The sequence below is a fragment of the Grampus griseus genome (assembly GCF_964374135.1).
Source record: "Grampus griseus genome assembly, chromosome: 13".
Lineage (NCBI taxonomy): Eukaryota > Metazoa > Chordata > Mammalia > Artiodactyla > Delphinidae > Grampus > Grampus griseus.
In genome coordinates this window covers 49,036,826-49,325,183 of record NC_139007.1, presented here as the reverse complement: position 1 = coordinate 49,325,183, position 288,358 = coordinate 49,036,826, and the positions used below count along the sequence as shown (strand labels likewise).

At 35.9% G+C, this 288,358-nt stretch overlaps 2 protein-coding genes and 1 pseudogene across 3 annotated transcripts; 1 reads left to right on the top strand and 2 right to left on the bottom strand.

Annotated features, from left to right (window-relative positions):
* Window positions 1-944: 944 nt before the first annotated feature.
* Window positions 945-14,281, bottom strand: GJA1 (gap junction protein alpha 1). Its single transcript, XM_082668799.1, has 2 exons — window positions 14,096-14,281; window positions 945-3,844 (listed from the first exon to the last, which is right to left on the bottom strand). The coding sequence occupies exon 2, from the start codon at window positions 3,826-3,828 to the stop codon at window positions 2,683-2,685; it is 1,146 nt and encodes a 381-aa protein (XP_082524925.1). The 5' UTR covers window positions 3,829-3,844; window positions 14,096-14,281; the 3' UTR covers window positions 945-2,682.
* A 35,999-nt stretch (window positions 14,282-50,280) lies between these two features.
* On the bottom strand, window positions 50,281-52,330 carry LOC309831494 (matrin-3-like; annotated as a pseudogene). Its single transcript has 2 exons — window positions 51,759-52,330; window positions 50,281-51,520 (listed from the first exon to the last, which is right to left on the bottom strand). The product of its transcript is annotated as a matrin-3-like (transcript).
* A 15,016-nt stretch (window positions 52,331-67,346) lies between these two features.
* On the top strand, window positions 67,347-251,348 carry TBC1D32 (TBC1 domain family member 32). Its single transcript, XM_082669226.1, has 34 exons — window positions 67,347-67,422; window positions 67,599-67,754; window positions 76,422-76,583; window positions 84,371-84,548; window positions 95,110-95,178; window positions 97,133-97,258; window positions 100,105-100,183; window positions 100,310-100,413; window positions 100,505-100,566; window positions 101,131-101,275; window positions 103,638-103,697; window positions 110,392-110,482; window positions 113,645-113,785; window positions 116,271-116,363; window positions 120,993-121,135; window positions 122,748-122,875; window positions 135,036-135,237; window positions 135,824-135,906; window positions 143,399-143,537; window positions 146,135-146,222; window positions 148,063-148,181; window positions 151,119-151,235; window positions 157,934-158,022; window positions 173,472-173,594; window positions 174,920-175,028; window positions 175,777-175,873; window positions 190,610-190,735; window positions 207,260-207,343; window positions 217,657-217,726; window positions 219,827-219,942; window positions 220,742-220,896; window positions 226,843-226,983; window positions 241,318-241,506; window positions 250,882-251,348. Exons 2-34 carry the CDS (start codon window positions 67,600-67,602, stop codon window positions 250,999-251,001), a joined length of 3,903 nt encoding a protein of 1,300 aa, XP_082525352.1. The 5' UTR covers window positions 67,347-67,422; window position 67,599; the 3' UTR covers window positions 251,002-251,348.
* Window positions 251,349-288,358: the final 37,010 nt, after the last annotated feature.

Below are 288,358 nucleotides of genomic sequence, written 5' to 3'. Positions count from 1 at the left end.
AAGACATGTTGATACTACCAATTATATTGACTCAGAAACTGGTTAGTAGACAATCCTTTGACTTTAGGCGCATCCTGTAACATTTGTTCATTAATTAAAAAAAAAAAAAAAAGAAGCCACTGAACTGAACTAGGTTATTTCTAAACTAGTAATATTTTTATGTTCCAGGCATTTACTAGTTTGCTTTGTGATGTGTTCATGTAAACAATGTTAGTAAGTTAAAAGCTTTTGGGACTTCCCTGGTGGTCAGTGGTTAAGACTCCGTGCTTCCACTGCAGGGGGCATGGGTTTGATCCCTGGTCTGGGAACTAAGATCCCAAATGCCACATGGTGTGGAAAAAAAAAAAAACTTTGTTGAAATGTGACTTAAAAGTGATAATACATTTTATATTTTAAACTACAGCAATACTATCAGTTGCCCAGAATTGTTCTTGTCCCTATGAATGGTTCAATTTTTCTTGGGTGTTAAGAATTTTAAAATTCATATTTTCTGTGTTTTCACAATGTCTTGGAAAAATAGAATCATAGATCTATTTCATTCTTTTGTCACACAGCATAACCATACTCAAACCAACCCTGCATTATTCTTTTATATCTGGGAGGCCCTATAGCTTTAAGATTTTAGCACCCTCATCTTTTTATGCTTACTTCTGTCATGTATGGATCTACTAAATTACTCACTTTAGACTCTATCACACATCTCATTAATTTTATATTCCAAATTCAACACTCTAATACTTTACCTTCTCTGTTGAATAAATATCCAAATATGTTCATCAATGTTGCACTGAATCTAGCTAATAATAAATACTGTTCTTTTAAAGATTCTGGAATCTTGTGAATCTTATTTGCCCATATCCTCATAACCAATGGAAATGTCTTTGATAATTGTGAATTGATGCAATAAAAGTTTTAAAAAATCACATGGGATATAAAGGCTATCTTTATACTAAATTAAAACTTTATTGAATAAAGAACACTCTCCAGAACACATGATCAGATGGACTAGGTCTACATTACATGCAATGAAGCTGAACATGACAGTAGTTTAACATGGAATGTCAAACAAATTAGTATTTCTCATTGTACAAAACTGCTTATGTAGTTGACATGCAAGAAGAAAAGTATGATACTCTGCATTTTCACTAATCATCCGTGATGAATTTTAAAAAGACATTTGAAGAAACTGGTAGATTTCTTTAGGATAGATTTCAAATAAATTAGTTACATGTGTACTATTGAAACTTCTTTCAACCTCTCTTGCATTCCAAATAAAATCTTAGTGCAAACATCAAAGTTGCTGGTTACTCCAAAAGACTGTCAAACTCATGATAGAATAAAAGTTCTGAATTAATGTGCATAAGTAGGACAAAACCAAGAATACCAGTTACTGCAAAATTCATCTAGGCACACTTAATAGTCCACTCTAAGCATTTTTTCTAAGTCTCTCACATTAAGTACTAAAGCCTGTTTACAGTACTAAAATTCTATCATTCAAGCATCAATGATTATATTTCAGAAAAAGAAAATCATTCATTTCAGCAATAGCATTACTGCTATATTCTAAAAAAAGAAAAAAGAAAAAAAAAAGAATCATAATTAACAAAACCAGTATCCATAATAGGATACATGGAGAAAAAACATTTTAGGGGAAAAAAAAAAATGTGCTTTACTTGCACAGCAGGAATTATATAATGTAAACACCATATTGGCCCACACCACAAAATCCATGAGAAAGGTTCAAATTTGAACACCATGTGTGCATTATTTTCAAATCTGTGTTTGTGAGTTTATACTGCATCTGCTTGTACCAATACATGACAAATAAAACACACTCTTCCACACACATTCACATACAAGTGATTGTTAAACATTGAGCATGGCTTGCTTCCCTGACTTTAACTCAAAAAATGGTAAGTGATATCCCAACTGTTTTTTAAATGTCTACAGAAATCATTAAATGAATGTGAATAGTAGTTGAGGAATGATGCAAAGTGATGGTAATAATAACGTGGATGTAAAAAAGAATGTACGTAAAACTGGCTGAGATTTGCAAATGCATGGAAAGTCTTCTTCTGTGGGCCGTGTCTGAACTTTTAACTGATACCAAGAATAAAAAATATAGTAGCACAAGTCCACTGACACCTGGAGGGTCAGGCCTAGAAAGCTTACCTTCAAAGTGCAAATTTTAACAATGGAATGTTTTAGCAGGGACATAAGGACAATCCTCTGTCTTCTTGATAAAGAGAAGCAGGATGTTCAGGAAGTATTTTCTCCTGGCCAAAGTTATTTCAGTTTCTTGGTAAAACAAAAAAGTATTTAACCAAAAATATCACCCACCCAGTCTTTCACATACACAGAAGTATTCTTAAGGGTGTGTGGGGAGGAAAAAGCCCTTAACTATGGATCACCTAATGCAACTTTTATTTAAAATTTAAGTTCTTTGAATCAACTACATTAAATACCAACATGTACCTCTCTCATCCCTTCCCTCTCCACCTGCCTATCCCTAACACCCACAGTGAACCAGGTATTCTAATGTCTTTGTGTTTTCTAAGCCTCATGACAAGGCTGTTGAGTACCACCTCCACTGGAAAAAAAATGAACACCTAAGGTGCACTTTCTATAGCACCTTTTTCTTCTCCACAACTGAGTGGAATCTTTATGCTCTCAAGACTGGACCTAGATCTCTAGGTCATCAGGCCGAGGTCGGCTGCTGGCACGACTGCTGGCTCTGCTGGAAGGCCGCTGGTCCACAATGGCTAGAGGCTGTAGTTCATGGCCAGCATCGAGCTTTTTAGAATTCTGGTGGTCATCAGGGAAATCAAAAGGCTGTGCGTGGGAGTTAGAGATGGTGCTTCCTGCCTGCCCCATTCGATTTTGTTCTGCACTGTAATTAGCCCAGTTTTGCTCACTTGCTTGTTTGTTGTAATTGCGGCAGGAAGAATTGTTTCTGTCTCCGGTAACCAGCTTGTACCCGGGAGGAGACATGGGTGAGAGGGGAGCGGTTGGGGAGGAGCAGCCATTGAAATAAGCATATTTTGGAGATCCACAGTCTTTGGCGTGGTTCAGTGGGCTGCTGGTAGTGTGGTAAGGATCGTTCTTTCCCTTCACGCGATCCTTAACACCCTTGAAGAAGACATAGAAGAGTTCGATGATGTTCAAGCCAAGAGACACCAAGGACACGACCAGCATGAAGATGATGAAGATGGTTTTCTCTGTGGGACGAGAAAGGAAGCAGTCCACCTGATGCGGGCAGGGATCTCTTTTACAAGTGTAAACAGCACTCAAACTGAATCCATAGACGTACCACTGGATCAGCAAGAAGGCTACCTCAAAGACAGACTTGAAGAGGATACTGATGATGTAGGTTCGCAGCAAACCCCCTCGCATTTTCACCTTGCCATGCTCTTCGATGCCATACTTGAACTTCTTTATTTCAATCTGCTTCAAGTGCATCTCCAAATTCCTATCATCATTTTGGGCTTTGAGTTCCTCCTCTTTCTTGTTCAGTTTCTCTTCCTTTCGCATCACGTAGAACACATGAGCCAGGTACAAGAGTGTGGGAACAGACACAAATATGATCTGCAGGACCCAGAAACGCACATGAGAGATTGGGAAAGATTTGTCATAGCAGACGTTTTCACAACCAGGTTGTTGAGTGTTACAGCGAAAGGCAGACTGCTCATCACCCCAGGCTGACTCAACTGCTGTCCCCAGTAGCAGGATTCGGAAAATGAAAAGGACTGACAGCCACACCTTCCCTCCAGCGGTAGAATAGGCTTGAACCTTGTCAAGGAGTTTGCCTAAGGCACTCCAGTCACCCATGTTGCCTGGGCACCACCTGAAAAGAAAAAGGCAACTAAATGATCATAGGCCACAGATTGTTAGTTTAATATACAGTTTCTTTCAGCCAGCAGTCAAAGTACCGTAAAAGATCTCCTATCTTTCTAGCACTCTTCAAAAACAAACAAATAAACAAACAAAAAAGCCACAAGTGCAAACTCTTCCATTTTCCCCTGAAAAGAGCTCTCAAATTTTCTTGAGATACGCTAAATCTTCGAAACAGCAGAGCCTATGTGCAGAGTAAATTGCGATCTTAACCTTGCGAAGATGTATTACTTGCTCAACCACTGTCTTACCACGTGACTTGAGAAGTTGTCTGCGCTAAGTGTCTCTGCTTATTTTATCCCCCTGGACGGTCCAATTAGAGGACTGTTCTTACCTGATAGGCCTGTGTCTGCATGCACACCCAAGCAAAATGCTGATATGTGGTATTCAAAAAGCATGGGTACCTAAGAATTGAGGTAAGAACACCCATACCCAGGCACATGCATGCAACCTGTTTTCAAACCTCATTCCTATTACATATAGTACTTTATTCCTAATTGTATCCTGAAATGTTTCTCCTTGGTAATTCAAGTGTCATTTGTGCATACTCTACAGTGTAGTCATTTATACTTCTCTGTTTCTTCTTAAGCAGTGACTCATGTGGTTCAGAAGTCTGTCTTCTGCCCAGAGGAAAATACGTTGTGCTGAAACACACCATTTTGACACACTGTGTCCCTAGATGCAGGAACGTACTTTCAAAAAACAAGACTAAATGCACATCACGTTTCAAGTAAGAGTTCAATTGACCTCGATACTAATTATAGCCTGAGAAATAAAAAGACAACTTTAGTGTTATCTCTAGTAAAAAGGATTGGTTTTAATCTTTGGATTGCTGTACAAGTAAGTTCCTTTACTGGGCTTTGGGTCCTCAGCCCACGCACTCTATTTAACTTCCTATCAATACCTAGATATCTCAAGCCTAGGACTTACCCATTATTGGGGCTGATATGACAGGAATCCCAAAAGTTATTTAGTTCAATTTATTCTTCTAATGCCAATAGTCCTTTTAACTGATGAAAATTGAGGTCTTAAGTATATAGGAAATATTCAGCTATCCGTAGAGCCAGAAAAAGACTTTCAATCCCAAGACCAAGGCTTCCCAATGCATGACACTGGTCTTAAAATTATAGCAAAGCTGGGTTAACGTTAGAAATGTTTCCGTGCTTTAACATATACAATCTTAGCGGGGGCTGAAATCTGGTAAGAAATGAATAACATTGCATGTGGCAGCCAGAGAGAATATAGTCTAATTTTCAGCAGAGAGTAATTGGAGGGTTCAGAATGGGATGAAGTAGTCAAAGATTATTTAATCATTAAAAACAAGCAAAGCAAAGACTTTTCAGGAGCTTACTGAATTTTAAATAGTATAACTAGGGCTTCCCTGGTGGCGCAGTGGTTGAGAGTCCGCCTGCCGATGCAGGGGACACGGGTTCGTGACCCGGTCCGGGAAGATCCCACATGTCACAGAGCGGCTGGGCCCGTGAGCCATGGCCGCTGAGCCTGCGCGTCCGGAGCCTGTGCTCCGCAACGGGAGAGGCCACAACAGAGGCCTGCGTACCACAAAAAAAAAAAAAAAAAAAAAAATAGTATAACTAAAAGTAGGATTATATAGACTTCCTAGAAATATGTTTGTTGTCTGGATATAAAGAATTTTTCACCTGGTATTAAACTATAAGCCATCTTCTCCTTGTGGGAAGTAAATGAGGTCCATGGGAATCTTCTTCCCCACCAAGCAATGTTACATTTCTGTCTAATGCCTGTACCTCCTGGCTATAGAGGGCAGAAAAAAATGAATTGGATACTGGCCTGGGATTTCCTGGATGGAACAAAGAAGAGATGGCTGATTCATAAACTGAAAATGTATCAGCTATCTAAATTAGCAGTCAGTGAGTATTTTTGATGACAGCCCAGAGACTGATGCCAAAGAAAGGGGGGTGGGTGATGGGTAAAGGTTGGAGGTGAGTGGTAAAGGTTGGAGGTGGGTGGGCAAATTACAGTAAATAACTTTTTTATGACCCTGCCAGTGGTCATAAAAAAGGAAGCTTCACCTCTAGGAAGGGCCATTTTAGATTGTGAATCGAAAGTGAAATTGATGTATGGAAAGCAGTCAAACAAGAACAAAGGCTTGTAGGACTGACAAAGAGAGTGAAATAGCCAGGGGAAAGCTTGAGAAGCTTGAAGAGAGGCAGTAATTTAGCTTTGACAGACGGTTTGATATGACAGAATGTAAAAGAAAGAAACTACAATTTAGCAGAAGATACTACACTGGCAATGAAGAAGCACAGTCCGTGAGGACAGAATTTTTGAAGCTCTATCAATAGACAGTTTCGATGTGATGATGTGTAAATTGGTCCCAATTCTGTGTAGAGAATTACAATATTTTGCCAGTGTCATCTGCTTTTGCTCAATACTCCAGTTTTGGGGGAGTGGGGGTGGGGATGAATGACAAAAACAATCAAGTATAAAATGATAAACTGCACACATCTCTTCACATTCACGCGATGATCGAGCTCAAGAAAAACTTAACGTGCTTCAGGTACACTGAGAAGTTGTCATTTTAGTCAGTGTTTCGTTATTATTCAAAGTAAAATATGTAGATGCTTGTGGCAATTAATTACTAAGTTTCTTTACACTCTATGGAAAAATAAAACTTGAGTTTCCTATAATTCTGAGATTCCACAAAAATACCCTATAATGCCACAGTATGTGAACTGGGTCACTGGACAGCTCTCTAGGTAGTAGCCAAGTTGTCTTTTCTTTAAGCAGCCACCCAGTTGTCATTTGCATTAACTGAGTTATACTCTTTTACCTGAATGAGTTGAATTATCCAATTGGACACCTAGTATCCTGCAACATGTAGATACCTGTTATTAGCACTATCATAGAGACCATCAGATAATGTTTAATGTGATGGCTTATAATGCCGTTATCTTTTTGGTAGTCATTCACTTTGCTGTGAATTAAAAGTTCTATCAACCGGTTGTCCCCTCATCCCCATTATCATTTTCATTTTTCCAAGTCATAATTGAAAAAGTAATGCCCTTTTATAAGAAGAGGTCATAATTATGTTTACAGAATCCCTAGCATTGATTTATAGACTATATACCCCATTCACATTCACTAGTATGAGACAGGTATATTCCTTATTTGATATATGATAACATCATGGCAGTTGAGCATATATCCTGTATATTCATGCCTTCACCTCTAGGTTCCCAGGGTGGAAATTTATATGTAGATTAAGGTCTAGGTTAAGGAGTTGTACAAACTTCTTATTAGGAGCATATGCTTGACAGTAGCTGGACCGTCCTTCTTGTGTCCTCTATGTACCATGTTAGATCACATTTTCCATTGCTCTTCATGGCCCTCTAGACTAGAAGCCAAAAACCAGTCACGCCAGGTGTGACCCGCCCAAGGACCCTCTGGGCCCTTTGCAGGTTCCCGAAGGGCATCAGAATCACTTAGCAGCATGTGTTAAGAACACACATTCCTGACACTCACCAGTTTGAATGAATATCATGGGGTGAGGGTGGGGGGTGGCTTGTGAATCATTCTTTTGTTTTTTTTTTCTTTTTCTAAACAAATGCACCAGGTGATTCTGAAGTAAGTTTTCAGGCCAAGAGGCAAATGTTTCTTGACATTTTTTGGTGCTCTGTCTCGTCTCTCATTCAAAATATTTAGGAGTGGAGAAATGGCAGGAGAGCAGAAAGGGATTGAGTGTCTAGAAAGGTCAAGGGGATGGGGGGGCAGGGTTAGTATGGGGGGCAGAGGTCTCTGGGCAACTGGGAACTGAGCTTACCCTTTACTGTACAGCCCCCTGTCCCTCCACCTCCATCGGCTGCTCCCCAAGAGCACAAGGACTCAAATGCTTTACTCAAAATGAAAAAAAAAACTTCTATTTTAAGTTACTTTTTGACCGTCCCCTGTTCCAGAGCCATATAAACAAATCACTGTGCCAAAGCTAGACACTTTGCTGTGTCATTAATGTTCTAATAATTATTAGGAGAATTAGAATATATTTTACTCCCAATTTTAAAGATTTTCCCAAGAAGAGACACTGTAATGAGTTGAGAGTGGGGAACTAAAATAAAATAAAGGTAAATAGGAGTGCTTCCTGATAAAAATCCACTTAATGGATTTGGGGGGTGGGGCGGGGCAGAAGTACTGTGTGTGTTTCTAATATCCTAAACCAAACATTATAAGCCTTTTGTGACTTCCCTGGCAGTCCAGTGGTTAAGACTCCGGGCACAGGGGGCACAGGTTCAATCCCTGGTTGGGGAACTAGGAGCCAGCATGCCCTAGGGTGCGGCCAAAACAAAAAAAACTATAAGCCCCAAAACTAAACTGTAAACTCTCCTAATGTTTTTCTTTAATTTTTGTAAGAACCCCTCTCCCTTGCAGTAAATGTCTTTGAGTGGGCTCAGTTGTGACCATTCCTCTATAGTTACAACAGCCAGATGTGTTTTTGGTAATATTCATACCCACACATAATTAACATAATCTACATTCAACCTGTCTGCAAATTCTATAGGTTTTATCTTCCACCCAAAACAGACTGAGTCTCACCACCACCCCTGCTCTTAGCCTGATCTCAGCCATCATCAGGTTACTTGTCACCTTTCTTCAGGTTATATGTCAAGACCCTAGTTACCCTGCTCGCCAATCTATTCTCCTCAGTCAGTCTTGAAAAACTAACAAGCCGATCTGCCTTGATCAGCTTGGTTCCATCTCCATGGCTTGTTCTGGTATCACCTCATCAGCCAGCACTCTAGGTCTGTCACTTGCTACTCCCCTTGTTCTGTTTTTGTTTTTTTAATGGCCCTTGGCTCTACTTGGCACATTATGTATTTACTTGTTTATTGTTTGTCTGCCTCCATGACAAGGACTTTTCACTATCTGCTTTCCTCAGCTAGAATGTGAGCTCCATGAGGGAGTTTCTTTTGTCCACTGCGGTATCTCCAGTGCTTAAAAGAGTTAAGAGATAGTGAATATCTATTGAATGAATTAAAAGCAGCTTGTACAAAGAAAGGTACTAGGTTTCACCAGTTTTGTTTGTTTGTTTACTATCTCCTTGGGACTCTCTTAATTATAGTTATATATCCCAAACTTCTGAAGTTTCAAATTGATTAAAAAGAGACTTCCACAGTAAAAAAAAAAAAAGTGGTAATTGTCAGCATCTCATGTTACACGGACTATTAAATTTTCAAGTGATAATTGCTGTAACAGAGAACTGTCTGAAACAACATACTTTAAATGATTCCTGAACAGGCAATATGACTGAATTAAGAAAACAGACTCTTTAACAAAGAATTTGTTAAACAAGGCCTTGAATTTATTACACAAGGTCATAGTGATTTGGGATTCTTGCAGAACTGCACCAGGTATCATAGATATTTATGCAGTTTCACTATTATGCTGTTTCACGGGTTAAGATTTTAAAACAACACCACCAAAAAAAAAACTTGTTCGGTCCAATTCTGCAGTATTCTAATTCTGGCTGGACTACACAATTCAATTGTCGCCGAAAGAGACCCCACAGTGTCTTGCAATAGAAGAAATAATCTGTTAAAACTTGTGTATATTTTAAGAATGATAAATCTCGGGGTAAGATTGGGGCTCTGAACGGAAGAATAACAGCTGATATCAACCCTGGTTAATATAACATCTCTATATAGTTTGAGTGTATGTTAGGCAGTTAAGTGATTTGAATCAGGTACCATAGAAAATGTATCTTCCCAGTTCATCAGGTAATATACAACCTTTGCTTCCTTATACCTGGGTAGTTAGCCTAACTCTGTGATGTATCAAACCTATTCCGTGTAAACCTCTGTTCTATTTAAAATTCTGTCTCATGGCTCCCTGATTATCCTTAGATTCCTTTGTAAAGACTGAAATACTGCTACATTTCTGCAGGTATCTGATGTGTGTGGCATTGCTTTTTTGAGGGAGGTAGGATGGGGAACACACTAACAAGCCTTCTTTCCACGGCCCTCACCCTTTTTCATCACCCTGTCAGCACACATCAGCCTCCACAGAACAATGAGATGAGATGGGAGTTGAGGAGTGAGGGACTCCATCCAAAGAGACAATCCCCTCCCCTAGTCCAATAGCTACCACTCAACTCCCCTACTAACGGAAGTTTCTAATGGTCACTTGAGGGGTGCTAGAGGAAAGAGCCTAAGTCAGAAGCTGCAGGCTAAAAGCCATGTTCTTAGATTGTGATTGGATGGACTTTAAAATAACGCTATTTCTATCAGTTTTGGTGCTTCTCCCAAATGTCACCTCCAAATTTACTATTTTTATTGAACAGCCTAGTTATTTTGTCATCATATAAACACACTCTTAGAGCCCTCACAAGTGTATTGATTAAGAACAGTCTATTTTCCTTAATGAGCATTGAATGAATATCTCATGCACATGAAGCTCTTAATAAAAGCTCAATAAAGTTTAGCTATTACTCTTTAAATGAATTTTAGATGTAGATATAGCCCACTTATTTTCTAACTTTGGCATCCTTTCTTTAGCAAAATAGCAACTAAGAAGTGATTAACATTTGCCTAATGGTAATCAAAATTAGTTTTCTAGATGCTCCTGTAATGAGTACAATATTGCTATTTTAGCAACCTCAAAGAGATTTATGAGAAGGAGGAATTTACCCTTTATCAATTAATAGGGAGAAAGGACCATGAAGAGGGTCTTTGTGTTTCTATTTGGAGGCATCTCCTCTAAATCATGGAAAAAGTCATGTACTATAGAATGTATCTGCCTTACAGAAATTGCTAAAAAACACTATATATTTTCTATATTACTGTAAATTTTAAACATTCCATAAAACACATTTTTTTTTGGCCATCCTGCGTGGCATGTGGGTTCTTAGTTCACTGACCAGGGATCAAATCCGTGCCCCCTGCAGTGGAAGTGCGGAGTCTTAACCACTGGACCGCCAGGGAAGTCCCAAAACACATATTTTTAAGAAACGATTTAGAAAGCTAGGAAAACTTGGATGTGAAAGTTATTGAAAGTTAAGAAATTCTTAAAGAAAAAATTTATATATATATATGTATATATATATATATATATATATATATATATATATATATATGGCTCACCCTGGTTTGTGTTTTAACTTTGGCAAAAGACAGTATGTACACACATAGCCAAATGGTGAATCTAGACAGGCAAAGTGGAGACAAAGTGAAGAATTTAGGTAGTTACCCGAAGGAGGTTGGGGGGGGACTTCTGTTGAGAAATTCTGGGGATAATTTTTTAAACTTGACTTATCTATACTGAATATTGACATTAATGGTAAACACTAGATAATTAATAATTAATAACTTGTCTCCCCAGAGCTGAACCAACTTAACGTGTGTGAATATGCTCCAACAATCTATTCAAACAATTAAGAATCTTGAAGGGAAGTCAGATCAGAACAGGAAAGGTGGAGTAGAAGGTATTAATCACTGGTGACTTTCCTATCATTCCCTTCCCTCAGTATCATACATAGAGCCTCTGAGCCTCATACCAAGCTACCCCTCTGGATATCATCAGAGGAATGAAGGAATGCACTGTAATGTGAGGTTTCCATCCTTCTCTACGCAGGAACTGGAAACATGTACGTAACAAAACAACTCTCGATATCTGAAAACACACCCTTTCAGACACTTGCTTGGAACTGTGTTTCCCAGGGTCAGCAATGTAAGAATTACACTGTAAAGGGCCAGGAATTGAGTGGATGGGGTGGCAGTGATAAACTATAAAAGGTAGTAGAAAAATGTGGAACATATTTAAACAGTGAAGAGAGTAGGATCAAAGCATTACCACTGCATTTTCCAGGCAAAGGACAGGTGATAACTATACTGATTTTGGAAACTACAAAGCACCAGACATACACACTGCTAGGACAGAATAACCTTCTGGCAATCTGGCCTACATAGAAGAATTACCCTTTCTCCTGAAGGGTTTTCTACTTGGCTTTTTTCATTCTTTGAGACAGGGTTAATTTAACGAGGTATCTGCATTACTGCAGGATTTTATTCTTGGCAATCCTTGTATAAGTTAGGCTTTTTAAAAATTTTTCATAATCTACTCTTCAAACTGCCTGAGGCATTTTAGACTGAGTTCAAGTGTGCCCAATTATCAGAGGGTGAGATTAAGCATCTTTTCATTACCAGCTTGGTTTGGGAAGCAGAAGAAATTAAACCCACCTCCAAATAAAGCCACGTCTATTTTTCCAACAGTTTGTAGCTCTCCTCTTCCCACCCCCACTTTGTACTCCTGGAGAGAAACACAGGCACGCCCTAGGGTTGAGGGTGAGGATGAGGTTGGTCAAGGAGAGCTTTTGATAAGCTTTATCAGAGATGCTCTGTAAACACCTGGATGGCCAGCCAAGAGGATAAGGGTGGGTGAGCCGCTGCTGGGAACTCAAGGTTTGAGTTTCCGAATTCTGATCTGCCTCTGGACACGTCATGAGCTCTTTACTCATTTCATTATGGGGCTTCCTCCGCTCTCCCCATCCCTATTCTTGGGAAGTTTTGAGAACTTACAGAAGAGTTACAAGTGCCATCTAGGCACGGTAATTCCCAAGGTACTCAGATTTCCTTATGCTTTATACAGTAGGATTCAACAAGTTCAAAAAAAAAAAAAAAAGGACACTGCGGGTGCGGGTTTTGGAAGGGAAATTAGATTGACACATTTAATTCAATTAATCACTTGCTCTTCTTTTACCATTTGGCCACAGTCCATCTCTCCCCCCCCCCCCCCGCCGCCTCTCTCCCCCTCCCCCTTCCTTTCCAGTGGCGGAACTCGGACCTGCGCTGGGTTTGACCGTGAGGATTTGAGGGAAACTTCTCAGCAAACGTTTCCAAAGCGCGGAGGCTCGGCAGTGCAGGAGCCCCGGGCGAGCCGGGCAGATGATAAGATGGCAGGAGGCTCCCCGAGCCCTCCCGGCCCCAGGCCCCCGTCCTCGTTCCGCAAAGCTTTCATTTTTATTTGCTTTTCAGCATTCTCTGGTGCAAATACTTCAAACTGCAGGGTCACACCAAGAATTTAAACTAATTAGTCTGTGGAGTTAGAACAGACAAAATCCCTACCGGACACGAAAACGCACGGTTGCATTTCTGGCTAACAGAATGTGTGTTACCCATAAGAGCATGTAAGAAATTGAGCCCTTTAAAATAACAAATCAGTGTTATCTTTGCCTACTGGCAGCACCGCACCCTGCGGCTCAAACTCAAAAATGTTGTCCAAGAGCTCTGAAGTCTGCTACAGGTTCGGACAAGCGGAAGGCGGCGGCGGCGTGGGGCTGGGGGGAGGTAGCTCCTTCTAAGGCGCCGATTTAAGAAATTTCGTTTCCTATTCTTTCTAGGAGCCCCTGTCTTAGGAGACCGTTTTGGAAATGCACCCTGGCATATACTCTCTTCTAAACGTCCGTTCTCTCTCTGTTAATGCTTTGTTAAGTAACCACCACCCATTCAAGGGATTTCACCTCCGGAACTGCCAGCGTGGTCGACTCAGTGGTGGCTCTCCTGAGGGTCTCAAGATTTTTGCATAGTGGGTGCTAATACAAAGTAACCCTTTACTGTTGCTTTAAGAACCCCAATATTACAGCTCTGATTTTTATACCTTTTTGTTTACCGGGTAAAATTCTAGGAAGGGACCACGTGGAAGTCAAGCAGCAACGTCTTAACAAAGCACTTTGTTAAGAAGTTTGCTTTGCAAGGCTATAGAACATCAATCAAGATTTCCATATGAAAAAGTACAAAGAGTAGAATTCTATAGCAAGCACGCTAAGCAAATTTGCACTTTGATTTTTCTGCTGTTGTCAGTCAAACCCCCCAACCTAGGCCCCCTAACCCCGCCCCCCTCAAAGTTACAAAGCACCTAGACTATTACTGATTACCCAAAAAAGTAAAATTATCCTCTAAAATGGAGAACCAAATATCCAGTAACTTTATTCTAATATTCTGATTCTAATCAGAAAGATCTGAATCTTATTTACCTGTTGCATTATTAAAAGAAAACTTTTTAACAGTCAAAAAGTAAATACCGTAAGTTCAATTTTAAGTTTAAAACTATAGACACTTTCAAGTTCATCATTCCCTTTACAATATCATGTGAAAGCTACATTTAACAAATTTTAAAACTTTAGAAAAGTTTTTCTTGTAGAAAAAGAAAGGAATAGGTAAAGATCTTTTAAAAAACTTACTGTTTCTCTTGAAAGAAGTGAAGTAGTCACGCCAAGTGATTGAACTCCTCAGAGAATGAAGTCAAATGCAAAAACAAGTCCAGGCCCTCAGACCTGTCTATTTAAAGTTTAAAAGTCTGCAGCTATTTGGTACTTTCCTCACTCCTTCCCCCAATGAAAGAAAAGTGCTGATACCTCATAAAAGCTTTTTTCTTACTTGGAGCACAGAGCTTTTAAAAGTTTCAAGCCACTGACTCAACAAGGAGGAGGGACTAAAAGAAAGGGGCGGGGAAGAGGAAAGGCGGGCAGGAGAGTGGAGAGGAGGCCGGCCAACGTGGACGGGTGGGGGAGAAGAAGCAAAGAGGAGTAACCAGCCCGGATAAAGCTGTACTTTAAATCTGCTGACTAGAGAAATGAAATAGCATTAGAGACGTGAGTTCCACTGCTTGTAGTTGCTCCTTACAAAAACAATTATGGGTTTTAGTTAGCGCTTTTTTCACCAAATGTCCAGGGATGATAAAAAGCAGTGTATTTTAGAATATTACTACCTTTTCTAAAATTTTACTTACTGTAATATTACAGTAAATTAATGTGGTGGAAAAGAGTATAGCCAAGGCATACTTGTTGCCTATTGGCCAAGGTGTGTGAAGTTAAAGGTGTGTGTGAGTGAGTTATTTGATGAGCTAATTCCTTTCCTCTTAGTTTAAGTAGGGAGAGTGAACAGAGGAAATGGAGATGGGAGAGAGAAATGTCAGAAATGAACATTTTATGGTGGTATGCCCATCCCAAATCCACCTTCCATCCCCGTGACTGCTTCGAATTTTTTTCTTTACTGCAGTTTAGCAAAACCAATGTAGTTTTATGTAACAATAGTTATAACTGTATAATATATAATACATTTTGACTGTGAAAATCTTGATATCTAACCTCTGCCAGATCTCCAGGGAACTGAAGATTTATAATATCTCAGCCCCATTCATGCCAACTCACTAAAAATGAAATCTCTTTTGTAGTGAAATGTCAGGATATTTTTATGAAATACTCATATGTTAAGTTGGCATCAAGTGGGTCCCGAAACTATCAACCTTCCTTGAGACCATCTCCCTCTCTAAAACCCACTGGATAGTTTTCTGCCTGATGACCGCAGAGGTCTGCATATAATTTTTATGTGCTTTTCCACTACTTCCATGGTCCTCCCTCTTCAGCACTCTGCATTAGGGTTTATAATAGCCTGAGTCATGTGGCCTCAATCTTAGAGTGGGTAGGTCCTTTGAGGACTCTCCAGATGCCATACTAGAGGGCTGTGGTAGGACAATTCCCGTAAACTGGCTTCAGTGATGCTCCTGAGGTTGGGCAGGGAAATCTCTTGGCCATTATTCTCTGGAAACAAAGCAAACTCATCCAGCCTTAATACTCTTTCCTCTTCTCAGTAGTACAGATATCAGAAAGGGAGAGGATGGCAAATATTTTCTGATAGATACCTCTCCCTAAGTTTCAATTCATTGAAATAAGTAATAAAACACCTTTTGAAATGTTGTAGTGTTAAGACAGAGTTTTGCTCTCTTATTTGCTGGCTATGTTATTTCTAAGGGTACATTTCTAAGGGGAAAAAAGAAATGGAAATTATAGTCTGACTTTCAAGTTTTCATGCTCAGCAATCCATAAATATTGTTTTGGTCTTGGATTTACATTGTCCTTTCCTTCAAATGAGTTTATTGTTTTGTCCTAACTATTTAATTTACGTAAATATTTGGTTTACTTTTGTAAAAGGATTTATCAAGTGCAATGATTACTGAAATCATCCATTTTATTTTTTAAAATTTCCTAAAATGCTAATTCAGAATTAGTTACATGAAAGAAAAGTTGCAATTGGCTATTCTATAACAGGGGTTTTTTTTAATGAAAAATTGTGTTTGTTTCCAATTCTGTTAGGTGTATAAAATGAAATTGTTATCTAACTATTCTGGAACCTTTTCTTTTAGTCTATTGCTTATGTGACCAACTGGAAAGAGAAAGAAAGAACTTCTTTATACCAAAATAAGTTACTCATGGAAATTGCTTGAACCATTTTCTAAGCGAAAGAGATTAGTCATAGCATTAGCCAGCAATTAAATAATAAGTTCTCCTAACATATGGACTGTACTATATCTTTTATTTCTAAAGTGATTTCCACAAAATCTTTCATAAAAGATGAAGACATTCTATGTGATCTTCTCTTCTTTTGGAATAATGCCACCAAGATTTGATCCTATGAGTAAGAGTGCTCAAGAAGACCTGGGCCGCTGAATGGCTTCCTTGTTGGAATATTGACAACAGTTACCTTTCATGCACCCCTCGAAGCTTCTCCAAATGTCTAGCAGCAACTCCTATTATACTTCATGCTGTAGCAGTGCTGGTGAGTTGTATTTTGACCAATAATATACATTTTTAAAAGTATCCCATTTATCTGACCTTAGAAGCTTATCTCCATCAGAATCTTTTGCAAAAATTGTGGGACAGCTTTTTTTTAATGTTTTTCTCATATTCTTAAAAATGCCAATGCCATTTCATTAATATAAACACTGACTTTTCAGAACTGTATATTCTCTGACTGCCAGGCCCTGTCTATGCAGAAGAAATGGATGCGGCCTGATGTGCTAGGCAACACTGCTCTTTGAGAGATGAGGGACAGTCACTTAGAGTTCTGTCCTCTGCAGAATTTCTTTAGGTGCCACCATGAGCCAGGCCTTGGACTCCGTTTTATCCATGTTGCTCTGTGTATTGAGAGACACACATTATTGGCACAGTGAAGAGTAGACTATTTTTCAGAATCGTGTGAAGTATTTCTTAATATGAAAACCAACTGTGTTTTTTGATTTTTACCTTTGTTTCAAAATAGCAATTTTTGAAATTTTAAGAGATGAATGGATTAATTTTTAAGGATTTTGAGTGCTTATCTCACACAAACTCTGATGGATTACTCCCACTTCAATGCGTCGCATGGATGTTAAAAAATAATTGATGGATAAAGATTGAAGATTAGTAAGGAGAATATTGTAATGGTAGAGGAGTGAGTTAGTTATAAGAATCTGAACTAGGGTACTAGGAGTAAGAAGGGACAAGAAGGTAGATTTACCAGAACTTGATGATAGATTGAATGGGGAGGACAAGAGAGGAGTGTGGAAACTGATTTTGGAGTTTTGATTGGGAAAATGTTACTAACACACACACATAAAGGAAGTCCGGAGGAGGAACTGATTTGCTGAAAGATATTTAATGATTTCAACTTGGAAAATTTGGTATGAAGAACTGAAACATCTTGGTGAAGATATCTGGCTGGCAGTTTCAAACATGGGCTGTGGAGTTCAGTTTAAAATTGCTATGAGATGTGGGGTTTTACTCATAGAATTGCTATTTGAAACCACAGGTACAGGTATTATAACTGAGATGGTATGTAGGCAGTGTGCCAAAAAGACAGCACTCACACAGCCTCAGTGGATTTCCTCATTTAATACAGGCAAAGAAAAAGAATGAAGAAAGAGGCAAGGTAGAATCAGGTAAAGGGAAGTGGGTTTATTTGTAAGGAAAATATCACCCTGGTACTTGGGGGAGTCTTAACTTTGGATAAAAGAGCAGTTACTCCTTTCAAACAAGAGTGAATGAAGACCATAAAGGAAAAAAAAAATGTTTTAAAGTAGAGAGCATGTGCTTTAGAAAGCTAAGGTTTAAAAGTAACTTCTCAAATAAAGTAGATGAGGTTATCAGCTGACTCTCAGATTAGAACAAGTTGATCAGAGTTGAAGCTTGCAATACCTCTGTGGGAATTCAAAGGCAGCTGTAGAAGAATAAAAGGATTATCAAAGACTGGGAGGGTCTAGGACGATTTTGTATTGGATTAAGATGGCATTGTCTTATGGATTTCCTTTCATTAACATCAGAATAATTCTAACCAGGTACCAAATTTCCGTTTTATCTAATGTTTATTGGACTGTAAGGAAGGAGAAAAAGTTAATTTGCAACCCCAAAAGTATGCAAATTCGCAAATACTCTACCCAAATTGGTAAAACCAGCCAGAAAATGAGTTCTTAAAGTGACTGTTGGTCAACCATATTTCCTTTGGAATAGTGTAGATTTCCCAATATATTACCCACTTGTGCTAGAATCCTTTTTCTTTTTTTTTTTCTTTTTTTTTTTTTTTTGTGGTACGTGGGCCTCTCACTGCTGTGGCCTCTTCCCTTGCGGAGCACAGGATCCGGACGCGCAGGCTCAGCGGCCATGGCTCACGGGCGCAGCCGCTCCGCGGCATGTGGGGTCTTCCCGGACCGGGGCACGAACCCGTGTGCCCTACATCGGCAGGCGGACTCTCAACCACTGCGCCACCAGGGAAGCCCTAGACTCCTTTTTCAATAGATATATTTCTGGGGTCTGACAATTTACTTCGGAACTCCAGAGTACTCACTTAACTGAAACTTGCTTGCCATTTATTTATCATTCTGTCATCCTTGAGAGGGGTTTGAGGTTAAAAGGTTGTCTCAACCTGGGTAAAATCTGAACTTATTCTCTAGCCTACACCTATTTCCAAGTGAATTTTTCTGAGGCTACACACCAAGTATTTGTCAAGGGAAGAATCTTTTGTGTTGTTCTGTTTAATGGGAAAGACTCCCAGCCAGTAGATAAATGTGTCTTTGGCTCCACCTACTGTACAGAGTGAAAATCAGCATCAGAAGAAGTAACTGGTAAACCATTTATTTAATACTTTAACTTTGTTCACCTTTTTCATTAAGCATGGTTAATTTTTTGGATCATTTGTGAATATTTACATTAATTCATTTAGCAAATATTTATGTCTCAGGAACTATGCTACTGAGGGTTTGTTAGTTATGCAGGAAAGTGGTTACTGATATAAAAACAAGGTCCAATCTGTTGGAAGTTTTAGGTGACTTTTTAAATTCTTGGAGATTCATGTTGTCACCTACAACAAAACACTAGAGGCCAAGGTCAGCTCAATATAAAGTCAGAATATTATCACCCAGTGAAGTACAGCTTAAGGACATGCAAAGCTCTTTCAGACCAAAACCATCAACCTACTCATTCCCTGTAGAGGCTAGGTTTTCCATCATTAAGTTCCACCTTTGGATTAAGACACTGGAGTTTTAAGAAGGTGAAAATGGAGATGAAAGTATATTCTTGGAAAGGGTAAAAGAAAAATTAACAAAAATTAGTTTACTGTTGTGACTTACAAAGACAGTTTGAAAAGCCTGAGGATATAAATTCTTATGGGAATGAGCAGAAATGAATCAAGGGGCCTGTGAACTCACTTAAATTTGATAGAACTGACCTTTAGTTCTTTTTGGCACCTATTAGTGCACATCACAAAAGACTGAGGTGTATTAAAGCTACTCCCTCATGACACCAGTACCAGCTCAAAACAAAACAAGCTTTAGACCAAGTTTGGCTTCACATTTAGACACTTATTTAATAAACACCTATTAGTAAGCAGACTCTAAACACTTCATACAACTTGCTTTGTATTCTCTACAACGTCCCAACTCTCTGTTCTTTTTAGGTGCTGAGACTACCACCTTGCATGAAAAGTTCTTTTTTTTTTTTTAATACATTTATTTATTTTTGGCTGCATTGGGTCTTCGTTGTTGCATGTGGGCTTTCTCTGGTTGCGGCGAGTGGGGGCTACTCATTGCAGTGTGCGGGCTTCTCATTGTGGTGGCTTCTCTTGTTGCAGAGCACGGGCTCTAGGTGCCCGGTCTTCAGTAGTTGTGGCACGTGGGCTCAGTAGTTGTGGCTCGCAGGCTCTAGAGCGCAGGCTCAGTAGTTGTGGCGCACGGGCTTAGTTGCTCCACAGCATGTGGGATTTTTCCCAGACCAGGGATGGAACCCGTGTCCCCTGCATTGGCGGGCAGATTCTTAACCACTGCGCTACCAGGGAAGCCCGAAAAGTTCTTTTAAAGCAGAAGCGACAATATTCCAGAAACAGCACTTGATTGTAATAGAAAGACTCAGCCACCGGATATCCTCCCAACCAATGACTGGATACATGACCATTTGGGGGTCAAGTAAATAGTTTCTTAAATTCTGTTCATGCAAATGTCTCTAGATTATAGCCAATCTACGCAAACTGAATACCACTCATTTCGCCAAGGAGAGGCTGTTTCTACCAACCATTATGCTAATTAACAAATCACTAATTTCATCAGTAAAAATCCATATCTGACATTCAGGATGCTAATTAGCAAATATCTGGTGTGTTTCAAAGACATGAATACAGAAGCACTTGTAGTCCTCTCTGAGGTGGCCTTTTTGATGTATGTTTGCCACCCATGCTAAGCCATGAATTCTTGATTAAGTACCCATACTCTACATGTAACTAACTCTGTATGCAACCAACCAACACACACGTTTATAGTACTGCATCTTTGCTGAAGTTTTTAAAAGTAAATTACAGACATCATAAAACAGGGAAACTGTGTATTGCTTTTATATTGCAACTTAGTACCCTGGAAAATGGAATTAGCTCCTGGCTTCCTGGTGTTAAGAGATGGAAGCAAAAGCCATGAGTTGAAAGGAGATACCAGAAGAATTGGAGCATCTTAAGAACATATAGGGATATTTTAACAATTTTACATTTGAATGGCCCCATCTCAAGACGTTATATATCTACCTTTAAAAATGGCATAGCTATTTTAAATGCTTTTTGTTTGAAGTTAATATGTGTTCTTAATGCTTCATAATGCTTTCTAAATATTTGCTTCATAAGTAACTTGAATCCTACATCATGTGAAGTTCAGACTGATTCATATTCAGTGGGCTTTCTTTTGTGTTTCACGCTGACCCTCTTCAGTCCACCCCTGCACCCCTGTCATTTTCCTGGCCTTGGGCCACTCATGTTGAAATACCGACAGGAGGTTGTTATCACCTAACTTCTGATCTTACAAGCATCAGCAACAGTTGGTCTTCAGTATTCTCCTGGCAATCCTGTTTTATAAAATTTCCAGTCAAAACAGCAAACTTGATGTGTTTGGAAGATTCAGGTGACTTTTTAAATCTATTAGATGGGATTCATTCCAATAACTGATTTCCCTTCAATAATTTTAGTAGTTCTTTTATTTTCATTCTTGAATAAAGTATGAATGGATTTTAAATATTAAAGTTCAAAATATTAACGTGTGGAAAGTGAAAGAAATCAAGCTTTGATTATTATAGATTATAGAAGTTTTTTTTGTTTTTGTTTTAAATTCCAAAGCATCAATAGAGGCAATGGATATAGCTCAGAGATATGATTCTCCTTTTATGGATTTCTATATAAAGAGTTTCAGTAACTTTCTTGGCTTTTTATGAAACAGTTTATCCATTGGGGGAAAAGACTACAGGTTTGTGAATCAGACTTTTCAATTACACTCATCCATAAAAAGATAGCATATTGTGTGTTTAGACTAAATTCTAAATTATAGCCAGTTTTAACAGAAATTTTTAATGAATTGACCACTAAACCAGATAGGACATAGAATCAATCTTTATTTTAGACCTTAATTAGGCAATGAAAACTGCAATTTTGGATTCAGATTCAAGAAACATTTATGGAAACCCTATTATTTCTTTAATATTTTTGTGGTTTTACGTACAGGCAATTCTAATAAGTCAGATTCATTTGGAGGGGCTTCCGATATCCTTAAAAATGAAGACATGCCAAAGCCATATTATAAAATGCTTGATATACTTTGAAATTTAAATTAACTAGTTAATAACTTTAATATAAGCCCCCATAAAGATCTATAACTTTGCTATTCATATCATAAATTACAGGATCTACTAAAACAGTATATAATTGTTTAATAGTTTATCATAAGGTAGGATGAGCTGGTAATGTTTAAAGATTCTTGATGAACATACTCTTCAAAATGTCAGTTTATCTCCTAACTATATGTATAATCTTATTTGGAAGTGATATAAAAACTTCACATTTGGGGCCCTTCCTGAATAGGAGGTCCAGACCAAATGGTCCTTCTGATAATGGCCTTTTTGTCCAGCCCCCACTCTGTCCCCAGCCTCTGAGTGAAAGGGTCTGCATCTTCCAAGCTAGAAGTTAGAACTCCTCTTTTGCCACTGACTTGCTAGTTAATTTTGCTTTGGATAATTCCCTCTGCCTCTCTTTTGTTTTATACGAACTTTTTGATGTATAACATACTTAAAGAAGAGGGAACATATCCTGAATGTAAAGTTTGGAGGACTTTTGCAAATCAGATACACCTGTTTAACCAGCAGTCATATCAAGAAATGGAAAATTACATCAGTATCATCCCTGTAGCTTTCCTTGAAGGCCCTTCCTTTCATTAATACTTCCTCCATAAGCATAATCACTATTAATTCTTTCCTATTTTTCCCCTTCTCTTTAATAATCAAGTTGAATCTTAAAGAATGTACTATTTTGTGTGTCTGGCTTTTTTGGGGGGATTATTAAAAACTTTATTATGATTATAAAATAATGCTAATGTGTTAACTTATTTGTGTGTCTGCCTTCTTTCATTTTCATTCATATTCTTGCAGGCCGTCATAGATCATTCATTATTATTGATGTGTAATATCCCCTTGTATGACTATATCACAATTTATTTATCTTTTCTACTGTTAATGGGCTTTTGGGTAATTTCCAATTTGAGGATTTTATAAATACAAATCTTCTGAACATTCTAGTACAGGTCTTTTGAGTTGTCTGTCATTTTGTAGGAGTTCTTTATTTATTCTGTCTATGAGTCCTTTGTCAGGTAAGTGTATTGTGAATAGCTTTTCTTTCTCTGGGTTGCCTTTTTACTTGCTTAAGGGTTTCTTTTGATTAAAAAAAGAATTGGAGATGTAATATAGTCTAAATTGTCAAATTTTCTCTCTACAGTTTGTACTTTTTAGAATCTTTTAAAGAAATGTTTGCCTCCTCCAACTAAAATCAAGAAGATATTCTCTAGGAACTCCCCTGGTGGTCCAGTGACCCTGCACTCCCAGTGCAGGGGGCCTGGGTTCCATCCCTGGCCAGGGAACTAGATCCTACATGCCACAACTAAAGATCCTGCACGAAGCAACGAAGATCCCCTGTGCCACAACTAAGACCTGACACAGCCAAATAAATATTTTTTTAAAAAAAGATACTCTCATGTTTCCTTCTAAAAGTTTTACTGTTTTATCTTTCACATTTAGATCTACAATACCTGTGAAGTTGAATTTGTGTATGGTATAAATTAGGGGTCAGAATACATTTTTGTTGCTATAGAAATTCAGTCTACTCAGCATCATTTATTAAAAAGATCATCCTTTTCTCAGTATTATCTTTGTTGTGAATCAGGTGACCATACATATCTGGGTCTATTTCTGAACTCTGTATTTTGTTCCATTGGTCAGTTTGTTTATCTTTGCACCAATAACATGTTCCCTTAATTACTATACTTTTATGATAGGTCCTAATATATGATAGTATAAGTACTCTAGCTTTGTTCTTCTTCAAGATTGTCTTGACTGTACTTGGCTCTGCATTTCCAATATGATTTTTTAAAACCATCTTCTCAGTTTTCACATACACACAAAGTATTTAAAAGATAAACAAGAAAATTGAACTGTTGGGATTTTGATTGAGATGGCATTAAGATGGTTCTATAGATTTTTATTCTGCCTTTATTTTCAAGGATATTTTTTCTGGTTATAGATTCTGGGGTTGACAGTTTTTTCTTTAAGTATTTTCATGCATAATGTTCCACTCTTTTCTGGCCTCATAATTTATGAGAAGTGAGCTGATTAATTGGATTATTATTCTCTTATATGTAAAATGTCATTTTTCTCTTGCTTCCCCACAATTTGCTCTTTATCTTTCATTTTCAATAGTGCAACTACTGTAACTGAAAATTTCTGTCTTTCATCAGATTTGGGAAATTTTGGCCATTATATCTTCAATTAATTTTTTTTCTATTATAGTTTCATTCTCATATCCTTTTTGAACCATTATGCATATAGAACCATTTGCTATCATCTGACAGATCTCTGAGGCTCTCTACTTTTTTCCTCTTCATATTGGCTAATTTCTTTTGATCTATCTTCAAATTCATTCTACTGTCATCTCCATTCCTCTAAGTCCAACCATTGGTGATTTTTTTTAACATATTATATTTTTTGGTTCTAAAATTTCCATTTGGTTTTTCTTTTACCATTTTTATTTCTCTGCTGAGATCTCCTACCTTTTTATTCAATCGTGAATATATTTTGTTTTACTTCATTGAGGTAAGTTAAAATAGCCACTTTAAAACCTTTAATTTCTAGTACCGACACTTGTGTCATCTCAGAGTTGCTCTTAATTGGTTTTCTTTTCTATTGGCAATATGTTCCATTTATCTGGTTTCTCATATGTCAGGCAATTTTTCATTATACCCTAGGGATTATAAACGTTAAGTTGTTGAGATTCTGGATTCTATTATTTTCCCCCGATGTGTGTCATTTCTTTTGTTTTAGCAGGCAATTATCTTATTGGAATTTGTGTAGGATAAAATTATTTTAGATCTGGACTAGAACAGCTCTATGTTTATCTCCAGGGACATCTGGAAGTTTGGCACCTTATCCTGGCCAAGAAAAGATCAGTCAGCTAACCAATGATTTATAATATTCTGTTTTAAGTTCAAAACTTCCCCGGAGGCACCCAAGATCAGCTTGTTTATTGATGAATTACACCTGACATGACCATTTAAACTTTTGGGCTTGGCTTTTATACCCAGAAGAGCATAAAAGAGTCTGCCAGAAACTTTTGAGCAGCTCTCCTGAAACCAAGATTTATCAGAGAAATATTGGCAATTCAATCCCAAGGTGAAATACATATTCATTTTGTGAACATAACAGACCCTGGGGAGCTGTGCCTGGAGGTTTCAAGCACCCTCAGTGCTTTTTTTTTTTTTAACTTTTTTTCCTCTCGACATACAATATCCTCTGCCTTTAATAAAAGTCTTACATGAGTACAGTCATCCCTCGGTATGCACGGGAGATTGGTTCCAGGACACCCAGCAGATACCAAAATTCACTGATGCTCAATTACCTTTTATAAAATGACATAGTATTTGCATATAACCTACCCACATCCTCTGGTATACTTTAAATCATCTGTACATTTACTTCTAATACCTGATACAATGAAAATGCTATGTAAGTAGTTATAAATACAATGTAAATGCTATGCAACTAGTTGCCTGTACAAGACAAATTCAAGTTTTGCTCTTTGGAACTTGCTGGAATTTCTTTTTTTCTGAATATTTTCAATCCACGACTGGTTGATTCCACAGATGTGGAGCCCACAGATAGAGAGGGCCAACTGTGTGCTCTGTGGAGTCTGATAAATCCTTTCAATTATCAATCTATGCAAAATTGAAAATGCAAACTTTGTTTCTTGGGTGGCAGCTTTAGTCTCCGTTCAGTTCGATTACTACTGGCCAAGATGCTTTCTATGTTTCATGCATGTGTGGTTAATGGGTCAAAGATATGGGCAGGGAAGAATTTGATAACGCTCTTGTGATTTTTTTTTTCTTCCAGAGTTTACTTATTCTCACAGTTTTCTGGCTTCAGTATTCTGGTTTACCAGAGGCCATTTTCCATCACGTCCCCACTGCCTTCAGCACAATTTGCACCTGGTCTCAGGCTAAAAGTTTCAAAAAATGAGGACCCCACTTTTCTAGACAAGTATAATCCACTATAGTCGATCTTTTTCTGTTTACTTTCCAGTGCTTCACGTAGCTGCTATTTGTATTAGGTCCAGATTATATGGTTGTTTTCTGTGGAGGATTCAGTCTGGTTTGATCTTATTCCATCATCATTAGAAGTGGAACTGCTTCCATAAGATTTTTCTATAAAAGGTGTCTTAAAAAAAAAAAAAGCTGCATTTTAGTTTGTTTGGCACACAAAATCTATTACCAATCTTGAGCTAATGGAATGTTTAGAACCAGAGCATTTAAAGGAGAGGCTCCTCTGAAGAATAATCATGAATCCATTTTTTTTAAGACCGGGATGGTCAGAAAAATTATTTTTACCGAAAAAAAAAATAAAATTTTCCTCTCACCCCCCAAAAAGCTTCATCAGTTGACTGCTAGTTATAACTGAATGGTTTGGTAATGTGTTTGACTCTCTCACTACAGTCCTGGCATTATTGAACAATGACAAGTAGATGTCAATGAAATCTAGAAAGATTGCTATGTAACACAGGAACATAATCCCTTCTTCCTTTTTACCATGTCAATATGCTATCTCATTTAATCCTCATACTACTTAAATTAGGTAAGCATTATATATCTATTTAACAGACGATCAAACAGATATTCTGGGAAGTTAAGTAACTTGCCTGAAGTCACAGTACTAAATGATAAAACCTAGTCTAGTGCTCGCTTTGGCCGCACATATACTAAAATTGGAATGATACAGAGAAGATTAGCATGGCCCCTGCGCAAGGATGACACACAAATTCATGAAGTGTTCCATTTTTTTTTCCAGATTTTACTTTATTTTATTTTAATTACAAAAGCAAAGACATTGATAAAGCAAATACAATCTGCAATAATAAATACATCTGCAACAGATGCTAAATATCATTAAATTATTATATAATTTAGACAGTAAACATGGTCTATTTTTGCTTCTTTAAAATAGAATACATTTGATCACATTTTTTTTTATACAGCAGGTTCTTATTAGTCATCAATTTTATACACATCAGTGTATACATGTCAATCCCAATCTCCCAATTCATCACCCTCTCACCCCCCCCAAAGCTTTCCCACCTTGGTGTCCATACGTTTGTTCTCTACATATGTGTCTCAATTTCTGCCCTGCAAACCGGATCATCTGTACCATTTTTCTAGGTTCCACATATATGCGTTAATATACGATATTTGTTTTTCTCTTTCTGACTTACTTCACTCTGTATGACAGTCTCTAGATCCATCCACGTCTCAGCAAATGAACAAATTTCATTCCTTTTTATGGCAGAGTAATATTCCATTGTATATATGTGCCACATCTTCTCTATCCATTTGTCCGTTGATGGGCATTTAGGTTGCTTCCATGACCTGGCTATTGTAAATAGTGCTGCAATGAACATTGGGATGCATGTGTCTTATTATTATTATTTTTTTTTTGGTGGTACGCGGGCCTCTCACTGCTGTGGCCTCTCCCGCTGTGGAGCACAGGCCCTGGACACACAGGCTTAGCAGTCATGGCCCACAGGCCCAGCTGCTCCACGGCATGTGGGATCCTCCCGGACCAGGGCACAAACCCGCATCCCTTGCATCAGCAGGTGGACTCCCAACCACTGCACCACCAGCGAAACCCCGCATGTGTCTTTTTGAATTGTGTTTTTCTCTGGGTATATGCCCAGTAGTGGGATTGCTGGATCATATGGTAATTCTATTTTTAGTTTTTTAAGGAACCTCCATACTGTTCTCCATAGCACTCCCTTCTGGCTTGTAGTTTCTGCTCAGAAATTAGCTGTTAACCTTATGGGAGTTCCCCTGTATGTTATTTGTTGTTTTTCCCTTGTTGCTTTCAATAATTTTCTTTTGTCTTTAATTTTTGTCAGTTTGATTACTATGTGTCTTGGCGTGGTCCTCCTTGGGTTTATCCCGCCTGGGACTCTCTGTTTCTCCTGGACTCTGGTGGCTATTTCCTTTCCCATGTTAGGGAAATGTTCAACTATAATCTCTTCAGATATTTTCTCTGGTCTTTTCTCTCTCTCTTCTCCTTCTGGGACCCCTATAATAATGAATGTTATTGTGTTTAATGTTGTCCCAGAGGTCTCTTAGGCTGTCTTCTTTTCTTTTCATTCTCTTTTCTTTATTCTGTTCTGCAGCAGTGAATTCCACCATTTTGTCTTCCAGGTCACTTATCCGTTTTTCTGCCTCATTTATTCTGCTATTGATTCCTTCTAGTGTATTTTTCATTTCAGTTATTGTATTGCTCATCACTGTTTGTTTGTTCTTTAATCCTTCTATGTGTTTGTTCTTTAATTCTTCTAGGTCTTTGTTAAACATTTCTTGCATCTTCTCGATCTTTGCCTCCTTTCTTTTTCCAAGGTCCTGGAACATCTTCTCTATCATTATTCTGAATTCTTTTTCTGGAAGGTTGCCTATCTCCAATTCATTTAGTTGTTTTTCTGGGGTTTTATCTTATTCCTTCATCTGGTACATAGCCCTCTGCCTTTTCATCTTGTCTACCTTTCTGTGAATGTGGTTTTTGTTCCACAGGCTGCAGAATTGTAGTTCTCACTTCTGCTGTCTGCCCTCTGCTGGATGAGGCTATCTCAGAGGCTTGTGTAAGCTTCCTGATGGGAGGAACTGGTGGTGGGTAGAGCTGGGTATTGCTCTGGTGGGCAGAGCTCAGTAAAATTTTAATCCTCTTGTCTGCTGATGGGTGGGGCTGGGTTCCCTCCCTGTTGGTTGTTTGTGAGGCGACCCAGCACTGGAGCCTGCAGGCTCTTTGGTGGGGCTAATGGTGGACTCTGGGAGCAGTCACACCAAGGAGTACTTCCCAGAACTTCTGCTGCCAATGTCCTTGTCCCTGTGGTGAGCCACAGCCACCCCCCGCCTCTGCAGGAGACCCTCCAACAGCAGCAGGCAGGCCTGGCTCAGTCTCCTATGGGGTCACTGCTCCTTCCCCCAGGTCCCGATGCGCACAGTACCCTGTGTGTGCCCTTCAAAATTGGAGTCTCTGTTTCCCCTAGTGCTGTCGAAGTCCTGCAATCAAGTCCCACTAGCCTTCAAAGTCTGATTATCTGGGAATTCCTCCTCCCATTGCCAGATCCCTAGGTTGGGGAGCCTGTTGTGGGGCTCAGAACCTTCACTCCAGTGGGTGGACCTCTGTCATATAAGTGTTCTCCACTTTATGAGTCACCTACCCAGCAGTTATGGGATTTGATTTTACTGTGATTGAGCCCCCCTTAACATCTCATTGCAGCTTCTCCTTTGTCTTTGGATGTGGGGTATCTTTTTTGGTGAGTTCCAGTGTCTCCCTGTTGATGACTGTTCAGCAGTTAGTTGTGAATCTGGTGCTCTCGCAAGAGGGAATGTGTGCATGTCCTTCTACTCTGCCATCCTGACCCAATCTCTCTCTTTCTCAAGTTTGAATTGGAGAAATTTCACTAGGGGAAAAAATAGATATCACATATCTAAAAGTTAAGCAATAGATTTTAAAAAATGTAACACATATGGGAAAAAAAAGCTAGAAAACTTTGTATAAAACTAATAGAGGTTGCATAAAACCCCATCAATAATCATCATATATAAATGGGAAAAGTTGATTAACAAACAAATTAAAATGTTTAACACATTTTAAAAATTACCACCACTAGTTTAAGAAATATAGATTAAAATAAAATAGCATTTCCCCTATAAAATTAGTAGAGATTTAAAAATAGCAATGTGAAACATTGATATGATGATACCCTCATTAAATGGTACTGTGTATATAAATTACAATTTCTTGAAAGTAGCAATAAAGCATCAATCTTAAACATGCTACACTCTTTTAACTAGTCTGGTCTCTGAGGATTGCAAGTTGTAGAAACTCTCACCTTACACCTGCTTAGGTCAAAAAAGAAATTATTATATCCTAGTTTTAGGATGGAATCTGCTACTGAAATTCTGTTATTAGGAATCTGCCTTTTTAAATCTCTAGCTTCTGCCTTTCCTCTGTGTTAGCTTCATACCAAGGTTGGCTCTCTCCGGTGGCAATAGAAAATTGGGCTTGTATCAGATCACATTAGCAATCCCTAATGAAAGGGAATGACTCTTCCACAGTAGTTCTTAGAAAAACCAGGGCTGAATCTCGGTGCCTGTGTTGGGTCTCCCATTCAGTCCTGAATGAGTAACTGCAGCCAGGAGGGATGGAGATGACTTTACTCAAACATCTTGGGATACAAAGTGAGGTGCTGCCACCAAAAGAAGGGGAAAAAAGGCCAGTCAGGAAAAATCAATAGATACTACATAATTTCACCCTTTAATAACTCTCCTATGAATCAATGTTAAGAAATAATAGATGCAGACTTACATCAGTGTTTATTACAGCTTTAGTTGTAATGCTAAAAAACAGAAAACAAGAAAACTTAAACAATCTTATTGTCCAACAACATGGAAATTGTAAATTAAGGGATATAAAGTGTTTTAGGGAGTCATTAAAATAATATTTTCAAATGGTTTTTAGTGCTTATGAGGAAAGAACATTTTATAATAGAAAGCCATAATAGCAGAATATGAGATAATTTATAGAGTATGATCTCACCTCTATAAAAAATGTGCAGAAAAAATGAGGAAAAACCTACTAAAATAATAATTAGTTCTAAGAACTGTTGGAATTCACTTATTCATAAAAATATTTTTGGAATGCTTATTTTATGGCAGGAATTTTTATTCAGAATATTGTTGTCTCTATAATGTCCATATTTTTACCTATGTTACAATAAGCAACTGAGAGGTGCATTACATTTAGACTGAAATTCTAATAACCTTACTTAAATCCTTACCATGTTCCAAACATCATTCATCATGCTTTCAGGTACACTGTCTCATTCAATGTGTCCCTTATGAAATCAGTTGTCAGCTCTATTTGCTCCACGAGAGTATTTTTCTTCTATAGGAGCCATAAATAAAATCTGTTGATTGATAGAGTGATTCATTTGTTCATTCATCCAATCACCACCTATGAATTGTTGAAGGGATTAAAAAATAACCCCTAAATTTCCTAAAATTGGAAAGGTAAGAAAGCTTTTAAATTATCATAGGTCAGTGAACAGGTTTTTGCTATGATTAGAATATGTTAGTTATTCTTTGCTTTAAGTAAGTGAAGAGTTACATGAATGTCAGCAATTATGTCAAAGCCATTGTGTGTGAAGAGATTATATTCATGTATAGTAGCATTCAATTGTAATCATAAAAATCATTTATTATGTAAATGGTCTTTCTGCAAGATTTTGGAATTATTGTAATTCCTGTTATTAATGTTTAAATATATAATGTGTATACATTATATATATATATATATATATACTATATACACATTAAATATATTCAGAGTTTATTTCCTACACATTTATTTATGAATAATTTTCATTCCATCTGCTGGCTCAAGTGGGATAAAGGTTACAAAGTTTTCTGACCAAAGGATCTTCTGGTGGGAGCTTGTGGCTGCCACACCCTGAAATTTCAGATCATGAGAGGACATTATTTGGGGAGGCAGTGCATCCAAACCTCCAAGGAGACTGCTGCAGCCAACTCTCACAAGAAAGAGATGTAGGCAGAGGTTTCCAGGTTGAAACCTCTGATGGGGTTGTCAACAGTAACTGTGAGAGAACGTTTTTATAGAGTGTCACAAAGCAGGCTGCAATGGCCTGGAGTAGTTTTTGAGCAGGACAGAGGAGAGGCACTGCATGCTTATTATTTTCCCCACCTAACGCAAAGCAAGAAGGTGACAAATGCTGCCCATCTAAACGCAGAGCTTAGCGTGTCCAGATAACTTAATTCTTAGTGATTCACACACAACAGTTCACTTACTCCTCACTAAACCCTATAGGATAGGTACTATTATACAGATGAAGGAGCTTTTTTTCTTTTTTTTAACAAATGAAGGAAATGAGGCTTTGAAAATTTACTTGACCAAGATCACACAGTTAGTAAATGCCTGAGCTCAAATTCATGCTCTGAATCCCAGGGTTGGTTTCTAAAATGCTGAAAGGAAACAGACGAGTTATACTTGATAGTGGTAGGTTTCCATTTTTATCTTCATAAAAAATGCATAATTTTTACACTGAAACTGAATAAATGAAATTTCTTTCAAGCTTACCTGATGTGTTTATTTTTTCTTTTAAGAAAAAAAGAACACATCTTTTAAGATGTGTTTAGCATCTTTTAAAATATCTTTGTTCTTGGAAGTTTTGGGCATGGGGGATAGTCTGTTAAATATTATAATCCAATTCCCAATACCACCCTGCTTGTATTGGTGCCAGCACATGGGGAATTCAGTCCTTCCAGCTGCATTTGCAATGCTTACCACTAGAGGGAGGGATCCGACCATGGAGAGGAGCAGCAAGTCCACTAAGGAACTCCTTGGTCAATTCATTCATCGGCAGCTGGAAGTAGCCTGAGCAGAAACTGGGGAGCCCTTTGTTAGTAAAGACAGATGTCTTCTTGTTACCTGGAAGAGATGATTTTGCAACCTCCGTAAAGAGAAGAGCCAAGTTGTGGAGCCTTGAAGTGAGAGAGGCTAATATACTTAGTATCCTAGATTTGATCTTCAGCACTATTGACATTTTAGACCAGTTAATTCTTTGTTCCTGGAGGTTGTCCTGTGCACCATTAGAGGCTTAGCAGTATCCCTGGCCTCTACCTACTAGGCACCAGTGGCACTCTCTTTCCAACTGTGAAAATCAAAAATATCTGCAGACATTGCCACATGTCTCTCCAGGGGCAAAATTGCCCCTGATTGAGAACCACTGTCTCAGAGATCCAAAATCTCCTGAAGACTTGAGGCCCCAGGATAAATAAAATATTTCCTCTCCCTGGTGACTGGGGAATTCCTCAATTCAATGCTATGCATGGAAAAATGAGGTTAGTCCCGTGCATAAATGAAGCATGGATACAGAACAACACATATTGTAACACTAGTGAAAGTGGATAAGGAAGCAAGAAACAGGTTGAAATTTTGCAATTAGGGAGAAAAAAGTAAGAACTGAACCAAAGGGATGTTAGGAATGATGTTAGGCAAGAAGGAGTTATCAGGCTCAAGAAGCAAAGCCTGGACTTCCCTCGTGGCACAGTGGTTAAGAATCTGCTTGCCAATGCAGGTGACGTGGGTTCGAGCCCTGGTCTGGGAAGGTCCCACATGCCACAGAGCAACTAAGCCCATGTGCCACGACTACTGAGCCTGTGCTCTAGAACCCGCAAGACACAACTACTGAAGCCCGCGCGCCTAGACCCCATGCTCCGCGACAAGAGAAGCCACCACAATGAGAAGCCTGCGCACCACAACAAAGAGTAGCCCCCATTCACCACAACTAGAGAAAGCCTGTGTGCAGCAATGAACATTCATTGCAGCCAAAAATAAATTAATTAATTAAAAAACAAATGTGTAAAAAAAAAAAGAAGCAGCAGATTGGTTCAAGATGGCGGAGTAGAAGGACGTGCCCTCACTCCCTATTGTGAGAGCACCGGAATCACAACTAACTGATGAACAATTATCAACCGGAAGACACTGGAACTCACCAAAAAGGATACCCCACATTCAAGGACAAAGGAGAAACCGTAATGAGATGGTAAGAGGGGTGCAATCACAATAAAAACAAATCCCATAACTGCTGGGTGGGTGATTCACGAACTGGAGAACACTTATACCACAGAAGTCCACCTACTGGAGTGAAGGTTCTGAGCCCCACGTCAGCCTTACCAACCTGGGGGTCCGGCAACAGGAGGAAGAATTCCTAGAGAATCAGACTTTGAAGGCTGGCAGGATTTGATTGCAGGACTTCAACAGGGCTGGGGGAAACAGAGACACCATTCTGGGAGGGCACACACAAAGTAGTGTGCACTTCGGGGCCCAGGGGAAGGAGCAGTGACACCATAGGAGACTGAACCAGACCTACCGGCAAGTGTTGGAGGTCTCCTGAAGAGGCAGGGAGTGGCTGTGGCTCACTGTGGGGACAAGGACACTGGTAGCAGAAGTTCTGGAAAGTACTCCTTGGTGTGACTGCTCCCAGAGTCTGTCATTAGCCCCATCAAAGAGCCTGCAGGCTCCAGGGCAGGGTCGCCTCAGTCTAAACAACCAAGAGGGAGAGAACAGCCCCACCCATCAATAGACAAGTGGATTAAAATTTTACTGAGCTCTGCTCACCAGAGCAACACCCAGCTCTACCTACCCCCAGTCCCTCCATCAGGAAGTTTGCACAAGTGTCTTAGATAGCCTCATCCACAGAGGGCAGACAGCAGAAGCAAGAACTACAGTCCTGCAGGCTGTGGAATGAAAACCACATTCACAGAAAAACACCAGACAAAATGAAAAGGCAGAGGACTTTGTACCAGATGAAGGAACAAGATAAAACCCCAGAAATACAACTAAATGAATTGGAAATAGGCAACTTTCCAGAAAAAGAATTCAGAATAATGATAGTGAAGATGTTCCAGGACCTTGGAAAAAGAAAGGAGGCAAAGATTGAGAAGATGCAATAAATTTTTAACAAAGTGCTAGAAGAATAAAAGAACAAACACCTAGAAGAATTAAAGAACAAACAAACAGAGATGAACAATACAATAACTGAAATGAAAAATACACTAGAAGGAATCAATAGCAGAATGAATGAGGCAGAAAAACGGATAAGTGACCTGGAAGACAGAATGGTGGAATTCACTGCTGCAGAACAGAATAAAGAAAAGAGAATGAAAAGAAAAGAAGACAGCCTAAGAGACTTCCGGGACAACATTAAACACAACAACATTTGCATTATAGGGGTCCCAGAAGGAGAAAAGAGAGAGAAAGGACCTGAGAAAATATTTGAAGAGATTATAGTTGAAACTACCTTAACATGAGAAAGGAAATAGCCACCCAAGTCCAGGAAGCACAGCGAGTCCCATGCAGGATAAACCCAAGGAGAAACACACCTATGCACACAGTAATCAAATTGACAAAAATTAAAGACAAAGAAAAATAAATGAAAGCAACAAGGGAAAAATGACAACATACAAGGGAACTCCCATAAGGTTAACAGCTAATTTCTGAGCAGAAACGCTACAAGCCAGAAGGGAGTGGCACAATATATTTAAAGTGATGAAAGGGAAGAAACTACAACCAAGATTACTCTACCCAGCAAGGATCTCATTGAGATTAAATGGAGAATCAAAAGCTTTACAGACAAGAAAAGGCTAAGTGAATTCAGCATCACCTAACCAGCTCTACAACAAATGCTAAAGGAAGTTTTCTAAGTGGGAAACACAAGAGAAGAAAAGACCAACAAAAACAAACCCATAACAATTAAAAAATGGTCATAGGAACATACATATCAATAATTACCTTAAACATGAATGGATTAAATGGCCCAACCCAAAGACACAGGCTCGCTGAATGTATACAAAAACAAGACCCATATATATGCTGTCTACAAGACACCCACTTCAGACCTAGGGACACATAGAGACTGAAAGTGAGGGGATGGAAAATGATATTCCATGCAAATGGAAGTCAAAAGAAAGCTGGAGTAGCAATACTCATATCAGATAAAATAGACTTTAAAATAAAGAATGTTACAAAAGACAAGGAAAGACACTACATAATGATCAAGGGACCAATCCAAGAAGAAGATATAACAATTGTTAATATATATAAACCCAAAATAGGAGCACCTCAATGCATAAGGCAAATGCTAACAGCTATAAAAGAGATAATCGACAGTAACACAATAATAGTGGGGGACTTTAACACCTCACTTACACCAATGGACAGATTATCCAAAATGAAAATAAATAAGGAAACAGAAGCTTTAAATGACACAGTAGACCAGATAGATTAACTTGATAATTATAGGATTTTCCCTCCAAAACAAGCAGATTACACTTTCTTCTGAAGTGCACACTGAATAGTCTCCAGGGTAGATCACATCCTGTGTCACAAATCAAGCCTTGATAAATTGAAGAAAATTGAAATCATATTAAGCATCCTTTCTGACTACAATGCTATGAGATCAGAAATCAATTACCAGGGAAAAAATGTAAAAAACACAAACACATTGAGGCTAAACAATACGTTACTAAATAACCAAGAGATCACTGAAGAAATCAAAGAGGAAGTCAAAAAATACCTAAAGACAAATGACAACAAAACCACGACAATCCAAAACCTATGGGATGCAGCAAGAGCAGGTCTAAGACGGAAGTTTATAGTAATACAATCCTACCTCAAGAAACAAGAGAAATCTCAAATAAACAATCTAACCTTACACCTAAAGGAAGTAGAGAAAGAAGAACCAACAAAACCCAAAGTTAGTAGAAGGAAAGAAAACATAAAGATCAGAGCAGAAATAAATGAAATAGAAACAAAGAAAACAATAGCAAAGATCAATAAAACTAAAAGCTGGTTCTTTGAGAAGATAAACAAAATTGATAAACCTTTAGCCAGACTCATCAAGAAAAAGAGGGAGAGGACTCAAATCAATAAAATTAGAAATGAAAATGGAGAAGTTACAACAGACACCGCAGAAATACAAAGCATCCTAAGAGACTACTACAAGCAACTCTATGCCAATAAAATGGACAACCTGGAAGAAATGGACAAATTCTTAGACAGGTATAAGCTTCCAAGACTGAACCAGGAAGAAATAGAAAATATGAACAGACTAATCACAAGTAATGAAATTGAAACTGTAATTAAATATCTCCCAAAAAACAAAAGTCCAGGACCAGAGGGCTTCACAGGCGAATTCTATCAAACATTTAGACAAGAGCTAACACCCATCCTTCTCAAACTCTTCCAAAATATAGCAGAGGGAAGAACACTCCCAAACTCATTCTATGAGGCCGCCATCACCCGGATACCAAAACCAGACAGAGATACTACAAAAAAAGAAAATTATGGACCAATATCACTGATGAATATAGATGCAAAATTCCTCAGCAAAATACTAGCACACAGAATCCAGCAACACATTAAAGGATCATACACCATGATCAAGTGGGATTTAGCCCAGGGATGCAAGGATTCTTTAATAGACACAAATCAATCAATGTGATACACAATATTAACAAACTGAAGAATAAAAACCATATGATCATCTCAATAGATGCAGAAAAAGCTTTTGACAATATTCAACACCAATTTATGATTAAAACTCTCCACAAAGTGGGCATAGAGGGAACATACCTCAACATAATTAAGGCCATATACAACAAACCCACAGCAAACATCATTCTCAGTGTTGAAAAACTGAAAGCATTTCCTCTAAGATCAGGAACAAGACAAGGATGTCCATTCTTACCACTTAGTCAACATAGTTTTGGAAGTCCTAGCCATGGCAGTCAAAGAAGAAAAAGAAATAAAAGGAATACAAATTGGAAAAGAAGAAGTAAAACTGTCACTGTCTGCAGATGACCCTATACGATACATAGAGAATCCTAAAGATGCCACCAGAAAACTACTAAAGCTAATCAATGAATTTGGTAAAGTTGCAGGATACAAAATTAATGCAAAGAAATCTCTTGCATTCCTATACACTAACAACGAAAGATCAGAAAGAGAAATTAAGGAAACAATCCCATTTACCATTGCAACAAAAAGAATAAAATACCTCAGAATAAACCTACCTAAGGAGGTGAAAGACTTGTACTCAGAAAACTATAAGACACTGATGAAAGAAATTAAAGATGATACCAACAGATGGAGAGATATACCATGTTCTTGGATTGGAAGAATCAATATTGTGAAAATGATTGTACTATCCAAAGTAATCCAATATGAAAAGACAACCATCAGAATGGGAGAAAATATTTGCCAATGAATCAATGGACAAAGGATTAATTTACAAAATACATAAACAGCTCATGCAACTCAATATTAGAAAAACAAACTACCCAATTTTAAAAATGGGCAGAATTTTGTAAAACTAGCAACAATAAAAATATTTCATGTACATGTTAAAAAAAAAAAAAAGGCAGAAGATCTAAATAGACATTTCTCCAAAGAAGACATACAGGTGGCTAACACATGAAAAAAATGCTCAACATCACTAATTATTAGAGAAATGAAAATCAAAACTACAATGAGGTATCACCTCACACTGGTTAGAATGGGCATCATCAGAAATCTAGAAACAGCAAATGCTCGAGAGGGTGTGGATAAAAGGGAACCCTGTTGCACTGTTGATGGGAATGTAAATTGATACAGCCACTATGGAGAACAGTATGGAGGTTCCTTAAAAAACTAAAAATATAATTACCATGTGACCCAGCAATCCTACTACTGGGCATATACCCAGAGAAAACCATAATTCAAAAAGACACATGCACCCCAATGTTCATTGCAGCACTATTTACAATAGCTAGGTTATGGAAGCAACCTAAATGCCCATCGACAGATGAATGAATAATGATGTGGTACATATATACAATGGAATATTACTCAGACATAGAAAAGGACTGAAACTGGGCCATTTGTAGGGATGTGGATGGACCTAGACACTGTCATACAGAGTGAAGTAAGTCAGAAAGAGAAAACCAAATATCATATATTAACTTATATATGTGGAATCTAGAAAAATTGTACAGATGAACCAGTTTGCAAGGCAGAAATAGAGACACAGATGTAGAGAACAAATGTATGGACACCAACAGGGGAAAGTGGCGGGGTGGTGGTGGTGGTATGAATTGGGAGATTGGGATTGACATATATACACATATGTATAAAATAGATAACTAATAAGAACCTTCTGTATAAAAAATAATTAAATTAAGTTTAAAAAAAAGAAGAAGAAGAAGCAAAGCCTTCCACAATGGGAGAACTCTTAAGAGACATGTGCATGCATGTGAAAGGACTAAGTTCTCTGAGCCAATTCAAACTCTTGTCTCACAAGCTTCCTCTTCCAGTATTTTCTGTCTCACTTGCCAGTACTGTTCTCCATTATGCTAGAATCCTTGGAGTCATTCTTTGCAGTCACTCCCTTCAGGAGAGAAGTGATTTAAATATGTTTCCATAGCTATTAGATACATTCTTGACCCACAGAACCTAGCTTACATTGAGGGTTGTAGTGAACTCTGCATATTCCAGCAGGATGGCTACAGCTTCCTTACTTGCAAGCATACTGGCCACATATAATGCAAAAGAAGTTTAATCAAGAGGAAAAAACACATATTATGTAAGAGGACAAAACCAAACCGATAATATATAACTTCTAGAGCAAATGTATTCAAAGCCCCACATGTTCTTTTATGTCATATAGGGACTCATACTGCCAAGAGCTCTGTTTATATCAAAGGTAATATCCATGGATCCTGGGTTTTGACACCAACAGGCCAGTGGTTGGTGCTCCTGGTAGGGTCAAGTCCAGCCTTGGGTGGACAGCTCAGTCTAAGCTGTCCATTCAGTTCTCCTGAGGCCCTTTGAAGAAAGGATAGTGTAAGGATCCATCCCATCCAGTGATGAACACTTTTGTTAAAAAGATACGGTTTCTTGGGAATTCCCTGGCTGTCCAGTGGTTAGGACTCTGTGCTTCCACTGCCAACGGCATGGGTTCAATCCCTGGTCAGGGAATTAAGATCCCACAAGCCTTGCGGCCAAAAAAACCCCCAAAAAACAAAACAAAACAAACAAAAAACAACAACAACAAAAAACGATTTCTTATACCAAATCACGAAAAACCATTAGTTTGGTACATTCAAGGGCGTCTGACTTGAACATAGTTGCATTGTTTACTGAAGCAGGTCAGAGTAAGCAGGACTCAATGTTTATTAATTGATTATATGAAGAAATGAATGAGTACATGCATGGCTACATTCAGAACTTAGAATATTCTAGTATATGTCTACTTCTACTTTTTTGAGTACTTGCTTCTGCTCTGGGAAGTAAAGGAATTTTAATCAGAGGATGGTGTTGGTGCTTGCCTAGATTCCTTTTGTTAGCTGAAGCACCCATCCTACAGGGGCTCCAGGTGTTAACTACTAACAAATCAAAGCTTCCCCTTTCTCTTATAGAGAAATTCTCTTACAGAGAATTGCCCTAGGTCAAGAGGCAGCCAGGAGCCACCTGACCTGCCTTGGAGGCTATACCTTCCCAAACTTGGCCAGTGACTGACTGACACAGGAGACCAAATGTCAACCCCTTCACCTCAAGGTGAAATCTGTGGTGTAATTCCTATTCCAGAACTTCTCCATGGGATCAAAGCTATTGTTTAGCTGAGAATACGTCCCTGCCAGCTTTATTTTTCCCTGCCTATTCCTCTTCCCTCACGCCCCCCACCCCACTCCTGAGAACACTCCTCCAACAAGGCATTTGAACAGGTATCTCCACCTCTGACTCTTCTAGGGAACGTGGTCTCATCGATTGCACACTCAGAGCTACCAAGACCACATGTCAACATGAAATGGAGCAGGACCTATGGTCCTTGCCCTCCCCACCCCATGTCCTCAGCCTTCCTTTTTTCTGTGGAAAAACTTTAGCCAAAGAATAAGTTTAATCAGAGAAGTGAGAAAATGCAGGAACAAAGGAAAACGGTCAAAGGAGACCAAATAATAATAGTTTAGTCATTAAGTATAGTCAAGAACATTTAGTTCCTCCTTAAGGGCTATAGATAATATTCTGAGCCATATCCTGTGAGCTGTCTTATAGATACTGAAACTCCCACCAGGTGGAAGAAGTTAACTACATGATGACCAGGCTGTGGCCATGACATAAGATGCCACAATTCCGAGAACTGGCCTCAAAGAAATGGAAACAAACTGACCCTGGAACTGAAGATTAACTGTACCTGACACAGTCAAGATGACACTGGTCAGACCACTGATGATGACTGTCAGAGCTGACTATACCGTTTCTACGTGTAGCCCCCTCCCTCTGTCTACAAAAGCTCTTGTCCCCTGATTGTCAAGGTCAGGGGGAGTTGGCCTTTGGACAGGTGTCCACCCTCCCCCCCTCCACTCTCCAGTTGCCAGCATCCAAAATAAAGCAAACTTTCCTTTCCACAAACCTGGCCTCTTTATTGGCTTTTGAGCGGCGAGCAGTCGGACCCCGCTGTTGGTTACAAACACTGGTGTCTTTCCCAAGCTTTTCAGAAAAAAAAAGGAATGGCACAGCATCCCAATCGCAGATAATTCTTTTTTTTTTTTTTTTTGGCCGCACAGATGCAGGATCCTAGCTCCTGGACCAGGGATTGAACCCGTGCCCCTGCAGTGGAAATGCGAAGTCTTAACCACTGGACCATTAGGGAAGTCCCGCAGATAGCTATTCTCCAGTTGTTTTGAAGTCACCGCCCTCATCTTACTTTAAGCTTTTACTTAAAGTCAGTATTATCAGTAAATCCTTGGGTGAAAGCAATGTAATGGTAAGACCTGAGGACTGGTATTTGTAGAATGGTAGACTATACAGCTGGAAAGGACCTTAGAAGTCATCTAGCTTAACTTCTTATTTTACAAATGTGTTGATTGTGATACAAAGACGTGATTTTCTCAGGGTGATACAGTTAGTGAGTGGCAAAGCTGGGATAGAACCAGGTTTCCAGTCTACCATTTTAGTGTTTTCTCCAAACCTCTCTCTTTCTTGTTAGTAACTGTGCTTACATGAGGGAATCTTAAAATTTGGGTGCTATGTAGGCAAGCTGGAAGAAATACCTTTTAAGCACTCAACATCATAAAATATTATTAAAATAAATTTAAGAACAATGTGACTGTAGGATGCTTGCTATATAGATCTTTATTTTTGAATCTTCTATAAAAATTAACTGAATTTTCTTGCTAGGGATAAATGCATTAATAAGACAAGATCCCATTTTCAGGAAGTTTTGGGGCTACTGTAGTGCTATAAGCAAGCTGTGGAGCCAGAGAGAGGTGGTAATTAATCTTACCTGGAAGAACCAGGGAAAGGTTCCCAGAGGAGGTAACATTTGAGACGGTCCTTGAAGAGTGAGTAGCATTTTGATAGGTAGAAAAGAGAGGACATTATAGTTAAAAACAATAGAATGAGCAACTGCACAGATATTGGAAAGTCTGGGGCATGGAAAGCCTTCCCATGTGGCTGAAGTAGGTACATCTCAAGAAGAGAGGCTAGGAGCTTGACAGTTTGGATGAGATTGCTATGAAGGGTCTGGGATGCTGTACATAATGTTTTGTCTCCTGATTATAATGCCTTTCCATTCCTTCCCCCAATTTTCACCTCCGCATAAATTGTTTTATTCTTCTTTAGTTCTCATAGGGTATAGCACCATGCTGAATGCTTGGTAATATACACTTAAATCAAATTAGAGAAGGGGGAAAAAGAGAAGACACCTGCAGCTGTCATCTTCATCTCCTTTCTCGGGTGTTAATGAAGAGAAATAAGATACAAAATCAGGAGATAAAACTGTAGCTTTGACACAAAGGTTAAACTGTCAATTCCTTAACTAATGAAGAAAAGAACCTGACATATTGAGCTTGTACTACTACTATTAACTATTACTGTTACTACTAAATATGTAAGCACTTTAGAATTGTCTAATTTAATTCTCACAATTTGCTCCATGAGATATATAACTGTAATTATCTCAAGTATAAAAACAAGAAACCTCAGGTATAGGAATTCAGTCACATGGCTAAGGTCACAGAACTACCCTGACATGGAGCACTATGAACAGTTTCATCTGTGCAAAGGCTTCCAGGGTCACATTCAGGATACCACATTATATTTAGTTGTCATATTTTCTTAAGCTCTTCTTGGCTGTGGCAGTTTCTCAGACTTGTTTTTGATGACCCTGACAGTTTTAAAGAGTATTGTTTAGGTATTTTTTAGAATGTCCCTCAGTTATGGTTTTTCTGATATTTTTCTCACTATTAGATGGATATTGTGGGTTTTGAGAGGAAGACTACAGAGTTAAAGTGCTGTTTTCATTGCATCATATCAAGGGTACATACCATTAACATGACTTAAACTACTGATGTTGACCTTGATAACCTGGTTGAGCCAGTGTCTGTCAGGTTTCTCCACAGTAAAGTGACTCTCTTCTTTCTCTCTTTCCATACTGTAATTTTTGGAAGGATGTCACTATGAATAGCCCACACTTGAGTGGGAGTCATGCTCTCTCTCCTTGAGGGCAAAGTATCTACATAAATTACTTGGAATTCTTATGCATGAGAGATTTGTGTCTTCTCCCCCACTTATTTATTTATTCAATCATTAATTTATGTTATTATGAACTTACAGACATTTATTTTATACTGTGTTATAATCCAACACTATTTTATTGCTCAAATTGTGCCAATTTGGGCCATTGGGATATCTTTTAGTTGGCTTCTGTGTCCCTTTGACATACCCCCATCATTGCAGGTTTTTGTTCTATTTTGAGCACTTCCTTACTTTCTGACACTACAAGATAATCCAGTACATGTTGCCTATTGCCTAAGCCAGTCCTAGAATCAGCCATTTATCCAACGATCTCTTGTTCCTTTTACTGGAGAAGGATCTTAGAAACCAGGTCTGAGTGCTAGTTGTGCTCTTTGCTTTTGAGGTGTTATGGCTTCCAGGCCCTCTCAGCTGATAGAGCAAGGAAATACCTATGTGTATACTGACCTGTGAATATATACATATCTAATAAATATTTCTATATGTAACCGTCTGTATCTATATTAAGCTAAACATGAGTTCATACTGATATCTCCAACTTTAATCCACTACCACATGGATCATCCTTGCCTCCCCTACTTATCTGTAAACTCTCACTTCAGCAGTGAGACACTGGCTCTCACCACTTGCCATCTATTTACTTAATTTTTCAATTCCAATGTAATGGATAGCAGTATTAAAATTGTTAACCTATACCACTGTGGAGAAAAAAACTTTATCAACTAGAGTGAATTGCTTATGTACATTTTTTTTTGCCTTTAGTTTTACAAACTCCACATATTTGCAAAGTTCTCAGGTCAGCATATTTCCCCCTCATCCTCTCTTATACTTTTCCTGCCCTTTGCCTGAAGTGGGATTCTTTAATTTTTCAGATGGTTTGGAGTCTCAGAGGTGGGAGTGAATGACAAACGACATGCCGAACACCTACAGTGGAGCTTCTACCAACAGGATTGGGTTAATGTCAGAAGGCGTGAAGGTGTTCCAAGTCCTTTTATTACTTTCCTCAGGGAAGAAATTGTGGGCCCGTGGTGGTTAGACCCACTCATAATCCTCACACCTCATTTGGGGCACTAGGAGCAAGTTTCTCCTTACCCTTCACAGAAACAGAAAAAACAAAACTGATACCTAAACCAAGCTGTTACGAGCTGAGGATTTACACACTGCAAGAAATTCTCTTTCCTAGCAGAGATAGCAGCCTATTTTCTAGGAAAGGGCCATAGATGTTGATACTTCTCTGAGTAAGAACAATAGACAAAAATCATGGCTCCTTAAGTTCACCTACATCCCATGTGGAGGAAAGAAATCATTACCTGGTGGTGGCAGATATTTCAAGTTCCGCAAATGAGATTTTTCTGAGGGTCTCCTGTAAGACATTCATCTCTTTGCACTAAAAAGATCACTCATACACACACAAAAAGTTACAAAATATTTTCAGAGTCAACTAAATAACTTTGTGGATGAACTCATCCACACAATGAAAAGTTCTTGGGTTTTAAATTCTACATTTAGGGAGTCCTTTGGAAAAACACAATAGGATGGTTTAGAAATCAGTCTAGTCTAGGTGATTCTGGGAACACCCTCTTAGAATGCTAGTAATGTTCTCACCATTCTCAAAACAGTCCCTTAAGTACTACATTTTGAAGTGATTTAGGTTGTTGTTCTATGAGAAATTTGTTTTCTAGGTAATTTCCTATGGAAGTGGCAATTTTCATTCAACTACAGAGGATGATCCTGTTAAAGCCTCAGTATAGGTCATCCTCAGGAGAATTACTTTTTGAGATGGTGAAGGAAATGTTGCTCCATAGCTACCCCATCACGATTGTTACATGATGATCATTGGATAGATTTCTTCATAGATTGGCCCTTTTAGTGCCTTGCTGGGATCATTTCCCATGTGTTACTTTTTAAGGTGACCATGAATTTTAATGGATATGTCTGTGTCCCTAGGGTTCACACCCATCAGCCCTATTATGTCCCTAGAGCAACAATGGATAAATCTGATAAAACTTTCTCAGGAAGCAACCAGATTCAACAATAGGATTTATATCTATTAGTTTTGCCAAATACATATAATATATATTAAATAAGTTACAGTATATAACATAATTATCTATCAATCTGATTCAACAATATGACATATCTATTAGTGTTGCCAAATATATATGGTATATATTAAATAATTTACAGTATACAATATATATTTCTCCATCAATCTATTTATCATTACTCTCTGCAGACAGCCTCCATTGTTTTGTAGCATATGTGAGTAGAAATTACATGTTCTTAGACGCCCTTGTCCAAATTTTCCCTTTATAAGTCTGAAACACCCTGACACACTACGTTTTTCCTCACTTAAGAGAAAATGTAGAAAAAAGTGACTTTTCTATTTTTTCTCAAATAAATTGCAGCAAGATTTATGTGTGCAATACTCAGTAGCTGTAATAATGACAGCTCTAGCCAGAAAGCAAGGTGAGTAGGTGGATTGGGTAGAACATAAACAAAATACAGTACAAATATATTATTTGTATTATTGAGTATAGGATTGTTTTAAACTTCATACTGTGAAAATTGATTTCCTTTCATATGTTTTGTTATTAATTATTAAATGCCTTAATATGTTTTTCTATTTGGGCAATTACCAGTAATATAATGTTTTACTGTTTAGAGATTAAATATAAGCCTTGATTAAAGAGATGGTATAATCTAGAGGTTAAGAAGGCAGGCTCTGAAACCTGACTACATGGTTTTGAACATAGCACTATTATCTACCAGCTCGTATTGTGTGACCCTGAGCATGTTATTTATCTTTTTCCTGCCTCAGTTTCCTCTTTGGAAAAGTAGGGAAAAACGCAATTCTACATCATGGAGTTGTAGTGAGCTTATCAAATTAATTAATGTGTGTGAGATGGTTTGAATAAAGCCAGGCACGGAATAAGTATTTAATAATGTTAGTTACGCAGTATTGCGGTCTTACAATGCCACAATCTGTTTTAATTTGCGTGAACTATTCAGTACGTGTAACCAATAGAAGATACTGAATATATCAGTTTCTTAATCATCTGGATTATTATGTTAGGGCTTACAATAAAACTTGGAAGAAAATGAAAAATAAGACTAATTTTCTTTGAAATTATAAATTAAATATCTACCACCTCATAGAACAATAATCCATAATCTATGTTGTCATCCATATAAAGTTGGACCTTATTGTTCTCACTCTGAAATCAACCTGAACATGGTGTGTAATTGGAAAACAAACACACAAATGAAAAACATAATACAACATTCCTAAAAATTTAAAAAGCAACTTAATTCACCAATGTAACCCCCCCCTAAAAAACCGCCAAAGAGGAGATTCAGTCATAACATACCAACAAAGTTCTTTGAATCCTCTTTTTTACCTATCTTTTAGAGTCCTGCCCCACATGGTAGAGAAGATCAACCTAAACTTTCATCCACAATGCTTCAAACATCCCCTAAAGCGAGTCTGGATTGATCTTTAACTTTCTTGCCCTCCATTCCTTTATTTTTTCTTCTTTTCATAATTTTCTTTTGCAAATCTTTGTCATCTCCAATTTAAAGCAATCCAACTGGCTCTGACTCCTTTCAATTCTTCCCTTGCCTGGTAACTTGACTGCCTAAGACCCAGGAATTTAACAGGCAAAAGAGAAATATTTTTAGTGGGCAGGGAAAGAAAGAGGATATGAAAATATCTTATTATTTTTTTTTCTGCAGCAAATGGAGTTGTAAAACAGGAAAAAATCAGAATAAATGATAATTAATATAGACGTATACTTATATATATATATTAATTATCCAGTCCTCAATTATGCTTACTATTCAACTGGCAAAATAAATATGGAAAAATAACTGTAATTACAAATTGTGGCTTCTTTAGACATATGGCAGGCTTAGTAAGACTAAGCTCTACTTTCAGAAAGAAAATGAGGATCAATTGATCCTAGTCAAAAAATGATATTTTACACCTTAAAATAGTTACATATTAGTGGTAAGTATAATTAAGCATGTGTTTTGGATAGTGTCCTTTATCTCCAAAAGTTGACAAAAATAATATTAAAATGCTGTTTCATCAGAATATTTAGTTGAGCTACCCTTTTTGAATCTTTGTATCATTTTTTGAATGATATTCCTTATTTTGCTTAAACAAAAATGAAAGAATGGAGAACTTAATGCCTTATCAATCAGGTGATTTTTTAAAATTCAGTAAGAAAGAATTTCTGCTACTTTGAAACATTCTATTGGAAAGTGAAAGAGAAAGGAAGGGTCAGAATAGCAATACTGACTAGTACCCAGTTCAGTAAATCTTATTTACTTTCCAGTTTCTCTGACACAACTTATTCTGATACCTCATTTCATCATGAGAAAGTATAATCAGGAGTGGATAATTTGATACAATGTTATTACCAAGTGATAAAATGTTTGATTGCTTTATATTATTGCCTAAACACATCCCAAAATGAGTTTTTAGATTAGGAATACATTTTGAGGTATTATATTATGTTATAGACTGTGAAGTCATTTGAAAAATGTTTGAGGTTTAAATGAAGATAAATCAATAGTTGAAAATATTGTTCATATAAAAAAGCTAGGGATTTTATCCTAGGCATGAGACTGACACTTCTTTTGATTCATATTTACAAACAACTTATTGAAGGGTCAAAAATACAGGTTTCTCTGAGCATACCTTTGAATATTTAGAAGAAAGTTATGAGCATGTTGTTATTCTCTACCACAAGGAAGCATTTTTCTGAAATACATTGGTCCTCTAAAATAAAAGCGAACACAATCGATAGCAAGAGTTTCTGAACCTCAGCCTAGTATCTGACTATTTTGCTGCAAATTATCAAACTTTTATTCAAAGCCTTACCAGCTAGGTATCAAAATGCATTATTTGTCTTCACTTTTTGCCTTAGACAACAGTTTAAAGTAGATCTAAGGATTAGACCTTTGGGAAAAAATAAATCATTCAGTTCTTCCCTGTATAACTTATTGTCTCCACCACAACTACATATTAACAGTTTTTCATAGTGAGTATAAGTAGTGCTTTATGTTTAACTATGAGAAAAGTTAGCCCAGAAAACAAAACAATGGGCTTCCCTGGTGGTGCAGTGGTTAAGAATCCGCCTGCCAATGCAGGGGACACGGGTTTGAGCCCTGGTCCGGGAAGATCCCACATGCCGCGGAGCAACTAAGCCCGTGCACAACTACTGAGCCTGCGCTCTAGAACCTGCAAGCCACAACTACTGAGCCTGCTGAAGCCCATGTGCCTAGAGCCCGTGCACTGCAACAAAGACAAGCCACAGCAATGAGAAGCCTGTGCACCACAATGAAGAGTAGCCCCTGCTCGCCGCAACTAGAGAAAGCCTGCACGCAGCAATGAAGACCCAACACAGCCAAAAATAAATAAATACATTAAAAAAGCAAAACAAAACTGTTGCTGCATGAGAGGATAAGTTCTCATTTAGGTACTATTATAAAATCTGAGCTATTTAGAGAAAATTCTGTCACCCTTAGCCAAGTTGTCAGATAATGTTTTAAGACTTATTCCACAGGGCTATGCTTAATTACTGTTAGTCACGTTCAGTAGCTTCTGAAGATATATGCAGAATATAAAGTTGTGTCATAAATTATGGTCATTACCACAGGAGTGACAATACACAGGATACAATTTAATAGGCATTTTTATGCTTCTCTTCTATTGGCTGCTTTTTACACCCATATGAAATTATTCTTCTGTAATACTTAAAGGAAAGGGAAGCAAGGACTTGCCTGGTGGTCCTGTGGTCCTGTGGAAGGGAAGCAAGGACAATCAGGTGGCCCGGGTTTGATCCCTGGTCAGGGAACTAGATTTCGCATGCATGCCGCAACGAAGATCCTGCGTGCCGCAATGAAGACCCAGCGCAGCCTAAATAAATAAATATTTTTAATGAATAAATAAATAAATAAATAAAAGGGAAGCAAAGAGTTCAACATAGTGAGAGGCAATTGTGGTTCTCAACTGCCAAGACTAATTATGTGTTTTGTTTCTGCCGAAAACCAAACAGCAAGATACTGAATTAATAATGGGCAGAATCTTGGTTGTCATTTACCGTTTACCCACAGGTCCCTGAGGTTGTCTGCGCTGTTCTGAAATGTGAAGTAGCTGATGGCAGGGTATCTTCTTCACTGGGATTCTATTCCTTCCTTTAAGTCTATCTAGTGCTACTGAAAAAGAAATCACTAGCCCTAACAAATTTGCCCTGAGGAAGCTCTGTCTTGATATCAAAAAGTAGGACCAGATTTTTGGTAGGCTTAGGCTAATTAGCAAGCAACAGAAGAACATATAAAATCTGCTTTTTTTCATTGGTTTACTAACTTGGAAAATAATGTTTCCAGATCACTGACTATTGGACAAGGTAGAGACATTATCAAAGATTTTATGAATTATTATAACATCCTTCCCCAACCTGTCAAGCTAAGAAAAATAATGAAGTATTGATAGAATAAATTAATTATGTGACATTAGGTAGAACAGTGTAAGTTTGCATTTACAATGATTAAATTTGAAGGAACAAATTTTCTTTTACCTTATGCTTTTATTCTAACATTTGAACCGAGTTTTTTGTTTGTTTTTTTTAACTGCTTTTTTGGGGTTCTTGATTCTTTAGTTAGTAAGTGGATAACACTGTATTTTATGTGTCTTAAAAGCACTTTTTTCTTTCCATATGCCATGGCTTGTAGCTACTTGAATGCAATTATAATACTATGCTAGTCTTTTCCTTATGTCTACTGCAAGCAATTGAAGTGGTGATGAGTATCAATGACCATTGTTGTTGTATTCTATGTCTTGAGAGTTGAAGTAAGGCCTAAACATGATTCAGACAAAACTACACAGGAAGCCAATGTGACACCTATTACATATATTAAAAATACAGAGATTTTGGATTCTATCACTATCTTTGTAATCTGTAAACTGTAAAAGTGCTAGGTTTATAATTTTATTCATACCACTCTCATGTTCTTCTTGCTATCACTTCTTGGATTAAAAAAAAATTGGTTGAGGAAGCAAAACTCAGTGACCACCTTTCATATTTTACTGCTATTAAAACCTTCAGGGCTTATATGATTTTCTTTGTACAAGTAAATATATTACTGTAGACTTTATCTTAGAGATAATTTGTTCAAATAAGCAAATCAATAAATATTATTGAGTCAAGGAAGGTGAGCTACAGTTGGCTGATTGCCAAGAAACCTCACAGGACTGCACTACCTTGGAGAATTTACTACAGCGTGACAATAAGGTCTGACGCAGTGTTTCAGGCTTCTAAGATTTAAAATATTTTTGTCAATGGGCCACAGTTGGAAAACCAAAAGCTCACTCAAAGTAGATCAAGCAAATCAGATTCAAGAAGTATGTTAGGTTCTTGTTCTGACTGGTCATCCTTTGTATCTTTTTCACCATCTTCACCTGACTTCTCTTCTTGTTCTTTACCTTCAGTTGTACTTTCAGTCTTCTGGGAACCATCAGTTTTGGATTCCTTATCACTTGGAGATTCTTTGCCATCTGGAGAGTAAGATCTTCTCTGGGATTTATCTTTTTTCAGTAAGTCAATGCCTCTGTTGGGAGTCCTAAGTACCAATGTTTTGTATTTTTCAGACAGGTCAACTTTTACATATCTCCCTTGAAACCAAAGGGCCTTTTTCAAACAGTGGTCAACCATTGCCATTGCATCTTCTCTGGTCTCCATCTCAATAAAGGCCTTTATTCTTTTATACTTCTAGGATAAATTAACTCTCACTGGCTTGCCAAATACTAATGCTGGTATAGCTGTATAATAATCCACTGCAACCTGAGCATCTTCTGTGGTTGCCATTTCAATAAATGCCTCATTAATTTTATTTAGAATCAGATGATTTGAATAATTCCAAATGGTTCCACCAGCTGTAATAGTTGATATCTCAAGTTTTTCCCTTGCCAGACATCCATGATGTGAACAACTCGGCTAGTTCCCACTCTGCATGTGTCTTGGTCCTTGCAGGTTTCCATTTCCAGCACCCAGATTTCCTCTTGGTCCAACTGTTGATCCCCCAAGATGAAATGAGGGAGGTGGAGGTCCCAGAATTCCTGGTGCTGGGTTTGTACATTGCTGCAACATGAATGGATCACCCATTGTATGTCCTATATCATTGTTAGGGTTCCATTCTGGGTAGATTTCAAGAAGAAGCTGGCATCAACAACTGTGACTTGCTCCATCGATATGTTGACTCCACTCCTTATTAGAATGAACTGACAAATCACATATAGAGCACAGATGGGGATAACCCTTTGGTAAGAGTCCATGGAAGTCTTCTATATTGCTACTTGGAGGAGCACCCCTCTTTTTCTCAAACAGAGATCTCTCTTGTAAGAGGCCAGGACCATGTCTCATTCTCTCATACTCACTGTCAAATTTATGATAGTTACGTGAGGTCTCACCAAAAAAAGAATCATCCCTACACCTTTCTCCATCTCTTAAACTGTCATCTTCATAATCCATTCTGTCATAATAACCAGATTGCAAACGACTTCCACGGTCATAACCAAGCACTGGGTTGAAACTAGGACCATGATCATCAAAACTATCTCTTCTTGGGCTTCCCTGGTGGCGCAGTGGTTAAGAAACCGCCTGCCAATGCAGGGGACACGGGTTCGATCCCTGGTCTGGGAAGATCCCACATGCTGCGGAGCAACTAAGCCCGTGAGCCACAACTACTGAAGCCTGCCCGCCATGCTCCACAATAAGAGAAGCCACTGCAATGAGAAGCCTGTGCACTGCAAAGAGGACCCAACACAGCCAAAAAAAACCCCCCCCAAAACAAAAAAAAACTATCTCTTCTAAAGTGCTTCTTTTCTTTCCAATCGTCCCTAGGTACTCTGTATGGTGGCTCCCATGTAGCAGATCTGCCATCTCTACCATAACTCAATGTAGGGCCTTCTTCAGTTCTCCTCCTTTCAAGTTGTAGAAGGATTGGGGGCAAGTTCTCAGGAGTAATCTTGTCCTCTGGATAACGACTCAGTTCATCTAAGTCTCTAGCAGACAGACCAAAGCTGGCCAAAATGTTACTGGGCTGGTATGCACCTCCACGGTGCTGAGAAGACAAAGGGAGGGGACCTCTACTTCCAATGTTAAATACAGAAATCAAATTATGGGAAGAAGTACTAGCAGAAGACAGTGAACTATGGGCTCCTTGTTGATTCAATGAAGAACTCATTCCAAGATTTGTCAAAGTAGCAAGGTGTGCAGTACCCTGGTTCATCCTTCCAAGAGACGCTGGCATACTTAAAGACTGGGTAGCAGCAGCAAGAAGGCCTATTCCTGCTGCAGACAGGTCACGCCCACGGCCCTGCGAGTCGCTACCAAGAGACGACTGCTGGAATGACTTGGACATTGTAGAACTATCTCTTGTCTAGTTTATAGATTAAATTTTTTTTAAAAAAAGATGGCTAAAAAGAAAGCTCAAACTAGAAAACTAGGTTAACTTTGCTTCAAAAAATGGTAATGCCAAGAAAAAGGATCAATAATGACTGTAGAATCTTCTTCAAGCTGAGAACCAGCAGACAACTCTCAGTCCCATTTCAGCACGCGCCAGGCCCCTCCCCCTACTCAGCGCGCGCGTCGCTCGCACTCTCAGCAGTGGTCGTTGTTCTCTCGCGATAATTTTTAAACAGTATTTGAAAAAGTGGGAAATAACTTACGGAATAACAACTTTGTGCCAGGAACTATGCTAGTTGCTTATGTGCCATCTCACTTAATCCCCACAATTCACGGCCCTGTGAATTAGGCATTATCCCTTCCTTACAGATTAGGAAACTGATGTTCACTTGTTAGTGCCAGGAAGTTAATGACTGACGTTGCTGAAATACAAGCCCAGATCTATCGAACCCCAGAGCCTGTCTTCTTTCTCTGTCATTTTCTTCCTGGCACAAGTGGGGAATTCTATTTAATATCCCTCAACATTATTATTCCTTTCATAAATATTTAGCTTCTCCCACATGCCACGGGTACTGCCAGACGTTATGGATACAAAAAAGGAGTTCTTGCCTCCTTATTTTAGTGACTGTTTTCCTCTTCTGAATATGCGAGTCCAGTCTGATAACCTCAGTTATGCTGGATGCAGGAAAGTGGGACTCAAAATGCCTGTCATTTTGTTCAGCAAACATTGAATTAAATAGCAAAACAAACAATTAAGGGTCACATCCATAGAATAAACAAAGTAAATTACACATAAAATTTTATGAATGCCCTTTTGTCGTTCTAAAAAAATAGCAAATGTCTTTAAGATTAATATGACTTTATCTGAGTAATCTCAGCTATGTGTACTTGGCACAAATTCTGAAGGCATTATGGGTTTCTGTCTGGCATTTTGGAAACATACATCAAACGGACTGTAAAAGAATACTATGATCTCTCAGGAACGCTGGAACATTACTGTGTTATTTCTGAGAAGTGACAGCCAATCATGAAGAACTTTGTGTAGGTGTTTGGAGTTCAAAACTTGATGTGTAACTGATTGGCATAATATGTGTTGGCACGGAGATAGTTTTTCTGGAAAAAAACGCAATAGTGTTTTCACCAAGAGAAATGACATCAGGGTGCAATGAATGCACCCTTTGGATATTTTTACCTACTGTCGGAAATGTAGTATATGGCTTTTACTGGAAAAGGAAAAAAGTCTTGGCATTGTCATTACTTTTTGAGAAAGGATTTAAAAATTGTTTAGAAAACTGGCCTTACTTCAAAGGGTACACTTAAACTAGTTCTTGCATCCTGTCTGAAGAATCAGCAGCCTAGTTTGTTTTCATAATTCTTCAACTCATCTGCTTTTTTTCTGCTAACATGGCAGGCTGGGTGCCTGGACTGACTTGCCAATGAAAACAACTAAACAGTTCTCATAAAATATATTTAATAAAATTTCCTTAAATGTATCAGTGAACTAATAATAAGGTAAGAAAATTTCAGGTTTTACCTAAGTTAAGTCAAGAGCTCAGATAGGTAAATTGAGAAATGGAACTGGCTTATTCCCTAACCATGTTTCTCCATGGCCCCACAGGATATGGCAACAGGAAACAAAGCCCAAGACTTGTTCAAGAGAAGGAGTCTAATAGGAAGACACGTCTCCCCTATAAAACTAGGACATCAAATGGCCAAATATATAATGGTGAGCCAGGATTAAACCTGCCCTCCCTACCTCATACCCCAGAAGATAACAAGGAAAATCAACTTTCTTGAACATAAGTTCTGTGCTGAGAAGGGTAAAAAGCTGTAACTGAGAATTTGAACCACAGTCTGATTGGCAGGCTCAATATGTACCACAGGTCCAGTATTAGTAATAAAGAAAAATAAATAAAGGAGATGTGGATTGGAAAAAAGCAAAGATGCCATTATTTGTGGATTTTATAAATAGACACAGAAAAAATTGAGAGATAAATTACTAGAATTGAGATTTTAGTAAAATTGCTGGATACAAAATTAATTTGCATAAAGCAAATGCAATTCTATATGATTTGATAGTTTTGTTTGTAACGGCAAAAATAACGGAAACAACTCAAATGTCAAGAGTAGTTTGAACAAAAATGTGGTATAGGCAAAAGCAAATAGAATACAGTGGAAAAAATTATTGGCAGCAACACACTTTCTTGGGTCAACCTCACAAATATGTGTATTAGAAAATGGAGCAAGTTATAGCATACTATATGCAGTAGGGTTCATTTAGATACAGTCAAAAACAGGCAACACTTAACCTGTAGGTTAGGGATAAAACCTTTGATGGTACAAAGATAAAGAAAAGTGAGGGCGAACTTCCCTGGTGACGCAGTGGTTAAGAATCTGCCTGCCAATGCAGGGGACACGGGTTCAAGCCCTGGTCCGGGAAGATCCCACATGCCGTGGAGCAACTGAGCCTGTGCGCCACAGCTACTGAGCCTGTGCTCTAGAGCCCGTGCACCACAACTACTGAAGCCCACACGCCTAGAGCCTGTGCTCCGCAAGAAGAGAAGCCACCGCAATGAGAAGCCTGCGCACCACAAAGAAGAGTAGCTCCCACTTGCCGCAACTAGAGAAAGCCCGCGCGCAGCAGCAAAGACCCAACACAACCAAAAGTAAAATTAAATAAATAAGTTTAAAAAAAAAAGAAAAGTGAGAGAAAAAAGAAAAGTGAGAGCATGATTATCACAAAAGTAGAGATAGTAAATATGGTTTTGGTAGGAGAAATTCTGAACTTTAATTTGGCGTTGAATTTCACTGAAAGTGCTCTGAGAATTTCATCTTAGATAAACATGTTGTAGACTCTGGTCCTACAGACCTGTATTTTACATGTTATCTTTTTATATCCTTACATGTAGTCATTTTACAATTAAAAATGTACATTCTTAATATAATTTTTATTTTTAAAAGTAATACATCTATACAGTTTAAAAGAGCAAATAGTACAAAGCTTCTAATCAATAAGCTCTAATGCTCAGCCCTATCTCTCTCAAACCTCAATATGTGATTTCCTTGAGAAGTAAGCAATTTCAATACTTAATTTTTTTCCTCTTATTTACATCCATATTTTATTTTATTTTATTTTAAATTTATGTATTTATTTTTGGCTGTGTTGGGTCTTCCTTGCTGCGTGTGGGCTTTCTCTAGTTGCAGCGAGCGGGGGCTACTCTTCGTTGCGGTGCACAGGCTTCTCTTGTTGCGGAGTACGGGCTCTAGGTGAGCGGGCTTCAGTAGTTGTGGCACACAGGCTTCAGTAGTTGTGGCACGCGGGCTTCAGTAGTTGTGGCTTGCGGGCTCTAGAGTGCAGGCTCAGTAGTTGTGGCGCACGGGCTTAGTTGCTCTGCAGCATGTTGGGTTTTCCCAGACCAGTGCTCGAACCCATGTCCCTTGCATTGGCAGGTGGATTCTTAACCACTGCACCACCAGAGAAGTCCAAGGCGTATTCGTAACCACTGCACCACCAGGGAAGCCCTACATCCATATTTTAAATACAATATATTGCCATCCTTTTTTTTTCAACTTAAAGCATATATTGACTTCATAATATGGAAAACAAGGACGTAGCTCTATAATAATATATTTATACTTGCTAGTTCATCTGCTTGTATAGCTATATCACAATTTTTGGTAAAATTTGTATCCATTATGTCTGTATTTGTGACATGAAAATACTGTTCAATAGCAAGCCAGATAGTATGCTATGATTATAATTATTTTTCTGTACAATGCTTTGTTTCTCCAGGAGTCAATGGTTGCCTTATTTGTTGTTATTATTGTGGCTGTGGTTGGGTGTTGTTGTTGGTTTTTTTTTCTATATTCTTACCACTAATTTTCTCCAAACTCTCCACGATCATTGCAAGCAAGATATGTCAATGTGATCAAACACTTCAGTTAATTTCTCATTTCTAATTTTATTTTGTAGAAATCATTTCAGTACCACTTTGCCTTCGATTACAATTTGGTTGCTCTTTAGGACTGCCATTCTCCCTCCGCCATCCCAGCCTTATTCAGATATAATTGACATATAACATTGTTTAAATTTAAGGTGTTCATTTAATACACTTATTTATTGAAAAATGACTGCTACCATAATGCTAGCTAACACCTCCATCACATCACATAATTACCATGTCCTTTTTTGTTGTGACATTACTCTCTTAGAAACGTTCAACTATGTAATACAGTATTGTTAACTATAATCACCATGCTGAACTTTGTACCCTTTGTCCACATCTCCCCATTTTCCCTATCTCCCAGCATCTGATAACCATCTCTCTACTATTTCTGAGTTCAGATTTTTTAGATTCCACATATAAGTGATATCATACAGTATTTATCTTTCTATGTCTGACTTACTTCACTTAGCATAATGCCCTAAGGGTTCATCCATATTGTTGCAAATGGCAGGATCTCATCTTTCCTCATGGCTCAATAATATTCCATTGTATATATACACCACATCTTCCTTATCCATTCATCTGTTGACAGACACTTTTAGGTTGTTTCCATATCTTGGTTATGGTGAATAATGCTGCAATGAGCATGAGAGTGTAGAGCTCTCTAAGAATCTTTTTGGACTTCCCTGGTGGTCCAGTGGTTAAGAATCCGCCATCCAATGCAGGGGATGTTTGGGGCAACTAAGATCTCACTTGCTGTGGGACAACTAAACCTGTGTGCTGCAACTACTGAGCCCGCACACCACAATTACTGAGCCTGCGCTCCACAACTAGAGAGAAGCCTGCACACTGCAACGAAAGACCCTGCATGCTGCATCTAAGACCCGATGCAGCCAAAAATAAATAAATAAATAAAGATTTTTAAAAAAAGAATCTTTCAATTCCTTTGGATAATACACAGAAGTGGGATTGATGAATCACATGGTAGTTCTAGTTTTGATTTTCTGAGGACTCTCCATACTGTTTTCTATAGTGGATGAACCAATTTACATTGCCATCAGCAGTGCACATGGGTTCCCTTTTCTCCACAACTTCACCAACACTTGTTATCTCTTGTCTTTCTGATGATTGCCATTTTAATAGGTATGAGATAATATCTCATTGTAGTTCTGATTTGCATTTACATAATGATCAATGATGTTGATCACCATTTCATGTATCTGTTGGCCACTGCATGTCTTCGCTGGGAAAATATCTATTCAGTTCCTCTGCCCATTTTTTAATTGGATAGTTTGCTATTGAGTTTTATGAATTATTTATGTATTTTGTATATTAATCCCTTATCAGACATGATTTGCAAATATTTTCTACCATTCTGTTGGTTGACTTTTCATTTTCTTGACTGTTTCCTTTGCTGTGCAGAAGCTTTTTAGTTTGATGTAGTCCCACTTATTTGTTTTTGCTTTTGGTGTCATATACAAAAAAATAATCTTTGACACATCTTGTGAAAAAGATTTTCACCAAATTTTCTTCTAAGGGTTTTATGGTTTTAGCTCTTATGTTTAAGTCTACAATCCATTTTGAGTTAAATTTTGTGAGTGGTATAAGATAAGGGTCCAATTTTATTCTTTGCATGTGATTATCCATTTCCCAATACAATTTATTGAAGAGCCTGTTCTTGGCTCTTTTTGTTAACTATTAGTTGACTGTACTGTGAGGGCTTATTTCTGGGCTCTAGATTCTTTTCCACTGGTCTATACTATTTTTATGCCAGTACCATTTTGTTTTGATTACTATAGCTTTGTAGTATGGTTTGAAATCAGGAGTGTGATACCTCCAGCTTTGTTCTTTCTCAGGACTGCTTTGGCTATTCAGGGTCTTTTGTGGTTCCATACAAATTTTAGGATTGTTTTTTCTATTTCTGTGAAAAATGAATTGGGATTTTGATAGAAATTGTAGTGAATCTATAGATGGCTTTGAGTAGTATGAACATTTTAACAATATTAATTTTTCTGATTCATGAACATGGGGTATCTTTCCATTTGCTTGTGTCTTCTTCAGTTTCTTTTGTTGGAGTCTTACAATTTTTAGTCTTTCACTTCCTTGGTTAAATTTATTCCTAAGTGTTTTATTATTTTTGATGCTATAGTGAATGAGACTATTTTTTTAAAATTTCTTTTTCAGATAATTTATTGTTAGAGCATAGAAACACAACTAATTTCTGTATGTTGAGTTTGTATCCTGCAACTTCACTGAATTTGTTTATTAGTTCTAACAGGTTTTTTTGGTGGAATCTTTAGAATTTTCTGTATATAAGATCATATTATCTGCAAACAAAGACAATTTCACTTGTTCCTTTCCAATTTGAATGCCTTCTATTTCTTTTTCTTGCCTGATTGCTCTGGCTAGGATTTCCAGTACTATGTTGAATAGGAGTGGTGAGAGTAGGCACTGGAACACAGTTGTGCAGGCCAGTGACAGAAGACAAAGCCTGATCCAGGCCCACGAGCAGTTGTGCAGCCCTGGCTGTTGGAATGCTCTTCCATGTCTGCACATGTGCACTGCAGTGGATGTTGATGACAAGTGTCAGGCTGGCAGTGTGAAAGTGCACAGCTTGAGGGGCTAGCCCCAAGTTTGCAGATGGTGGTAGGAGTCAACTGTAGGGATCTAGGCTGTCATCTTGCAGTAGAGCTGCACTGCAGGGAGGTGTGCAGCAGCTGTGCTGTCTATTGTTTTTTTTTCCATTAGTAAAATCTGCCCTGTTTGTCTGCAGAGCAGGTCACTGTAAACCACAGTCTCTCCTACTGCATGGCTACGATTGGTAACCTCTGTTTCTCTTCCTTGTCCCTAGCCATCTCTATTGTTTCTATATGTGTCTCAGCTTTGCTGAGTCTGGGTGGGGTGAAATTGAAAGGGGACCTTCATGTGGTGCCCCAAAGGATGGGGCAGCTGGTTGCTCATTCCACTTTTCCTTTCCTGGTGAGGGTAACTCTTTCTAGCTGGGAAGTTCCCTCTTCCTGCTGAGCAATGACAGCTTGGAGGATGGGATGATGCAGGCAAAATGAAGCCATCTTCTTTTATTTTTTGTGCAGTTATTCTCAGAGTTTTTGTTTGTTTGTTTGTTTTCCTGTGTTGCTAAAGTTGGACTCCAGAGCTCTCCCAGAGCTCTTTTTGTTTGTGGGTAGCTGGGGTTTCACTCCACTCTATCAAGTCTGCCATTCTGATATTTCTCTTTGCCATCATCCAGATCATTCCCTTAGTTCTCTTCTGTATGCATTCATTCGTTCAACAGATATTCTGGAAAGCTATGCACCAGGCAGTATTATGGATACTGGAGTTATATCAATGAAAAAAGATGAAGTCCCTGCTTCTATAGAGCAAAAATTCCAGTAAGAGAAGTATAACATGAAAAAATATAGTAGGATGTTAAACTAGAAGTTTCTACTGAGTCACTAAGGTACATTAGATATGAAATTCCAAAATGAAATAAAAGATCGATATTAAAATTTTCAAAGGAGAGGCCTCCCTGGTGGCGCAGTGGTTGAGAGTCCACCTGCCGATGCAGGGGACACGGGTTCGTGCCCTGGTCTGGGAAGATCCCACATGCCGCGGAGCGGCTGGGCCCGTGAACCATGGCCGCTGAGCCTGCGTGTCCGGAGCCTGTGCTCTGCAACGGGACAGGCCACAACAGTGAGAGGCCCGCGTACCGCAAAAAAAAAGAAAAATTTTCAAAGTAGAGAGTTGAAAAGTTTTTGCATGATTCTTTACCTGCTTAGGGAATAATCTGTGTAACAGTTGGAGAGAACTTTGTGATGAATGATTAGAAAAGAGTATTTTTTTTAAATATAAGAGAGTAAAGATCTCTCTTTACTGAACACTAGTTACTTTATTGATATTTGGCAGAGATCTAAAGAAAGTAAAAAGATCAGCTATATGAATATCTGAAAGCAAGAACGTTCCAGCCAGAGGGAAAACATCAAAGGCCATGAGGTAAGAGAATGCTTAATGCATTTTAGGAATAGCAAGAAAGCTTGTAAGCATCAAAGTGGCTAGGGGAAGGTGGAAGATTAGATGCGAATGAAATCAGAGAGGGAGCAGATGATGTCTTGACTTGGGGTGGTATCACTGGATGTTGTAAAATACAGAGATTCTGCACATGCTTGAGAGTAGAGCTGGCAGAATTTCCTGAAAGCCTGGGTATAGTATATGACTGAAAGAGAGGAATCAAGGATAATTTAAAAAATTTAGGCTGAGCAATTGGAAATGAGGGTGGGTCATTTACTGAGATGGGAGAGACTCAGGAAGTGAGAGGAGGAAGAGTATTTTCTTTCTTTTTAAATAAAGAAAATTATTTTTTTTTATTTTTGGGGAAGAGTATTTTCAAAAGTTGGATTTCGAAATGTTAAATTATTAGAGTCCTATCATTTATCCAGATGGAAATGTCCAATAGGCAGTTGCATATAAGAATCTAAGTAAATGTGAAATGTTAGGGCTGGGGATAAAAGTGAGGGAGTCATCATGGTATACTTGGTATTTTAAAGTCATGGCTCATTTAAGTCTTTGTAGAGTGTAGCTGCCTGAGTTTGGAAACCTATGTCTTCTGACTCATTTCACCCTTCCCCAAAAAAATAAGGTTTCTCTCTTGAGTTAGTACGCCCTTGACATCTCACTAAACTCATGCCTGTATTCCTTGTACACCAAAGGTTTTTCCTCTGAGTACATCTGCCTATGTCTCATGAGGTCTAATTTCAGGATAAGACCTCATTCACACTCAGAGGACACAAACTTCTCCCTTGACTGTTTCTTGGTGTATAATGAAGCTTGAGTTATCAATAAACCCCTGCCCACTCAGAACACACATAAGGCCTCCACCCAACTCTGTCTTCTTTTACAATGTAGCTCGACTTATGGAAAATTCCTATCTACATGAACTATAAGTATTCTTAAATTATGCTTCCTTGCATAGAACAAGGTGAGATTTCAAGCTAAATCCTTACCCACAACTTCTAAAGATTCATCCCAGAACTGCCAGCCTATGTTTGAGTAGGTAAACCCTCACTTATAGTGTACAAACAGAATAAACCAAATTTTCTGTTATCTCTTCTCAACATTCTCTTTGTCCTTGGGGGTTTATGTCTTTTGTATTTCTTTATCCTCATTTTAGTGGGGTTTCTGGATAGAGCAGGAATAAATGCATATGTTCAAGTTGCCATATTTAACAGGTTAAATAATTTTTAAATCCAGTAAAATGCTTCTTATAGGGTGTTGCTAGTTATAACAAATGTATTTTGTACAGGCAACTTTGCTTAATAGCAAAATGTTTCTTAAAATGATTTTTTAAAAAAGGCTTTAAAAATTACTCAGTGCTTACTGTTGGTAGTCTAACAGTACTTGCGACATTTTACTATAATTTTGTAATTCACTGGACTATTGTATTATGGAATTTTGTTAGTAATTTTTTTATATCTGTATTAGAAAAAGGATAACAGTTTTTAAAGAAAACCTCAAGTTACCAAATTCTATTAAATTGATTCTTCTTCCCATTCAAATGTTATTTTAGTGCCTTTCTGCCTTTAAAATGTATTATCCTAATGTTCATGGTTAGTATAAATAGGAAAAGTACCTGGAAAAAGAAAGGATATGCTTAATTTTATTGTTGAGGACATATATAAATAAATTTGAAACTACCACTAAAAATATTAAATATTACAGAATACAAAGGCTATTTTAAATCTTTATATGAAAAAACTGACCTGGAAAACAAAAGAGTTTCAAAAGTAATAATGGGATAAACAGAGGCAGCTGAAGAATTTGAATTAAACTATTATAGCTTCACTTAGATAATGCAAGTATTATATGCCAAGATGACAAGAAAATCACCAAAACTACTATAGACAAATAATTGAACTGAACAGACTCTCCAAATGCTGATTCTTAGAACTGGAGGAAATCATTCAAGATAATATGTAGCACCTTGTCTAATTATTTATAAACATGTCTCCCTTACATGTTACATGTCTATCTCACCAGACTGTGAGCTATTGAGGACAACAGACTTGTCTTGCTTATCTTACTGTTCACTGATCCAACCATAACATATAACAAAGTACCTAGCACATGGCAGATATCTTATATGTGTTTGATTAGGAGATGGCTAGTGAGTGATTTTATAGAGATGATCAGTGACTCTGGAAAAAGAAACAGAGTATGTCTGCTCGACTCCTTTCTCTTTTTGATTTTTAGCCTCAGCCTATGTGCAGGATGCATGCATTCTGTTCTGCTTTCTGTCTACCTCCTTGGGGGTGGCCTGCTATTTTATAGCTATACAAATGGCTGGGTGGGTAAAGGCTAATTTAGCAGTGAAATATTAGCAAGGCTGTTGTGCCACAAACGTAAGTCACATTTTTCAATTAAACTTTTAATGAAGTTGGTATTTTATCTTCAGCTGTTGGACTCCTATGTTTGCCTCCCAGTTCTGACCTTGGGTGGGAAAGAGGAGCGCTATTTATTGTGAGCCCATGTACTACCAACTCTAAAAGGGCATTCTGTTTGTAAAATGAAAGTATAAATATGCATTAATAAAACTAAAATAGTGTAGTAGAACTTATAACAAAAGGCAAGTGCTTCTGCCTCATTGCTGCCCCAACCCTATTGGAGTTTCAACCTCTCAGAGGCAACCATATTCAAATGTTTGTTTTTAATTGTCTTGATAGTTTTCTCATTAATTCAATATAATATAACCATGCCATTATTTATCAATTTATCAACTTCAGACATAATCCATTGGCTTTCTATAGTGCAGGAGGATTTACTGCACTTATTCTATACCTGGACTAAGAATTTGTTAGGTCTAGCATTATATATACTAATATGACAATTACGGTAGAAGAAATTTTCATCCGTAATTGTAAGATATGTGTGTATTGCCTAATATATAATCATGCAATGCACATTACAGACACTCAGTAAATAGAGTGAATGTATACAATTTTAGGTTCAAACTTTTCCACTTAAAATGTGAATAATTCCCCTGTTATTGAACATTCATAGGAAACATATTTTTAAATGGCTGATATTAACAGCATATGCCTATGCCATAATTTATTTAACCTTCAACCTATTATGAAATACTTAGGAGCTTTTCCTGTTTTTTAAAGTTACAAATAACCTGTCTGTAAACATCCTCATAATAAATCTATCAACTGCATCTCTGATCCTTGGAGTAGATTCTTAGAAATAAAATTACTGAGTCAAAAGTTCTTGATATATATTGCCAGTTTCATTTCCAAGATTTTGCTTACATGTACTCCTTATAACATAATAAAAGAGTAATCATTTCACTGCATATTGTTCAATCCTAAATATATATATGCTCTAGAACTCTGCTAGTTTTGTAAATTGGTTACCTTGTTTTAGCTTGCATTTTTTTCTTTTTTAACCAGTGTGGCTGAAGATTTTTTCATGTCTATTATTCATTATTACATAACACTTTAATTTCTTCAGTTTAATACTTAGCTATATCACTAATTTAAACTTTTTAATACTTCAGAGGAGTTTTTTTTTTTTTTTCCTGCGGTACGCGGGCCTCTCACTGTTGTGGCCTCTCCCGTTGCGGAGCACAGGCTCCGGACACGCAGGCTCAGCGGCCATGGCTCACGGGCCCAACCGCTCCGCGGCATGTGGGATCTTCCCGGATCAGGGCACGAACCCGTGCCCCCTGCATCGGCAGGCTGACTCTCAACCACTGCGCCACCAGGGAAGCCCAGTTTGCTAATTCTTAAAATTGCTTTGCTTTAGGATTTTTTTTCATGTAAAGACTAGCCAATAATGCTAAAACAAATTAATTTTTAAAATATAAGTTTCCTTTTTTTTCATGTAAAGACTAGCCAGTAATGCTAGTCTTGGTCCGTGAGCCATGGCCGCTGAGCCTGCGCATCCGGAGCCTGTGCTCCGCAACGGGAGGGACCACAACAGTGAGAGGCCCTTGTACCGCAAAAAAAAAAAAAAAAAAAAAAAGCATTAGCAAACCTACTGAAAGTTCACAGTGAAGCAAAAATTAGCTGCATGGTCTATTGTGTGCCATGGCATCCTCTACAGAGTCTTACGGAGTTTTGAATGCAGGAGGCATTGAGAAAAGATGGTCAGAGGCAGTAGAAACAGAGATGATAAAAAAAGACAAACTGAGTCACGAAAATGATAGGATTATTACAGTATGAATAACAAATAATTAGGTTGGCACAACAATTTCTGGATATTTTGAGAGGCTTTTGTATCTTTAACAATGATAAATGATATTTCAGGACTGGCTAAATGCTAACTGTGTATTGCTGAGACAACTGTATTTTCTTCACCTGTATCTTGCAATCCAAAAAAGCAAATCTAAAAAAAAAAAGATTTTATTCAACTCTGAAGTGCATCTTATTCAAGGATATTTTGTAAGAACATGTGCAGAAACCTTCTCTGGGAAATTAAAGACTTTTGGAGAGACTGGAAGTTTTGCTTACTTACTTTACATTTAAAATTGCTATATCTTCCCGTTGAATTAATATTTTAAAATTATGAAGCGACATGCCATATTCCTAACATCTCTTTTTCTTAAATTTCATTTTTGCTGACACAAATATAGCTTCAACAACTTTTTCTTGGATAATACTCACCTAGTTTTTCTTTCCTCACCTTTTTAATGTTAACGTTTCTATGTTTTTAGGGTTTTTATAAATAGCATTTAGTTAGCTATTTAAAAATCTAATCTGACAGTTCCTTTAAGTGGAGCGTTGAGTTCATTTAAATTTAGCAATGTTCTGTACTTTATCTGTCATGTATCTTTGTATATTTTAAATTTTTCCCATTTTTCTTATGCTTCTGTTTTCTTACTTGATTTTTTTCCCCAATTGATTGGGTTTTTGTTTTTCTATCCTTAAATCTCCTTATATCATTTTCCCTCCATTTTTTGAATTTAAGTTCTCTATATCTAGTCTTCTAATGGTTACATCTGAAATTTCACCATGCCTACCTGACCAAGTTTAATATCTTAAACTTCCTTCAGAAAAATTCAAGGATTGCAGAATACTTCAACTTATTATATTTCCTACTTACCCAGGGTTGTTTATAGTATTTTAATACTATGCATTTTCACCTTCACAAATCAGAATATTATAAATTACTTTTTTATACAGACAAGATTTATTGAGGTTTATTTAAATACATTACTCCCCTCACCCCCTTCTTGGCTAATTTTCCTTTTTGAACATCAGGTATTCTTTTAAGTTTTTTTTCCTTCTTCCAAAGGTATATCCTTTAGAACAGTGGTTTTCAATCTATGCAGTTCAAATCTCCCCCCACTGTTCCCAAGAAAGCATTTTAGAAATATGTGGGGGACACTCTGTCATCACAATAATTTGATGGCATTTACTGGTATTTGTAGTGTGAGCTAGGGATGCTGAACATCTTGAAATACACAGGACACTCTCCCACACAAAAGAATTGTTCTGGTTCCCATATGACTTTCAACAGTCCTGCTGGACATTCATGTAGATTAAAAAGCTCTTGATAAGTATCTGAGTCCATGAACTGATTCCATTTATATAAAAATAATATTTGGCACAGTTTTAATACACTGACTTTTCTAGGAATGCAAAAACTATGTAAATAAAGAGTATATCTTATTTTGTTCTGAATTTTACCAATAACAGTCTACGATTTCAAAAAATTACATTGCTAATGGCTATGTTAATCCTGGTGTCTGAATTGCCAATATAATTCACCTGTGTTAGTCTGAAAATGCAGTTGTCACATGCTGGTGATTCTACGCACATACAGGTATTGGCTTTTATAGCTTCACCCACAAATAAAGGTAGTAGTATGCCTACTCTGCCAGTTTGTTTTTTTCTTAATGTGGTAATAACCAAAATTGAGCATATATTTCACCAAGAAACATGCTGCTAGAGCTGGCAAAGATATATCATACTTTTGCTCCTGGAAGTAACAGCATAGACAAAGAAGTCATTGATCCTGGCTATCATGTAAAGTGAATCAGATGTTGTTGGACCAGGGGCATAAAATATAAAGCTGGATAAGGGAGAATTTATTGACATTGAACCACATATCAGTGATTTGGGATTGACTATTCTGTAGACACCAGGATCTGATCCTAACCAACACTGATGGGTTGGTACCTTGCAGCTTGGACATGACCATGGACTGGGGATTTACCTAGATTGGAAACTGTATGAAGGACCATGATTATCCATTGCAACTTCCTGCAGAGTGATCTTTATATATGATATCTCACGATTTAGTTCTGGAATCCCATTGTGTTCTACTACTTTCAAGACAAACCTCTAATCCCTTAAAAGTGCCAAATATGACCCTTTCCGATGTGGTCCATTTACTTCTCTAGACCCCTCTCCTCCTCTTTCTAATTCTCAAAATTCAAGTACCGGAATATGCTACACTCTCTCAGGTCCCTACCCTTTGCACGTTCAGTTTGTTTTCTCTTCACTTCTTTCCTTGACTCTTCTTTTGGGTTAAAAGGTGATTCTAGGTTTCCACAGCACCTACCTGGCGCATTTCTCTATCGTAACACTTAATTGCACTGTGTTGTAATCGCTGACTTCTTGTTTGTTAGAATGTGACAGCGTCCTCTTCTTCACAGCTCCTAGCAAGGTGCTTGGTAAAGGGTAGGAGTCAATAGGTGTTAGCTGTTTGAAGGAAAGATCATTGCAACACTTCAATACCATTCACGCAATTAAAACTTTTCAAGCTGCTTTCAGTTTCACTTCTATTATCTTTCTTTTATTGACCCCTTTCTCCTCCTACCCTTTTCTTCCTCCCACCTACACCCCTTTCAGCGAGCGCACCTGAAACTTCCTCTAGGAGCCCGGGCAGGTTGTCAAGCGGCCCTCCCTCCCATCTGGAAAGTCACGTCAACGTGCGGACGTCACGCGTAGCGGTGACGTCCCGCCGTCAAGTCCACCCGCAGAGCCTTTGGGATCTCTTTTTTGCTCTTAGTCGGTGCAGCTTGAATCCTCTTGGCCCGGAAGGGCGGCAGCGACGAGTTCCAAAGGCGGGACCTCGAGGATTCTTGTTTCCCCAACGCAAGGTAACTTGTTTTTCTGGACGACGCGCCGGCAGCCGAGGGCCCGCCCCTAAGCGCCTGCCGCGGTCTCCCGGGGAACGGCGCTGTGCGCCGGTGGGGGCTGGGTGGGGACGCGCTTGCGCAGGGCGCGGCATTTGCTGCGACCCTCAGCAAAGGGCATGGGCGTTTGATTCTGACAGGATGGCCCATGTCTCTGGCGAGGTCGAAGTGATGCTGCAGGCGATGCTGAGGCAGTTGTTCCAGAGCGTGAAGGAGAAAATCACGGGGGCTCCCTCCCTGGAGTGCGCCGAGGAGATCCTCTTACATCTGGAGGAAACTGATGAAAATTTTCACAAGTAAAATTCCTTTTGATTTCTTAAGCAAACAAACCAGCTGATCCAGAAAAGATCAAAACGTAGTTGGATAAAGAATGTTCACTTGGGGCTTCCTCGGTGGCGCAGTGGTTGAGAGTCCGCCTGCTCGATGCAGGGGACACGGGTTCGTGCCCCGGTCCGGGAAGATCCCACATGCCTCGGAGCGGCTGGGCCCGTGAGCCATGGCCGCTGAGCCTGCGCGTCCGGAGCCTGTGCTCCGCAACGGGAGAGGCCACAGCAGTGAGAGGCCCGCGTACCGCAAAAAAAGGAAAAAAAAAAAAAAAAAAGAATGTTCACTTGATTGTTGTCAAGTTGGAGGTTCATGATTTCCTTTATTTAATCAGATACCGAATTTATGTTATATTCTCGTTTTCCAAACCTTATGCTTCCTCTGTGTTTTTACTGACACAACCGACATATCCTAATTATTATTGTTTTTCTCCTGGGCAACATAGTAACATTAGTTGTAAATTATTCTTGTTCATTTGAGAATAATTCTATCATCCCAAGGGCTTTCTGTCACTATACCTCAAAAGCATTGAGTTCCCAAGATCCCTGTTGCTTTGCTGATCTGATCTTTCAGTGGCTGCACCAATTATGCATTTTGAGCACGACAGGAACACTCCAGAGAGATTAACTTCCTATGGAATAGCTTAAGTTCCTACAGAGGGATAAGGTGCATACTCAAATGCCTGTGATACATGTCAGGAGTATAAGTGCTATAGAAGTACAGAGTGCTCTGGGTTTGGGAGCAGTAGATAGGAAGTTTTACCGTAGGAAGATAGGAAGATTTACCATTTGAGGTAAATCTTGAAGGCTATGTTTCCCTAGAGACGTGTGTTTTTCTTTTGATTTGAGTCATGTGTAATTTAAATTAAGCCTCTCCATCGAAAAGTTTACTTCCAGGTGCCTCAATTTATTAGTAGTAGTAATGTTTTTTTTTTTTTTTTTTGCGGTACGCGGCCCTTTCACTGTTGTGGCCTCTCCTGTTGCGGGGCATGAAGCCGTGTCCCCTGCATCGGCAGGCGGACTCTCAACCACTGCGCCACCAGGGAAGCCCCAGTAATGATATTTTTAATTACGTGTTTGCCTTTCATTTTGATCTCATAGAAGATAACATTTAACAATTTTCTTGTTATGTTATCTTTACTGACTTTTGCATGCCCTGAAGTTCTTATCTGGAATTCCTACCTGCTTCATGTGTGGGCATCAGGGGAATCCTTGAACCCTTTAATATTCTGTACAAAAGTTTGTGTTTACTTGCAGTTTTATGGGGAGAGCATTACAGTTTTCACCAGATTCTCAAGGGAGTTTTAAGAGGTGTGGACGGAATTTTTTTGTTAATTAGTATTTCTGGTTATACATATGCTTTCTTTTGTATTTCCATGATTTTCCTGTTTATTCATTAAGTCCACTATTAAGAGCTGATATTGCATGATAATATTCTTTATTTTGGAGATACCAGAGACCAGCTTTTATTGGTTAGCTATTGATTTATTACTTAAACAGAGGAATATAGAAAAACTGCAACGTTCTCAAATTCAGTTTTGGTTGTTAATGTTTATTATACTCAGGTAATACTTATTTACCTCAAACAAATCCACATCAAGCATTAAATTTGGGGTTTAATTTCTGGTTTTTATTTCACATGTAAATACTTGTTTAAAATATTTTCAGATTATTGAATTTTTGCTAGGATCATATTCTGGGAATTTGTCCATTTAATCTAGATTTTCAAATTTATTTGTATAAAGATTTTTGTTAATATCCTATTACTTTTTAAATATTTCCAGTATCTATAATTGTCCCCTTTTTATTCTTTTTTTAAATTTATGCCTTTCCTCCTTTGTTCTCCATCTGTTCTGCTAGAGGTTTATCTAGACTAATTTTATTAGTCTTCAAAGAACTAGCTATTAACTTCAATTTTCCTTTCTATTATGTATTTATTTTATGGTTTTTAAAATTTCTGCTCTTCTTTTTTCCCTTCCTGGGACACTTTTTAAAATTTGTGATGAATGTTTAACTCACTTATTTGCAGCTTTTCTTCTTTTTTTAATGTAAACATTTAAGACTACACATTTGCCTATAAATATTGCTTTAGCTGTGTCAATTTTTAAATGCTTTTCAAGTTAAAGTTGGATCATTCTGGTTCCTTTCAGCAGTGTAATGACTATTGTGTTAATTTTAACTCTTCTTCAACAGTTTATTAGATAGATTAAAGGCCTGCCGATTAATTGCATGGTTAATATTTACTATTTAATAAAGAGATTTACTTGTGGCCTACCTAAAAAATCCCAGACACATTCAAATTATAAAAGTTTGTAGTCTTAAAAGTAAGATTTATAATTCTAAAAGTAGTTTGAGTAATTTTTAGTCTTAAAAATATAGATAATAAAATTCATGTGTTAGCTGCACTAGCCTGAGATCTGTGTCTTAGGAGGAGGGAACTCCTTATGAAGGAGGAAAGAGGAGGAGATGCTTGTGTTTGGTATTTTCATAGTATCTTACAGTCTCAGAGTTTGATGAGATCCTAACTGTCAGTCCAGGTACTCATATTTTCATTTGTCTTTCTATTCACTGACCTAACTCTCCTTGAACGCTAAATGTTCTTGAGTCACTTAGGTATATGTTGCTTCCCGAAGTGTTTCATACACCAGAATTATCTGTCATCCCATCTCCACTATCAGAACATTGGTTCTTTAAATCCACCCGATGTTGTCCTGGTATAATAGCAAGAAAAATAATCTTATTAAATAGTTTTATAGGGGAAACTGGTATCTCTAGGCTATTGGCATTTTTGTAAGAAGCTGGTTGTTAAAACAATTGAGTCCATGAATGATGGAATTTCAGGTAGTATAATAAAGTGGGGGAAGAAAGCAGTCATTTGGAGAGAAACCATAGTGTAGGCAGAATGGCCCTATCTGGGGATTTGCCCTATCTGGGGATTTGCCCCACAGTGCAGCTGCCCTAACCTATCTCTGCTTTCCATAGCCTCTTTTATTTATTTTTTTTACCCTAAACTGTACACTTTCTCTAAAAGATCCAAGCTTTCTTTCTTTTCTTTGAAAGTGGCAGCTAGGATTTGAGGCTTGCAGGAGGGGTGAGAGGTAGGGAAGAAGACAGTGCTTTCATTATGTGTCTGTGTATTGTATAAATTCTTACACTTAGACTGGCTTCCTTTAAAAAAAAAACAACAGCCCTGGTTTTCAGTCTTGGTTACACTAGGATTGATTGGAGTTTGTTTAAAAAAACACTGATGATGAACTTTAACCATAAGTGAATCCAAATTTCCTGGGGGGCTTGGCAGAGGGGGAGTGGTAGAGACTGGGCCTTAGTATTTTTGGAAAAACTCTCTAGGTGATTCTAATATGCAGCCAGGGTTGAGAACCACAGAGCTAGAAAATACTTACTTGCATTTCAATGAGAATTGCTATATACATATATATATATATATATATATATATATATATCTCATTAGGATTGCTAAGTATATAAATACTTAGCAACCCTAATGATTGTAACAGTCTCTAATGCAGAGGCTCTTCTTTGTAGCCCTCTAATCTGATATATTTTTGGTTTGATACAGAAGGAGCACAATTGTATTTATTGAATTGGGATTTTTTTTTTTTTTTTTACAGAAGAATCTACCAGTGACTTTCTAAATTAGTGAACTCTCTAGTATGTTTAATTAGTGAACTCTAGTATATTAGTGAACTTCAGTATGTTTAACTTCAAGAAAACATCCATTATGTAAAGTGTTATCCCTGCATAGAAGAAATCGCTAAGAATTATATGTATGCTTCCATAATTAATGAATGCATTTAGTAACTGTTTATCATGATTCAGAGACTTATTCTTTGACCTAAAAGATTGTAGGTAGTATAAAATACTCATTCTTTTTTTTTAACATAGCATTTTATACACTAATATATATAAAGTTAAGTTTATCATATAATAAGTCCTATAATCCTGAAATATAATCCATTTTAAGGATTCCAAATATCAGCATTATAATTCATAACTTAATAAGTTATCTTTTTAAAACATATTACTGATAATTTTTCTGTATATTATTGAAAAAGTTCTTTTTTAAATAGCTAAGAGGATGATTTCCTCAAACAAACTTGTATTAGATTTTTTATGTCCTTATACTGTAATAGTAATCTCTGTATATTTTGATATCAACATTTGAACATGTCAGAAGTTCATCATGGGAAAAAAATCCTTAAATTTTCCTAGGTAATAAAGGTGAGGAAAGAAGAATGGAAAACAGTGAATGTTCTTTTACTTAACTTAATAAAATTTTCCTGTGTAAATGTGAAAAATTTCATATTTGTCAGAAGTAAAGAAGAATGATCAGACACATTGCTGTGTATTTTACTTCTAGGATTTTTTTGGGTATTGCCATGAATTCAGATGGTAAAAGAACCAACACAAAATGAATTATCGGATGGGAATTTGAAGACGTGGATTACTCTTACCCACGGAGTAGAAGGGCCCACTTGAAGAAATACTATTTTCACTAATTTGGGATTGGAGACTCTCAGAGTTTTCCAATGATCAGTGAGTCAGTAGAGCATCCTAAGGTCATAGGCAGCCTGGTAGTCCTCCCATGATAGAGGACCTGACCTCTCAAGAGATCTTTTTTCTTAAAAGATTCATTTGAAAAGAGCAGTAACCCATTAAGGCAAGATTCAGACTTGGGGTCCTTGGGTTAATTTAACTTGGCAAATGAACCAAAACTTTAAAGCATTTTGAATGGGGTCTTCAGGGAGATGTTATTGTGGTCATAGGTCAAAGTGATGTCATTAAAAAAAAAAGTGTGTGGTTACTTAAGTTCCCAAAGAACAGATTTAAAAATGTTCCCAGCATATTTGTTATTTACATCTGATGCTAAATAGTGGGGATTTTAAAAATATGTCTTTTATTTTAGAATGATATTGTCTTAACTTTCTTGAATACATTTTGTTAATGGGCTTGCATTATACTTTCTTACTGCCTTTGTTATGAAAATATCATTTTTGTTACTTACAGATTGGGCTTTAAACAAAGCAAACACAAGAGTTATATTTCTCAGTTAAATATTCGTTTCTCCTAATTGTCTGATTTGTGGCACAGAGATAAGGCTGATGAAAGTAAGGGACTAGGGTAATACTGCCATTCCATAGTAGGTGTTGATGGTGGGATTCATCCTCAGAAAGGCTCTTCTTTCAATTTCAGGGAAATAACTCAGGCTTGCCCCACCTTCCATTTCTCACTGAATATCTCAGAGATGCCAAAGAAAACTGATGTGTCTGATTGACTAGCCTTGGGCAGGATTGTGAAGAGGATCAGAATTATTTTTAGGGACTTTTCGTCTCTCTCTTCACTTTCTTCCACATTCACTGTTCTCTTCTCTTTCCCAGTAGTAAGAGACTGGCTGTGAGATCACACTGGGCTGAAAGGGTTATCTGGATCCTTTTCATTTTCAAAGTCATTTCAAAGAAAGCAGTGATACCTTTATGATATCTTGGCTGTGTAAGTTTTCACCATTTTGTATAAAATATGCAAAGATTTGGTTTAGAAATACCCTAAACAAAAAAGTCAACATTTAAAATGGATGGATCTAATAAATTATAATATATAAACTCTAATGGAAAAGATTATGGAAGAGAATATACATGTATATGTATAACTGAATCATTTTGCAGTACACCAGAAACTAACACAGCATTGTAGGAATCTGCTGATCAGAGTTGTAAGACACTTAGGCTAGTTTAAAAGCTATCTGAATACAGAATCTGTATCTAGATCAGTGCTTCTCAGGTTATGGTACTAGGACCAGCAGCATTGGCATCAGCGTCAGCATCACCTGGGAACTTGTTAGAAATGCAAATTCTTGGGCCCACAGTATACCTGAATTGGACCTCTGAGAGTGGGGCCCAGCAATCTGTGTTTTAATAAGCCCTTCAGGTGATTCTTATCCATGTTATACTTTTTTAAAAAATTAATTAATTTATTTTTGGCTGCGTTGGGTCTTCGTTGCTGCACGAGGGCTCTCTCTAGTTGCGGTGAGCGGGGGCTACTCTTCGTTGCAGTGTGCGGCTTCTCATTGTGGTGGCTTCTCTTGTTGTGGAGCACAGGCTCTAGGCGCGCAGGCTTCACTTGTTGTGGCATGTGGGCTCAGTAGTTGTGGCTTATGGGCTCTAGAGCGCAAGCTCAGTAGTTGTGGCGCATGGGCTTAGTTGCTTCACCGCATATGGGATCTTCCCGGACCAGGGCTCGAACCCGTGTCCCCTGAATTGGTAGGCTTATTCATAACCACTGTGCCACCAGGGAAGCCCCATGTTATACTTTAAGAACCACTGATTTATAGGATGACCTAAGAGAGCCCTTGCAATTGTTTAGCTAAAGTTATGAAGATGTGAACATTAGTCTGATGGCAGTGGGAAAGGAAAGAGAAGTAGTGGAGGAAGAATTTACAGAATTACAGAGCTTGGTAACTAATTAGATCTGAGGTGTAATAGAGAAGATTGTTTGAGGCTATACACAGGTATCTGATTGAAGGATGGTACCATTAACAAAGATATATGTCAGAAGAGAACGTGGTTTGTGAGCGGATGGGTAGGATGATAAATTTGGTATTGACTGTGCTGATTGATACGGTGAAAAAAACATAAAGTAGCCTTGTCCAGTAGGTAGTTAATATATAGGCATACCTCGGAGATATTGCGTGTTTGGTTCCAGACCACTGCAATGAAGCAAATATTACAATAAAGCGAGTCACATGATTTTTTGGGGAGTTTCCTAGTGCATATAACAGCTATGTTTACACCATACTGTAATCTATTAAGTGTGCAATAACATTATGTAAAAAAAAGTACATACCGTAATTAAGAAATTCTTGATTGCTAAACATGCTAACCGTCATCTGAGCCTTCAGTAAGTTGTAGTAGTAACATCAAAGATCACTGATCACAGATTACTGTAACAAATATAATAATAATGAAAAAGTTTGAAATATTGTGAGAATTACCAAAATGCGACACAGAGACACAAAGTGAGTAAATGCTGTTGGTGCTGATAGACTTGCTCTGATGCAAGGTTGGCACAAAGCTTCGGTTTGTTAAAAACTCCCAATATCTGTGAAGCACAATAAAGTGCAATAAAACGAGGTATGCCTGTATAGGTCTAGATTCTGGGGAGACATTTTGGCTGATGAAAGAACTAAAGGAATCACCTGTTTGTGTTGAGTCTGAAGTTGACACTGTCAGAGTAGAGAATATCCTTCTTAATTTTGTTGTTTATAATAATTAAGTTTCTTGTCTATTGCCTCCTGAATTTAAAATAGTGGAATGAAGCAGACATGATCATTTCCAAGTTACAGATGGAAAAACAGACTTGTCCCAGGCCACTCCAGCTAGAGTGGTAGAGCTTGAGCTGACCTTCAGGCCGTTTTGACTCTGAGCCTGTACCTTTTCTATAATACTACATGGTTTCATGTCAAGTATCTCTGCTTGACTTTTGGAGCCTGCATCGTCTATGGCAGGCCTGCCACTTACATTACTGAAGCAGCCATGGAGATTCCAGGAAGCAGCAATGGGTTCAGAGTTGAGGAGAAACGGGTAGGGCAGGAAATCCAAATCAAAAGCAGTTAAAATTGAAAATGAGATCCTTTGGCTACCTGGGTAAAAGGTGGCTGTTCTTCAGAGGACATACAATCATTTAATAAATATTAAACTGAAGACTGTATGCTGGATACCATGATGGACTTATAATTATGTGAAGAAAATTATTCAGGCTCTCCTTGATGTCCTGTACTGCATATATGCAAGGCTCTTACACAGTGATATATTCAAACTACAAGTCTTGAACATAGTGGCATTTACAAAAATGGCCCGTCCTAAATTATCTTTGTCATTTAAGGGACCACAAAAACTTTTTAAACCTTTCTAAATCGTGATATTAATTATAATCATTGCTCTTTATTTTCAGTAAACATGTTTCATAATATAATTATCCACTTTTGGAACTCTTGCCCTCTCATATTTGCTTATTGTCTGAGTTTGCAAATGGATTTTAATGTTAGCATCAACCTAACAGTATGAAGAAGAAGGTCCAATGTATTGAATTGTCTGAGCGACTTCTTGTGAACATAGTCAGACAAAAGCTGATTAGGTGGAATTTAGGTCAGTTCAAAATGAACACAATTTACAAATGTACAAAAAACTCTTGACGATTGGAGCTTAACCTTTTCCTATTTATTCTTTTATAATTACTGTTATCTAGTGTGGTTTTCTTCATCAGCTTGAACAGTTGTGAAAATCTTTAACAACTGCTTTCCCTACCATTAAGCATCACACGTAAAAGATATGAGCATAAAAAAGAAGTGTGAAAAGACTCCTAACCCCCTAAAGTTTGTGCTGGTCCTGAAATTTGCCGTCTACTGTCATCATCTTTAAATGTGATCTTTTCCAAGTGTCTCAGAAAAAAACAACAAAATTCTAGATTAGCTATATGATTTGGGATGAATGACTAATTTAATCCTGGTTTAAGGTAAGAAATCTGATTATATGTTACAAATCTTTCTGTGCTAACATTTTTTCTGGGTATGGTTGATAAGTGAGTTCATGATATTTACTGCATTTATTTTTTAAATGTTTGTTTCAGCTATGAATTTGTGAAATACCTTAGACAGTATATATGTAATACTTTGGGATCTATGATTGAAGAAGAAATAGAAAAATGGACATCTGATCAGAATCAGGGTGAGGAATTTGGCTATGACACAGTGGTACAGCATGTTACTAAAAGAACTCAGGAATCTAAAGAGTGAGTATGCCCACAGTAATATTTTAAAGTAATTTTTCTCTCAACAGCGTTCCTTGAAAGCACCCTTAACCCATGTCCCCTACAGTCTTTTCACCTCATAGCAGCCAGAATGCTTCTTTAAACCAGTGATTCAGATCATGCCACTCTTCCACGCAACACTCTCTGAAGGCTTCTCATCTCATTCAAAATAAAATCCAGAGTTTCTTCTGTCGCCTACAAGGCCCACCATGAGCCTTCTGCTCCCTCTCCTACCTGATTTCTTATCATTTTCCCTCTTCCACTGCTCCAGCCACACTGGTCTTGTTTTTTCTCAAACAAGCCAAGCAAAGTCCTCCCTCAGGGCTCTTTGTATTTATGTTGCTTCTGCTACCTAGAATGTCCTTTCCCTAAATATTTGTGTCGCTTACTCCTTCACTTTTCACTTTTTTAAAATAGACTTTATTTTTAGAGCAATTTTTGGCTCACAGCAAAACTGAGCAGAAGGTACAGAGATTTCCCATATACCTCCTGCTACTACACATATATAGACTTCCCCATTATCAACATTCTGCACCAGAGTGGTACAAATTTTTTTTTTTGTGGGGAGGGGCTGCACTACACAGCTTATGGGACATTTGTTTCAATTAAGGAACCTACATTGACACATCTTTATTACCCAGAGTCCATAGTTTACATTATAGCTTACTCTTGGCATTGTGCATTCTGTGGTTTTGGACAAATTTATAATGACATGTTTTCACCATTATAATATCATATAGAGTAGTTTCACTGCCCTAAAATCCTCTGTGCTCTGCTTGTTCATCCTTCCCCCTCCCTACCCCTGGCAGTCACTGATCTTTTTACTGTCTCCATAGTTTTGCCTTTTCCAGAATGTCATACAGTATGACATATGTCATACATACTATACAGTATGTAGCATTTCAGATTGGGTTCTTTTAGTTAATAAAATGCATTTAAGTAGCACAGGGAATTATATTCAATGTCTTGTAATAACCTATAGTGGAAAAGAATCTGAAAAAGAATATATATATATGTACATATATATGTATAACTGAATCACTTTGTTGTACACCTGAAACATTGTAAATCAACTACACTTCAATTAAAAAAACATTTAAGTTTCTTCCATGGAAACTTTTCATGGCTTGATAGTTCATTTCTTTCTAGCCCTAAATAAATTCGATTGTTTGAATGTATCAGACATCTTGCTTGCTTCCAAGTTTTGGCAGTTATGAATACAGCTGCTATAAACATCGTGTGCGGGGTTTTAGGAGCATGATTGGGTCACATTGTAAGATTGTGTTTAGTTTTGTAAGAAATTGCCCAGTTGTCTTCCAAAGTGGCTGTACCATTTTGCATTTTCATCAACAATATATGAAAGTTCTTGTTCCACTTACTTGTCAGAATTTGATGTCAGTATTACAGATTTTGGCTATTCTAATAGGTGTGTAATGGTATATCATTGTTGTTTTAGTTTGCATTTGCCTAATGACATATGATGTGGAGCATCTTTTCATATGCTTATTTGTCATCTGTTTATCTTCTTCGGTGAGGTTATCTGTTAAGAACTTTGGGTCATTTTTTAATCATGTTGTTTTCTTATTGTTGAGTTTTAAGAGTTTTTGTATGTTTTGGATAACAGTCCTTTGTCAGGTATGTCTTTTGCAAATATTTTCTCCTAGTCTGTGGCTTGTCTTTTCATTCTCTTAACAGTGTCTTTTGCAGATCAGAAATTTTTAATTTTAATGAAGTATCTTTCGTGTCATGCCAAATCCAAGGTCATCTACATTTTCTCCTATGTTATTTTCTAGTAGGTATATAGTTTTGCATTTTATATTAAGGTCTGTGATCCAGTCTCAGTTAATTTTTGTGCAGGTATAAGGTACATATATAATTCATTTTTTTTGCATGTTGATGTCCAGTTGTTCCAGCACCATTTGTTGAAAACACTATCTTTGTTCCATTATATTGCCTTTGCTTCTTTGTTAAAGATCAGTTGACTATATTTGAGGGTATTTCTGGGCTCTCTATTCTGTTCCACAGATCTATTTGTCTTTTCTTTGGCCGATACCACACTGTCTTGATTACTGTAGGTTTATAGTAAGTCTTGAAGTTGGGTAGTGTCAGTCCTCTAACTTTGTTCTTCTCCTGCAGTAGTGTGCTGGGTATTCTGGGTTTTTTGTCTCTCCATATAAACTTTAGAATAATTTTGTTGATATCTACAAAATGCTTCCTGGGATTTTGATTTAGATTGTGTTGAATCTGTACATCAAGTTGAGAAGAATTGAGTCTTCTTAATCCTTGAACATGGACTGTCTCTCTATTTATTTAGTTCTTCTTTAATTTCTTTCAATAGAGTTTTATAGTTTTCCTTATATAAATCTTGTATATATTTGTTAGATTTATACCTAAGTGTTTAATTTTGGGGGGTGCTGATATAAATGGTATTATGTTTTTAATTCCAAATTCCACTTGTCCATTGCTGGTATGTGGGAGAGTGATTGACTTCTGTATATTAACCTTGTATCCTGCAACCTTGCTATAATCACTTAGTTGTCCTAGGAGTTTTTTGGTTAATTCTTTCAGATTTTCTGCATAGATGATTATGTCTTCTGCAAACAGTTTATTCTTCCTTCCCAATCTGTTTGCCTTTTATTTCCTTTTCTTGTCTTATTGCATTAATTAGGATTTCCAGTAGGATGTTGAAAATCAATGGGGAGAGGGGACATCCTTGTCTTGTTCCTAATGCTTCTTCACTCTTTTTAGGTCTCAGCCACTCTGAGTTCTTGAGCAGTGAGATAGCATGACAAAATGCCTGACTCTCACTCAGAAAACAGTTTAATACAGAGCAGTAATTGAGATGAAAGAAGATTTGAAATTTCCTTCTCATGTTTAAACTCAGCTACTTAGGTATTTCTCACTTTAATTATCTTTCAACACTGGCATATGATTGATGATTGAAGGTCTGGTTCTCCCCCCCATCCCCTCTTGCCCCACATGAAATGTAACATAACAGAAGACTCTTTAGGGCTATAAAGGGCAGAATGGGCAAGTAGAGAGCATAAATTTCTATTTTCTTCTTAATTCATACTTATTAGTGTAGCTCTATTTAGTTTCTAATTCTTAGGGTAGGTAGCATGTTAATGTTATCTAATGTTAAAAATTGCTTTTTGAAGCTAGATTGCAATGATTTTTTATTCTGATAAAAATTTTGCATAATTTTTATGCACAGTAAAACTTTAAAAATTTGGACCCCCAAAATTTATTTTTGGTGATGATTTGGACACATGACATTTGCTTTGTTAATTCTAGACTGTGGACTTGGATTTATGTGATGTTTTTAAGTGCCTTTGGCATCTGGTTTCTCTCCATGCTGGACCATCATGGTTGCTTCCTATTGCAGTTTGTAGGCAGGTGCTGAAGCTTGAGATATAGCCCCTCTTTCAAGTAGTAGAAAAATTGAAATATATACCTGAGCTTATATTACCTATTATATTTTAAAATTTTTATTTGATTTATTTTGAAATTGTTAAACATTTCTTTATGATGTTGGATGAGACCTCTTTCCCCTTGTGACAACTGATTGTTTAAACATGTTATGAACAAAGTGACAGTGTGCAGCTATTAATAAATTTAGCAAGTTCTAACCACAATATATATTAAGTTAAAAGCCATGGAGATCAAGATTTCTTATTTACTGATTTGATGAAAAAACAAAACTAGAGCCACTTCCATCTTTGGATAATACAGTATCCCTGCTTTCCTACAGGGGGATACATTCTAAGACCCCAGTGGATACTTAAAACCATGGATAGTACTAAATCCTATGTGTTTTCCTGTACATAGATAACTATGGTAAAGTTTAATTTATAAATTAGGCATAGTAAGAGAATATCTGAATTGCTAACATCACTACTCTTTGCGATTTGGGTCCATTGTTAAGTAAAATGAGGATGGCTTGACCACAAGCACTGGGATACCTTGACCAGTAGAGCTGATAAGCCAGATGGCTGCTAAGTGACTAATAGGCGGGACTGAATAAAGGGATGATTCACATGCTGGGCAGCTGGATGGCTCGAGATTTCATCACCTACTCAGAACAGCAGACAATTTAAATCTTATGAATTGTTTATTTCTGGAATTTTCCATTTAATATTTTCAGACCACGGTTGACTGTGGGTGACTGAAACTGTGGAAAGCGAAACCACAGATAAGGAGGGACTACTTTATTATAATTAGTAGTCTATTTCTGACAGTATCATTAAGCTTATTCTAAAAGGGGGACTAAAACTCTTCATTAGTCAGAAAATGAAAGCTTTTTAATGCTAAAAGCAAAGTTTTACATGGGATTGTTAGGAAATTACTTTTTGTCTCTGGGTAAGACATTTAATTTTCTTGTGTTTTAGTTCATTCATGTGTAAAAATTAATACAACAATAATTACCTCAAAAAGATTTTAAATGTCTTAATGAATGTCTTCTGCTTTGTGAATCATGGATGAAGGATTTTAAGTTGTACAGAGTCTTATTTTCTTTCTTTTTGTGTGTGATTCTTTAGAAACTACTTAGGGCTAATGTGTCAACAGTACATTTATTAAAAACATTTTTACTGTAATACTTCAAATTGCTTTCCTAATTACACATTTTGATATTTATTTTTTAAATAGAGGTTTGTACATGAAACAGCTCATTTGTAGCATCTGTCATACATTCTCATATATATTAAGTGGAAGTACTCGCAATGTGTATTTTCATTGTTAATTGGTATGGGTTTTTTCACTACCTCTTAGAGCTTTTTCTTATTTTAACTTCTTGGAGTATGAAGGAATCTTCTCAATGGTGTCCATATTCTCTCCTTGGCTTTTTCAAATCTGCAGTTGCTACTGAGTTCTAGTTTATTTAACTCTTGATATTCAGGGCCTTACTCTCTAGTTTTTTGTTTTTTTAAGTATTATTCTTTTATCTACCTTTAGCTCGTTTGCTGATATTTCTTGCAGAAGAATTAATGTTTGTGGTTTCAAGAAATTTATGTTTTCTGGAGGAAGTATTTCTAAAATGAAACTTACAGATTTTCTATGGATTTTAATAACCCTTACTCTTATCCTGTAAATCATTGAGATTTACATTTTTTTTAACTTTTTATTTTATACTGGAGTATAGTTGATTAACAATGTTGTGATAGTTTCAGGTGTACAGCAAAGTGATTCAGTTATACATATACATGTATCTATTCTTTTTCAAATTCTTTTCCCATTTAGGTTGTTACATAATATTGAGCAGAGTTCCCTGTATATACAGTAGATCCTTGTTGGTTATCCATTGTAAGTATAGCAGTGTGTACATGTCAATCCCAAACTGCCTAACTGTCCCTTCCCCCCACCCTTCCCCCTGAGATTTACTTTTATATTCCTTTATTAAATCACTGTATTGTAAATTTTAAGGGGACAGGAGTTTATGTTCGTCACATGGCTATACCTAACTGGAACGGAGTCTGGGGAGTGTAGTTTACTCCTATTCCCAGCTATAATCCAATTACTATGGAAGGGGAGAGCAGCTCTGGTGGATAGCTGTTGATTGCTACTGGGGCATCATTATACTTCCCTGTTTCTTGGTGCTCAGAATGTGTAGAGGAGGAGCCTGGGGCCTCCTCACTCGGTTCCTACATGTACTTCACCAGTTAGTCTAATGAGTGTATTAGGATTCAATTCCTTCTTGCTTTTTTAAAAAAATTTTTTATTTTATATTGGATTATAGTTGATTAACAATGTTGTGTTACCCTTCTTGCTCTTTATATCCCTTTACTTTAAACTTGAATTTTCCCTGGACTGTTTCTCACCTCTATAGCGGTTCTTTTCTGTATGTGTTTTCCCTCTGTATCATTCCTAATCTATTCTAATTTTCTTTTAATATTTTTGTGTTTTCTCAAAATTTCTGGGACTTTAAAAATATGTACATATACAGCTATATGTATTATATTCAATTTACTTATAGTTATATAATATATAAATTATATATTGTTAAATAATATTAAATATATAATGTGTTTTAAATTACATATAGAAATCACATATATTTAATAACAATGTATATAATATATAATTTAAAATATATTTTAAAATTTCTTTAAAGTTCATTTTGTTTTTATTTTTTAAATTAAGTAATTTATTTTGGCTGCTCTGGGTCTTTGTTGCAGTGCATGGGCTTCTTTAGTTGTGGCATGTGGGCTCTAGAGCACGCAGGCTCAGTAGTTGTGGCACATGGGCTCTCTAGTTGCGGTGCATGGGTTCTAGAGCATGCAAGCTCAGTAGTTGTGGTATGTGGAATCTTAGTTCCCTGACCAGGGATTGAACCTGAGCCCCCCTGCATTGGGAGCATGGAGTCTTAACCACTGGACCACCAGGGAAGTCCCAAAAAATTTCTTTAAACTTTAAAAACTCAGTCCACTATTTTTAGCCAAATCCCCCAGCATGATTTTATTACTTCTATGAGAGAAGTATCCTTTCTCTGATTTATGTAGTTAATATGATGCATTAACCAGAAATATAAAGAAAGGGAAGTTTCTGTGCTTATTTTCTAGTGTATTTCCAGTGTTATAATGATAAACAATAAACATACATATTATCATGCTTTATATTTACAAAGAACTTTCAGATATATATTCTCATTTATTTCTTGCTATGGCTATGTGAATTAGATCAGCTAGATTGTATTTTTCTTTTAATTTGAAGATCTAAATGGCTTTATTCAGTAATTTATAAATTGGGCAGCATCCCATCTAGTAAATAGAAGAGTGCTCCTAGATTGTATTCTTTTTATCTCATATATAGTTGAGGAAAAATAGACTTATTTATAATGACAGAGCTTGTATGTAAAGTAGTCAGGTTTCTAATCTAGGTTTTCTGATTCCAAATTTAGTACTTTATTCACTATGTTTATTTAAATCTTCATGCCTTTTTATTTTAAATATAGAAATTTCAATAGTTCACATCTCATATTCCTCATTTGTAAAATAAAGGGTAGACTAGATTATTTTTGTTTCCATCTAGCTCTAAAATTCTATTTGTTGGGTTTTGGAGGATCTCAGTCTAATGTTAGTATGGATGCTTGAGAGTTTGCACTTAATAAATGGAGAAATTTATTATAAGTTTTTAAAATATATGTATATTTAGACCCACTAGAGCTGAAAGGGATCTTAGAAATTATCCAGTTCAAACTTCTACTAATTTCAGGAATCCTTTTCTTAACATCTCTGACAATGGGTTCTCTAGCCTCTGTTTGAAAGGACCCACTGATCTCTTAATACTTATTTAGGTCTCAATTGTGGTGATGGATGTCTATACACATAAATTATAGGCAGGAGAGAAGGGAAGCAAAGAAAATAGAGGAAGGGAGGATAGAGAAAGAGAAATTAATAAAAGGAATAAAAGTGATGTGTAAAGTAGGCTGGGTTTTGGTAGTTTGATATTAATAGTTGACTTTGTTACTAATAACTGGAATCTATGCCATTGGAACATCTTGCCTTGGATTCTTTTAATTTTACTGCCTTGGTTCATGTAACCAGATGGAAAAACTTGGGAAATAACACATTTTAGATTCCCTATTAATTTTTTTTTCCTGTTGTGTGGATTCTGTTGTGCCATTTATTCTTTCAGAAAAACTGTCTTTTCTCTTTAGAATTGTTTGTTAAAGGGACTTTACAAGAAAAAAAATAATCAGGTAGTTTAATTTAGTTGAATGTTTTAATCTGTGCTAATAGCCATTCTCTTACAAAGATTGCTTTGAATTAAAGATACAAAGAAATGATGCATTCCCTGAAGAACATCATGATGATAGTGGTGGATTCTATGATCAACAAGTTTGAAGAAGATGAAATGCAAAGTCAAGAAAGGCAGAAAAAAATCCAAAAGGAGAAAAGCAATAGTTACTGCACAGACAATTGCTCTGATAGTGATTCGTCATTCGGTCAGGTATGTTGTTTAGTTTTGCATTTATGTCTTGAAATGGTGTTTAATAATCATTACCTTCAATACATTCTTTATTAGCTAGACTTTTTTCCACTTTCTAGTTTTAAGATTCAGAAGGATAATAAACAATAACATAATCTAATATTAAAGATTTAGTCCATGAAATAACGTCTTCTAGAATTATATGTTCAGTGAATTATATCTGAACAGTTATTAATGAGGTAAGGAAATAAACTAGTGGATTTTGGATTAAAAAATAATAACACTTGAAACAAATCTGCTTAGACTTTAGTTAAAGATCTTATTCCCAATTAATCCTTATTAATCAAAATTTAACTACATTATAGATGAATATGGAGATAAAACATTTCCCTTATTTATCTTCTGTGAAGGTTGCTGTGAATTGTTAGTTTTAAGTTTTTTTTTTATGTCAAAAGATTTGAGGTTTTATATTTTATCTTTCCAGGTTATTGGAATCCTTGTCTTTTGGCTTCAGCAGAGCTAAGGGAAAGGCCAATGTCTAGATTAGTCCTAATAGAAGACAAAGGAAACTAGATAGAGTAGAGCCCATGCATGCACCATGAAATTCCACATAGAAAATTTCAAGCCAAATGGAATCTGTTTGACCTTCGTGTGAATCCTACCTGCTATTTTTAGTGAAACATTTTCACCTAATTAGTTCTAACATAGGGACATAACTATAATGTAGATCCTAAACGTATAGCAAAAAGGGATTTGTGGAGTTTGGGTGAAACCTGAAATACGTGTGTGTATTAGTCACAGTTGAGACTGCACTTTTGAAGGAAAAATGGTTTTGGAATTAGTCAAAGCGGAATGTAAAAGTTATCACTGCATCATTTAGCAGGAGATATTGTGCTGAGTTTTAAATTTTACAAGTCAGGTTAATTATCTGATGTGAGGAAGGAAGTGACAAAGATTGTGAATTTTCTTCATGTTTTGGCTCTTAATCGTCCCTTGTTGATGTACTCTTTGGAAGAAGCTGGGCTGTAGAAATTTTAGTTCAGCTTAATACAATCAGATGGCTTATTCAGTAGGTTTACTGAACTGCTTCTTCAGATCAAGGACTCTCTGGAAATGAAAGGCACAGAAAACCCAACTTTAGGACTCTGAGGGATCATAAGATTATACTTTCTTAGTTATTTGATGAACCATGTATATACACTGAAATCGAACCACAAGAGAAAAAAAGTGGAGCACTGTTAATTTGTTCTAAGAAGTACAAGTATTCAGATCTCAATAGGATTGATTGAGTAGCTGGCAGTTAAGAGGTGCTAGCTAAGCACCAACTTATTTCCAGTCATAGAATCATAGATTTTTGAAGAAATTCACAGCATTGGTAGAAATGGAGTCATACTTTCAGAAGATATTCTTGTTTTTTATTTTGTTTTGATTCTTGAGAAGGATCATGCTCTGAGTTTATATGGCTTCCTTTGGAATGTCCACGGGGTATATCTGCATTTTCAAGTGCCTGCCTTATGAATATGACCTTGTGTCAGAAGCGACTAATTGAATTGAAAGTGAAGTATGCCCACCAACAAGGTGTGGGATCCCTGGGCCTTTGGAAAAAAGCAGATGAATGCCAGAACTGTCCTGAAAGCTCTTTCAGTGTGGCCAGACTCTAAGATGTTTGGGTATGCTTTTGTTTAGTGAAAAAAGACTCTCTTGCATGTAACTGACCGAAGAGAGGCTGAATTAATAGGTTCAGAATTGAAAGGATCCCTGAAAATATATCATTCATTCCATTAAATATTGATGTTATTATTGATGCCTTCAAAATTGATGTTACTTGCATCGGGCTTTAAAAAAACTGAATTGTTCTATGAATAGCATTCAGTAAACAATTTTGATGCTGCTGTTTTGATATTAGAACACTTGTATTTTGTGAATAGAGTAGGCTTTATTTCATTGCTATTTTAAACATTGCGTCCTGATTGTATATGGATTTCTGACCCAGTATTGAAAAACTTTGGACATTACTGCCTTGGAGACTGTTTGTGTAAGTTTGAGCATATGAAAGAATAAAGTTGGCTGATTTTTACTATAGTTGTGAGCAGAGCATTCACTGAAAGCATTTGGCACTGTGATTAAACCTGGAAAAAGTCTGCAAAATAATGCTAGAAAGATAAAAATAATAATATTAGATATCTGTTATTGAGATTGCTGCCATATGTTGGTCCCTTTGCTTGGCTTTATATTCACTATAGGTGTTACCAGCCTACTTTACAGGAAAAAGCGAGGCTTATAATAATAGGTAAAACTTGTGTTACTCCTTAGGATTCCACTGTGAATTTAAGCCTGGTCTCTTACCCTTGATAGTCTGTTCTCTTTGTTCTGTGCTGCACTACCTGGAGACTTCTTGGGTTCAAATCTTTGTTCTACCACTAACTAGCTGTGTGACCTTAGACAAGTGTCTTAACTTCCCTGACGTAGTGTTTTTCATTTTAAAATGGGAATGATAATACCACTTACCTCATCCTGCTGTTGAGAAGATTAACTGATTTAATAATTGCTGCTGCTCTGTATGTGTTAGCTTTTATTATTGTTGCTATTTCTTGAAGGATATGCTGAAATGGATACCATTGAGAGACATACTCAAATAGAAAATTTCCCAGCTCTAGTCCTGTATGGTTTCTAACTGAGCTTCTATGGGTCATTTTCTACTGCTGGAAGATTAGAGGATTACCTCTAATTAAGCTTTCAGTTGTAATATGGCACAGGCATTACATTATGCTTTTTTGTAGTGTGCAAACTATCGATATTTTACTACGTTCTAAGGGAACCCCAAGATGTACCCTTTGTATGGAGAAGGTGAGTTTAGGATAACAGTCACCAGCTGTTCTTTCATGATGTGAACCTATTTAAGGAATTTATTGTTTCTTTACTTTCATGGTAACCTCCCCATGAAGCCCATCCTTTGGTACCTATGGCAGGCAGAATAACAGCCCTTTCACAGACATCCATGTCTTAATGCCCAGAACCTGTGAACCTGTTACCGTACATGGGCCAGGGGACTTTGTTAGTGTGATTAATTTAAGGATCTTCAGATGGGGAGATTATTCTGGATTATCCAGGTGAGCCTAATGTAATCACAAGCATCCTTATAAGAGAGACTCAGGAGGGTCAGAGGCAGAGAAGATGCTGTGCAGGCTGAAGTAGATGTCAGAGTGGCTGCCAATGTATTCTGACCTCTAGAACTGTAAGATAATAAATTTGTGTTTCTTTAAGTCACTAAGTTTATGGTAACTTGTTACAGTAGCAGTGAGGAAACTAATATCTTGCCATTGTTGCTACTTGTTCACCTGAAGGCCAGGATCTTTTCTGTTATTTACTTCCTGGAAAAGAAGCTTTGTGTTTGAACTGCCTCCTGGGAACAATTTGAATTCCATCTTGTTGCTAGGTTTTGAATTCTTCCAGTAAGACTTTTCTTGAGTAGCTTTTTCCTTTTATTGAGTTTGAGGCCTTTCCCCTGTCTCTGAGTATGTGCTGTGCTATCAACCACTCTAATTTACATTTTACCCTAACTTCTCAAATCTTAGAATATCTTGAGTTCAACCCCTTTTCTGGCCTCTCCTAAAATCTTTAAAGTTTTTACAGTGCTCTTTTTGGTGAGGAATTCTGCTTTTGAGGATGTCATACTACTGCTGAGGAATTACAAGATTCTCATCTCTTGTTCAGCAACATCGGCCAGAACAGTAGGATAGCCACAGCCCAAACTACTATTCAGAACATCTCGAGCTACCCTTAATTGATAAGACTTTTATTATTATTATTTGTCTTATAAACAGAAAAAGATAGGAACCTAAAATCCTAAAAATGTAGAAGGGAAAGGGAAAGGCAGCTGAGAGTAGGGGAAAAAACACGGTGATATTGATAATGCAGCTGCCTAGAGTTAAGCTTGAGGCAGGGGGCTGGTTTGGGAGAAGAACTGGGTAGGTGCAGGTGTGAGCTTTCTTTGCTTGCTTGTTTAATAGTAATGTCTTGAGACAATTTGACACCAGAAAAACTAATTTCTCTGATTAACAATGCTAATATCTTTATGAATACCTAAGTTTCTTTATACTTTTAAATATTAATAGATTTTTGTTATTATTTCTCAATGGTAGCACTTTTAAAGAAAAGTGCAGAAGTTCTTTTTTTGTTAAAACATTATTTAAACATCTAGGAAATTAAGAACTTTATCATTTGAAAATATTTTTAAAACCTTATTTTTGTTTTGAATTAATAACTTTGTTCTGTATTTAAGGCTTAATGAAGAGTGGGCTCATAATTTTTTTTTTTTTTTTTTTGCGGTACGTGGGCCTCTCACTGTTGTGGCCTCTCCCGTTGCGGAGCACAGGCTCCGGACACGCAGGCTCAGCGGCCATGGCTCACGGGCCCAGCCGCTCCGCGGCATGTGGGATCTTCCCGGACCGGGGCACGAACCCGTGTCCCCTGCATCAGCAGGCGGACTCTCAACCACTGCGCCACCAGGGAAGCCCGGGCTCATAATTTTAAGAAGTTTTAGATGCACTACAATTAAAAAAAACTATTCTGCATGAAGCTAACTCATTCTGAATCTTGGAAACAAGTCAAACTCTGGCTGTGCCATTGATGAGCTGTGGGCTTTGTCTTCTTAACCTCTTTCAGTGCCTCAATTTTCTTAACTGTTATAGAGGAGATAGTAATAGTATTTACTCTTATAATGTTGCCTTGCAGATTTAATATATGTAAAGCATTTTGAACAGTACTTGGCTCATATTAAGCTCTTATATAAATGTTTGCTGTTATCATTGTCATCATCACTGGGTGGTGGTTCTTTTTCTTTTGTAAGAACAGGAAAGAAATCATTGTACAGTTACACATACTAAAGCCTAAAGAATCATTAGGTTTAATATTTTTATATTTCCCATAGCTCTTTGAACAACAGTAATAGTTGTCTTTCTTTGACTAGCTGTATTTCAATGGTTTATATAGTTTACAAACCAAATATTTAAAATAGAGATTTCTAGAGTAATTTGAGGGTGGTATGATTTTTGAACTTAAAGTGTAGTTATTGACTAATGTGAATATTCTCCAATATATGTTGTAATAAAGTGAATATATCTCTTTAAAACAACAAAAGTTACAGAATGCATCTTATGTTCACTATCTTTAGGTATACTGAATTTTACAGAAATGTATACAAATCTTATTTTAGCATCTGAAGACCTTTAATTAGGATCCTTATGATCATACAGTAGGACCAAAATCCATCTTAGATTATCAACCTATTCTACTTCTTACTCTTTTCCCTGTAGCATTTGCTCAGAAATTATTTGCTTGGTTTATACTCTCACACATGTAAATATGTCTAAAAATGTTTTCCTTTTGGAATTATCTACCTGTATTGATATCAGCAACAGGTCTCTTTTGCGTTGCTTTACCAATCAAGTTGGCAGACACTGCTCCCCTTAGGAATTTTTAATCTAACAATTTCAGCTGTTCTAAATATTTCTAACTCTGTTGTAGTCAATGGAACACGTTATCTACATGTTCCAGTTAAGTATCAATAAATTATTATAGTTAGTTGCAATGGAAATTTGTCCATCCAGTGATACACAATAACACACAGAAATGTTAAAAACCTATATAGGTAACCTTTAAGGTAGGTATTAGACTTATTCTCATTTCTAGTGTAGTATGTATTTCATTGCTTAAGTAACATTTTAAGAGTAATTTGTACTATGTTTAAGAAGACAAAGGAATCTTATAGGGTACTAAGCATATTAATGAGTCTCCTCCAATCAGATAACTACTAAAGGCTATGCTTTTCTAATATGCATTATTACCTGAGAGGAAAGGCAAACATGGTAGAATTAAGGGACTTCAACTGTTTGGATACATATTCAACCAACAGATATGTATTGGACATATGCTGTGTACAGTATCTTGTGCCAGGCACTATAAAATTGCAAAGATGAATCAGATATACATTATTTTTTCATGGAGCTTACTTGAGAGTAAAGAGATAGGATATGTACATAAATAACCAAGTTGCAAGTAGAAGTAATGTGTCATGGGAATTCAAAGACCAGCCCTTATAACCAAGAATATCCAAGAGCTATAGAGGAAAGTATTTCAGACAAGGGAAAGTTCAAAATTTCTGCATCAACAAAGAATGTGGCATACCTGGGAAGCTCTGAGTAGTTTATGTGAAGGGTTAGGACAGAGTTTGCAAGGAGTAAATTGGAAGGTTAGATTAAGGGCAGTTTATGGAGTAAGGGTAAGGATTATATCTTAATCATTATTTATTGTTTCTAGCTATAAAATCATAGTGCCTGGTAACATAGTAGGTGTCTGACACATAGTAGATGCCGAATAAATATTTGAGGAATAAATGGATGCATTCAAAAGCTAAATTTAATTGTTTTGTAATTTGAGAGAAATCATTTTAGGTTTCTTAACAGGAAAATGTGTGTCAGACTTACCTAACAGTTGTATACAGAAGGGCATGGGAAGGGGAGAAAGTGGAGGTAGGGAGATAAGTTAGAAGGCTATCATGGTAGTTAAGTAAAAAGTAATGAGGACCTGAACTGAGGAGGCTTTGTAGGAATAGAGACTGATGTGAAATTATTGCAGAAGTAGGATCATTAAGCTTGATTTTTGATATGTTTTGGAGAGAGTAGTGCAAAGTGGAAGTAGAAGTTAAAGGTCTAGTTATGTTTTTTTTAAGCCAAAGTAGCTGGGAGACTATGATGTTATGAACCAAGTCTGGAATTAGGGAGGAATTAGATGTGGAGAAGAATGTGGTGGGTTCTTCTTTTATTCTTTTTTGTTGTTGTTGGGTATACATATTGAATTTGAGACACCAGTAAGGTATCCCAGTGGTGTAGCAGGTAGTTGAACATGCAGGATTCATTTGGTAGAAATGTTGAGGATAACAACGTGAGTCATTTGTGCAGAGATGTTGCTACTTAAGCCACCTAAGTAAGCAAGATCTTAGGAAATGCATTTCAGAGGGCAGACAGAAATGGAAGAATGGGTTAGACAGGGTACCAAACCATATTGCACTGGGTAGGAGGTTAAGGGGGGATGAAGGCTAGAGGGAAGTCAAATAAGATAAGGACTAAGAAAAGATCTTTGGATTTGGTGGTTAACTGTTCACCACAGAATAATGTTGAGAGTAAGAGGAGGGAAGTTGAGGGATCATCATGCTGATTAGTTGCGATCATTTTTGTGAAGTGAAAAGCAAAGACATTTTCAAAGTAAGGGTTGCTTGCCTGAGGTATTGATCATAAAGAGATAAAAAAAAAAAGTCTTTGTTAGGGGGAGCATTTAAGCAAATGAATTTTAAGATCTAAGTATTATCTTTTTTGACTGCTACTTGACATAATATTGGTTGTTTCAGCAAATATGAACTCCTGTAGTTGCAAATGTTCAAACAGTATCTGACCCTGCATTTACCAGGGCTGTTGTAGAACGTGACTTCTCTTTTAGAAAAGAAGCTGAATGGAAATCTGAAATCAATGAATTATATTTATAGATCTTGAATAGGCAGTAGGTAGGGGGGACTCAGTTTTCTATTTTCAGATAGAAAATTTCCTGGTTGAAGTAAATTTGAGATTTACTTCAAATTTTAAAATTTAATAATGATAAAGCAAAAAGACTACATTTGTTCTCGTTTAATTCTTACAGTGATGCTAGGAGGTGGATGTGAAAACTGCGGATGGGGTTAAAGATTCCAGGGACACATAGCTAGTTAGAATTTTAAAACCTGGCTTAATCTTCTGTCTGATTAAAACTCATGTCCTTGATATTCTTATTTGCTAATGAGTTGGATGGCAGGACATTTTAGACATCGATGATAATCTGATAAAAGTCATGATAGTGGAAGTGGGAGGACGAGAAGAAATCAATTTTAGAAGAGGCAAAAGGGCCAGGCTAAAGAAAAGAGCTTGTGTAATTAGCAGTAGAATGAGTGTGTATATGTACTTTATATACTTATATACATACTATATACACATATGGACATATATACTTATATCTATATACACACAACATATATCTTAATGTTTGTATATGTATACTATGTAAGATATCCTGTGTTGTGTATACTTTCTTCCCATTAGACAAGACAAGCTGCACTTATATATACTTACATTTTATTTAGTAGTTACCACTCATACATTTTAGTATTTTAATTGTTGTATAATGGAAAACTCAAAATTAAAGCTCTATTATTTAATATACAGTACTTCTAATTTTAAAAAGTAGTATATACAGACTTCAGCAGTTGAACTATATACTTTATTTTTTAATTTAATTTTTTTTTAATACAGCAGGTTCTATTTTATGCATGTTAGTGTATGTATGTCAGTCCCAATCTCTCAATTCATCCCACCACCTCCCCCCCCCGACCCCCGCTTTCCCCGCTTGGTGTCCATGCGTTTGTTCTCTACATCTGTGTCTCTATTTCTGCCTTGCAAACTGGTTCATCTATACCGTTTTTCTAGATTCCACATATATGCGTTAATATGATATTTGTTTTTCTCTTTCTGACTTCACTCTGTATGACAGTCTCTAGGTCCATCGACATCTCTACAAATGACCCAGTTTCGTTCCTTTTTATGCTGAGAAATATTCCATTGTATAAATGTACCACATCATCTGTATCTGTTCATCTGTCAATGGGCATTTAGGTTGCTTCCATGACCTGGCTATTGTAAATAGTGCTGCAGTGAACACTGGGGTGCATGTGTCTTTTTGAATGATGGTTTTCTCTGGGTATATGAACTATATACATTTAGAAAAGAGTAAAACCGAGGACACTTTAAGGCTTTTTAAGAAAACTTACGTTGAAGGATCTGAAATATCAGGCTGTTTTGGGTTTGTTATCAAGTGGCAATATGTACCCTGTATTGTTAGAGACAATGTAACATGGTAGGAAGACTGGCTATGGAATCATTCTCGAGTTTAACAAATGTATATTGAGTGCCGACTCTGTATCCAGCACTGTTTCAGGTATTGAGGATACTATAGTGAAAAAGACCAAAAAAGATCAAAAAGACTAAGTGATTGGAAGGCAGCCATGCAAAGCTCTAGAAGAATAGCATTGCCAGGCAGCAGGAGTGGCAATGGCAGAGGTTCTTAGACTAGAGTGGACATGGCATCTTCCAGGGATGGGGGAAAAAAGGCCAGCATGACTGAAACCTACATGGCAGAGGGCAGAGTGGTATGAGAGAAAGGTAGGCAGGGGCCAGATCGTGTAAGTCAAACTTTTATATTTTTTTCTGAGTAAAGCGGGAAGTCTTTTTGTGGGGTTGAAGTAAGGGAGATAAAGAGACTTGATCTATAATTTTGAGAAGCTTTGTCTATTGCTAGAGAATGGATGATGGGGTAGAGTAGGATGAGTTTAAGAGCAGAAGCAGGGAGACCAGTTAGGATGAATTTAAGTAGTCTAGAGTCGATGATGGTGTCAACTAAGGTTTTAGCAGTGAAGTGGCAATGGGTAGTTAGAGTTATGATATGTGAAACTTGGGAGTTGTCGTGGCATTGGATGTAGGAAATGAGAGGAAGCAAGGAGTCAAGATTGACTCCTATTTTTGACTTAAGACAAAATATGGATGGATGGTAGAACTATTTACCAAGATGGGGAAGTTTGAGGGAGGAGCAGGTTTGGAATAAAAAAATCAAGAACTTTATTTTGGATATGTTAAGTTTGAGGTGCTTATTAAACATCCAGCGGAAGTGTTGAAAAGATAATTATATATGTTACCTTGGAGATGAAGTGACTGATAAATTTTAGTCATTGTGATGTATTTAAGAACTAGATGAGAACACCTCAAGAGAGTATAGACAGTGAAGAGAAGAGGGTCTCTAATGAAGATGGGAATCTGAGTTCTGATTGCTGGGTGACTTGGTTTTCATATTTCTCATACTTCAGAGTCATTGTGAATTGAGGTAGTACGAGGCTTGTTACATAATAAAGGCAGTTTTATTTTTAGGTGGTTATTTAAGGTATTATTTAAATTGCTTTGGCAAGAAGAAGATTCCTTTTCTAAAACAGCTTATGGTCTACTATAAACTTTTTTCTAGATAGAAGTTTTTACTTTAGGAATTCTTCACCTAAGAGGAGACATGGAGAAAGTTTAAGGAGAAGCACAGGGAAGAAAAGGAACAGAAAAGTTCAAGCAGCATCATAGCTATGCTTAGGGTACCATCAATGCCTTCTTATTTGTTTATGTTGTTTTACCTTTGTTTCATACATCTCAGATTCCTGGGTACAAAACATTTTTAGCTTTATATCTTTTGAGTCATATTCTATATGTTGCATTTGCTCAGCAAATGATAACCTCATATACATGAAAGTATATGTCCTACTGTCCTACTGGGACATTAAGTTCTCATTTAAATGCCTTGGGATACAAAAATTCTAAGTTTGCTGCTAAATCAAAATAGATCATCCCCTTCTCTTGTTTCAGAATTTGTTTTGTGCTTGGAGTTATATGAAAAATCATTTATAACAATACTTCTAAAAGTCTACTAAATGAATGAAGGAATTAACGTTCTGTTAATTGTGTTACAGAGTTATAAATTTTGTCAAGGAAAATTACAGTTAATTTTAGACCAGTTGGATCCTGGGCAACCTAAAGAGGTAAGTTTAAAGGAAAACTGTTAAGTTCAGTCATATATATATATATATATATATATATATATATATATATATGTGTGTGTGTGTGTATATATGTGTATATGTATATATATATATATATAAATAGATTATAATTAGTAGCAGCTGGATTATTTCTCTTGAAGATAGTCCTTTAATATCATGGCAGTTCTAGACTGATATCCCTGCTAGACTTTCTAGTCTTGAAATGAAAAGTCACAGAGTAAGAGAGGCTCTCCTCAGAGAGTGCTCACAGTTTGTAAGAGGAAATTTTTATTTCTAGTTTCAATTTTCAAGGGATGAATTTATGAGCAGTTTCTCCCAAACTGTTCCTTCACTGTTGCTTTGTATGTGACATTTTAGTGATTTCTTTGAAGAAAATAATCTTCATTTAATCCTCTTTCTACTTCTGGAAAACGTGAGCAACTTTGACACATGTTCATTTATTAGAAAATATTTTTAAAAAGCAATTTTATTGAATTGAGCCTCTTCATATTGTAATAATTGTATAAATTACTGTTTATGAAGTTTTATTTCATTTGAAAGTCATTCTGTTTCACTTGAAATAGAAAATTATAGGAGTTTTGAAGTACCTCAGACATCTGTTATATCTTGCCATTTGGTCTCGTTTTTGAAATACGTTGTTTTTCTTCAACTTTTCATTTTAAATTAAGTGAATAGCTATGATTTACTCCCACTGATTTTTTTTTTTCCCTCTCAGCATTTCACATTCTGATTTATTTTCTAGGTTTTAGTAAATGTTTCAACAGATTGGCAATGGGACCTGACTTTATATGATAACAACATTATTGACTTTAGTTTAAGTGGATTATTTGGAAATCTATACTTGTTCAGAAACCTTTGTTCTACTTCTGCAAATAGTAAATTGTTAATGGAGTTTTGTCCTAAAAATTAACTGAAAAGGAGAAATTTACTTAATGTTTTTAAACTCTCTTCATAGTCCCCCTAATGCCTATCCCAAATAAAATTGTATTTAAGAGTTTTTCATATGAATATATAGACATTTTAAATACATGTATATTCTATTTGTTTCACCTAAAACTTGACACCCTGAAAACTGACACCTTGACACATTCAGAGTGCTTGGTGTTCTAAGGTCTTAGCTCTTTGACTCTTCATTTTTTTTTCCCCCTCACTAGGTTTCAGTTATTTCAGCTGAGGAACAACCAAATTTTGAGGAACAGGTTGGAATCAGTGTGTTATTACTCACTAGTTGGAGAGTGAGCGGGGGAGAAGCTTTACTCCACTTACGATTGGAGTAGAGCTATTTGCCACTGCTGTCCCTTGGGTCATACTGTCCTGAGTGAATTCTGATTGAATTTTGAGAAGAATGCTTAATAAGATTTCTGTGAAAATTCAGAAATTCAATTTTGCATCACATTGCTGAATCACTTTTTTTTCCCTATCTCAGTGGTTAGAAGGTCAGAAAATATGGTATAGCGGCAAAAAGAAGTTCAAATTAATTGCTTTGTGAGAATTGTTCATATATCCTAGAATGGGAATGCTTCACCAGGGACATAACTGGGCAGTGTTTTAGAATTAGAGTCCTCAAACTGTGGGACCACCTATGGGGTCTGTTCAAGTGAGGAAAGTCTATGGAGGAGACACTGGAATACCTTATTCTGGTGATTCAGATTTGGCTACCATCCCTTCTCCTCTTCCCCTTAGACGTGTGACCTAGAATCTCCTAATATAGTTAGGTTATTTTATGTAAAGCAAAAATTAAAACACTAGTTTCTCTGCTTAACAGTTTAAAAAATGAGTTATCAAGAATTGTTTTATAAAAGGGCCTCTGATTTTCAACTGGCTCTTCAGAGCAGTTATCCAGACTCTGCGTTTCAATGTTTGTTAAATATTTGCAGAATTGCTATTATTTTGGTGGCTGAGTATTAATAAAAATTCTTTTAAAAAATTATAGGTGAGATATGAAGCCTTGCAAACGTTATGTTCAGCTCCTCCATCTGACGTACTGAACTGTGAAAATTGGACCACTCTCTGTGAGAAACTGACAGTGTATCTTTCAGATCCTGATCCTGTATTTAGTGTAAGGAAATGCCTACAGAAGTGTTAAGAATTCCTGGTTTTTTCCCTACTATTCTAGGAGCAAATGGAATATAATTTTCTTTAATAGTAGCTCAAATATTTAATAGTAACACAAATATAATTTCAGCTCCAGCTTTTGAATTGTCAAGATTTTTTTTTTTAAAGGAATTAACTTACTATGTCATGATTAGATTCAAAGTATGGTTGGTCAGTGTCATACTTCATTGCCAAATAATAGGCTATGTTAGCTTATGCATTTTGTTTTATCTTGTAAAGGGATATCCAAGTATCTGTGTCAATGTTTTTGAATTAAGAAAAATATTTTAAAAGAAAGAGTGTGTTTTTGAAAGAATTCATGATATATGAAGACTTGAACTTACAATGATTACAATTTATTCTAAAGGATTAATAAGCATTTTCCCTGTGCAGTTAAGTGTTAGAGATTGCTTAACTGCTTAAAAAGAAAAGTTAGAAAACTGTAAAGCTAACACTTTAGAAGATAATTGAGATGAATTATAAAACTAATGTAGAAAATTCCCAAAACTGTAAAGTTAGTCAGTAGAGAGTTATTTTATATATAAAAAAAAAATGATTCACATATGACTTCTCAGAAACACTATGTTGAAAAGTAAGATTATATTAAAAAGTGCAGTAATTATATGGGATTAAAAAAAATCCTGACTGTATTCCAGCATCACATTTAACTACAAACTAGATTTTTTATGTATGTACATATGTATTTATTTTGGCTGCACTGGGTCTTTGTTGTGGCGCATGGGCTTCTCTAGTGCGGCACGCGGGCTTAGATGTGGTATGTGGGAACTTAGTTCGCAGACCAGGGATCGAACCTGGGCCCCCTGCATTGGGAGCACAGAGTCTTAACCACTGGACGACCAGGGAAGTCCCCCAAACTAGGTTTTTTTAAGTGTCTTTTTCTTCATAAATGATGTGTCAGTGAAGAAAAACATTAGCTTTAAAATTGATAAGGTTTTTTTATATAGAATTTTTAAAGGTATTAGTAAAAAAGAAAATTTTCCAGCTCTTCAACAAATATGCACTGAATACCTACAGTGTACATCATTCTAGTTCAGATGCTGGGAACACTGAGCAAGACAGAAGCCTTTGCCTTCATAGAACTTTAGAAGAGGAGACAGACAGTAAACAGTTAATACAAATAAAAATAAAACTCAGTACCTTTTTACTACTTAAAATTACTCTTCCATCAATGAAAATATACTGGTAAACAGAAGTGGTTTAGAAACAAGTCGTTTGTTATTTTTATAAGGGGGGAAATGATGTTTAATTACCCAATACCTGGATGCAGTTCAACCATACTAACCCCAGAGGGTGAGGCAGACTTCTCTAAAAACTCAAGGATTCAGGAACTTCAAAGGAGAAAGATATTTCAGGGTTATCTTTTAACATTTCAAGGCATTCTAACAGGAAATTGTAAATTTCCCTCTTAAAGACATAATAGTGGTCTAATAGGTTTCCTTTATTCCTTTTATAAATATGGTAAAGATCCTACTGGGTCAATGTAAGTGGCCTGATTTGTCCATTATATTCAGCAAGAGTCAGTGTGGATACTTAAGGCAATAAAATTAGAAGACGTTGTCATAGAGGGGAAATGGTAATAAAACCAATCAACTTGAATAGAAAACAAGGTATGGTGTTCTTTTCATCTAGAATTTATGCTTTACCCAAATTCTTGAGTTTGATTCTGTTTCTTCATTTTCTACTCTAAAGCAGGGGTCCCCAACCCCCAGGAACTGGGCCGCACAGCAGGAGGTGAGCAGTGAGCGGCTAAGCTTCATCTGCCGCTCCCCATGGCTCGCATTATGGCCTTAAGCATCCCCGCCCTCCTGTCTGTGGAAAAATTGTCTTGCACAAAACTGGTCCCTGGTGCCAAAAAGGTTGGGGAATGCTGCTCTAAAGGACTCTTACATGTAACTGAGTGAAGCCTATAGTGTTCGAAAAGTATGACAAATACTTACCAATTGCTGCAAATATGAAAACTTCCCAAAGTATTTAATATCCTGTGTTCAGTACGAACCTCTTGGGTTATTGAAATATATTTTTAGTCACTTGGGTAACCATTTTTTGTAAGTGTATTCATCTAATATTTGATATAGTCAAGGTTTTTTTTTTCTTCAGAGTAGATCATTTGAGGGAATTTTATTTTTTTAATGGGAAACTGAATTTCACTGTTAGGCTCAATCCCATCAAAGTTGGTATAATTAAAATGATAAACTGTCATTTCTAGGTACCTACGAGTGTCAGGTACTGACTACATCTGTTATCTCATTTAATTCATTTACACTGTGGTAGTTTCTACTTTACGTTTTAATAATGTAAAATTTTGGAATATAATATTTTTCTTGGGAATAGGCAAAATTATTGAAGTCCTAACAATCTAATTAATCTTCCTATGTGAGCAATTAAAACAAAAACAAATAGTGGATTTGGAAAGGAGTGGGGTTTTTTGTTTGTTTTGTTTTACATTTAGTACTCCTACTGTTTCTTTGTTTGACTCCTCTACATTGTGTCAAATTGTAACAAATTATATTGTAACAAATTATATTGTTTCCTTTCTTCACCCCATCTCCCCATGTCTGTATCTGCTATTACCAGATTTTACAACAATATACTGCTGTATTAGGTTGACTCTTAGTTTTGGTTGACTTTACGTTTTGCCAACCAACACAAGAATGCGCCGTTTTAATTACATTTCTACTGAAATTTTTGAATGGTCTTGTGTTTATTAAGTTTTTTACTATGTAGAAAACGATTCTTACAAAAATAGATGATGAAAGAATATTGGATACAAATCTTGTTTCATTTCCATAGGACCGGATTTTAAAATTCTATGCACAGACGTTTACACTTTCACCATTACATATGACCAAGGAAATTTATAAAAGCTTAGGTATGTTTATTATATAATTTTTAAAATTTATAAGTTTGTACTTAAGAAAATGGATAGGAATTAACTGTTTCAGAAAGCTCTGTGAATGAATGGTATTACAACCTTATTTTTATATTTTCTTTTTAGCTAAATATTTGGAGTTATACTTTCTTTCTAGAGAAAATCATATTCCTACTCTTTCAACTGGCATAGATATAACTAATCCTAATGTGATCCACTTACTTAAAAAGGTATTCATTTTCTATAATATGCTTTTATTTCTGTTTAATTCTATATTTAAGAATTCTAACTTCTTGAGAACGGTTATGCACTGTTTTATAGGTTCGTCTTCTAAATGAATATCAGAAAGAGGCTCCATCTTTCTGGATTCGACACCCAGAAAAGTAAGCCCCCTAGTTTATGCCACTGTAAAATTAGGAGTGTTACTGTCCATATACATTTCAAAGAGAGTAGAGACAGTCTTAACTGATTTACGTGGTTGGGAAAGGCTTACTAGTTTATTTTTTAGCTTTTCATGTTTTTTTACTTAGCTACGTGAATGGCTCTATGCAAGTACCATTTTATACCATTTAATTATCACAACAAAGTAAGAGGCTGTTGTAGCTTCAGGCTGTTTCATTACTGGTCTTCGCTACTTTGGTCAAGTTCCTTGAATGTTCTTTAAACTTTTCCCTTTTTAGTTCTAAGATTTTTAATAAGGTTGTAAGAGTAACTGTGGGTCTAAAAAGGAAAGTTAAATTTGGACAGCCGGTGTTGAAGTAGAACATAAGTTTTTAGAGCAGAGAAAACTGGGGGTGAATTTCACCCCTGCTATTTACTGAAATATTAAAAAATGATGTTTCTAAAGATTACCTATTACTTTATCATTCCATAAATATAAAATGTCACTATTACATATATATAGCATTTGTTTTTTTCTAAAAATAACTTCTTTCCCAAACTTTAAGGTATATGGAAGAAATTGTGGAGAGTACTTTGTCTTTATTATCAGTTAAACATGATCAAAGCCATCTTGTCTCACAAAAGATTTTGGATCCAATATACTTTCTTGCATTGGTTGATACCAAGGCTGTGTGGTTCAAAAAGTGGATGGTAAGGAAATACGGAATGTTTTATTACCTTTCTTTGTGTATTGCTCTACTGTGTCAAAGAATAGCTGCTGTTTGAATGTTTACTGTGTGCCAAGAGTTCTATCACTTTTACACATGTTAACTCACTTAATTCTTATAACGATCTATGATATAGGTGGTGGTATTATTATCCCATTTTAGAGATGCAGCAACTGAGGGATAGAGAAGTAACTTGCTCAAGATGGTTTACCTATTAGGTGACAGAGTCAGAAAAGGATTTTAATGGTAATTCATTTGAATCTATTAAACTGATGACCTATCCAAAATCATGTCTTAGTTTAAAAGCTACGAAATTTTTAAGCAGATGTGGTAGAACATAAGGGTTCAATGCTCACTTTTCTCTGGCTTAGAGGTCTGAAAACATCTCTTCATTTGCCACTTAATGAAATTGCAGTTTGTAAAATGTGTCTAATGCCTGAATGCTCGTGACTTCCTGTGGAGTTGATCACTATCTTAGGACTGAAACTAATATTAAAAGATTCTTACACTGTTGCCTCCCTCATCTGCTGTTGAATAAGAGTGATCTGTGTCTGGCAGTAGTCATAGCTGTGTTGGCCTGCGTTCTCACATCTTGGTCCCTCTCAACCTGTATTTGTTGCAGTGGGGAAGGATGGGAATGGGACCATGACTTGCCATGCAAACCATGCAAAGCAAAGCAGCAACATGTTCATTTACTGCTGAGCACGATTTGGACATTATCTAGCTGATGGCTTGCTTTTTTTTTTTTTTGCCGTTTATCTAGACTGTATAATAATGCCCAGTTAACCAAAACATAATTCTGTTTGGTGCTTAGCACTTACCTGGCCTACATATAGTATATGTTTGATAAATGCTTGCTCAACTTAATTTTACCTGAACCCTTTGTTCCTCACATCTGACATTTGACGTTTTTCTTTTTTTTGATTATCAAATTACACCACTATTGTAGACAATATACAAAATATGTAAAAGCACAAATAAAATTACATTTCTCTAATTCTATAACACAGGGATAACAGCTATTAAGATTTTGTTTTATGTGGTTGTATGCTTTAAAAAAGACCTAAACAGGTGAATTTTAACAAATCATATTGTAAGTGTTTATAATTAACTTTTTTTACTTAACATTTTTATTGTCAGCACTTGATTCTTAAGAGAATGATGCACATTACAGGAAAACTAACCAATGGAAAATTATTAAATCAGCTCCCCAAGTGTGTTCTGGTATTATTAAAATTTATCACATTCTCCTCCACTCATCTAAGGCAGAAGTTGTCAAACTTTACGTAAAGGGTCAGGCAGTAAATATTTCTGGCTTTGTGGGCTGTCCTGTTTCTTTTGCAACTACTCAGTTCTCAGTAGCCCAGAAGCATCCATAGGTGATATATAAATGAATGGATGTGACTATGTTACAATAAAACATTGTTTACCATATCAGGGGACAGCTGAATTTGGCCTGAGGGTTGTGGTGTGTCAACTCCAGTCTAAGGGATGTACTATGAGGCTTTCGTTTTAGAACATGATCAGTAGTTTAATTGTAAGTCAATATGTTTCTCTTACTAAACCTGAAAAAAAGATTAATGGTTTTTTTAAAACATTTTAAGCTACAAGGGTTAAAACACACAGGGTTTTGATTAACCCTCAATTAACCCAAACCCCACTTAATTAAATTCTATTCCCCAGAATTTTGATAGATTTTTACAGACTATTATTTAATTTTTTAAAGTAAAATAAACTACATTGAAGGCTAATGATATCGAACATAAGTAATATTCATGTAAATTTTCCCCTTTGTACAATGCATAAAAATCATATTTTAATCTCATCCATGTTTAGTTCTAAGGAGAGAGTTTTTTGGCACTTCGAATCATTTTTAAAATATGACTGGCAGAGAATGATTAAGATACTGTCCCTTCAGAGCATTTCAACCTTGGCAGATTTCTGCATGTGTAAACAGTACAGTACCCTCTTCATTGTGAGAGTTGTGATTCCTCCCCCGACCCCCCTCGCCCTCACTTCTTAATCTTTACTTTAGGCTCTGTCATACACTGGTAGTCAGACACGGTTTTTTTGGTTTTAAAGTAATTTAGCATGGTAACTGGACACAACTGAGGGGTAGATTGTTTTCTATTGGTCTGTCAGTAAATGCTCCAGTTTTTAATATAATTTTCATTCTTATGACTGCTATGCTCATAATCCATTGTACTTAGAAAAACGTGTTTTACCCTGATTACAATAATTTAAACTAAGTTATTGTGTAATTTATGTTAAAGAAATGTTACAGGAAAAATAGATTTTGAATGGTATAGCTTGAATATTAAATACCATTTTATTCCTAATTTTAGCATGCATATTACAGCAGAACTGCAATACTAAGACTTATTGAAAAGAAATATAAATCTCTGGTAAGTCTATATTTCTGTTCTTATCTTGAGAAATATTATCAGAAAAAGATATCTGATGTAATAACTTGAATGTGCAAAGTTGAGTGATTAATATCGGATAATGAAGCAGTCCCCCTTTTATGTGACTTTTAAACTACCATTCTGTGAACATAAAAGGATAAAAGTAGAGACTTAAAACACTGTCAGGATAACAGTTAGGAAATACATAACTTCATAGTAAATTGGGCTGGTAACTAGCTATTTTGGGATAAGCCATATTAAGTATTGGGTTGGCCATAAAGTTCGCTTGGGTTTTTCTGATTATGGAAAAACCCAGATGAACTTTTTGGCCAACCCAATATTATCATATAGTTTAATTCAGATCAGTTGTTTGTAGGGGAGTTTGTTCTATAAAATTTACCCATGCTTTTAACTGAAAGTTGCATGATAAAATTCAGAATGGTAAATGCTTTTGTAGTTGCAAAAATTGATTCAAGTTACACTAAATATAAACTAATACTGTAAAATATATTCATAAAATTTTCTGCATTTACTGCTATTAGTAGAACAACATGTTAGGGCACTGAAAGGAACTGAAATCAGCAAGTCTAGCAATTAATTGACAAACATGAAAATTGTGAAATTAAAGTTATACTAATATGACTTTGAGATAATAAATACGTTCTATGTAGTTAGGTAGAATCTTGAGTTGAGTGAGGTAAAGGGAAAGATTCCTAGAACTGTGAATTTTAGGAAGACTGCAGTAGAACATAAATTGAAGAAAGGAGAATAATAATTGTTTTGTGTTTGAGAATTAGGCTTCAGAAAGGAGAAGAGGGAGATGTTGAATATTAGGATGGGAATTTATTTGTAGAGGTAATAGGTATTTAAAAATCCTTAGAGAAACTGAAAGTCTTTCCACATTTCTCTCATTCCCATTTTAACTGGAAATTTGTTACTGCCGTATGAGCCTAGAGTGATCTTGCTAGAATAGAAAAAGGAGAAAAAACCAAGAATTTTTTTCCTCTTATGGTTTGACATATAAATAACTGTTGGTATGACATAGGCCCTAGTGGATGTATTTCAAATGTTTCTTGTAGATTAACTCTTAAAATCCATTCCTTATTTGGAAAGTGAATTATACTATAATCAATTCTTAGCCTACAAATAGTTACTTCATTATCAACTTCAGTATTCTATCAACTTGTTCAAATATTTCATGTTCATAATTAATCAAACTTGCATGAGATTTCATCTTAAACCTCATTTTCTCTTAAAGCTTTCCTAAATTTACCAAAATATCAAGAGATTTTTTTTAATGGTGTGTGTGTGTGTGTGTATATATATATATATATATATATATATATATAAAATTTAAAAAGTAAACCCAACTTTTGAAAAGAAACATTGGGGAAAATGGATGCCATGTTTGTTTGTTCCCATTTTCCTTTCAGAATTCAAGATCAAATTTTGTATATCTAAAAAAAAAAAAAAAAAATTTGTATATCTGCAGTGGGAACTTTGGACCACTCCATGGATTTGTCTTTGGGACCTGGGATCTTCCCAGGCCAGGGCTCAAACCCATGTCCCCTGCATTGCCAGACATATTCTTTATGACTGTGCCACTAGGGAAGTCCCTAAATTGATTCTTTAATTTTAATTAATTTAAATTTAAAAGTAATATGGGTTAGTGGCTACTCTTTTGTGCAGTTTGTTCTGTCTGTGGCATATATGACATTTTCAGTAGGTAGCATTGGGCAACAAATAATTTGTGTATGTGCTATCAGTTTTTTAAAGCAATATCTGTACTGATTGAAAAGCATTTTGGCTATCAGCATAACTATTATTTTTAACAATTTGAATCTTTTGTCCAGTTTACCCTTAAGGGAAAGACTTCTGAAATGGCTTTATTATGTAGTACGTTTCCTATTTTTCTTGCCCTCTTAAAGTCGTTTAAAAAAAATATTGACAGCTAGGTTATTTAAATTCTCCCTACCTTACTGTTTTTTATATTTCCCCCACCCCGCCTCGCCAGTCTTAGGGGTTAACAGTTAAGTGAGCTGGCTGGTACATATTTCCTAGTGCAGGAGAATAAGTATGAAATAAAATACTGAATTTTACAGCAAATTTGTCTTTCCTAAGGTTTAGGATAATCGCTTTTCATACCCTCAACTTGACTCTTTAATATTTAAATTTACCTACTGTAGATCTGCTTTTTTTTTTTTTTTTTTTGCGGTATGCGGGCCTCTCACTGTTGTGGCCTCTCCTGTTGCGGAGCACAGGCTCCGGACGCGCAGGCTCAGCAACCGTGGCTCATGGGCCCAGCCGCTCTGTGGCATGTGGGATCTTCCCGGACCGGGGCACGAACCCGTGTCCCCTGCATCGGCAGGCGGACTCTCAACCACTGCGCCACCAGGGAAGCCCTAGATCTGCTTTTTGCTCGTGCAATTTAAAGGGAGTATTATATCATGTGATTGTCCCTCTTCTAAGATATACCTTTTTCTGTGATTGTTACCCCTTCTCAAATAAAAGATAGCACGTGTAAGAAGTAATGGGAAGGAGTAGAAGGAACAGAAGTGGGTTTAAGTGGGTAGTGAAGATAAAGGTGAGTAGAAATGAGTGCAAGGAAGAATGGGTTTTTGAAGGTTTGAGTGGAAGTAAACTAAAGAGTGAGGAAGATTATCTTGGAGATAGTACTTTGAGTTCTCAGAGACGCTATTTGTTCTTTTGCCTTCTAATTCTTTAGAGCCTCTCAAGTATATTTGTCACGTCAAAAGTTCTCCAAAATGGCAGTTTTTCAAAGTCATTTTTTTGTTGCTATTTATCAATTTATGCGTAAGAATTAGGATCTTAAGAGTAAGTCCATCTAGGAAGTAGTTCTGTCAAGGAGGTTGCACCTTAGATAAACTTATGACAAACGTGAAACAGATCACTATACTTTTGGGCAAAAGTGTGTGCTTATGAATGGTGTCTCAGGTTCTGACTAAGCAGAAGCTAGGGAGGGGCTGTGTGATTGGTGACATGATGATCATTGATTCCCCTCTTTCAAGAATTGACAAGTCAGGGAGTGTCCTCATGAAATTTTTGTAGAAGTCCCAAGGCAGTTTGACCAGTTGCCTTTGCATGAGTTTGTTGCTGGTAGCCACTCATCTCAGGGCTGGCTTGGATATGATTGACTGGATTAGAGACTTTCTGGACTGTGCCTCCTTTTGTTTCCTATGAACACTCCCTTATATATTCAGTAGATGCAAGCTAAACCAAAAGAAGACAGGAGTTCAGAGTCTACAAATAACAACAAAAGCAAAATGAACACAGAAGAATAAGCAGGTTAATAGTAGAACTATTGACCAAATGGTGCTCCTCCAAAACAAAAGGCCACTTTGTACAAAGACCTATTTCATTACAAATCCAAGGAAAATAAAATCTAGCAATGAGAACTCAGTGAAGCAAGTTGAAGCTTAGATCATTGTTGAGACAGACTCACGTGGTGGCAGATCTGAAGGATTATCAAAGTATGGGACTTGGGGACCCAGTGAACACTCTTCTTTGAGGACCCCATGGAATGATGCCAAATGAGAATCCTCAAGGTAATCTCAATGTAAGCTCCAGAATCATTGAGGGTTAAGACCACTGTTCAGTATCTGAAACAATGCATAAAACTGAGTTTATTGCTTACTTAATTATGCAAAGCAGATTGTTAATATAAAATTTCGGGGAAAACTTGGAACTCAGGTTGGGCTTTCAGAGGTGAGAGTGAGTTCATGCCAACTGTAGATTTCCTGGAATGTGTCTGTTGTTGGCTGACTTTTAGAAGAAAGGGGCTAACTGATTGGTTTGCTTACAAAAGTATGTTCATTGAGATCTGTTGACATGTCATGATTAACAAGGTTTTAAACTTGTTATAGATACCTGTTAACCATGGTTATATAGAAATATGGTTCTGGTTTTTATCTATAGAACAATTGCTCATTTTCAAGGATAGTGGGAAATTTTTTTATTAATGAGTAGGTGTTATTCTGGGAAAGAGGGGTGATGGTTAAGGTAGTGGTGGGAAAATATTTCAGGGCCATGGAATAGCATGTTTAAAGGCTTTAGGGATTGGAAAACACATAGTACACTTGGAAACTGCACATATTTCGTATGGCTGGGCATAGATTGCTAAGAGAAATGTGAATTAGTATTAGAGAAATTTCCTGAAAATCAGTTCCCTGAAAGCTAATATTAAGTGGATGATGTTTTTTGAAAAGTTCTTAGATGCTTTAAATTGGGTCTGTGCCAGTTGACCTCAGTTTGTTTCATTCATGTATGAGGCAGGATAGGGCCTTATAATTCCATTAAAAATAGGAAAGAGCTACTTAAGGGGAATCTTAAGCCCTTTCCCTTTTGCAGATAAAAATGAGTTTGTTGTTGATTTCAGGTTTGAATGTGTTTCAAATTCAGTTGGTGTGCATTGACTGGTGAGATTTTTAGTGGATTTGCTTTTAATGAATTGGTCATTTGACTGGTCACATGTTGAACTGGCTTTTGGTGACAGACTTTTACACAAGTAAATGTATTTCTCTGTGTGTGTGTGTGGCTGCAGAGGGGGACATCTGGAGGATGAGAGGAATAAGACTAATGTTAGATCATTAAAAAGTTCTTATTGTCAAATTTAGGAGATTGGCCTTTATTCTGGAGGTTTAGTGAGCCACTGATAGATTTTCATGTACTGAAGTAATATCATATTAGGGCTTTGGAAAATTTGGAAAATGGGCTGAAGGTGCTAGGTGGAGATAGTTTTTACTTCAATACTTCTCCCCTAAGAGGCTTTGCAGTAATCCAAGCAAAAGATGATGGAAACATGAATTAAGGCTATGACAGTGTATTGGGATAAATGGGTGGACTCAGGAGTACTATATTTAGAGTGTAGGTTTTAGAGGACTTGGCTTTTTGAAAGGGGTTTCGGTGAGGACTTACTCATTTGAATGTCTATCATTCTTTGGTCATATCGAGTTTGAGATCCAGATTTCTGGGGGGAAGTTTCATTTTATTGATCTGGATCCTAAAGTTTGATTTAGATAAGACATAGATATGGAAGGGGGTTCCCTAAGCCCACCCCCAGATTTGATGATTTGCTGGGAGGACTTATAGGAGTCAGCACATAGTTGTACTCCCAGATATGATTTCTTACAGAAAAAAGATACAAAGCAAAACTGGTGTAGGGAAGAGGCGCATTGGGTAAAGTCTGGAAGATACCAAGCATGGGCCTCCAAGAGTCTTTTTTGCCAGTGGGGTCACACAGGACTCCACTTAATTTCTCCAGTGTCAAATTGTGACTGCTCATGTGAAATGTTGTTTACCAGGGTAGCTCATTAGAGACTCAGTGCCCATTTTCTTTTTAAATTGGGGGTTAATCATGTTGGCACCTTCTGCCTGCTACACACCAGGGATTCCACATTCCCAGAAGGAAAACAGACGTTCAGCATAAACCACATTGTTTGTACAGTTTAGTACAGTTCTTAGAATGGGGGGAAGCTCCTGAAATCCAAGTTCCCAGATGCTGGTTAAGGACCAATCTTGTAAGCAGGCCTTTCTAATGATAGAAATCCTGCCGTGTTAACTCTTTTGCATGAAACTGAGGCCATAAGAATGAATGAGACTAGGAAATCTATCAATTCCTTGATTCCATGATTATGAACTTGCCTCTATCCACACAACCTCCATCTTTTTCCCATCTAAAGCTTAACCCTTCCTTCCACTTAGGTCCTAGCTGCTCCTGCTCTTAGACACCTTTCTGTCAATTATCCTTTCTCTCCTGCATAGTCAAACTTTCTATTTACTTAAACATGACCATATCCTTCCAACCTGAGGAATTCATTCTTGACTCTAAGATCCCACCCCTATGTTTTACTCGTTTTTTTCTTTTACAACCAGCCTTCTTGCAAATGAAAATTGTACTATAGCTGCCTTTACGTTTTCCATTCCTATTCCTTATAGTTAGTTTTATTCCCCAAACTCCCCTGAAACTGATCTTTTCAAAGTCACCAAAAACCTTCTTATTACCAGATCTAACAGTTATCACTCCTTGTCTCACTGGTGGCCTCTATTTTATTTGAGAGTTAGAATGAGAGGGCATCTACAGGAAGTATGTAGGTGCAGAAGAAAGGGAGAAGATCGGAAATCTCTGCTTGAGGAGAATGGGAGAAGGAGGTAGAATAAAGACTATCAGAGAATCGCTGGGTATAGAAGTTGGAGGTCAATTTTTATGACTGTTCTTTGGATTGAGTTTTTTTTAATAGTTTTTAGCAATTCTGGTATCTAAGATAGAAATGAAGGCTAGATCCAGTTCACATTTTGCTGGCTAAGTAGGAAGAAAAAACTCAAAGGCAAGGGAGCTGGGGATATTGGCAAGATAATTTTTAAAGTCATGGCCAGAATTTTTGCATCTTTCACTATAAAATGTAAAGGACAGTTGTATTTTTGCCTTGACACCAACATTGTGACAATGTTATATTTGTTGGTTTACAAATATTTTCTGTGTTTCCCAGAATGATGCCATAGTTAAAATGTAACTGGGGAGACTGAGCTTTAATGGCCTGGAAAGGTGCTATTCTAGATTTTCTGAATATTTTTCTTAAATATTTTCCCAGCGTATTTTATAACCTTGACTAACTTCTTTTAATACATGGACTTGTGGACTTAAACTTCTGGAATTAATAAGCTATTATTTTATTAGATAACTACAGCAGTTCAGCAGTGTGTTCAGTACTTTGAGTTGTGTAAGACCATGAAAGCTGATGAGGTTTTGGAACATTCAAAGCCTTGTGGTAAGTATGATATTTTGTTACATTTTAAAAATGGTAAATTTTGTTAATAAAAATAGCTTAGTAATTTATTTTTTAATATCATGATAAATTAGATTGCTTTTGCTAATACAAAATACTTTCCACAAATTTAAGATATACCACAATGATGACTTTTTATAGCCGATCTACATTTGAGGTTATTGTAGTGAATCTTACCATCTGAAGTTCTTCAGTTCATACCACGGTGTATGTCCTAGTGTGTTATGCTGCAATAATACACTAGAGGAAGAAAGAATGAATATATCAGCCATTTATGCATTTTAGTGGGAGGAAAGTTTCTGTTTTATAAAATACTGTCTTATTATTGGACATGTCACCCCACTCTGTGATTCTTCTCTGCTTATCCTCAGTCTGAGCTAAAATATCCTAGTTATTTCATAATCTGGCCCTAATATATCCAATCTCATATCTAGTTATTGATTAAAATGAATCTTCTCTTAGAAGGCATACCAGTGCCTGTATACTTTGTTATTCCTACTCCAGCTGCCACTATCCATAATGCCCTACAATGATATAAATCTTATTGTGAAAGAATAAACTGTTTTCAGGAAGCTTCCTTTGCCTAGTGTGAATTTTTATTGCCCTTTTGCTTACGTCACACAACTTGCCATGTGAATTTGATGTCTTTTATCATTCTATTTTATGTCACTTCTCTAAGCAAATATTAAGTTCTTTGAGAATATGAAGATATCTTATAATTTTCTTTATCCCTGAGTAAATTCTTAACTCAAGGAAAATGGTCAAAGACCAATTATTAACAGGTTTCAATAGATAAGTATTTTGTAGTAGAGGAGAAAGTACAGAAGCCAGAACTTCGAGAGACAAAAAAGGTATATAAGTTGATATATATATTCTATCATCTGTAAATTCATAAATTTTTCTAATCTAGTATTAAAACGTTGTATCTAGCTTTTTTTCCCCTCTACCACTCTCCTAGCCCTTCATGGCTTTGATTTTTTCCCTGTCTAGTGAAGACCTCTGGGTGCTTCACTGCATTCTTTTGACATTTCTTTCAAAATTTTTGCTTTCTTTCAGAGTTTCCTGCCTGCACTTACTCAACTTTAGATCATCTCTGGTCCTCAGAAAATTGAACAGAGAGCGTTGTAACGTTAAATTGATGGTGCACTGATGTATTTCTCTGGCTTCCATGGCTCTTTGTGTTGCTTTGGAATCAACTTAGATATTCTTTCTTCAGTGTTCCACCAGTCCCATCAAACCCCTGCCTTGTTCCTGCCTACTTTTCTCTCGAGGAAACCTTGCATCCTACTTTACTGAGAAAAATGGAACATTTTGGATATGAAATCCCCAAATGTCCTGCATCTATACCTACAGATGCATATTTATATGCCCTTATCAGTATTCCCTTCTCCAGGCTACAATGAAGAGTAATCCTTCCATTCCAGATTGATCTATTCGACTGTTCTTGATTCTGTTTGCATCTGGTGTTTTTTTTTTTTTTTTTTTTTAAGAACCAGGACATTGCTTCATTTGTTGTTTTGTCTCCCCTTCTATTGGTACCTTTCCTTGCATTCTCTAAACCTACTCATATCTTTCATATAAAAAACTGAGCAAGTTCATATGTACCTCACATCTCTCTGCTTCCCTTAAGAAAAAAGGCCTTCCAAGTGTTTAATATGTACCCAGGTCCCATTTCTTACCGCCTATTCACTTCTCAACCATGGAAATGAGGCTTTTATTTCTATGGTGCAGTGATCTTCCCATTATTAACTTTCTCTTCTTTCTTGCCCTCATTTTATAGCATTCGCCTCTCTTGACCCTTTCCCTCATCTTCCTAGTACCACTCTTTGATTTCTTCATTCTCATCTAATAAGTTTTTCTTAGTCACTTGAAAGGCTCTTTTCTTTATATGTCTGTACTCACAAAAGTTTTGCCTTTTATTTTTTTTTTCAGCTTAGTCTACCTGTTCTTTCTTGAAGGAGCCCATTCATTCTCATGGTTTCAAATATTACATATTTATATATATAAGTGATGACTCCGAAATATTTAAGTCTATACTCCTTTCATGAATTCCAGACCAATGTACTCATTATATTTAGTATTCTATCTGGAAGATCCATGGCAACTTCAATATTAAAATATCAAGGACTGAAATCACTATTCTCTTTCTAAACATTTTTTCTTCAGAATTAAATAGAAGAAGAATTTACTATGTACACAGATATCTGAGTTAGGAACTTGAGAAATTTTTTAATCTTTTCATGGTCTGCATGTAATTCTGGTTAAGGCATATTGATTTCAGTTCCTTAAACATTTGTCTGCTGTTCTCCATTCTTTTCTCTTATGGAGGTTTTTGTTCATGATTTTCCTGATGAGTCTTACTTTAAGCCTTGGCCTTCTTCCATTCACCTTTCCATGTTGCCATCAGAGTCAGTTTTCCACATGCATGTTTGATTTCTTTCCTGCTTGAAACCCTTTAATATCATCCCAATTGCCTCTATAATAAAGCCCGTACTCTTTCTGCAGCTCAGTCGTATGTGATCAGCTACCTTCTAGCTTTTGTTTCTCCTACTTGTCCTCGCTATGCTCTGTGTATATCAGGCTGTTTGCCGTACTCTGAATTGGAAGCCCAGTTTCATGCTGCTTCTTGGTTTTTGACACCAGCAAATAGTTCAGGGTCTTAAATAAAAGAGGTACTCAATAGACCTCAAATGTATGGATGAATGAGTGAATAAATGATATATGTTAGAAGGAGTCTGTATTTTAGAGATTGTAATTTCTTTTGCAAACATGGTTATAAATATCGTTTGTAGTACTGGCTTTTAATTGGTAGAATTAAACAATAAGTAATGTTTTATATTCCTTTCTTAACTTGAAGTATCTTTATAATGAGAGATAACTAACAATCTTATGGTGTTTGTTTTAGAATGAACACTGTATGCATGTTGTACTTTTCTGAGGTTTGACAAATTTTATTATGAATGCTTTTCTTCAGATTTAGGTGTCTTAAAGTCTCTTGGGAAACAGTAAAGAATGTTTAAAAAAACTTACACCGAGTGTCTCCATTATAGACTGCAGCCTTGTTTAATATTCAGCCTTGTTTAATGAAATAACTACTGTAAAATATAATGACATTAAAACAAATGTAATTGTTTTTCTTTTAAGGGAATAAGCAGAAAACTTTCTACTACTCAGGACAAGAATTACAATATATTTATTTCATTCACTCACTGTGCCTTTTAGGAAGATTATTGATCTATACACAAGGCAGAAAGCTATTTCCTATAAAGCTGAAGAATAGAAAAGGTAAGTGCAATTAGATATGAATATGTTCAGGTATGGTAAGATTTGTGCTATGGATTTTTAAAATTTAGAGGTTTGGCTTGGTCTCTCCTAGGGTACTGAGCAACGTACCTTTTGTTCTGCTGACAGGCTTACATATCGAAGTGTTATTATTTTTTTTTGTTTTTCAGTATGTACTTCTTCCTATATGTATAATTTTATTTTCCCTGTCTTTAATGTTTTCCTTATTTTTTCTCTGACCTTCAAAATCCTAGATATACTGGATGATCCAAATCTGGATACAGAGCTGGCAGTCCTTGTTTAAGTTCTGGTTCCCCTAAAAACTAGCTGAGATCTTTGGGCAAATCACTGAACTATTCGTTTCTTTATCTGTAAAAACTAGAATATCAGTGCTGGACTCAGGGAATATTTGAGATGATCACAGAGAAGAGGTTTGGGAATAGTATTTTATAAACTGCAAAGCCCTGTACCATATGATATATTACTATATTATTGTTACCCTAAGTCCCATTTTTAAAGTTTTCTCCTTCAGAATTCACATGCTGTTAGTTGTCTTCCTTACTTTCCTTAAAACTTTTGTCTATTCTAGGAATATAGTACAGAGTAGAGATCAGCAAACTTTGCCTGTAAAGTGCAAGATAATAAATATTTTGGGCTTTTTGGGCCACATACTGTCTCTGTTGCATATTCTTTGTGTGTGTATATATGCACACGCATGCATGTGCAAAAAAGTTAACGCATTAGGCAAGAGACCACTATCCTTAGAAAGGGCTGCTTGCAAGGCTGGACTTTGGCTGGCATCTAGGAACTTGGATTTTTCACTGTTGCCAGAACTAATAACATTTTAGGCACAGTGAGCCACTCTTAATACAAACAATGTGTTTTAAGCTGAAAACCTGCTTTCCTTCTGGGTGTCTGGAATCCTGGTATGTATTGGGCAGAGAGTGCTTATGCATATGATCAGTCTCCAATAAAAAACTTTGCACATTGACTCTCTAATGACCTTCCTTGGTAGACAGCATTTCACATGTGTTGTCACAACTTGTTGTTGGAAGAATTAAGTGTATTCTGTGTGATTCCTTGGGAGAGGACTCTTGGACAGTTGTACCTGGTTTGCTCTTGATTTCACCCTATGTGCCTTTTCCCTTTGATTTTACTTTGTTTCCTTTTGTTGTAATAAATCATAGCTGGGGGTATTACTGTATGTTTAATTCTGAGTCCTCCTAGTGAATCTGGGAATGGTGTTGAGGACCCTGACATGTTTTACACACCTTTTAAAAATGGAAAAATCATTCTTAGCTTGCAGGCCTTACAAAATTAGGATATGATGGCTATATATTCCCATTCCTGTTATAAAGTATCTTCATTTTGAACATTTTATACTGTTTCCTAGTTGTTTTGCTTAAACCTTTTCTCCATGGTTAAGTTGATTGTGAACTCCTTAAGAAAAAGTGTTTTATGTACTTTTATGTGGTACTGCCATATAATCCTACGTATAGTGGGCATGCAGAGAAATGACTTTCAAGAAAAGAGCTGCCGTTGTATAGGATATTGTTAACTTTACAGAAATAGAAAGATTAATGTATATTTGTGATGTTTCAGGTGTTTAACTTAAATTTATGTCTATCATCCAACTTATTTAGCATTTTTAATTGACTTTTGACAGCAACATTTTGGCCTATCAGATGTCACAGATCATCTCAAAACTCAGTTTTGAGACATCTATCCTACTGTATTTAGTATAGGTCAGCATTCACTTTTAATTCACATGTGCTTTCACCAGAAATTTTTTATGTAAGCTTCTATAACAGGTGTTGGTAAACTACAGCCCATAGACCAAATCTGATACACTGTTCTGTATGGTTTTTGAGCTAAGATTAGCTTGTATATTCTTAAATTATTGGGAAAACTTAATGTGTGGTGGGGAAAAAATATATAAAATTCAAATTTCAGCATACATAAATTTTTTTTGGAAAATAGCCACACTCATTCATTTGCAAATTGTCTATGGCTACTTTAGTGCATCAAGAGCAAAGCTGAATCTTTGTGACAGACTGGCCACAAAGCCTACACTATTCACTATCTGCTCAAGGTTTGCTAACCTCTATTCTACAGTGCTATATAGGTAAGTTAGCTGGACCAACATGTTAAGCTGAATTTTACTGCTCCTAATTGAATAAACTGAAACAGCCCTGATCAGATTCATAGATCTTTCTATGGTAGGTTTATATTAAATGATTGGTTCAACATAAGTGGTAAAACTACACCTTCACATAGCACATATTGCATCATTTACCCTTGTTATCTTTTAATTTACTATGTCTAATTTATTCTTCCTGATATAATCTTGGATTATAGCCCCTTTCTCCCTAATTGTACCACGGTCTTTATGAAACCTCAGATTAGGAGGATGGAAGCTTAGTTAAAATTTTTCTAAGTTGTAAACATATGCTAGAAAATAACTTTTTTTTTTCCTTCCTTTTTGAAGATTCAGTATCCCTTGCAGATCTGCTGGTTCTGTTTACGCAACTTATCTATTACTCACCAAGTTGTCCAAAGATGACATCACCTGGTCATTTAGGTAATTCTGCTTCTATTGTTACTATAAATAGAGAAACAGAAACCATCTAAAAATATTCTATTTTCTGGATGTTTTGAGTGATGGACCTAGTTTAGTAAAGAGGTTTCATTAAGGTGCAGCATTATTCATAAGAAATTACATTGGTCCTCCCAGCCGGCTTCACAGGAGAATTCTATCAAACGTTTAGAGAAGAGCTAACACTGATCCTTCTCAAACTCTTCTAAAAAACTTCATTCTACGAAGTCACCATCACCCTGATACCAAAACCAGATAAAAATATCACAAAAAAAGAAAATTATAGACCAATATCACTGATGAACATAGATGCAAAAATCCTGAACAAAATACTAGCAGACAGAATCCAACAGCACATTAAAAGGATCATACACCATGATCAAGTGGGATTTATCCCAGAGATGCAAGGATTCTTCAGTATACGTAAATCAGTGTGACACACCACATTAACAAATTAAGGAATAAAAACCATATGATCATCTCAATAGATGCAGAAAAAGCTTTTGAAAAAATTCAACACCAATTTATGATAAAAAACTCTCCAGAAAATGGGCATAGAGGGAAGCTACCTCAACATAATAAAGGCCATATATGACAAACCCACAGCAAGCATCATACTCAATGGTGAAAAACAAAGCATTTCCACTAAGATCAGGAGCAAGGCAAGGATGTCCACTTGCCACTATTATTCAACATAGTTTTGGAAGTCGTAGCCACAGCAGTCAGAGAAGAAAAAGAAATAAAAGGAATACAAGTTGGAAAAGAAGTAAAACTCACTGTTTGCTGATGATGTGATACTATACATAGAAAATCTTAAAGATGCCAGCAGAAAAATCACTAGAACAAATCAATGAATTTGGTAAGGTTGCAGAATACAAAATTAATGCCCAGAAATCTCTGGCATTCCTATACACCAACAACGAAAAATCAGAAAGAGAAATTAAGGAAACACTCCCATTTACCATTGTAACAAAAAGCATAAAATACCTAGGAATAAACTTAGCTAGGGAGACAAAAGACCTGTATGCAGAAAACTATAAGACTCTGATGAAAGAAATTAAAGATGATACAACAGATGGAGAGATATACCATGTTCTTGGATTGGAAGAATCGAAATTGTGAAAATGACTCTACTACCCAAAGCAATCTACAGATTTATTGCAATCCCTATCAAATTACCAATGGCATTCTTCACAGAATTAGAACAAAAAATCTTACAGTTCATGTGGAAACACAAAAGACCCCCGAATAGCCAAAGCAATCTTGAGAAAGAACAATGGAGTTGGGGGAATCAGGCTCCCCGACTTCAAACTATACCACAAAGCTACAGTAATCAAGAGAGTATGGTACTGGCACAAAAATGGAAATATAGATCAAGAGTACAGGTTAGAATGCCCAGAGATAAACCCACGCAAATATGGGCACCTAATTTACAACAAAGGAGGCAAGAACATACAGTGGAGAAAAGACAGTCTCTTCAGTAACTGGTGCTGTGAAAACTGGACAGTTACATGTAAAAGAATGAAATTAGAACACTACCTAACACCATACAAAGATAAACTTCAAATGGATTAAAGACTTAATTGTAAGATCAGGCACTATTAAAACTATTAGAGGAAAACATAGGAAAAACACTGACATAAACCACAGTAAGATCTTTTTTAACCTATCTCCTAGAGTAACAGAAATAAAAACAAAAATAAACAAATGGGACTTAAAAGGTTTTGCACAGCGAAGGAAACCATAAACAAGACAAAAAGACAACCCTCAGAATGGGAGAAAATATTTGCAAATGAAACAATAGATAAAGGATTGATCTCCAGAATATACAAACAGCTCATGGAGCTCAAGTATCAAGAAAACAATCCAGTTATAAAATGGGCAGAAGACCTAAATAGACATTTCATCAAGGAAGACATACAGCCAAGAGGCACATGAAAAGATGCTCAAAACCACTAATTATTAGAGAAATGCAAATCAAAACTACAATGAGGTATCACCTCACGCTGGTCAGAATGGCCATTATCAAAAAAATGCTGGAAAGGGTGTGGTGAAAAGGGAACCCTCCTGCACTGTTGGTGGGAATGTAAATTGATAACAACCACTATGGAAAACAGTGTGGAGGTTCTTTAAAAAACTAAAAATAGAACTACCATATGACCCAGCAATCCCACTACTGGGCATATACCCTGAGAAAACCATAATTCAAAAAGAGACATGTACCACAGTGTTCATTGCAGCACTATTTACAATAGCCGGACATGGAACCAATCTATATGTCCATCGACAGATCAATGGATAAAGAAGATGTGGCACATATATACAATGGAATATTACTCAGCCATAAAAAGGAACAAAATTGAGTTATTTGTAGTGAGGTGGATGGACCTAGAGTCTGTCATACAGAGTGAAGTACATCAGAAAGAGAAAACTACCGTATGCCAACGTATATATATGGAATCTAAAAAAAAGAAATGGTTCTGATGAACCTAGTTGCAGGGCAGGAATAAAGAGGTAGACATAGAGAATGGACTTGATGACATGGGATGGGAGGGGGAAGCTGGGGCAAAGTGAGAGTAGCATTGACATATATACACTACTGAATGTAAAATAGTTGGCTGGTGGGAAACAGCAGTGTAGCACAGGGAGTACAGCTTGGTACTTTGTGATGACCTAGAGGGGTGGGCTAGGGAGGAAGGGAGGGAGGCTCAAGAGGGAGGGGATATGGGGACATGTGTATGCATATGGCTGATTCGCTTTGTTGTGCAGCAGAAACTAACAGGGTATTGTGAAGCAATTATACTCCAATAAAGATCTATTAAAAAAAAAAGTAAAAAAAGGAAATACCTTGGTCCTGGAAGTAAACCATGAAATTTAATTTTTTTCACTGATATTTAAGGTGTATATTTTTATTTAGAACCAATTTTGCTGAGAATTCTGATGTTTAAGATCAAGATGTTCTTAAACGATATTAAGATAAGTTCGATAGGTACTAGTGTGTTCTTTATTGCTATTTTATATCCTTTATATTTTCTTGGGTGTTTTGATCAACTTGCTTGTTTCAGCTTATATCCAGTACTTATTTTCAGGGTCGTCTTTTATTGAAGAATAAAGCAAAGGAAAACCTTTTCTTTTTTTCAGAAAAATACCTTTTAGTCTTATAACTGTTGGCTGACTTATAAAATTTTTTTAAAAATGTTAACATTTAAAAGATAACTTGTATTGATATTCAAAGGAAAAAGTTTGTTTTCAAAGTAAAACACTTAATAACAACCCGCCTCCCCCCCGCCCCCGATTTATAGACTCAGACATTCTAAACGTGGAAGTTACTTTAGAAATGATGGTACAAATTCTTAGAGGAACACAGGTGAATCACAGAAAAAAATTATTTGGGTCATATATTAGTGTTGTAATACATCTATCAATTGGTAGGTTTTATCCATGCAATTATAACGGCCTATTAGTCCTAACAACGTTTCTCATACTTTTTCTGCCTTTAAGGTATTGATATTTACATGTATAAAGTACTAGGTTAGGTACCCCTGCTACATGCTCCTACAGCATACTATGCTTCCTTTATGAAAAATATTATCCTTTGTTATAATTGATAATGTCTTGGTTTACCATCTTGTGAACTATTTGTCTTATTTACTTCTTTGTCTACGTAGTACTCAAAAGTAGCAGAAAGTTGGATGAATGAATGAATAATGGTCAGATGCTCATCAGTAGTCTCTCACTGCAAACAGCATTTCTCATCTTGAGCTGGTTAAAAAAATCACTGAACTTTTCTGTTTTCCCTTTCTGTCAAGTATTTGCTTAGTGTATTTATGGAGTATGGAATATTGTAGTATAAATTAAGAACTTTGGTGTTTTAGTCTTGTATCTTACTAGGACAACCTTACATTACTAACTTTTGTAAAGCACTGTTTTTTAAAACTTTATTATTTTCATGTAAAACACTATTTTGTTCAGTATATTAGGAGTTCAAGTGTCTGGAAATGTTAATTTATGAAACTAAAAATACCATATTTATTTTAGGGACTGTTCCCCATATTATATTTATTTGTATCTGTGTCTTCCTATATATATATTTTAAAACAAAGTCTTAAAAATTCTCATTCATTTCATTGGTTTTATGGTAACATAAGAAGTATTCTAGTCTCCATTAAAGTTTCTCCTCTGCCTTCTTTTTGTCTGTGTTTTGTCTTAATGACTCTAATTTTCTACGAGGCTTGACACCTGAAGACACTTTCTTCTTTTTTAAGAAAAAGAAGAAAAGTGAATACAATAAGTAAGGTGTTTGCCAGGAGGGGAGAAGTTGTAAATTTGTTTCAGACCACATTCTCACTATCAAGCAGAGCTTTAATGTCAAACAGCAAATGATCTCATGGTGTCTTTTGGTATTTATATTATCATTTACTCACTTTTATTAACTTGAAGATAAGTTAAGCTAACATTGTCTTAAGTTTAAGGTCATAATTTGGTAATAAATCATCCTTTGGGCATCCTTTAATTAACCTTGATGAGCTTTTTGGAACAGCAGTAGTTAACAGAAATAAAAGATATAATAATGTTCTAAGTTTTAATTTTCAAAAAATACTTCTTTTTTATCAGAGAATTACTCTCCTGCAAGTATGGTAACTGAAATTCTTTGTATACTCTGTGATCAAAAAGAATGTGCAATTGAATGTTTATATAACAACACTGTGATCGAGGCTCTTCTTCAACCTATTCATAACCTAATGAAAGGAACTAAGGTTAGTATTAAAGAGTCTCTTAATTGGATATTAGTGAATATTCAGTGGGACTTCTAAATTTGATAATCTGAAGTATTATACCATTTTCCTTGTAAATGTATTTTGAATCTTAGTTTATACAATCAGTTGATTTTAGTTATGACAATGGGGGGGGAAAAGTACATATAACATCTTAAACTTTTTTTGGTCAGGCTTAGATTGTAAGGACTAAAGTTACTATATTAAGCTATTTGTTTTGCAAATCTAATAAGTCTTGTGAATGTTCTGTTGTTTGTTTTAATGGCAACTGTATAGCCTTTGGAAATATTTTCCTGAAGAGCCAGCTTTGTTTTACATGAAGAACAAGTACTACTTTAGAAAAACTTATAATTATCCCAGTTCTGAACATACGTATATGTCTCTTTACAGGTTGTACAGTATATTTCCTTACATTATATAACTTAACTTTCACAGCTGAGGCTGAAAGAAGCAAATTGCGTAATGTCAGACATTTAACAGGTGGAAGAGTTGGTACCGCTACCACTAGTGCAGTCTAATATATCTCTCCACTTTTTATGACTTAAATTTCTGGGGAATGACTTAAAGCTTTATCAGTAGGCTACAGGTTTTTGCCTTTCCATGTCCGTGTTTTGTAGTGTTTTTATTAGCTTCGTCTCCCTTTGCCCACCTCTCAATGGGCTGGGCAGCTGCTCACCCATTCAAGTATTCATTATTTATTGCTCATTTAGAAAACATTAAGCATTTATGTGAATGTAGTACAAAGTATGGAATTCTGGGAAAGTAAGTAGATATAATGAAAGTATTTTGACCTTAGTCAACCTCAGGGAAACGAGATGAGCAGAGAAGAAACAAATAGAGCATAATACACAACTGAATATTATAGAATGCCATGAAGTAAATTGTGAAACGTAAACCACACACCAGAGCTGAGAAATGTACTCCTGAATCTTGAGCCATAGCTGTTGTTTGCTTCTTTGCTTCATACATCTATCTTTAACTTTCTGTTTTCTTTTGGCATCTTTCTTTACCAGTATGTACTGGTAAAGCTAGTTTTAGTACTTTTAAGAATCAAAAGTGGGGAAATATGATTGGTCCAACCTATGTTTTCTCATTAGATGACATCATTGGCTATTTGCCAGCCCATGAATTGGTTGTCCTTAGTCACACCTACAACTCATGACCCAACAACCAGGTGTAGGAAGGGATGGTATCCCTTAGAAGAGATGGTAGTATATTAGATACCATGTATAATAAAATTAGATTGGATATACAGGAACCCAGTGAGTGAGAAGTAAAGGGCAAAGAAGAAGAGCTACTGCATTTGTCAACTAGAATTATATACATATAAAACTGTGATAGCAGCAATTTTTTCAACTGTCTTAATAATCAATAATTGATTTGGGTAAAAAGTGTGTATGTATTTGCCTTATCAACTGTGCTGGTACGAGAATATAATCTAATGACACATTTAATTCAGACATTATTTCACAGCCAAACAATCAACTTTTTTTGTTGTGGTAATATAACTTTATTGGACTACATGACCACCCTTGAATGTTAGTCTGTGATATGTTAGTGTGTCTTAAAATTATATGATATATTTAATGTACAGGCTGCTCCAAATTGCTCTGAAACAGCTTTAATTCATGTAGCTGATATTTTGGCAAGAATTGCTTCTGTAGAAGAAGGACTTATTCTGCTACTTTATGGAGAAAATATGAGCTCTCCTGAAGAAAAAAGGTATGTTTCTGTTTTGAATTTGTGGAATTTTTTAGCATATTTTCTCATACCTGATTTAAAGTTTCCCAAAATTTTGTCATATATTAATGAAAATCAGGATAACTATTCTAGATATAGTTAGGTTTCCTGATCAACTGCTAATATATTAGATCATCAGAAAGTTGCAGGAGTAACCAGGATTATGGATTATACAGGCAGAGTAGGTCTTGATGTCTGCAACTTCAAAATAAGAATAGGAGGGTTCACTCTACATGGGATCTTTTTTGCTTCCTTGGACTGTACTCTTTCAACTTCTAAAGCCACACATGATTGATTTCAAGTTAACCACACAATGGAAATGCTGACTACTTCCACATCTTCCTTCTCTAACCCCTACTCTGTTCTATCTCCTGGCTTAGCCAATGGTAACATTTTGGTTATGCTTCCAGACTTTCTCTGCACCTATAATGATGCATCAAGTATATATGTTCATGTTTATAGAATTCTTTCTCATTTCAAAAATGGTGTATACATTACTCTGCAGTTTTTTTTGTGTGTAACCAAAGCATCTTCCTAGGTGAATGAAACATTTTTAATAGCTCTATGATACTTTTTTGTATGCTTTACCATAATTTATTCAAACTTCTGTCCAATTATTGGATATCAAGTTTGTTTAGGATTTTGCCTTCATAAATAACACCACAGTGAGTGTTCTTTTATCCTGTTGAAGTGGTAGATTACATTAATTAACTTTCTGAATATTGAACCAGCTTTGCGTACCTAGAATAATTGTTTTTATACATTGTTAAATTTGATTTGCTAATATTAGTAGAGGATTTTTGTCTGTGAGAGAGATTGGTCTGTAGTTTTTGTGATCTTTGGTCTTACTGTAAAATGCTGGTCTCATAAGTTAGGAAGCGTTCTGCGTCTATCTTATGGAAGAGATTTGGCATAATTTCTTAAATGTTTGATAGAATTCACCAGTGTACCTATTTGGGTGTGGTGTTTTCTGTTTAGGAAGATTATTATTTATTCTATTTCTTTAATAGATATGGGTTTGTTCAGATTGTTAGAATTTTGGCAGGTTGTGTCTTTCAAGGAATTGGTCCACTTAATCTAAGTTTTAAATTTGTGGGCATAGAGGGTTTTTTTGTTTGTTTGTTTTTTGTTTTTTTTTACAGTATTCCTTTATTACCCTTTTAAAGTCTATGGGATTAGTAGAGACGGCCCCTCTTAATTCTGATGTTAATTTGCTTCTACTTTTTTTTTTTTCTGCCTCTAACCTGGCTAGAGGCTTTTCAGTTTTACTGATCTTTTTAAAAAACTAGCTTTCCCCCTCTCTGTTCATTTCCTGTTTTTAATTTGACTGATTTCTGTTGTAGTTTTTATTGTCTTCTTCCTTTTGGATTTAGTTTCATTTTCCATGGTGAAAGCTTAGATTATTGAATTTTAGGTTTTCTTTCTAATATGTACATTCAATGATATAAATTTCCCTCTAAGCACTGCTTTTGCTGCATCTGACAATTGAGTTGTGTTTTCCTTTTCATTAGTTCAAAATATTTTTAAACATCTCTGGAGACTTCTTTGACCTATGAGTTATTTATGGGTCAGAGAGTATATTTTGTATGATTTATATTTTTAATTTGTTAACATGTGTTTTATGACCCAGAATGTGGTCTCTTAGTGAATGTTATGTCTTATGTGAGCTTGAGAAAAATGTATATTCTGCTATTGAAGTATTCTATACATACCAGTTATGTACTGTTGGTAGTTGGTGGTGTTCAGCTCTGTGCTTACTAGCTTCATGCTGGATCTGTCAATTACTGACAGAGGGGTGTTGAAATTTCAGACTATATCAGTGAATTCATCTTTTTCTCCTTGCATTTCTGTTAGTTTCTGCTTCATGTATTTTGATACTATTGGGTGCATACACATTAAGGATCGTTATGTCCTTTTGGAAAATTGACCCCCTTTATTATGTAATCTGCCCTTTGCATAATTTTCCTTGCTGTGAAGTCTGAAATTAATATAGCTACTCCAGCTTTCTCTTGATTGTCAGCATATGTCTTTCTTCATCCCTTTACTTTTTTTTTTTTTTTTTTTTTTTTTTGGCGGTACGTGGGCCTCTCACTGTTGTGGCCTCTCCCATTGCGGAGCACAGGCTCCGGATGCGCAGGCTCAGCGGCCATGGCTCATGGGCCCAGCCGCTCCGTGGCATGTGGGATCTTCCCGGACTGGGGCACGAACCCGTGCCCCCTGCATCGGCAGGCGGACTCTCAACCACTGTGCCACCAGGGAAGCCCCTTCATCCCTTTACTTTTAATCTATCTTTGTCATTATATTTAAAATGCACTTCTATAGATACCACATAACTGAGTCTTGTTTTTTAATCTAGTCTGACAGTCTTTCTTTTAATTGATTCTTGTCATTTAGAGTGATTTGATATGATTGGATTAATATCTACCGTATTTGTTACTGTTTTCTGTTTTGCCTTTATTCTTCCTTTTTTGTGTGTGTTCCGCACTTTTTCTGCCATCTGTTTTTTTTTTTTTTCCATCGTGTGTTTTAATCTGTTTACATCTGGGAACATACTGTCTTTCTGATAATAGTCACACAAGACCAAGGTCTTTTGTTGGGTCACCGTTTAATCCTCACAGTGGCTAAGGAGGGGGCCTCTGTGGTCATCTTCATTATATAGATGGAGACTTTGAGGCTTGGCTTTCGATAACTTTGATTTAGTATAAGAGAAGTAGTTTTTTTCTTTTTTTTTCTTTTTGACCTATTTTGCACTAATGAAAAATTTCTTTTCTCTGCTATACAAAAGTAACACATACTCCGGACAGTGAACTTGGGAAGGAGGAACGGAGCATTAGTAACTAAATTGAGAGGCAGCACTGAGTGAGGGTTAGTCACACGAGCCCTGGTTCAGACTACTTGGGTTCACATCCTAGCTCCACCGCTCAGTCATTCCTCACCTGTGAATTAGGGATAATCAGCACCACCTGACTCACAGGGCTGTCAACACTTTAAGCCAGTTACTACATGTGAGGCAGTACGGGTTAGTTAGCTTTTAGTGTGTGCACATGTGCCTTATAAAAAGTGGGCTTGTGCCTTGTGTTCAAGTACTTAATACGTTTTGTAGAAGATAAGCTTTCTGAACTCCTACCTTTGAACAGAATAAATACATCTTCATAGTTGGTTGATAGCTTGGCTAGGTGGGGAGACTGGAAACATTGTTACATTGCCTCCTGCATCCACTATTGCCAAGTTCCATGGCTGAGTTTCTTTCTCAGGAGCCTTTTTTTAAAAAAATTTTTTTATAGTATCCACTACAAAGGAGTAAAGTGATGAATTTTATTTATTTATTTATTTTTGGCTGCATTGGGTCTTCGTTGCTGCATGGGCTTTCTCTAGTTACGGTGAGCGGGGGCTGCTCTTCGTTGCAGTGCGCGGGCTTCTCATTGCGATAGCTTGTTTCGTTGTGGAGCACAGGCTTCTAGGTGCACGGGCTTCAGTAGTTGTGGCTCGCGGGCTCTAGAGCGCAGGCTCAGTAGTTGTGGCGCATGGGCTTAGTTGCTCCACGGCATGTGGGATATTCCCGGACCAGGGCTTGAACCCGTGTCCCCTGCATTGGCAGGTGGATTCTTAACCACTGCGCCACCAGGGAAGTCCCCAGGAGGCTTTTTTACCTCTGAAACTTTCCAGGACCTAATGTTTCTTGAGGGTATGACTTACGCTGGGCCTTTTTTCCTTTTCTCAGGCATTAGCTGGACAATGTTAGGGAGAGGACTTGCATTCTTTGGCACAGGGGACTTTGCTTCTGTTGTGAGTTTGATCACTTTCTCTGCTTCTGTTTTCTCTTTTTGGTGCTCCTGTGAATTGGTTGTTGAATTTCCAGGTGTGATCCTCTGGGTCCCTTAGCTTTTCCCTCATAGTCCTGCCTTTTTGATCTTTTTCGTTACGTAGGAGATGTTCTTGGATTTATTTTGATAGTGATTTTTACTTTCTAATACTTGGTTTGATATGTTTTAAGCTCGTCGGATGGGCCAGGTTTTCCATGCCTGGTTCCCAGATCCTGTAGTTTAGTTGGGGAGGGGCCCTTCTGGTCCAGAATGCTGACTTCAGCCCCTCTCGAACTCCCTGTCTAGTTGGGCACCTCATGGCTCTCCTCAGCTATGCCTGGCTTCCAGCTCTGAGCCTGTTAGGCTTACCTTCTTCAGAGCAGCTTCGTCCGGTAGAGCTTTATGTGATGATGGTATGTTCTAGACCTGAACTGTCTAGTAACGTTACCACTAGACACGTATGGCTGTTGAGCACTTAACATATGGCTAGTGTGACAGAACTGAGTTGTAACTTTTACTTGCTTTTAAATTAAAAAAATTAAATGTGGTTAATGGCTATGGTATTCACCACTCTAGAGAATAAACCTCTAGTCTTTTGGCAGGATGGGGAATTGGGGCTATGGGTTGGGAGACCTTAGACTACTACTCCTGTGTTCAGCCCCACCTGCATCCTGCCCTGGGCTGTGCTTGGTGCCTGAGACCTCTGGGCTTGGGCTGTGCCTTGCTTCTGCTCAGTTCTGCAGGTCTGCTTCTTCCTGGGCTGCTCCTCAGTTACCACATGTCTCACTGCCGCTTTCCACCTCTAAGTCACTGCTGACATCTTTTAGCTATTGTTCTTCTCTTTTCCATTGTGGGTTTATATCTCTATTTCTTGATCCCTGTTTTTCTGGGGCTCGGCGGGGAGGGTGCTGAGATAAGCATGTGGTCTAATCTTCCATGAGTAATCCGTTTTCCTGATCTTCTATTCTTATTTGCTGTGATATTCTTCCCAAATCACTCTCAGCCCAGTAGTTAGCCGTTCTTTTCTATTGCTTGAGTTCTCTTCTTTGGGTTCAGCTTTTCATGTTATTGGTTCTTTAAGACAAAATGGATGTAGACAAGGGCTCTGCCGCTTAGTTTTTTAAGTTGGGGAGTTTCCAGCTAGACCTTTCCTGAACGGGATTTTGATCAGCAGCTCTGTGTGGACCAGTGTGGTGAGTTGATTGGCAAATTTTCTCTGAGAGAATAAGGGCGTTGCTGGGAATTTTCTATTATATTGAGGACATTTCAGATGCCAGAATTAAGAAGACTTTTATCTTAGGAGTTCACTTCTCTCTCTGGAGAAGCCTTCACTTTCCCTAAACATTTGTTCAGAATTCTGCCTTGGTATAAAAGCTGCTCATGCTTCTGAGGTGAGCGTGGGGCAGGGGCAGATCAGACTCCTCCCCACTTTGGGCCCCACTGCATTTGCTGACTCTGAGCTCAGAGCTCCATCATGAGCTCTCCGCTTCTGCATTCCAGGCAGGGTTTTTATACTGTGGGTTCCTCTGCCTCTGTAATCTGGAGCTGCTCCCTCCCTGTCTGCCTTCTCCCAGAAGTCTTTAAAACCTCTTTCTCTTCCCATTCTTGCCATTGTTCAGGGGTTTTCCCTTTTATACAACTGTATTCTTATTTTACTGGGCTCTCCTGAGCAATGGGAGGCAGATGTGTATGGACACCTGCGTATACCTTCTTTGGCTTTAACTGAGCTGAGCATTTTATGATTCAGTCTTCTTCTTTCCTAGCATATCAATTATACTTTTCTTTTTCTTTCTTTTTAGTGGTTGCCCTTACGTTTGTAATACATATTTACAGCTGAATTAGCTGTAACTACTGGTATTAAATCTTCTTTCAAATAACACTATACCACTTAACAGGTAGTGCAAGAACCTTATAAGAATACTCGCAGCTCCTCCTTCCTATCCCTTATAACTTTGTTGTCATTTCACTATTCCACAGGTATAATCATCAAATACTTGTTTGCAATTATTATTCTGAAAAAACTTATCTATTAGGTCAATTAGTAATACACGAAAAATTTGTATTCTTTATGAAGTACCTTATATACTAGGCTTTTTTAAATTTCAAAGTAGACTGCCCTAAAAATGGTATTGCTGGGTCAGAGCAGCATGTATATTTTATATTTCATGGGTACTACCAGATGATTTTCCAATGTTGTAGAATTTTACCTTCTTGCTGGCAGTGTGTGAGAAGCATGAAGAGTACCCTTCTTTCCATATTCTTGTCAAGACTACATAATCAGTTTGACTGTATTTTGGCAAGCTAATGGATGAAAGACCTTGTTTTGATTCATATTGTCCAACTCTTGTTATGTTTGAGCATCTCATTGCTCCTATGGAGATACGGTTTTGGGCTATTTCCATTTCTTTTTTTTTTTTCAGTTTACTTTTTATTTTTAAAAATTTTATTGGAGTATAGTTGCTTTACAATGTTGTGTTAGTTTCTACTGTACAGCAAAGTGAATCAGCTATATGTATATATATATCCCCTGTCTTGGATTTTCTTCCTGTTTAGGTCACCACAGAGCACTGAGTAGAGTTCCCTGTGCTATGCAGTGGGTTCTCATTAGTTATCTATTTTATACATAGTATCAATAGTGTGTATATGTTAATCCCACTCTCCCAATTCATCCCACTTGCCCCTTTCACCCTTGGTATCCATACGTTTGTTCTCTACGTCTTTGTCTCTATTTATGCTTTGTAAATAAGATCGTCTATACCAATTTTTTCAGATTCCACATATATGTGTTAATGTACGATATTTGTTTTTCTCTTTCTGACTGACTTCACTCTCCATCCACATCTCTACAAATGACCCAATTTCGTTCCTTTTTATGGCGGAGTAATATTCCATTGTATGTGTGTACCGAATCTTCTTTATCCATTCCTCTGTTGATGGACATTTAGGTTGTTTCTACGCCCTGCCTATTGTAAATAGTGCTGCAGTGAACATTGGGGTGCATGTGTCTTTTTGAATTATGGTTTTCTCTGGGTATATGCCCAGTAGTGGGATTTCCGGGTCACATGGTAGTTCTATTTTAGTATTTTTAAGGAACCTCCATACTGTTCTCCATAGTGGCTGTATCAATTTACATTCCCACCAACAGTGAAAGAGGATTCCCTTTTCTCCACACCCTTTCCAGCATTTATTGTTTCTAGATTTTTGATGATGGCCATTCTGACTGGTGTGAGATGATATCTCATTGTAGTTTTGATTTGCATTCCTCTAATAATTAGTGATGTTGAGCATTTTTTCATGTGGTTGGCCATCTATATGTCTTCTTTGGAGAAATGTCTATTTAGGTCTTCTGCCCATTTTTGGATTGGGTTGTTTGTTTTTTTTTGGTATTGAGCTGCATGAGCTGTTTGTATATTTTGGAGATTAATCCTTTGTCCATTGCTTCGTTTGCAAATATTTTCTCCCATTCTGAAGGTTGTCTTTTCATCTTGTATATGATTTCCTTTGCTGTGCAAAAGCTTTTAAGTCCCATTTGTTTATTTTTGTTTTTATTTCTGTTACTCTAGGAGGTGGGTCAAAAAAGATCTTGCTGTGGTTTTTTTATGTCAAGGAGTGTTCTGCCTATGTTTTCCTCTAAGAGTTTGATAGTGTCTGGCCTTACATTTAGGTCTTTAATCCATTTTGAGTTTATTTTTGTGTATGGTGTTAGGAAGTGTTCTAATTTCATTCTTTTACATGTAGCTGTCCAGTTTTCCCAGCACCAATTATCGAAGAGGCTGTCTTTTCTCCATTGTATATTCTGGCCTTCTTTGTCACAGATTAGGTGACCATTGGTGTGTGGTTTTATCTCTGGGCTTTCTATCCTGTTCCATTGATCTGTATTTCTGTTTTTGTGTCAGTACCATGTTGTCTCGATTACTGTAGCTTTGTAGTAGAGTCTGAAGTCAGGGAGCCTGATTCCTCCAGCTCCTTTTTTATTTTTTCTCAAGATTGCTTTTGCTATTCGAGGTCTTTTGTGTTTCCATACAAATTGTAAAATTTTTTGTTCGAGTTCTGTGAACAATGCCATTGGTAATTTGATAGGGATTGCACTGAATCTGTAGATTGCTATGGGTAGTATAGTCATTTTCACAATATTGATTCTTCCAATCCAAGAACATGGTATATCTCTCCATCTATTTGTTTTGTCTTTGATTTCTTTCATCAGTATCTTATATTTTTCTGCATGCAGGTCTTTTGCCTCCTTAGGTAGGTTTATTCCTAGGTATTTTATTCTTTTTGTTGCAGTGGTAAATGGTATTGTTTCCTTAATTTCTCTTTCTGACCTTTCATTGTTGGTATATAGGAATGATTCCTTTTCATAGCTTCAGCCCACTCTTTTAGTTTGATTTTTTTTCACCGACTCTGAGTTACGTGTACACACAGTGAACATACAAAGCTTATTATAAAAAGCTCCTTCCTTGTTCTCCAGAGGCAGCTACTTTTGGCTGCTTTAGATGTTTCCTTTAGAGCTTACATCTAGATCATTAAATAATGCACTTATAATACTTTTAGATTTTAGTTTAACATATTATTCATTGACTTATTACAATGATTTATATCTCTCTCTCCTTATCTCCCCCAGCCCACCTGCATGTACAGCACTTAGTCTCTCCCTTCCCTCTATCAGTGCAATATAGTTGAGCCAATAGTCTTGGTTGGAATCATACTGTATCTACCCTACCATGAGCAACCTTCACAGCCCAGCCATATCATTACTTTCACAACTTGTTTTCTTTGGAGTTAGTTTTATTTCTTTTGTTGGCATTAATTTTCAGTGTACTTAACTTTCCTAACATTATATCATCTTGCAGTATATTCAAATGCTAGACAAATTCTATCAATTTTTATCAAAGACTTTTTTAGCCTTCTGATCTACTTTATTCAGACTAGTTCCTGGCTTGGTCTGGTGCATAGCTTTTATCCTTGTAATGACCTTTATCATCACTAGGATGACTTTTTCCCCACCTCCTCTGGAAGCTTTTCAGTCTTCTGTTGCCTGTTAGTATTCTGAAATTTTATGATGTTTCTTGATGAAGTTCTATTCTTAACCTATTTGATGGACTTTTTTAATCTAAAGATTTATGTCTTTCAGTTTAAGAAAAATAGTTGGATTTCATTTCTTTTTTGTCTTTGTTTTTACATAATATGACTTTATTCATATGAAATGTGAAAAATAGACAAATTCATAGCAACAAAGTGAATTTGTGGTTGCTGGGGGCCAAAAGTTGGGGCAATGATCTTCTGTTTTCTCTTAAACTCTCATTGGGATTTAGACTTCCCTATCTGTTCTATGCATGTTTTTTTGTTTTGTTTTGTTTTTTAACTTTCTAGCAAATTGCCTCAGCTTGCTTTATTTTAAGGACTTCTACTGAAATTTTTATTTCTACTTCTTTTTTAAGAGTACATTCTTACTCTACTGCCCTATTATTTTAATTTGTTTTTTATTTTATGTGAGTTTTAAAGGTTACTTTACATTTACAGTTATTACAAAATCTTGGCTGTATTCCCCATGTTGTACAATGCATCCTTGAGCCTGTCTTACACCCAGTAGTTGTTTGTACCTCCCACTCTTCCACCCCTATATTGCCCCTCCCCCTCCCCACTGGTAACCACTAGTTTGTTCTCTTATCTGTGAGTCTGCTGCTTTTTTGTTATATTCACTAGTTGTATTTTTTAGATTCCACATATAAGTGATATCATACAGTATTTGTCTCTCTGTCTGACTTATTTCACTTAGGCTAATGCCCTCCAAGTCCATGGATATTGATGCAGATGGCAGAAGTTCATTTGTTTTTATGACTGAGTAGTATTCCACTGTGTGTGTGTGTGTGTGTGTGTGTATATATATATATGTGTGTGTGTGTGTGTGTGTATATGTATACACACACACACCACATCTTCTTTATCCATTCATCTGTTGATGGACACTTAGGTTGCTTCCACTGTAAATAATGCTCCTATGAACACTGGGGTGCATATACCTTTTCAAATTAGTGTTTTTGTTTCTTTTGGATATATACTCAGGAGTGGAATTGCTGGGTTATATAGTAGTTTTATTTTTAATTTTTTTGAGAAACTCTGTATGGTTTTCTACAGTGGTTGCACCAATTTACATTTCCCACCAGCAGTGTTCCCTTTTCTCTGCATCCTCACCTCTACATCCTAACATTTGTTATTTGTGTTCTTTCTGATGATAGCCATTCTTACAGGTGTGAGGTGAAATCTCATTGTGGTTTTGATTTGCATTTCCCTGTTGATTTAGCAGTGTTGAACATCTTTTCACGTGCCTATTGGCCATCTGCATTTTTTCTTTGGAAAATATGTCTATTCAGTTCTGCCCATTTTTTAATCTGGGTTTGGTTTGTTTTTGATGTTGAGTTGTATAAGCTGTTTATATATGTTGGATATTAACCCCTTATCGGTCATATCATTTACAAATATCTTCTCCCATTCAGTAGGCTGTCTTTCATTTTATTGATGGTTTCCTTTGCTGTGCAAAAAGCTGTTTAGTTTAATTAGGTCCCACTTGTTAATTTTTGCTTTTATTTCCTTTAGGAGATGGATCAAAAAAAATATTGCTATGATTTTATGTCCAAGAGTGTTCTTACTAGCATCCTATTCTTGTTTCATGAGTGTAAGTTCTTCTTACCTCTGTGAAGGTAATGAAGTTTTCATTTGTCATTTTATTTTTATGTTCAAATAGACTTTTGTATTTGTTATCTTGGTCTCTGACTTTTTAAATCAGGTTTCTTCAAGTATATTAAAGTTAGTAAAAAGCTGCTTGAAACTCATGCAGGGAAGTGTGACTTGTCACTTGTGGCCTTTGCTGAAGGGGAACCTTGCCATGGTATTGTTTGAGGAACCTTTAATGTAAGTATCTTTAGTCTTGTCTTTGTTCTGGTCAGAGTCCATGAAGAAGGCTCTTACAGTTAGCTGCCTGAAGAGAGTATAAGCCTAGTGAGAGAAGACCACTGAATGCAAAAGGTGATGGGTCTCAAGCTTTAGTATATAAAACTTGATTAAATCCTGTGCTGCTTGCTATCAGTTTTAATCTCTGCCTAACTTCCAAGAGGTACAGGGGTGACTACCTGGAATGTGAAAAGAATCTGGAGGTCAAATTCCTTCTTAAACTGAGTTTCAGGCATCTCTATTTTAAGTCCCACTGGTACCCCCAATTATAGAGATTTTTGGTGCCACCAATTTGAGTTTTTTGAGAGGTTCTATGAGATCATGTTGATTCCATTTTCTACACTGTGGCTGATCATTCAGTTTTTCTAGGCTCTGAATTATTCTTTTATTCTAGGTTCCAAACTTTGTTACTATCATATCCTTTTTTTTCTCCTTGTCCTTGACGGCTGCAAGAGCCTTCTGAAAATTTTGTTTACTTTTACATTTTAATATTTCAGCAGGGAGCAGATGTGAATGTATGTGTTCAATCTGACATAGTTAACCTGGAAGTCTTTTTCTTATCCATATATAACAATTCTTTTAAAATTATGAAGACTAACCCTTTGTCATGAGTTCTAAGGTTTCTTTTTATTGTCCGTCACTTCTCTATTTAAGTTTTTTTCTGCTATGTAGACATCCTTTAATTGTATGTAGTCGTTTTTCCCAATCATTATCCTTATGATTTCTAGATTTTTTTTTTAAAGCGTCTCCCTCACATTGAAGTTAAACAGATAAAGCATAAAACGTTAGAACTTCTTCTGAATCCTCATTGTGCAGTGGTGAAGAGTTTCTAACTTTATTAGTGAAAACCTGGATATATCTCAGATGTCCAACAATAAGAGGCTAGTTGATTAAATTATATTTATACAGAGGAGTACTTAGCAGCTGTAAAAAGGGGATGAGGAATTTTTTATGTACTGCTATAGAATTATCAGAATATATGAAGTAAAAAACAAAACAGAAGAATGTTTATAGAATGCTACCTTTTGTATAGTAGGATGGAATATGAATAAATACAATTATATTTGCTTTTTCAAAAGGAAATGATAAAAGAATAAGCTAAAAAGTAATAGTTTTAGAGGAGGGGAAGAAGTATATGGATCGGGAGGTATCGGTATGAGACACCTGGGATTTATTCCTTGATTGTACCTAGGTTTAACTTAGGAATCATGTATCTGTTTCATATACTAAATGTTAAAGTTAAAAAGTAGAATTAAAAAAAAATTCAAACAAGTGGAAATAAGTGAACTTAACTACTAAACAGTCAAGTTAGTGATATACCCATGCAGAGAAAAGCATTTCAGTCAGATTAGGTCACTTGAAGTACATTGCTTTTAGGTATCATCTTTTAGTCCTACAGGTGCTCATATAATTGCCCAGTTTTCGAAAAAAGTTCTTGATGAAGATATTTCTATTTTTCCTGGATCGGAAATGTTTCCTGCGGTTAAAGGAGCTTTTACTTCTGTGTGTCGTCAAATATATGGTACATGTGAAGGCTTGCAGGTTTTAATTCCTTATAATTTGCATGAATCTATAGCAAAGGCATGGAAGAAGGTAAGTATTTTCAAACTTTTTTTCTTCTCTTCAAATCTTTATTTCAAATACAGTCACTATTGTAATATCATACTACAGTTAAAATATTTTACTGGAGCACATATGACGACTTTAGCACCACAGTAGTCCAGGGGACATAATGCTTTCTTATTTGGCACAACATGACTTCAGTACATCCTCTCCCCATAGCACAAAGCTCTATGACCTAACTGGGCACTACAAAGTCTTTTCTTCTGAAAAGAGAGCCTTTGAATAAATTGTCTCTGCATACACTGACCCTTTGGAAGTTATTTCTGAGCAATTTTTACAGATACCTGGGTTTTTGTTTCATACACTGGAGATCATAATGTAGCAACAGTCAAATATAGTATATATGACATATAGTATATGTCAATATCTTCCCCCCACCCCATTTATATGCTTCATTTATGAAATACTTTACATTATAGTTAAGAATTAAATAACTTAAAATTTGCAGGTAATTTAATTTTTAATTAAATTGAGTCAAATATAAAAATGTTGCATGAGAGCTTATGAATAACACTATCAGTAAAAAAAAAAAAAATGTAAATTTGTTATATTTTAGACAAGTTTGCTATCAGAAAGAATTCCTACTCCAGTACAGGGTTCTGATTCTGTTTCTTCGAAAAGCCAGGAATCCCAGAACATGTAAGTAAATCTGTTTTTTCACATTTGCTGAAATAATTTCAAAATGAGAAATGTAATAGAATACTGTGGCAAAAACATTTTATAGGAAGCTAGATGTATATAAATATAATATAGGTTCAAGGAAAAGTACACCTAGGAGGAACCTTAGCAATCATATATACTTGTACCTTTTAAAAGAAGAAAAAATAGCAATATTTATTATACTTCAACCTGTATTTACATTTTGGGTTAGGAAATGTGACATGTTGTAGTGTTTCCAGAAAACTTGGAGAATTACCAAATACTAAAATTGGAAATTCAGTAGAAGTAGAATGTTTTCAAATGCCAGTGAAGTCCATTTACATTTAAACTATAACTTTCCAAAATGTGTGGGGTACATTTTAGATTTTGGCATTGGAGAATTATTTAAATCAGTATTTATAGTAATTTTTTTAATTTAGATGTTTCCATGTTGTTTTCACAAATATCAGTAGGATATGGAGTCAGATTAATGGGGAATATATATATATATTTTAAATTAAGATCTGGTGATGTATTCCTGGAGTCTCTTTTTAATTGAGTGTTGGCATAATCTACAAAGATAATTAGAACTTTAAGTGATGTTTAGTTAAGAGAAATTTAAAAAGTCACCATTTTTCTTTAGGTAGGCATAGTTTAACTCAAAAACAAAAAAGTCAAACAAAGCCTTTTACATTTCCTTAATGATGTAATCGTTCAACAAATAGTTAATTTTCTAAAAATCAGTTATAGTTTTTTTTTCTGATATAGTTGTGAAACTTAAATCAACTGCCATCTTTTTCTTTGCGTGAGGGGGTGAGTAACAATGTTGCTGCAATTCATTTTTCAGGTAATTTCTAGGTCTGTTTTCTTCGATCTATGATTTATCATTTTCATTCATGCATTCATTTTCTACTCATTCATTCAGCCATTTATTGGACTGAGTACTTTGCTGAGTTCTGAGTATACCTATATACCTTAGAGAACTTATTGTGTAGTGTAAGATACAAATAAGTTAATACAGTGCGTCCAATGTAGCATGCTAAATTTATGATAGGGGGTCATCAGGGTCCTTTGGGAGCTAACTTGGGGAAATCTTTCCCCAAGAAGCAGTTATTAAACTAAGTTAAAATGGATACATGGATATTAACTGTCTAAAAAGGGGAGAACATTATTTCGGGTGGAAGAGATAGTGTGGTCAACAGACTAGCAGTGAGAGAGAACATAGTCAATGTATTTAACACGTTTTACTGTCAGTAATATTTTTAGATTCTGATGTTAGAGTCTGAGGTAACTAATAAATTATATGTCACTCCTTCTCTCCTGTGTTGTAAACCAATTAATAGAGATAAAGAAGTCAAGGAAATCAAAACACTGAATAACATAGGCTTCCCAAGATCAGAAGAATTAGACAGATTTACCCTTCTTTCACTATCAGCAGTGGATAGGCTTCCATCACCCCCAGAGGCAGAGCTTACAAAGATCAAACTTAACCATGTAGTAGAACCAAGCAGACTGTGTGCTTCCTACAGGTAGCTGGGTCACAAAGAAGTGGTGGACTGGGGGACAGGCATTGCCTAGCCAATCATGCTTAGGTCATCCTACAAATTTCCTAAGTCCCTTCTTCAGTGGGGAGGAGTGAGTGATTAGGTGGAGAGAGGCAAGCAGTGTTAAACTGGGGAATGTGCTCCACGTGTAAACTTGATGCTAGAGGAAAAGGAGGTTCCTTCAGTATCTGATATTACTGTCTTAGAAACAAAGGTTTAATAGTTTTTGATAAAGTAGAACTGTTTTCATTTTTGTCATCAAAATCAAATGATCTCATGGAGTTGTTGAATATCTTCTGCATTGATTGAAAAGTTGGTATGAGATGGGCATTATTTGTTCCATTGTAGTTTGGTAAAACTTGAGAACAAAATCATTTTGGCCAGTTAACTAGACTAGCTTGTCTCCAGCATGTAGCAGGTGCTTGATAGCTTGGTTGAATTAGTGAATGAATAACACTTCTCCTACCACCAGGCACTAGTTTCTAAATAAGGACAGTGATGGTAAGACTGAGATCTTAGTCTTACTGAGTAGGGTAAAATGAAGAGTAAGTTGTTATAATCTATATTTTTGAGCTTCTGACAGGCTAATGTTAGGCATTTTGATCTTACTTTCTGACAGTATATGTTGGAGATTTCCTCTCCATCCTTTCATTTATTGGTGCTTACGATACTATAGAGAAGATAGAAGCTGCTTTGTAGTCATCATAGGGTATGTCTTAAATCTAGACTTTGAAATGCAACCCCAGATGAAATTTCTACGAGGCTAGTTTGATATTGGTGATTGCAGTGACTGCAAATTACTTAGGGGCCATCCTTAGGGTGATGGTAGAGAAGAATGTAATCACAAAAAAACCAATGATGCCCAACCTGCCCCAACCAATTACCAAGGGACCTTTGGTAAAACTAGATGTTGAAGTAACGGGGGAATCTTTGATCTGCAAAAACAGCCTATGATCCCAAAGAAATAAACACCTAAAGCTTAATTGCCATGAGAGTGTCTGTACTATACACTCTATAACATCTAACCATTCAAAAAATGGAGTTCTCATAAGCTAATAAAGCAGTGTGATCGTTGCCTATTGTCCTGGGGGAAGGGTTCTTCAAGGATGATAAACAAATTCAGTAGCTTAGATCTTCCTTCTGTTTTGAAACATTGAGTGTCTTCACTATAATTTGAAGGGAGAATTAAATGCTAGGTTAATAGGAGAAACGATAAGCTAAAGTATATTAACTTTCTCAGAATTATATGACACAACCTGTAAGTTTTTTACCTGTGTTTTTACTTGGGGGGAGTCAGGGTAGACTTTTAAAAAATAATTTCTTTAATGGCTAATAGTTCATTCAAGGTTTTTATCTCTGCTTGAGTGACTTTTGCTATATTTTCTAAAAAACGTATTTTTTTAATCAATATTTACTTTTTTGGTGTTAATTTGTACAAAGTATTCTTGTGATGTTAAAAAAAATTCTTTACCTGTAGTTATTTCTCATTTTTTGATTCTTAGTATTTTTTGCTGCCCCCCCCACCAATTTATTTTCATTAGTTTATTCAAAGACCAGTTTTTGATTTTGCTAATGTTCTCTTTCCCTCTCTATCTTCTCTCCTTCCCTCACTTTAGTAGTACAGGAAAACAAGTGAAAGGGGATTGAGAATGGATATTAAAAGAAGGAATCTACATCAGCCATTCTAACTTTAATACATTTTGATATGTAGTACTTTCATTATTAAGCTCTTATAAATATTGGGAAATTTCTATCTTGATTTTACTCTTTAAATCCATGAAATATTTGGAATACATTTAAGTTTCCAAACGTAGTTTGTTTGTTTTTTACTACTATATTTTACTGTTGACTTCTAATTCATTTCTGTTCTTTTCAGAAAATATAGATTGCATAATATGTATCCTTTTAGGTTGGTTGAGATTTTGTGTTGTAGTACAGGGTCAATCAAAACAAAAATCTGTCCTTGCTTGAAAAGACTATTTTATGTTTTTTATTGGAAGTAGAGATATTCTAAGTTTTTAATATTTCCACCAATATTTTGTTTTGTCTGCATATGTATAATCATTCACTATAAAAGTTGATTTGTCCATTTCTTTTGTAATTCTGGGATTTTGTTTTACATACTTATATTTTATGCTATTAGGAACATAATTCACTGTTTCTTGGGAACTTTTTATTATATAGTATTTCATTACTGCTTTGCCTTAAGTTTTATCCTGTATGTTACTAATATTGCTAAATATACTTGGCTTTAGTTAGTATTTGCAGAGTACATGAGTTAAGAATGTGTCTGATTGCAGATAGCTCAGTAAGACTTTCTTTTTCTCATAAAGCAAGAAGTCTCATGGAATACTATCCAGGCATTGACTTACTGATGTGGTTTGAGACCCAGCCTCCTCTTCTTTTTCATTATTAATGTTTTTGGGGGGGGGGGTTTGCCCTCAAGTTTGCACTTTTGAAGAGGAAAAAGGTTGTAGAGACAAATGGCTTCTTTTCATGATGCTTTGTCTTTTATTTAGGAAGGAAATCTCTTCTCATTAACATTTTTGTGAACATCTTACTGGATTTGCTGTATGGCCACTTCTTGCTGGATGGGAGTTGATAAAAAAGGAGTTTAGATGGAGGTTGGGTCAGCCTGTTAACACAAAGTATATTTTTCATCTCTTTTTTTCCTATCATTCAGAGCAGTAAATTTTGAATTTTTATCCAGTCTGATAATCTCTATTTTTTACTAGATGAATTGAAGTTTTTTACATTTTTGCAATGCTAATATTTGGGGCTTATTTTTCTTATTTTGTACTATTTTTATTCTATTTTCTTTGCTTTTCTCCCTTTATTGCCTTATCTTAGATCAATAAATTTTATCCTGTTTTTCCCTTGGTTTTGACTTTATAAGTCACTGTTCTGTTTCTTTTTTTAAGTGGTTGTTCCTAATTCTCAATATACATATTTAACCATATATTTTTCTAAGAAAGTAAGAAGTAATTGGGTATTTATATCATGTTTTGAAAAGCATTATGGAGTTTAGCATACTTTGACCAGTTGCTGCTCCTTTAAATACTCCATGACTGTCTTGTTATAGTTATCTAGAATTTTGGTTTTATATTTTTTAATCACCTGATTTATTTCTTCACACAGATATTAAATTTTTTGACATGTTTATTATTTTAGGTCATTTGTTGAAACTTGTAGGCCATTCTTTCTGATAAGCTCACTTTTTTCCCTACTAAGTTTCTAAATATAGTTATCCTTTAATTGTTCTTAAGGGTTTGAGGGTAGTAAACTGTCCTTATCTTTCTGTGTCTGATAGTAGCTATTCTCCTTCCAGCCCACACAAACCACCCCCACCCTGTCCACAGCTTTTGAGGGCTCACATTCTCTCTCCTCTAAATGGTAGTTTATCTGGGTATCAAAGTTTTGATAGACAATCATTTCCTATTATTATTTGAGGCTTTACTCCACTGTCTTCTAGAATAAGTAGTAACTGATAAGCCTGTTAGTATAATCACTTTTATTTTATAGGTCATATCTTTTCTCTTTCATAGCTTTTAATTTCTTTTTGGGGATGTTTGCTATTTCTGTGTGATTTAAGTTTATCCAGCTTGGTACTTTTTTTTTTACTTTTTATTTTATTTTGGAGTATAGTTGATTAACTCCTACTTGGTACTTTGAATGTTCTTTTGATTGATAGACTGGAGTGGCATCTTTCTTCAAATCTAGAAAATTCTTAGTATTTTTCAAATATTTCTTCAATTCTCTTGAAGCTTTTACTAGATGTATTTGAAAACTTTTAGTATGTTCTGTCTCATCTGTTTTCTCAAACATTTATTTCTTATCTAGCTACCATTCAATTCAATAATTCTTTGTGGCTGAGAGTTTTCCCATTTGCTTTTTTTAATTAATTAATTTGTTTTTGGCTGTGTTGGGTCTTCCTTGCTGCGCGCGGGCTTTCTCATTGCGGCGAGTGGGGGCTCCTCTTCGTTGGGGTGCACGGGCTTCTCATTGCAGTGGCTTCTCTTGTTGTGGAGCATGGGCTCCAGGTGTGCAGGCCTCAGTAGTTGTGGCTCGCAGGCTCTAGAGCACAGGCTCAGTAGTTGTGGTGCATGGGCTTAGTTGCTCTGCGGCATGTGATATCTTCCTGGACTAGGGCTCAAACCCGTGTCCCCTGCATTGGCAGGCGGATTCTTATCCACTGCACTACCAGGGAAGTCCCCCTATTTGCTTTTTAAGTGGGTTTTTAAACAAATACTTCCAAGATTTCCAATGGGTTTTTTAAAAAAATATCTACCTGTTTTTCATTTCTGCTTTTTGCTTCAGTTTTAATGGAAGATTAAAAAATTTCCTTTGAGTATCATAAATAAAGCTAGTCATTATTTCTAAATTATTTCAGCTGGAATGGATTCATTTAACGAATGTTGATTCTGCTGGCTCTTAGCTTTAGATGCCTTTTGAAGTTTGATTTCAAGTGCATTTAAAAATGAGTCTTTTTTTCCTTCACTACTTTCCTCCCTTCTGCCCTCCCTCATTTCCCCCACTTTCTATTTCTATATTCATTCTTCCCTGTCCAGCAGTTTTATGTTTTTTTCTTTTACCCCTATGTTTTAAATAAACATTGTATTGGCATTTTGAGCCTCCTGTCGGTGATGATGAGGATACTGCATATACTGTTAAAAGTTAGAAGATGAATTGATTATCTGCTCATTTCTAGAAATGAAGCTTTCTCTGTATCTTCAAGTCTCCCTAGGCTTATGGCTTGTCAAAAGCCCCAATTTTAGTCAGTTTTATACATATATAAGTATTTTGTTTATATATTTATGTATATAAATTATATATTTTAATTAAACATATATTATTTTTAGTAGTCTTACCCAGTCATGAATCTTAAGCAGTGAGCTTACTGCTGGTCATACATCTCATATGCAACTCTTTGAGTCTTTTATATCCTATTGGAGCCAAATTTGGTTTCCATTGCTTGCATTTGCCTCAGAACTAGCCCTACTTCTTGGTCCAAGGGATATTTATTTTGTGTTTGAACATAGTTATATCTTTGGCCATTGCTGTGTGATCACTGATCGATATGTGTCGGCATGTACTGATTGTTCCTTTTCTGATCAGAAAAGTTCTGGATTTCAAATCTCTTACCAGTTTCAAAACATACTTCTGAAACTTCCTTGGGCAAAAAAGGGCACACTTTTCCATGCTCTGTTTCACTGTGCATATAAACATTTGATTTTGACCTATTTTAATATCCAGTTTTTTTTTCTCTAGGCAAGTAGGAATATCCAGTAGGGTGGGTAGAAAATTTTCTCTTACATCTGATACTTCAGATGAAGTGCTGATATCCTCTCCTGTGTTTCCAAATTGCTAGCTCTGACTCAGCTATTTACTGTGTGTCTTCTGAATGTTTCAGGTTGTTTTCTTTGTCCTTTCTTTTTCTCTGGAGAATGTTACTGGCCTTTTAGAATTATTTTGAGAAAAAATGTTATTCTCCAAAAGTAAGATTAAGAACCAATGACAATAAAGATAAAATGCCTGATATGCTTTAGAAAGTCAGAAGACAGATACTCCGTAATGAAAAGAAAGTATAGAAATAATGGAGAGTTGGGGCTTGGGGAATCCAGGCACAGCAGTATTATAATAGGAAAACAGAATGAAATTAAGACCTGGTTGAGAGAATCTAGGTGTAATGAAAATGCTGACATGTTCAGTTAATACTTGATTCATTTAGTGAAGGAAAATTATTGGATAGAAGAAATAAGAAAAACAACTCACTGTCAAGGAAACCATGATGTTTATCTTATTTTTAAACATTTGAGTACTTTGTAGCCAATGTGTACTCTATAAATTTAATTATTAGTAGTATTAAGCTGTTTTTTTTTTGTTGTTGTTGTTGTTTTCAGTTTTGAGTACAATAAAGACGTTCGTACCTTTCTTTTTACCTGTTTCAGTATGGCTTGCGAAGAGAATTTGTTAGACGATTTACTAAATTTTGCTGCCACTCCCAAAGGACTACAACTTCTTCAAAGAACAGGTGCCATCAGTGAATGTGTGACATTTATGTTCAGCCAATACGCAAAAGAATTAGAGGTGCGAATTACCATCTGCCACAGGCAAAAGGAACTTTCCTTTCTGTAAAAGCCATTAAGAACATTATTCTGTTTTCTTTGTGTGAAGAGATTATTAAACCTCAATTAAAAAACCATATAGCATTGTAATATTTAATGATATTTTTTCAGGAAAGCTTTAGAGAGTTGATGTTGGTATCTGTGAGTATTTTACAGGCTGAAACAACTGGATGAAATTGAAAAACTCAGTTAATCATCTAGATGTTTTATAAATGTGGTATCAAACATCTGGCTATACTAAAACTCGGTGGAATTCCAGGAGAAAAACCTTTTGGGTCTAAGTGTATGTGTCATTGGGAGTTTGGGGTTCACATTTTGGAAGAAATAAATATAATTGTAGAGGGGTTTTGTTATTGGTACCATTAAATAAAATTTACTATAAATTTAGCCCTTTATCAGACAGAGATCTTTGAGGTATATTCATCATTTTGCTGTTACAGTAAATATCCCTAGATGTCAGGGCTTCTTAGGATCCATAGATATGCTTTTAAAAGTGTTTCCTTTATCTCTGGAAGCTATTGTTTCTTGATGTTCAGACTTCTTATTGTAGCCTAGCAGAAGGGGCTAGGGTCTCTTGGGGATCTTTTTTTTATAAGAGCACTAATTCCATTCGTGAGCACTCTCTACCTTCACAACCTAATAGCCTCCCAAAGGCTCCACTTCCTACCATTACTTACAGGGCTTAGGATTTCAACATAGGAATTTTGAGAGGAGATAGACATTCAGATTATAGCAAATATAGAAGGTTTTCAGGCTTTTAGTTTACATAAATTGTGTTTTGATCTGCTGGTGAGTTTGAATTTCTCCTTGTGTACTAGTTAACCATTTGGGTTTCCCTTTTTTTTTTTTCTTTCCATTTTTGAAAATATTCAAGTGACTGAGAGATTTTTCTTTCTCATTCAGATTCTTGAGACCATATAGACATAGCTTTTTACTGTTGTGATAATACACCTAGGACTAGATGTCATTTTTTTATATTCATAAATTTTAAAACAATCTGATCTTCCTTTTAATATACTGTTCGTTTTAATAGAAGATGTTGTTCCCTGGACATCAGTAACTTACAACCATATAATTTAGTACAGTAGTTTAATGTTGATTTACACCATTCAAGACATTTTTTGAACATTTAGATTCTCAGTTATCTTGTAAGAAGGCAACTAGACTTTCCTTAATTTTGCTGAAGAGAAGTTGGAGATCCAGGCTGGTTATAAATGATCTGCTTGTGTTCACACATGTAGTTATTGATGGTAGTAATACTGGAACTCAGATTAGTCTTAACAGTGTCCGTGAAATCTAAGTCTTGTTTAGTGAAGCCCCTCTAGCTTCTCTGAAGTTTTCCTCTGCCCTTCCTTTTTAGTATTTAGTGTTGATCTGGAAGACCCCTGTGGCTGCTAATATCTGAATCAGCAGTGTCCTTTGGGATGATTGATGAGTAAGGTGTTTTTCCCATTGTCATGGAAGAAGGCAAGTGGGGAAAAAAGATAGACATTTATCTTGCTGTACTTCTGTGTTATCCCACTGCAGAACTAATGGATGATAAATTAAGGAAAATGGAAAATAAGAGTAATAAAAATGGAAAAGGAAGGCAAATTTATAGAGAGATGAGCAGCAAAAAATTTTAAGAAATAAACCTAATTGTTTCCCATGGTCTTTTAGTCCCCCCCTGCCTTTTTTTTTTTTTTTTTGCCCTTAACATGGAATGTATAGTTTATATTTTAAAAATTTGATAAAAACATATCCTTATCCTTTTAATGAAATGTTGAAAAATACAAATTCTAAATGGTTAGCTCTGTTTAGAAGTCAAACACTTTGTCTAAGGTCAGGCTGACCTATAAAGTCTGAGGAAGGAGGAATATTTTATAACATCTTTATTTTCTTATTCTGATTTCTGCTGAGAGATACTTCTGAACTTTACCATGAATACATGGATGATATTCTTTGTGAAATAACAAATTATTTAAGGTTTTCTACAATGTTGTTTAGAAACCTGTATATTAAATGAGGATTGTGTGTGTGTGCGCGTGTGTGTGTATATAACTTCCTTCTTTAGGAAAAAAATCACATTGCCTCTAAAACTGTCATTTTTAAGAAGATACCATTATTCTTTTTAAAGTCGTTTATTTGAAAGCCCAGTTAAAAAACTGGCAGTCAATACAGATTAATTAATGAGAATTTATTATCAAAGAACCAACCTAAAGAATAAAATAGTAAGATAACAGAAATTAGAATTGGAAGGAGTTTCTCTTCATCTGGTCCAAAGTCCCTTATTTTATATATAAAGAGACTTAGAGACATAGTGACTTGTTTAGGGTCATGAAGCAACATAGTTTTAGGGCTGGTTCCAGAACCTAGATCTCTGAAACAAGATTATCAAAAATATTACATTAGTATTAACTCACTCATTGTTATAGTTTGACTTTTTTCTGCTCTTGTTATCTTTTCTTGAAAGACTGTCCAGCATTTTAATAAAGAAATCAGTAACTCTACATGTAACATGTAAGTAAAATATTAGCATGCTGTGTTTTCCTGCTTCTCATTATTCCTTATTTATGTTAGGTCAGCAGGCATAAAAAGTTTGGCTATGGAGTTCTGGTTACACACGTGGCATCAACAGCAGCAGGTGCAGTAGCACTACAAAGTTCAGGTAAGCTCTTTAGAATTATAATTTAAATAAAATGAGTGAGTCTATACAAAATTTAACTGCCATGATCAAGTATCAGGTATTTCACTCAAAAGTTCTTTTTCCCAAGTTAGGCCTTAGGTAAAAAGAATGTTATTGGGATTTCCTTTTTACCTTTTCTCTTCCGTGCAATCCCACTAGGAATTTTTTTTTTCTCTGTAAAAAAAATATATAAATTCTTTCTTTCCTCAGAACCGTAGTGCATAATGATCTAAACTGAGTTATATTCGATAGCTTTAAGAAGCCTTCATCTTATAAATCAAAAGTTTGTCATCCTCTCTTGGTATAATTGCATCTGATAGGATTTAATGCTCAGTTTCAGTAAATTATATATAAATCAAGATTTCCAGTCATAATGATCACACATACATGCCATTTTCTTATTCCTTTTTCTCTTCCTTTCTTGAAAGATTCTCTCTCACCCACTTAATTTTCACCACTATTTTTGGAGTTTGTAGTTGGCATGTATTGAATATTATCTACTACAGATTGGATTTTTAAGACATTCTAACATTGGGAGATTTAATATATTGTATATTAAGGTTATCTGAACCCTGAACCAGAGACAAGGTGTAATCTCTAATAGAGATGCTGTGATTATATTTAAGTCTTAGAAGTGAAGAATCATAACATCAGTGGTCACTATTGATTCTCTCCTCAAATGTAAATATTTTTCTATAGTGTATCTTAAATATTTTTTGGCTGGACTAATTTGGAATACTTATGAAACACGTTTCTTGCAGAAGCTGCCCTAAGCTGAGCCACTTTTTTACTTAAAATAAAATCCAATTTATTTATAGTATTGAGGGACACATTCATGGAAGCATTTGAAGACTAGATTCAATCCCAGATTTTCTTGTTGCTCAAGTCATTAAGCTTCTAAACCTCATATATCCAACTTTTCTTGAGAGGATTAAATGCAGTTTTTCATAGGACAAAGGAAGGAAGACTAACACTGCTCGAGTTCCTCTGATGTCTTGGTACTATATTAGGACCTCTGTGTGTATCATCCCATTTATACTTTATGGCAACCCTCAAATGCAACACTTTTCTCAGCTTTCAAATCGGGAACTGATGCTCTTAGAAGTCAAAAGATTCAAGGACATGTAACTAACAAGCTGGCAGATTTGTAACTTGAACACTGCTATTTTCGATTTCAGAGCCTGTATGTTTTCCATTGTACCAGAGGACCCTTTCTGCTCTAATGTGTTATTACGAACTTACTGATTTATGATGAGGTGTTCTGTCTTGCACCTTTCCATATGCTTTGATTCCTCATAAAGGAATTTGATAATTGGGCTTAATAATCACTTTCATTTAGATTTATAGTATCTGACTCAGGAGAATTTAAAGACTGTATAGAGCCAGAAGTTGTATGAAGTGGAGAAATGTTCTAAGCATATGGAAATGCAAAAAAATTGTTACACTAAAGAAAGGGAACACACACTCTTTGGTTGTTTACTGTGCCTCCAGGATACCTCCTTCTTTACACACATATACCCCAGCTTTCAGGCTGCATTTCACTATTAGCTTATTTGCTGAGTAACATGTAAACCTTATTTTTTTCACGAAAACATGCTCGGAGAGGTCATTGGCTAAAGGATAAAAACTGGGGCTCAAAGTTCAGTCCTCTAGGGAAATAGTCTTTGAGAGTTTAGGCATTCCATAGTTATATGATAATGGCACCAAGGATACAAGTATGTCTTCTGTCAGTGTGGACCAGTCTTGTTAGAAGGATAATTATGTCTTGCCTCCATAATCAAAGAAGTAGTATATTATAAATATGATGTAAAATTCTTCTTAGGGTTTATTAATGCACTCTTAACTGAATTATGGGCCAATCTGGAATGTGGAAGAGATGATGTTAGGGTAACCCATCCCAAATCTACTCCAGTGGACCCTATTGACCGAAGCTGTCAAAAGGTAAGAAATGATTTAACTAACAATGTATAGATTTGAAATATCTCTCTCAAGTTACTTCATCCAGACCTTAATCTATATTCAGTTACAACCAGCAGCCTTTCCTAATTTTTTTCCCTCCTTTATTTCTAAATTTTTATTTTTAAAATAAACTTAGTAAAAGACAAATACCAGTGTTCCCTGTGAATTGTCTTGCAAGGACGTTTTTCTTTTAGGATATTCCTACTATAATTTTACTCAATTAATAAACAATACACACCAGACATCTTAAAAAATCAAAACAACAAATGCCGACTCAAAGGAAGTAGAAAAAGAACAAACAAACCCAAATTTAATAGAAGGAAAGAAATAATAAAAATCAAAGTGGAAATAGAGACTAAGAAACCAATAGAAAAGGTCAGTGAAACTAAGAGCTGGTTTTTTGAAAAGATAAAGAAAATTGATAAACCTTTAGCCAGACTTCTCAAGAAAAGAGAGGAGACAAATAAATTGGAAATGAAAAAGAAGTTACAGTCAGTACCACAGAAATCATGATACTACTATGAACAATTATATGCCAATAAAGTGGACAACCTAGAAGAAATTGTATATTTCTAGGAATTTATCCATCTCCCAAGACTGAATCAGGAAGAAATACAAAATATGAGCAGACAGATAACCAGTAGTGAAATTGAATCCGTAATTTTTAAAAACTCGCAACAAAAGTCCAGGATCAGATGGCTTCACAGGTTAATTATACCAAACATGTAAAGAGTTAATGCTTTTCTTTCTCAAACTATTACAAGTTTAAGAGGAAGGAATGCATCAGAATTCAGTCTGTGTGGCCGGCATCACCCTGATTCCACAACAAAAGACTGAAAAAAAATTAAAAATACAGGCCAATATCACTGAATGTAGTTGCAGAAATCCTTAATAAAATACTAGCAAATCAAATTCAACCATACATTAAAAGGATCATACACCATGATCAAGTGGATTTACCCCAGGGATGCAGGGATGGTTCAGTATCTGCAAATCAGTTGTTGTAATATATACCACATTAACAATTGAAGAATAAAAATCATATGATCATCTCAATAGATACAGAAAAAGCGTTCGACAAATTTCAACATTTATGAAATTCTCAATTCACTGATGTATGAATGGATAAAGAAGATGTGGTATAGGCATAGAATGAAATATTGCTCAGCCATAGAATAGAATGAAATCTTGCCATTTATGACAACATGGATGGACCTAGAGAGTATTATGGTAAGTGAAATAAGTCAGATGGAGAAAGACAAATACCATATGATTTCACTTTTTTTTTTGTATGGTAAGTTCTGGAATTTATTGTAAAATGAGATTTTTCTAACTATCCACAAAACTTATCTTTATGTTTAAGGTTTTTCCTATATGTTGCTTTATTCAAAAAATATTTTTTTTGAATATTATGAAGTTAATATTAATTTGAATAGTATTTGGTCAAATATGAACAACTACAGCAACAAGGCTGCACTGTTTATGAATGTGAATATGTGAAGAAGAAACATCATTTACTAATTTGTAGAAGATGAAAAAGTTAACATATGATTTCACTTATATGAAGAATCTAAAAAATGAAGCAAATGAACAAACATAACAGTCATAGATTCACAATAGACAGGTGGTTGCCAGAGGGAAGTGTGGTGGGGGAATGAGTGAAATAGGTGATGGAAATTAAGAGATACAAACTTTCAGTATAAAATACATGAGTCAACGTGATGAAATGTATAGTGGTGAATATAGTCAATAATAGTATAATATCTTTATGGTGGTAAAGGTGGTCAAAATGTACAAAGGTTCAGTTATAAGTAGGTAGTAGGGATGTAATGTACAATATGATTAATATAATTACCACTGCTTTATGTTATATGAAAATTGTTGAGTAAATCCTAAGAATTCTCATCACAAGGAAATTTATTTTTTCTATTTAATGTTGTATCTATATGAGATGATGGATGTTCACTAAACTTATGGTAATCATTTCCTGATTATGTAAGTCAAATCATTATGCTGTACACCTTAAACTTATGTAGTGTTACATATCAATTACCTCAAACTGGAAGTAAAAAACAAAGCTGAAACAAAAACCAACCAACCAAACCTAAGAAAGCCTTGAACACTTAGACTCAAATCTAATAGAAAATTGTCATGATTATTTGAAGGAGGGCGTGGGCAGAAGATTTGACACTGAAGAGAAGAAAGGTGTCAATTAGTAAAGTGCCTTGAAAGTCATGCTAAGGAGTTTAGACCTGATGTTTAGTAATGGGCAACCACTGCGTGCTTCTGCATAGGGGATCCAAAGAATGAACTGTGCTGGAGAAAAATATTCAGATTCTTGTCGATAAGACAAGAGCAGGAGCTTAAAAATTTCATGGAGAGATTAACTTGGTAAGATTGCACCAGAAAATGAGCGGGTTTTGATAGGAAAAGCCATGGCTTTTTCTAATAACTATATTTAGATTACTTGAATTTCCAGTGAATGTAGTTAAAGGATAAAGATAGCCTTGTGACCTGAGTGCTGTAATATATAGAATTTATTATTATCTTGCTCCAGAGCCCCAAAGTATTTTTCTTATATTTTCTTATGCATCAGATATAACAGTGCAAAGAATGAGAATGATTGCTCATTTCATTTTTTGTCAGAACCTAACTTTCAAGAGATACGTGATATTTTAAAGCATTTTCCAGTTCTCATTTATGTTTTGTTACAGTTATGTATTGTTAGGACATAGATTATTGTTGACGTTAACTATTTTGTACTTATCATAGATGCATATATTTCAGTTATATGGATTGATTAGGCTTATTTTAAAAATTGCCCTTCGCATTAATGAGTCTTCCTTGGATGTGGTTAAAAAAAAATGAACCCTTTGAACGGCTGGTTTTTTCTCCCCCTCCCACCTCCCCCCACCCCAGTCTTTTCTAGCACTGGTGAACCTGTTATCTTATCCTGCTGTTTATGAGCTTGTAGGCAATCAGGGTCTTCCTAATAAAGAAGAATATTCTCTTCGTGAAGTCCCAACGAGGGTTATTGTAAGTCATTTTCTTTTAATCTTTCACTCTTATAGTGCCGCTTTTTAAGATCTGTAGTAAAAATGCAATTTAACAGAAAAAAAGGTATACTAAATCACATTTAAAGACTGTTTGATTTATTAACCTATAGAATGTTAGCTTCTGAATTATCTGTAAATGGGATCTTTGATCTGCTGTCTAACGGTGGTGGCACCTATTGAAATAACAAGGTTAAGGCTTCCCAACTAGGAAAGAGATTTGGCATATATAGAAGTATGTGTATGAATTATTTTTAGGTGACTTACATTAATAAATTGTATCGAAGGAGTCCAATGCATTTTCTGCCTATATTTTAAATGAACTACATATTACTGCCCCATGAGGGCAGTATATACATATTTATTTAATTTGAGACTTATTTTATATTCATACTCTAAGATGGGTAATTTGTTTTAATCATTCAGAGACATTTAGTTCCTCATGTTTGGGTAAGTTTATAAATTGAACACACATAAATATGTGTATATATGCATCAGTAAAGAATTATTTAGTTCTGAAATTCTGTTGTTAATCATTACTTTTATTTCTGGTCACTTTGTCCTGTGTGTTGTCTTTTTTTTTTTTACGGTTTTGACATTTTGAATTCTTCTAATTCTTTTGACCCTAAACATTTTATTTTTTTAAACTTTCTCTACTTTGGGAAATTTTTGATGATTTATGTGAATGAAATATAAAGATAGGTATTTTTATCATTAAACGTTTATATTCTTGAAGTGTTCCAATTTTATCTTATCCTTACTTGTATCTTGACACTTCTCTTTTTTTGCTTGTTTAATTTTTAAATTTATTTTTTTATACAGCAGGTTCCTATTAGTCATCAATTTATACACATCAGTGTATACATGTCAATCCCAATCTCCCAATTCATCCCACCCCCGCCCCCCCGCAGCTTTCCCCCCTTGGTGTCCATACATTTGTTCTCTACATCTGTGTCTCCATTTCTGTATCTTGGCACTTCTTAAGTAGTTTTATAATTAGCCATTTATGTGCCTGTCTTCCCTACTATACTGTGAGGGCCTGAGAGCAAGTAGGATATCTTAGTCATATTTACATATAGAACATAGTAGATATCCAGTGAATGGTTTTTAAAAATATTTCTAATATTATTACCTTTATTGAAATCTGTTATGGAACACAAGTACAAATGAATTATTTAATCTAGCGCAATCGCTTGGATGTTTGTTCTCAAGTTTTCATGGATGTTCTACAGTGCATAGTCAGAAATATCTTTCCACTTATGTTAGGATTGGTCTTTTAGTTTTTTTAAATAAATTTATTTATTTATTTTTGGCTGCGTTGGGTCTTTGTTGCTGCGTGCGGGCTTTCTCTAGTTGCGGTGAGCAGGGACTACTCTTCATTGCAATGCACGGGCTTCTCATTGCGGTGGCTTCTCTTGTTGTGGAGCATGGGCTTTAGGCGCGTGGGCTTCAGTAGTTGTGGTGCTCGGGCTCAGTAGTTGTGGCCTGCGAGCTCTAGAGCACAGGCTCAGTAGTTGTGGTGCACGGGCTTAGTTGCTTTGTGGCATGTGGGACCTTCCAGGACCAGGGATCGAACCCTCATCCCTTGCATTGGAAGATGGATTCTCAACCACTGGACCACCAGGAAGTCCTGCTCCTTTGTCTTTGAGATTACTCCTTAGTGGTACGTAGAGCTCTTACTCATGCCTTTTTACAGTTACATAGTGCTCTTGTGTGGATGTACTAGAGTTTATTTATCCAGTTGTCTATTGGTGAACCCTTGGTTTCTTTCAGTCTTTTACTATTATCAATTATGCCAAAATTAATAGCCTTGGCTTATCTTGTGTTTACCAGTATGTCTGTAATTTTTTTTTTTGTATTGCTGCATAACAAATTGCTACCAACTTAGCAAATTAAAACACCCACTTATTATAGGTCAGAAGTCAAGTACTGTGCACCTGGGTTTTCTGCTCAGAGTATTAAAAAGACTGAAATCAAAATGTTGGCCAGGCTGAGTGCTTGTCTGGAGGCTCTGGGGGAAAATCCACGATAACAAATTCGTTCTTGCTATTGGCAGAAGTCAGTTTCTTATAGTTGTGGGACTGAAGTGCCTGATCTCCTGCTGGCTGTCAGCCGGGGGCTGCTTTCAGGGCTTTGTCGGATTGTTCCCTCCATGTCAGCATTGAAGAACTTCACTCATGCTTTGAATCTCTCTGACTTCCTCTTCTGTGACCAGTCAGAGAAAACTCTGCTTTTAAGTGTCTCATGTGATGAGATCAGAGCCACCCTGATAATCTCCTCTTAAAATCAACTAATTAAGGGCTTTAATTACATCTACAAAATCTCTTTACAGCACTACCTATTGATACATTAGTGTTTAAGGCCTGAGAATCTTGGGGCCATCTTAGAATTCTGCCTACTACTGATTTTTGGGCTGGATTTCTATAAGTGGGATCCCTGCATTGAAAGGTAAATTCATATGTAATTTTGGTATGTATTGCTAGATTTCCAACCACAGGGAATAATTTTCTGCATTCCCATCAATAAGATATTACAGTGCTTGTTTCCTGACAGGCTCATAGAAGATAATGTGGTCGGTGGTTTAGATATTTGTCTGACAGGAAAGAAATGTTAATTTATATTTTTCTCATTATGAGCAGAATATCTTTTCACGTGTTTAATGTCCATTGACGTTTCTTCTTCTCATAGTGGTCTTTCAACTTATTTTTGCTTTTTCTCTATTTGTGTTATGTTTCTCAATTTTAAGAAATTCTTTATACTTTAAGAATATTTGGCCTTCACTCTTCATGGTTTCCTATTGAATATCTACCAAAATTCTAAGCCCTGGAACAACTTCTAACTTGTACTTGTGTATATTAAAGATGAATGACACAAAATATTCTTTTCCTCTGACAGATATATTTTTCAATTGCTTTTCTATTTCTTTTCTATTTATATACATTGTATATTAGGTTGGACCCCTTTAGTTATTGGAGAAACTCAATTTGAATTAGTTTAGGCAAAAAAGGAATCGACTTACCATCTTGCAATAAAATCAGGGACAAGTGGAAATAGAACTTTGAATTCAGTCAGGTCGACATCTGTCTCTCTTGCTTTCCCCACTCCCTTTCTTTTTATTGCTCTCCATTTTGACTTTATTGAAAGGCATATACATAGTATAGTGGTTAAGAGTTTGTATTCTGAAGACAGACTGCCTGGATTAGATTCCTGGTTCTGCCTCTTACAAGCTGTGTGACCTTGGACAAGTTTGACCCATTTTCTCCTCTGTTAAAAAGAGGGCAATACTGTTAGTATCTCAGAGTTGTTGTAAGAATTAAGTGAATTGAACTAAATTAAATATAAAAGTTTAAATCACTGACTGGCAGATAAGTGCTATATAATTGTTTGCTGTAATTATTATTAATATGTTCTTGTGCAGATGGTGTCCTCTATAGAAGAACACACGGGAGGGACTACCTGTCATTCCATACTGACACGTTCACCATCCCCCCTTGTATTAGTTTCCTAGGGCCACCATAACGAATTACCACAAAGTGGGTGGCTTAAAACAACAAATTTATCCTCTCTCAGTTCTGGAGGCCAGAAGTCTGAAATCAAGGTGTCAACAGGACCACATTCCCTCCAAAGTTTCCAGGGGAGAATCCTTCCTTGCCTCTTCTCATTTCTGGTGGTTTCAGGCATTTCATAGCTTGTTACTGCATCCCTCCAATTTCTGCCTCCATCTTCACATGGCCGTCTCCTTTTCTTTCTTAAATCTCCCTTTGTCTTTCTCTTATAAGAACACTTGTCATTAGATTTAGGGCCCACTTGCCTAATACAGGATGATCTTATTCTCAAGATCCTTAATTTAATTACCTCTGCAAAGACCCTTTTTCCAAATAGGGTAACAATCATAGGTTCTGGGGATTAGAACATAGACATATCTTTTTTTTAGAGGGAGTCACCGTTCAACTCGCTACACCACCAGAGTGGCATTTTCCTCTACCTCCTGTCTATAGACTGAATGTTTGTATACCCCCAAATTCATATGTTGAAACCTCATTCCCAGTGTGATAATATTTGGAGGTAAGGTCTTTATGGGGTGACTAGTGCCTTATTAAAAACCCTAGAGAAACCTCTTACCCCTTCTGCCATCTGAGGACACAGCAAAAAGATGACTGACTGTGAACTAGAAAGTAGGTCGTCACCAGACACAAAATCTCTGGCAACTTGATGTTGGACTAACCAGCCTCCAGAACTGTGAGAAATAAACTTTCTGTTATATATAAACCACTCAGTCTGTGCTATTCTATCACAGCATCCAGAATGGACTAAGACACTCCCCACTTTGAAAAATCCCAAGGGAGGACCTTAATAGACTGAGTTTTGTTCATGGATGTTTATGGACTAACCAATCACAAACCACTCCTAATAGTGCAGGTATAGGAGTATTGGCATTATGGTTGACATATTCCTCACCCTTCACTTGGCCCTTTCTTAAGTAAAAGGGATCAGATAGCACAAACACAGCCATTGGGACAATTGTAAACAGAATAGGCACTCAAACATATATTGATTTATAGAGAATGCATATTCCTCTTTGTTTTTCCAGTCGTGGTTTCATTCTGGCTTACTAGATTACTGAACATATTCCCAAGCTAGACAATATGCTTTTAAAAAAGCACAGAGTTTCAGACTCCTTTTTGAGTCCCAAGCCTTACTTGCAGTAACTTATTTCTCAGAAGCTGTTGCTTAATTTAGGAAACTGATTGCCTTATTGACACACATTGTAGTGCTTACAAACTGAATTTCTCCATAAGGTGGGCTTCCCGGGAGTTTACTTCCCTAAGTGGTGATCCATCAGTGTAATCCCCTTTGAAGAAGAATTTATTTACTGTAACATTTGTTCTCTGAAAATGCATTATCATTGATAGATAGCTGCTATTAGCTTGTTGGTAATACATTCTCTACCTTGTATTCTTACAGTATCTAGTACTTAGATTCAGAACTAGAACTTTGGAGTCACAAGGTGTCATGTACTGTTTTGAAATGAGTGTCCAGCTACGTAGCAGCCAACAAGGACAGATTGTTTAAGATAGCAATCTTTTCATTCTTCATTGTTAGGCAGTTTATTTAATATTTGCTGATTGTAAACTCTTTGTGCTAATATTATTTACACATTTTACAAGACGTTTGTAGAATGGTAAATGCATTCCTAAGTGTTCCATGTAAAGTTTCAGTTGGTAAGCATACAAAATCCAGTTTTTCCTGTGTCTTGTTTAGTATTTTTCAGATGTGCTTTTTAGATCCATTATTTCCTCCTCCTTACAGTCTTATTTCCTGGCCTCTTACGTATTTGATATGTTTGTACTATCATCTACATAGACCTCAGGAAATATTATGTGACTTTATTCCCTAGAATAACCATTCCTCTTTTGCCCTGTTGGTTACAGAAATACCTTGAATTTAAACTCGTGGAAAGTAACAAGTTTCTTGATCAGGAAAATGATCAATGAGAGAGACAAGTATTTGCTATGAATAAATTTCTTAGGCCTGAACCCAAAGATATGCACAAAAGCGAGGTCTTATAGAAAGAAAGGCTTTTAGAGAATGCTCAAAATTTTGTGATAGGCTTAAATTGTCAGTGCTTGGGACAATTGATGGCACCTAGGCATCAGGTTCTCTCTGTACTTGCATCAGTGATTTTTAAGCATGGTTACCCATTGCAACAACTGTGGGAAGCTTTTACAAGGATGTTAATGCCAGAATCATACCCCAGGGATAGTGACTTAATTGCTTTGGGATAGAGCTTGGACAGCTATTACACTTACTTTTTTTTTTTTTTTTCTTTTGGCTGTGTTGGGTCTTTGCTGTGCATGGGCTTTCTCTAGTTGCAGCGAGCGGGGGCTACTCTTCGTTGCGGTGCCCGGGCTTCTCATTGTGGTGGCTTCTCTTGTTGTGGAGCATGGGCTCTAGGCGCACGGGCTTCAGTAGTTGTTGCATGCAGGCTCAGATGTGGCTCGCGGGCTCTAGAGAGCAGGCTCAGTAGTTGTGGCACACGGGCTCAGTAGTTGTGGCTCACGGGCTCTAGAGCGCAGGCTCGGTAGTTGTGGTGCACGGGCTTTGTTGCTCCGTGACATGTGGGATCTTCCCGGACCAGGGCTCGAACCCATGTCCCCTGCATTGGCAGGCAGATTCTTAACTACTGCGCTGCCAGGGAGGCCCTATATTTACTTTTTAAGTTCTCTAGGTGATTGCAGTGTTTGCTCAGGGTTGGAAACCACTGCTTTACATGAGCAGAGAATATCTATTAACAAAATCTCAAATAATTCCTAGATAAAACTATTTAAATCCACTGTTCATGCTTCACATTTTTAGAGTTCATATTTGTTTTTCAAGGTAGTTTACATTTTTAGCAGTTTAAACAGTATTTAACTGGCTGCAATAAGCAGCTTTGGCTAAACATTTGATTCATTTCAGGAATGTTTACACGTCTTGATGCTCATACCACACCCAGACCAATTAATTCAGAATCTCTAGGGGTGAGATTTAGGCTTAATTAAAAAAATGTTTTTTGAAACAGCTCCCTACATTCAAATGCAAAGCCGAGTTTGAGAACCACAAATCTAAATAAATATTTGTTGATTTGATTTTCTTTAAATGGTTTCAGCCAAGAACAGTCTAACTCAGTCTCTTTTACAGGATATTATTGACAGACTTATAATTTTGAATTCTGAAGCCAAGATTCGTTCTTTATTCAGCTATGAACAATCACACATCTTTGGTCTAAGGTAAGATGCTGAATTTCACTTGATGTTTTCTTATTGCAAAAACAGTTAAGGATATGTTCTATATCCTTTAAAAAAGTATTTAAAATAAGCTAATTTTTAAAGCATGTTTAAATGTAATTTGTCTTCCTGTAATATTACAAAGTAAATTATAGTCACTAGATTTTTACGTTTACATATAGTCACTCGGTTTTTAGGTTCTGTACTATCACAGTGTATTTCACTTTTGCTCGATTCATTAGAGGCATTCTGTGGACTATTCAGTTTACTCAGGAGTCAACTGGGGCTTCCCTGGATTGGTGTTGGATTGGACTCCTGCCATAATGTAGTCTTGAAAGAGGCCTAGAAATGGATGATTTATCTTGCCCAAATGTTGCTCCTCAATGTTAATCATACTCTTTAACCCAAGGTTTAAATCTTTTCTGGTTGAATTTATATTCCTTAACATTTAAAAGCAGCTGAATTAAAGAAAATTTTTACTTTCATAGGTTCATGATTTCCTTTCTACTAGCAAAGTAACTTTTAAAAGTATGAGGGGGAGGGTGTCAGTGAGAATGTTCTACCTAAGAAATAAAGCAATTACTTTTCTAAAATTAGATTTCTCTAATGGTAGTGTATATTATAAGTCTTAAGCCTTTTTTTTTTTACATTCATTAATAGCTGAGTTTCATTTTTGGATTTATAGTTCAAAGAAGGTAGGAAAAAAAGCTGCAGCTATTATAGTTCTTTGTGGTGGTATGCTCTTTATCTCAAAACGTACTTTCACATTAAATTTTAACTTTCTGTGAATAGCATCAGATAATCATATAGCAAGCAGTGATGAGGAATTCTGGGGAAAACCTATCAGTAGAATCTCCTTTTGCATAGCAAGTATGTTTCTGAGTTTTCTAATTATAGAACATAGATTTTGGTCTCTTGTTATTAATATGTTGAGTAAATTTTTTTTTCTGTATGTTTTCTTTCTTTTGTAGAGTAATATTTTCTTTTGGTGTTCTTCTGGCAAAATATTTAGCAGTAGGATTTTAAGTCATGTAAAAAGCAATCCAAGAAGTAAAATGCTCCTGGGAATAAAATATATTAATTTGCATAGTGTATGCTTTCTCATAATGTCTAAATGGAAACTAGAAAATTTGCCATCCCATTGTAGATACCTATAATAGCCGTGCAATATAGTGGTCAGCAACATGGACTCTGGAGTCAGTCTGCCTACTGTTTACTAGTTTTGTGAAGTGAGATCTCAGTTACCCATCTGTAAAATGGAGGATAACTATATACTTTTCCTCACAGAGTTACCATGAGACTTACATATGAAAAATTAGAAGGGCTTATAGCAGTGCTTGGCACATAGCAAGCACTATAAAAATGTTAGTAATAGATATAAAGTAGCAGTACTTCGTTTCTTTATATCTGTCTACTTGCTGTATACGGTTTTTGAGTTTTACTTAGGAAATAAATTGACTTCATTTTTTCAGAATCTCAGTAGTCTTCCACATCTGCCAAGAAATGTGCTGTTTACAATATCAGCATTCAGACAAAGAAAATGACAAAACCACTTTTTGAGGAAAAGTTTGTATTTTAATTTTATGTGTCTTTTAACGGATTTTTCTTTGACAAGAAATTTCATGGTATTTTGAAGTCCATTCTTATAATACTCAGTTGTATTTTTAAGTTATGCATCTCAAGTTAACTTTCATTTTTTAAATGAAACTTTCACTTTTCTATGAAAGTTTACTTTCATTTTTAAATGAAACTTTCATTTGTCTATGAAAGTTTACTTTCATTTGTCTACTGTTTCAGTCTAGCATTGGTCACTGAGGTCCAGTGGTGATAATTTAAATCATAGCTTAGTATTATATAAATCTCATGTTTCTATGTATTTCAGATTTTTGCCTGTATCATTTTCTTTCACTCCCACAATTTTTTGTTTTTAATTGTACCGTTCCCTCCCAGTAAGTCATCTCATTAATGTGTTTGATTTCTACATTTAGCATTGCTTTGTTCCATTCACTTTATTTTTTTTCCCCTTGCTTCAGAAATCTAGACTAGCATGATGGTAAGTTTGATACAATTTCTTTAGGTTTACCACAGCTCTTAGATGAGGCTAATTTGGGGCTTAAGGAAATGTGGATTTTCACATTCAACAGCATCACATTCTATTTAAGTTTCTGAATTTTTATTTGCCAAGATCTTCTTACAAATCTTATATTGTAAATGACTAATATACAAGAAGCTTGCTCCTTTGATTAGCCCTCCTATCCTCTTTGTTTCCACTTCCAACCTGTCCTTTTCTACTACTGGTATCAGTGTGCAGACATGCCTTCACATGTCCCATTTTACAATGAAATGAAACAAAACACACGCACGGAGAAACTCCTTGACATCACATCTCTCTGCAGTCACTGTCCTATTTCTCTGCCTCTTGCAGCAAAATGTATCTATACGAACTGTCCCTACTTGCTCACCTCTGCTTACTCCTCAGCCCCCTTAGATTTGACACTGACTTTACAGTTCTGTCAGAACTGCACATCCTACTCATCTCAAGGTCGCTTATAACTTTTATGCTGATGAATCTAGTGGATTCTTCTCTTGATTCTCATCTTACTGTAAGTAACATTTGACATAATGGGCCATTTCTATGTGAAAGTTCTTTTAGCTTCTGTGGTACCACATACTCCTATGGCTGCAGTTTCTCCTCCTTTTCATTCTCTAAGCAACCTCTGAATGTTCGAATACTCAGGGCTTGGTCCTGGGTCCACTTTTTTTCTTTACACGCTGCCCCTAGTTCATCCACTTACTCCTTTGCCTTTAAGTATCATCTGTATGCCAACGGATGCCCCAATTTATATCCCCAATCTAAACTATCATTCTGAGCTACCAGACTCATAATATATGACTGCATCCTGATATCTCAATTCATACATTTCTCAGATATCACAAACTTGTCTAAAATTGAACTGTTGGGTCTTCTCCCACAAAAACAAAACAAATCTTTCATTTCCATCTTATTAAGTGGCCCAACTATCTATTTAGTTGTTCAATATTGAGTCATCTTAACTTTCTTTCTTTGTGTTTCAAACAATAATTTGTCTTTATTATAAAGAAATTAACCAATGCAGGAAATTAAATACAATAAATTAAATGAAATTCCTCCTAACTCTGAAAGTGATATTATTAACACTGAGGAAAATCATTCTAGATGTCTTATATTCATATACAGACAGAAGAATAGCTATATGGAAATATTTTATAAAAATGGAATCATAATATGGTTGCTATTTTAAATTCTAAATGAATTTTATAGAAAAGGAAAAGAAACCCTAGTGAAACAGAAGGAATTGCTGAATTTCAAATAGCTGTTTTTTCACTCCAGAGGTAATTATTTCCCCAGCATTTCCTAGAGCTTAAGAACAAAGATTATGTAAAACACTTCAAGTGGTTTGAGCATTATAATTCACTTTTAGACAGTATGCTCTGTGCTACATGTGGGAGATGTAATAATGTGTAAATGTGATGTGGTTCTCATTCTCTTTAACTTGGCTACCTAGTGAGGAATTGGATTTTAAGATAATGAAAAATGTGAGGTAATTAATGCAGAAGAGAACAGCATCTTTTTTTTTTTTTGCGGTACACGGACCTCTCACTGTTGTGGCCTCTCCTGTTGCGGAGCACAGGCTCCGGACGCACAGGCTCAGTAGTTGTGGCTCACGGGCCTAGCCACTCCGCAGCATGTAGGATCTTCCCGGACCGGGGCACGAACCTGTGTCCCCTGCATCGGCAGGTGGACTCTCAACCACTGTGCCACCAGGGAAGCCCGAGAATAGCATCTTTATAAAGCTCTCCATCTTCCCATTTTAAATAACTGGCAATTCCAGACTCTATTATGGGCCTGTCAAGGAGCTCCAGAATATCTCCACCTTTCCTGTGTATAATATTTTCCACCTTACTCAGCCTGAACTAATGCTCTGAGTAAGTTAGACTTATCTCCCTCAAGCACAGTGTTTATTATTGCCTCTATACCTGTTTGTCTTGAATATTGTCTTCACTTTTGCTGTCTTTGTACAAATTTGGATCATCCTTCAAGGAAAAGCTTGCTTCATGAATTACTTTCTCCATGACTTATTATTATAAGAACACTCTGATAATTTTCCTGAATGTCCTTTGCCTTTTTTGTCATTCACACATTCTTAATTTTATTTCTGTCTCTGACTAAAACTTAAACTTCCCAAGGGAGTATCATTTTCTTTTACTTTCATGTCTACCACATTGCCAAGTACTTTTTGGTTATTTGTTTAACATTCATTTGCTAAATCTGTTGATTAAAAACAGTTGCCTGGAAACTTTTTTAAAGAAAGTTGTACACTTATTATATGCTGCTGCAAATTATTTTCTTGAACACCTGTCTTTTAAGGGCACTAATTAAGGCACAATGAGGTTTTTGTCCTCGATAATTTGAGCTATAATTAACATGACCTATTAATTTCAGGTGTGTAACATAATGAGTTGATACTTGTATGTATTGTGAAACGGTCACCACAAAAGTCTAGTTAAGATCATCATCATACATAGTTACAGGAATCTCTTTTCTTGTGATGAGAACTTTTAAGATTTACTGTCTTAGCAGCTTTCAAATACGGAATACACTCTTCACCCATTTTGCGCCCCCCCCGCCCTTGGCAATCACCAGTTTGTTCTCTGTATCTGAGTTATTTGGTTTTTTTAAAATAACATGCTTATATTACTATGTCTTGATTTTTGAAATTTAGATTTGATCTCTTTTTTGAATACTTTTAAATTTTTTATTTATTTATTTGGCTGCGTTGGGTCTTAGTTGCAACACTTGGGATCTTTGTTGCTGCGTGTGGGATCTTTGTCGCTGCGTGTGGGATCTTTGTCGCAGCATGCGGGCTCTTTAGTTGTGGCATGTGAACTCTTAGTTATGACATGTGGGATCTTGTTCCCTGACCAGGGATCGAACCTGGGCCCCCTGCCTTGGGAATGTGGAGTCTTAGCCACTGGACCACCAGAGAAGTTCCTGATCTCCTGTCTTAAAGAATTTCGAGTCTTAGGACTTAGGTTTCCTCTGCTCTCCCTCTCTCCCTGCTCTGTAATTTCATCACAATCTTGATTAAATCACTAGTGGAAGTTTACATTATTGTGTCTATATAAATATTATTCATTTATGGACCAAGTAGTATACTATGACTATTTCCTTTTTCCTACTTTATTTTTTCTGAAGTTAACAATTGCATGGCTTTTTCCCATTTGCTTCATTTTCTGTGTATCTACTAATGTATTTCCAGACTGTCCTAAAAAAATATATATATATACTACGTCTGCTGCTGCATAACACTTGTATAGTGCTCATTATGTCCCAGGTACTGGTATTAGTTTCACATTTAAATCTCTTAATTTTAGAACCACCCTATCAAATAGGTACTCTAATTAGCTTCATTTTTTAAAATGACTCAGCTGAGCCACAGAAGTTAAGCCTTTTAAGATGACACACCTAGTAATTAATGAAGCTGGTATTTGGACCCAGATGGTCTGGTTCCAGAGAATATAATGCCTGACCCATACATTGCATTGTTTTACAACAGGCGTCCCCAACCCCTGGTACCGGTCTGTGGCCTGTTAGGAACCGGACCGCACAGCAGGAGATGAGCAGTGAGCGAGCCAAACTTCATCTGTATTTACAGCTGCTCCCCATCACTCGTATTACCGCCTGAGCTCCGCCTCCTGTCAGATCAGCGGCAGCATTAGATTCTTACGGGAGCTCAAACTGTACTGTGAACTGTGCATGTGAGGGATCTAGGTTGTCTGCTCCTTATGAGACTCTAATGCCTGAGGCGATCTGAGGCGGTGATGCTAGTGCTGGGGAGCGGCTGCAAATACAGGTTATCATTAGCAGAGAGGTTTGACTGCACAGAGACCATAATAAATCAATTGCTTGCAGACTCATATCAAAACCCTATCAGTGAGTGGCAAGTGAAAACAAGCTCTTGGCTCCCACTGATTCTGCATTATGGTGAGTTGTATAATTATTTCATTATATATTACAATGTAATAATAACAGAAATAAAGTGCACAGTAAGTGTAATGCGCTTGAATCATCCTGAAACCATTCCCCCCCACACCCCAGTCCATAGAAAAATTGTCTTCCACGAAACCAGTCCCTGGTGCCAAAAAGGTTGGGGACTGCTGTTTTGCAACATAAATGTCAAGGGCCTTATAACCATTCTGTCCGATTATATTTTATAGTCTCAAGGTTTTTACATTCTTGAAGGCAGGGACCATATCCTGTTCATATTTGTGAATAATAAACTAAAGGACATCAGGTAATATTTTATCTTTTTTTCTTATATCACATGTGTTTGTACTGGAGGATCTTTTAGCCTTGTATATCAGCCTTCCTGGGATTTCCCTTCACCGTCATCCTGGGAATTGCTTCTTCTCTCTTCTGATTTGGATTCTCTTTTACCTGGGATTTAATTTCCTATTTCTTGGCTTACTCCCATGTTTTGATGGAGATAACTTTTTCAGAAAGGATTGGGGGATGGAGATATTCACAATATAATGTCGGGAGCTACAAAACAAATGGGTAAGTTGTAACTGATTTAGTAGGTCAGCAAAGCTAAAAGTAAATTGGCAGGGAATGCCCAGAAGCAACTTTTTATCACAGTATTCTAGAAACACTAGGAATTAGAGACACCACTGAAAATGGAGATGAAAATAGAGGATTAGGTGTGAAAGTCTAAGATTTTCAATAATAGGATTAGTTCAAATTATAAGATTTAGATATGCCCTCACATTCTCTCAATTCCTACCCACTCAGCCTAGGTTACTGTTCTTCCCAACTTCGGCAGAACATTGGAGGTTTACCTTCTGGAAATCGTGAATCAGAGACAAGTGCAGCTAAGGGAAGCGGTATTGTGTTGAAAAAGATTAAATGTTATTATCTGTCAGTTCAAGAGATATATTATCATTCAATTTCCTCTCCTCCCCAAATTTGTTTTTCTTAGCATTAATAAGGCATTATTTTTCCATCTGCTTAGTTTTTCCCTATGTATCTACCAGTAATATATCTCAAGACTTTTCCTGCAAAAGCATAATAATAATAATGTCAAATATGACAGTGCTTACTGTGTGTCAGGTATTATTCTAAGCACTTGGAGGATTGGTTTAAGAAGATTGGTGGAAGAGGTATATAGATGATCCTCTGAGAATACACTCAGATTGAGGGAGTATTTTTGACTCATGTCAATGCTCTGATCTCTCCTTCTGCAAAGGAGGTAAAATAATCCCTTTTGTTTGGCTCCGCCTCTTTCCTCAGCTACCCTAGTGCTTACTCAGCTGGGCTTATGACCAAAGTAGACATGGTGGCAGGGGCTAGACATTGTTTATCAAATAAGGATCAAAAAACAGGAATATTTATTTAACAAAGAGAACATGGATTTGCTCCAAAATGTTAGCAGACCATGTGTGTATCTTGTATTGCCCCTTGCTAGAAGCTCCGTATAGTATCTAATCAGCCATTAAGTTTGAACATTGAATCTGCTGGATTAAAGGCTCAAGTGATAGAGTTTCTAGATTTGGAGCCTGCCTCAGATCTTATTCTAACCTCTAGGTCACATAAAGTTGATAGTTAGGGGTTACTTGATATAAATCAGAGAAGCATACCCAAATATTGTAGGTGTTGCTTCTAAAACTCACAGAGGCTAAAATCATGCATTATGTCACTTCCTTGGTGGTAAATAGTATAAGATTTAATAATACATCATGTATATTACATGTGATATCTTGACATTCTAGGGCACTAGAACTCAGAAACTTCACTGAGATGCCAATGAAATGTCCCAGTTTTTTGGATCTCTCACTCTCTGGCACACCTATTTTTTTTTTTTTTTTTTTTTTACTAAAACATGTAGAATGCCAGATACTTCCTTTTCACGTAGGTCCAGTTAACATATCATCGGTAGAGTAGTTTTTCATGATGATCTGAGGGATGATAGGACAGTCAAGGCTGCCCTGGACTAAATTTTGTTACAATGAAAGATGTGTTACTGTCCATGTTGGGTGAAAGCAGACTGCTCCTGGTATTCACATTGGCCAAATTAGCAGTATCTTCTCAGTTAGAGGCTTTGTTAATTTACTCTCCTAAGGAGACTTCATCCTGATTATGTCTTTTGTTACATATAATTAACAGATACACTAAGGCAGGAAACATGTGCAGACTGAGCAATGCAGTATAAAGTGTCTAATAAAGATAGGGACTTAGCCTTCAGTGCCTGAGGTGAGATGAGAAAGCTGTTATTAGATGTCATCAATAAACCTGACTCAAATAAGGCAGTAGATTTTTTTTTTTTTTTTTTTTTTTTTTTTTTTTGGCGGTATGCGGGCCTCTCACTGTTGTGGCCTCTCCCGTTGCGGAGCACAGGCTCCGGATGCGCAGGCTCAGTGGCCATGGCTCACGGGCCCAGCCGCTCCGCAGCATGTGGGATCTTCCCGGAACGGGGCACGAACCCGCGTCCCCTGCATCGACAGGCGACTCTCAACCACTGCGCCACCAGGGAAGCCCAGGCAGTAGATCTGATTGAATATCAACACAGGTACACAAATTCTTTCATGGAGTTACTGCAGGGGCCTGGATCCTTTCCCACTTTAAATAGTCATGTCATGCCTCCAAAAGCTTTCCTGCAGGCAGACAAACTCTTATGTCTTCACCACCTTCAAACAGCAACACCATATCCCTGAGTGCTAGACTGTTTGGGTTCCTGGGAACCATAAGGCTATAATAGTGTCTGTAATATTTGCACATTGCTTAGGATTGTATGAAATAGAGAATGAATAGCTAAGGTCTGTGATTACTGTCTGTCTTTTGGTGTACAGAAACTTCTCTTATTTTGATGAAAGTAACCTATAACACCTAACAACCTGAGGGGGTTTGTGCCTGGGGTAGGTAGACTCCATCTAATTCTGTGTTCTGAGAGAGAGATACCCATACATATTCACAAACACTTTGAAGTTTCTTCTGTGAAACTTACCGTTGATATCTTTACATTAACTTATTTTTAATACTTTATCTGTCCATAAAAAACTGAAAATATACCATTAAAGCACTTATCCAGTAATGAATTTGGATTCATCTTGGATAATTGTTGATTTTCTTTGGAATACTTCTTGATATAACTAACTTTATGTTTGAAATAAGCAGCAGATTTTTTTCTTAACTTCGGGAAATTTGGGTTGGGGCCAACAAAACTTAAACTTCACAATTTGTTACTTGTAAGCCTAATAATATGTAAGTTTTGAAACATGTTTTTATGGTCACTTTTCAAAAATTAATGGATATAAAATAATCTGCACACAACACTCCAATTCACTTTGTAAACCTAGCCTCATGGTTAGGCTAAAAAGATGGTCTTACTCAACTGGCTTTTTCTTCCATGTTTACTGTAGCTGCTAGCTTATACAAATATGCTGATATAATTAATGAAACATTAAGATCTGTTTATTAGATGATTACATGATTGAGTAGTAAATGGCACTCATTGTTATCAAGGCTTTTATGCATAATTATTAAAGTATGCATTGTTTTATTGGTGTTTTCGATTTGTTCATTTATTGCACACGTTTATATTTCTTATAGATATAATGCTATACTTTTCCCATTATCCACCCAAGCATGACACAAGTTTTTTATGAAATATTAAAAATATAAATCCTGCATAAAATATAAACATAAATTTAGCAAAGTGTTGTAGAATAAATGTCTACATAAAATCCCAGTCAAGTAAACAAAGAGAACTTACTAGTACTCTGCATTTGTTGATCATGACTGCCTCCCATCTCCCTAATGGGTAACCACTATTCTGACTTTTATGGTATTTACTACTTTATTTTATATTTTTACTACTTAGTTATGTATTTCCAAAAAAATACATTTAATTTTGTTGCTTTTTGGGCTTTATTTTAGTGGTAGCATAGACTGTATACTCTGTGACATCTGACCTTTTATATGTAGCATTATGTTTCTAAGGTCAATACTCATTGCTATATGATATTCCATAGCATGAGTATACTGTGTTTTGTTTATATATTATGCTACTAGCAGACGTTTGAGATACTTATAGTTCTCTAGTTTTGGCTATTATAAACAACTACACGTGGAACATTAGCTACGTATCTCTGTGTGCATATATATACATAATTTTTTTGTGTGTTACAGAAAAGGTATCTAAATATTCAAAGGTATGTTTTTGAACTTCCTATTCTATTCAGTTGGATTTTGTTCATCCTTGTACAAATATTAGATTCTGTTAATTACTATAGCTTTATAATATGTTACAATAATTGATAGGGTGATTGTTCCCACTTGGTTCTTTTCCAAAAATATCGTGGCTACTTTTAGTCCTTTTTTTTCCATACAAATTTTAGAATCATCTTGTCACACAAACCAGCCCACTGGGATTTTAATTATCCTTGGATTGAATCTACAGATAAATAGTGAGTGAACTGACATCTTTATACTGAGTTTTCCAATCTGTAAACATTGTATATATCTCCATTTTATTTAAGTATTCTCTAATTACTCTCATTAGGACATTGGGGTTTTTTTCATAGGTCTTATATTTCTTTTGTTAGTTTAATATTTGTAGCCTTATGTTCCCCAGTATATACTACAGTATGTGGCAATATCACCCAGTGGTTTAAGAGCATGGACTCTGGAACCACATCATCAAAGTGATTTTAGACAAGATTCGTAACCTCTCTATGCCTCCATTTTTTCGTATGTGAAATGGAGACAGTAACTCTACCTTCCTTGGAGTTATTGTGAGACTAAATATGTCACATAAATTTAGGACGTGGTAAGCACCATATCTGAGATAAATGTCTGAGACTGTATAGATATACCAATTATTAATTCATTTAACTATTCTCCTTTAAATGCTTTTAGGTTGTTAGTGGAGCCATTTTGTTGAACTCTTACCACAAACTTTGTGGCTTAAAACATCACACACTTACCTCAGTTTCTCTCTACTTGGTTCTCTCTGCTTGGTTCCTTGTTCATAGTCTTACAAGGCTACAATCAAGGTGTCAGATGGGGCTGTGATCTCTTTTGAAGCTCAATCAGGAAAGTATCTGTTTCCAAACTCACAGATTTTTGGCAGAATGTAGTTCCTTATGGTTTTAGGACTGAAGGTCATATTTTCTTGCTGCTTAGAGGCTAGAGGCCTTGCAGCTTTGTTAATTGAAGTCTGCCCTCAATTCTTAGAGGCTACCTGTAGTTCCTTGCCACGTGGTTTCTCCAGTATGGCTGCTTGCTTCTTCAAAGCCAGCAGAGTAGAGAGACTCCAGCGAGAATGGCATACTGTTCTTCAAACATGCCAGTCATGCTCTCAACCTTCAGTCCCTTGCTCAAGCTGTTTGCTCTGCCTTGGAACGTTTATCCCTCAGATAGCTCCATGGCTTGTTTCTTCATTTCTTTTAGGTCTTTACTCAGGTGTCACCTTCTTGCTGAGGTCTTTCCTAACTACCTTATTTGAAATTGCGTACAGTGATCTATCCCCACTGCTCTCTTGTTAAAACTCCTTATTCACTTCCCTGCTTTAGTTGTATCCATGCTGTGTTTTTGTTGTTGTTGTTGTTACTGTTCCCCTCCTCTAGTATTTAGCATTCCATAAAGACTGGGATTTTTGTGCATGTGTGTTCAGTGAGGTATCCTTGGCACTTAAAACAGTAATAGGCACTTAGTAGGTATTCAACCAATATTTCTTAAAATCAAGTAAATTGAATTTTATGTCATGGGGAAGGATAGTTTCCAAATAAACAGTTTTATCATCTTCTGATAATGAACATCATTATTTCCTTTCAGATAGCATTCCTCTTTTTCTTATCTTTTTTGCATTGGCTTAAACTTCTAAAACAATGCTAAATAATGGACAGTTTTGCTGTTTTCATGACCTTAATGGGAATGCTATTTTTTGGAGGACAGGGAGTAGAGAGTGGTTGAATCTTAGATTAAGTAGCTTTCAAGCATCTGGTCAGATGATTATATATTTTCTATTACATATAGATGTCATGAATTATATCAGGAGATGTTTCAATATTAAACTATCCTTTTCTTCCTGGAATGAACGGTGCTTGATCACAGTATGCTATTATTTTAATTTACTGCTGGATCAAATTTGCTAACCTTATATTATTCCTAGTATTTGTAGGATTTTAAAAGTCTTACATCGTTTGTTAAAGTTTCTATTTACTCATTCTCTAATGAGAATTCAGTCCAGGCATGGATCCGCTTTCAGAGCTACTCTAATTCACCTTGGATCGTCTAATTGTCCATCTATAGTCTATAGACTCCTCTTTTCAAATCATAAACTAGAGGATGTTGAGGTTATTTTCATTACCTGTTCACTGATTTAGTAACCTAAAGAAAGTAGAAAGGTTACTAGGTCCTCCCTAAACCTTTATAACTTAAAGCTTTATTACCTAGTTTGGTGACAACTTGATCCTTCTTATTTTTCTAACAAAACATCTAAAGTCATCCTTGGTATCTTTCTTCTTTTTGCTCCACATATTCCGTCCACCAGGAAATTCTGTCTGCCTTTGACATATTTTAAATTCCTCTATATATTTGCATCTGTTTGAATTTTCGTTTGTTTATTCATGCCATTACTACACTTTTAAAATTTTCACAGCTTTGTAATGTGTGTTACTATCTGGTGTTAGACCTCCTCCCAGTATTGCTTCATTGTCCTGCTGGTATTGAATGTTGCTGTGGGTATATCTGAGAACAGCTTGATTCCCTTCCCCCCAACCCCAACTCTGTTAGTGACTTACCTTTTTCCCTGGACACCCCAGTGGTTCTTTCTCTAAGTCTAATAGCTCTGTCTCAGTGTTGACTCTTTTGGTTCAGTTTACCCTGGACATGCTGTCATGGTTGCTTTTCTCCTGGAATTTGACCAGTATCTCTAAAGATGTATCCTGTTAGGTTATTTCTGTTTTCTCTTCAAGAAATCAGTAGTTTAAATTCTTTATTTTCATTATGTTTTTCACACTCTCATTCTGTTCCCTGTATCATTTATTGTGCTTTTAGCAGCATCTGTTCTTTTTTGCTATTTCTAATTGTGCATTAATTTCTGTGACACTTTTGTTCTTCTGCTTCTTTCCTTAGCTCTGCCAGTTCATGTTTTATCTTTTCTGGTTGTTTTGCTGTTTCTTTCCTGTGCTTATACAGCTCTACTTTGTGCAAAGAGCTTATTGGAGACTACTGCTTTATGAAACTTTTCAGTTGAGAGGTAATTGCAATATAATATTCTGTAAGTTATACAACCTGTTGATTTGATACATTTATATAACTTAAAGAATTCACGGACAATTATTTGGTCATAGTTTTGGAGTGTATAATGGCTGCCCTGTGTGTTTGTATTTGCCATCTGCTCATCCTGTTATTTCCTCCTTTTTCTTGGAGCACCTTTGTATGCGTCCTGTGGTATTTGTTTTTGGAGGAGTGTGAGTTCTTTCACCATCAGCTGTTTACATGAGGATCGTGTTGAAGAGAAGTTATGGTCATGTTCCCAGTTAGTTGAACTTTTTCTGTGGGCCTGAGTTTTTGGTCTGTGTATGTTTTTGTGTTGTCCCTGCCAATCTCACTATGCGTGTAGTCAGTTTTAATTATTAATAATTGTCTCTATAACCTGTAACCAATAACTAATAATTGATTTGTCTGTGACTCCATGTTCTACCTTGTTTCTTCTATTACTACGAACCATAATAGGACCAGGGATCTTCCTGCCTCTGTCTCGTGTATCCTGTTTCCACTATTGTAAACAGAGAGTTTCATCTGAGTATACTCCTCATTTCTGAAAATTTTGTTTTTATGAATTTTTTTGAGAAATTAATTCTGTTGTTTTTCATGGGCAGCCATGACATCCTTTCTCAGTTTCTTTCCTTCCCATAGTGGTCTTTGCCCAATTTTGATTGCCCTTGACTGTCCTTCAGCTCATTTTGTGGCTAAACATTTTTATGATCTTTTCCTTCCTTCTCAATCCTTGGGGTTATTTCTAGGCTGAGAAAAGGGAAATACCAACTTACACTACCATCTTTAAACTAGAAGTCTAAGTATTCTTTTCATTTTATCTAGCACAAATGTTCTTACTTTTATAAACTAAGTATGGAACATTTCTCTAAATTGATAGTAGATTTTCCCTTAGTTTTGGATAAATTTGGTTATTTTAGCCAGGTTCTGGGGAGTGATGTTGAATTGCCATTTTTGACTGTTAAATGCATCCACCAAACATTTTTCTATTTATGGATGCTATTGACTAGATAAAACATGTTATTGCACCAAAATTCAAAAACTGTAAAAGATATACTGTGAGAAGTATATTCCCTTCAGTCTGTCAGATTCCAACCACCGCCCCCACCCCGCCCAGCTAACAACTCTTACCAGTTTCTTTTTTGTCTTTAGAGAGGGATTCTACGTAGAAACAAATATGTACTTAAATATGTATTCAAATGTTTCTCCATTTTGGTTCAAATGCTACCACTATGCACGTCTTGTGCCTCTTCTTTTTTACTTAACATACCTTGGAGATAGTTCCTGTGTGACTCAAAATGCATTCTCACAGTTTTTGGTTGAATCATGATCAAAACAAAATCTTCACATTCATTTTATTTTTCTTTTAATTTATAACTTCCTTTATCCCCTCTTTTTTTTATGAACATTTTTTTTTCCAGAAGAAATATATAATGTGTAGTATTCTCCAAATTCTGGTTTTTGTGTTGACTGTTTCCCTCTTGTGGTGTCTTTTTACATATTTCTCTGAGCCTTGTATCAGTATAAACTGATAATGAGATATCTAGGATTGGTTAGTTTCAGGTTCTGTTTTTTTGGCAAGAATATTTTGTAGATGGTGCACTCACTGTACATCCTCTTGCATCACAATAGGAGCCTCATGATTTCTACTTTTAGTAATGTTAAGATAGATCATTGTGTTTTGGTGTTCTCAGCTTTATCTGACAATTATAAAGTTAGCCATTGACATTTCACCTAATAAATATTTCCTGGATTGGTAGCAAGATGATTCTGTCATTCCTTCTGTATTTAATTGAGTAAAAAGTGGTGGCAATTTGTAGTTTTTATAGATTTGCTAATGTTCCCTAATTAATTTTTAAATTAAGTATCAGTTGAGAATAAAATTTATTATTCCTAGATGTAGATAAATTTTTAAACTAGATTAGAAATAACCCATGGTCTTTAAATGATATTTCAATTAGAAAATTTTTTGAGGTCAATTATTCAAAATGATTAAAAATATATCTGAAATAACTACCTGATTTTTCTTACAAAATTTTTATTTCCATTTCTCTTGGTTTGAGACACCAAGAAAGTTTCTAAACTTTTAGGATATATTTTTGAAAATCTACTTTTATTGTTCCTTTTTATTTAGGTTATTAAGTGTCGTATGCTGTGATCTAGACACTCTTCTCCTATTGGAGGCTCAGTATCAAGTATCTGAAATGTTACTAAATGCTCAAGAAGAAAATACCTTAGAGACCTCTGACAGTCACAGGTAAAAAAATAATAATAATAATAAAATAATTAAGAGACAATAACAGCTTTCTTTACAGATGTTCTGTTGAGGCAGTAATTTTCTGTACAGTTTATTTAATGTTTTTCCATTATCTGAATTCAGTAGATTTAAATAAGAGTAAAAGGCAATAAAGCATAAATGTCACAGTTAAAAAGATTGTAGACAATGTTCTTGGAGACAGCTTACAGAGTACTACTTTTTAAGTTTCTGTTTAGTTTTTTGTTTTTTAGTTAAGTCCTAACTTTATTAAGTTGTATCAGCTTTAAATTCAGACTCATGTGAAAGATGACTCATTAAACAAAACATTTGATTTTTGTGTCCCTTATAGAGGCAATTTTTACTTCATTCTCTTAATTATGTTAGTTCATAGTTATAAATTCTGATTATTGCAAAATGAGGTTATGGTAATATCTTGAAAACTTTTTTCTATTAATATGTCATACTTACTATTACCTTGATTCGGTTGACATATCTTGAACACACATTCAATAGCTGGCATTGTTTTTGTGTCTGTAATTTAAAAAAAGTGTGCCTCCACTCTAGCTAGACCTTGGAAAAATAGTACAGAATACCAGGCCACATTACTGAATACTCTAGGTTTGATATAGAAGGATATTATTAACAGCTGCAGGAAGTGTGGAGGATACAAAGTGAAGAATTTGAATTAAGTCACTGGATCTAGAACTTAAGGGAACTTTGGCTAAGAATGTGGTTTCCCTGGTGGCACAGTGTTAAGAATCTGCCTGCCAATGTAGGAGATACGGGTTCGAACCCTGGTCCGGGAAGATCCCACATGCCACGGAGCAACTAAGCCCGTGTGCCACAACTAGTGAACCTGCGTGCCACAACTACTGAAGCCTGCACGCCTAGAGCCTATGCTCCACAACAAGAGAAGCCACGGCAATGAGAAGCCCACGCAAGGCAGAGTAGCCCCGGCTCTCTACAACTAGAGAGAAAGCCTGCGCACAGCAACAAAGACCCAACGCAGCCAAAAATAAATAAAATGAATAAATCTAAAAATGTGATAGAGTTGGTGTGGAAATAATGCACATCTTAATCCCATTTCTTTATAACATGTGACATTTATCAAGGAAATATTCTTAATCTCATTCATCTCATTATATGAATTATATCTCCAGTTCTTTGCTCTGTAGCTAAGAAAGCTGTAAGATAAAAAGTGAATTTATTTTTCAGACTCTTCTATAGAAATTGTATTGCTTTTTTCTTCTACTTTCCACTGACATGATCTTAAAATAAAATCATATTCAATTAAGGCAGTAACAATTGATATATTTATTTTTCAGAGATTTTATAATTGATAGCTTATCAGTGGAGAGAAATCATGTTCTTGTTAGAATAAATCTTATTGGGGGTCCAATGGAACGAATTTTGCCTCCAAGGATACTAGAGAAGGTAAGTGGGGTAAAGAGGAGGGGGGAATGTTTTTCTGACATTTTGAAGCAAGGTAGCCAGCTCAAGTGACAATAAACAACTTCTGAATATCCACATCACAGAATTGAACTTTTGTTACTAGAAAAACTTTAGGATGCAAGTAAATACTTTCTAATGAAAATAGCATTCTTCAAGGCAAGGTGTCTTGAGTGGTAGTTTGTGTTGCAGAGTAGGATATTCTTTTATTAAAAACTTGTCATTTTCCTTGTGTGTCTTTGAACACATATTAAAATTTTTTCACTTTTAATGTCTTTCCCCTTCATGATACCTGCTTTTTATTAGATGACTAATTCTCATTGTGTTTCATTGGCTATATTGAGTACCTCTCGTTTCATCAGTATCCATAGAGTTTGGTTTTCTCTTGAAGGGTTTTTTTGTTATTTTTACTGTTGTTTGTTGTTATATTAAGTACTTCACTCCAAGAATGGTGAGCTAGAAATGATTGACAGCATAGGAGAAATAGTTTTGTGAGCAGTCTAGTTGCTACAACAAGTTATCATATTTGTCTTTAGTACTTATTTAACGTTGTCTCTATATTTCATTTTAGTTAGTATCCATTAGAGTGTTGAATTATGATGTCAGATAGCTTTTGGTTAGTTATGCTACAACTCTGGAATTTATGAAACAAAAGCCAATTTAAGTGATATTTCAGAAAGTCTTAAAATTTAATATTAAACTACTTCCTAAAGTCATCTGTCTTCTTTTTTAGGGTGATGATCCATATCCTTGGCCAATGTTTTCATCATACCCTTTACCAGACTGCTATTTGTCAGACAGAGTTATGAGAAATGCTGATCTAAAACAAGGTAAAACATTTACCATCAAGTGCCATGTTTTACTGCTTTTTATTTTTGTTATAATTTGAAAAAAGATAAAGTATTATGAAGGGAGATTAATACTATTTTTCATTCAGCTCATATACCTGAATCCATATATGTCTGTTTCTTTGTAAGTTTTCATGATTTCACATGTTCCTTACTAAATGAATATTTGTATGATGCTGAATAGTTCTTATCAGAACCTTTTTTTTGCTTTAAAAAAGGGAATTAGTGATTTTCGATGAATTAATTCTCGATACGTAGAACTTTATTCCACAGATTAATATTTTTTAATATCTGTGTGCCATACGTAAGTCCTGTGTGCTCAGGACTTAAAATATAAATGTTATATAAATATAATAAAATTAAAATTCTGATATTTTTGACCTTTTAGGGAATACATTCAAGTAATTAGACAATTGTATGGTAATACCGTGTGATAGGAACTAAATATATAGAAAAATGTGTAGCCTGCTAGGGTAGCACATAAGCAGATGCTCTTCCAAAGAGCACTGAGTTTAAAGTGAGACGTGAAGTAGGTGTTTTCTGGGTATTAGAAGAGCATTTTTGACAGAGGAAACAGCAGTGAGACTAAAAGGAGCAAATTATATTAAGAAACATGAGTAGTTCAAGGATGTATGAGATTTGGACTGTGAGGACAAGAGTGACCAGAGGTAAGTCTTAGGCAGGTAAGCCAAGTTCAGCCGTAAGACCAGGGTACCTCAAGTTCAGGTATTTAGACTTTATCATAAGAGCAATAAAAATTCAAGCAGTTTTTAGACTTGAGAATTCTAAGATGAAATATGAAGATTTTAAACCATTAATTAGAGAAGTTAAATCTTAGTATCAACATGATCTCCTTGTACTATCAAACTTGCATTGGAAAGAAATAACGTATATAATTCATTTCATGTAGGTTAGATTCCACAGAGTGGTTGTTGAGAAATAAGAAATTTTTCTTCTGTGTGAGGCTTCATAAGCCACTTACTTTTCCCAGTGTTTACTTGCCTTAAATCAATCAATAGAGGCCATCAATTGATACATGTTTTTATTTCTATCCAGTGTTTAAGATATACACTGTGTATCTCACAATTGCATGGAGACAAATTTCTATTTGTTTTCTGTCTACCTAGGTTAGGGAAAGAGAATGTGAGGGATTTTTAAAAGTTTTTAATACTTGTCTTTTTAATACACTTTTAAAATTTTGCCGTATGTTTTTCTCGTGTGACCTAATTCAGAGATGTGGGAGCAATATTAAGTATTTTTCAAGAAGAAACTCTTAAAAGAATATCATTTTGGACTCTTACCACTGACTTGCATCTTTCAGTGAACCCAGTCTTTTATGTCTTCCTCTCCTACTTTCAGTCTTTTTAATCAGTCTTTATATTTTGTCATTCTGTCTTTAGGTTTCATTATGTATTCGCCTCCTCATTCCTTTATTCAACATGTTTCTTGAGTGCTGATTATCAGGTACTTCACTAAGCACCGGATATAAGATGATGTATAGCATATGATCTATTCTTCGTGCCTCAACCATTCAGCCTTTTTCCTTGTTACCATATAGCATCATTACCTTTGCTAAATTTCGCTTGGAAACAAATATATCTTTTCTTTTGAACAGCAAATTCATTCATTGTCAGTCTTACTTTGTGACTGCCATATTAGATAGTTTGTTTCTTCAAAGTATAATAGTTTGATAAAAAATATATGCTTTATTTTAAAATGACCAAGGCAGACAAATCAGAAAGTAAGATTAAATGGATAGTTCCCTGAGAAGGAAAAAAAAAAAAAAATCAATTCCTAGGAATCGGTGCTCAGAGGAGTATAATTTTTTTCCCTGCTCTACTCTTATAAGTGATTTAGAAAAGGGAGTAATAATAGCTTATCTGTCTAGCCCAGAAGATAACTGCAGAATGGTTATTAACCTCTAGTAAGCCTGTAATGCTGCCAGGCAGTCATATAGTGTGTCCACAGGTCCATTTACTCTCCTAGTCTCCTAGATGACTGTTTTCAAATATTCTCTTTCATCAAACCTTCCTAACCTCTTCCCAATCTTTCCTATCAGATGATAACTCTGTTTCCTTTTTTTTTTTAAACTGAGGAAATAGAAACAGTCAGCTTCCATGTGCTCCTGATACATGTCAGCTCACTCGGCTGCATCTGTGCCAATTTAGATTTTGTATTACTATGAATAAAACTGCAAATGTTAATTACAAAGTCCAGTTTCTCCATTTGTGCCCTGCATTCCATCCTCTTTTTTGCAAAGATATTGCTTTTAACAGTTCTCCCTTTTTCTTTATTGCTTTTTTTGTGGGTGGGGGTTGGGTGTGGATCTCCACTATAGCTTTCCTACAGGCCAGCAAGCATGCTGTTAATTTTTCCATATTTAAAATATCTTCTTTTGAATTTACTTTCCCCTCTCTACAATCCCATTTCTGTCCTCCTCCTGCAAAATTCCTTGAAGGAGTTGTCTAATCTTAATATTGTAGTTATTCTCTTTCCATGCTCTCTTGAATCCACTTGAAAGCTAATCAGGCTTTCACTCTTACTATTCTACCATGATTAAATCGACAGGTCAGATCTCATCCTCATCCTACTACACCCAGCATTAAAACTTAAAATGTTTGGGGCTTCCCTGGTGGCGCAGTGGTTGAGAGCCCACCTGCCGATGCAGGGGATGCGGGTTCCTGCCCCGGTCCGGGAGGATCCCACATGCGGCGGAGCAGCTGGGCCCGTGAGCCATGGCCGCTGAGCCTGCGCGTCCGGAGCCTGTGCTCCGCAACGGGAGAGGCCACAACAGTGAGAGGCCCGTGTACCGCAAAAAAAAAAATAAATAAATAAAACTTAAAATGTTTGATGCCTCTCTTTTTTGAAACATTTTCTTATTTGGCTTTCAGAAAGTACATTATCTAATTTTCTTCCCCCCTGCTGCATTTCTGGCAAATTCTTCATCTCTTTTGTTGGATCTTTCACATCTGTCCAACCTCTAAACTTTGGAGTGCCCCAGGTCTCAGTTCTTTTTTTTTTTTTTTTGTCTGTACTTATTCTTTGGGGGATTTTGTCTAGTCTCATGACTAAGATACCGTCCAGTACACTCTGATTTATATCTTAAACCCGTATTTCTACTTGACTGTGTACTCATATCAGTTTACTTGACATCTTTACTAGGACGGTTAATAAACATATCAAATTTAACACGTCTGAGATAAATTTCTGATACTTGGTATTCTTCCTCATTTCAAAAAGGACAACTTTATGCTTCCAGTTCTTTAGGCAATAAACCTGAAGGTTTTCTTTGACTCCTTCTGTCTTCATAACCCCACATCTAATGTGTCAGCAGATGCTCTTGATCCTTCATATCGGAAATAAAACCACTTTTCACTCATCTACTACCACCCTCGTCTCTCACCTGTATTATTGTAGTAACCTGTTCAGTTTGTTTCCAACACAGCAGCCACAGGAATGGCTACTGAAATGTGGGTTGGATCATTTAACTCCTCTACTTGAAACCCTCTCATGACTCCACTATAGCCTACAAGGCCCAACTCATTTGTGCCTGCCTTTCTGTCACATGTTCTGTTTTAATTTAGTACAATTTCAATTTTCTTTATTTAACTTCATATTTTCTCACCATATTGGACAGCAACTTCTAGCTGCCTTTCTGTTTGTACCTAAAACACAAGTGTTTGAATAAGACATTATTCTCAATTTAACAGCAGTACCTAATACTTCCTCCTAATAGTGGTCCTGGCATTATTGTGGTTCTTGTTAAGCAGGAGAGAATGATCTAGGTACCAGTCAGTGGATAGCCAAAGACGTACCTCAGGAAGCGATTTTGCATAGGTACGTACTGAGTCAAATATGAATCAAATATATGTCGTTCTGGTATTGCCGATGTATCACTCACCCTATACTCGTAGAAGAATGGCAGAAAATGGGAGAGGAAATCAGAAGCATGTCTGATTTTGATAGTACGTAAGAGAATACAGTGATGATATCTCTGTAACCTCAGTGAGAATAATGGAGCCAAATGTATTTCTAGCAGATACAAGTCTAAATTGAAAGTAATGTTCCTGGTTAAACTGTTCAATGTTAAACATTAATTATGCATTTAAAAATACTGTTTAAGCAGGCTTCCCTGGTGGCGCAGTGGTTGAGAGTCCGCCTGCCGATGTGGGGGATGCGGGTTCATGTCCCGGTCCGGGAGGATCCCACATGCCACGGAGTGGCTGGGCCCGTGAGCCATGGCCGCTGGACATGTGCGTCCAGAGCCTGTGCTCCGCGACGGGAGAGGCCACAACAGTGAGAGGCCCGCGTACGGCAAAAAAAAAAAAAAAAAAAAAAAAAAAAAAAATACTGTTTAAGCAATACTTTAAGATACAAATAGCTATTTTAAAAGCAAGCGTTCATATACTTGCTTTTTAGATTTAGAGGTAATAATTCACTGATTCTGATAGGTGTTATTCTAGTCATTTGCACTTCAATATTTGGGATATCATTTCACCGTTGTGGAAAAAATATCACTGTAGTTGTGTGCACATGGTGACATTCACCTAATTTGTCTCCCAACTTCTAGATTTATCCTTCTTGCTACACTTAGCATTTCCTCATCTGTTAAATTGCCTCTTGTTAGTTCCTTGGCATCGGTGTTAGCTATTAGATGATTTATCTTCATCTGTGAATAAGAATCTTGAGACATCATTTGGTTCAGTTATTTTTTTGTATTCATTTTTAGGGTCACCATATTAAAATGTAAAAGCCCTTTAAAAGCTGATTAATATTATTTATGTACATATGTCACATATGTGAACATACCTAAATCATCATACATAAAAATCTATTCCAAAATATCATCTCTCTGTTATCTGAGAGTTGAGAAAAGTAGGAAGAAATGTGTTAGTATGGTAACTTATTGTTCCTGTGCAGAAAATAAGAAAGAGGGAAGGGGAGTCGGAGAAAGAAGAGTTTGTATGGTGGTTAAAACCAAGTACCTGTTAGCATGCACTACTAGAGATTAACTCATTCCTTTCCCATAGGAAGCAGGAAGATTGTGAGAGAGCAATCTGTTTTGTTTTGTTTTTGTTTTCCTAAGCTAAAATTAGATCTCCCAGGAGTTATAACATCCCTAGCCAGTAGTATACGTTCCATTTTGATGTGTTCAGGATGGGTACTTCTTTCTCTAAGGAGGAAGGGAAATTCAGTACTTCCATACTGGGAAATAAAAATAGCTTGAGGAGTTGGATAGTGTACTCTGGGTATTGAAAGCATCAGAGAGAAATATCTTAATAAAATGAAAAATAAGCTCTTCTTACTTCCCTTTCTAGCATCTTCTATTCACTTTATTTTTTATTTTATAATGTTTATTCAGGCTGAATTATAAAAATCAGCAGTCTAGATTATGCCTGTATCCTATATACCTTACTACTGTAGAATTTCTATCTTTATCAAGAAACTGTTTGGAAATATATTTACTTCGTTGGGGCTGGTGTCTTCAAAGTGGAGAGTAAGTTGGTGGTGGTGGTGGTTTTTGTTTTTTCTTTGTTTGTTTTTTGTTTGTTTTGTTGTTGTTGGTCATTGCCTGTGTGTTTCTAGTATTCCTAACAGGGCCAACAGAGTAGCAGAAGCACAGCAATAACTCACAAGGTTACTGACTGCCAGGCCATTGGCAATGATTGCTATTCTTTGATCTTAGAAATTCACATGGCTGCTCATTGAAAGCTTCAAACATATTAGTAACTCCTGATGTAAGTAAACTTGAATGTTCCAAGAGCTCCTCAGTAGTCACTCTTTACCCATGCAAACCTCTGGAGGCCCTTCCTTTGTGCTGTCTAAGAAGTAAACAGAGTGAACGCTAATAACAAATATGTTACTTTCCCATTCTTTCATCTTGCTTGTCTTTTACTTCATCTCTTGTCTTTTCTCTTTCTTATGGTAATTATCCTATATATTCTGCATCAATCATATAGGTCTTTGAAAAAAATTTTTTTTTTTTTTTTCGGTACGCAGGCCTCTCACTGTTGTGGCCTCTCCCGTTGCGGAGCACAAGCTCCGGATGCGCAGGCTCAGCGGCCATGGCTCACGGGCCCAGACGCTCCGCGGCATGTGGGATCTTCCCAGACCGGGACACGAACCTGTGTCCCCTGCATCAGCAGGCAGACTCTCAACCACTGCGCCACCAGGGAAGCCCTGAAAAATTTTTAAAACAGCTTCATTGAGATATAATTAACATACCATACAATTAACCCATATAAAGTATGCAGTTGAGTGCTTTTTATTATATTCAGGTATGTGCAACCATCACCACAAATTTCAGAACATTTTCATCACCTCAAAAAGAAACCCAGTATCCTTGTTTTCCCCTCTTTCCTCACCCAGCTCTGAGCAGCCACAAATCTTTCTGTCTCTAGAGATTTCTCTAGTCTGAGCTTTCATATGAATGGAATAATATAGTATGCGGTATTTTGTGAAACAAACTTGGATTGTTTCCACCTTTTGGCTGTTATAATAATGCTGCTACAAACATTCCAGTACAAGTTTCTGAAAGCACCAAATCCTAGCCACTAGGCCACCAGGCAACTGCAGGTAAAAGTTTCTGCATGAACATGTTTTCATTTCTCTAGAGTGTTATACCTAGGAGTGGAATTGCTGAATTATATGTTAACTCTGATAGTTTGAGAAACTGCCTCACTGTTTTCTAAAGCAGCTAAACCATTTTACATTCCCACCAGCAGTGTATGAGAGTTGATGTTTTCCACATCTTCATTTGTTATCTGATATTTTTGATTCTACCATCCTACTGGGTGTGAAGTGCTATTTCCTTGTGGTTTGATTTGCATTTGCTTGCTGACTAATAATGTTGAGCATCTCCTCATGTTCTTTTTTTAAATTGAGGTATAGTTGATTTATAATATTATGTAAATTTTAGGTGTTCAACATAGTGATTCACAATTTTTAAAGATTATACTCCATTTATAGTTATTATAAAATATTGGCAATATTCCCTGTGTTGTACAGTATATCTTTGTAGCTTATTTATTTTATAGACAGTAGGTTGTACCTCTTAATCCCCTGTCCCTATCTTGTACCTCTCTGATTCCCTCTCCCCATCTCCCCACTGGTAACCACTAGTTTGTTTTCTGTATCTGTGAGTTGTTTCTTTTTTGTTGTATTCACTAGTTTGTTTTATTTTTTAGATTCCACATATAAGTGATACTCTTCATGTTCTTATTGGCCATTTGTATATCTTCCTTGGAGAGATGACTATGCAGATCCTGTGCCCATTTTTCAATTGGGTTATTTGTCTTTTTATTATTTTTTACATATTCTTAGTATAAGTCCCTTATCAAATATATGATTTAGAAACTTCTTTCATGCCTTAAAATACATTGTTTGTGCTTCTGGGCCTCTGCTCTTGATATTCCCTTTTCCTGGAGTACTAATTCCTACTCTTCATTTGGGTAATTCCTTCTAAACCTTTTGAAGCTTAGTCTGAATGTTACTTCTTCATAGAAGTAATTTCCACGTTATGTAAAATAGACTTCTTCCCTTGCTTCTCTCTCTGGCTCCCTGTTTATTTCTCTAACAGCACTTATAGTTTACCTATGAAGTTTACTTATGTATTTATTTTTTCACTGGCTGCTACTCTAGAATGTCACCTCCATGAACATTTTTGTCTAAAGTAGTAGGCAATAATAAATATTTATTGAATGAATGGGGGAATTAATATTGGATTTCTTCTCCCTTTGTTTTTCTAATCATCAAACTCTGTCTTCCAAATCTTTGTCAGAGGGCACTGGGAATTCCTTCTAGGCTAATCTGAAGTAAGTTTAGAAATTTTAATTTATACCTGGAATAACCTCTGATCTGACTCAGTTTTTAGAGAATGAATGGCTTTGCAGTTAGAAAGCTCCTTGAGCTAGACTTCTACATATATCATTCATGAAGGAGTCACTTTTATTATTCTTATTTTATCATTTACAAAGTACTACTTTACCCATATATAGCACATGAAAGGTATGCATTGTTAGCATTACATCTCATTTTTTCACAGTTGAAAAAAAAACCAAAAAAATGCACAACCTTTATTCTGTGATTACATCCAATTTAATCTTTTATAGCTTTCAGTGTCTTAACTCTACCACTTCCTCTACTGCATTTCTACTTATCTCATAGGAAATTGATTTTCTGACTGGCAGAAACATTCTGTTTCAAGTACTGTATAAAAGAGTAAGTTCCATGGTGATAATCATTCCCTTTAATGGAAAGCACAAAATAATGTTAAAATCGTTACTCTCTGATTATTCAGATATTGTAATTGGATATTTTTAGGTGACTTTATACATATATGAGAAAACAGGTCATTTTAAATCTTATATGAGAGATAAATCTCACTATGGTATCTTTTTTTTTCTTTTTGCCTCAACATGAAGTTGTTTTTCTTTCTACAAATTAAATGAGAAAAAGAGGGAGATTGTCATACAAAATTGAAATGAGTTCTAGATAGAACTTGCTTTTCACACTTTGTAATTTTTCAACTCTGAGTGAACTTTGTATAAAATCTATGTTGAATCGTTAGATTCTATGTGTTGATCAAATGCTTACAAGGACCATGTGATGTTCTTAGGTGAAGGTCAGGAATCTAAGTCACTGTATTAAATCTGTATTATTTGCATAGATTTGATACTTTATAAAGGCGCAAGTGAACATTCAAACCATTGGCAATGTTTATTAAAACATATTATGTGTTAATATGTTGGGGGGTGGAAAAGGCTTTTTGCTAAGTATTTTTATATATGTCTACTTTGAATATTTCATAGTTGGAGCCTACTGTTTATCGAAAGTTAATCATTGCAATGCATTTTGGTCAGTAAGAAAACAAATATGGATAAAGTTTCTACATTAGAGATGGAGCTGTAGAACAACAGCACCATATTTTGTGTCTCTGGGGTTATTCAGTGTTGAGTGAATGAGCAATAAAGTTGATAGCTTTTGTAGTTACAGTCTTAGGATGCCAACATATTCTAGCTCTCAAGACATGCTGATGTTATTTTAAATTGTTTGCATTAAAAGATGTTGAAATTTAGCCTTTTCAACTACAAATACTGTTATTTTGCCATTAGAATAATATCCTTATTTTTAAAAGACAGTTTTCATTTCTCTATATTGATTTTGTTTACCAAATTTTTATTTTTATCTTACTGGGTTTAATTCTTTTTTTTTTTTTTTTTTTTTTTTTTGCGGTGCGCGGACCTCTCACTGCTGTGGCCTCTCCCGTTGCGGAGCACAGGCTCCGGACGCGCAGGCTCAGCGGCCATGGCTCACAGGCCTAGCTGCTCCGCGGCATGTGGGATCCTCCCGGACCAGGGCACGACTGGGTTTAATTCTTTATTCACTGATGCTGCTCCTTGCTGACCCTTTGGTAATTTCTGTCTTTTCAGACATTAAGTTCATGCCCATGTCCCTATGAATTATCTTCATGTCTTTTTAACTTACAAATGGGATGACAATCATTATATAATCCTAATAGTTAGATTCAAAATTGGAATATTATCTACATAGTAAGTAGAATTGAACTTAAGAGGAGAAAAGGGAGAATGAGATGACCTATAATGGCAACTACATTTTAATAAAAGAGTGAAAATTGCCAAATTAACAAATGAGTAGACTAGGTTGCTTTTATTTCTAGTCTGATAAATTATGTAAGATTTAGGATTACCACCCTTCCTCCAATCAACTAAAAATAGAATCCCATGGGAAAAATTGAAAGTGCTTTGAAAAATAATATTATACTACATAAAATGTAATGCAACATGATGATGGGTATTCTGATTTTAAAAACCTTTTTGTATTATGTCTTACACATATAGTCTATAAATATTTTTAGTGATGAATTCTCCCTTTTATTAAATATTTATCTAGGCCTTTATGTCAAGTCAGACACTTTTTCTTTTTTCTTTCTGTATTGTTTCTAACCTTGGAATTAAAATTTATTTTCTGCAGGTAAAGGTAAATGGCTTTGATTTGGCATCATCCTGTTAACTGAGAATAGGGATATAAGATTATGGTTTCTTTCCAGTGTAGTAAATCTTGAGCTGCAGCTGTTGAGATACTTAGTTTAAAAATCAGAATAAGTATTTACTTTTGAATGATAAAACTCTTCATGTGCTTCTTACTTTCATGTTTGCAATAAACATGAATGGCAACCAGCAGAAATAGATCACCTGCTAGTTTAGGTGCAGGTCATAAGGGAAAACTAATTCCTTATTTTTTTTAAAAAACTTTTCACTGATTTCTCTTATAGTACATGCTTAATTATCACATATTAAAAGGAAAAGTGATATGATATTTCCAAAGTGAGGAATAATCTATATAACATATAGATGTCATGGGTTTAAGAACTCACAGTTCAAACAAAATAAAGACATGGAAGAATTTAGATACTCTCACATTTAGAAATGTAGGAAGAACTAATATTAAGCATCTGTCTAGTTGCTTCTTGGAGACCACTACAGGGTCTTCTTATTTATTGTATTAAGAGTAAGCTGGAATAACTCTATTAATATACATGGAAAAAGAAAAGATAAGCAGAAAACACAAATTGGAAGCAAATATTTCACAAATGAGCTTCAGTCTAATAGAAAGAAGGGTGACTTTCCAAATTAAGCCTAGGAATCTGTTGCTAGTTAGTTTATGAAATCTTCCATTTATTTGTTTCTTTTGTAGCAGTTGTTTATGATATTCTGTATAAAATGGGCATTTAAAATGTCTGATATCCTCAGAAAGAAGTGCTAAAAGTTTTCTGTATAGATTTTCTTTGCATTTATATTAAGCTTACATTTTTCCTCCCCTTGAAATTGAGGTTCTTTTTACATTATTTATAGTATAAGTATAATCTTTACTTCTATATAATAATCTTTTGAGAAATAAATTATACAATATCATCAAGTATGAAAAGATTATGGTGCTTACCATAACAAAGAATTTCAGAGTTTAGGTATGAAATATTGACTCTAATTGAATTTTGTAAACATGAAACTTGATGATTTTCCTTTCTTCCATTTTACTCAGTGGTAGTAAGTGCTTAATTGCTTGTTGCCAGAGGGAGCTGTCCTGTGCATTGTAGGATTTTTAGCAGCCTCCTGGTCTCTGCTCACTAGATGCCCATAGAACTCTCTCTTTGCACCCACCCCGCCCAGCTGTGACAGCCAGAAGTGTCTATAGACAGTACTGAAATATGGGGAGCAAAACTTAGTCCATTTGAGAACTATAGCTATAGATTCGTTTTTCCATTCTAGCACTTCATACAAATAGAATCACATAGGATACTTTATTTGTGCTTGCTTTCTTTAAGCATAATGGTTTTGAGATTCATCTAGTTTGTTACATGTACCACTTGGTTGTATCATTTTACTAAGTAGGATACCAGTGTAGATAACTACGATTTGGTTAAACATCACTTTTTGTTTGTATTTTCTTAAAATCCTTAAAAACAACTGCTTTAAAATTTGGGGCTGCTAATTGTATCACCTCAGTCCTTTCTGAGTCTTTGTATTAACTGATTTAACTACTGGTTATGAGTCGTTTTTTCCCCCTTTCTCATGTTAGTAATTTTTAATTGAATATTCAACATTATTAATTTTACATAGTTGAGTGCTAGATTTTGTTGTCTTTAAAGAGTAATGGACATTTTTGGGCATGCAGTCAAGTTACTCGTGGATCAGTTTGATCATTCAGGGCTTTCATTTTTTTGTTAGGGTAGGTGCAAAGTTGTCTTTATGGCTAATTTAACTCTGTTACTAAGGTGTGACTCTTCTGGTCTGTGGAACACTCTGGTAATTAAGGAGGACTCTTCACACTCTGTTTGGAACTTGGACATCTTCTAACCCTATGTATCCTCTGGGAATTGTTCATTTTACAGCTCTCAGCTGTTCTTTACCCAGTCTTGTGGAGCTTCACTCTTCAACTGCACAGCTGATTCTTTGCAACCAACTTGACAAAGACTTATACAGATTTCTGGAGTTCTTCCTTTGTTCATCCTCTTCAGTACTCTGATCCACAAATTTTAGTCTCCTCAGCCTCTCTGCAATTTGACTTCTGTCTCTTTAACTCAGCCAGACCTCCAGGGCATCCCCCTTCCTGCACAGTGATCTTGAAAGTGATTCAAGAAAAAAAACAGGGCCCAAGTGTAAAAGTTACCTCATTAGTTTCCCTTTTCTCAGACATGACGGTCCTGTACTGCCTATTGGCCAGTGTCTGAAAACTGTTTGGGTATATTTTACCCATTTTTCAAGTTGTTTATGGCAGGAAGGCAAGTCTGTTTCTAGTTCCTCCATCATGGCCAGAAGCAGGACTTTGGTTTTTATTTTTTTGTGTGTGATTATAAACATAGAAATTTTGGCAAACATGAAATTCTGTGTATCGTTCATGGTTGTTCTACTCCCCAAATCACTGATTCAGAGTTACTGTATTCCTATGGTACCATTCCTTTGATTCCGTTTCCCCTTGCCTCATTCTCCATGCCCAAGGGCTTTTGCTGGAGTAAGATTATTAGCCTCTCTCTGGACTTCCTCACTTATTCTGTACAAAGTTAGGAAAGAAAAATGTTTGTTAGGTGAATTTTGGAGAAGGAATGGAAAATCTTAGATTAGCCTACTTAAAGGCTGTATTTCCAAGTTAGCCTACCGTTTTATTTTTTCTGTTTTTAAAAAGTTTTTTTAAGTTAGCTTATCTTTAGATTATACTCATACCTTTCCTAACAAGAGCAGTCAGCAGAGGCCTTTGGTTGTCTGTCATTGTCTGTAATTGAATATATTCAGTGCAGGGGAGATACTTGTAAGTCTATGTGGCAGGAGATCCAAGTTATGGTGCCTAATTTAGCTGTTATAGTACTAGCACTGATATTTTGAACTCCATTTATCTTCTCCTGTCTACTTTTCATTTGGTTCCAAATTTAGAGGGGGGGAATAAAGGAACTGTTTCCCTCAAACTTGGTAACATCACAGATACAAATTTTCAATAAACATATCAAATCACTAAATATTTTTAGTCGTGACGTTGCATATTGAAGAGCTCACGCTTCCACTGAGAGCTGAGGGAAACGATAACCAGAGGTTATGAGCATACAAAGTTGTCTCTCTAGGAGTCTTGCAGGCACTCTGTCTCCAGCTCAGCATTTGTTTATTGTCTCAAATCAAATTTCCAGGTACTAAATTGGGCCCTTTAGCCTTTCTACCAATTGGTAGATTCAGATGCATACCACATTTGCTGCTTCAGAATTGTTTACACTCTAGTGCCTGTGCTCTTTTCCTTAGAATGAGATGAAAAAGCAAAATAGAATAGCAAATGTGAAAGGAGAGACAGGAGAGCAATATGAGGCTGTAGAGCCGGAGGGAAGAGGCAAAAGATAACAGGATTTTTAAAAAGTAGGTAATTTACAGAAGAGCTGTATGGACATTCTCTATTTGAAGGAGATGGTGGTGGTTATAAAAGGCAGGCTTGCAGATGGATAGAAAGAATGACACAGAAGGAAACAAAGATGAAAAACAAACTGCATTTGTCTTTCCAGTCATGTGCCACTAGTGATTTTTTATAGCAGTATAACTGACTCTTAACAGTATTATATTAGTTTCAGGTATACCACATAGTGATTCAGTATATTTATAGATTATGCCCCATATAAAGTTTTTATAAGATATTGGCTACATTCTCTGCTGTAATTTTATCCTTGTATCTTACTTTACACCTATGGAGGGTGGGGCAAGATCAGTGAAGGGGATTAAGAGGTACAAACCATTAGTGATTCTTAATAGGTTCTAGATAGTTTGTTCTTGGGAAATAAGTAATGTAGATATTCTAAATGGAAACTATAAAAATTCCATTTTAATGCTGTTCAGTTGTCTTTTACCTAACTTATATTGAGATGCATTTAACATTAATACTCTGCTGTTAATAATATAATTTTCAACAAAATTATCAGCTTTGATATTTCTTGTTTAAAGGTTTTGAGAATCTTTATTAAAAATAATAATTTTCTCCTTTGACTAAATCAATTTCATTTTTCTCTAGATATTGGTTCTGATTGAGGCCATTTATGAAATATTACAGAATCATTCTGGTCTTGATACTTAAAGAGAATAGATTAGATTAGTACTAAATATCAGAATTATACACTCTTCCAACAAAACAGTTCTTTCTGGTTTATGTGTATATTAGTGTGCATATGTTTGGTATAATTATATACTCATGATGATTGTATGAAAGAATATGTCTGTAGCTTTGATATGAGAAGGTTTTTTAGTGACCTAATTGTCAAATGTGGAAAGTTGAATAAATTATGATTTATATACTTAATCATATAATTTTATATATGATGACCATGAGGACTGTGTGAGGATATGTAGCTGCTTTTTTAGGACTAAATAAAACCAGTTTAGACCATTGGAATATGTATGTCTTTTTTGTTGTTGTTGTTGTTATATACACCTCTTATGTATGTCTTGATTATGCTCAATTATACTCCTATCTGTGTATATATAGTATAGGCATACACACACACACACATGCTTTATGACATGTAAGTTTCATGAGGGCAAGTGACCTTGTCTGTCTAGATAAAATAAAATACTTTTTCTGGAACTTGTAACTGTTTACATAATTAAGTTGAATACTTATTTTTCAGTGTATCTAGCATGTTTTGTTAACATAACAAGTCATCTTTCTTATTAGACAATGATCTTGGCAAACTTCTATTGCACTTCAAAATGTCTGATAAGCAAACTGAGTGGATAGAAAACTGCCGAAGACAATTTTGCAAAATGATGAAGGCCAAACCTGATACAGTCGGTGGAGGTGGTGAGTATGTTTCAATTTGTGTGAGTGTTTTGGCTTGAAGAGTATATTAGCAGAAGCTATGTTTTCCTGAAGACTAGTACTGGCATATCATATCTAGAATACATGATATTAATTCCAGAAGTCCATTGACTTCTGAGAAATTTGTGGTCCTGGAGAACAAAAATTAAAATTTGAGAAATTACTCAGCTTTCTTTTAGTACTGTTTCAGAGGCCTTGGAAGCTAAATCTACCTTTGCCTAGGTAACAGTTTGCTTGGTTTCACCAGCTTTCACCTAGCTATACCATACTGCTATGTTTTTGGAACTTTATTGAATGTTTTGACATATTTTGAAACTCCGCCACATCTAGCCAAATAAATTCAGTGACTTTTAAGGAAATTTGGGGGTGTGTGTGTGGGGATAACTATGTTGTCTAACCAGCAAGCAAGTTGTTTTATGTTCAGATATTTATATGCATGCATGCTTCCTAAAATTATGTTTTAATTAACATTATCTTAAATAAAGATAGTCTAAGAAAAAGTTCTAATGTCAATATAAGCTAGATTTCTTGAAAGCTATAATTTGAAAATGATTGTCCTCTTTATCAGCCATGCTTTATGGTTTTCATGTTTGTATCATTTGCTGTAAAATTAAAAATGGGAAATAAAAATAAGTTTATATTTTGTTGGAGAAATTATATTTTCAGGGAATATGATATATATGGGCAAGAAATCAAACATTATTCTCCAAAATTTTAGTGTAAAATGAGCAGTTCACCTGTTTCATACGCCCCCAAATATTTTAAAAATAGGTATTAGAAATATATATTTGTCACTGGTTGCATAATAGAAAATATTTAAAATAGGTTTTGCAAATGCCAAAAGGTACAGAACAAAATGAGAAAGGAGCAGCTTGGAATATTGTTCAGTTTAAACACCCTAAGTAAAGGTGTAGTTTTCTGAGTTTCTCTCTTACAGGGATGGTGATAAGACAGGAGAGAAATCACCTGTTCAGTCCTATCCATGACTCTGAAACAACATAAACAAGTAGAACATTACCATTAAAACTGTGTTCTATTTGGAATCTTGGGGCATTTCCCACAAGATTTGACCTTAGTTCTACATTACTCTGATACCGTGTCCACTGTTAGATTTTGAGCTACTTTCAAAAGTAGATCTTGACCTCTCTGCCCAGCAAGGTCTAGTAGGTTACACAAAACTCAGTTACTTTTAACAGCAACTTTATAAGATAGTCTGCATTTTATGGATAAGGAAACAAAAGCCAGGAAATGTTAGATAACCAGCTCAGTTCACAGTGGCAGACCCAAGAAGTGAATTCAAGCAATCTGAATCCAAAACTCGTGCTTAGTATCAGTTTTCGATACTACCTCTTTGCACCTTCTCTTTACTACCTAATATTTTCCACGTGGGAGGCAAACAACATTTATTAAGTAAACCCAGGTGAGCGTAATACTGATTGAGATAGAAGATGATAAAAGTTTTTAATATCTCCAGTCTCATAGCATACTTGTTTTCTGTCTATAAGCTAAGATGAACTAATTTGGGGGGTAAGCTGCAGAAATACTGAACAAATAAATGCTTTTGTAAGGCAGGCATGCTTATTTGTCTGTGTGCATGCACATGTACATCTGGCTCTATAATCTGGTTCAACTTGGGTTTTTTTTTTTTTAGACATCTTTATTGGAATATAATTGTTTTACAATGGTGTGTTAGTTTCTGCTTTATAACAAAGTGAATCACCTATATGTATGTGTATATACATGACTCTTTTTGAATTATGGTTTGCTCAGGGTGTATGCCCAGTAGTGGGATTGCTGGGTCGTATGGTAGTTTTATATTTAGTTCTTTAAGGAACCTCCATACTGTTCTCCAGAGTGACTGTATCAATTTACATTTCCACCAGCAGTGCAAGAGGGTTCCCTTTTCTCCACACCCTCTCCAGTGTTTGTTGTTTGTAGATTTTTTTGATGATGGCCATTCTGACTGGTGTGAGGTGATACCTCATTGTAGTTTTGATTTGCATTTCTCTGATGATTAGTGGTGTTGAGCATCCTTTCATGTGTCTGTTGGAAATGTGTATATCTTCTTTGGAGAGATGTCTATTTAGGTCTTCTGTGCATTTTTGAATTGGGTTGTTGGCTTTTTTGATATTGAGCTGCTTGTATATTTGGAGATTAATCCTTTGTCAGTTGCTTCATTTGCAAATATTTTCTCCCATTCTGAAGGTTGTCTTTTCGTCTTGTTTATGGTTTCCTTTGCTGTGCAAAGGCTTCCAAGTTTCATTAGATCCCATGTTGAATAGTAGTGGTGAGAGTGGGAAACCTTGTCTTGTTCCTGATCTTAGTGGAAATGGTTTCAGTTTTTCACCATTGAGGATGATGTTGGCTGTGGGTTTGTCATATATGGCCTTTATTATGTTGAGGAAAGTTCCCTCTCTGCCTACTTTCTGGAGGGTTTTTATCATAAATGGTGTTGAATTTTGTCTAAAGTTTTTTCTGCATCTATTGAGATGATCATGTGGTTTTTCTCCTTCAGTTTGTTAATATGTTGTATCACATTGATTGATTTGTGTATATTGAGGAACCCTTGCATTCCTGGGATAAACCCCACTTGATCAGGGTGTATGATCCTTTTAATGTGCTGTTGGATTCTGTTTGCTAGTATTTTGTTGAGGATTTTTACATCTATGTTCATCACTGATAATGGCCTGTAGTTTTCTTTCTATGTGACATCTTTGTCTGGTTTTGGTATCAGGGTGATGGTGGCCTTGTAAAATGAGTTTGGGAGTGTTTTTCACTCTGCTATATTTTGGAAGAGTTTGAGAAGGATAGGTGTTAGCTCTTCTCTAAATGTTTGATAGAATTCACCTGTGAAGCCATCTGGTGGTGGGCTTTTGTTGGTTGGAAGATTTTTGATCACAGTCTCAATTTCTGTGCTTGTGATTGGTGTGTTTAATTTTCTGTTTCTTCCTGTTTCAGTCTTGGAAGGTTGTGCTTCTCTAAGAATTTGTCCATTTCTTCCAGGTTGTCCATCTTATTGGCATAGAGTTGCTTGCAGTAATCTCTCATGATGCTTTGTATTTTTGCAGTGTCAGTTGTTACTTCTCCTTTTTCATTTCTAATTCTATTGATTTGAGCCTTCTCCCTTTTTTTCTTGATGAGTCTGGCTGATGGTTTATCAATTTTGTTTATCTTCTCAAAGAACCAGCATTTAGTTTTATTGATCTTTGCTATCATTTCCTTCATTTTTTTTTCATTTACTTCTGATCTGATCTTTATGATTTCTTTCCTTCTGCTAACTTTGGGGATTTTTTTGTTCTTCTTTCTCTAATTGCTTTAGGTGTAAGGTTAGGTTGTTTATTTGAGATGCTTTTTGTTTCTTGCAGTATGATTGTATTGCTATAAACTTCCCTCTTAGAAGTGCTTTTGCTGCGTCCCATAGGTGTTGGGTCATCGTGTTTCCATTGTAATTTGTTTCTAGGTATTTTTCGATTTCCTCTTTGATTTCTTAGTGATCTCTTGGTTATTTAGTAGTGTATTGATTAGCCTCCATGTATTTGTATTTTTTATAGATTTTTTCTTGTAATTGATATGCAGTCTCATAGTGTTGTGGTCAGAAAAGATACTTGATACAATTTCACTTTTCTTAAATTTACCAAGGCTTGATTTGTGACCCAAGATATGATCTATTCTGGAGAATGTTTCAGGAGCACTTGAGAAGAAAGTGTACTCTGCTGTTTTGGCAGGAAATGTCCTATAAATATCAATTAAGCCCATCTTGTTTAATGTATCATTTAAAGCTTGTGTTTCCTTATTTTGTTTCATTTTGGATGATCTGTCCATTGGTGAAAGTGGGTTGTTGAAGTCCCCTACTATGATTGTGTTACTGTCGATTTCCCCTTTTATGGCTGTTATTATTTGCCTTATGTATTGAGGTGCTCCTATGTTGGGTGCATAAATATGTACGATTGTTATTTCTTCTTCTTCGATTGATCCCTTTATCATTATGTAGTGTCCTTGTTTGTCTCTTGTAATAGTCTTTGGGTTTTTTTGGTTTTTTGGGGGATTTTGGGCGGGATTTTTTTCTGCGGTACGCGGGCCTCTCACTGTTGTGGCCTCTCCCATTGCGGAGCACAGGCTTTGGATTTGCAGGCTCAGCAGCCATGGCTCACGGGCCCAGCCGCTCTGCAGCATGTGGGATCTTCCCAGACCAGGGCACGAACCCGTGTCCCCTGCATTGGCAGATGGACTCTCAACCACTGCCCCACCAGGGAAGCCCTAGTCTTTGTTTTAAAGTCTATTTTGTCTGATATGAGAATTGCTACTCCAGCTTTCTTTTGATTTCCATTTGCATGGAATATCTTTTTTCCTTCCCCGTACTTTCTGTATGTGTTCCTAGCTCTGAAGTGGGTCTCTTGTAGACAGCATATATATGGGTCTTGTTTTTGTATCCATTCAGCCAGTCTATGTCTTTTGGTTGGAGCATTTAACCCATTTACATTTAACGTAGTTATCGACATGTATGTTCCTATTACCATTTTCTTCGCTGTTTTGGGTTCGTTATTATAGGTCTTTTCCTTCTCTTGTGTTTCCTGCCTAGAGAAGTTCCTTTAGCATTTGTTTTAAAGCTGGTTTGTTGGTGCTGCATTCTCTTAGAATTTGCTTGTCTGTAAAGGTTTTAATTTCACTGTCGAATCTGAGTGAGATCCTTGCTGGGTAGAGTATTCTTGGTTGCAGGTTTTTCCCTTTCATCACTTGTAATATGTCTTGCCACTCCCTCTGGCTTGCAGAGTTTCTCCTGAAAGATAAGCTGTTAACCTTTTGTGGACTCCCTGTATGTTATTTGTTGTTTTTCCCTTGCTGCTTTTAATATTTTTTCTTTGTATTTAAGTTTTGATAGTCTGATTAATATGTGCCTTGGCGTGTTTCTCCTTGGATTTATCCTGTATGGGACTCTCTCCGCTTCCTGGACTTGGTTGACCATTTCCTTTCCCACGTGAGGGAAGTTTTCAACTATAATCTCTTCATGTATTTTCTAGTCCCTTTCTTTTTCTCTTCTTCTTCTGGGACCCCTATTATTCAAATGTTGGTGCGTTTAATGTTGTCCCAGAGGTCTCTGAGCCTGTCCTCAATTCTTTTCATTCTTTTTTCTTTATTCTGTTCTGCGGTAGTTATTTCCACTATTTTATATTCCAGGTCACTTATCTGTCCTTCTGCCTCAGTTATTCTTCCTTTGACTCCTAGAGAATTTTTAATTTCATTTATTGTGTTGTTCATCATTGTTTGTTTGCTCTTTAGTTCTTCTAGGTCCTTGTTAAACATTTCTTGTATTTCCTCCATTCTATTTACACGATTTTGGATCATCTTTACTATAATTACTCTGAATTCTTTTTCAGGTAGACTGCCTATGTCTTCTTCATTTGTTTGGTCTGGTGGGTTTTTACCCTGCTCCTTCATGTGCTGTTTGTTTCTCTGTCCTCTCATTTTGCTTATCTTACTGTGTTTGGGGTCTTGTTTCTCAGGCTGCAGGTTTGTATTTCCCATTGTTTTTGGTGTGTGCCCCCAGTGGCTAAGGTTTGTTCGGTGGGTTGTATAGGCTTCCTGGTGGAGGGGACTGGTGCCTCTGTTCTGGTGGATGAGGCTGGATCTTGTCTTTCTGGTCATCAGGCTCATGTCCAGTAGTGTGTTTTGGGGTGTCTTTGACCTTATAATGATTTTAGGCAACCTCTCTGCTAATGGGTGGGGTCATGTTTCTGTCTTGCTAGTTATTTGGCATAGGATGTCCAGCACTGTAGCTTGCTGGTCTTTGAGTGGAGCTGGGTCTTAGCATTGAGATGGATATTGCTGGGAGAGCTTTCACCGTTTGATATTATACGGAGCTGGGAGGTCTCTGGTGGTCCAGTGTCCTGATCTCGGCTCTGTCACCTCAGAGGCACATGCCTGACACCTGGCCAGAGTACGAAGACCCTGCCAGCCACACAACTCAGAAGAAAAGGGAGAAAGAAAGAAAGAAAAAATAAAAATAAAGTTATTAAAATAAAAATTTAAGTAATAAAAACAGAAAAAAAAAGAAAGAAGGAAGCAACCAAAGAAAAAACAGATACACCAATGATAAGAAGCGCTAAAAATTATACTAAAAAAAAAAAGGACAGGCACAACCCTAGGAGAAACGGTAAAAGCAAAGCTATACAGGCAACATCACACAAAGAAGCATACACATACACACTGACAAAAAGAGAAAAAGGAAAAATACATATCTCTATATTAAAAACAAAAGGAAGAGAGCAGCCAAATCAATAAGCATATCTACCAATTATAATAAATTCTAAATACTGACCTAAGATAAACATGAGACCAGAAACAAATTAGCTGCAGAAAGCAAAACCGAAGTCTACAGTTGCTCCCAAAATCCACCACCTCAATTTTGGGATGATTCGTTGTCTATTCAGGTATTCCACAGATGCAGGGTACATCAAGCTGATTGTGAAGATTTAATCCGCTGCTCCTGAGGCTGCTGGGAGATTTCCCTTTCTCTTCTTTGTTCGCACAGCTCCTGGGGTTCAGCTTTGGATTTGGCCTCGCCTCTGCGTGTAGATCGCCTGAGGGTGTCTGTTCCCACCCAGATAGGACAGGGTTAATGGAGCAGCTGATTCGGGGGCTCTGGCTCAGTCAGGCCAGGGGAAAAGAGGTGTACAGAATGGGGGGCAAGCCTGCAGCAGAAGAGGCCAGCATGACGTTGCAACAGCCTGAGGTGCACCCTGTGTTCTCCTGGGGAAGTTGTCCCTGGATCACGGGACCCTGGCAGTGGCGGGCCACACAGGCTCCCGGGCGGGGAGGTGTGGAGAGTGACCTGTGCTTGCACACAGGTTTCTTGTTGGCAGCAGCAGCAGCCTTAGCATCTCATGCCCATCTCTGCTGTCCAAGCTGATAGCCTTGGAGCTTGTTTAGGTGGTGCCCTGAATCCCTTCTCCTCGCACACCCTGAAACAATGGTCTCTTGCCTCTTCGGCAGGTCCAGACCTTTTCCCGGACTCCCTCCCGTCTAGCTGTGGTGCACTAGCCTCCTTCAGGCTGTGTTTACGCAGCCAACCTAAGTCCTCCCCCTGGGATCTGACCTCCGAAGCCTGAGCCTCAGCTCCCAGCCCCCACCCGCCCCTGCGGGTGAGCAGACAAGCCTCTCGGGCTGGTGAGTGCTGGTCGGCACCGATCCTCTGTGCGGGAATCTTTCCGCTTTGGCCTCCGCACCTCTGTTGCTGCGCTCTCCTCCATGGCTCCAAAGCTACCCGGCTCCGCCACCCGCACTCTCCGCCAGTGAATGGGCTTCCTAGTGTGTGGAAACTTTTCCTCCTTCACAGCTCCCTCCCAGAGGTGCAGGTCCCATCCCTAATCTTTGTCTCTGTTTTTTACTTTTTTCTTTTGCCCTACCCAGGTACATGGGGAGTTTCTTGCCTTTTGGGAAGTCTGAGGTCTTCTGCCAGCATTCAGCAGGTGTTGTGTAGGAGTTGTTCCACATGTAGATGTATTTCTGATGTATTTGTGGGGAGGAAGGTGATCTCCATGTCTTACTCCTCTGTCGTCTTGAAAGTCTCGGTCAACTTGGGTTTTAAATATAAGCAATCTACAGTTATCAAGAACCAAAGATTTTAAAATTATCATTACCTATGCTGCATTTTCTCCCCAAAATCTCTACGTAAGACTCTGCAGTGCACAATAAATACCATGTACCTTCATTAATATTTTTTCATAATTATAATATTGAGTGAATGAATTAGTCTTAACCTCTCTATAAATTATACGATCTGAATCCAAAAGGAGGTAGACAAAGGAAATTCAGTTAACAAGAAACTTATTGAGAACCTACTTGTTGACCCTCTGTTCTGCTCCCCACTATGGGCAGCTACTGTCCTTTGTAGGTAATGGTAAGGAGGGGGCGAACAATCCATCAGTAGTCTTCCCAAATTGATTTAAACCCAGGGCATCTAAACAGCTATCAGGAGAGAAAATTTCAAACTTTCTCTGGCTTGAGCTCCTGCTGTTTCCAGAGTTTTCTTTCCCGGGTTTTAGCTTTTAAGAACAAGTGAGACAATGTAGATGTGTAATTGCCTAACATTCCTGCACTCACTTGTAATGAGTCACTCGGAGAAGCAATAGATTATATGACCTAGAGCTCACAGGCCGAAGTTAATTTTTTAAAACATGAGTCAGATTTTTCCTTTTCATGACCTTATTTTTGGTCTGTGAGTATTTTCCACCCTACCCCCAACTATATCTGAGACCTTTTTCCTAGCATAGAACTAACGAGGACATGTTCCCTGAACCTCTATAAATTTCCTTCATTTTCATGTGTTTATTTCATTCAGCTCTGGGAGAGAACATAGTTTCTTGTCAGGAAGGTCTCTGTAGGTCTGATTGACTTCTAGTTTCCCCTGAATTTACTAACCTAGCCTCTTGTTGTCTATCCATTCTAAACATTGGATTCCATCATCAATTGCACGTTTAATTTCTACTCTTATATCTGTCTTTGTAGAGTTGTCTCCGTATTACAAAAAGCTTCTATTTCTCACATTATCTTCTAATCATTGTTTTCCACTAATCTTTTATTTGTGACCTAATAATTAAATATACAATTTTAAATAGGTTCCAAGTATGTTCTTCCTATTTCTGTTCTCTAATATTGATAATATAGTTTATAACTGGAATTCTAGTGTAGGATTCATATAATTTGAGTTGGTCACTAGATAACATGTACAACATGTCTGATAGACAGTGTTGGAAACTGGTATGCTTTATAACTATAATACATTTTGTATAACTGTATACTTCAAATGCTCAAATTATCACAACTTGGACTCTTAAGAGTTTTTGTTTAAGTTGGCCTCTTTGTCCTTTAAATTTTAATTTATTTTTTCTGTTTTCCTCTGAAAGAATCCTGGCATAGTAACAGCAATGAGGTCATCTAGACTCACTTTTTCAGCTCCTAAACATAGTTCAAGGGATTCTGGTTCCTTTCAGTGGGGAGAATAACATTAGGGGCAAAATTTGAGCAACAGTGTGCATTAGGTGCCTCCACATAATCACTTAGGATAAGATGACATGAGTCAAGTGTCCTCTTTAAACAACAACAACAAAAAAAAGTGGGGGCTGTATTTTTGTTTCAAATTTACTTCTGGCTATATATATTTTTTAATTTTCCTCTGAGCATTTAATCTAGTTTTCTCATTTTGTCCTGCCATTTAGATTTTATCTATATGAGATGCCATGGAAAGTATTAAAGTGTATTCTTCTTGCATTCTCTTTTCTGACTGCTGTCACTAGTATATACCTAGTACAGTAATTGAAAGAAACAGCCTGGTTCCCTTTGACTTCTCTCTTTCTTTCATCCTCTGACTCTCATGTACTTGGTTACCATGTCTTAGAGTTTATTCTTAATTTTTTTTTAATCTTTCTTTCTCATCCATGTCCTCTGCTACTACTTTAATTCAAGTATTAATCATTTAGCAACTAAATTATTGTGTGAAATACATGATCATTTTAGGAAAACTAGAAATTATAAACAAAATGAAGAAAGTTAAATTTACCTGTAATCTCTGAAGGATAAGGTTAGCACTAAGTTATTTTTAGCCAAAAAGATTTAATACCTACCATACTATTTTCTTTTGCCATTTCACTCAATACAGTGTTGTACAGAATTTTCCATGTCAGTGAATGTGCTTATACAAAGTAATTTTTTTAATATCTTTTTTGGAGTATAATTGCTTCACAATGGTGTGTTAGTTTCTGCTTTATAACAAAGTGAATCAGTTATAAATATACATATGTTCCCATATCTCTTCCCTCTTGCATCTCCCTCCCTCCCCCCCTCCCTATCCCACCCCTCTAGGTGGTCACAAACCACCTAGCTGATCTCCCTGTGCTATGCGGCTACTTCCCACTAGCTATCTATTTTACATTTGGTAGTGTATATATGTCCATGCCACTCTTTCACTTTGTCAGTCTACTCATTTATCTATGGATCTGATTCCTATAACACTTTCCTTTATCTCAGTTGACCCCCTGGGATCCTAGCCAGTTACTGTTTCAAATATGCAGTAATGAGACCAAAATCTTTAATAATTTAGATTATCTGATAATATCAAAGCACTAGTAAATCACTTAAAAAAAAGACATATACAGCCTGCTATAAGCAGAAACAGAGACATTAAAGCTCATGAAAGAAAGCATAAGAGGTGCTATGATGATAAAAGCCTGAGGCCTGAAAGGAGGATCCCTAATGGCTGATGCTAAAGGGGCAAAAGCATCAATTCCTTTGTTTTTCCACTCACTTTAACCTTGTGAGCACCATCATATATCGTTATTGGTCTAGCCTTAATGGCATTCTTCCTGTGGTATTTGCCCATCGTGTGATTCTTTTACCAAAGCTCCTTTTTTCATCCACCCTCTTCTTGGCATAATTAACCAAGGGAAAGAGGAATTCAGCACAATTTCTAATCCATCACCTTCTGAATCCTTCTGTGCTTCAGCTATACCATAACAACTCAAAGTTGTTTTGTACCCATGGACTTTAAATTGGCCTGTCTTCTATCTACTTATGGTTATAAAGCAGTTGTACTTGGTACAAGCAGATAATTCACTAAGACTCAATATTAATCACATGAATAATATAAGAATAAAGAATGATTTCAAATAGGCTAAGAATAAAAAAATTTTACGTGTGATTGTCTAATTTATATGATGGAACTTACATCCAGCCTTTAAGGAGTCTAAACATTCATAATGAAAAAAGTACAGAGATGATTTCTACTTTTAAAAGATGGAGTAGATGATCTTTCCCTTTTCCCTCATCCTGTGTACAGCTAAGATTTCTGGATATCATCTTATGTTTTATATGTGACTCTGGAAGATGGAGAGAAGGCAGACTGGCTAGGGACTTTGGGACCTAAGGAACAACTCAGAGGTGATGTTTCTTGGGTTTTCTTTTTGCCTTGTATATCCTAGGCTGAGTAATTAAGATTGCCAACAGATGCAGGAAGAAAAATGAGGGCTGGGCAGTAAAAGCCTGCTCTCTCTAACCAAAGGACCAGGAAAAGGGCAGTCTACCAAGGCAAAATTTGTAGATAGTGACCACTTTAATCGAGACAAACACCACTTTAGAAAATATTGCCAACAAGACTTGGGGTTCAGCCTGGACTTCTGTTCTCAGCTGCCAGTAATGAGGCACCCCTGCCTCTCCCTGGTAGGATGGTATCAGAGGAGACCTAGGTAGAGAGTTAGGAATTTCACCATCACCCAATGGTAATAAGGCCACCGTCTCTCCTTCCCCTCCACACATGTATTTGTTTCACACATGAAACAAATTTTAAAATACAAAGTGTCAGCAAAGAAATATATAAAGAAAACCCAAAAGGAAATTTTAGAACTGAAGAATTCCATTCCCAAAATAGAAAGCTCAATGGATGGGCTCAACAATAAAATAGAGGGGACAGAGGAAAGAATCAGTGAACTTGAAGATATTACGAGAGGAAATAGACTGAATCCCAAAGTCCTGTGGAACCATAACAGAAGATCTAACATTTGCGTCATTGGAGTCATGGAAAGAGGTTGGAGCTACAAATGTATTTGAAAAAATGATGGCTGAAAACTTTCCAAATTTGGCAAAAGACCTAAGCCTGTGGATTCTAGAACCTCAAAGACCAAAGACCCAAAGAAGTCCACACCAAGACACAATACAGTTGACCCTTAAACAACACAAGGTTGAACTGTGTAGGTCTACTTATACACAGACTTTTTTTCAGTAGTAAATACAGTACTAGATGATCTGAGGTTGGTTGAATCTGTGAATGAGGATAAGGAGGGCTGACCATAAATTATATTGGGTTGGCCAAAAAGTTTGTTTGGTTTTTTCCATAAGATAGTTCCAGTGGCACTTAGTTGTCTTTAACTTCATTTGAAACAATTTTGTTAGACTGTATTGTGACAGCTGTCACATCAGCATGCATTTAAAAACAAAACTTATCAAAATTGATGAATTTTTGTGTAGCCATTTTCATATTGAAGATGAAAGAAAAAAGCCACATCTTCGGCTTTATTTCACAAAAGGTAAAAACCCAACCAAAATGCAAACAAAGATTTGTACAGTGTATGGAGAAGGTGCTGTGACCGATGGAATGTGTCAAAAGTGGTTTGCGATGTTTCATGCTGGAGATTTTTTTCTGGACGATTCTCTAGGGTCTGGTAGCCCAGCTGAAGTTGATAGCGATCAAATCGAGACATTAATTGAGAACAATCAATGTTATACCACACGGGAGATAGCCGACATAGTCAAAATATCCAAATCAGGCGTTGAAAATCATTTGCACCAGCTTGGTTATGTGAATCGCTTTGATGTTTGTGTTCCACATAAGCGAAAAAAGCCTTCTTGACAGTATTTCCACGTGAGCTTCTCTACTTAAATGTAATGAAAACATTCTGTTTTTAAAACAAATTGTGATGGGCAATGAAAGGTGGACACTGTACAATAATGTGGAACGGAAGAGATCGTGGGGCAAGCAAAATGAACCACCACCAACCACACCAAAGGCTGGTCTTCATCCAAAGAAGGTGATGTTGTGTATATGGTGGGATTGGAAGGGAGTCCTCTATTATGAACTTCTTCCAGAAAACCAAACGATTCCAACAAGTACTGCTCCCAATTTAGACCAACTGAAAGCAGCGCTCAAAGAAAAGCATCTGGAATTAGTCAACGGAAAATACATAATTTTCCATCAGGGTAATGCAAGACTGCATGTTTCTTTGATGATCAGACAAAACTGTTAACAGCTTGGCTGGGAAGTTCTGCTTTATCCTCCATATTCACCAGACATTGCACCTTCAGCTTTCCATTTGTTTTGGTCTTTACAAAATTCTCTTCATGGATCAATTTTCAATTCCCTGGCAGACTGTAAAAGGCACATGAAAGAGTTCTTTGCTCAAAAAGATAAAAAGTTTGGGGAAGATGGAATTATGAAGCTGCCTGAAAAATGGCAGACGGTAGGGGAACAAAATGGTGAATATGTTGCTCAATAAAGTTCTTGGCGAAAATGAAAAATGTATCTTATTTTTACTTTAAAAACCGAAGGAAACTTTTGGCCAACCCAATACATGATTTTTGACTGTGCAGGGGGTTGGCACCCCAATCCGCCCTTGTTGTTCAAAGGTCAACTGTATAGTCAAACTTCTGAAAATTTAAGACAAATCTTGAAAGCAGAGAGGGAGAAACAACACCATAGCTACAAGGGAAAATCAATGCAAATGACAGTGGACTTCTCCCCAGAAAAGATGGAGGACAGAGGAAGTGGCATGACATTATTCAAGAGCTGAAGGCAAAGAGCTGTCAACCTGAGCTCTGTGTTTTTTGAAAGTAGCCTTCAGGAATATTGAGGAGATCAATACATTCTCAGGTGAAAAATATGTCACCAGCAGACCTACCCTAAATAAAGGAATAAAGGAATTTTTCTACCTCTGTCATGTTCCTGCAACCTCCTGTTCATCTATAATTGTACAAACTTTCTTTTAAAAACAAGGAATGAATATAAACTACTTGAGAACATTGAGAAAAATAGTCTGTGCTTATAATTTGTATAAAAAGTGAACATAGTTGGATGTGGTGAGATTGTAAAGTGCTTGAAACACATTAGTAGAGTTCTGACTTCATGGAGGGTAGAGAGATGAGAATTGTAAGTTCTGAATACTGAAGTGTTCAGGAACAAACATCTGGTGGTTACATGAAGGATGCTGATTGGGAAAAAATTGCACGCATAATGTAATTGTCTTGTGATCTGGTGATGTGCCAGCAGTGATAAAAGATGAAAGAATTAAAGAGTGAATCCTGGAGAAATTTTGTATGTTTTCAAACATTGAACTTTTTGGAACCAGCTGCTGTTGTGATGGCAATGCCAAGGGAGAAAACAGTCAATATCCAAGTATCCCTGAATAAGCTGCCTTCAGTTTTTCCTCATCAGTAAAACCCGTGTCCTCTTTTATTATATACGTATTATAAACCTTGGTCTCGTAGTCTACTAATGTCATAGTCCAACCCTAGGGAATAAGTATAATTAAAAGGACATTTCCTAATTTAAAGTCCTTTTGAAATTCCAGGTCTGTCATTTAAAATAAAAATCCATTTAAAACAATATTCTGAGGTTTACTTTCTGGATAGTAATATCCTGGAGTTAATTTTCTCTTGAAGTTAAGAAATGTTTTATGTGAATTAATTTCCTTGAGTCACAGATAATGGAATTTTTAGTGAATTGACAGTCATACTGAGACAGCCACTGTAGTAATTATGCAGTTTAGCTACACTTACATTTGGTTAGTTAGAAAGATGATACCAGTAAATTGTAGCCATGGCTTCAATTACCATATATGGATTGGTTTTTAACATTGTTCCATGGCTTAGCTCATCCCTCAAAATATTTGGAAGTGCATAGTGCCGTTCATATGGGTTGCTGGGAAAAGCAAAAATACTGGAATCAGCAGAAATTCAGAACCTTCTCTAGGTAGTTCAGTGATGTCATCCTTATATAGGATGCATAGAATTACTTCATAAGCCTCCAATATATTGATCTAATAACATAATTTCGTATTTCAAGATCAGTGCTTGCTGGAAAGTAGTATGCTTTGCAAAGTCTGCAGTTAGTCTGGTGACTCTTAAGTTTCAAATCATATTGTGTTTTAGCAGCTTCAAAGATGTGTATTTTGTCTTCACTAACATATGTTTAGCTGTCTGATGGCTAAACCTGATTTCAGGCATTGGATTCAAATAACTGTTCAGCAGTGTGCTGTGACTTTTCCCATTAACTCAGCCACTTTGCTTAAATCCATAATTTGTAACAAACATATGGTTGTGCTAAAATGAGAATAATTATAGTTGAGTTTTAAATGGACATTTCCACTTAAAATTTTTATATAATCTTTGTTACTAATGTATATCTCACACCTTATTAGGAATGATTGTATCTAAATTTCATCGACACACTCTTTCTGAAAAATTATAATCTCAAGAGACAGCAGTAGGTGACTTATAAACAAACATGTAGAAGTTGAAAGCTCTCACCTAAGGGCCATTATTTACATATAGGTTCATAGAAAAAAACTTTTGAAAGATTTCTCTAAGAGTGGGAGAATTTGTGCCTATGTATGTGAAGATAGAACCAATCTAAACAACTATAAGTTTAAATAATCTACAATACTGGTGTCCTTCCTGATCCTCGACTATTGCATTTTCATACTTTTAAATATTCATTTCAACTTGAAATCAGAATATGAATAGAGTTCCATGAATAAAAAATTTCATTTTTATCTTGAGATATAGCTCAAGCTATATCATGAGATGTAGCTTGTTAGACCTATAGTTGTTGGAAAGCATATGTTATTCTTCTTTGACTTTATATTTTTGACATGTTGAACACTAATTTTCCTTCATGAATTATATCTTTAAAATGCACTTGGATGTGAAAAAGGGTGCATTCAGTTAATACAGGTCATAGTCAGAATCCTGAATATAACTAGGGCACAATTTTAAAAGGTGACTAAAACTTACTTTCTGTAAGTGTAAGCATATCAGTTACCCTCCAGATATATTTCTTTCCAGCAAAAATAATTCTAGATTGCATATTAATTATAATCCACCTGGTTATATCTGTTTGGGAAGTAATATGTGCAAATACTGTGGCATTATTTATATACTATTACATTGACTATTTACATTCAACTTTTCTTTAATAAACTTAGAGGAGTTTTAGATTCACAGCAAAGTTGAGTGGAAAGTACAGAAAGTTCTCATATAAGTTCTATCCTTACATATGTACAACCCCTCCCCCCACTATCAACGTCTCACGCCAGAGGGGTACAGTTGTTACAACTGATGAACCTACACTGACATATCATTATCATCAGGAGTCCAAAGTTTACATTAGAGTTCACTCTTGATGTTTCACATTCTATGAATTTTGACAAATGTCATAGTAATGACACGTATCCACCATTGTAGTGTCTTACAGAAGAGTTTCACTGCCGTAAAACTGTGCTCTGCCTGTTCATCCTTCCCTCTCCCCAACCCCTGACAAGCCTACTTTTGATCTGCTTGCCTTGAACAGATACTGTCTGTTGCAAAGTACATAAAACACATAATATGTCCTGCTTTGAAAGGGATGTGAGCTATGCATTGATTCTGGTCTTGGAGCTCACATGATTTTTTTTCTGCATGTGTGAATGATGATGGTAAGATATTATAGCCTAGTTTGTGATTTTTTTCTGAATTGAAATCATTTAGCAAATTCTGAAGTAATCCTTAGAGGATCTAAAGATAACAGACGATTCTTTTCCAGTTTTACATTGAATAGGTTCTCAGTGAAGCTATTAAAATTTAGTTTACATTGGAAACATTGTTATGAATATTAAAATAATGTTTTGAATTGGCCCCCCTTAAGAGCATAACTGTGAAGAAGCTCTGATGACTTTAACATCCTAATTATTCTCTTGTTTATTACAGCTTTAGTAGAATTACTTGAAAAATTTGTCCTTCATCTCTCTGAAAGCCCATCTGAATGCTACTTCCCCTCAGTGGAATATACAGGTACAGTTTAAACATTTTTGTATTTTGGAAAGTGCTCAGTGTGCAAATAGATAATGTTTCATAGAGGAGTGTAATTAGACACAAATATGCACAAGGTTTTTTCACCCTAAAAAATCTCTCCCTTTGTGCCATATACATTCCGGATATCTTTCAGTTTTTCTGTGCAAATGTCTGGGTTTCCTTGTAACTTTCTAGCTTCGTTTTTGAGCTCTTTTTTTTTTTCTGTCTACCCATTAAAAATTGTTTTTCCTTAAGGCAGTATCTTCCAATGTCTTTCACTCTTCTGGTTTTATCCACTGGGAGATGATTTCCTAGTGATCTCATCTGCTTGTACTGTTCTACCCACCTTATATACTGATGACTTCTAAATATACCTCTTCTACGCAAAGATCTATAAGCTTCATTCTCATATTTCCAGATGCTTAATTGGTAAACATCACCTGGATGTGCTAAAGAACCCTCAAGCTCAAAATGTCCACCTTCTCATACGTCACTGAGATACATCCTCCTCCTACACTGTCTATTTTTGTGGGCAGTGCAATCATCTGTCCATCTAAGCCAGGTTCCCCCCCAGTCACCAAACTGTATTCTGTGTTCTTAATATAGCTCAAATTTATCTACCTATATCTATCTCTACTCTTCTTTATGTTAGTTTAGGCCACCATTACTTTTTGCCTAGGTTATTACAACATTCTCTTTACCTGATGTCTCTAATTGGAGTCTCATCTTTTCAGAGGTATTCTTTATGCTGCTGTCAGAGTGACCTGTGAAGTGTAAATCTGACCCGCTCTTTCCTCTACCTCTTAGAAGCGTACCATTGACCACTGCATACAGTTTAATCTTCTTATCATAGTACCCAAGGCCTTATGTTGCTCTTCTCCTTTCTTCTCTAGCATCATCCCTTTCTCTCCACGCCTCATATTTGTTTTTCAGGGGCACTAAACTATTAGCAGCATTGCCAACCTCACCCTCTCTTCTCCAAATACACATTCATTTATTCAACAAATGGATATTTTCCTCTGCTGTATAATAGAACTGCTGTAAGCACTTGGACACATCAGTGGACAAAAGAGAAAAAAAAGTCTTGCCTTTACAGAGTTTACCTTCTGATTGGAAGACAAACAATAAATAAGTAAAAAGATTCAGTATGTCAAGTGGTATGGTGGTAAGTGAGAAATGCAGAGCAGGGAAGGGGTCTAGGAAGTGCTAGTTGGGGGTGGCGGTTCCAGTGTTAAATAGTGTTCAGACCAGCAGAAATTGGGAGCAAGATACATGGATGTTTCCAGAGGGAGAGACTTCCAACAAGTGACTAGGAAGGAGGTTAGTACAGCTCAGAAGGAGTATGGGGGAAGGATTGTTGGTGTTGAAGTTAGAGAGGAGAGGATGATATAGGTTTTTTGTTTTTTCTTTTTTTTTTCTTTAGGCCACACTGCGTGGCTTGTGGGATCTTAGCTCCCCAACCAGGGATTGAACCTGTGCCCTTGGCAATGAAAGCACGGAGTCTTAACTACTGGACTGCTGGGGAACTCCCTGATCTAGGGTTTTTAAAGTCATTGCAAGGTCTTGAACACAGGAGTGACATGCTCTGATTTACATTTTTAAAAGATCACTATTGCTGCTGTATCAGGAAAAGACTGAAGAACAAAGGGCTAAAGCAGGGAGATGAGTTAGAAGGCTATTGAAAAGATGAAATGGCAGTGGCTTGGATGAGGATGTCAGTGGAGTTAGAAGTACTTGGATTCTAGGTATATTTTGAAAATAGGACCAACAGAATTGAGTAACAGACTGAATATGGGGTGGGAGAGAAAGGAGTCAAAAGACCCAAGTTATTGATCTGAGCCACTGGAAGGATGGGATTACCAAACACTGAGATAGCGAAGAATGGGTAAAGAATAGGTTTCAGAGAGGAGATTAGGAGCTTGCTTTTATGTTATGTTTCCAATACTTATTACACATTTAAGTAGACATGCTCTGTACATGTTGGCTGTTTGAATCTGGAACTTAGGGAGAAGGTAGGGCTGAAAATACAAATTACTAAATCATCAGCTTAGTATATAAAGCCAATACACATCTCTTTGTCATGTTTTTCTCATATTCTGACTTAATGTCTAATTCCTCACGTGACAGCACACTCCTGTAAGGTAGTTTCCTTGTCTTACCTGTCGTATCCTCTGCACCTAGAGTAACAGTGCCAATAAATGTTTGACAAATAAAGGAAAAAATGGGGCTTCCCTGGTGGCGCAGTGGTTGAGAGTCTGCCTGCCGATGTGGGGGACACGGGTTCATGCCCCGGTCCGGGAAGATCCCACATGCCGCGGAGCGGCTGGGCCCGTGAGCCATGGCCGCTGAGCCTGCGCGTCCGGAGCCTGTGCTCCGCAACGGGAAAGGCCACAACAGTGAGAGGCCTGCATACCGCAAAATAAATAAATAAATAAATAATAAAGGAAAAAATGGATAGAAGAATGAAGGATAAAAGCTTTGTATACTGTGTCAACCAGTTGGTTTACTCTATTGTCTGTTAAAATCAAAACATTTAAGATTTCTGAGCATTGATTCATCTTGTGCCTTAGGACAATGAATTTAGTAACTGTGTAAAGGGTGAAGAACTAAAATTTCCCAAAGGTGAATATCCAGTGCCTGGGGCTCAGTAAATGAAGACACAGTGAAGAAAAAGCAGAGAGGTAGCATAGGCTCATGATAATAGATCATCATGGGATATTGCCCCTCTTCCTCATAAGGGTAACATGACTTTTCTGTTTGCTAAAGAAACCATCCTTCAAATATGTGTTATTTATTCAAGTTAGACACAATGTGTCAAATCTCCATAAAAAGAAAAAAATTTTAAAGATACATTTTCAGTCTGGCTCAGACTAATTTTTTTAGCTCTGTTATTCATCACTGCCCCAATACATCCTGTGCATTCATATCACTGAACCTTTGTTCCTACTGTTCCCTCTGGATAAACCTTTTCCTCCCCATGACACCCATATGATAATGTCCAACTGCACTGTGAAGTTGCAGCTAGAATGTCACCTACCTTCTTATTCCCAGTCAGAAGTCCCTCCTCTGTGCTCCTGTTGCATTCACATTAAACTACCATTTTGATATTTATTATATTGTATATGGCTAATTTAAATTATTTCATTAGGTCTCAAATGCCTCTGTATCTTTAATATGGCATTTGAGATATTTTTATTGGGTTACATGTACATACTGTCACATAGCGTCCATATTCACACAGTACATTCGTATAACAATCCTAAAGCTATTGGGATTTACAAAAATACATAGGAACATGTACCTAATTAAATCACAGTGACATCTAATGCAGATTTGGGAAAGGGATAAAAGTGATCCTAAGAAAATGAAAGCAAAGAAATGAGAGGAAAATACAAGGCAGAATTAAACAGAGATTAAGGTAGGCGAAGGGCATTGGTAACTATTGACCACTGCTTGTGAATTAAATAGAGTGCTGGGGCACCTGATGTGCATCATGTCATTCAACCCTGTAACTACAGTTGCCCCTTGAACAACATGGATTTGAACTGTGCAGGTCCCCTTACAGGCAGATTGTTTTCAATAAATACATACTACAGTACTACCAATCCATGGTTTGTTGAATCCTTGGATGCCGAACTGAGGATAGAGAGGGCCAGCTGTAAAGTTATACTCGGATTTTTGCCTGCATGGGGTTGGCGCCCTAACCCTTGTGTTGTTCAAGGGTCAGCTGTACTCTCTGAAGTAGGCCTACTCATCACATTTAAAATCAGGAAACTGAGGCTCAGAGGGAAGAAAAGAGAAATTGTCAAGAGAATTTTGAGGAAAAGCATCTGTGAAGAAAGTTACAACTTTATGAACAAACCTTAAAAAGAGTGTGAAAAACATACAGGGATTAATGATCAAGTCAAGTCTGTGCGTAAGAAAGGAAACAAGTAAGAAGTGGTGATCATGGAGATTTGCATGGCCAAAGTGGGTATCGGGCTTCCCTGGTGGCGCAGTGGTTGAGAGTCCGCCTGCCGATGCAGGGGACATGGGTTCGTGCCCCTGTCTGGGAAGATCCCACAGGCCGCGGAGCGGCTGGGCCCGTGAGCCGTGGCCGCTGAGCCTGCGCGTCTGGAGCCTGTGCTCCGCAATGGGAGAGGCCAGAACAGTGAGAGGCCCGCGTACCGCAAAAAAAAAAAAAAAAAAAAAGTGGGTATCTCTCGTCTTCAGTATGATGGTCTTCAAATTCTGCAGCTCTCTTTGGCACATTGTTCTATTGGGTCGTATTTTCTATAGATAATTTAAAATTAACGTTATGTTGTATATGTTATCTAAATACTCAACAAGGCTGATTGCTCAGTGTGCATGCATTTACTACCCTCTGTTATACTTCTAAATTATGCTGAGGGAGATCTCAGATGTTGGCTTCATTGAATGTATTAACTAGACAGATAAACCCTGAATGTGAATTTAAATCCTTTAAAGGCTCCAGCGGAACAGCTATCCACTGGCGTTGTAGAGCACAGATGAAAATAAAGTGGCTTCCTGTTGATTGATTGTTACCCTTTATCATTTACTTTTTGGCTGGTGGAACAGTGGTTTGCTATTATAAAATTTCACTCTATTTACTTTAAATAACCAAAAACCATGTTTTGATATAAAAGATGTTTCAAAGCAGACACTGGATAGATATATTCAATGTTTTTTCTTGTTTCTTGAAATGAGAAATTGATTGGCTTCTTAAACATGACAGCTTGCTAAACCCTAAGGTAGCTGAAATTAGAATAACACAGTCATCCATCTGTTGTTAGCTCCCTCAGGATTTCAATCCATTATAAAATTTGCAAATTCTGGAAAAATCAAATTAGTTTGGCTGTTTATCACCTTAAAGAAAGAGGACAAACAGATAAAGTTCTGCACACTTGCAGTTTGTAACTCCATACAAGTATCTTTCCAAATCCTAACAGACACTAACCATTTGTCAGCTCATTTCCCTGGGATGAGTTGGAGGTTTTTTTCTTCTGCAGTTGCTTCTTTGAAATGATAAATTAAGTAGTCCTTTCAGGGTGGTAAATATTTTAATTTTATCCTTTTTCTCTTTATGTTATTAATCAAAAGGTTGGAAAAAATATCAGAATATCATTGTTTCACCTTTTGATTAATATATACAGTTAAATATCCATTATACTTCCTTTGGGTATTCAGCAAATATGCTCTTTTCTGTTTTGCATTTATGGAGCGTGTTTGTGAGTATGGTCAATAATTGGCAAGGAGGTATATAATATGAATGACCCTGTCCTCAAGGAGGGGAAATAGGACATATACCTAAAATGATGAATTAAATAATTTGCAGCGTATGGTAAAATAGAAAATAAAGAAATGGAAAACTGACATTTTTCAGCTGGCTACTTTGTTTCAGGCAATGTGCTAGAGCCTTTAAGTATGCTATTTGAATTGAGGTTTTGTCAAATGAGGGGTTGTGTGGTATGTGCCACAGGTGTTCAGTGGAAAGAGTGACTAGTGTTGACTAATGCCATTATGGAAGATTAGGGGAGGAAGCAATGATAGAGCAAGAGGAGTGGCACTAGTGAAGCCTCCTGGGCCATTACAGCTGAAAGAAATAGGAGAGGCGAAGAGTCTTGCAGGCAAGGGCAATTGTATAATCAAAGACGTGGAAAAGAGTAATGCTTTTCTCCAAATAGTGCTGACTATATCACGTAGGATGCTGAGACTTAGGCTAGTTTACTGGTCGTAAGGAATTAAATTTTATGGCAGTAAAAATTGAATAAAATGGATAGATAACAACCACATGTTAAAAAAGAAGCAACAGAACCTTCAGGCTTACTTTGGGGAAGGAGGAAGGTAGGAAGAAATGGACTGACTGGTTGGTTTCTTTGGGTGGTGAGAGTTCTCTGGCTTTACTACTGATATAGCAGGGCTTCAGGAGAGTCAGTCAACAGCCAAGCTGTAACTGTTTCTCTAATACTGGATTTGTCCGGAGATATGGTTTACTATTCTGAAAAATTATTTAGTTTCGCACTATTAGCCAAGTGCCAGGCAGAATAGATTTAATTTCTTCTACCACTGCTCTGTGTGCTAGCTTTCCAAGTTAAAAGTAGAACAGAATGTGTTACCAAAGTGAGTGATTTCAGTCAATATTCAGTTAATTTTTTCAACTCATTTTGTTTTGAGACTATTATATTTATAATTAAAATGATTGGTTATTGCAAATAATTAATGCTGAGATTGAATTAGGCATTGTTGAGTAGGGTAAGTCTGATGCTATAGGTGTCATTGGTTGGCCTTTATTCAGTAACTTATTGTGCTTCACAGTGACTCTGGGGTATCCTTTTGTTTCTTGATTTCAATATACAGAAAATTGTTTGTTTGTTTATTTATTTATGGCTGCATTGGGTCTTCGTTGCTCCATGCTGACTTTCTCTAGTTGTGGCGAGCGGGGGCTATTCTACTTGGCAGTGCACTGGCTTATTGTGGTGGCTTCTCGTTGCAGAGCACAGGCTCTAGGCGCGCAGGCTTCAGTAGTTGTGGCCCGCAGGCTCTAGAGCACAGGCTCAGTAGTTGTGGTGCACAGGCTTAGTTGCTCCTCGGCATGTGGGATCTTCCCAGACCACGGCTCAAACACATGTCCTCTGCACTGGCAGGTGGGTTCTTAACCACTGCGCCAGCAGGAAAGCCCCAGAAAAAATTTTTAAGTTCATATCTATTTCCATCTCCACCTTGCTTCTAGTTTGATACGTAAAGCACAATTTTTGTTGTTCATTGGATGTTTGTTCATTTATTCGTTCATCTACTCATTCATTCACTCAGTGTTTGTTAAGCACTTATTACATATCCCACACACTATTGTGCACATTTCAGTAAATCACTGGTTACCAGTGATGCATCAGAGTCCCCTGAAAACATCCATTTTTATCATTAAATTTTACTTAATCATTTTGCTCCATCAATTTTATTTCTGAAGATTTTAATTTCTGCTTCATAAGTTGTTTTTAGTCCAGATTAAATGTAACAAAGATTATTTCACTGAACTTTTGTAGCCCAAGATCCATTTCTACTTGTCAGGTTGTCATATTGTATGTCAAATACAGATTAAAATATGAAGCCTCTTTTTTAATATATACCTGTGAACCATTTTCTGACTTCATCACTGCTTCAAGAAACTTTGCATTTCTTCTTTTTCTAACGGAATTTTATTCACTCTCAAGTCACCTACATCTGTATCATATTAATGATTTTTTGAGTGGATATTTGATATTTGTTTTGGTCTGCTTAATACCTCATATATTCTCCTTTAAAAGTCTTTTTGGAGATTTAACTGATACCTTCTTTAAAGTGAAATGTGTGGAGCAAGGTATCACTGTCCAATTATAACTGTCTCTAAAGTTCAGTTTTATTCCTTTAAGTGTGGATCTCAACTTCAATGCACAAGAAGTAAGCTGTTAGAGGTCTTCTAAAAAGACAAATGACTGAACAGTCACCTTCCGCAATCTTGTTCAGTAGTCTGGAGTATTTATTTTCACTTTTAAAATGCTCCTCCGAGGATTTTGATATACAGCCACAACTGGAAAACATTACCTGTTGAAATGTGCAGAGTTAAGTTTTTACTCTGAAGGTACAGAATCGTAAGCTTTTAGAGGGAATGGACTTGGGAAATTATTCCTACAACATCAGGAAACTTATCTGTCATCTCAGGCCGACAGCTAGGCCACTCTGGAAAGACGCTATTCTTCCATGGTGAAGAACTAAGAACTTGAACCTTATGTAAATATTCAGTGTCATAGTCTTTTTGGGCAAATTCTCTCATCTTGATTCTTGACTTTATTCCATTCTTTACTGTAATGGTAGAAGGTACTCTGATCTATAGAATCCATGACATTGGGCATGCCCATTCTTAGCACTCTTAGTTCACTGCATACTTCTCCTCTATTGTGAAGATATCTATATGTATTCTACTTTCCAAAAGGGAAACATAAGTATTATTTTAAGCATACAAATCTACATATTAACAAAGATATTTCTTATGCTTAATAATCTAATTTTATGTGTACTACATTCTAAGTGTTATCATCTAATCTAACTTAACATTGTCTGGTAGTAGCTTATAAAATCACTTTCGTCATTATATCACATTATGATAGTTGATAAGTAGGTCTGTTCCATGGCTTTAGCAATATATAAAGTCAATGTTTATTTTATTGAAACTATTGAAATTTTGCAAAATCAGCCAATGTCACTGACACTACTGCACTAAAGTTTTACATTATTTCAACTTAGGAAACTAAGAACTTGAAATTATGGTGAGCATATGAATGATGATTAATAGTTTTTAAATATTGGTCATTATTTTGTGAGTGAGAATAATTTGTGGTATATGTTTTAGTACCAAGTGATAGAAACTCAAATCAGACTTTTTTCTTTTTTTGTCTAAGCAGAAAAAGAGGCAGAATCATTGGCTCATAGTATTCAGTAATAGTGTAAAGCTGTCCTTAGCAATTTGTCTCCTTTCTATGTCTCTCCCTTTCCTTGTATTGAATATATTGGATTCATTTTTCTCTACTGGAGACACAGAGTACTCATAGCCCTGTAGTTAAAGGCGAGGGCATTGTGGGGGAATACCATCTTCACACTAGTTTGAAAAATCTGGAGAAGACATTGCTCAGCCTGTTGCTAGGAGAAGGACAAAATTGGTATCCTTCTTCCTTAGGGACAGAAGGTACATCTGTTAGCAGAGTAAGAGTTATGAATAGCAAGGAATTCTAAGCTATATGAACTGTAGCTTAATTATTATCATTATGGGTGAAATTCAGCAATATTGCTGAGATCGTATTCTGATCTAGATAAGTAAAACTCAGATGTAGCTTATCAAGAAATTAACTGACACCTATCTTTTAAATTTTTTATTTATTTTTCTTTAAGAAATCACCCCTCTAGGCTAGATAGGTGACCAACCAGCCTGGTTTGCCTGGGACTGTGAGGGGTTCTTGGGGCATGAGACTAAGTGCTAAAACCATGCAAGTCCTAGGCAAACTAGAAGTAGGTTACCTTTACCAAGAGTGCTGAAAGATGAATTATTGTTGCTTTAAAGAGTAGATGTTTGATAACCGTGATGTTTACTTTGTTCTTCCCTATCTCTGCAAATCTCAAGGCTACCCATATTTTAAGGTTCAGTTTCAATGCCACTTCTTCCCAATCTCTGCCTCCTGTGAATTCATGTAATTCTTTATCTGTACCACTCTTGTTCCACTTTGTGCTTTAAAACATCTTTGTCAGAGTTATCTATATACACATTTTATCTCTGACACTACAGGCAAAGTTCTTTTAGGGCATGACGTATGATTTATCTTTTATCCCTCATAGATTCTAGCGTGGTGCTCCACACTTTATAAGAAGGGATTTATTAAAAGTAATGAATAAATTCATGAGTTAAGTAGGTATATTGTTAATAATATGAGATGTACCAGTGTGTAATGGGAAAAAAAAACTGCTGATACAGAATTCAGAAAACCTAGCTTTTGCCCCTCCCTATCACTAGATAACTCTGTGATTTTGGACAATTTCCTTATTTGTGTGTGTGTGTATCCGCACACACACACACTGTGCACACACTATAATTTCTTCAGGCAAAAATGGAAAGTTTCAGCTAGATCCGCCTTGTTATCTAGTGATGCTTTTGAGTGTTCATGCTTAATTTGGTCATCCAGTGTTGTCAAAGACTAATCCAAACTTTCAGCCTCTCCTGTAGTCCTCTGTACTGTGCAACCCCTTCACTTTTGGTAGATGATCACACTTCATACCTCACAGAGAAAATCTGCCTGCGGGAAGAAACTTGTTCAGTCCACCCTCGTACATTGCTGTACGTTATATGTAGAATAATATCAATTATTCCTTCCTGACACTCACGTGTAAATCTTTAAGAAGTAAACAGACATACTTATCTATATTTGTAATTCAAAATCTTATATATGCATTGCTTGATGAGAGTACAGTATTCTAGACCATTTTTGTGTTAACAGCTTTTGTGTCCTGAAAACCAAGTAAAAGTAGATTGCTTTAAAACTATGATTATTTGTTTTGTACTTAATATACTTCTAAATGCTTTTTTTAAGAGAAAAGGTATTTTGTAAAAAGTTTCCTGTTAATTCCTTTGAAAAATGTAACTGACAGCTCTTAAAAGAACAGGATTCATCAGTGTGTTTTCAAAATTTACATTAAAATATGTAAAAATATTGCTTTCATCAATTTTCAATTAAAATGTGATTATTATGCAGAGTTTTATACATTTTTATAACCCAGTGTTCTGTTGTTTATAGCTACTGATGCAAGTGTGAAGAATGAAAATCTTTCATCTGTGCAACAGCTTGGCGTTAAAATGACTGTCAGGTATATTATAGGGAAATATCTCCCTGTGCATTTCTAGAATTTGTTTTGTCTAGCTGATGTGTGCTTAATAGTATTTAATTTAACAATCAACTATTTTGTATGCTTTAAATGCAGAGTTTGTCATTCAGAAAATAATAACTTTGTTTTTAGGATATTGGCATATGATTGAATTACCCTTGCAGGTAAATCAGTTACAGTTCATTACTACTTCATAGGCTAACTACAACGTATTTAAGTCTCTATGACTGTCAGGTTTTTTCCAAAAACAACATTTTAAAAATCAGCACATTGGTAGCACAATCATACCATTTTCTAAAATATGTTTAGTTTTTACTGTCAGGATATAGTTTTGAGTACAAAAGTACCTTAATGTAGATGCAGAAGTTAAAATGAGTAAACCAATTATAGTAGTTTGAATTTTTTGTGCTGAAATTATAATTTTCAAAAGAAATGGACAAGCAGAACAGACTGGGAGTTAAGGTCTGAGTCCTTGAACTCCTCTTTTTCTTGATTATTACATGGGAATCTTGATAGTCCCATTCTGTCTACTTCATTGGGTCATCTTCAGAATCAAGTGTAAAAAAGATGCATGTGAAAGCTTTTAAAAAAGACTGTTTGGGGCTTCCCTGGTGGCGCAGTGGTTAAGAATCCGCCTGCCAATTCAGGGGACACGAGTTTGAGCCCTGGTCCGGGAAGATCCCACATGCCGCAGAGCAGCTAAGCCCGTGCGCCACAACTACTGAGCCTGTGCTCTAGAGCCCGCGAGCCACAACTACTGAAGCCCATGCACCTAGAGCCCATGCTCCACAACAAGAGAAGCCACCGCCATGAGAAGCCCACGCACCGCAAGGAAGAGTGCTCCCACTCACCACAACTACAGAAAGCCCGCGTGCAGCAACAAAGACCCAACACAGCAAAAAATATATATATAATAATAAAAATAAAAATGAAAAAGACTCTGTAAATCCATAGCATTATAACAAAAACTATGATAGTAATTCTAGCTCACCCACCTATATCACATAGGGTATATAAATAACCCATTGATTATGTTTTGTGACCCTGTACCCGCCTTTTATATTGTAATGACGTATTTCCATTCTGAAATGGAAACCATAGATAATATGAGCAGTCTAGTCACATATATTTTTTTAATTCAACATAATGTCTTACTGTTAAGAGATAACCGAAGTGATTTATAATGAAACGTTTGTATACTACTGCGGTGCCAGTAGTGAGACAATAGCTGGCACCCATTTAGAATCATTGTAGCTGTGGCAGCTATGAATAGACTGATTTTATTTTGGTGCGTCATATATTACAAGAGGGTTGCCACTGGCAAAGTGACTTTGCAAAATGGTGAACAAGTCTTAGTAAGGCTTCAAGCAAAGCAAAAGAACTGTCTTTCCCTAACTTACACATGGTTTCATTCAGTGTATAATAAAATATATGACTAATATTTTATGATTTTATATGAAACAGAATTAGTTTCAGATAATTATAAATAGATTTTTCATCTATGCAAATGACAAGCAGGGCATTTACAAGTTGTTACTGTGCAGGACTGACTGTCCCATGTCTAACCTCCTGGCCCTTACTCAGCAACTATCTGTAGTCCCCCAGTCACTATGACAATCAAAAGCACTCCCGTAAATTTCCAAACTAGCCCCTGGGGGAGGTGCCACCCTCATATAGGACCATTGGGCTATATGAACTCTAAAATTGCTTCTAAACTTAACATTATGTCAATCTAGCCTATGAACATTCCATGTTTTAGATTAAGTTCAGGAAAAAATGCTTATATTCTACTACTCATCTATAGTATCCATGTTTTGTTCTTTCACTACCATTTCATTTTCCTTTAAAGTTGTTGTATTTACCAGATGAATACTGCTAATTCCAATAGATCATAAGTATCAGGTACATATATTGAGTGTTATTCTTTCATAAGTGCTTTGTATAACTAGTTACGCTAAAAGTAGAAATTTGAAAACTTAAAACCATGAGATCTCAAGAGAACTACACTTTGATGAATGTTAAAAAATGAATTTACAATGCAGGGCCTGACATTTTTTCATTATGTTTTCTGGGCTTTTACAGGTATGGCAAGTTCCTCAATCTGTTAAGAGATGATGCAGAAAATGATCTTACCTTGGTTTTAAAGCATTGTGAGAGATTCCTGAAACAGCAGCAAGCTTCTGTAAAATCTTCTCTTCGTATCCTTTTCAAATAACTGACAGTACTTGAGCTCTCTTCATATGTTTTTCAGAATCCTTTGATGGGGTACTTTAATACATTAATAGGAAAAGAATACTTTAACCTATATTAGTGATTTGTTACGATACACCTTTATGGTATTTAATTTTATATTTTAAATATGTACTTTATTAGACTGAGTAGTAATTATTAAATTTTATTAGTTGAATCTTAAATAAATAAGTAAAGTTATTAGAATGTATTTTCAGTTATATATAAGGAAGTTTTAGGTTTAGTAAATCAATAATACTCTAGATTTAGTAAATCTAGAATAAGAATAAAACATGCATTTATTTTATTTGAATTGGTTATCTTTCAGAAATAGGGTTTGACTTTAAGAAAAAAGTGTATACAGATCTTTTGCATTACTGAATTCTCAACATATGTGGATTTTTTTTTATACTTGATTATGCTAATAATTTGGCAGATAACCTAAACTAGAGAAAGGATGGTACTATTGTGTTAGTGACTTGAACAGTGTGTTTCCACGGAACAGATAGTTTTTCCTCCAGTTGCTGGTGCTGTTGGCCTCCACTGGGCATGTCAGCACACATGTTAACATTAAAATAGTCACTGTGCAAGTGATTTATTAATAAAGTTTGATTTTATATCAATAGCTTATAAATTGGTTGAAGACAAAAGGACTAACTGTCCTTAATATCTCTTTCCTGAGATTCTAGAAATGAATATTTATGGAGTTCTTATATCTCACCATGTTAAGATAAACTATTATAAAAGTTCCTTAACTGTGCTTTTCAGTCTGCTTGCAGGGGAGTTACACTGGCCATGACTGGTTTGTATCTTCTTTGTTCATAATAATGTTGGGGGACAAAGACAAAACATTCCGATTTCTTCAGCAGTTCTCCAGGCTTCTGACTTCTGCTTTCCTTTGGTTGCCAAGACTACATATTTCTGTAAGACTTTTTAGTCTATTTTTAAAGGAGTATTTTAAATTTTAAGGAAAATCCTATTTAAATTCATTGGGATCTTATTATTTTATTTGTAGAGTGCGCTATGTACTCGTTTTCTATCTGAATGCAATTTTGAGCGATTCCTTTTGAAGATACAGATTTGGCATTTTCTCGAATACTTGCTGTCTTACCTAATGGTAACTGAATGAAAGATTAGTGATAATAGGTGCATTATTAAATTTTAAACTTGTCATTTAGTAAATTATAAAGTTCCATATATAAAAAGAAAACTATTGAATGGATATTTTTATTCTTGTTCTGTTAGAAAGAATCTCTGGTTAAATTATAGTATGAGAAAATAATAAGTTGGAATTGTATCCATATTGTATAGAGGAAAATCACACTAACTTTGGAAATCTATGATAAGTTTTGATTAAGGTAGTATAGTGTATTTTTAAAGATTTTACTAGTTCCATGAGATCCAAGTTTAAAGGTAAGTGCATCCCTCTATTAAAGTTTCTGTATTTTGTTTTACTTATGTACTTATTGCATTTAAGACCTCCAACTTGGGGAAACTCTCCATTAAAATAAGCCATGCTAATGCTTCCCAAACCTTTTTCATGACATGTTATCCTTGGACAACAGAATTACACGGTACCCAAGGATAAGTTGTTAAGGGGGCTAGAGAGTATCAATGTCAAGTTAAATGAAAGCATTTATGACATGCTTTTGCAATATGTATTTGTGATAAAGAAAAGAGAGCACCAAGGAATACATTAAATATTGAAATTTTATGATTTTATGCTTGAAATAGCTGTATGTAATTCCTGAATAATACTTCACCATAATGAGAAATTTGCTCACGTGAATAGCAGGAAGCAAAAGGCAAAAAGCTATGTACTAGCTTTTCTCCAATCAATGGAACTGTTTTCCTTCTGTTAACCAGAGTTTGAACAATTCTTTAAATTGTACGTGAAGATTTAAAATATCTTAAAGGTCTTTCACTCTTTCATTTAGAAATGTAATGTTGAACATTCTTTTGATAATAAGTATGGATTTTAAGTCTATCACACATTTTCATGTCAAGTATTTTAAAATGATACCTACATGCCACTAGTCTTAAGTATTCTACTTTAGTGTTCAGAGTGTGACACAGTCAGACATCACCAATGAACTGTTTTTAACCATAATTTTGTAAAGTTGCATTTCTGCCTTGACGCTATAAACCTAGTTTTCTCACACATTATTTTATTTTTAACACAACAAGAGTGATGTGCTCCACTAGCATTTCTTCCTATAAAACTGAAATCAGGCAGGACTCTAGCAGCTTTGAGTTTATCAGATTTGCCATTTTGATAGCATCAATTTAATATGGAATATAGATCCGTGAATGGAATGGAGTGACTTATTCCTCAGGGGTTTTAGAATGGGCTCTCGATGTAAAACCTTGACACCTTTCTGTTGGTGCATCTGTATCATCAGTGAAGACTCATGCAGTGCCTTCTGTAGTATCATTTCTTTTCCTTTTCAAGTACAAATATACCAAGTTGAATATTTTATTTATTTTATTACCAGTAGTTTGTTTTACTGTTTCTTTGTAAAACAAATAACATTCTGCTAAACATTCCTCTTCAAGGATTCTATCTAGAACTGTTAGCTAAGTGCAGTTACTAATGTCCATATAGTCAGTACTCCATAGTTTAAATGTTTTTGATTTAGTAATCTTTTGGATTGGTGTTTTTGCTGTGCCACTTTCCTTGTTACTGCATGCAGTAATAGACTTTAATATATTACTTAAAAAGTGGTCCTTTTCTATTATGCTTGTTCCATTGGTCTCAGACATTACACTGACACTTTCTATGCAGGTTGACAACTTAAGCAAATCTGCAGTTGCCACAAGACATGTTAAAGACACTTTAGCTTTAGCCATTAATAGCACAGACTTGTCCACCATCTTTAGCACAATACCACATTTTTGTAATCCACCTGAAAAAAGCTTCAACCTGTTCCCCCAGTCCCCCATTCCCCTACCTCATTACCCTGTTCTATTTTTTTCCTTTTGTTCCATAGCCTACATCAATTCCCACTATGCTTCTTAATTTATGTATTTGTTTATTATTTATACACTTAAACATAAGCTCTCTGAGGGCAGGGTTTTGTTTGCTGACATGTCCCAAACTATGTCCCATCATAATTATTCAGTAAATGTGCTGAATATATGAATTAATATTTAAATAGAAATTTGTAAAGGACAGTAGGCTTTTTTATTACTTTAGGAAGTGTATTTAAGAGAGCTCCTCTACATTCGTAAAAGTGTTGTAAGCAAATTGCACCAAAAAGATTTAAAAATTTGGCCTAGGATAAACAGTATAGGACATAATGAAATATTAATTTGAAGTTCTCAAAATTTTATAAACTATTACTATTATTGTGAGATAAAAATAATTTGAAAAATGTGTCCTTAAGCTGTTTAGACCAGAAGAACTCTTTAATGTATTGATTTAATTAAATTATCTTCCAATTTTATTTGTCCTTAAGAAAATCCTTCCTGAATGATAAAAATAATCATTTTTTATGGAATTTCATCAAGAATCAGTTTGACTAATTGTTAACATCAAAGCTGTTAATAAATATAGATTAAGAAAAATCAAGAAATCAGTTATTTCCATGGAGGAATACCTAATCTCAAACAATAATTACAATAAAAGTTACAGTTATATATGCCTTCTCTGTTAGTAGAAACATATGAAATAGAACAAATTAAATTGAAATAAAAACTGAAGTATTTTAATGCACATAAAACCAAAACTCCATTGATGATAAACCAGGCTGAAGTGGCATTTGAATGAAGTACTGTAGTTCAACAGGAAGGTATCATGGGACACTTACTTTATATACATTATATTATTTATATAGATAAAATAAAAGCATGTGCGAATATCTGTATCTTCCTCTTCATAAAATAAAGTAATAACTACCTAACGCGGGAAGTTTGGAGTTAAAAATTCTAATAGCATTGAAATATTCATTTGATTTAAATTTTACAACCATTATGTCGTGGCACATTTGTAATCCATTTGCAGGGCATTAGCAATGGTAAGTCATGTAACCAGTCACTTGCTTGGAAAGAGGACAGGTGTCAAAACCCCTTCCCTTTCTTACATGCGACTTTAAATCTTAATCATATTTGAAGATTCCATTTTCCTATGTGTTTTTTTTTCCCCTGAGAGGAGAAAGATTTGTTTTTTAGAATTATAGAATCAAAGTTTAAAAAGATATCTCCAGAGTTTTCTGTTCGCCCCTCTGCACGATGTGCATGATGCCGTGCTGCACAGAGTCACTGCAGCACTGCCAATGAAACACGGCCTGTTCTCTGCCCACAGGACCCTAGAGTGGAGGGCTGGACTGGATTGGATTGGATCAGTTTGGATTGGTTTGGAGAGTTTGTCTTTTCTAATAGGGTCTTTCTATTTAATTTACATAGATTTTTCTTAGTGTCAGGAATAAAATGACTCATCAGAACTACCTCTAGTGGAAGAAAAAAACTAAGACTGCTTACTGTGTTTCATTTCTTTAAGCACATATCTTTCATTTTTAATCATTAAAGCCAAATACTCTTAAGAAGTGGCATAACATGAACATTTTGGTACTGATAATTTTTTACTGATAATTTTTTGCATGATACTGGCCTAGGGTATATGTTACTTAGGTGATCTATTAAGCGCTGTGATCCTATATGTGGTCTGCTTAATCCTATATTCTGAATTTTATTTAGAGTTACCTTTTATTAAGCATTACCATGCTTTCCAAGAGTTATGACTAACCAAAATATACCAAAACACTAAAAGTATAACAAACATAATTTATAATTTGATGATTCAGAAGATTCCTTGTTATATTCATGTGACTCAGAGCTGTCATTATTGATTTGGTTTTATGAATACCATTTCCTGTAAATTAGAGTTATGAAATAATAATAGGCCAACTAACAAAACTTTTATTATAAGAAAGTTTCCTGTGATTACAGTGTGCAATCATTAGTATGTTGTTGTCATTCAGTCAATTTGTTGAGTAGCTACTCTGTGCAGGGCTTGGTGCTAGGAGCTGTGTTGGTTACCAAAATTTATGGCATAATTTCTTCCAACAGAGTATAATTCATAAGAGTAGAAGAATTCTTGCCTTATCTTTGGGAATCCATTACATAATAATGTTTTATTTTCTTTGAGAAGGTAATTAATTAGTCTATTATCTCCATCTCTATACAAACCTATTCTAAATATGTTGTTTTTAATGCAAATTACAGAACACTGTGTAAGAAATATTTCCAATATATACAATTCTTACACTATTATATATATATTCAGAAAATTATTAGCTAAGTTTGCATTGAAAATTAAAGTATTACATATGTATAAGTTGATTTATTTTGCTTTTACATATATTTATTAGATTCATTAATTCTACTCTACAAATAGTAATTAGTGAAACATATTGTGTATTCAACAAAAGAAGATAAATCAAAGGGTACTAATTCTCATTCAGTTCATATTATTATTCTTAACTACTTAATAAAAGTAATTTTCTTTGTCTGCACATCCATCTGAAGTTGACTACAAGATGTTCATTTAATATGCTATGTATGTCTTCAGTTGTTAGTATATAATATTTTTTTGTGTACTGTGAGATGTCTCCCTAAGAACCTATCATAAAATATATATTTGTACCTATATGTTCCCACAAATACATATTTCTACAATGTGAAACGGTAAACCATTTATCATAATGATAAAACACAAAAACTACTGATAAATCAACTCACTGATTTCAGAAATTTTCATATATTACTCAAACCTAAATCCTTAAAAACGGTTTAGCAGTATAAAGTTTGAAAAAATCCTCCTTATTTTAACTCCTATGTAATTGTCGTATATGAGTTTGATTTTAAAGTATTAACTTTCTTTTATTAAAAAAGTTTGAGTTGCCCAGTAAAGGTAAAAACGTTAAAAGGGCTCTCTAGAAGTCAGATCTAATTTGAGTATCAATGTTTATTATAAGTCTGTAGGATATAATTGCTAGTCTAATAGTTTTTCTTGACACAAAAGTACATCTTCAGGTTTATTCTTTGTTTAAAAAATTTATTGTGGTTAGATGTTGGGTTTAAAGTAACACTCATTAAAACATTGAGCATTCATGATAAATTGTACCCAAGAACTAAATTGAAAAAATAACCGACTTTATGAAGAAATGGCTGAAAAATGCAATGCAAGTTTGTAAATATATGTGTATATGTATCTATACATGTATATAATGTATACATAGACATATAAATAAATATAAAAATATATGAAATAAATTGTATATATTTGTAAATAGATAGCCTGAGTACTTTGATGGGAATGCATCACAGTTTTAGATATGAATTTCTTATGGATTTCCCAATTTCACTTATTAGTAACTAGAGCTTAGATTTGGGTTATTTAACATTAACTTAGAAAAGTGGATTAGGCAAATACCAAGAGCTGACAGACTAAATAAACCTTTTTGATGTTTTAGAGTCATTGACTAAATCCAAGGATATATAAGCATATTGAAATATACTTAGTTTTAAAATGTAAAGCATTTATTACTCATGTACTCATCCATGTATTTATTCTTTCATGCAACATCCATCTCCATTATTCCATAAGGGATTCAATATGTCACAATTACAAAGTGTTAATTTTATTCCTTTATCTTGGAAGGAAGGTATATCATACTGCCTTTATTGAGTTTTTATCTTTCTATAGTGTTTAATGTTCTAACTTTTTAACTTACATAAAATTTGCAGTAGCTTGTTATGCCACCATGGTAATTTTGAAGTAGCAATTTAGAGCAAAAGATTTAGATGAATTTGATTGGTTTTAAATTAGCTGCATGTTCATTAATTCTCAATTTTTCTCTTTTATGCAGAGGTACCTACCTATTGACACTATAAAATCTGGCATTCATCCAGTATATTTTTGCAGCACTCACTATATTGAAATGCTACTGAAAGCAGAGGTGCCACTTGTATTTTCAGCTTTTCACATGTCTGGTTTTGCACCATCACAGGTAATCCATAGGAAATAGTATTTCTTCAACTCCAAGATCTCAGTGTATTTAAAGAAAATTACATTCTCATCAAATATAGGAAATACATTGAAATTAATCACGTCATTTTTGTAAGTAGTCATACGTCTCTATGTGTTTAAATCTTTAAACTGGCTTTTTTCCCCCAGGTCTTTTATAACATATAGGTTTGCTTTATTGTAGATCCCTGGCATTCACGGATGTTGAGTTCTGTTTCAGCTATTCAAGTGATAGACATTCTGAAAGTCTATGACATGTAGCTTTTTTTTTTTCAACATCTTTATTGGAGTATAATTGCTTTACAATGGTGTGTTAGTTTCTGCTATCTAACAAAGTGAATGAGCTATATGTATACATATATCCCCGTATCCCCTCCCTTTGCGCTTCACTCTCACCCACCCTATCCCACCCCTCTAGATGGTCACAAAGCACGGAGTTGATCTCCCTGTGCTATGTTGCTGCTTCCCACTAGCTATCTACTTTACATTTGGTAGTGTATATATGTCCATGCCACTCTCTCCCTCCATCCCAGCTTACCCTTCCCCCTCCCCAAGTCCTCAAGTCCTTTCTCTATGCCTGCATCTTTATTCCTGCCCTAACCCCTAGGTTCTTCAGAACCTTTTTTTTTTTAATTCCACATATATATGTTAGCATACGGTATTTGTTTTTCTCTTTCTGACTTACTTCACTCTGTATGAGAGACTCTAGGTCCATCCACCTCACTACAAATAACTCAATTTCGTTTAGTTTTATGGCTTAGTAATATTCCGTTGTATATATGTATCACATCTTCTTTATCCATTCATCTGTCGATGGACACTTAGGTTGCCTCCATGTCCTGGCTATTTAGATAATGCTGCAATGAACATTGTGGTACATGACTCTTTTTGAATTATGGTTTTCTCCAGGTATATGCCCAGTAGTGGGATTGCTAGGTCGTATGGTAGTTCTATTTGTAGTTTTTTAAGGAACCTCCATACTGTTCTCCATAGTGGCTGTACCAATTCACATTCCCACCAACAGTGCAAGAGGGTTCCCTTTTCTCCACACTCTGTCCAGCATTTATTGTTTGTAGACTCTTTGATGATGGCCATTCTGACTGGTGTGAGGTGATAACCTCATTGTAGTTTTGATTTGCATTTCTCTAATGATTAGTGATGTTGAGCATCCTTTCATGTGCTTGTTGGCAATCTGTATATCTTCTTTGGAGAAATGTCTATTTAGGTCTTCTGCCCATTTTTGGATTGGGTTGTTTGTTTTTTGGATATTGAGCTGCATGAACTGCTTGTATATTTTGGAGATTAATCCTTCGTCAGTTGCTTCGTTTGCAAATATTTTCTCCCATTCTGAGGCTTGTCTTTTCGTCTTGTTTATGGTTTCCTTTGCTGTGCAAAGGCTTTTAAGTTTCATTAGGTCCCGTTTCTTTATGTTTGTTTTTATTTCCCTTTCTCTAGGAGGTGGGTCAAAAAGGATCTTGCTGTGATTTATGTCATAGAGTATTCTGCCTATGTTTTTCTCTAAGAGTTTTAGAGTATCTGGCCTTATATTTAGGTCTTAATCCATTTTGAGTTTATTTTTGTGTATGGTGCTAGGGAGTGTTCTAATTTCATTCTTTTACATGTAGTTGTCCAGTTTTCCCAGCACCACTTATTGAAGAGGCTGTCTTTTCTCCACTGTATATTCTTGCCTCCTTTATCAAAGATAAGATATCCATACTGTGCGTGGGTTTATCCCTGGGCTTTCTATCCTGTAACTTTGATCTGTTTTTCTGTTTCTGTGCTAGTACCATACTGTCTTGATTACTGTAGCTTTGTAGTGTAGTCTGAAGCCTGGGAACCTGATTCATCCAGCTCTGTTTTTCTTTTTCAAGATTGATTTGGGTATTCGGGGTCTTTTGTGTATTCCATACAAATTGTGAAATTTTTTGTTCTAGTCCTGTGGAAAATGCCATTGGTAGTTTGATAGGGATTGCATTGAATCTGTAGACTTCTTTGGGTAAGTATAGTCATTTTCACAATGTTGATTCTTCCAATATAAGAATGTGGTATATCTCTCCATCTGTTTTTCTAATCTTTAATTTCTTTCATCAGTGTCTTATAGTTTTGTGCATACAGGTCTTTTGTCTCCTCAGGTAGGTTTATTCCTAGGTATTTTATTCTTTTTTTTGGAGTAATAAATGGGAGTGTTTCCTTAATTTCTCTTTCAAATTTTTCGTCGTCAGTGTTTAGGAATGCAAGAGTGTTCTGTGCATTAATTTCATATCCTGCTACTTTACCAAATTCATTGATTAGCTCTAGTAGTTTTCTGGTAACACCTTTAGGATTCTCTGTATATAGTATCAATGTCATCTGCAGACAGTGACAGCTTTACTTCTTCTCTGATCTGGATTCCTTTTATTTCTTTTTCTTCTCTGATGGCTGTGGCTAGAACTTCCAAAACTATGTTGAGTAATAGTGGTGAGAGTGGGCAACCTTGTCTTGTTCCTGATCTTAGTGGAAATGGTTTCAGTTTTTCACTATTGAGAACAGTGTTGGCTGTGGGTTTTTCATATATGGCCTTTATTATGTTGAGGTAGGTTGCCTCTATGCCTACTTTCTGGAGCGTTTTTATCATAAATGGGTGTTGAATTTTGTCAAAAGCTTTTTCTGCGTCTTTTGAGATTATCCTATGGTTTTTCTCCTTCAGTTTGTTAATATGGTGTATCACATTGATTGATTTGCATATACTGAAGAATCCTTGCATCTGTGGGATAAACCCCACTTGATCAAGGTGTATGATCCTTTTAATGTGCTGTTGGATTCTGTTTGCTAGAATGTTGTTGAGGATTTTTGCATGTTTGTTCATCAGTGATATTGGCCTGTAGTTTTCTTTCTATGTGACATCTTTGTCTGGTTTTGGTATCAGGGTGATGGTGGCCTCGCAGAATGAGTTTGGGAGTGTTCCTCCCTCTGCTGTATTTTGGAAGAGTTTGAGAAGGATAGGTGTTAGCTCTTCTCTAAATGTTTGATAGAATTTGTCTGTGAAGCCATCTGGTCCTGGGCTTTTGTTTGTTGGAAGATTTTTAATCACAGTTTCAATTTCAGTGCTTGTGATTGGTCTGTTTATATTTTCTATTTCTTCCTGGTTCAGTCTCGGAAGATTGTGCTCTTCTAAGAATTTGTCCGTTTCTTCCAGGTTGTCCATTTTATTTTCATATAGTTACTTTTAGTAATGTATCATGATTCTTTGTATTTCTGCAGTGTCAGTTGTTACTTCTCCTTTTTCATTTCTAATTCTATTGATTTGAGTCTTCTCCCTTTTTTTCTTGATGTGTCTGGCTAATGGTTTATCAATTTTGTTTATCTTCTGAAAGAACCAGCTTTTAGTTTTATTGATCTTTGCTATTGTTTCCTTCATTCCTTTTTCATTTATTTCTAATCTGATCTTTATGACTTCTTTCCTTCTGCTAACTTTGGGGTTTTTTGTTCTTCTTTCTCTATCTGCTTTAGGTGTAAGGTTAGGTTGTTGATTGGATATTTTTCTTGTTTCTTGAGGTAGGATTGTGTCGCTATAAACTTCCCTCTTAGAACTGCTTTTGCTGTGTCCCATAGGTTTTGGGTCATTGTGTTTTCATTGTCATTTGTTTCTAGGTATTTTTGGATTTCCTTTTTGATTTCTTCAGTGACCTCTTGGTTATTTAGTATGTATTGTTTAGCCTCCATGTGTTTGTATTTGTTACAAATTTTTTTCTGTAATTGATATCTAGTCTCATAGCGTGGTCAGAATAGATACTTGATATGATTTCAATTTTCTTAAATTTACCAAGGCTTGATTTGTGACCCAAGATATGATGTTTCCTGGAGAGTATTCCATGAGCACTTGAGAAGAAAGTTTATTCTGTTGTTTTTTTGGCGGAATGTCCTATAAATACCAGTTAAGTCCATCTTGTTTAGTGTGTCATTTAAAGCTTATGTTTCCTTATTTGTTTTCATTTTGGATGGTCTGTCCATTGGTGAAAGTGGGGTTTTAAAGTGCCCTACTATGATTGTGTTACTATCAATTTCCCCTTTTATGGCTGTTACCATTTGCCTTATGTATTGAGGTGCTTCTGTGTTGGGTACATAAATATTTACAGTTGTTATTATGTTCTTCTTGGATTGATCCCTTGATCATTACATAGTGTCCTTCTTTGTCTCTTGTAATAGTCTTTATTTTAAAGTCTATTTTGTCTGATATGAGAATTGCTACTCCAGCTTTCTTTTGATTTCCATTTGCATTTTTAATGGCGATGATAATATCTCCTCCATAAGGCTTCTGTAAGGATTAAGTAGGGTAACTAAGGGCAAGAATTCTCATCACCACTGTGTATCTGGTATGTGAGATACTGTATCTTATCTAACAATTAGCGTTCTTGTCTCTGCTTTGGGGTACTGGGAAGGTTTAATGATTTTTTGAGGGCCTGGAATTGGAAATGTCATATGCAGTAGCCACAGATGTCTCCCTCCTGTGCATGGTTAGTCCTTCATTGGTGGAGTGTGGATTGTTTCTTCACTATGTTATCAGGCTCAAGTTTAATATTGTAGAACTTAAACCTTTTTTCTAATTTTAGAATCTTTAGGTCAGAGTCCCAGAAGGTAGAAATACTTAATCAAAAAGATATGAACACTTTTAAGGCTCTTGATGCATATTATCAAATTGCTTTGATTTTTCTTCTAAGAAAAATGAAGAGACTTTCTGTCCTTCAGGACCATGTATTTGGCTTTTTTAAAGCTAATTGCTAAATTTTTAAAATTTGGGAGGTTGGGGAGTTTTTTAAACATTAATAAGGTTGATTATAATTCCACAGCTTTATTAATTAGATGTATCTTTTTATTAATTGCCCACCTGTCTTAGTGTTTCCTATTAACTTGTAAATAGTCTTTAAATGTAACTACCACTGTCCAAATCTCTTCAATTCTTGAGTAATAAATATTTTACGTATTTACTTTTGTAATATATTGGCCATTTACTTATTTACTATTGTATTTTACTTATTGTAACTTTATATTGTGTCTTAAAGTGGGGTAAGAGTAAGCCTATCATTTCCTTCCTAACTCTGTCCTTAAAAAGTTAGTTTAGCTATTTCTACCTAATGGTTCCTCTATGTGCACTTTAAGGTAATTTTTCCCAGTTCAAAGTGGGCATTTGAGTTTGAAATTTAGATTGCTATTATGTTAAACTATAGATCCTCACTGTACTCAACTTTCCTATCTAGGAACATGGTAAGCTTTGACATTTATTTTCTTTATGTTATATTTTACTAAAGTTGTAAAGCTTTTTCCAAAGAGGCGTAGTACATTTCTCATTACAGATATTTCTAATTAGTTTAGCTTGATCTCTTTTTCAGTTCTATTTTCTCTTTGGTTATTATTAATAACTAGTAAAGTCATTAGCTTTTGTATGTTAATTTGGTTATATGTTTTTTCTAGATTTTTGTTAATTTTTTCCTCCAACCTTCTAATATACTTTATTTCTCTTTCATTCTTTTTTTAATTATGTAATTTTTCATTAAGCATAATACCCTCCAGGTCCATCCAATGTTGTCCCAAATGGCAAAATTTTATTCTTTTTTATGGCTGAATAATATTCCATTGTATATATATGTACCACATCTTTTTTATCCAATTTATCTGTTGATGGACACTTATTTTGCCTCCATTTCTTGGCTATCATAAATAGTGCTGAATATGAACATTAAGGTGCATATATAACAAATCAAAAGCAGACTCACATATACTGAGAACAATCTAGTAGTTACCAGAAGGGAGAGGTTTGAGTGGAGGGGCAAAATAGGTGAAGGGGTTTAAGAAGTGCACACGACTAAGTAAGCAGGTTGTTAAATAAAATATACAGATCTCTAGAGTAAAAATAATAAGGTTAACTAGAATACAAAAAATTAAATGTAGTTAGAAATATATATTTGTTGATTACAGCATAGGAATTATAGTCAGTATTGTAGAATAACTTTATATGGAGTATAATCTGTAAAAATTATCAAATTACTGTGTTATACACCTGAAACTAATATAACATTTTAAGTCAACTATACTTCAACAGAAAATTTTTGGAAAATTTTCCAGTATAATACTAAGTAATAGTGGCTTACTTGTTTTAGACTTGAATGATTACTGGGAGTTCATCCAGCATTTCACCATTAAGTAGTAACTATTTATGGAGAGTATTTTTCCCTGTCATGCTATGGAAGAATCTTTCTAGTCTATGTAAGGTATTGAATTTTGATTTCTTTAATCACGTGAGAATGTTGAATTTTGTCAAGTTCCTTTATGGTTAAGATTATCTTGATCTTGGAACTTATTTGACCTGTTTATAGGACATGTTGATAGATTTTTTAATAGTAAACTATCTTTGCATTCCTTTGGATTTGTCCTACTGGAGGTCTTTTTCTTTTAACTAGACAGTATAGTTCCTGACATTATGATATGTGCCTTTATACTTATTTTGAAGAGACCTTATGTCATTTATTACATCTACTTGCATCAGGTTACTCTGCCTGCTGAATTTTAAATTTCCTGAAGTTTAATAAGAAGTCTAAATATAACAGAGGAATTGCATGTAGTGGAAAAGCCAATTCTTTCTGTGCCAATTCTCGCTCTTACTGTGTATGTACCTAAAACACTTCTGAGAATTTTGAAACAGAAAATGTTTAATTCTGCTTGGAAGTAGTTACTTAAATATTTACTATAAGCTCAACAATCCATTCTTTCTATTTTTTTTTTAATAATTCAAGCCGGGGGGCAGTATGTTCCTGAGAGTTCCTTGTGTCATTCTAGTCTTGATTAATATGATGTATATTGTCTAATATCTCCAATCATTTATTAAATTGCTAACATATAACCTTTAAGAATGGACTACTAAAAACTGTGGGGAAAAACTTTCAATACCTAAGGCCCCACTATATGAATTTGGTACCTCTTTATCATTTTGGCATCTCTTTAACAATTTGATATATGTTTATCAATTTGAAACTGCATACATGTAGCAGGTTTACCTAATAAAAACTACTGCATTATTTCTGAGTAGTAATGTTAGTATGTTTCTTAAATTTATCTAATGTAAAAATGCCTTTCTAATGGCTCCTTATGTGAGCTAATCATTTTGTGCCTTAAGTGTGTATCATTGCTTTGTTTATATTATTTGCCATTTTATTGCTAATTATGAACTATGAGAACAGCTTTTAAGTAACTAGGTATATGTGGTTAAGTAATTATTTGGGTACAAATTTTGTATTTCAAAGCTTATTTATTCTCATCTAATTAGGAGCGGTGGTTTTTGAAGTTGCGTATTTATAGACACTAAGGAATTGGTTGATTAATGAAGGAATTTGTGATCAGGTTGTTAAATAAAATATACAGATCTCTACAGTAAAAATAATAAGCTTAACTAGAATACAAAAAATTAAATGTAGTTAGAAATATATATTTGTTGATTAGAGTTTGAGTAACTGAGATTGGAAGGAAAATCAAAATTCAAATATATATTTTTTCTTTTTAAATGAACAGAAAATCACATGTTCTAACTAACTTTTTGACCAATTTTATTCTTTGGTTAAAAAAACCTTTATTGTATTTTAGTAATTTTCGTGCTTTAAGAAGTACCCTTTATCTTTAATGATTTATCTTTTTTTCCTTGGGGTCATGATTCTGCGTATCAGTGATTATTGTACTATACTGTGTCAGCAAGTGGGCTAACATGGATAATCCTCTGAATATATTTACCCCCACCATGAAAGCAGGATTAAAGAAAACTGTTTTATTATTTCATATTTTGTGACATAGTGCTTTTGTAAAATGCAAAATTATACAAATGTAAATCTAAATTTCAAGACTGGGAATGCCCCTTGTTCAGTCACATTCTTAAATGTGCATGTCCCCAAGCTTCCCCTTTGCTCACATTGTTGATGTTGCTACTTAAAATGATACCTTCTCCCTCCTTGTGCCCCATCTTTACTTGTCAGGTATTTATCCTTGATATCTGTCCAAATGGAAGCTTTTTGGATCACCTACAAGTAGATGATTCTGCTTTGAATTTGTATGCAGTTTCTGTATTATTCTTCTGGTAGAAATATATCTTTTTCTTTGTGGAATCGTTATTTGTGTGTTTACCTCTTTCTTACTAGTTGAAGTTCCTTAAAGGTACGTGTGCCTGACCTATCTTCAAGTCCTTTAAGTGTCTGACACAGTGTCTTGTCTAGAAGTGCAACAAAAATACTACCTTTTTATTTATAACAACTTTTTGCAGTATAAAAAGTGTGTTTCCAGATCTTATTTCATTTAAAATTTTAACTTCATGACAAATGGAGAAATTCAGGATCAGTGAAGTGAGTTAATTGACTTACTGATATCACCCTGATAGCGAGGACTTCACTTTAAACCACATCTTACTTTACTAATATTCTTTCTATGATGAACAAATAATGCCAGAAGAGCTGTTAAAAAGTGTCTTTGTATCATAAAACTTGATCATTTAGAGCATACCTATTTTGACTTAATCAGGTATCCATAAGTAATTGTTCTAACCAATGTTTTTACTTAAGAATTAAGTAAATATTTTGAAGATTTTTTTTATATCTAGATACAAGTGAGAATAATTTACCTCAGCTAAAATAATTATGTTTGTCTTAGTGTTGCATCTTAATGTGCTTTGGCATAAGCTTAAGTATGATTAAGGAGCAAAATTTTCTAGGAAGGCTATGGTACGTTTTGATGCATATTGTATAAGTGATTTTCCTCCCTCTTTATCCTAAAAAGACATTCAAATGTTTCAAATTATAATTCAGTGTAAGGAACATTGGTTTACTATAAAAACATAATTAGTTTGTTTCACTTTCTTTGTAGCCTATTCCATAAACTACTAATAATATTTTCTCAATGACTGTAAGGCCTCAACTGCTTGGTTTTGAAAATATAGTGTATTTTTGAGACTTATAAGAGGGAATTTGGCAGTATCTAGCAAAAACATATGTGCATTTACCCTTTCATCCAGCAGTCTCATTTATAGAAATCTATCCCAGAGATACACGGACAAAAATTTTGAAAATGTATGTGTACAAATATGTTTTTATAGCATATAGTATCAAAAGACTAGAAATAATGCAAGTGTCCATAAACGGGATTCTTGAATGAGTTATGGTTTATCCACAGGGTAGCCCTATGCAGTTATAAAAATGAATGAGAAGTACCTCTGTATATTGCCATGGAGTGATATACAGGATCTTTTGTTAAGTGAGAAAAAGGTGGAGACAAAAAAGAGTGTTTAGTACATTACTATTTGTATGAGAAAGGGTGGAGATATAAATACATGTACAAATATCCTTATATTAAAAATATGAAAGAATGTATCATATTTTGTTAAACGATTTCTTATAGGGATAGGGAAAAGAATAAGCTGAAGAATCAGGAAATATACCTTACTTTGTCTTTTTACTTTGGAGTCATTTAAATAGTTCATATAATAATATAAACACATATAATTAAATGAACCTAACAGTACCCACTTGATAGTATAACCTTATGAGGCACTTTATTTTTTTTAACCATTTTTAAATTATAGTTAATTTACAATGTTGTGTAAGTGATTCAGTTATACATACATATATATGTGTGCGTGTATATATATATATGTTATTTTCAGAATCTTTTCCATTATAGGTTATTACAAGACATTGAATATACTTCCCTGTGCTCTACAGTAGGTCCTTGTCATTTACCTGTTTTATATATAGTAGTGTGTATATGTTAATCCCAAACTCCTAATTTATCTCCCACACCTGCTGTTATCCTCTCTGGTAACCATAAGTTTGTTTTCTATGTCTGTGAGTCTCTGTTTTGGTAAATAAGTTCATTTATATTGTTTTTTTTAGATTCCACATATAAGTGATACCATATGATAGTTGTCTTTCTCTGTCTGATTTACTTCACTTAGTGTGATAATATCTAGGTCCATCCATGTTGCTGCAAATGGCATTATTTCATTCTTTTTTATGGCTGAGTAATATTCCATTGTGTATATGTGCCACATCTTCAGTATCCATTCATCTGTCGATGAACACTTAGGTTGCTTCCATGTCTTGGCTATTGTAAATAGTGCTGCAGTGAACATCGGGGTGCATGTATGTTTTCAAATTAGAGTTTTCTCCAGATATATGCCCAGGAGTAGAATTGCTGGATCATATGGTAGCTCTATTTTTAGTTTTTACGGGACCTCCATACTGTTCTCCATAGGGTCTGCACCAGTTTACATTCCCACCAACAGTATAGGAGGGTTTCTTTTTCTCCACACCCTAAAAGGCACTTTAAAGCACAGTAATTTGACTGTACATGCCAAGTAATACATTGTCTAAATGACAAATAAAACAGCAAAAATACTACTGTTTTAAGTAATTATATTGCTTGTGGTCATGTTAGTATTATTATTCTGGATTGTTATTTTTGTCATGTGTGGTAAATGAAATGAAAACTTAGTTTGTTTTAAAGCAAACACAGATGTAACATATAGGAATTTACGATGTGTTTTATCTTAAAATTTTTAAAGAGGGGAAACCTATACAGGAAAATGGACTTCAGACATATCAGCCAGTCAGAATTTTGAAGCTTTGATGAGTCTGGTTCATGTACTGCTTTTTTCCTTTTATGTATATTTGGAATAATTCCATAATAAAAATGTTAAAGAAAAAAGTTCATCATGTCTATTTGGACACATACTATTTCTTTTGTCCTGTTGGAGTCCTAGACTGTCAGCTGATTCGCAGACTATTTCATTTTATAAATATAGAGAAGTTACTTCCTTAACTCATGGTTCAGCATTCTTCCAGGGAAATAGTGTTTTAGAATTCTATTACAATTTAATAATTCTGGAGTATCTTACATATATAATAGCAATAGCAGATACAGTTCCTACCAAGTGAAGAAGGTCATATATTTAAAAAGTGTATGTCTCCTCTTTAAATATAAGTCCCATGAGAGCAGGAACTAAATGTCTTTTGTTCACAGAAGAATTATAACACTTGTAGATTAGGTACATAAATGTTCGTTAAATAATAAACATTTGTACCTTTGTTATAGAAAAACATTTACATAACACTTGATATATTTTCAGAGTGCTTTCAATTATAATCTCTCTTTTTCCTTTCCTAAATTTCCCATCTGTAGAAAAGGCTGGTATTATTCTCCATTTAATGGAAAAAAATAGACATTGTATAGAAAACACTGCATGAATGTTGCGTAAATGCCAGAAAATTGCCACTGCATTAGAAACTATGTAAATAAATAAGTAATTGCAGATTTAGGGGCAACTTTTTTTTTTTTTTTTTTTTTTTTTGCGGTACGCGGGCCTCTCACTGTTGTGGCCTCTTCCGTTGTGGAGCACAGGCTCCGGACGCGCAGGCCCAGCGGCCATGGCTCACGGGCCCAGCCGCTCCGCGGCATGTGGGATCTTCCCGGACCGGGGCACGAACCCGTGTCCCCTGCATCGGCAGGCGGACTCTCAACCACTGCGCCACCAGGGAAGCCCTAGGGGCAACTTTTTTTAACCAATATGGGTAAAGCTTTATGGATAAGTAAGTATTTTGACTTCGGATATCTTTGTTTGAATCATATAAAATTGCTAGGCTTAAAGGTCAAAATGAGCTGACGATCAACAGTTCCACACCATTCAACCTGTAGAATAGGCCAACTAGAAAGAAGATAGAAACCGTTACCCCTTCATTACTGTCGACTTGCTAGTCACCTATGAAGCTGACAACTGAATGGGAACTGCTTTCTCTGGCTACTTGGATCATTTGTATTAATTTTCACTCTTCGGTTGTTTCTCCTTCTTCATTCATCCAGAGTCTCTCATTTTCATTAACAAAGCGTGGCCCTAAGTTGATTGGTATTAGCATCTGTAGCAAAGAACAGACAGAAGCCTGGCAGCAGTGCATTAGGGAATTAAAAACATTTTGCTTCTAGTCAAAGAACCACTGACTCTTTCAAGCCATCTAGTTAAGTAGGAGCAAGAGAGAGATTTCCTCCCCAGGGCAGCTGAGCTATACTGTGTGGATACTTGATTAGGCAGTGGAAGTTGGTGATGAGCTTTGCATACCAACCTTCCCTCCAGGTCAAGATCTAGGAGAAGAATCCTGTTGCTGCCAAGTGAAAAGTAAAGTTGTGACCAAAGGAAATTAAATATATCCTTCCTGTTGACAAATATTGGATGTTCACAGATATATTTTAATTCAATATTGAGTTAACCCATGGGCTCTATGAAAAGATTTTGAAACATAATAGAAGGGAACATAATATTTGTAAAGGAAAATCCGATACCTGAAACAGAATTAAAGTTAAAAATAAAAAAAGAAAATATTTGGTCATGTATAGTTGGCATTATCAATAATAAGAAATATGACCAGAAAATGAGATGAAAAGATATGCCTATAATAGCCTGAAATTAAAAGGTTAATGGTTGACATGAGTAATGATGTATGGAAAACAAAAATTTTATGATACCATCTGGTATGGGCTGGTTTGTGCCCTTCCCTCCCTGCACCCCCCCTGCAAAATTCATATGTTGAAGTTTTAACCCTCAGTACCTCAGAATGAGACTGTATTTGGAGACAGAGTCTTTAAAGGGGTAATTAAGTTAAAATGAGGTCATTAGGGTGGGTCTGAATCCAATATTATCAGTGTACTTATAAGAAGAAATTTGGACACCAGACACGTACAAGAGAAAGACCATGTGAAAACGTTGGGAGAAGACAGCCATTTACAAGCCAAGGAGAGAGGCCTCAGAAGAAACCAACCTTGCCAATACCTTAACCGTGGGCTTCTCCAAAATCTAGAGAAGATAAATTTCTGTTGTTTAAGTCACCCAGTCTGTTACCTTGTTACAACAACCTCAGCAAACCAATACACCTTGATAAAGGCAGTTAAAAGCAGAAGCAGCATCCCTCTAAACTGAATCAGCGAAATAAAAGCAAATTTTAGAAACTGTTCAATAATATACTTTTTAAAGGTCAAAACAGTGGAACAAAAAAGGAAAATTTGTGTATGTGTACTTTATCTATGACAAAGTGAGATAAGCCTCCATATCTCCTCCGTTCCTTCCCACCTCTAAAGAACAAAACTATAGGGAAGAGAGGTTCAATCAAAGAAATCTTTCCTCAGTGGTAAATTGTAAATCATAAATTAAAAATATTGGAAAGTGTCTTAGTTTCCCAGGACTGTAGTATCAAAGTACTACAAAGTCAGTAACTTAAAACAACAAATTTATCATCTCACAGTTTTGGGGGATAAAAGTGTTGGCAAGGCTCTGTTCCCTTTGAAGGCACTGGGGAAAGAACTGTTTGAGGGCTCTCTCCTAGCTTCTGGTAGCCTTAGATATCTCTTGGCTTATAGATGCGTCACTCCAATCTTCTGTCTTCACGTGACATTCTCCATGTGTGTCCTTTCAACTTCTGCCTTCTGTGTGTGTTCAGATTGTTCAGTTTCCTTGATACCAGTCATATTGGAATAGGGTTCACCCTAATGACCTCATTTTCACTTGATTACCTCTGTAAAGACTCTGTTTTCAAATAATGTCATATTCATAGGTCCTGGGGTTTAGGACTTTGACATATTTTGGGGGGGAGACACAATTCCACCTGCAACATTAATGTACCAAAATATTAACAATGTTAATCACTGTATTTTTTTAAGTTTTCTGTTTGTTTTTGTGATGGGTATGTATTACTTTTATAATCTGAAAAATATTATTCAGAAAGTAAAGTAAATGATTTTTGTAAAAAGTCTCATTTTTGAATTCTATTCATTAGCTCTCAGTTTTTATGTTATATAATTCTAGTTGGTTTAAATTGTTTTCTGATTCACCAAGAGTCCATATGCATATTTAGCAATCATCATCTGCATAATTATACAGCTGTGATTATAGGTAGGATAGAAAAAGCTCCCATCGCTGAATTAAAATAGTCTCAGCATTTGTTATCTGTAGAGAGCAGACTGGTGTTATGGTAAGAGGAGGAAAATATGACTAAAGAAGGCATTTAGCAATAGCATATGAACAGTGTGAACACCATCCAGTTACCCCTAAGTCCTGAATCCCTAGGCCATGAAACTTCTCACACATTAGGCAAATAGGTGAAGCATCCTTATTAGGCTTCTTGTATGCAAAATGTCTTTCTATTTTGATTAAATGCTAAGCTCTTCATTGGTTTTGTGTGAGTTATTGGGTACTGTTTTTTTAAAGTCAAATATGGCTTTATAAGCTTTCTAATGAACTAAATTCTTTTTTTTTTTCTTTCCCTAGATTTGCCTGCAATGGATAACTCAGTGTTTTTGGAATTATTTAGATTGGATAGAAATCTGCCATTATATTGCTACTTGTATTTTCCTTGGTCCTGATTATCAAGTGTATATCTGTATAGCTATATTCAAACATCTACAACAAGACATTCTACAGCACACTCAGATTCAAGATCTGCAGGTTTTCCTAAAAGTAAGTAACTTTACTTCTAGAGGAAAAATTTTGGCTGAAAGTTAATGGTCAACTTTGATGGTGTGTCTAATGCCAGATATTTTTCTAGACACTCATGAAATCCTAAAAACAACCTTGAGAGGTAGGTATTATCTTTATTTTAGAGATGAGGAAACCAAGGCACTGAGTTAAGTAAATTACCCAAGATTTTACAGCTGGTGAGTGGTGCTAGAGAGTGGTGGGCCTGGGATATGAAGTTAAGCTGCCTGGCTACAAAATTTTGCTTTCAGCCAGTATGCTGTGCCAAAAGGGCTTTTTTTTTTTTTTTTTTTTTTTTTTTTGGATATTCCTATATCTTATTTAGTCAATAAAAGTTCAAGTTACTGTGTGTTAATACAGAGCTTTGATACTTTTTAAAAACATTTAATGTAATTGCCTATACCTTCGTATTTTTCTAAACTATCAAATATTTTTATAAAAGCTTTTCCATGAAAGATTCTATCATAACACTCTTTTTAAAAAAGTCACTACTATATATAAGTTAATATTTTAAAGCAAGATATAGCTGCTTTCTTTCTCACAATAATGGGACTTTTGAAGCTCTGGACTTTAGAAAATGCAAGATATATAAATATATCTCTATGTGTGATTCTTCCTGGAAATCCAACTTTTTGTTTTAAGTTAAAATCTTTCCTTGAATTTAAAATATGTTTCCCTCCCCCTGCTACCCTCAGACACCATATGCACGCATATGCATACATACACCAAAACCAATATTAGGTTTTTTCTAGGTGGACAGATAATTGCTACGTGAATTAATTTTATCTTTATTCTTTACCATTAGATACTTATCAGTTATTTTTCATTTAATGATGATTTTTTGTAAGTACATGTTATTGATCATTTAAGATTGCGAAACTATCAAGCATTTTTACTTCATAAATACTGAATTCAAAAGGTCTCAAACTTTCTACATACATCAATAGAATTATGATCTTAGAAACATTTTTAATGAAATAAAGTATAACAAGACAATGGTCATACATGTAGAAGGAAAACTTAGGTAGAAAAAGAAAAAAGTGGTCTGTAAGAGGTAATTTGGAGAACAGGGATGGTTAAGTAAATGAGAATTATGTTGAGGACAAAATGTGGGTTCCTTTTCAGTAAGGGACATTTTCATTAGTTGCAGTGGTCAGTTATAGAGATTTCAGTCTGAAATTTCCCCAAACTCTTATATTTTTATATCTCCTAACTTATAATTATCTAACCTCTTATCCTACTTTAGTTTCTCTTATAATGTTTGTCACTGGCTGAAATTATTTTAGATATGTTTTTGTCAATCTTCCCCAGTATAACGTGTAATCTTCCACAAGGATTGTGATTTTGTCTATCTCGTTTACTAATGTATTTTTCAGTGCCTTGAACAGCACCTGGCACAGAGCAAGTGCTCAATAAATACTTGTGGATAGAGTAAACAAAGAATGTAAATAAATATAAAGGGAAAGATGAATGAACTTAGTTTTTATTCACATTGAATAACAAACATTACTAACATCTTCCTTTCTACCAGAAGGATATCCTTATATTTCATGACCTTTAAATCTGATTGATGTTGGTGATTATTGCAGTTTCATCCCTTTCTTGATTACTGCCAGGAAAAATTATAATAGGGTTTACAAATGGTGACCTCTTTAAATATTTCCCAAACTCTGTTGTGTTCTGAGCATAATGCTGTCAATTTAAAACTTAAATTTAAAGAATTTTAAAGTGAGGGTAAAAAGATTATCTTTACTACCTAAGTCCTATTTAAATTACTAAAATATTAGTTGAATTGGTTTAAATCCAAACTAAGAACATGTTGGCAAAGAATTAATTTTAGCACTTGTCCTGGAACTAACCTTACTTCTTACTCCTCCTATTTGCATTCATCTGAGGTATTAGGAAAAATGCCTTTCTAATACCTTTCTAATACCGTGACTTCACTGTATTTTTTGTTTTATTTTCAGCAGGTAGGTCTCACGGTCACTGATTTCTTTTGGTGGGTATTTTTCTTGTGAGATAAATTCCAATGTAGTTAATTTTGAAATATGCATTTACATACCCCTTTAAGTACTCCATTAAGCCCTGTTATAATCTCTTCTTTGCAAAGTATGTAAACATATGTATACTGTTTTTCACTTATTCACATATTACCCAATCATGAAATTTTGATTAAGGAAGTGATTTTTATTCTTCCTCCCCTCAAAAGATCCCCCTAGTCAGAAAGATATTTGATTTTAAAAGTCCTCATTAAACTACAGTTAGGGAGATTAAACCTTGGAAATTATGTTTTATATCTGATCCAAAATCTCAGACTTGTTCAAAAGGAAAAATACTTATCAATAATTCTCCATATAACTACATACCACAGCCATAATAATATTCTTACATAGATTACATGTTGTGCCCTGACTCTACATATTTAATAATGACTGCTTCTGAGAGGAAAGAGGAGGTAGAGTAAAACAGGGGACTTTTACTTTTTATTAAGTATATTTATGTGGACTTTTTTTTTTTTTTAAATAATGGGACCGTGCTTCTTTTGTAATAAAACTACTTTTTAAAAGGAAGATATTAATCATTATATAAAAATGGATAGAACAAGCATCTGACTGTGGTAAATAAGTTCAAATAATCAGGCCCAATTGAATTAGTTTCCAAACTACTGAAAAACCACAAGCATGTTTTCAGTTACAGTATTATCAGTTATCCTGAGAAACTTGAGATAATGAGATGATTCCAGAATTGAAAATACGGAGTTCTTTTCCCGGTTTTAAGTTTCATGCACTGACAGAAGGGGCATGTTGGAAATATTACTTTAGGAATAAAAATCTTTCTGAAGCATGTAGTATAGACAAAATACCAACCCATTCTGTATTCATTTTGGTTTAGGCTCAAGATTTTAAATCAGGTAATTGAATCTAGACTCAGTGTTTGCATTTCTGGTAGGCCACTGAACAATTCTTCCTGATCAGTATATTAAAAAGATGACTTGAAATTTCTTAACTCAGGTTTACTAAAAAAAAAAAAAAAAAAAAAAAAGCAAGCAATAAAACTTGTTTATGTTTCCTCATTTGATTAAACCACTAAAAGATTAGATGAATGCCATGGGTATAAGTTTATCAGCAAGGTGTTATCTGAGTTTTTCACAATATCTTTTTAGGCACAACAAGAATGTGGGTTGGATAATAGAGCAGCTAAGTGCATTATTCCCACACTGTGGTGACTGATAGATTAGTGCTGACCTAGAAGGCAACTTCTAAAGGTGTGCTGAAGAGCTTAGTCCTTGGACCTAATGTTTTTCTGTGACAGATGATGGTTCAGAAAATCTGTAGTCATCAAACATCCAGAAACAAAAACATCATCTGACAAAATAAATATTCTCAAATATCTCAGACTTGAAAGTCTAAAGTTGGGTTGGTTTATTTTTAATGGATGGATGGATCTCTCTCTCTCTCTCTCTCTCTCTCTCTCTCTCTCTCTCTCTCTCTCTCTCATGCACCCACACACACACAAGCACCAAGTGTAGGGAGAATTACTTTGATAGTACTTCAGAAGACCCACTGTTTTACCAGACTGGCTGTATTGCATTCCTCTGCATGGTAATAGGCTGACAGTGATCTAGGTTTTAGTTTATGAATTCAGCCTGGGGACAAACATCACTGAAATGCCGGGCTAGGAGAAGATTGCCTTCCAGTGAAAATCAGTCTGTGAAGACTCAAAATACTTAATTAAAATGCTTCAACTAAATCCTGCATATTATGGCAAAATCAATTTATAATTATGTAAAAATAAGATTAATTTCAACCCATCAGTAAATTGTCAAGAGGGTTTTTTTGTTGTTGTTACTATTGCAGCTGTGGTTACCTGAGCATGTTGACAGGGTAAGAAATGGAGATCAGACTGAAAATAATAATAATAATTGTATTCTAAGCTCTCAAAAGACAAAAGTGTTTATAGTATTAAAAATAATTCACCATCCAAAGGATCAGACACAACAAGCTCAGTATTATTCAACTGTGGTTTTCAGTTATGTTTTCTGCATTGACCTTATATCACTTGAGTCCACCTCAAGTTAAATTCTGCCACTCTGTGTAAGCTTGGGCATGTTGCTTACCTCTCCATGCTTCAGTTTTCTCATCTGTCTAATTGGGCATGAAATAATACCTATCACATAGAGTTGTTGAGGAACTAAATGAGATGATATCTGTAAAATACTTCTAGAACATTATCTGACACATTGCAAGTGCTTTAAAAAAAAAAGTAGCAGTTATTTGAGTTTCTACATCCCTGTTCATCCTTCTCTTGTATTTTTTTTTTTTTTACTTAAAAAATGTGCAAACAACACAGCAAAGGAAACAGGATTTTCTCCTGGATCCATTGCTAGACTGTATACTTTTGCTCCCATTTTCTTCTCCAGCTCCTGAGACATCTTGGTATTACATCATGTAGTAATACCAGGCATGTACTGCAGATCTATGTCAGGAACATTCTCTTACGTTGTATCTGATCAAGGCCTATTCCCTCATTTACCCAGCCAAAATTTAATCATCTCTGTAGTCATCACATATGCCATGTACCCCTCAGCTGAGTTAAAGTCTTTACGAATGCATATTTTATCCTAAATATTTAAGAACATCGTGTTCTCTCCAGAACTACACTTTCTGTCTAAACTTTCCTGATCTTAAAAATCACTAGGGTCCTTATTAAAACTGATATACCTAGATTCCTCCCAGACCTACTAAGACAGAGTTTTCATGACAGAGAACTACGTTGTCACATTTTAGTATAAAATCTCAAGTAGCTTGCAACCTTTAGAATATGTGAAAATGTTACCTTTGGAGGTTGAACACGAGGGATTCAGAAGTTTGGGAAATATTGGGTCCAGGAATTTCTAATTATACCAAACACTCTAGGAAGAATATACTAGAAGAAATGTGACTTACAGGTTGTTTGTGTTTCTACCGCTTTGACCAGGAAGGAAGATCCTTTTTTATATCATAGTTCAGACATAACACACAAGAGGTCATCTCCAGCAAGGGTAAAGAGCAGAACTAAGTTCACAAAACCCCTTCTCTTATGTAACTCTAACTGTATAATTTGGTGCTTCCTATGTGAGAGATGACATTAATATGGATCCTTTGTTAAGTTAGTGGATAGTAAGTTCTATATACCTTTTGTGGCAAAATTATTTTATATGCCTCCTGGTGATTATTAATTAGTTGACTCTTTGTTCCAATTTAACCCAAAGTGATGTATCTTACTTTTTTTCCTCCATACACTCTAAAGAGCTATTATCTTTTTTTAAAATCACCTTTTGAATGCATTAATAATTAAATATTAGGGAAACGGTATATCAGAAAATACCTAAACTTGGTCCTAAAATCTTAAAACTAGGGCATGTCGTGGTAGCACACTTCATCTTTTCATGCTTTGTATCTATTTACCACCCTGAAAGTCCTTATCTTCAATTCAAATTCCAAATTTACAGGGCTTGCAGTAGGTCTAAAAACATTTCTGCTGGAAACTATTTTTGAAAACTTTGATAAAAATGATGATTGAAATTATAGGTGTAGCTTGATTTCCATAATAGGCATATTCTTGAGAAGTTGCAAGAAAGGACAGTAATAGCTTAATATTTTAAGTGAATTGTTCTCTTACATTTTTGGTAAGGGGTTGAAGAGCAGAGACTAGAGTCAATAATCTTTAATGGGCCTGTCCACACTTAACGTTACAAATTGGCAGTTCAATCAAGAAAATCTAGCTCAGCCATTTCAGAGAAAGGTTAATAAAAACGTTATTATGACCACGGTTAATACTGTGAGTGCTTATTGAATGCCAGGCACTCGGCAAAGGGAGTAACAGGTACTGCTCATTTACTCATTGACCATCGTCCAGCATCTGTGTCCCAGGCATCATTGTAGTCACAAGAATAGGCCATGGCCTTGCCAAATTGACCTTAACATTCTACCAGTAGATAAATAATATGTGAATAAATATATAATATTTCAGGTATTGATAGATCTTATTGTAAAGAAATCAAACACAGTAAGGGAGTCAGAGAGGGAGAGTCATAGGTGCTGTTTGGATAAAGAGCCCAGTGAAGGCTACTCTGAGGCTAATTAGCCCAGTGAGGCTAATCAGAAACCTGAATAAAGCAAAGGAAAAAAAGCAATGCACAGATTTCTGTACAAAATCCTTCTACATGAGAAGAAAGACAAGTGCAAAGGCTCAGAGGTTGGAATGAGCTTGGCCCACTTAGAAAGTGTCAAGATGACCATTGTGGCCAAAACGAGGTGAGGGAGTAAGAATGGTCGGAGATCAGACAGGAGTCAGATCACATAAGGCTTTATAATTCATGGTAAAGAGTTCAGACAACATAATTTATGCTGTTATTCAGCCTTTGTAAAATTGAGGCTTAGAGAATCTGTAAACTTTCCCAGGTTCATACATCTAGTAACTAATATAGGTGAGTTTTTACCCTTTTTTGGTCTGAATCCAAATCCTGTGATCTTTCTAGTGTATTATTGACCAGTCTGTTTACTTTAAAAAAAAAAAAATCCTAAATTCAGTGGAACTTCTAATTAAGTGCTCTCAGTAGTAAAAGAAAACCAGTGGATACATACTTGAAACTAGATTCTAGGTACAAAGGAGAGAGGGAAACTGTGTATATGTCATATTATATAATTGAATACACACACAGCATTGTGGTTTAAGATGGTGATTTTTAATGCTTTTCTGATGGTTCAACATTTGAAACCCAACATTAATGAAAAAAAGCAAATCATTGAAGGCACACTGGTTGAAAAGCCACTAGGAAGAAAAAGAAAATGCAGTATACTCATTATGGACTTCCCAACCAAGACAAACTACTTATTAAAACAAAACTTGAACAAATAGTGCACTGTTTATATAAAATGGAATAATGTTACCTTATATAATTACATATGCCTACCTATTTAAAGAATAAGGGAATTCATATTTTTTTAGAGTCCAATATACTTATGTCTATAAATGAAATGATAATAAAGCAGTATTCTGAGGAAATGGTCCTTTATAACTTGAATGATAAGCTGGCAGTCTAAATGGTCATAATTACAAAGAAAATTAATTCACTGAAAAGGCTATAAGAACATTTCAGATAAAATGAAACATATTCCACTTTGAAGACAAAGTGGAATTCAGAGATTCTAAAATTTTATTCAGAGTTAAAATTGCCTGTGAATTTTAAATAATCTGTATAATTTAAAAACATTCCTTTTAAAATGAATATTTAATTTATTATGAAATAAGACCTTAATAGCCTTATCTTTCTCTTATGAAATAAGACCTCAACTTTACTTGCCATTTTATGGGTGTGTCTTCAGTATAATTATCAGAGTATTTTCTCTTTATTTTAAAATTAATGTCCAAAATGGAAGCCATAATTCAAAAAACATGTTTTAAGGAAAAAAGTATTTTTAAACCAAGTAATAGCTATGGTTCTCCATAGGTAGTTTTTATTTTTAAGTTAAAGTGGAGCAATAATTAAAAGATGTTAAAATAGGTTTTGCTTATTTTTGCCCAGAAAGAATTATTAGAGGTATTGTTCAAATGCTGTCATCTCCTATTGTAATTCACATTTAATGAACAATAAGCATTCTTTTAAAAATCATGAATATGTACTAAGACAATTTTTCTGGCATTAGGTTTTTTTTCTTCTGGTTAGAATAACACGTTACTATAATTCTTTTCCAAGTTAGGTATAGTTTTAGTGAAAGGGTGATTAATGTCAAATCACATATAATTTGAATGAAGAGAATGCATAACTTCATAAATAGTTCCGTGACTACAACTCTAACCGTTTAAAGTGAATTCTTGAACAGTAAGATTGGTCTTACTTCAATCCTGTTTTTTGCCCAAAGAACAAAGTGAAATATGTTTGATAGAGAGAAATTTACATAGTATTTCTGCTATTCATAAAATGAACATCTTCCTTTTGATTCAGTTGCTTATACATAAAACTGGAGATATGATATATACTTCAGTTGTTAATGTTTTAGGACAGAGACCCGTCTCATTCATCTTTGGGTCTTCACTGTATAACCAAGAACTTTACATACAATAAGGGAATGAATGAGATTAATGAATGAAGAAATGAAGAAATGGATAACATCACAAGTATTTTAAAATTAAGAGTAAAGTTCAAATTTTTATGTTCGAGGGTATTAGCTCTAGTCTTAAAGGTGTAATCTTATGCATATAACTTAACATCATTTAGTTTTCTTAATTATAGTATCAGCCTTGTAGACCAGTAATAATACTTTTTTTTTAAAGTACCAATTAACTTTTCCCCCAAATTACCCAGATTTCAGGTGGTATGTGGCAAGTAAGTGTACTGTTCTCCCATTATGTGCAAGCTGTGAACTACTACTAATCTAGTAGTGACTAGTGACATCTGAGGCCTTTAAAAACATCCATTCTTACTGAGAATTTGTGGTGTTTTCCTAACTGCCCTACACTGATGTCTCTCATCTACAGACTGTCTCTGACACAATATTTGGTATATGATAATATCTTATATTTTATTCTTTTGAATTGTTTATTGTTAGTAGCTTTTGCCTTTAAGCTATTTTCTCCAGAAAGGCATGAATTGCTCCAAATTTTTTATAACCTCCAAAACTTCTAACATAATACATTACATTGAATCAAGGATCATGTTTCTTTTTTCTTTTTTTTTTTAAGGGATCATGTTTCTTTTGCAGAATTTTGTTGTTGTTACCTTGAAGGGTAGGCATTGCATAGCGAGTATTTGGAGATACTAAAAGAAATAGTCATAAAATTTCCTAAAAGTGTCTAAGATTCTAAATGGATGCTCCTACTATTTTTCATTCTTGAGTGCCTCATTTGGGACACTAACCATTAAATTCCAAATTAGTATAGACATGCATAGTACCAACATTATGAACTGCAGACTGTTGGAGATTTTATGAACAGTAGCTGTAGAACTGATATTTCTTACATTATAAGTATCCTTTGATAAGCTTCAGAGTCTTTACTGATTACAAATGTGAACAATCATTCTGTAATTGAAACTATTATATCTTAAATATTAGGAAGATTTCATTATCTTGTTTTTTTGTTAGCGGTAAAGCATTTTTCGTTTTGAAAACAGGCAACCTTGTTTCATAGGGACATGGTTTTTTGCTATCATATACATATAGCCTACTAAATAAAAAAGCAGTTACACGTTTATTAGAAACATAAAACCCCCATCTATAGCTGAAAAAAATGATACATTAACTGTTTAAAACTCATTAACTTAGAATTGTGTGTCTTTACCCAAGCGAATGAACATCTCTTTCTATTTTTTGACAGGAAGAAGCACTGCATGGGTTTCGAGTGAGTGATTACTTTGAATACATGGAAATTTTGGAACAAAACTACCGACCAGTGCTGCTGAGAGACATGTGGAACATTAGAATGCAAAGCACATAGATCATGGAACACGCAATTTAATTTTATGTTTTATTTATTTTTAAAGGAGACAGGGACTTGACTTTTCTGTCTGTGTCTATAACAACCTATGCTTTGTGAATACACAGTATTGTAAATCAGTACTGAGAGTTTTTGAATATAATAATATATTCCAGTAGCTATTGGCTCAATTGAAGTGAATTCATTTTTGTAAATCTGTTGTTGTGTAAGGTTGTTTTAGAATCAAATCTAGCTTATTTATAGTTCTTTATGTTTAAGAGTTAGTCTTAACCTACATTTCCTTCTTCCCAGGATGATTAAAATATTTTTTCCAATGAGTTTGGAAAGTAGCAGCAGTATTGTAAATAATTGACCAGCCAGAGAGATTCCATAGAGACAAGGAAGACACTTGTTTTCTTCATTTTTATGTCTTTACATATAAAGGAAAATAGGCAAAACCATAACTGCTTATTTTACATATGGAGGAACAAATGATATTATGGCAAGTGGTAGGAAAATTGTCGTCGTCAGACATAATTGTTTTTCTAGGAATTGCTTTTGATACCTATATCAATTTATAATTTTTCATATGAAATGTAGTCTCTACATGGTTCATTTAAAAGATAGATTGGTTATTTCATACTGATATGCATTTGACTCTCGTTTGTTATGTGGTTTACTCAGTGATAGATTTGATTTGTACTGAACTTGAAAACATTAAAGAGAATAGATTTGTAAATTATTTTAAATGACCAACACAGTGTTTTATTTAAATAGAAGGCTCTGCTCCAGTGAGATTAATATGCTAGGCTCTATTTTCTTGTAACCATCACATTTAATATATGAAAGATAAGACACAAAAATATTAATTTTTCAGTCAGCAGTTTCAACAAGTTTTAAAAATTGTAGGTAGAGGTCATTTTGTATTCATTGCTTATATTTAAATATAAATCAACCATTAAAACCATTCTGGAGCCTTTTTTTCCCCCAACCAAAAATGGCTTATCTACAGACTCTATTTTTCCTTTTAGTATGTTGAAATAACTGGTACCATACAATTTTCAGTTTTGTGATATTTAGGCGATTGTAGTATCAACCTTCCAAAATCAGTTTTTGTGCTGTAAATGCCAACAGCAGCTTCTCAGTAATGGTGTTCCTAAAGGGCACTGAAAAAGTTAAGAAAAGAAAATTGGGCAAGTTAATTTGACATATTGCTCACTTTAGCTCTGGCTGATGTGAGTTAAGTAAGAAAGCCCCAGGTTACTCAAAACACCAAGTTTTGTCTACTTTCAAACTTAATTTTGAAAAGCTTGTTCCACAGAACCTGTAGTACCTGTTTCTGTTTTTTCCCATTCTGTTCCTGAGACGTTGTTATTGGTCCTGAGAAACTTGCAGCTTTATTTCTTTTTAAAAGGTCTTACATGGTAATTGGAAATACAAATGGAGAAGGAACTATAACTTAATTTTATAATATTCATTGGTGATTTTGATTGAAAACTGAAGCAAGATCTAGATAATCATTACATTGTGGAAAAGTGACTTCAGCTGGAGCCAGAAGGCTTTCATTTTCATTTGATAAATATGTTATGAACAATGACTTAGCAATTTGGTGAAATAACATTATAAAATATGGTAGTTCTTGTAGCTACCATTGTGAATTATTTTTGTACCTATTTTTATTTTAAGAATACTCTTTAGAGTAGAAATAAATACAGCCCTGTCTTGCTTCTCCATTTTATTTTTAATTATTTAAAGTGTAAGTTCTTAGGACTTATTTCTAATTTGTGAAGGAGGACTTTATACATTTTACAGGATTTATTATAGTTATATTTTATAATACAATGTAAACAAATTTGTGAAAAATTTAAGTATTCATATATACATCTTCAAATATCTGTTTTCAAAATTGCATCTTTGTAGTTCTGCCTCTGCATGTTTAGGCATCTAAAGAATCTGTGAAAGTAAAGTAAGTCTCAGAAATTCATCTAAACTTGCTAACAGGATTCTACCTAAATTTATGATTATTAAATTATGGTGTGCTCTAGTTTGATTTTCCAGTTCCAAGATGTTAAGGAAATTTCTTTGGTCATTCATTATACAGACATATTGTGAGTATTACACATATAATGAAATATTTTTAATATTCAAGGTAGGATAAATGAGATACAGCACCTCCATTCAGAGAGTCCACTGTCTTTGTGTGAAGGTGAATAATTTTAAAACTGAAAATACAGTTATAAAGATAAATGAGAATTGACCTTTGAATTTGTTGACTTGATAAGAGTAGTTTTGATGGAGTAGTGAGGGCAAAAGTTTGGAGCCGGTTTAAATGATGCTGAGGGAAAAGATTTTGGAAACTGCTCTTTCTAGGAGTATTGCTGTTACAGGGAAAGATAATGCATGTGGTAGCTAGAGTAGGCATGGGATCAAAAGACTTTTTAAAGATGGGAAAGGGAAACGTGGGTAGAAATGATGTAGTAAGGAAGGAAAAACTGATGATGCTGAAAAGAGAAATGCTAGAGTGAATGTCATGATAAGTGGTAGGGGAATGGTATCTAGTTAATAACTTTTGGAATTAGCCTTTGCCTGGAACATGGACGCTTCATTCAAAGTAACAGAAGAGGAGACAGTTTAAAATGGAAGAGTTTCAGCATTAACTATTATGTTATCTGTAGGTTTTTCGTGGATGCCTTAATCAGGTAGGTGAAGATCCTTTCTATTATTTTTGTGGGAGTTGCAGGAATAGAATTTCCACTGTAAAATAATTTTTATCAGATACTTTATATTAAAACAACCATGAGTTTTCTTTTTTTTTTGTTTTTTTTTTTGGTTTGTTAATATGATGACTTACCGACATTTTCAAATGTTAAACCAACCTTGCATTCCTAAGATTAACTCTACTTGGTCATGATATTTTATCAATTTTACCTGTTGTCAGATTCGATTTGTTAAAATTCTATTAGGAATTTTTATGTCTATTTTTTTAAGTTTATTAATTTTTGGCTGAGTTGGGTCTTTGTTGCTGCACACAGACTTTCTCTAGTTGCGGCAAGCAGGGGCTACTCTTTGTTGTGATGCGTGGGCTTCTCATTGTGGTGGCTTCTCTTGTTGCAGAGCATGGGCTCTAGGACACATGGGCCCGGTAGTTGGGGCTTGCAGGTTCTAGAGTGCAGTCTTAGTAGTTGTGGCGCAAGGGCTTAGTTGCTCCGTGGCATGTGGGATCTTCCCAGACCAGGGCTCAAACCCGTGTCCCCTGCATTGGCAGGTGGATTCTTAACCACTGTGTCATCAGCAAAGCCCTGTATATATGTGTATGAGGGATACTGATTTGTAGTTTTCTTTTTCTGATTTGATATCAGGGAATGCTGGCTTCATAAAATGAGTTGAGAAGTATTTATCTTTTATTATCTAGAAGTTTGTGTATAAATGATATTTTTCCCTTAAAGCTTTGGTAGCATTTTCCAGTGAAGCTTGGAATTTTCTTTGTGATAAGATTTCTAACAAAATTAATTTCCCTAATAGATACATGGCTATTCAAAGTTTCTTTTTGTTAAGTAAGCTTTTGTTTGTTTCTTTCAAGGAATTTGTTCGTTTCATTAAGTTGTCAAATTTATTGTCATCATCTTATTCGTAATAGAAACTTACTACCCTTTTTAATACGTGTAGAATTTGTAGTGATGTCACCACTCTCATTTTTGGTTTTGTTTATTTGTATTTTCTCTTTTTTTCCTTTTCAGTCTGGCTAGAAGTTTATGAATTTTATTGATGTTCTCAAAGAACTAGCTTTTAGTTTCATCAGTTTCTCTATTTTTCTGTTGCATTGATTTCCACTTGGAACTTTATTATTCCCTTTCTTCTACTTTCAGTTTCATTTGCTCTTGTTTTTCTAGTTTCTTAAAGTCATTTATGTGAAATCCTTCTTTTCTAGTATAGGTGTTCATTGCTATAAAACTCCCTGTAAAGTACTTGCCTTAGCTGCATCCACAAATTTTGTTATGTTGTTTATACATTTTCATTTAGTTAGAAATACTTTATAATTTACCTTTTGACTTTCTGTTTGATCTGTGGATTATTTAGAAGTATGTGATTTAGTTTCCAAATATTTGGGGATTTTCCAAGTTTACTTCTGTTATCGATTTTTAATGTAGTCTCATTGTGGTCACACATTCCTTATATAATTTTATTCCTTTTAAATTTATTGAAACTTGTTTTGTGTCCCAGAATATTATCTACCTTGTAAAAGGTTTATGTATACTTAAAACGAGTATATATTTTGCTGTTTTTGTGTGGAGTGGTCTATGAATCTCAATTAGATCAAATTGTTTGATACTGTTGCTTGTATATTTTTACTGATCTTTCTGGCTGTTTTAGCAAGTATTGTGAGTAATGTTGAGATTAACCATAATTGTGCATTTGTCTGTTTCTCCTTTTCTATCAGTTTTTACTTCATGTACTTTGAAACTCAATTTCAAATTTACAATATTAGGTGTATAAACTTTTATGATTATTATATCCTTTTGATGAATTGGCTTCTTTATCCTTATGAAATGACTGTGTTTATCTCTAGTAATTTTTTTTGCTCTAAAATCTACTTGATATTTAGGTTTTTGGTTTTTTGTTCAGGATTTGCATGACCTTTTTCCATTATTTTACTTTACCCTTATGTATTTTTATATTTAAGGTGATTTTTATTGTAAACAGCAAGGAATTAGCTCTGGGTTTCCCTTACCCACGCACCCCACCCCCCCCCCAAATTTGGCAAATCATGCCTTCTAATTAGGATGTTTAGAGCATTTACATTTCATGTAATTATTGATATTTTTGGGTTCATATTTTATATTTACATTTATCATCTTGCTATTTGTTTTCTATTTGTCCCAGATGTTTTTGTTCCCTGTTTTTTATTCTGCATTCTTTTGGATTAATTGAATGTTTTAGTTGATTTCATATTATGTCCTTCATTAGTTTATTAGATGTATTTCTTTCTTTTCTTTTTTTGAAAATAATAATTAAAAAAAGTTTTAACTCTCATTGTTATTTAATGCCAGCATTATTATTCCAAAAATGTATCATTAATAAACACTTTTCTTTGGGAATGCCATATCAAAATTAAGTATAAACTTTTTTTCCTGTTTTTGAAGTTTTCCTTTTCCTTGATTTTTTAAAATATTTATTTATTTATGTTTTGGCTGCATCGGGTCTTAGTTGTGGCATGCAGGATCTTTCGTTGCGCACATGGGCTCTTCATTGCAGTTGTGGCACGTGGGTTCCAGAGCATGCAGGCTCGTTAGTTGTGGTGCACGGGCTCTCCAGTTGTGGCGCACGGGCTTTAGTTGCCCTGCAGCATGTGGGATCTTAGTTCCCTGAAGAGGGTTTGAACCCGCGTCCCCTGTATTGCTGGTTGGATTCTTAACCACTGGACCACCAGGAAAGTCCCTTCATTGATTTTTTAAAATTTAGTTTATTGAAGTATAGTTGATTTACAATATTGTGTTAATTTCTGCTGTACAACAAAGTGATTCAGTTTCATATATATATATACTTTTTCATATTCTTTTCCATTATGGTTTATTACAGGATATTCAATATAGTTCCCTGTGCTATACAGTAGGACTTTAGGATTCTTTTATTTATCCATTCTATGTATAATAACTAGCATCTGCCAATCCCAAACTCCCAGTCCATCCTTCCCCAACCTCCCCCCCCGCCTTGGCAACCACAAGTCTGTTCTCTATATCTGTGAGTCTGTTTCTGTTTCATAGATAAGTTCACTTGTGTCATATTTTAGATTCCACATGTAAATGATATCATATGGTATTTGTTTTTCTCTTTCTGACTTCACTTAGTATGATAATCTCTAGGTCCATCCATGTTGCTACAAATGTCATTATTTCATTCTTTTTTTATGGCTAAGATTCCATTGTGTGTATGTGTGTGTGTATATATATATATATGTATATATGTGTGTATATATATATATGTGTATATGTGTGTGTGTATATATATATATACACACACATATATATATATATACCACATCTTTATCCATTCATCTGTCGATGGACATTTAGGTTGTTTCCATGTCTTGGCTATTGTAAATAGTGCTGCTATGAACATATGGGTGCATGTATGTAGTGTAAGCATCTTACGGATAGAGACAAAGTTGATTAATTCCTATCTCCCAGAAATTGTAGCCTAGTGCTAGGCACAGAGCAGAGTTTCAGACTATTTGCTGAATGAAATATAAAAGTTATTTTGAATTATGACATTGATACAGAAAAAACAGAGTTAGAGATATTAAACCAAATTTCCCCCACAGATCCTTGATTCAGTACAGCAGGGAGGAAATAACATACAACATTCTTGGTGCAAATATGTTTTCTGTTTACTGTGGAATGTGTATTTAGTAGAAATAATAGTTCACTAAATTCTGTTTAGCAAAGGTTGTAACTAAAATGTGTTATGTATAAGAGTTTTCCTTCTGTATGTGTGCACATGAGTGTTTGCATGTGTTTGAGGGTATTATTGCCTACGGGTATTGTTTTGGCTATAACTTGTGTCTGATAAGCTTCTGAGACGTAGCCTGAGAATCTAACCATGATTTGGAAACCAGACTACACCTTTTTGAAATACATCATATTTGCAAATGTGTTCTTATCTTGTATTTACAGAAACTGACAGATGAATTTGGTGTTTGAATCTGTATAGTCTCTCTTCCTAGAAACCATCAGAGGGACAGATAGTTATATGCCTCAATGACATAGTTCTAAAGGCAGAAGACTTAAATATCTGAGATGTCAAGATCTCTCCTAGCACAATGCTAGGTTCTTGCTAGATCTTGCCTTACTATTCTTTTATTACATATGATACTTTAGACATGAGACTAACTACAGCCTATTTTTGTAAATAAAGTTTTGTTGGGACAGAGTGCTCATTTGTTTATGTATTATCTATTGCTTTTGTGCTACAATGATAGAGTTGAAGAGTTGTGACAGAGACTGTATGGCCTGAAAAACCTAAAATATTTATTATTATCTAACCCTTTACAGGGAACTTTTGCCAACTCTGGTTTAGAGTACTAATTACACATATAATTCCAAATCCATGTTAGATGGTATAACCTAGTTAGCTTCATGGATGATGAAGCTGTAACTCAGAAAGTGATGAGGAATTCCCAAGATCATATAGAAGGGAAATGTAAGGCAGTGGGTAAAATGAAAGTTCAGGAGGCAGACTGCTTGAATTTAGTTCCCATGTCTGTCTTCATCATCAAGTTATTTAACTCCTCTGTGCCTCAGTTTACTTGGTAAAATGAGCATAGCTGTAGTACCTGCCTTATAAGATTATGATGTAATGCATGTGTTTGTAAGAACTCCTTAGTAAGCATTCAATAAGTTATAGCTATTATTATATGCTCTTGTGTGGCTAGCTGGTGGTAGCATAGCCTGAGCCTAATTCTTCAGACTTCAAGTTCAGTTCTCTTTCAATTCTTATTATTTGTTCATTCATTTAGTCATTCAGTATACCTTTCTTAAATTCCTACTGTAGATCAGGCACTCTGTTAGGTATGGTTCTAATCTTTTCCCTCCTTCAAACTTTTCCAAGAGTAACATTATATTTTCCTATTTATGTTTTCCTTATTAGTTATAAAATGGCAAGAAAGAAATAAAAGTTCTATACAATCCAAGATGACACATTTTTGTAGTTTATTCCATTTTCCTATATTTCTTTCCTGTTTTGAAAGGTTAAATTTTTTATACTCTAGATGTAGCAGTATAGACCAGATCAATGTATAAGGGATTATCAATGTATTTTTGAATTGTTTTATCTTCAGGTAAAACAAATGTTTCCTTTTTTTGTGACATAAAATTTTACTGACATGTTTTTTGTAGCAAAATTGACTTACCTACATTTTTTTCCGCAGAATATTAAAAGAGTTATTACTTAAGTAGGTGCCGATGTATTTACTTATCTGATGAGTTTAAACAGGGTCAGGACGGTTAGCCTCACATAAACCCTGAATTTTCAGCACTAGCAATATTTTACCTTTTAAAATCACTTCTTTGACACACTGCCCACCCCATATTCTACCATTGGCAATAGGCCACCATGAAATACTGAGCACCATGGAAATAATTGGACTGTCATGTTTGCTAATAGAGTGCTTTTGAGATACATTGGGGGAGGCAGTTATTAAAATGTTGGCTGTTAACGTTTGATCATCTAATCCCGGATTTAAGCATTTATCTGCTCTCATTATAATATGTGTCAGCTGTTCTTTATTGAATAACATTTACATTTAGCCTTTTCCTAAAATGCTAAAGTTCATCCTTTTCAGAGCACCTCTAAAATGTAATCATTCCTCTTACAACATCAAATAAAATTAACTACAGTTTCACTGTAAATCATCAGATAATGAAAACCAAAATGCTCCAAACCAAAATTATCTCCATAACTGCCTACGTTTTTATTATTTTCCTTAGAGAAAAATTTTCAAATTAGTATTTTGCTTACCATCATTTTGCTATCAAATTATTTTGACTTGAAAAAAAATTCATTAGAATGCATGATGGGTACAGCAGAGACTAGTTAATGTTCACCAATCGGTTTCCTCTTTCTAGGTTAAGTATATTTCAGGTCATTTAATCAGCTTAACCAATGTTAAGTGAGCAGACCAAAGCATAAAGGACAGGTGTGCCTTCTCTATGAGCTCTCTTTCTCTTTGCCCCTAGAACCTGGATGCTTAAATTTGTGAAGAACAAAACCTCCCTATCAACCGTCATTGGACTGTGACCAGAGGAAAAAATCAACCTTGCGTTAAGTGACTGAAATCACATGCTTTTGTTTGGGTGTTTGTTTGTTTTTAATGGTATCTAGCATTAAATACCCTGTCAGCTTCTTTGAGTTTCCCCATTTCTGCTCCCCTTTCGGAATAATTTTTGATGATCCTAGATAGGTATATTCTTAATTTCATAGTGTTTTATGGGATTTCATATTGAAAATCTAAGTGTATTGTCTAGCACAAAAGCAATTAAGAAAGTTTCATCATACCCTTCATTGATATTTTTAGCAATCAGCAAACAGTTTTGCAGACATAATAGATACCATTTGACTAGCAGATATGTGTACTATCAAGGAAGCCTTGTTTCTATAGATGAAGGCTGGGACATCTAAAGATAGCCATTAGGGTATCAGTCTCATCAGTGAACTCAAATTTGACCAGAGTTAGGTATTTTGAATCTTATTCTATATGATAACTTTTTAGCATATATAACCTAATTCTACTTTCTTTACCCCTAAGTCAATAACAAGAGAAGCTTATCTGCCAGCAAATCTGCAAAATATGGTCTAAGATTCCAAAAAGCTCAATTTCTTTTGTTACCATTATTTTATTCTTGGAGCTCATATCATTATTCAGAAAGAGCTTGCTCAAACTATTCATGTTCTTCTAGTTAAAGAAATTGTTTACAGTCTTTGGTTCTGCTGGTCCTTGACCCAAACTCTACATCCAGGCTACATCCTCATCCTAGGGAAGAAAGCTGAATCAGGGCTCAGACATACTTGAGCAGCATCACAGCCTTAGGCTCACCAGGATTTCAGAAAGCCCAATTCCCAAAGAGCTAAATGCAAAAAAAAAAAAAAAAAACAGAGGAAACAGAAGTGACAAGTTTAGAAGAGTATACAGAATACATCTAATATCATCACTGAAAAGACAGAATAACTCCAAGAAAAAAGTGTCAAAAACTCTGTAAGCTTGTATAGTGATTTATTGTTTTCAAGGTACCTGTATGCATATTTCATCTTTATAACAACTCTACCACCCAAATATATCTCTTTTAATGTTATATATACATATCTCCAATATTTCTCATGAAGTGAAATGTAATCTTTATATATGGACAAAATTGTGATCATATTATATAGATCATTTAAAATTCCTTGTTTATTTTTATTAATAGTACAATATAAGCAGTGATCAATATTTAAACTCATACCTGCTGTACATGGAAATTATTTACTTCCATATTATAGGATTGTTTGGTAATGAAATAAATTTCAAACTGATGAGTATTTGAGAGTCTACTCTCAGACATCAAGTATAAGACAGTCTCTTCCTTCAAGTGCTTATGACTGAGAGTCGTAAAACTCATACAACAGAAAAGGCAAGTGTACAGGTTCCTATTTTTTAAATCCTGAGCAATATCAAGAGCAATAGGTGGTAGAAAGACTCAGAGGGAGGAGGCAATACCTTGAGCTGATCATGGGAGGGGCAGGATTTTCATCTGGAAGGGATAGGAATAAAGCAAAACAGCAGGGAACGCGCAGGATGGAGCTGCAGAGGGCGTATTGAGAGTAGCCTGAGCAGCGAGAGCCTTAAGGAGCAGTGGAGGTTTCAGTAGAGCCCTCTGGCTAGAGTGGAGGTTTTGTTTAAGGAAAAATACGGGAAGGTAAGCTTGGCCAAATAATTCAGACTTTCTCCTGTAGGTTGTAAGTAATACTGAAGATTTTTCAGCAGTAGAGTAACATGATGTAGTATTTTACTTATTCCACAAATTTCATTAAATATATCAATCCATTATAAATGAAATGCTATGCTTAAAACCATTTATTTAAAACCAATTTTTTTCTTTATTCTTTTACCATATACCATATAGCTCATAGTAGTTACCAATAGTTCGCATCTCTAGAACTTTTTAAGCTGTGGTTTATGCTAATAAGGAACATCCTTCAAAATGACTTACTGCAGGTTTTTAAAAAATTTCTCCTTAAATGGTATTTGAAATGCAATTGTACAGGCGATATGAAGATTAAAAAGTTTGCATTCAAAACGAAAGGACAAATAAAACCTTCAGCAACTCTAGAGCAAGAATCTATTCAAGAGAGTCTGAACACTGCTAAATTTCTCTGATGAAGTAATTATTTCAAGCTGTGTTTCTTAAGGAATATTAAGTAATTAAGTTTATGGGTCCTTAATGAGAGCAAAGCTAAAATAAAGCACTGTACAGAATCCTCTTGAGTGCTGTAAAACAGCCATAGAGAGTAGATGAAAGGATGTAACCTTGAAAGACCACCATCCATACTATTTTTACTTGTGAGAGTCTTTATAGTAGGTTTAATGCTGATTTAAAATGCTATATGTCTGCAGCATTGGCCCTGGACAAAGCTGTCACTTAGGAAATTTTTTATCAATACCTCTTTCCATCACCCTTCCACCTCTTTGCCAGTAATTTTCCTAAGGGAACCAACTAATTTGATCCTATCAGTTCTCCTTCTAAGTCACCTCTGTTCTATATTTCACAGTCTAGAGCTTTACCTAACTTTAACCTCTTCATATTTAATCATATTACATTGTGCAATGAAGAACACTAGGACAAAATATCAATAAGCATGTATTCTAGTCTTGGTACCATAAACAACTAACCAGGTCATCTCAGTACCTTAATGTTTGTGGACCTCATTTCTTCTGGTGTAGAACGAGGGTACATGATTTCTTGGGGTCATCCTAGTCTAACTTTTGGTTCTAATATTCTGTGCCATGTTACTGAAGCTTAGTTAATAGTGAGGCACAGATTGCTGATCAAAGTTTCAAGTGGTCTCATTCCCAGATTCCACTGACATTAAAAAAAAAAGAACATCAAGTGAGATTATAAAACAGTAGGGGTTGTGGACATACTAGGTACTAAAATATGGATTTCCTCAGTTGTTTCTTGTTTTTTAAAAAAAACTCGAGAATTATAAGTAATGTAGAATACTGACAGAGATGATATCTTTATTGTGCAGTCATGGAAACTTGACCTATTACATAAATACGTATATATTTTTTAGTTTAAATAAAACATTTTAAGATAATTTGTGAGAATAAGATAGTTCTGAGCTACTCTTTTTCTACAGATATATCAGTGAAACAAATCTGTATTCTCTTTGAATCTGGTCTATAATTATAATTAACCAGTACTTAATGGGCATTTGACACTTCAAAAATGATACCCAGGTATTAAGCAAGAAAGACTGTCTTAAAACAGTTTGCCTTTGGGTACAGACAACAGTGAAAAACTTCTGCCAGTTAGAATCCCTTATATTGAGAATACATTGTGACTGAGATGTTATTATGTGGCCTCATCTTATTCCTATTCTCCTTAATTTCAGTTTAAATAAAATCCCTAATCAACAGGAAAACCATTTTTAGCATAGAGATAGGGAGGGGAGCTAATTCTTTACTTGAATCCTGCAAGGCAAGATTTTAAACCATTAGAGTAACTTTGGCAGTAAACTGAATTTTAAGGATATTGAGTGCCCAGGAAAGTAGTAGAAAAGAGCATCCGTGTAGTCCCCTTTGCTTTTCTAAATTTGATGGCAAAATTGCTCATGCAGATAAGGTTGGAAAATTAAGAGAAACTATAGTACTTAGATTCATAAATTTTATATTAAACCATGTTTAATGAAAAGCAATATCAGTAACAATTCATCCTTTAAAAATATTGAACATTTGAAGTTTAATGAGATAGAAATTTAAAATTTTGTACTTTGAAAGAAGGAAAACCTTTAGAGCAATACGTTTTGTGTATAGTTGGCAGAGAAGCAAAGTGTTGGAAAGCAATCTGGCAACATCTATTAAAATTAGAAATACCTATACCTATAGACCCAGCAATTCCTCTCCTAGGAGTTGATTCTCACAGAAATAAAGGTGCCCATGTGAAAGACACTAGTACAAGGATATTTATGGCAGCATTGTTTCTAATGATGAAAAACTGGAAACAAAGCAGATGCCCATCAACAGAAGAAGGGCTAACTAAATCACAGTGCAACTACACACTGTACCATTAAAAAATGAATGACTTAGAGCTCTGTCAGCTAACCTAAAGGATTTTCATAAAGTATTCTTGAATGCAAAAAAACAAGATGCACGAAAATATGTGTATGAGCCTATTTTTTTAAACAAAACCTGTATGCGTATACATGTATGTGTGTGTAAATTGTTATATGAACACAAAGAAAAATACAACCTACGTTGTTAGCATCAATGTGGTGGAGGGTGCAGGGATTCTGATATGCATGGAAGGGAAAAACAAAAAGATGAAAAAGTCTCTAGCAGCAGAATAAAAAATCAAGAAACACAAAATTCACAGCATCAACTCTTATTTTTTGGCTCAAGTTTCTCTCACAGATATTCTTGCAAGTTTTTAAGTTATAAAAGTTCCTGTTTTGACTGACCAATGTTAAACCACTGAGAATTATCAGCCACGATCAGTTTGGCTTGACAAATGTTAACCTTTGGAACATGGTGAAAAAAATTAGATAAGTGAGATAAAGGAAGGCAATGGGAGATCTGAGGTCAAAATAACATGGTATGACTAAAAAGAAAGGGAACCAATATCTTCAAGTGAATAAGCCAGACTAATTACATTCATAATATATAATTGTTTTTCAAGAGTAAAGAAGTAATCGATATGTCGATGAAAATAATCGATAAACCAATCTGTAATAGGAATAGAAAAGAGTTTTATTTGAGCCAAACTGAGGACTGTAGCCCTGGAGACACAGATTCAAGAAGCACCTGAATTGTGTTCCACCAGACTACAAAATGGGGGAGTCTTATAAAGGCAAAACCCACAAAATTACATAAATTGTGTGTCAAGAATTAAGACTGGATCTGGCAAGAATTAAGAGTGCATGTTAAGCAAGGATCAGTCGGGGTTTGAAATGGTTATGTAGTTCCTAGGGGAGAACTTGAGACCATAATGTTGCAGCTGGCAGCTATACTAGCAGATATTATTTTGAGAATGGCTGGTGGTGTCCTTGAGTATGATGTAGTTCAGAAAATTCAGATTCTCAGTGATACAGGAATATGTCTCAAATCACATCCACAATGGCCACCTAGATCCATTTTGAATGCCTGAACCACAGTTACTCCATTTTGATTTTTAAATGCATTGTTTTATTTAATGGTTAAAGCAGATGTACAATGCATGTTTAATAAGCCACAAAACAGGCTGTTCTAATAAGCATAAATTTTAAGTTATATCATGTATAAGCCAGAATAACTTCCCTATGCCTCAATATGTGAAAACTTCTTCTATCAGATACTAAAATAGTTCTAGTCATTGAGAAAATTATATAGTTAGCAGGCTACTCAAATGACAGACTTCCAAACACCTGGAGTAGACAATGGTAATGATAACTATTTAATTTACCTTAGAGGGACCATTCATTTCAGGAAATCTGCGTCATCTTAGCAGGTCACTGGAATTCTCTGTGCATAAGATTCACTAAGCAGTTTGAAGAAACAGTGAAGGAAAGACTAAAACTGATGATCATGTGTGCAAATATCAGGATTAAGGGTCTTGGGTAATAAAGTTTGGCCAAGACCAGGGCAAAGTACTCTACACAGCTCAAGCCTGGTTCTTGAGGCATGTGACATAACTTCCTAAAAGAATATAGCTACTTGGGGTGGAAAAAAGAGTTTCATCACTTAGAAATCCAATTGCCTAAGGTGACTGAAATCAGTGTCACATTGAGAGAAATTTCTCTGTTGGAGTGGAAGGAGCTATGGTTCCCAGGGCATGCGTTGGAGAAGGATGGTAGCACCTACAACAATGAACAATTAGGAGCAACTGGAGAGGAGTCATAAACTACTACAGCGGTAATGCCTGAGGCGGGGGAGTAGAAGGTTAGGAGCAATAGTGAATTGATATTGGGGACTGAGATAATCTGAACCCTCAGAAAAGGTTGTTGATGAGGATTTTCTCCTGATTTTTCCAGTCTCATTTAAGGAGTGAGTGGAGTTGAAATTTCTCTAACGGTGGGTCTGGAGCTGAGTGCTTCCAGGATTGCAATTCAGGTCAGTGATTTTCCTTATGGCTAGTGTATAATAGAAGTAATATTTCTGCATTTGTTTATTAATTTGTTTAACAAATATGTATTAAGATTGTCCACTGGCAGATTTTACTTTGTGCAAGTATGAACCAAGCAGGTAGACTGACTATGCATTAACACCTGGCCCCCAACCCAGGAGCCCTAGCTCTTCCTGAGTACAATGTTCCAGTTGCCTAACTTGCCCTCCATACCTGATGACTGTATCAGGAATAGCTTTTTCGATGAATCCATCTTTCTCTGTATCCGAGATTTACCTACAACCCTGGCTTATCTCTCAATAGTCCCTTCTTTTCATCTTGCAGAAATCATCTTGATCCTTTGGTTTTCTGATATTCCCAAATCCAATCCACAAAACTGTTACAGACTAAATTTTTTTTTTTTTACCCATTTGCTATTATTTTGATGCAATTTTGGAGGGAGGGATGATAAATATGACAGGAAGATACCTTATATTGGTAACAGAATAGATGGTGGTCAAGTGTAGAGCAGAGGCAGAAACGGAGGTGAGGAGATTAAATAGGCTACTTCAGTAGTCCAAGCCAAAAGATTTGCTTTTCTGTTTTTTTATTTGAAATAAAAAGTTTTTATTTTAATATATCAAAGGAAAATTGGAATTGGAAAAAGTAAAACGATAAAAAAAAGTTACAAAGAGTAACTTAATACCTTATCAAAACCTTAACAGTGAGTCATTATTTCAGAATTTTTATCACTGGATTTAATCATTTTTTATATCAGATATAAAACAGATATCATCTGTTCTCAGTTGAAAATGTTACTGCTGATGCTATGCTTTTATTAGCATATTAAATATTTTAAATATATTTTTGATATCTAAGTTTATATAATTATCTCAAACATCTATTTTGACAAGACTGTCTTTGGCAGTTACATAAGTGCTGCAGTCACACCAGATAGACTCATATTCGTGCAATTAACAAAAAGGAATACCTTTTTTTAATAAAGATGCACCAACCAACAAAATTTAAGAGGAAAGCAAAAAGTAAGCTGAAAATTTCAGAAGTTGAGCCTGGAAAAATGGAAGTTCAATAGGGCATGGCTGGAAACACAGTCAAAGGCTTCATATTCAATCAAAACCTGAACTCTGACTATAACTGCCCCTACAAGTGTGTGCCTATTTCTTTTGGCTGTTTAGTCCAATTTCATTATACTCACCATAGGTGTTTGAAGAAAGAACAGAAAAGCCGAAACTAATGAGTGTGTGTAGAGTTGTAAATCTGTATAATGGCCAGAAGCTATTGCTATGTTGTTTTCTGTAGTGGCTCAGATCACTTTTCCTCTGCTTGAAATAATTACTGTCATTAGTGATGCACGTTCCTGAATTTAATATATCTAGGTTTATGCTGTCATCCATCACTGTGCAAACATCTTCTATCTTCTCTACTATCATGAAAAGTTTCTTTAAGTTTTAAGATATTTTACGGACCCAGTGATGCGTTTTAACTATGAGAAATCACCGAGCAAAAATTCTACCTCTCTAAGTTTTATGTATATTATGGTAGTTATATTAGTATTTTTTTTTTTTGCCAAAACTTGAGAACAGTGGATGCTAATAAGCTCCACACAACACATCATCATTCTCTTGTGTCATATGATCTTATAACACAATAAATTGTTACCACTTAATAAAGGCCTTGGTTTGATAATTTTCTAGTCTTCTTAAAAGGGAGACTTTTACATAACTTTGTTACATAGCTCTGTTCAGGATTTGGCCATCATCTTTTTCTGTTGTTCAAGTATAAGCAAGATGATTTCCCTGTACTCAGTAGTGAAATGTGGGCAAGGAGACGCTCCTAGCTTCACGGCTCTCTCCGGCTTCCTCTCCTGTGGTTATTCTGAGGTGTTCAAAAGCATGACCTTTCGGAGATGTGTCTCCTCTCCTTCCCCATTTTTATCTGTAACGTCCCTTTTCTTAGCCATTTTGTCTCTGTCTTGCTCAATTTAGATTCTCTGAGTAAGCTCTCCTGTTTGTAGGGCTTTGTCCTAGAAGAGAGCTTCACTTGGCTAATTTCAAAAGTTCTTACAACCCATATCACTCCACCACCACCTGAATTTAATTTTGTGTTCCCCTGGCTCTTACCCATTAGCTCTACTATAGATTTGTCTGCTCCTCTCATATCAGTCAGCTGAGCTTTCTCTGTGGAGGAGAGACACTGCTTTAGAAGTGAATACATGCTAACAATTTAGTTTCTGGGATTCTTAGAAGTCTTTTTGCTTTACCTTTGTTTTTTGTTGGGCATTTCACTAATAACACACTTGTCTTGCTGTAGCTGTTTTGCTGCACCTACTTATATTTTGGAGTCTGTGGTGATAACAAGTCATTTAGTTTGTTGTTTTTAGCTTTTGTCTGTGGATTTTTTTCTTTGCTATCTTATTTACTTGGATTCTGAGGAGGTTTGGGAGTTTACCCAACGAGGCTGCCCACTATAGCTTTCAGTCTTGCTCCAACTTCCCTTTTTATTTCTTCCTGACTTTGTTTTGCTAAATAATATTTTTCTAGGAATTTGTCCTTTTTGGGCTTTTTTGCGGTACTCGGGCCTCTCACTGTTGTGGACTCTCCCGTTGCGGAGCACAGGCTCCGGACACACAGGCTCAGCGGCCATGGCTCACAGGTCCAGCCGCTCTGCGGCACGTGGGATCTTCCCAGACTGGGGCACGAACCCGTGTCCCCTGCATCGGCAGGCGGACTCTCAACCACTGCACCACCAGGGAAGCCCTGCCCATTTTTTATTTCATTTTATTGAGAAATATAACACACATACAGAAAAGTGCACAAAACAAAATGTACAGCTTATGAGTTTTCATAAAGAGAAACTCCAGGTAACCATAACCCAGCTCAAGAAATAAAATTAGTATTTTCTAATTTCCATTTGCCTTCCTCTGACCCTTGAATTAATTAGAACTGTGCTGTTTAATTTCCAAATATTTGGGGATTTTTCCAGATATTTTACAGTTATTAGTTTCTAGTTTAATTTCATTATGATCAGAGAACATCTTTTATGTTAATCATTTAAAATCTGTTAAGCCTTTTTAAAGGCCTAGTATATGGACTATTTGGTGATTGTTTCATGTACAATTTTTAAGATTGTATACTCTGATGCTGCTGGATGAGGTGTCCTGTAAATACTAATTAGGTCAATTTGGTTCATAGTCTTGTTTAGGTCTTTATATACCATCTGATTTTCTATCTACTTGTTTTATGAATTACTGAGCTAGAATGATAAAATCTACAATTATACTTCTACATTGCCTATTTCTGCTTTTAATTCTATCATGAATTTTGAAGCTCTGTTGTTAGATGCATACACATTTAGGATTTTTATGTCTTTTTGGTGAACTAGCCCCATTATGTATATGAAATATCCCGCTTTATCCCTGATAACATTCTTTGTTCTCACGTCTACCTTGCCTTTTACTAGTATAGAAATACCAGCTCCCTTTAGATTAGTTTTGCATGGTATATCTTATTCTCTCTTTTTACTTTTAACCTATCTGTGTCTTTGTATTTAATGGGAGGTTTTAGTAGACAGCATGTAGGTGAGTCCTGCTTTCGATCCAAACTTTCTTTCAGTTGGTGGTTAGCTCTTGTATATTTAATCTAATTATTGATATAATCAGATGAAAACCTACCATCTTGCTAGTTTTTTCTATTCTATTCTTTAACTTACCTGTTTTTCTGCCTATTTTTGGTTAATTGAATATTTTTCATGTTTTATTTATCTCCACTATTGTCACATTATTAGTTATTTACATAGCAGTATATATAGTTATATATATATATACATATATAACTATCAATATATAACTATTGTCATATTAGTTTTATATATATCAGTATATATACATATATAACTATATTATATATAACTATATATATAGTAGTTTTATGTATCTTTTATCTTTAATCACAACCTACCTTCCAATAATATACTGCTTCACATATAGTATAAGAATTTATGACCATATATTCCCAATTCCTCCCATCCTTCTTAGAATGTTGCCACACATTTTACTACATTGCTACTACTTTTGCTATTGGTAGTCAAGTACTGTTTTTGGTCTTCTGGCTAGGAGTCTGGGGTTTAACTAACAATCCCCTCCACTGGGTAATTTCACAACTGTGTTCACATCTAGGGCCAAGTGATTGATCGAGGGAGGACAGAGAGAGAAAATACACAATGGGGTTTGGCTCCATTTTCTTGGAACCCCAGCTTCACCAACTGGACAGGAAGTTACCTATTATCAAATTCTGTTTCCTATGAATTCTCTTTACCAGTCACTGACACCAACACCATCACCATGGTAGTGCTTGGGGGCTGAAATACCAAACAACGGTTGAGATAAAAGAGAAAAAAAAACAGAACAAAACAGTGCTGTGCTCTGTCTCTGAGCATTAGGAGTTCCTTTTCCAGCTCCTTGAGCCAGAACCAGAGAGATTCTCAACAGGTGCCCATTTTGGGGGTTGTCAGTGCTTTGAGTTCAAGTCAGGGAATACTGGAAGAACAAAATGTCAAACTCACTGACAATTCAGTAGCACTTTTAATTTTGGTCTTCTTCTGCAATCCTCCTTTGATATTTAATTTTATGTGTCTTGCTGTTCCACATAGTCTACCAACCTTTTATAGCTGTATTCATTGAGAGAGACAGAGTGGAGTGTGCTTAATTTACTTAACCCCAAAACTGGAATTGTATATTAAGGTTTTAATTTTTATTTCTCTGTTTACTATTGAGGTTGGAAAACTTCTCATGTATTTACTGGCTGTGTGTATATTTTTGTTTGTAAATTGTGTGTTAAAGCCTCTTGCCCTTTTTTTTGTTTACAACTGGGTTGCATATCTTATTATTGATTTATAGAAATTGTTTTGCTCTAAAGTGACATTTTCATAAATTATCAAGTGCTCTGTATATTTATGGTCTGTTCCTGGGCTCCCTATTTGCTTCTTGAATATTTGCCCATTTTTGCACCAATACCACAGTGACTTAGTTATTATACTTTAATGTTTGATATGGGGCTTCCCTGGTGGCGCAGTGGTTGAGAGTCCGCCTGCCGATGCAGGGTACGCGGGTTCGTGCCCAGGTCCGGGAAGATCCCACATGCCACGGAGTGGCTAGGCTCGTAAGCCATGGCCGCTGAGCCTGCGCGTCCGGAGCCTGTGCTCTGCAACGGGAGAGGCCACAACAGTGAGGGGCCAGCACCGCAAAAAATAAAATAAAATAAAATACGGCATTGTTTCTCATCATCAAAAAAAAAAAAGTGTGATATGGAGTAGAGCAAGTAATTTTATCTGACTTTGTTCTTCAAGCGTTTCTTGGATATTTTTAGTTCTTTGCATTACATACAAATTTCAGGATCAACTTACCAGTTCTATCCCAGTCCCAACATGAAAATCCGATAAGGTTGTGTTTGGCATTGCACTGAATGGATAGATCAATCTGGGGGGAAGAGACATATTCATAATATTGAATCTTCTAATCGCTTCATTTCTTTAGGAGTTTTTTCTCTTAATCTCAATAGTTTTTATAAATTTCTGCATCAAGATTTCACACAACTTTTGATCTGTTTATTTCTAGGTATTTAATATTTTCACATTACCCGAAATCTTTTTTGAATTTAGTTTTCTGTTTCCTGCCAGTATGTAAAAATGCAAATGATTTGTGCAAAACAATCTTCTATCCAGCAATCTATCCTAATAATTTATCTGTGTATTTGGGGGGGGTGATTTCCTTTATACACAATCATCTTTGATATGATTAGAACTGAAATTTCATTTTTAACTTTCCAATCTTCAGACTTTTTATTTATTTTCTTTTTACACTCTTGCTAGGATATCTAGTATAATTTGCTAGAGCACCTAGTATCATGCTGAATAAAACATGCAACAGTGGAGATCCTTGTCTTGCTTCAGATTATAAAAGTAAATCTTTTAAATGTTCACTATTTAGTATAATATTTACAGTAGGATTTTATAGATATATTTTTTTTCAGTTTAAAAGAAGTTCATGTTTTCCCCTAGTGGGCAATTTTTTTAAAAAATCATGAATAAGGTTTAATTTTATTAAGTTCTACTTCATCAATTGATGGATTTTTTTTCCCTAATACTGTAAATCTGGAGAACTACTTTGTTTTATTTTTTAATATTAAACCATTCTTGAATTCCTGGAATAAATCCTACTGGGCATACATATTATTCTTTCAATAAATATATGTACTTGGTTTGCCAAAATATTGTTTGTGATTTTGCATTTATATTTATGTGAAAGATTGGTCAGGACTTTTTCTTTCTTATAATGTGTTTTTTCAGTTTTGAATTAAGATTGTTAGATTATTCTGGATTAATTAAATAACTGAAACTTATTTTTATCTGTTTTTTGGAAGTGTACAAAATTGAAATGCTCTTTCCCTGAAAATTAGGTAAAATTTGCCTCTGTAATTGTTAGGTGGTTTCTTTGGGGAAAATTTGTAATGACTGCTTTCTATTATTTCTTTTGTAAGTTGTTAAGTTATATTTTAAAGAGATATATCCATTTTACTAAGCATTTAACTGTACTAGAATAGTTAGTAGTTTTCTCTTATTTAAAAAAGAATATTCTTCTGTTTCTATAGTTATCTCTCTTTTTGCATTAAAATGCTATCTGTGCCTCCTCTCTCTTCTCTTTTTTTTTTTTTCATAAGATTTTACCAGATGTTTGTCTAGTGTATTATCCTTTTCAAAGAACCAACTTTTGACTTTGTTGATCATCTGCAATGTGTCTTTGTTTTCAATTTTTAAAAAAATGCTGCTCTTCTGGGCATGGAGTATATAGGGATTCTCTGTATTATCTTTGTGGTTTTTCTGTAAATCTAAACCTGTTCTAAAATTTAAAAAAAAAAAAAATTTCTGCTCTTAACTATATTGTTTCTTTCCTTCTCTTTTATTCAGATTTATTCTTTTTTTATTTTATTAAGTTATAAGTGAGATACTTAGTTTGTTAATTTTCAGAATTTCTTATTTAAAATGTACATTTAAGGATAAAACTTTCCCCTGTAGGTCTGCTATCACTGTACCTTTAAAGATGTGGTATGTTAGTATTTCATTATCGTTTATTTCTGTGGATTTTTAAATTTACATTATAATAGTTTGATTACTGAGTTTTTAAGTTTTTATAATCTTAAATATACATAGAGCTTTTAAAAACTTACCTTGTTATTAACTTCCACTTCAATTGTTGTCATTAGAGAATGTGATTCATACTTGTGAATGTGTGTGTATAAAATTATGCTTGTTAGTAGTTTACAAATATATTTTTAATCTCCTTATATATCTTCTTAGGACACATCAGTAATTTAGAGCTATGTTGAAATCACCCACCATGATGGTAGATTTGTTAATTTCTTCCTATAATTCAATTTTTGCTTATTATATTTTGAGGGTATTTTATTTTATGCCTGCATATTTAGAAAGTTTTATGTATTCTCAGTGAATTAAATATTTTAGTATTATTTAGAGACTCTAATGAAGTTTTTTGATCTAAAGTTGTTTTCTCTTATGTTAGTAGGGCAGCATGATTTGTTCATTTGTTCCTGATACATACTTTTCCATTTTTTAACTTTCAACTTTTGTATAATCTATGTTTTAGATGTATCTTTTATAAAGAGCATGTAGCTAGATTTTTAAAAATACCATCTGACAGCATGAGCTTTTTAATTAAATCAGTGTAAACTGACAATGATTATGTATTTGCATATTTGTAATCTTACATTTTTATTTTAATTTATCCCATTCTTCCTGTTTTTTCTACTTTTTTGCCTATTTAAAAATTAATATTTATATCTCTTTTAACAAAGCAGTTTATTATTTTCTAAATGTGTCTAGTTCTTCCTTATCCTCTCCCAAATGCTCATGAATTTATATTAAGTAGGAGTTTCCTTGGGGCTCTATCTCAGCCTTGGTGGTAGTAGCTATTCCTTATTTTTGGCATTCCTATATTATTTAGTATTCTCTTTGCTTCCACTAGCCAATCCTTTGTTATCCCAATCCCCTATTACAATGAATAATTCTTGTCTCACCCTATTCAAATTACTATGTGGTTGGACCCTGAACAGCTCATGCAGCTCAATATCAAAAAAAAACAGACAACCCAATCAAAAAATGGGTAGAAGACCTAAATAGACATTTCTCCAAAGAAGACATACAGATAGACAGGAGGGACATGAAAAGATGCTCAACATTGCTAATTATTAGAGAAAGCAAATCACAGCTACAATGCGATATCACCTCACACCAGTCAGAATAGCCATCATCAAAAATTCTACAAACAATAAATACTGGAGAGGGTGTGGAACAAAGGGAACCCTCCTACGCTGCTGGCGGGAATGTAAATTGGTACAGCCACTGTGGAGACAGTATGGAGGTTCCTTAAAAAACTAAAAATAGAGCTACCATATGATCCAGCAGTCCCACTCCTGGGCATATATCTGGAGAAAACCATGGTTTGAAAGAATACATGTACCCCAGTGTTCACTGCGCTGTTTACAATAGCCAAGGCATGGCAGCAACCTAAATGTCCATCAACTGATGAATGGATAAAGAAGATGTGGTACATATGTACAATGGACTATTAGTCATTAAAAAGAATGCAGTAATGCCATTTGCAGCAACGTGGATGAACCTGGAGATTATCATACTAAGTGAAGTAAGTCATACAGAGAAAGAAATATCATGATACTGCTTATATGCAGAATCTAAAAAAAAAAAAGACACGAACTTATTTACAAAACAGAAACAGACTCACAGACTTAGAAAACAAACTTATGGTTACCAAAGGGGAAAGGTGGGGGGTAGGGATAAACTGGGAGTTTGGGATTAACAGATACACACTACTATCTATAAAATAGAAAAACAACAAGGACCTACTGTATAGAACAGGAAACTCTGCTCAATATTCTTAACAACCTCTATGGGAAAAGAATTTGAAAAAGAGTAGATACATATATATGTATAATTGAATCACCTTACACCTGAAACTTAACATTGTTAATCAACTATACATCAATATAAAATAAAAATTAAAAAAACATTCAATCCATGACAGGATGGAGTAAATGTAATATGTGATGCAAGGGTATCTGAATGGTACAAGAGGAGAATTTAAGTACATAATGTTAGCGCTCCACTCAGATCCCCTCGTATTTGGCAAGTTTTCTAACAGGCAGCATCCACAGTTCTTTTTCAGAGGACTGCTATTAGATACCGAGTCCATTGCCTATGGAGAGCCAGATGAGGTACAAATTGCCTTTTCCCTCTCTCTCCTTCCCCATAAAAGATGTGACTATAAAAGGTCCTTCTGCCTTGTCTTGAGTCAGGAGGACTCTGAGGTGTGGTAACTTTCAAAGGATCAGACTGAAGCTACAATCTACAGTGTTTTGCCTGACACCACACCTTATTACTTCCCCAACTATTTTTTTTTAAATTTATTTGTTTTTGGTTGCATTGGGTCTTCCGTGCAGGCTTTCTCTAGTTGCAGCAAGCAGGGGCTACTCTTCATTGTGGTGGGCAGGCTTCTCATTGCGGTGGATTCTCTAGTTGTGGAGCACAGGCTCTAGGCCTGCAGGCTTCAGTAGTTGTGGCTCGCGGGCTCTAGTGCACAGGCTTATGGTTGTGGCACAGGGGCTCAGATGCTCTTCGGAATGTGGGATCTTCCTGGACCAGGGCTTAGAAACCGTGTCCCCTGCATTGGCAGGCAGATTCTTAACTACTGTGCCACCAGGGAAGTCCCACTTCCCCAACTCTTTTACCAGTTTTTTTCCTGAGAATCATTTGCACAAGACTCTTTATCTCAGGTTCTGCTTCTGAGGAAGTTGATTTAAGACACCAAGTCCATCTGTTCTACTAGTTCTATTTCAGATAGTGTATTTTTTCAGATTGTAATATTTTTGAGATAATTGTGCTCAGTACAGTTTTGGCCTGTGCATTTGTATCACCTGGAGATACTGGCTTCTGTATATGGTAAGATGTATTGGGGAAGTGCAAAGGCCAGACCTAATGTGCTTCCCCTTTAGTTAAACTGAGAATAAAGGAGGTGAGAAGCCTTAAGACACAAGCACTAGGTTCCCCGAGACAATGGGTAATCTTTGCCATTTATCTTTCTAATAAGCCTCTTTTGAAGTGAGGGCTTTTCTTTGGAATAAACGACATTGGGAGGAGGTTGACCTTCCACTTTGTAATCTAAAAGCCTAGGAGCTTAAAGGTGGAGAGGCAGAAGAGAGAGTACCCAGGCTCTCAGTTCTAATGGTTGTGTTTTTATTTTTTATTTATTTTTTTAACATCTTTATTAGAGAATAATTGCGTTACAATGTTGTGTTAGCTTCTGCTGTACAACAAAGAGAATCAGCCATATGCATATATTTATCCCCATATCCCCTCCATCTTGCATCTCCCTCCCACCCTCCTTATCCCACTGAGCTGACATATAGGTGATCACAAAGCACTGAGCTGATCTCCCTGTGCCATGCAGCTGCTTCCCAGTAGCTATCTATTTTACATTTGGCAGTGTATATATGTCCATGCCACTCTCTCACTTCGTCCCAGCTTACCCTTCCCCCTCCACGTGTTCTTAAGTCCATTCTCTACGTCTGCATCTTTATTCCTCTCCTGCCCCTATGTTCTTCAGAACCATGTTTTTCTTTTAGATTCCATATACATGTGTTAGCATACAGTATTTGTTTTTCTTTTTCTGACTTACTTCACTCTGTTGGACAGACTCTATGTCCATCCACCTCACTACAAATAACTCAATTTCATTTCTTTTTATGGCTGAGTAATATTCCATAGTGTATATATGCCACATCTTCTTCAGCCATTCATCTGTCGATGGACACTTAGGTTGCTTCCATGTCCTGGCTATTGTGAATAGTGCTGCAATGAACATTGTGGTACACGACTCTTTTTGAATTATGGTTTTCTCATGGTATATGCCGAGGAGTGGGATTGCTGGGTCATATGGTAATTCAATTTTTAGTTTTTGAAGGAACCTCCATACTGTTCTCTATAGTGGCTGTATCAATTTGCATTCCCACCAACGGTGCAAGAAGGTTCCCTTTTCTCCACACCCTCTCCAGCATTTATTGTTTGTAGACTTTCTGATGATGGCCATTCTGACTGGTGTGAGGTGAAACCACATTGTAGTTTTGATTTGCCTTTCTCTAATGATTAGTGATGTTGAGCATTCTTTCATGTGTTTGTTGGCAATCTGTATATCTTCTTCAGAGAAATGTCTATTTAGGTCTTCTGGCCATTTTTGGATTGGGTTGTTTGTTTTTTTGATATTGAACTGCATGAGCTGCTAGTATATTTTGCAGATTAATCCTTTGTCAGTTGCTTCATTTGCAAATATTTTCTCTCAGTCTGAGGATTGTCTTTTAGTTTTGTTTATGGTTTCCTTCCTGTGCAAAAGCTTTTAAGTTTCATTAGGTCCCATTTGTTTATTTTTGTTTTTATTTCCCTTTCTCTGGGAGGTGGGTCAAAAAGGATCTTGCTGTGATTTATGTCATACAGTGTTTGCCTATGTTTTCCTCTAAGAGTTTTACAGTGTCTGACCTTCCATTTAGATCTTTAATCCATTTTGAGTTTATTTTTGTATACGGTGTTAAGAAGTGTCCTAATTTCATTCTTTTACATGTAGCTGTCCAGTTTTCCCAGCACCACTTATTTAAGAGGCTGTCTTTTCTCCATTGTATATTCTTGCCTTCTTTATCAAAGATAAGGTGACCATATGTGCATGGGTTTATCTCTGGGCTTTCCATCCTGTTCCATTGATCTATATTTCTGTTTTTGTGCCAGTACCATATTGTCTTGATTACTGTAGCTGTATAGTATAAACTGAAGACAGGTAGCCCGATTCCTCCAGCTCTGTTTTTCTTTTTCAAGATTGCTTTTGCTATTTGGGGTATTTTGTGTTTCCATACAAATTGTGAAATATTTTGTTCTAGTTCTGTGAAAAATGCCAGTGGTCGTTTGATAGGGATTGCATTGAATTTGTAGATTGCTTTGGGTAGTATAATCATTTTTACAGTGTTGATTCTTCCAATCAAGAACATGCTATATCTCTTCATCTATTTATATCATCTTTAATTTCTTTCTTCAGTGTCTTATACTTTTCTGCATACAGGTCTTTTGTCTCCTTAGGTAGGTTTATTCTTAAGTATATTATTCTTTTTGTTGTAATGGTTAATGGAGGTGTTTCCTTAATTTCTCTCTGAGATTTTTCATCGTTAGTGTATAGGAATGCAAGAGATTTCTGTGCATTAATGTTGTATCCTGCTACTTTACCAAATTCATTGATTAGCTCTAGTAGTTTTCTGGTAGCATCATTAGGATTCTCTATGTATAGTATCATGTCATCTGCAAACAGTGACAGTTTTACATCTTCTTTCTGATTTGGATTCTTTTTATTTCTTTTTCTTCTCTGATGGCTGTGGCTAAAACTTCCAAAACTATGTTGAATAATAGTGGTGAGAGTGGGCAGCCTTGTCTTCTTCCTGATCTTAGAGGAAATAGTTTCAGTTTTTCACCTTTGAGAATGATGTTGGCTGTGGGTTTGTCATATATGGCCTTTATTATGTTGAGGTAGGTTCCCTCTATGCATGCTTTCTGGAGAGTTTTTATCACAAATAGGTGTTGAATTCTGTTGAAAGATTTTTCTGCATCTATTGGGATGATCATATGGTTTTTCTCCTTCAGTTTGTTAATATTGTATCAAATTGATTGATTTGCGTATATTGAAGAATCCTTGCATTCCTGGGATAAACCCCACTTGGTTATGGTGTGTAATCCTTTTAATGTGCTATTGAATTCTGTTTGCTAGTATTTTGTTGAGGATATTTGCATCTATATTCATCAGTGATATTGGCCTATAGTTTTCTTTTTTGTGACATCTTTGTCTGGTTTTGTTTTCAGGGTGATGGTGGCCTCGTAGAATGAGTTTGGGAGTGTTCCTCCCTCTGCTATATTTTGGAAAATTTTGAGAAGGGTAGGTGTTAGCTCTTCTCTAAATGTTTGATAGAATTCACCTGTGAAGCCATCTGGTGGTGGGCTTTTGTTTGTTGGAAGATTGTTAATCACAGTTTCAATTTCAGTGCTTGTGATTGGTCTGTTTATATTTTCAATTTTTCCTGTTCAATCTCAGAAGGTTGTGCCTTTCTAGGAATTTGTCCTTTTCTTCGAGGTTGTCCATTTTATTGGCATTTAGTTGCTTGTAGTAATCTTTCATGATCCTTCATATTTCTGCAGTGTCAGTTACTTCTCCTTTTTCATTACTATTTCTGTTGATTTGAGTCTTCTTCCTTTTTTTCCTGCTTATTCTGTCTAACGGTTTATCAATTTCATTTTCTCAAAGAACCAGCTTTTAGTTTTATTGATCTTTGCTATCGTTTCTTTCATTTCTTTTTCATTTATTTCTGATCTGATCTTTGTGATTTCTTTCCTTCTGCTAACTTCGGGATTTTTTGTTCTTCTTTCTCGAATTGCTTTAGCTGTAAGGTTAGGTAGTTTATTTTAGATTTTTCTTGTTTCTTTAAGTAAGATTGTATTGGTATAAACTTCCTTCTTATAATTGCTTTTGCATCATCCCATATTTTTTGGTCCATCATGTTTTCATTGTCATTTGTTTCTATGTATTTTTTTATTTCCCTTTTGATTTCTTCCGTGATCTCTTGATTATTTAGTAACGTATTGTTTAGCCTCCATGTTCTTGTATTTTTTACAGATTTTTTTCCTGTAATTGATATCTAGTCTCATAGCATAGTTGTCAGAAAGATACTTGATATGACTTCAATTTTCTTAAATTTACCAAGGCATGATTTGTGACCCAAGATATGATCTATCCTGGAGAATGTTACATGAACACTTGAGAAGAATGTGTATTCTGTTGTTTTTGGATGGAATGTCCTATAAATATCAATTAAGTCCATCTTGTTTATGTGTCATTTAAAGCTCATGTTTCCTTATTTCTTTTCATTTTGGATGATCTGTCCACTGGAGAAAGTGGGTTGTTAAGTCCCCTACTGTGATTGTGTTACTGTTGATTTCCCCTTTTATGGCTGTTAGCATTTGTCTTATGTATTGAGGTGCTCCTATGTTGGGTGCATAAATATGTACAATTGTTATATTTTCTTCTTGGATTGATCCCTTGATCATTGTGTAGTGTCGTTCTTTTTCTCTTGTAATAGTATTTATTTTAAAATCTCTTGTTAAGGAACCTCCATACTGTTCTCCTTAGTGGCTGTATCAATTTACATTCCCACCTGTTCTCCACACCCTCTCCAGCATTTATTGTTTGTAGATATTTTGATGATGGCCATTCTGACCGGTGTGAGATGATATCTCATTTTAGTTTTGATTTGCATTTCTCTAATGACTAATGAACTACCATACAGCCCAGCAATCCCACTACTGGGCATATACCATGAGAAACTCTAATTCAAAACAAGTCATGTACCAAAATGTTCATTGCAGCTCCCTTTACAATAGCCAGAACATGGAAGCGACCTAAGTGTCCATCAACAGATGAATGGGTAAAGAAGATGTGGCACATATATACAATGGAATATTACTCAGCCCTAAAAAGAAACGAAATTGAGTTATTTGTAGTGAGGTGGATGGACCTAGAGTCTGTCATACAGAGTGAAGTAAGTCAGAAAGAGGAAAAACAAATACCGTAGGCTAACACATATATACGGAATCTAAAAAAAAAAAAATGCTCATGAAGAACCTAGGGGCAAGAAGGGAATAAAGACACAGACCTACTAGAGAATGGACTTGAGGATACGGGGAGGGAAAAGGGTAAGCTGGGACAAAGTGAGAGAGTGGCATTGACATATATACACTACCAAACGTAAAATAGATAGCTAGTGGGAAGCAGCCGCCTACTACAGGGAGATCAGCTTGGTGCTTTGTGACCACCTAGAGGGGTTGGAGGGAGGGAGATGCAAGAGGGAAGAGAAATGGGGACATATGTATATGTATAACTGATTCACTTTATTATAAAGCAGAAACCACCACACCATTGGGAAGCAATTGTACTCCAATAAAGATGTTAAAAAAAAATCTATTTTGTCTGATATCAGAATTGCTACTCCAGGTTTCTTTTGATTTCCATCTGCATGGAATATCTTTTTCCATCTGCTCACTTTCAGTCTGTATGTGTCCCTAGGTCTGAAGTGGGTCTCTTGTAGACAGCATATATACAGGTCTTGTTTTTGTATCCATTCTGCCAGTCTATGTCTTTTGTTTGGAGCATTTAATCCATTTACATTTAAGGTAGTTATCGATATGTATTTTCCTATTACCATTTTCTTAATTGTTTTGGGTTTGTTATTTTAGGTCTTTTCCCTCTCTTGTGTTTTTGGCCTGGAGAAGTTCCTTTAGCATTTGTTGTAAAGCTGGTTTGGTGGTGCTGAATTCTCTTAGCTTTTGCTTGTCTGTAAATGTTTTAATTTCTCTGTCGAATCTGAATGTGATCCTTGCTGGGTAGAGTATGCTTAATTTAGGTTTTTCTCTTTCATAACTTTAAATATGTCCTGCCACTTCCTTCTGGCTTGCAGAGTTTCTGCTGAAAGATCAGCTGTTAACTTATGGGGATTCCCTGTATGTTATTTGTTGTCTTTCCCTTGCTGCTTTTAATATTTTTTCTTTGTATTTAATTTTTGATAGTTTGATTAATATGTGTCTTGGCGTGTTTCTCCTTGGATTTACCCTGTATGGGACTCTCTGTGCTTCCTGAACTTGATTGACTCTTTCCTTTCCCATATTAGGGAAGTTTTCAGCTATAATCTCTTCAAATATTTTCTCAGTCCCTTTTTCTCTTCTTCTTCTGGGTCCCCTATATTCGAATGTTGGTGCATTTAATGTTGTCCCAGAGGTCTCTGAGACTGTCCTCAATTCTTTTCGTTCTTTTTTCTTTATTCTGCTCTGTGGTAGTTATTTCCACTATTTTACCTTCCAAGTCACTTATCCGTTCTTCTGCCTCAGTTATTCTGCTGTTGATTCCTTCTAGAGATTTTTTAATTTCATTTATTGTGTTGTTCATCATTGTTTGTTTGCTCTTTAGTTCTTCTAGGTCCTTGTTAAATATTCCTTGTATTTTCCCCATTCCATTTCCAATATTTTGGATCATCTTTACTATGATTACCCTGAATTCTTTTCCAGGTAGACTGCCTATTTCCTCTTCATGTGTTTGGTCTGGTGGGTTTTTACCTTGCTCCTTCATCTGCTGTGTGTTTCTCTGTCTTCTCATTTTGCTTATCTTACTGTGTTTGGGGTCTCCTTTTCACAGGCTACAGGTTCATAGTTCCCATTGTTTTTGGTGTCTGCCCCCAGTGGGTAAAATTGGTTCAGTGAGTTGTGTAGGCTTCCTGGTAAAGGGGACTGGTGCCTGTGTTCTGGTGTATGAGGCTGGATCTTTTCTTTCTGGTGGACAGGTTTTCATCCAGTGGTGTGTTTTGGGGTGTCTGTGATCTTATGATTTTAGGCAACCTCTCTGCTAATGGATGGTGTTGTGTTCCTGTCTTGCTAGTTGTTTGGCATGGGGGGTCCAGCCTTGGAGCTGGCTGGTCTTTGAGTGGAGCTGAGTCTTAGCATTGAGACAGAGCTCTCTGAGAGAGCTCTCACTGATTGATAACATGTGGGGCTGGGAGGTCTCTGGTGGTCCAGTGTCCTGATCTCAGCTCTCCCACATCAGAGGCTCAGGCCTGACACTGGCCGGAGCACCAAGACCCTGTCAGCCACACAGCTCAGAAGAAAAAGGAGGATAAAAAAGAAAGAAAGAAAGAAAATAAATAAATTAAAATGTTTAAATAAAAAATTTAAAAATATATTATTAAAATAAAAAAATAAAAGAAAAAAGAGAGCAACCAAACCAATAAACAAATCCACCAATGATAACAAATACTGAAAACTAAACTAAGATAAACATAAAAATCAGAAACTAGTCAGTCACATACATCAAACCTCAAGTCTCCAGTTGCTCCCAAAGTCCACTGCCTCAATTTTGGGATGATTCGTTGTCTATTCAGGTATTCCACAGATGCAGGGTACATCAAGTTGATTGTGGAGGTTTAATCCACTGCTCCTGAGGCTGCTGGGAGAGATTTCCCTTTCTCTTCTTTGTTCGTACAGCTCCTGAGGTTCAGCTTTGGATTTGGCCCTGCCTCTGCATGTAGGTCGCTTGAGGGCATCTGTTCCTGCCTAGACAGGATGGGGTTAAGGGAGCAGCTGATTCGGGGGCTCTGGCTCACTCAGGCCGGGGGGAGGGAGGGGTACAGATGTGGGGCGAGCCTGCGGCAGCAGAGGCCAACATGACGTTGCACCAGCCTGAGGCGTGCCGTGCATTCTCCCGGGGAAGTTGTCCCTGGATCACGGGACCCTGGCAGTGGCGGGCTGCATAAGCTCCCGGAGGAGAGGTGTGGACAGTGACCTGTGCTCGCACACAGGCTTCTTGGTGGCGGCAGTAGCAGCCTTAGCGTCTCATGCCAGTCTCGGGTCCGCGCTGATAGCCGCGGTTTGCGCCCGTCTCTGGAGCTCGTTTAGGTGGTGCTCTGAATCCCCTCTCCTTGCACACCCCAAAACAATGGTCTCTTGCCTCTTAGGCAGCTCCAGACTTTTTCCCGGACTCCCTCCTGGCTAGCTGTGGTGCACTAGTCCCCTTTAGGCTGTGTTCACGCAGCCAACCCCAGCCCTCTCCCTGGGATCTGACCTCCGAAGCCCGAGCCTCAGCTCCCAGCCCCCGCCCGTCCCAGCAGGTGAGCAGACAAGCCTGTCGGGCTGGTGAGTGCTGGTCGGCACTGCGGGAATCTCTCCGCTTTGCCCTCTGCACCCCTGTTGCTGCGCTCTCCCCCACAGCTCCGAAGCTTCCCCCCTCCACCACCCACAGTCTCCGCCCGCAAAGGGGCTTCCTAGTGTGTGGAGACCTTTCCTCCTTCACAGCTCCCTCCTAGAGGTGCAGGTCCTGTCCCTATCTATCCTTTTGTCTCTGTTTTTCCTTTTTTCTTTTGCCCTACCCAGGTAAATGGGGAGTTTCTTGCCTTTTGGGAAGTCTGAGGTCTTCTGCCAGCATTCAGTAGGTGTTATGTAGGAGTTGTTCCATATGTAGATGTGTTTTTGAGGTATTTGTGGGGTGGAATGTGATCTCCATGTCTTACTCTTCCACCATCTTGAAGGTCCTCTAGGTTGAATATGTTTTTTAAATATGTTAAAATTCTGAATTTACAATTTTTAAAAATATATTAAACATGATAATCATTTAAAAGTACTTTAGAAACTACAATTTACTGTGCAGATTTTTTTACAATATTAATACTTCCTTAGAAATATATAAATTGTATCTTATAATTATTTAAAATTTCTTTACTGTGCATTCTATTTAATATTTCATTTCATCAGTAGTAATCACAGCAAATAAAATGTGCTTTTATGCCTTTAATACCCTCAGACACATTAGCTTCTTTCTTAAGCTTTAAGCTAGGTTTTCAAATAGGAGATTAATGTTCAGACCTTCAGATGTTACTCAACAAGAATACTTCCATATAAGTACTCAGCTCCCATGATTCCCTCTCTTCAAAGCATTAAGTACAAACTGATCTTTCAAGAAATGTGCAAATGTTGCACAGTATGCTGAGCAGCATGAACAAAAGATCTGAAAACAACAAAACCACTCTGAAACCTCTGGACTTTCTTATATTTCAGGTACAGAGAGCTACCATTCTGAAAGGTAATATATCTTTTTAAACACCCAGTTTTCCTGTTCCCATCTCCCAACGTTTCATCTCATAAAAAATGTTAGTTGACATTATAAACAGATGCTGGAAAGCACTCATCCAATTCATGAAAAATTCAGCGTGTTTTAAGCAAACATAGCAAAATCACTTATTAGGAAAAAATGCATAGTCTGATAGATGACCATGATTATCAGGTAAATTATTCATTTCTCTTCACAAAGCAATCACCCATTAAAGACTCACTCATTATTCAGAGATTGTCAGGGAATAGGGGATAAGGAGTGAGGCTGTGGAATGAGTGAGCAGCATGTCCAAAAACCAAGTACAGTATGAAGTCCAACTGGAGCAGGGTAAACATGAAGTCTGGGGCCAGAAACTTGCAAAGGATTCACTGTCAGATTAGCATAAATCAGTGCTACAGAGATTAAATCCATGAGAAGTCATCAGGGCCCAGAAACTCTTTTTTTCAGAAGCTGAAATCTGCTTACGTTAGGAATATAAACAAAAATTAGTGCCAGTTTTATTTGCAAAATTCTCAAGAACAAAAATAATTATAAACCTGAAGCAGCACTAAGTTGCACATTAAAATATTTCTGTCAGAGACAAACTTTGCAATGATCATAATTCCATCTATGAGATTGTACTATGGATTATGTTGTACTCTGTAAACATTAGAAAACCCTAAACGCTAAATATGAATTAGATGATGCAACATGTCACTTGCTAAGCAATATATTGATTTCAGTGTGTGGTTTGTGGAAATTTAAAAATTACTTTATGGTTATATCTATTACAGTTGTGCCAGAAAAGTTCTTTTCCTCTTGAGCCAATTATACACCTTTTTAATTCAGACCAACCAGTCAATATTTATGGCCTGGGTTGTCCAGTAGTGTTTGAAGTTGTGTTTGACAATGGTCTGTAATCAGAATGGTTCTGCAAGTAGTCATGGAAGATAAAATAGATGTCACCTATCTTAACTGAAATACAGGGGTTTTGCCTTCTAGCTAGACAGTAATGTCTTTATAGATCATCATCCATGATTCAATCCTATTTTCTCTCAGTTTGTCTGTACCAGAGAGTTGTTATGTGGCACTATAGGCACTATAGTTGTTATAGGGCACTATAATATGCTAGTTTATTCTGCAGTGTAGTACTCAACTCATCACACATTTAGAGTTGGGTCATATTAGAAATATGTATCCTTCATACATAATCCACATTCCAATAGGTTCCACTGCTGCAGAGACCCAGTAAGAGATCCAGTAGGAAATATGTGTCTATATAAAAAGTAAATTTGGACATCTAGTCCCATCTCAATAAAAAGTAACTCCCTTTGGGGGAAACTGTAGAGTATGACTGGTCAAGGTACACCTACAATTAGGCAGCAAACCACTACAAAGTAATATTCAGTCTAAAGGAAAGTGAAGTTCCAGTTCAAAAAATTCCCCCCTTGGAAACCCTATACGTTATCAAACAGGCAAATCCAAATCTGCCCTAAAGTTATGGAATCAAAGGAGCAGAACCCACAGGCATTAAGGTTTGGCCTGGTCTTTCTTCCTACTTTCATGTTTGATTACAGTAAAAAGGCCAGGTGAAAATTGGATCTAGAATAAGTTCACTAACGATTCCATTTATTGTAAATGAGTGCTTACAATCACAAAGACAAAGAAAAATGTACTAAGAGATCTTGGACCCGAACTTCTTTTTCTGCTTGTCTTTCACTTCCTCCCTACACTCCTTTTTGAATTCTTAAGTACACAATTGATGGCCTTTTCTTTCCTAATGATTACTTCACATGCATTCAACCTTTAAAAAGTTTTAATTTCTTTTAAAATGATTTGTATGAGGTGCATTTATTTATACTCTTTGTATGTAAAAGTATTCAAATCTAGATGTGTATTAACATTGAAGAATTGAACAGTGAGTGTAGGGAGGCCTATGGAGTAACACTAGAGTCAGCAGAGAGAGCTGTTGGGGGTCAGAAATCAAGGTATAGACTAGCGGGAGGCCACATACCCTAGACTGGTCACAACAAATGATTCTACCAGCACTGAATAATTATTGAGGAATAATGAGTAGGAAGAAAGTTTTGAGAATGAGTGGCCTAAAGCACAGGCAATCATCCTTTTGCATACTGCCATCACTGGTTAACCCAAAGATTCATAGAGGCTTCCTCCATTTTGGCAAGTTCCATTCCATTAAGTGATATGTTCCACTTTTTCTCTCTGGAAGGTTGCTTTCCCTGGGTTATCCTAGAGATTCTACCAGATGGTATTAGGTTCTATATCATTGAAAGATTTCAGTTTTCTAACTCCTCTTTCTTCCCCTTCTCCTTTCCTTTAGCAATTGTATGGCTCAGATATAGGCCATGATCATGATCTAGGTGCTAGAAATACTTCAGTGAACATAACTCTTGCTTTGAAGTTGTTCATAGACTAATGTGTGGATCAAGCAAATGATATATGTTTTTATTTTTTCTCCACATATACTAAGGGTTTGATGCCCAATCTAATTAAGTCCTGAAAAACATATGAAGACACCTGTATTAGCTCAGTTGCCATAAAAAAATTCCATAGACTGGGTGGCTTAAACAAAAAAAACTTGTTTTCTCACAGTTCTGGAAGCTAGAAGCCTGAGATCAGGTGCCAGAATGGTCAGGTTCTAGTGAGGTCCCTTTTCCTGGCTTGCAGATGAGAGAGGTCTGGTGTCTCTTCCTTATAAGGGTACCAGTTCTATTGGATCAGGGCTCCACACTCATGACCTAATTTAACCTTAATCACCTCCTTAATGACCCCTATCTATAATATAGTCACATGGGAGTTAGAGCTTCAACATATGAAATTTGGGGGACATAATTCGGTTCATAGTATATCTCAGTGATATCTCCTTCAGTGATACCTACCATCTCCCAGTTCAAACCCATGTAAGCTTTTATCATCCTAGGTCTACTTCTGGTTAACTATTTACTATTTTAAAATTTCCAGTTCAAAAATATCTTCTGCTCTGCCTTTGCTTACTTCCTAGCTCATAGAATTTGATACATAACTAATATGGCATTTTGATGTATAATTAGTTATGTGTTTTATCTCACTGACGAGTGCCTCAAGAACAGCATCCCAATTATCTGTGGCTGCATAACAAATCACACCAAAACTTAGTGACTTAAAATAAGGATCATCATTTTATTACCTTGCATGGTTTTTGTGGGTCAGGAATTTGGAGAGGACTTGACCGTATGGTTCTGGCTCACAGTTTCTGTATTAGTCTGCTCAGGCTGCTGCAACAAGAAGTTTAAGATCAAGGTGCCTGCAGAGTTGGTTTCTTGTCAGGCCTCTTTTACTGGCTTGCAGATTACTGACTTCTCACTGTGTTCTCACATGGTCTTTCTTCTGTGCACACATGAAAAGAGAGAGATATCTCAGGTGTTTTTTCCTCTTCTTATAAGGACACTGGTTCTATTGGATTATAGCCTCACCCTTATGACCTCATTTAACCTTAATTACCTTCTTAAAGGCCCTATCTCCTTATAAGTCACTTTAGGGTTTAGGGCGTCAACATATAAACATTGGGCGGGGGCCACACAATTCAGTTCATCACAGTCTCTCATTAGTTTAGTCAGTCAGTGGATGGAGCTGAAATACAGGGGGCTGGAGCAGGTGGGAGCTGTTTGAATTTCTCTCTGTTTCTCCTCTCCACATTTTCTTAGGATGTTTCTATGTGGTCTCTCCATGAGAA

Excerpts from the sequence above, each read along its gene's own strand:
- GJA1 (XM_082668799.1), bottom strand. The coding sequence starts at position 3,828 with ATGGGTGACTGGAGTGCCTTAGGCAAACTCCTTGACAAGGTTCAAGCC.
- TBC1D32 (XM_082669226.1), top strand. The coding sequence starts at position 67,600 with ATGGCCCATGTCTCTGGCGAGGTCGAAGTGATGCTGCAGGCGATGCTG. Across the intron at positions 103,698-110,391 it reads AAAAGAAATATAAATCTCTG|ATAACTACAGCAGTTCAGCA; the intron begins GTAAGTCTATAT and ends TTATTTTATTAG. Across the intron at positions 217,727-219,826 it reads GGCGTTAAAATGACTGTCAG|GTATGGCAAGTTCCTCAATC; the intron begins GTATATTATAGG and ends GGGCTTTTACAG.